The 232,503-nt window shown below is 38.4% G+C and overlaps 16 protein-coding genes across 22 annotated transcripts in view; 8 read left to right on the top strand and 8 right to left on the bottom strand.

Moving 5' to 3' along the window:
- Positions 1-369: 369 nt before the first annotated feature.
- Positions 370-9,402, top strand: LOC139947185 (protein max-like). Its single transcript, XM_071945056.1, has 4 exons — positions 370-593; positions 3,369-3,476; positions 4,064-4,187; positions 5,413-9,402. The coding sequence occupies exons 1-4, from the start codon at positions 555-557 to the stop codon at positions 5,667-5,669; spliced, it is 528 nt and encodes a 175-aa protein (XP_071801157.1). The 5' UTR covers positions 370-554; the 3' UTR covers positions 5,670-9,402.
- Positions 9,403-9,407: 5 nt separating this feature from the next.
- Positions 9,408-28,100, bottom strand: LOC139947177 (protein farnesyltransferase subunit beta-like). The gene is made up of 12 exons (XM_071945043.1): positions 27,996-28,100; positions 26,278-26,357; positions 25,378-25,542; positions 24,706-24,755; positions 24,098-24,194; positions 23,560-23,643; positions 16,356-16,442; positions 15,414-15,543; positions 14,803-14,977; positions 14,040-14,109; positions 13,290-13,404; positions 9,408-11,684 (listed from the first exon to the last, which is right to left on the bottom strand). Exons 1-12 carry the CDS (start codon positions 28,086-28,088, stop codon positions 11,598-11,600), a joined length of 1,233 nt encoding a protein of 410 aa, XP_071801144.1. The 5' UTR covers positions 28,089-28,100; the 3' UTR covers positions 9,408-11,597.
- On the top strand, positions 17,617-23,550 carry LOC139947161 (uncharacterized). 2 transcript variants are annotated; one of them, XM_071945032.1, is made up of 3 exons: positions 17,617-17,982; positions 20,435-21,090; positions 21,611-23,550. In XM_071945032.1, the coding sequence occupies exons 2-3, from the start codon at positions 20,454-20,456 to the stop codon at positions 22,510-22,512; spliced, it is 1,539 nt and encodes a 512-aa protein (XP_071801133.1). In that variant the 5' UTR covers positions 17,617-17,982; positions 20,435-20,453; the 3' UTR covers positions 22,513-23,550. The 2 variants fall into 2 exon arrangements, with proteins under 2 accessions (XP_071801133.1, XP_071801127.1); XM_071945026.1 differs by having other exon boundaries at positions 17,617-18,239.
- An 802-nt stretch (positions 28,101-28,902) lies between the features above and the next one.
- On the bottom strand, positions 28,903-33,248 carry LOC139947152 (N-alpha-acetyltransferase 20-like). Its single transcript, XM_071945015.1, has 6 exons — positions 33,080-33,248; positions 32,663-32,687; positions 31,837-31,927; positions 31,412-31,547; positions 30,770-30,906; positions 28,903-30,207 (listed from the first exon to the last, which is right to left on the bottom strand). The coding sequence occupies exons 1-6, from the start codon at positions 33,130-33,132 to the stop codon at positions 30,122-30,124; spliced, it is 528 nt and encodes a 175-aa protein (XP_071801116.1). The 5' UTR covers positions 33,133-33,248; the 3' UTR covers positions 28,903-30,121.
- Positions 33,249-34,860: 1,612 nt separating this feature from the next.
- LOC139947120 (uncharacterized) lies at positions 34,861-76,858 on the bottom strand. Its single transcript, XM_071944971.1, has 7 exons — positions 76,706-76,858; positions 50,666-52,532; positions 46,854-47,038; positions 46,038-46,200; positions 44,134-44,210; positions 43,457-43,548; positions 34,861-42,531 (listed from the first exon to the last, which is right to left on the bottom strand). The coding sequence occupies exons 1-7, from the start codon at positions 76,781-76,783 to the stop codon at positions 42,345-42,347; spliced, it is 2,649 nt and encodes an 882-aa protein (XP_071801072.1). The 5' UTR covers positions 76,784-76,858; the 3' UTR covers positions 34,861-42,344.
- A 59-nt stretch (positions 76,859-76,917) lies between these two features.
- Positions 76,918-81,168, top strand: LOC139947142 (protein lin-52 homolog). The gene is made up of 6 exons (XM_071945003.1): positions 76,918-77,009; positions 77,798-77,866; positions 78,152-78,186; positions 78,490-78,568; positions 78,917-79,000; positions 79,374-81,168. The coding sequence occupies exons 1-6, from the start codon at positions 76,952-76,954 to the stop codon at positions 79,433-79,435; spliced, it is 387 nt and encodes a 128-aa protein (XP_071801104.1). The 5' UTR covers positions 76,918-76,951; the 3' UTR covers positions 79,436-81,168.
- Positions 80,478-103,838, bottom strand: LOC139947129 (equilibrative nucleoside transporter 1-like). 2 transcript variants are annotated; one of them, XM_071944982.1, is made up of 13 exons: positions 103,699-103,838; positions 101,425-101,631; positions 94,480-94,561; positions 92,318-92,472; positions 91,623-91,717; positions 90,451-90,501; positions 89,303-89,437; positions 86,925-87,053; positions 86,083-86,186; positions 85,468-85,579; positions 84,949-85,031; positions 83,805-84,010; positions 80,478-83,135 (listed from the first exon to the last, which is right to left on the bottom strand). In XM_071944982.1, exons 2-13 carry the CDS (start codon positions 101,589-101,591, stop codon positions 83,024-83,026), a joined length of 1,431 nt encoding a protein of 476 aa, XP_071801083.1. In that variant the 5' UTR covers positions 101,592-101,631; positions 103,699-103,838; the 3' UTR covers positions 80,478-83,023. The 2 variants fall into 2 exon arrangements, with proteins under 2 accessions (XP_071801083.1, XP_071801092.1); XM_071944991.1 differs by lacking the exon at positions 94,480-94,561 and adding an exon at positions 94,298-94,379.
- Positions 103,839-108,127: 4,289 nt separating this feature from the next.
- On the top strand, positions 108,128-129,468 carry LOC139947107 (WD repeat-containing protein on Y chromosome-like). Of its 2 annotated transcripts, XM_071944959.1 has the most exons (26): positions 108,128-108,283; positions 108,580-108,679; positions 111,398-111,523; positions 113,299-113,379; positions 115,048-115,116; positions 116,104-116,172; positions 117,186-117,220; positions 117,486-117,651; positions 118,227-118,329; positions 118,755-118,839; positions 118,936-119,060; positions 119,413-119,486; positions 119,844-119,962; positions 120,725-120,792; positions 121,159-121,307; positions 121,604-121,741; positions 122,207-122,389; positions 122,969-123,139; positions 123,672-123,742; positions 124,105-124,418; positions 124,784-125,142; positions 125,570-125,788; positions 126,247-126,598; positions 127,158-127,305; positions 127,878-128,112; positions 128,642-129,468. In XM_071944959.1, the coding sequence occupies exons 2-26, from the start codon at positions 108,581-108,583 to the stop codon at positions 128,915-128,917; spliced, it is 3,834 nt and encodes a 1,277-aa protein (XP_071801060.1). In that variant the 5' UTR covers positions 108,128-108,283; position 108,580; the 3' UTR covers positions 128,918-129,468. The 2 variants fall into 2 exon arrangements, with proteins under 2 accessions (XP_071801060.1, XP_071801051.1); XM_071944950.1 differs by lacking the exons at positions 108,128-108,283; positions 108,580-108,679 and adding an exon at positions 110,549-110,949.
- Positions 129,469-134,769: 5,301 nt separating this feature from the next.
- On the top strand, positions 134,770-142,561 carry LOC139947098 (neuroglobin-like). The gene is made up of 3 exons (XM_071944940.1): positions 134,770-135,510; positions 136,798-137,029; positions 139,088-142,561. Exons 1-3 carry the CDS (start codon positions 135,344-135,346, stop codon positions 139,211-139,213), a joined length of 525 nt encoding a protein of 174 aa, XP_071801041.1. The 5' UTR covers positions 134,770-135,343; the 3' UTR covers positions 139,214-142,561.
- Positions 142,562-142,613: 52 nt separating this feature from the next.
- On the bottom strand, positions 142,614-159,262 carry LOC139939618 (protein O-mannosyl-transferase 2-like). The gene is made up of 19 exons (XM_071935657.1): positions 159,095-159,262; positions 157,662-157,746; positions 156,903-157,007; positions 156,480-156,588; positions 155,525-155,702; positions 154,751-154,844; positions 154,293-154,399; positions 153,678-153,760; positions 153,155-153,264; positions 152,530-152,657; positions 150,820-150,898; positions 150,039-150,190; positions 149,100-149,188; positions 148,591-148,667; positions 147,693-147,764; positions 146,917-147,082; positions 146,542-146,682; positions 145,461-145,572; positions 142,614-144,210 (listed from the first exon to the last, which is right to left on the bottom strand). Exons 1-19 carry the CDS (start codon positions 159,235-159,237, stop codon positions 144,108-144,110), a joined length of 2,133 nt encoding a protein of 710 aa, XP_071791758.1. The 5' UTR covers positions 159,238-159,262; the 3' UTR covers positions 142,614-144,107.
- Positions 159,263-160,386: 1,124 nt separating this feature from the next.
- LOC139947083 (lactadherin-like) lies at positions 160,387-168,341 on the bottom strand. Of its 3 annotated transcripts, XR_011787317.1 has the most exons (7): positions 166,876-168,341; positions 166,421-166,532; positions 165,940-166,096; positions 164,975-165,032; positions 164,285-164,625; positions 162,191-163,489; positions 160,387-161,461 (listed from the first exon to the last, which is right to left on the bottom strand). XR_011787317.1 is itself a non-coding variant. In XM_071944926.1 (5 exons), exons 1-5 carry the CDS (start codon positions 166,612-166,614, stop codon positions 163,349-163,351), a joined length of 891 nt encoding a protein of 296 aa, XP_071801027.1. In that variant the 5' UTR covers positions 166,615-168,341; the 3' UTR covers positions 162,186-163,348. The 3 variants fall into 3 exon arrangements, 1 of the variants encoding a protein (XP_071801027.1); XR_011787315.1 differs by having other exon boundaries at positions 166,421-168,341; XM_071944926.1 differs by lacking the exon at positions 160,387-161,461 and having other exon boundaries at positions 162,186-163,489; positions 166,421-168,341.
- Positions 168,342-169,871: 1,530 nt separating this feature from the next.
- Positions 169,872-184,455, top strand: LOC139947073 (uncharacterized). Its single transcript, XM_071944913.1, has 4 exons — positions 169,872-170,810; positions 170,934-171,000; positions 171,279-171,619; positions 183,978-184,455. Exons 1-4 carry the CDS (start codon positions 170,439-170,441, stop codon positions 184,119-184,121), a joined length of 924 nt encoding a protein of 307 aa, XP_071801014.1. The 5' UTR covers positions 169,872-170,438; the 3' UTR covers positions 184,122-184,455.
- On the bottom strand, positions 171,764-182,998 carry LOC139947062 (uncharacterized). 2 transcript variants are annotated; one of them, XM_071944901.1, is made up of 5 exons: positions 182,890-182,998; positions 176,719-177,744; positions 176,162-176,317; positions 175,736-175,822; positions 171,764-175,100 (listed from the first exon to the last, which is right to left on the bottom strand). In XM_071944901.1, the coding sequence occupies exons 2-5, from the start codon at positions 177,733-177,735 to the stop codon at positions 174,786-174,788; spliced, it is 1,575 nt and encodes a 524-aa protein (XP_071801002.1). In that variant the 5' UTR covers positions 177,736-177,744; positions 182,890-182,998; the 3' UTR covers positions 171,764-174,785. The 2 variants fall into 2 exon arrangements, with proteins under 2 accessions (XP_071801002.1, XP_071800991.1); XM_071944890.1 differs by lacking the exon at positions 182,890-182,998 and adding an exon at positions 178,159-179,237.
- Positions 184,456-186,959: 2,504 nt separating the features above from the next.
- On the bottom strand, positions 186,960-190,255 carry LOC139939814 (retinoschisin-like). Its single transcript, XM_071935947.1, has 4 exons — positions 189,887-190,255; positions 189,434-189,479; positions 188,585-188,922; positions 186,960-188,135 (listed from the first exon to the last, which is right to left on the bottom strand). Exons 1-4 carry the CDS (start codon positions 190,211-190,213, stop codon positions 187,989-187,991), a joined length of 858 nt encoding a protein of 285 aa, XP_071792048.1. The 5' UTR covers positions 190,214-190,255; the 3' UTR covers positions 186,960-187,988.
- A 5,455-nt stretch (positions 190,256-195,710) lies between these two features.
- Positions 195,711-197,769, top strand: LOC139939838 (uncharacterized). Its single transcript, XM_071935984.1, has one exon. The coding sequence runs from the start codon at positions 196,251-196,253 to the stop codon at positions 197,247-197,249; it is 999 nt and encodes a 332-aa protein (XP_071792085.1). The 5' UTR covers positions 195,711-196,250; the 3' UTR covers positions 197,250-197,769.
- A 34,259-nt stretch (positions 197,770-232,028) lies between these two features.
- Positions 232,029-232,503, top strand: part of LOC139947045 (cap-specific mRNA (nucleoside-2'-O-)-methyltransferase 1-like) — a 26,972-nt gene continuing 26,497 nt past the window's right edge. Inside the window, exon 1 of the mRNA XM_071944875.1 lies at positions 232,029-232,159. The gene's annotated coding sequence lies outside the window, so the exon portion shown is untranslated. The remainder of the gene's footprint in view (positions 232,160-232,503) is intronic.

The raw sequence follows: 232,503 nt of genomic DNA, 5'->3' as shown, positions 1-232,503 counted from the left end.
AGGAAGTAAATTATTGTGAAATAAACACCCTCCTTTTTGTTAGAATTGTGTCAAGTATTACTAAAACATGAGCGGTGACGAGCGAAAAGCTTTTACCGAAATAAGAATTCGTAATCCAAAGCGACAAGTCTGAACACGAACACCTTTTTACGTGTTCGACCAGTCGACGAGTTTAGAAGTGCACATTAACATAACTAGGGGAAAGCGCCCTCACTAATTTGCATAAGACAATCTTGTTGACGAATTGGACTTTTTCCAAACCCGTGACACAGCCGCAGTGAATAAAGTAGTTCCAAGTGAGACTTTTGGGGGCTTTTCGTGGTAGCAACGGCTATTAATCACCCTCAAAAGAGATGTGTATAACATTTCAATCAATTTATGATCGTTTAAGCTAAAAATTGAGGAGTAATCGTTCAATAAATAAAGCGAATTGATATTACGATTTGCTCCTCCCACTTGAGACACGTGGGTTCTGCGCGTGGCGTTAAGCAGACGCCATATTGCTCGGAAATTCGTTCTAGTCCGATTGGAACGTTGACGAAAATCTCGTCAAAATGAGTGACGACGAAGCCGATGTCGACATCGAAAGCGACGTAAGTAATCTTCGACATGTGATCGAGTGGAACCCGTTCTTGGATGACTCGTATTGCATTATAAAATGCCGGTTTTTGCCACCCAAATGGGTCGATGTTGTTTCCGTGAAGTGAAGGCCCTACTACTTGTGTGTGTTTACATGATGTTGACAGTCTTGTGTGCATTGGTATGCTGACTGGGTGGTGCATGTACACAACACATGTGAATACGTTCCATGTGTACTGTGCTGTGTCATAGGGCCATACACGTTGTATGCCGTATTGATTCGGCCATGATCAGGCACTCTGTTTACTACGTGTACGTGCCATCCCAATGTGATCACGATTACATGGGTTGGGTTGGCCTTGGTTTGCTGTCTAGATTTTTTTAAGAATCCGTTAACATTTATATAACGGTTCCAGTAATTGTTTTCAACACTTCATGTGATCTTTTTTTGAAGAGAGATTGTGTTTTTGTCACTGAACAGTACCTGAATTCCAATTTGAATAACAAAAACATGTCAACATAATGATAATTTATTATGAAGGACGGTGTTCATTGAATTGATTATCAAGGACATTGATTAATAACATTATTTCGGTCAAACTATTTCTTGTTATGGTTGATCATATCATGGGTAGAGGAGCTTGGAAACAAAGCATGTTATTTATTTATGTCCCTCGTTAAAATTAAAACGAGAAAAATAAAAAATAAAATAAATAAACTGAATCACGTTTTGGGGGTTCAAAATAACAAGTTTTAGTTTTATTTAAAAAGCATAGAGCAAGGAGTATGTCATGATCTTATAATTATGAACTCTTACCCAGTTACTGCACGCCTGTACACTGGCTATAGATATATAGGCAGTACACGGGCAGGCATTTGTGCAGTAACTGCATGAGAGTTCATAATTCCATGGCATGTACAGCCAAAGATTGGAATTTCTATGATCATGACGACCCCCTCTATTATGTTTAAATTAAGTTTTTAACTGCTTACTTTAACTTTTTTATTTTTGAATTTGGTAATTATGGTTGTCCCCTTTTCTTATTTTCTGTTCTATTGTACTTTTGGTTGTTCCAGCTTAAAAAACAATCATATAATTTATTAACAAAATTAGTCCACAATTATGAATCAAATGAAGTAATCACAAAATGCATCCCCCATTGTAGGCAGTTTAAGACAGGGGCACACAATTTGAGTAAAACGTCTAGAGCGGATTCCTGAATCTAAATGCAGTAGTTCTTAAAAACTAAGTGTGTATCAACTCTACATCTTCGACTGTCAATTTCATTAACTATTCATTGCCTAAGTTGTACACACAATAAATGTTGCACAAGTTGACTTGCGCAACTGCATAAAGTTAGTGAGATTGGCTTTGGAACAAGTAATCATTAGTCGGAGAACGATTGTCAGTAAGTTCATCCGTGTTGCCTTCTGCCTTTTTTCACAGACGATAACAATCATGCCATAAAAATCGCATTGTAGATATACAATTATCAATGTCCATGTATTGGGTGTATTTGATCTGGGCACTATGTCTACATTTTACATGGTCCATATTTTTGTATTCAGATAAAATTTGTTGTGTGAGCACATAATACAGAACGACATGACGGGACGGAGTTTCATATTTGCCTCTCTTTAGTTTGGACTGGCAAACAGACAATTCTTTACAGGATCCTTCAAACTACTGACAATCCATTCCTGCCCTTTCGTACTTACAGCAAAGAATACCAACTATTCCCTAGCTTTCAAAGTTGTTTGTTAAAGTTAACATTAGTTTGACGGTCAGACAGAATACAGACATTTCGGGACGGAGTTTCATATTTGCCTCTCTTTAGTTTGGACTGGCAAACAGACAATTCTTTACAGGATCCTTCAAACTACTGACAATCCATTCCTGCCCTTTCGTACTTACAGCAAAGAATACCAACTATTCCCTAGCTTTCAAAGTTGTTTGTTAAAGTTAACATTAGTTTGACGGTCAGACAGAATACAGACATTTATTTATCACTTAAATGTCAATGTAATTAGGTGATATGGTTTTGATCTGGGCTCATTGGTTTATGGTTCATAAACTTTTTATGCTGGTAAATTTTGTCAAGTTTGTGATACTTACACCTGAAATTTTCCCTTTGCTCGTTGTGTCAATTGACCTTTTGGAACTAGACGGTTCACGTGCGCGCATGTAGTACCCATAACATGACATGGAGCAACGTGCAAAAAAAATACCAGGTAACAAACAATGCAATTGTTTGTTTGCAGATTTATTTCCAAAGCATAAGCTATTGTGTTGCGCTATGTTGACAATAGATGTCAAAAGGTGAAGTTTACAGTACTAGGAATGGGTTTAGGTTAAAAAGGGAAGGAACAAGGTTGGAGTATGTAAAACAGCTCTCAATAAAGCATCCAAATCAAGTATGTAACCTGAATGCAAAAAAAATCTACTTTTCAGGGCTTGAAGTACCCACTAGAGTTAGTCAGAGTCCAATAATTGCAACGTCGTCTGTTACATTAACTCCATGAAGTATGGTGTTGTTGGTGTACAATGACATCAAAACATTAAAGATTTATTTGTATACATGTACCATACTGTACGTATACTTTGTCAGCTCACATCAATAAAATGGAATATTGAATACATAATGCTATACTAGAGTTAACTGTGCATGTGAAAGATTGTGTGTTTGATTTTTAACTCGAACTTAGCTTAGCGTTTTGGTCATGACAGAGAAAAAACAACACAATTTACAACAGATTTTCTGCCATTATATTTTTCCCCCATACTGCAGGCAGAGAAAAGAGCACACCATAATGCACTTGAGCGTAAGCGGAGAGATCATATAAAAGACAGCTTCAATTCCCTCAGGGATGCCGTACCAAACCTTGAAGGGGAAAAGGTAAGGTTTGAACCCACATACTACAACCCCAATTGTGCCTTTTATAGGCTAGGTTGATTTTTGAAAATTCCCCAGCGTAAAAAAAAACAAGAGGTTGAAGAGGTTCCAGTTGTATCAATGTAGTGTTTTTTTCTTACCCTGGGGATTGGTGTTTCAAACACAATGTTTGAGTGGTGAACCGTTTGAGAAGTTTTAACCAGGTTTTAAAGTGTTTGTACCAGGGTTGACAAGTTTATACCAGGTTAAAAGGCTTCTTAACCAGGGTAATACGATTGAGTTGGGTTATACGATTGAAGCTTTACCTGAGTTATAGATAGTTGGGGTCAAGTTGAAAAAGGTTACTATGTTCCAGGTTTGAAAAGGTCTGAAACACGGTTTAGGGGTTTGTGGTTATAGTGTTAGTCAGAGGGTCTGTTTGTCTTTTTGACACCCTGTTTTAAATTTGGACAATCTGTCATCATGTAAATGTTTTGTACGTGAACAATTTGGACAGCCTTTTTAAATTTGTCCAGCAAATTGGGACATCCTTTTACCAAATCCTGACTAACTGTTTTATTTGTTGGCATTTTCTTGTTTTTTTTGTGCAGGCATCAAGAGCCCAGATCTTAAACAAAGCTACAGAGTACATTCAGTTCATGCGACGGAAGAACAACTCACATCAGTCAGACATCGACGGTTTGAAAAAACAGAACACTCTTCTAGATCAACAGAGTAAGGACACCCGCTTAGTGAAATACAAACTCAGAATCATGTACACCCATATTGTACAAATTCAAGCAGCCAATATGGAACTGAAAAATAGTAGCAGTGAAAATAGTCTGACACATCCTCTTTGTTTGTTTGTTTGTTTGTTTGCTTGCTTGCTTGCTTGCTTGCTTGCTTGCTTGCTTGCTTGCTTGCTTGCTTGCTTGCTTGCTTGCTTGCTTGCCTGCTTGCTTGCTTGCTTGCTTGCTTGCTTGCTTGCTTGCTTGCTTGCTTGCTTGCTTGCTTGCTTGCTTGCTTGCTTGCTTGCTTGTTTGCTTGCTTGTTTGTTTAGGTGATCTTTCTGTCAAGGGAAAACTGCAAACTCCCACAAGTCAATATAAACACAAAGCTGGCAACAGCTAATCTGTGTCTCATACAAATATTGGTTTAATGTCTATGATTATGACGATTGCACAAATCAATGAACTGTGATTCAGTTACTAAAATACTTATTCTAGTCATTGTGAACTAAGCAGTTAGCTAGCTTGGTTTGATTTGAACCCCTAACCTTTTGATTGCAAGCCAAGCAGTCTAATTACTGGACCACAGTGACCCCTGATAGAACTGCAATGTATGCATACAATGGTCTTCTTAGGTAGATCATATCACTCACAAGTTGACAGACCAGCTATTTATTGCACTGTTGGGGAATAGCGTGATAACCTCTCCACTGAGTAGTATGCGTTGGACCTTGACCATGGTAGCTTGATTGTGTAATCAGGAAGGGAATACCCCTTTTGTGATTTATGTGGGACACAAAGTAAATGTATGCGTAAGTGGTGTGTAAAGCTTTGCATGGTGCGAAAAATAAGTTAACTATAGATAAACAGTAAACTTGCAGGAACAACCATGTATTCAATCTGTTTTGAGAAGTTCAAGCTCTGAAAAGTGCCGGTGTGCTCTCAACGGTTTGAACAGTAAACTCCTGAAGATGGAGCAGAGTATACTGTTTGAATTGTCAAGACCCCACCGGCTCTTTTCAGTTCCCAACACATCCACAAAAAAGGTTCAATAAATTGTTGTAGTTGAAATTTTCCTCTTTATCTATAGTTAATTCTGAATTGTATGTGGTTGGTCAGAAAGCAGGGTAGAAAAAAAAGCAAAACTAGGCACACGCCGTGGAAAATTAATAACATTGAAAATCTTTGAATTAGTTATTGATGTTTTATTTTTGTGGGTTACTCTTTCCCAGTTCGTCAGATTGAGAAGAGTCCCGGCGACGCACAGGTCGTCAGCAACGGCCTAGCCCTCCTCACAAACCCCAAAGGGTCCACCGTCTCTGCCTTCGACGGGGGCTCGGGTTCAGACTCCGACTCGGATTCGTCAGAAGAGAGATCCCGCATTCCACCAAAGAGGTTAAAAATGGCTACATCCAGCGACAGTTCGCCCAGCAGCGGGTCCATTTCCATGTCTAGTGCAAACTTATTGCCAGTCAATACCAAGACATGATCTTAAGAAATGTCTTTAATTTAAGAAAAGTAATTAAGCCAGTTGTTTTTTGAGAGTGCCCATACTTTCCTTGTAACGTTGAATGATGCCAATTTCGCTTGTGTGATAATGGTGACAAATTGCGATAAGTCCAGGTTTTGCATGTTGGAACAATTTAAAGGCAAGTTCATCAGTATGCAATTGGTAAGGGTCTGCAGTACCTCCAAAATTGCTAAAACCTTGCACCGTTCCTATAGATGTTGGCAGTAAGGCATCACAGGACAGTTGATCATGGCTTCTTTCAAAAAGAAACTTAACCTCAGAAAAACGGTTTGTATAAAAACATCTATTAAAAAATGGAATGTGCCACATCCCTGCTAAACATATAGACCATAAAGGTACACTTCAAACAACACAGCTCTAAAAGTTCAAGGTTTTTTATTTTGGTAAATTTAAAAATAAAAACTACTGTTTAGAAGGATGTCAATAGTCATGAGGAAAGTATGGGTAGTAGCAAAATCACATTTTCCCTGTCAATCACATTTGGTACTATGTTTTTCTTGTCACTAATATTGATATCTGGAGATGTATGGAACGTTAGTCTGTGTACATTTATCTAGGTGAGGGTGTGCCTAGCTGTACTGACCACTAGGTATTGCATATCATAGCTTTCGAGGAATCTGTGAAATATATTTGGGTTTCTTTTAGATATTTCATTCGGTGTGATGTTTGTGTGTGTGTGTTTATGGAATGTTTCTTGTTGATAGGGTTTGCACGACACTGTATGCTGCCCACAGTGTCTGATGCAATGACTCTGTTATTGTTTAACTGCATGCCTACGACCCAGTTTAAAGGTAAGCGAGCAAATTGACAGAAATCAGAGATTTATGTCAGAAAGGACCATGTGGTTGCCAAATCTCAAAGACTGACTTAACTGGGTATGTTTGTATGCTAAACAAATGAGAGAGGGTGTCCAAGAAAGGTATGCAATTTATAATTGGGACGATATCCCTTTTTTCTGCTAAATTTTCCTTTTCTTAGCACTTATTTGTCAACCTCTGATAGTGATTTGTACAGCAAACAAAAATTTGGCACTCCAAGACTTTTTCCTATGAATTAAAAAAAAAAATGTAATATATTACCTTTTTACTCTGACAGTATTAAACCAAGCAGACTTTTCAGTTAATGAATAATGTATTTGAAACTTTGTTAAAATGCAAGTCCAATTCATTCATGGCATTGGTTAAGGAAAGTTCTTCTATTGGATAAAACATCAGTCTCTTCGTCTGAATACAGTGTGGGGCTAAAAACCAGATCAACAACTTGGTGTTTTGATTTTTGATTTTTTTTTTATCAGGGGGGGGGGGGGGCAGGTGTCAACAAACAGAACATGAGTGCCCTCTAGTGTTGCTGTTGGGCATCAAGAATCATACTCAGCACCCACTAATAAAGTAGTGTTCTGAAACTTTTGATTGGGCTGTTTCGACAAAGTAAATGAGCTTGAAAGTGCAGAGATGAATTCGAATTGACTTGGTAGCCGAAATGCCAAGCTGCATTAGCCCGGTTCATACCGACTGCGAATGCGATACAAATTTGTATGTAACATGGCTGTTTTCGCAGCGTATGTTTTGCAGGAGTTGAGCATAAGTCAACTGACGTGAATTATTTGTTGCGAATTTGTGACATCAAAATTTGTATCGCATTGCAGGTAGTATGAACCAGGCCTTACACTAGGTACTTTGACCTTGTAGAACACATTTTTATTACTATTTATTTACATTGGTTATTTGATACTACAGAAAATGCCTGACAACTGCATGTATACCTCGAATACCGAGCAAAAAGTCTGCACCAACTCTCATGCTGTACATAATATTCTTCCAATTCTAACATTTAGTGAAATCATTTTAATCTTCCTGCAGTAGAACTGTACAGTATATATGTCTCAGACAATTTGGGAAAGAACTGTACTTTTGTCCTAGTTTCCACTCTTTTGTGGATCTTTTCTTTGATGGAGGTTCTTAATGGTGAAAACAGAGGGCCGTTGTGTACTGTTTTTAAGTAGTTTCATCTGTTCCATATGTCTGTACATTTGCACTGAAGTATGAAACGTCTTATTTTGTCACAAATGTTTGTGTTATTTGTCCTTTAATGTTAATTAGCATTCTTGGAAAGAGTTCAAATTCAGAAATAACACAAACTCCTTTGGGTTATTTCAAAGTTCAACATCACACCTGAAATTGCCATGGAGGGAACAAAGGCAAATTATAGTTACATGTTTTGTTTAATTTCTAGAGGGAAGTCCATAAGTACAAGACCATTAAACAAAATGAAAATAAATGAAAAAAATTATTTCCAAAAAATGAAACAGTAGAACCAGGTTTTTAGAGGCATGCCAGCTACAGTTATTAAGTTCACTTATGAGCCATCCTTGGTTTCATTATCAGAAATATGTAATTAATAACCAGCTAGAGCCCGACAGATATTGCTTAGAAGAAACAAGATTTCTGTCCAGGATGCTCTCTCTACCTGGCACACATAGGTATAATATGAAGATAAAATGCTTCCTTGCCGCTGGTCATTGCCAATATTCCCTTTTGGAATGTTCAACCGAAGCTTATTGTCCTTAAAGTGCTGCCCTTTACTGAATTAAAAAAGTGAGTGACCTTAAAATGCCATAAGTGTTGGCCTTAAAACACTGCATGGTTTTGATTGTTGTGGTATGCCTTGCCCTGTGCAAAACATACTCCCATTACGGACGGTCCTCAGTATAACATTATCAAACAAATCAAGTTGTTAATATTTGGATTAGATTGGTTTGTGTTCTGATGGATAATGGGTCATGTTCAAACACATCAACGCAAGCCAATTTTATGTCCTGCAAACCCGTATTTCATAATTCAGAAATTAATTTTAAAAAAGGCTTGTTACTTCTCTGGGAAAGACTAATGTACATTTTGGCACATTAATGTTTGTTTTTGGTTTTTCGTTACTGTATATAATATATAAAACAAAATGTATCACACCGATGTGTAAAACAAGTTACATGTTAATTCAGTCGAGAATTATTATTTTTGTAAGTAAATTTTTTGTTGTTGCCTCTAAAATGCTACAGGTATTTTCTAAATAAACATTTATACCGGAAAACGGTTTTCCTCATCTAATACATTAAGCTGTTGAAATACAAAAGTATTGCACAGCAGTTTATTTGCTATACAAAAAAAATAACAAGTTCTTAAAAGTTCAAGCACTGTACCAATGCGCTACAACACATAAGCAGGGAACAAGTCACAAGAGATGTGCATTTCATTTAGAAGATTTAACAATCCAAGTTGTGTACATGGACCAGTCTTCAACTTAACTTGCTGCAACCTTAATGTTGGTTTTAAGTCTATTGCCTGTCAAACTATGTTATACTTCGGCTGGAGTAGCTCACATGTATTAATTTCACTTATAGTTATTTTTTTTTCACCCAGCTATTCTGTAGCAAAATCCGAGTGCATTTTATGTTCATGTGAGATTTTGTGTATAGGAGACAGGTACCGGTGGGAAAGATATTAGATTGTGTTGGTATTTATGTTGTATGTATGTACATTTTTTGAACATATTTTAATTCTGAGAGTTTTTCTTTCTATTGTCTGGATTTAAGGGAAGGGAGTGGATTTGTATTATTCCCTTTATATGACGGACTCTTTAGAAGTACCTAAGCGGAAAGAAAACAAGAACGACAGAAGTAAAAATGTGTAGATTTCAATTTGTGTCCGAGTTGTTCTTTTATTTGACTTGTGGGTGACATGTAATTTACAAAAAGCACATGAATGATACATTGATGGCTATGTCTTCAGCATTGCTGATAGTCTTGGTGCAAGATGTTGTTTTTCATTATCACTCAACTAAGGCGATTCCCCGCTCCGCGCAGCGCACATCGTTACTGTTGAACCATAGCCGGTAAAGTTGGAAAATTTGCAGATCACCCACCACAACAAACAAAACTTGCTGCAATGTGTGTAGTGTCGAATGTATAAATGCCATATGGTTTTATGGTTTTACTCAACAAGAACGTCTTGCACCAAGATTACTTTGCTGTCAAGGCCAATGAAGATAATGGTATTGCTCTTGCAGCTTTTGTTGTAATGGGAGACTTTTGGGTTTTTTTCTTCTTAGTTCTTGCCTGTAGTGCGAGTGGTCAGACCATAGAGGCCATTCTCAGACCTACGCGCGCGATACTGAGCATGTGCGCGCACACTCAGAGCCGTAAAAAAAAACCTTTCATGTCTGCTGCCACCATTGTCTCAATAGTCCCATTACTCGGTCTTTAGGTGCTACCACTATTCTTCATCTTCCTATCTTCACAGTTTATTGTGACCATTTCAATACACACATACATAACATAAACATCATTATCATTGTCTTAAAGCACATTGTGCAACAAGCACATCATCATTCCAGACTGGTGTAATGCAACTGAGACTGCATGAAGTACTATCAATATTTCATACACAATGTCTTGTAAAAAATAATAAAAAATCTAAATGTGTTTTTTTTTCATTTAACTGAGCACCAATAAGGAATGAATGGCTGCAACCAAAGGCAAATATTCTAACGTGTGACGGTCAAGAATAACAATCTAGAGGTAAAGACCACACATGGCACAAACTCTTTCTGATTAAGAAATTAAAATGTACAAAGTTTTACAAATCGTTGATGATGGCCTGAGTTTAACTCGTATACACAAGGCTTTTACACCAAGATACACTGCCATGGGTAATCAACACATGATTTAATATGTTACTTAAAATTGTAAAGCACATAAATCTTCTACAGGTACCTACACACAAAAACACACACCTGCGGTTTAACATTAAATGGAAAACGAAACCATTCAAAACGGAATTTCCAATCCTTGCTTGAATATGAAATTGGATTAAAGTATGTGGAAAAGGGGACACCCAATCATACCTTCACAGAGCACGGGATTCTTGATTTCCAGGAATTCACTTTGGCAATTGCTCCAAAACAAATGCCCCTGTAATAATGTATAGATAAAATGTGTGCATTGATGCAATGTACTAACATTAGTACCTCCCCCCTCCCAAACATGAAGAACCTCATACCCAAACAGTCGGATGTTTACAACAATAATAAAGCCTCAAATGTTCAAGATCAAAACCTACAAATTACACATTCAATTCACATACACTGAACAATGTAATATACAATACATTATTTATATCATGATTGGTGGTTTACATCAGTAACCACGCTGTGGCTAATATTGGTTGCTACAGAAAAGAACCAGACTATTTCTCATTCCTGCCTCCGTTTGGCAGTAAAGGCTATTTCCGGATGAGCGACTGTGGCTTGCTCACCAAATTAAAATGCATGAAGCATATGCTAGCCCTTAGCAACAGCAGCCACAGCCACAAATGTGGTACATGTCCATCAATGGCTAGAGCTAGTTCCATGTAAGACCATCCTTTTTAGACCAACTTTGAGCTACAGAGCAAACAGCTGCAGTCAATGACAAATCAACAGCTACATAAACATGGAGGTTTTTGAACACTAGGTGGCAGCAGACAAATTTCCACTGATTTTGTAGTTCATAAAAGGCCGTGTCTGAAACGGCGACTTCCTACAGCTAGATCGTGCGCCTCTGCCTGTTTTTCAACACTTGCAGATGCGCTGATCTAGTTGTAGCTGTAGGCGAGGTTGCCATTTTGGACACGGCCTTAATAGCATCCGCACACTTCCATGAACAATAGATTTACCGCATAAGTCTGCTGCCACCTAGTGTCGAAGAATCTCTCCCATTTGATGACTACAACCATCCCTTCATCAACTGCAAGCTAGCTCCTGAGACTGCCAACAAATTTGAATCAAACAGGTTAGAAACATGAACGGAATAATACTATTTCCTTCCATCCGATTCATGCCTTTCCTGTAATAAGTTCACTTTGGCACTGAGAGTGAAGAGAAGAATTGGTTGGCGTGGTAGGCCGGCTCCAGACCGATGTTGAACAACGGATGACTTTGTTTCTGTCGGGGAGGAAAATAAAAATAGATTGAATTAATATGGCATGAAATTAAATTTTACAAACTAGGTTTTAAATAATACTATCAAAATAAGCCTATAAGGAGTGTCATCAGTAATGACCCTCAAAATGTAGCAGATAAAGTATCAACTTAAAATGTTAAAATTAAACCTGGAAATAATGTGAACATTAAATATTACTCATATTACTACATTGTGAACAATACTAATAAAAATGTCCAATCTGACAAAGGACCCTAAAAATGTAACAGATAAAACATAAAATATTAAAATCAAAATGAGATGGTATACATACGTATAACTTGAAATATTGTACCATAATAATTTAAGCAAATATCTAGTTAAAACAACGAGCCTATAAACACTTCTAAAACACAACTAGAGTTATATGCAAAGTACTAACAATTGATGTTAACACAAATTAAGAAGGAAGGCGGAAGTATTTAAGAGTCTCAAGAAAGAAACCCAAGGAAGTAAAATATCAAAAAGAACACAAGAATAAAAGCACATTATATACATAAGGTTAAATATATAATGAGTAGGGTAGATGGCCTTAGCTTTCGATCCAAACCGGACCTTCTTCAGAGGCAAAAAAAGTATGGACAAATACATATCCATTTATAGAAAAAAAGAAGGGATACATATATTGTACAATTGATAAAGACACAACATTTTCAACAGCAAGTTATTGTCAATAAATAATCAAGTAGAAACACAATCAATAGAAGAAATGAGAATATGAAAACCAAATTCAAATGTAAACCAGAAGAAATCAAGTACATTGTGATTATTCAATGAAGAAAAGAATTGATAAAGACACAACATTTTCACCATCAAGTTATTGTCGATAAATAACCAAGTTAAAACACAATCAATAATAGGAATGAGAATATGAAAATCAATATCAAAACAGAAAAAATCAAGTTCTTTATGATTAATCAATGAAGGAAATAATGTTTTATGGCAATGTATGAAACAAATAAAATGCAATGACAATGCTCTCTGCAAACTGTGCTGTACACACAGACCCTGCAATAATGACAGTTACAGGGTACCTCCATTGTTATTCCTATTATTCTATGTAGCAATAATTCATTGCGAAAAAGTACCCTGTAAGTTTGTGTGTGTAAGGGCACCAACATTTACGAGCCATTTTTAGGAAAAATCCATAAGACCACATCCATCTTGTTGCTCAAATGTGTTACTGGACCAGTATTGTTTTTTGCAAGACCAGAATAAAAAAAAAAAAAAAAAAAAAAAAAAAAAAATTCCTGACTCAGTTTATTTGAACAAACACTTTGAGAGTGATACGAGAAGATTGATCTCATCTGTCTTCATTATAAAATACTCAATAGAAATGTAAGGTATTTTATAGGACTCAAAACAAGCAATTTGCAATACTTTGTCTTGCTCAAGATATTAAACAGTTTAGGTTTTTTTTATCAATTAATATTCAACGAAAAGAAACAACAAAACTGCAGGACTTGTTCAGTGTAAAATTTGAGCCCTGTTCTAGAGTGCATGTAAACTATAAACCACATATTCCAAAAGGAACACAAGGTTTACTCTGGAAACGACTCAAGACTTACCAGCTCATTTTCAGGGGGTCCTAGGATTAATTTATTGGCAAGTTTTCCTGCTGCAAAGTGTTGAGCCACAGACAGTCCGCTCAAACAGTAACATGTGTGGTAGAAATCACGAGCTCTGAAAAAATACAAAATTATTAAATTAGTTTGTACCATTGGTCTTTGCAGTTGCTCAAAATGTGTTTAAATAACTAAGGCAATTTGTAAACCACAAGGGAAACTGACTGGATAAATTAATATTTTATTTTGGGTTGATAACAAAAAAATTAATAAAGGATTAATTTTCACTAAAGTCAGTTTCCCTTGTGGTTTATTGCCTGATGTTTTAAATAAAAAGTTGTCTTTGACAATTACCAATAGTGTCCAGTGTCTTTAAAAAGATATAGGTGTACCTGCACAAATTTCCTTTAAAAACAAAAACAACCACCACCTTTCCAAGGTCCCCAAAACAGATAATTTTACATTGCATCCTCAAGAGTTATGCAAAATAAAAATAATATTTACATCATATTATTGAACAGAAAAGCAGCAACCAACAAACAAACAAGCAAAATATTAAACAAAACAAACCAATCACACACACAGATAAATCTATATTGTGTTTAGATCAGTTCATCTATTTTATTTTGAGTCTCATCTACTGCACAGTGTATTAATCTTTTGATAAACTTTTCCAGCAGGATTTTCAGTACATTTGTCTTTGAACATTTAAGGGGCTTAAATGAACTCAACTTTTCACAACTTTTTACTTACTTTCCAGGTTTGTCAATGAGCCCGCCATGCTTGTGCTGACAACATAACAGAATGTACTCTTGCAATGCCACTGAAAAGAAATATTAGTACTTTATCATTAGACACTGTAATATTATATTGTGTCAGTCAATGGGGGTTCAGTTTAATTTATTAAATATCACAATTTGCAAGTAGAAATTAAAAATTTACAGATACAAAAATTTTAAAATTTACTGACAAAATAGTCAAAGATTTACAGGTAACAAGTTAAAATTTGCCAGTAAAAAATGATTTACAGATAACAACAACAAGTGAAAATTACCAGATAAAACAGTTGAAAATTACAGGCAAAAAGTGAATATTTGAAGACAAAACAATTGAAAATTTACAGGGTAAAAAGTGAAAATGTTAAGGTAACAAATGAAAATGTGCACATTGCAATCAAAAACAAAATTACAATATAAAAAAGAGTAAATTACAATAGATATGCACACAACATACATAACAAATCAAACAATCCAAAAATAAAAACAATCAGCAACCTGAACTCATTAGAATCACAAAATAGAAATAGAAGTAAGAATAAAATGTTATGGTAATTGAATTATCAAATAATAAGCCACAAGGGACACTCACTGACAGGGTAAATTTTTAAATAGTTTGGGGTAGAAAAAAAATTTGAACCAACGATTTATATGTACATATGAATGGCAGAGATTGTACATCGGTTCATAGCACTGAAAGAATATGATACAAAGCCATAAACATTAATGTAAATACATACTTTGGTCAAAGACCCATTCCGTTCGGCTGAGTGCATGGTCGTTGTGTGCCCCTAGTATGCTGTGTATGAGTGGGTAAGTACCAGCTTGCCAGAAGGAATAACACCCGTCCACTAGCTTGTTGGTCCGCCCTTGGAAACCTCCTTCAAACTTCATCTGTCTGTTGCTTAACCATCTCTGCAATGGGAGAAAATTGTTTGGTATTATACAAAACATTAAATTTAATATGTGGTTAATACGGTTGTTTCTAAGCAAACAAGTTTAATTTTGAATTATGTCTGGTGCAATGGTTCAGTGGTTCAGTGGTCCAGTGGTTAGACTGAATGACTTGCACTCACAAGGGTGTGGGTTCGAATCCTACCAAGCTAACCGCTGATTTTACAATGACTAGTATAAGTAATGTCGTCTTGCAACTGAATCACAATTGATTTGTGCAATTCATAATGATAGACGTTGAACCAAGGTTTGTGAGAGAGATTGGGTGGTCCCAGCTTGGTGTTTATTTCCCCTTGTGGGAGTTTGCCGAGTTCCCTTGACGGGAAGATCATTGACAAGCCTGGATTCGCCACAAGAGAACACTAAAAATTGGATGTAACTTCAACATAATACTCACTAGTAATGCCTCTGTGTCGCACAGTCTCTCATGTCCAAGGATTACTAGAGCTGCTACACTACAGAACGCATAACCTCCATGGGCCTCCATAGCTGGCTGACCAGCAAAACCTCCTTCATAGGTCTGACAACTATACACAAGAAAATAATCAAGACAACAATCATTAATGAGGCTGGTGAAATAATAGTACAGCTTAGTTCCTTGGAAACCATTCAAAGGTGCCGGTCTAGTAGAAGTTAAGTATTGTCAAAATTGTAGGGAAAGACAGTGTGAGCAAGTGTGTTGTAGGTTTCTGCTGATGGAAGAGAGTGATATAGGATTTGAGGCATTGTATGGTGAGGTATCAATATATATTTGGTTTGCGGTAACACCATATGTGTATCTACTTGCCAGGTAGAGTTCAAGTTCTTTAAAGAACTGTCTTTCTTTATTCTACTACAGCGGAGAAGTTTTATCGGATGTTCGGGAAAATTTCAGTTCTGAAAAGAACTGTCCTGCTTTTTAGCTACTACCCGGGCAGAAGGTATAGAAAATTGGTTGAGACTACTACTTTAGCTTATAGGATGGTAATTAACTGTACTACCGCGGAGTCAGTTCTTGAATTGGTCTCAACGTTTCGACTAGCTTGCTCTTGTCATCGTCTCGAAGAGTGATGTTGTGTGTTTGTTTGAGGTCTTCGGGAAGAGAATTCCAGAGTCTTGGTGTTATGTTTGCAATATCTAGCATATTGCGAATAGATCTCAGAATGGGGTGTTAGCAATATTTGGAAGGCTCCTGTCCGAGATACATTGATCCCACTAAGCCAACCTCATCCCCATAGTGGAATTCCCATTTGAATACATACATTCAGAAACAAACAAAGTCTTGTGCCAATTTTCCTTCTTAAACACATTTAATTATTTTTGTATGCAATTTTTTGTCTCTTTTTTTGAGGTGTCTTACCTGGCTATCCATTCTGCGGTGCCATCAAACATATCAGGTGTAGCCACATTGGTGATTGTAGCTGCTACTGCTGCACAGTATGCACCTCTGTTAACAAAGAAAAGAACACATTTTCATTGTTAATTTTAGTAATTAATACAATTTTTACACACACTCATTTGTGCACAGGTCAATGTGATGGACCAATGCTGCTGATTTGTACACATTTTCTGCAAGGAGTGGTCCAAGTCTTGAGCTTTGATAACAAGAAAGTGATTATTGTTATTACTATGGTTATTAAAAGAAAGTATTGCAAACTTGGGTGTGATCCTGCTTATCTGACAGCTACAGGCTAAATGGTTTCTGACTGCCACCCCCGGACAAAGAAATTTACCAAAATAGGGAGACTGCCAACATTTGGGCAAGATAGTTGAGTTGGTAGAGTGCTGGCATGTTAATCTGGAGGTCATAGGTTCAAGTCTTGCACTAGTCAATTTTTCTTTGTTAAACCCTAAAACATTTCAAAGTTACCAGTCACTTTCTCTGTGGTTTGTTACTGATAAAATTGTAATATTTTTTTTAATAAGAAAAATGGTGTTGTGCTTTGCAAAATTTTGTATTTATGAAGCTCTATGAAATTTAGCCCTTCTATCTCTTGTGGAAGCCATTTGACTTTGTATGTAGAAAGTATTTATAGTACATGCATGGAGCCCATACAAAAATAAATTAAAAGCATTTGATTTCAATACTTTAAAAAAAGGGGGGGGGGAAGTGTTTTGTCAGAGCACGGAGGCAAGAAATGTCGGAGAACATTGCTTGTAAAGATCATCCCAGACAGAAAATTAAATACCAATAATGGACAAGAACAAACCACAATTTTTTGGAGTAATATGAAATAGACACATCAGTGTTATTTTCTAACAAAGAACTCAAAATCATCAGAACACATAAATAGAACATTCAGACAAAAACACATTCAACCACCCAAGCTGCTTGAAATCACTCAACACACACCAATTAAAGAGTCTGCGGCATACTTGGAAACACTTTTGGCAACTAGCTTTTCCTGGCACCCACTCCATCTTCATGTTGTAAACCATGTCAACTAGCAATAACTATACAACAGCATTATAAGCTTTCGACACAAAACACCTAAACCTATGAGAATCCCGCCCTGGGGTGATGTGACCTTACAATAGGATCATGGGCAGGAGCCGAGCCAGCTTGTTTGGTGCACCCCCAACGCACCCTAAGGGGGGTACTCTCAGTGTGTGAGGCGGACCATAAAGAATCCGCTCAACCTGAAAGGCAAGTGCACAATGTAGTGTTTGGGATCTGTGTAGTTTGGCTTGGTTGTATCGCTGCGTGGTTACAACACTGCAGAGTAAGAACTCAGGAGTGCAGTGGGTGTTGATGACACTAAAACTTGTACAAGAGAAGGGCTTTGTGTAGTAGTACAAGGAGAGGCAGGCAGAAGAGTCTTTATTAAGTGTCTGTGTTGTGGAAGATCTTTTGACTGGATGAGAGACTACTTGCTGGTTTGATCAGCGTTAATAGCTTCTCCGCAGACAGGACTGTTGTCAATTTGTGTGTACTGGTTACATTTACAACAAAACCTTTTGAACTGGAAAATGCAACTAATGAAGTGGTATGTCTTCTTTACTGGATACTTGTAATTTGTATCTCCTAATTAGTTAGACCATATAGACTAACAAACGTGGAATTGTACTATTTGGTGAAAACCAAGTACTATACTACTTGGATGGCCTTAAAAAACACTTGTGGATCATTTAACTCATGAAGCTTCAGTTCAACCAGAGACCAAGACAAAAATGTAGGTCTTGGTTCTCCCAAGTGAGTACTGACTGGCTGTTGATTGACTGCAAGGCTAGACTCTAGAGTGAGGTAGGTTGTTTAACTCAATGGAGTGATTTTGTTCCAGGCAAAAGTCACAGAACTTTTTAAAGGGAAACTATGGTTTTCCATTCTAAGTTGTAACACAACGTTGGCATGGACCTGTCCTTTACACAAGCAACAACATTTCTTCTTTTGGCTGGAAAGCAAAAAGTATTAATGCTTCTAAGGTTTGGTAATTTATTAGTCAAGTTCTCAAACTAAAGTCTGTACCCATTTAAATCTCCATCCAAAAGTTCAGAAAGTCTTGTAAAAGTATTTCCAAGTCTGAGATACAAGCCCTGTGTTCTATTGAACATTTTCTTTAAAATGCCATCCTTTTTTGTTAATACTATTTAATGAGGGCAAAAACTAATTGAACTAATTGTGAAAAAAAAATTATTATTTTTTTGCTCTCATAAATTCAACAACTACCATGTTAAATTTATACATTCCCTCCCCATACTTAATCACAACTTGCAATTATTTTGATTAAGCTAATTTGATTATATGAAAACGGATCCACAGTACTGGATTTCACAAAGCACTAAGATTCATCTTTGAGTTGTCAATATTGCCATAGTGACTTACATTGTGACACATTGTGTTGCATAGCAATTAAGATTGATTTGCACTAAATTTTTAACTCTTTGAGAAACCAACCCCAGATGTAATTATAATGCGAGCCATTTCTTGAGACAAATTTCAAATAAACAAGAACATTTTTGCTTTATACTTTTTTTTACAATCACTAAAGAAAGACTGTTGAGATTTAGTTGGACGATAACCGCAAGCAGAAATTCAGTATTTATTTTACCACTGCGTCTGTCAGGTGAACATCATCAATAATTAGCTAAGATTCCCAACTCCCTCCATTGATTTTTCCCTGGCATACACAAACAGCTTACATTCCGTTAACAATCAGTTTACAATCCTCAGTGATTGGGGCGGCCAGCGGACGTTGGCCCGTGTGCTCATTTGGCACAAGTACATTATTGATTTCATCTTCACATACAACCAGAATAATTCTCTGTGTATCTATAAATAATCCACGACTAAGTAAACACTGCGTAACCCGGACTTGAAATGGGCGAATGGTTTCGAGTGAGAACTTCATTACATAATGGTCAAGAATAGATAACTATTACTGGCTTGGGAATGAAGTCTTTTACATACATTGTGAAATAAAGCTGCCATGAGGAAGAAAACTAACAAATGGTGGAAAAGGTAGTCATAATGTGTTTACCATGCCTCAATCTGGAGTACAGGTAACTGTCTAAAAGTAAAAATTAATCTAAAAACAGATAATTGTTTTGATTTCGTCCAGCAATTTTGCATAGCAACAAAATTACACTGGACGCATTTTGTGCACACTAAACACTCGATAATTATTGAGTGGCAAATGATGATAAGTAGGCCTAACTGATACATTTTGTGTTGTATTCTGCTATGCAGTACAAGGAAATCAGTCACTGATACATCATGTACATTTCTGTGTACAAATGGTTTGTGCTAACAACGATTTTTCTCACATGTCTTGTATTTCATATATGTACATGTAATAGGATGGCAAGGAAATGTCTCACACCAAAAAAGCACCCCCAAAATATCTTGGGGAACTTGGTTTAACCCTAGGGTGCCCTTTTACGGTCTGAACTTTCACAAAGGCCATTTTAAGGTCACATGGTGTGTTGTAACCAAAACAAATGGGTTATAAATAAACAACATTATAGGCCTTATATCCTGCCGGATGCTCAGTCCAAAAAATAGGCAAATTTAATCGGCTCTGAGCACTGCAAGAGGATTAAAGGCTCAAAGGTTATATAAACTGGGCAATAGAGGCAATGGTCTCAGTGGGCTCTGTGTTCCAGGATCGCCCTCAATGGACCCAAAAACCAGGGAAAAAGATAAAACCATGATTAATGTCAGTGGGTGGTCTATTTGTTGTCCAAATTGAACAGAGCTACAAGAAATTGTTGTGCGTGAGAAAAGAACGGTAATTTTTTACTGCTCTGTAGCTGTCATTTGTAATGAAAGTAGCAATTCATCAGAATCTCTGTTCAGTCAGATTTTCCAATGAAAGTGCCCTTTGGAAAATGACAATGGCTTGCCCTCTCAAAGATGAAATTCCAGGCCTGAAAATATCCGCAGATAGCATTCTTCTTGTCAGTGCAATATGATATAAAACACCATCTGTTATATTGCAGATTTGATTGAGCATTCACGATGGAAAGTGCAGTGGTATCCCTCTTCAGTGACTACAAGCACGGCAAGAGATTCAAATCCCAGCCACTTACCTCCGCCGCCATGACCAGAAACAATACCAGAACAATGCCTTCACTACTGAGGAGCAAACCAAGGAAATCACATTCCAGCATAGACGCTTTCCATAAGGTGGAGGTCTCCCAGCGACTACGCTGTACGACCACCCCGCCCCCATCGCTACAATCTCAATCCCTGCCAAGGATAAGTCTCCATGGAAACCACACCAAACAACAGCATCGCCATAGTTACTCCAATCACCTTCCAGCAGAGAAGACTGACAATCGACTTTTCATGCCATCGATTCAATATCGTGCAACTCAATCCCTGCCCTCCCTCTCTCAGTCAAAGATGAGCGGGAAAAACTCCAAAAAGAGTCTCTACACAAAAGATCCGCAAAGGTGTTCGACCTTTGACCTCTTCAAGACCTCAAGGATTGGACGGAGGACTGCTTCTCACCGCCAGAACTATGCCTGGGATTTTGGCTCAAAGGACGATGAGGTTTCACCTGACATGAAAGATAGCTGTTTTCCCACACTTGGTCCTGGTGATACACAGAGTACGAGACCAGTTCACTTGTACATGAGTGTTGAAATGATGGGTAAGAGTAAAGGCAAAGTGTACCTTTGGTATTTGGAACCATTTGATTGTATTAATCCTATAGGCTAAAGGTTACAACAAAACTGACATGACATATCACCGAAAAATCAGGAGTGAATATCTCCATGTCAGCGAAAACATTACTCCGGTTACACTTTTCAGATTAAAATTTTGGGGCATACAAACTGATATGTTTTTACATAACCACCTTACATCAAAGTAAATTGTTTCTCAAAATGCTTTATACTATCAGAATCTGCTGTAAGCTTCTAACCAAGAGTTTTAATTTCCATTAATTCTAAAAGTGATTACCAAACATACCACCTCTAGTAACAAAAGCATGCAATAGCAACATCTGTTTACAGCCATAACATTACAAATGCACTCTAAAATCATGACACATTCCAAATTAAAGTATCATTTGTGGAAGTTGTTATTTTGAAAAAAACAGTTTTCCATGACAATTTACTGTGTAGTTTTCAGGTGTTTGTGTCTTAATATTTGTGTTATTTTGTTACCAGATAAACTCCTTGAGAAGCGCAAGGGATTACGATCAGACGCTACCTTGAATGCTCTTATCGGTTTACCTCCAAGCACATCAAAGAACTCTAACAATGAGAAGGGTATTAAGGATTCTCCAAAAACAGCGAGAAAGATTGTTGAAGAGAGCAATGTCCAAGAGATAAGACCCTCAATCCTCAAGGAAACAACATCCAAGGAACCAGAGTCTGAGGAACTAAACTTTGAGGAACTAAAGTCTGAGGAACAAAAGACCAAGGAACTGAAGTCAAAGGAACCAAAGTCAAAGGAATCAAAGTCTAAGGAGCCAAAGCCCAAGGTACCAAAGTCAAAGAAACCAACCTCCAAGGAACGAAAGTCCAAGGAACCAAATTCAAAGGAACCACAGTCAGAAACAATGTCAGAGGATTTCCAGGACGATGAGATGGAGTTTGAGGACGATGAGGAGGCAGAACTCGGGGGACTAGGAGAAGAAGAGGATGGAGATGAAGAATTTGATGCAGCTGAAGATGAGGAGGAAGATGATGCAGATTTGGAGGAAGACGCAGATGACGAAGAGGAATTCGATGAAATTTCAAATGATTCGGATGAGGAACTTAATGAGGACTTTTTAGGACAAGGAGGAGAGGGTGAAGAAATGCCTGACGCAGAGGATATGGAAGGAGATTGCGAGGATGAGGAAGAACATGTAGGAGAGGAACTTGATGAACAAGACAATGACAATTCAGATGATGAAGATCTTGCAGGACAAGACAAGGATGGGGGTACTGAAGAGGAAGAGGGGGAATCTGATCAAGAGGATGAACCCATTGATGAGGAAGGAGGTCATTTATCTGATGAGGACGAACAAAACGAAGCTTCGGAAGATGATGTTGAACTATCAGATGATGATGAGGATGAATAAGTCAACGAGGAACCTTTAATTTGAATCAGATTCAGCAGACCTTTCCATCATGGATCTACTTGTTTACAATAAACCTTATGCACATGACGTCATTTGAATAGGACGCCCTAGACTAAAGTAAAAAAGAGATTGTGCATTGGCTAACAATAGTCATTAACAAAGGTTAAACTTTATTAATATTTTACCAATTATTATAAATAACTAGAATTACTATTCCTGGAAAAAAAAGATCAATCATTTTAATTTTACAACATTTTCCAGCATGTCCTACAAAAAGCTTATGTGTTTCAAATTTCAGTATTTTTTTTTATGTATTACTTTTTAAAAGACAATGTGCGTACACGAAGCAGACAATCATTTAAAATCTTTTGACAATTTTTACGCAAACAATTTTTCTGTATGTTACTCTACTTAAAGTTAAGATCCTTTTGTACTTGTGTGAAAGACAGTTTACCCATAAAAATAATAGCTTATATATTTATAATGCACCATGTCCCTCTGTCATATAAATGACACCCCGAACACTGAAATGTCAGATTTGACGGACTTTATTTAGAATGATTTTATGAGATAAAGCAACAGTAATTACAAAACATTCAAAGAGATACAAGGTGGAGTGACTGCCTAACCATGCCAGAAACACTAGGGTTACTTTACAATAAGTGTACTGGGTTCTTGTACATGCATTACACAAGACAATGGATACATGAAGAATGCAGCAATAATGGTGAAGTGCCTTGCTTGAGGACACAAGTGTCACGACTGGGACTCGAACCCACACTCTGCTCTGCTGATCAGAAACAGCAGAGCTCGAGTCCGGTGCCCTTGACCATGACAAGCCATTAAAAATAACTTCTATACCAATCAGTTGGAGTAAACACTGAATAAAAGCACTGATTATTTACTGTATTTCAACAGGACTTTAAAAACACCAGTTTGGAAGATAAATCTATGACTCTCAGTCATTAAAAAGATCCATGTTCTGAAAACAAACTTTGGAAGAGACAGAGAACTCTTTTACTGGGTGATAATAAAACATGAACATACCTTACATCCACTTCTCCACCGTCATGCATGCGGAAAGCGCCCTCTGGTGTCTGCATTCTCTTCAGGAATGACTGCAACTTGGATCTGAAACATACAACATAATTATCATCAACTGTTCTTATTAGTTACATGTGGGGGAGGGGGTGCTGGGCCAACAGAAGGTAACACACAGTTTATCATCCCACATAGGCAGGCACCGGACGAGTACCTGCCAGACACCAACCTATACATGGATTGCAATACGTGTCATCAACCGCCATCTTTGATGTATTAACGAGGGAAAAGTGCTGCGCATGCACTTTCCCTTGTTAATACCTCAAAGATGGCGGTCGATGACGCATATTGCAATCCATCAATAAACACGCCATGAATTTGACCCAATTTTCATCATGTGGGGGACATTTTTTATTTTGACAATGACCACCCTGATGAATGATCTTTCGCCGACCACTACATGCCAGTTGATGCCTAGAAATCGCACATGCGGCCCGGCCTCCATTTTAATTGTGAGTTAGGTATTAATCTTACTGCATCTCACCTGTTAATAGCGTCATATGCTTCTTGTGTACCAATAGTCATCAGTGCCAGGACTGCTGCGTAGGTAGGAGCTAGATGAGCAAACTGTAAAGGTCCGCCTGAATAAGGCAACCAAACTTATGGACTTAATAATTCACTCAATTTATTCACAATATAATTATGTCACCATTTTCAAACTTCAAAATCAAAATGCATCAGGTAAATGTGAAGTGCCCCTCCCAGAGACCTCCTTATAAAGGGGTTCAAAAATACCCACATGTAAAAAAAAGTACATTTCCAGTTTCCAAGGCTGTACAAGTGGTAATCCTCCAGTATTGTCCATGTGGCACATACATTATGGGGTGGGATTCCAACCCGAGATCTTTGCCATTCTAGAGCATTGTTTTATCACTAGACCATCGAGATATCTCTGATTCCCAGTATCTAGGTACAGTTCGGTGTATGGGTAAAATACAAATAACATGTGTTATCTTTGATGCAAATTTAGCATATTATTAAATACACATGTACAAAGTCAATAATTGTGAATAGTCGGACAGTAGGAGGGTTATCCAAACAAACATTTAATCAAGACTTTTCATGAATTTATTGATCAAATCCACAACTTACCTCCAAATCCACCCTCGGGATGCTGACACTTTACTAAAAACTTAACCACCCTGAAACGAATCAAAGAGGAATAACTAAATCATTCGTTCATGTCCCCCGACTTTTAACAATAAAAATCAGTACACTCTCCTTGCTTGGAATAATTTCATGTTTTCCTCAATGACCAATGACATACCTTAACCATTAAAGCACACTATGCCACAAGATCAAATAATGCCCTTACTGACATCATGGAGGAAGACCATGCTGACATCAATAAAGTTTTCACAGCATTGGCATACTGCTGGCACTGTTCCACATTTCATTGACACAGCTATGGTGGTGTGTGCTAGAGGTTGAACTTGGACTCCTAGATTATAAACATGTCAGTATTCTACCACCTGAACAACATAATTGCTCGGGAGTGCAAGTCACAAGCCATTCAACCTGTAAATGGCATGTAGCCAAAGATCGGACCAACGTTAACAATACAACCTGGAAAGTGGCGTGTGACTTTTTACTTCAAATGTCAAGAAATCTATGCCCCTAAGGGAAACTGACTGTGTAAATTTCCTTCTATATTAGCAATTTGATACAGTTAAAGTCACATCCACTCATTTTCTAATAGTTTTTGTAAGACACCTTGATGGAAAAAAAACTGGCACCACAAAAACAATAGTAAATTGATCTTACCCTGAGCCAATGTTATCTGGCAATGGTTGATCTAGAAGATGAAGACTATGTAAGATCCAGTAGCACAACCAAGGTCTTGATGCGTCAAGACTCTCATAGTTCTCAGACAGATTATGAAGGCCTTTCCGAAGGAAACTAATGTGACTATCTCTGTGTAACAACGGCCTGAAATGAGCGGATAAAAAGGTTTTGAGTTTGCCTTTAAATATTAATGCTATAATATGACAGAATCGTGCTTTTTGTGGTAAAAGCATAAAACTTGGCCTGACATGTACTTGATACTAAGATATGAACTACTAGACAGTGCCATCTCTGAATTGGCCTGTGGTGGCCTTAATTTTGGTGGCCAGTTTAACAATGCCCGCTTCTGATATAAAACTACATCACTCGAAATGTAAGAGGCCCATGGAATCTTTTTTGACTGGTTACAGCACCCTCTCATGATGTGAACCGTGGACAGCAACTAAAAAACTTAATCCAAGGAAATAAGCATTCCTTTTATTTTCTATTGTTGAATCTCTTTTGATTTAATTGCCCATGTGTTAATTGTTGAAATAAAACAGTTAAGTAAAACCCTAAAAAGATTATTTTCTTTTTTCACCGAGGTGTGTTATAAAACACAGGGACTGGCATATCTTGGCAAACAGTGCTCGTCTATTCCCCCTCGGGCCTGTGAGTGACCCGAAGAGGGAAATATGTCCCTCTTCTGATCACTCAAAGTCCCTCGGGGGAATAGACGTGCACTTTTTACCTCATTCCAGTCAATATGTGTATAATATTCCTACACAAATGGAGAAGGTAACCCAACTTCCTTCCCTTCAGTACCGTCAATATGGTCCTAGCAAATTTAGGTCTGCATTTTTGCTTTTCTGAATTGAGTCAAGTATATTTTGAACTTACTTTGTTTTATCAGGGTGCTCATCCTCACGAGATAGAAGGAATGTCTCAAACATTTCACTCACAGACGCTTCAACATTTTCCTGAAAGGAATAAAACAAAACCCATACAGAGATAGAAAACTTAACATTGTGAAGCCATTATTCATTAAAGCTCACTTCTCTGTATCCCAATAACATAGTTAGAGTTTGACACATTAAGTATTAACTGTTTTGGTTGGACCAATTTCTTATTGGGCTAATTTCCTGTCAGCTGGTCAGTTGTCACCTACCTGGCTACTCCTAGAACTATGAGGTTCGTTCAGCTCTGGTCTCCACGCACCTCATAGGTTGACATGTCTCACAACACAAACGAGGGGGTTTTGGCACTTCGATATGAGGTAAAATCTCTCTTTTTTTAAATTAAATTTCCCAAAAATTTGGCTCTACGTGTTCTTTGAACTCTCATTGACTTAGGACGAGGTACACAAAATCCATTCCGCAATCTCAATTTAATTTTTTTTTTTTATTCTTACCGTAATTCAGTCCCCATTACATCTATCTATTCCATTTTACCACTACACTACGAATGCCGATTGTCCCCCCAAAAAACAAAACAGATCTGTGCTTTGTGTACAAAATATATGGAAATGCCTCTGGCATGTCTGGGAACACACTCTTCGTGGTTCCCAGACGCCTGTCCATATGTTTTGTACACAAAGCACGGATTGGTTATTATTTTTTTTCTTTCCAGGACAAACGTGTGCAGATAATTCTCCACGTTTGTCCTGGGAAAAAAATACGCGCACGGTCGGGGACAATCGCCATTTGTAGTATAGTGGTAAAACGGAGTAGTTGGCTTGCACGCACTGCCTTGTGACACCCCTTATACAGAATGGTTTAGTCCGACTCGGCCACGGCTCGGCAGTTCGTCGATCTAGTAGGCTGGTGCCCACGTGTACAGCGCTTGGTGACCAAAAATATAATATAAAGCGTTGAGCATATTGAGAAGTCAAAAACCGGGCGATGCAGCAAAACAACAACAGTGAGTACCGAGCAGAAAACTGCATTTTTTAAAGATGTTGTTTAATTTCACTCAACAAAAAGGCAATGCAAGCATTATGAATGTATGTTGAGTGTGTGGGGAAAGTTTTGATAGTGTAGTACAGAGGAAACTTTAGTTAATGGTGGCTAACGGTCGTAAAACTTTCATCTATCAACGCCATTAAAAACGTATAGCATTAAGGAGGCCCAAAATATTAGACCCCTATATTTGCTATAGGCTCACGGGGGAGCCTTTTTTATAGTTTCTAGAAGTAACGGGACACAATAGCAGAACGAGTCGCCCCGACTTATTTCACAATTGTTTTGTCAATACCATTTGTTACACCATAATTTAATGGTCAGGGACCGTCAGGGGTGGTCAGTCAGATGCCGTGGTTACAATCTGACAATGCCAATGGTTACACAACAAAGTAGCAATGTTAATGTATAGTCTTAGAACTAGATGCAACATGATGTAGTAAATCCTATTAAAAAGTAACTTATAAAAGTATTAGAAGTATTTATAGTTATCATTTTTTAAAGAAAAAGCAAGGAAAACGAACAAAAACTACACTTCTTAAAAAAACAATTAATTATCAATTATCAGCCTCAAATGATCCTTTTCTGTGGTTCGTAAATACACCACACGTTGCCTTTTACTTTCAGGCCAACACTTCACTTTTAACAAGTCCAACCCACCTGCACATCAGAGGAATGAGTGTGTACTCCATCGTCAAGAAATCGTTGAAACTCCAAACCCTCCGGATTTGCAACACACCTGGGCGACGCCATCTTGTTTAGAGACACAGTGTTTCCAGCAGACTGTAGAGGGCGCCCTTTACAAGTAGTTGGTTAACTTTTTATTCATTTATAAACAATCAGGGCCAATAAAAATAAAAAAAATTCTCAAAAATACATTATCAAAATGTACCAAGAATAAATAAACTAAGCAAGGTCTAGAATGGTTTTCATCACATCTTTCTTTAATTTGCTGTGCTCAACCGTACAAAGTCTGTGTACAATTTTCTCTGATGCCACTTGGGGGGGGGGGGGGTATGGTCATTTCTCTTCTGGGAGATAAGAGCATTTCCTCTGCGATTTATTTCTAGTTTAATTTCTTCTTTAAACTCTCTTCTACTACACCTCTTCTTAAAGCCATTATACACTTTCGGTACAGAAAAAAAATAAAAAAATTCACAGATTTACAAATAATTTACAGGGTTTACAGAAGATAATGGTGAAATACTTATCTTGAAATATTATTCCATGAAATGCCTTACTTTTTGAGAAAACATTAAAACAATATCAATTCTCGATAGCGAGAATTATGGATTTATTTTAAACACATGTCATGACACTGCAAAACGTGCGGAAACAAGGGTGGGTTTTCCCGTTATTTTCTCCCGACTCTGATGACCGATTGAGCCTAAGTTTTCACAGTTTTTTTATTTTATATATAAGTTGTGGTACACGAAGTGTGAGCCTTGGACAATATTGTTTACCGAAAGTGTCCAATGGCTTTGAACTTCCTCAAGACATTTATTTTATAAGAAAGATAGACGGAAACAATTAATCAAACTTCAATAAAAGAAACCACATTAAATCATTTCATTGTTTTCAAGACCAGCTGTTTATGAGAAGAACACAGTGATTCCAGTGGATATATTATACAGACAGCCACAATAACTAGAGACTTCCTAAGCTGTGATTTTGTTAGCCTAAAAAACTTGAAGCATTTATAATTTGTAAAGCAGTTAAACAATAACCAATTTCGTTCTGCCAATAATCTAGTTTAATAATGAGTTTATTACAACTCAGGCAAAGGACTACTGCATGCATTATAGGCCGAATTTAATCAGAACAAATGTGACCATCATCAGAGATTCTCCAGATGCCATTTTACTACGAAATTCATCATCTAAAGTCAATCAGCCAGTCCGTACCATTTTTTATTTGCAAATAGCATTAACTAACACCACAAATTTAATTAACAATCCTATCCTGTCTTTTCCAACCCCATCCTCCGTCCCAAGAAAACAATTTACACTATTAAAGACAGTGGACACTATTGGCAATTGTCAAAGACCAGTCTTCTCACTTGGTGTATCTCAACATATGCATAAAACAACAAACCTGTGAAAATTTGAGTTCAATCGGTTGTAGAAGTTGCGAGATAATAATGAAAGAAAAAAAACACTTATCACACGAAGTTGTGTGCTTTCTGATGCTTGAATTCGAGACCTCAAGTTCTAAACTTGAGGTCTCAAAATCAAATTCATGGAAAATTACTTCTTTCTCGAAAACTACTTCACTTCAGAGGGAGCTGTTTCTCACAATGTTTTATACTATCAAGCTCTCCCCATTACTGGTAATAAAGAAAGGTTTTGTGATGATAATGATTTTGAGTAATTACCAATAGTGTCCACTGCCTTTAAGTAAAAATACTAACTAAACCAAGGTGAACCCATACTGTAATCTTTAAATATTATTTATTTATTTATTTATTTATTTATTATGATACAACATTGATTCAGTGGAAACCTTTTCTCTGGGCCCATTTTCATAGAGCTGCTTAAGCACAACAAAGTAGTTAAGCAAAACATAATTATGCTTACCAGAATAAGAGTACCAATCAAAATACAATCTCACATGTACAATCTGTGGCTGATATCCTGCTTAAGAAGCAAAATTTTTAAGCAGTATTTTTGGCTTCAAAGCAGCTCTATGAAAATTGCCCTAACCCTAACCCAAATCCAATGCTTATTTTGTGTAGAAAAAAAAAGAAAAAAAACCCAGTCAGTTACAGTATGAGTTCACCTTTAATGTCATTCTACGTCCTCTGGGTAGACAGGGTCCTTCAGTGGCACCACAGATTTCCTTTCTGTATCTCTGCTCAGGGCTTTACGCATATCTGCAGGGAATTGAAGGAAAGTTTGTTTTATCAGATAATAATAATAATAGTGGCTTCTAATATAGCGCACATGTCCGTCACTCAATGACGCTCCTGGCGCTGTAACATACAGTATTTCCTGCAAGATTTGGGACTACGTTTGAATTTATGAGACCTAACTCTGATAGCACCATGGAATGTTTTACAAGGTGCTGTGGGGCAATTTGCTGCCGATTCGACCAGAAACACTGGGGCGAACCCCTCCTCTTTTCGATAAGTGCACTGGGTTCTTTAATATTTGTATAGCACTCTAAAGTGGCACTGTTGCAATTGTAAGAATGTCAAAGAAAAGGTATCAGACATAATTTACTTTTTCCAATGTTTCCCTGTTCACATAGAATGTACAATTCCAAAACAAAACCACACACCATGTATTTTTGTTATTAATAATTTTTCCTGGCATTTTCCAGAAAATAACAGGGCTAAAAAAAAATCAACAAGATCAGCCATATCTAGACTTATGGTGATGATTATACATGAATGGTCTCTAAAATTAACCATTCTTTCCCCATTAACTACTTACCGAATGCATCTTCATCCGGATCTCCTGAGTAGTATTCTATGACTCTACGATACACTGTGTAGCCAAGATGCTTGTACATGTTGACTGCTACTTCATTAGAGACACGCACGAACAAGTCCACAAAGAAACAGGCTTTCCTGCGCAAGAAAACGAAAGGGTTTGTATGTCATCATGTTTTTGTTGAAAACCGTTCTTGTGGCTCAAAGCAGTAAAGCAGCATGAATATTATCGACCAAAGATGTGCAATACTTAAACAATTTATACAAACAAGACAAATGCCTTTAAGTGCCACTTTTGCTAGCTTTTTTAGCAATCAAAGTGTTTTGAGCTACCAGCCGGTCAAAGGTCATATTTTTGCTGCATAATTTGTTCAAGAGATTTGTGATGGGATCAAACCTTCAAGTACAGGGCCCGGTATACAGCTGCTTTTAACAGCAGAATCTTTTTCATTCCCATTTTTTGAAAAGCAAAAAATATGTTCCACCAGTCACAAACGGTGGGATATGGGTAAATTCTGGTAAGCAAATTGTTTACATGCTTACAATGTAACTACATTTTGTGCTTTAAGCAGCTTCAGTCAATGCAGCCTTGGAACTCCTTATTTCTACAATAATGCTGACAAAAGTGTCATAAGAAACTTACTTTTCAGAGACCTGTTCCAAGAAGTTCATCATCTTGGCAGCCAGGCCAAGACGTCGATACTCAGGGGCAACGGTTACTGCAGTAACGTGACCATGCCATGTCTCCTGTTGGACGGAGCCTTCAGATTTACCCATAACTAATATGGTGCACAGAAAAATAATATAAATAAAATCTTGAGGTTTATGGAGTATTTTAAGAAGAAATGACAGAATTACAATCAGGATTAAGCAAAGGTAAATGGAACATGGGGCTGAGCTGAGGCATCAGTGAGTAGTCCCTAAAGACGGTTTTAATCATCAGTGTTCAGTGATTATTATCAACCGGCCCTTCTCTTAAGCGGTCTTCGTAGTTGTGACCATGGCAACCAACATCCTTGAATACCTCAAAAGTTGAGATTTTCCACTATGTACAAGTGCAATACTTACTATATCCCATAATCTTTCCTGAGGCGGACTCGCATACTTGGAAATATTCTGGCCAATGTGCAAGGTACTGAAGATAGAATGCTGCACCATACTGAAATGATGTAGGCGTTAAGGATGAAAATGCAATTCCTTTTCAAAATAATTTCAAAAGGTAAGTTTTTAAAGCAAATAAAAGAGTCAGTTTCATATTTAATGTTCATTAGGCAGATAAAATGTAGGTACAATACATGTACATGTAGAACCATATAACAATAATGAGTAATGTTTACTGTTTTACTATTTTTTTTGTTCATTGAGAATAGACAAAATTGAGCTTGATTTTGAGCTTAGTTTTAAGTAAAATCGAGTTGTTACTCAGCGAGAACAGTGAGGTTCAGACTGCTATCATCTCCATAGAGACCACAGTGGAAGAAACTCACACATCTAGGTAGGAGTCAGGAGTAACGGAGTCACATGCTTCAATATAGACCCAGTTTACTGGGCGAGGGGGGGGGGCTGTATTCCTTTTTTCTCTCGAAATTTGTAATTAATGTTGGTACTAGCTAAATGTAGTAGTTGTCATTATCGGTCGCATAGTACGGTAGTAGTACGACCGATAATGACAAATATAAGGGTACAGCACCCAAGTAATTGGGTCTAGCTTACAATCAGGTTAGAGGACCCATAATCTCAACCATAGTTCTAGTTCCTCTATTGTTCTACGAATAGGAAGCCAGACGCCCAGAACTTGTGTTGTGAGACTGAGAAAAGATTAGTGTTACTGTTATCAGAACAAATAAAATTTATGAAAGCAAAGACCCTCAAACTTCCGGAGGCAAAAGGATACGGTTTCTGTCAGAGGATCCAGGTTACTGCAACAGAAGAATAATTAATTTATAAACACACACCATTTACAAAAACAACATTTATAACAATTTTGGTGATTTTTCAGTTCACCTCGAGTCGACTCGAGCTCAGTTTGTTGATATTTCAATAATTAACTATAACACTAACAGTACTTGTATTTCAATAATTAACAGTACTTGTGATGTTACTACAGTTTCGTCTTCCTTGGGTTCAAGAATGTATGTCCTTTTCAAAATATAGCTTCACAACGAAATAGACGCAATGAAAAACAGACTAAAGTAAAATCAAGGGTACCTGTATGTTGTCAGTGTGTAAAAAAGAAAGTGTAAATTCAATGACTTATAAAATTGTATTTGTTTTGTAAACAAAATCTTCCGATAATTATTATGCAACTTACACGCTGTTAAACCTGAAGAGGTCTTCACACGTGAACGGGCGGACTGTAGTCATTCTGTATACTCGATTCGCAGTAATTCACGCTGCCATTAACGAAAATTATCAGGTATTTCTCCTGCCTTTCTGTCACATTTGTATCGTTCGTTGTTCCTGTCTTGTGCTACGAAAAATCATGTGCGCAAACAGCGCCCTCTCCAGTCAGATTGGATGCAATTAGGCTAGTCTTGAAACAAGTCGTTTTCTTCAAAGTTTCCTTATTGTGATGAAAAAATTCACTAAATAATAGCCCAAGATTGTTTTTATAAATAAAATAACAACAGTTTGTATAGGTTGTTCCTAAAATGTTCTTTATGAAGGCATAGAAGTCATAGACTTAAAGCCATTCGACACTTTCGGTAAACAGTATTGTCCAAGGCCCACACTTCGTGTATCACAACTTATATATAAAATAACAAACCAGTGAAAATTTAGGCTCAATTGGTCATCGGAGTCGGGAGAAAATAACGGGAAAACCCACCCTTGTTTCCGCATGTTTCGCCAAGTCACGACATGTGTTTAAAATAAATCCGTAATTCTCGATATCGAGAATTGATATTGTTTTAGTGTTTTCTCAAAAAGTAAAGAATTTCATGGAATAATATTTCAAGAGAAGTCTTTCACCATTACCTTCTGTAAACCTGTAAATTGTTTGTAAATCTGTGAACTTTTATTGTTGTTTCTGTACCAAAAGTGTATAATGGCTTTAATCAGGATAGGACTTATCAGCTTGTGTGAGGTTAATTAGTTCTTTTGGGCAATTACTTGTTCCATGGAGGTAGAAATTGCTTATCGTTGGGGCGGCGATGACAATTTTGTAGGGTGGTGGACAGGGGAACTATGCCCCCAGGTCACCTTAGCTATGCCACCGAGTGCCAATAACTCTGATGAATTGGCAGGAATCCAGATTAGTGATGCTACTTATGGGGCTTACAAAAATACAGATGGTGGCTATGGTTAAATAATAGACAACTTGTAACTTGAAGAGAGCCTTCTAATGTCAAGACAATTTGTGGAGTTGGTAGGCTGATGTGGTCAAGTGATGTTGCAAAAAAATACAATTTAGCCATGGTTAAATAATAGACAACTTGTGACTTGAAGAGAGCCTTCTAATGTTAAGACATATTTGTGGAGTTGGTAGGCTGATGTGGTCAAGTGATGTTGCAAAACAGAGTTGATTTGGCGTTCAGGCTTTTGAGTTCGAGTTCAACCACCATAGAGCACTTCCTGGCATGGTCCAGTTCCTTCTAAAAAAGTTATTTCTCATCACAAAAAGGGGTATCTGCAACAAATTGTACAAGTTGATCTGGTTATCAACATGTGCACTAATTTTGGTTGCTGGTGGTGCATATTCCTCAGGAGTTAAGGGCCCAAGATCGTGCCAACTTTCAATGCACCTTTCACATATAGAAGTTGCACACTTTGTACACAATTCTTTATGAATCATTGTCATAAAACTGGGTCATGAGCCAAATTTTCTGAAGCTGCTAATCAGAAAATACTGCTGAGCAAACTTCTTTGTGGTGTACTTTGACTTGTTATTTTGGCTGGTTACCAATTTCCTTCCAAATCAGATTTTGTCTGGTTTATGGCGCATAAAGGCCCACACCAGGTATAAAAGAGGCTAATACATGTCTTTAATTTTCAAATTTCATTGGCAATTAATTTAGAAAAAAATTCTTTATGAAACAACAAACAAGACAAAGAATGAAATTAAAACAAAGGTCATTTCTGTAAATCACAATATTCACAATATTTTAATATTTTTTAATAGTACATTTTTTATACATGTATACATTATTTAAAACCATCTGGACTACAACAATCATAGGTTGTAAATTCTGAAAGGACAAAGATGGCTTCCCAACATCAATAAAATAACACTTGTCTCTTCCAAAATTAATAACTTTTATCAAAGTTGGGGCATAACTTTGCTACAGAATCTGAATGCTAAAACTCCAAGTATAATAACATAGAACAGTCTCCAAAAATTCTTGGTTAGATAATTGCTTCTCGGAAATATGTAATGAAAAACATTCTCCTTCCTTTGAAAGAACCTATGAGGTTTTTTTGTCATTCTCATAACTGTATTGCCAGATTGGGCCTAATTTCATAAAGCCACCCAAGCACAAAAAGATGATTACCAGAATAAGGTTACTTATTACAATACAAACCAAACTACAATGTCCCATGCACTATTTCTGGCTAGTAGTATCCAGCTCTTTTTATTTCCAAGTACAAAATTTGTAAGCAAAATTTTCTGTTTAATTAGCTCAATGTAATTGGACCCTGTTAATAATGAGAGCATTGGGCTAGGCATCAGGATAAATTCTGAAGTTCCGAACAATCGGGGTGTTCAGTTACCGCAGTGTTTGGACCCTTGGGAGTTGGGGGGTTAAAAATGCTGATAAACTGGATATCCAACAATCAAGGGGCAAACTAATGGAGTTAATAAATTGATTTGTGAAATTTCTCTATGAATCAACGTCATACTTGAACTACAATGATTAAACAAGTAACACTGTTGGGCCTGACCTGGCTATAGTAGACTTACAAGGGAAACCTTGAAATTATGCTCAGAGCTATGTAACAATGGACATTTAACTGATGTCTACTGGCATTTAGTGTTCCAAAGACCCCCTTGTTCTTTACTTATTCAAATATAAAGAATTCAAGGGGTTTTTTTTCAGTGAAAAATGTAACAGTTTACACTTACACAGTAACAGTGAGTATGTATTAGAAATGCTTAGGTTCAATGAACTTTTTAAATTATTTTTTAATGATTGGAAGTGAACTATAAAATAAAAACATGCTTGAAATTATTTGCATGTAAAATAACAACTTTGTGAAAGAACTTTAAAATCATAATTAAGATTCAACAGTCTTGGAGGGAAAACTTGACACAGAATAATGACCTATATTTAAGGTGACTGCCAAGACAGCATAATTGATTAATTAAAAAGTTTTGAACTTACACAGTGCCTGGCATGAACAACAACCAAACTGTAACACTAGTTAGGGGTGCATAAGTAAAACTAACAATTTATACACATTACAATTTGGTTCCCTAACATTCATTTTTCACTGACTCTCAAACAACTGAATACATTTGTAAATTAAGGGGGAGGGGCTTTTGAAATAATTTGCTTTAGACCAAGTAACCTGTGCCACGGATCACAAGCATGTTTACAAAAGAACCATAAAGCCTGGAATTCCTGCAGGCATGATTTGTACACAGTTCAATTGAGGATAACATCTCTTAAATTCTATGGAAATTGCACTTAAATGTTTGATATGCAGAAATGGTGTGCATTTCAAAAATTGTTCAGCAGTTAATTTTACCAAAAAACTCTTAATTTTACCCAATACTTATGATACAAAATGTAACACTTTTCATTTGATCACCGGGGAAGTATCTTTGCCTGCCAAGAAATCCCTGGAAAATACAAAGTCTTATTTTTGTTTTTTACCACAGTGATATGGTTCATAGAACAGCACTGAATCATAATTTTGTTATTTCAAAGATTTGTCATGACGTGTCATGATGTTTCCACATGAATAAAACCATCAATTCATAAATGTCCATTAGTCAACTCACTCTTCAAAGTAATCATAGTATAAACAGGCATGAAGTTGCAGTTTGTGTCAAAACTTGGGGGGGGGGGAGGAAAACGCCACTCACAAAACAATATTGCAGTGATTTAAAATTTTCATTGGCACAGCTGAAAACCCCAAAATGAGGAAATCAGCTGATCAGCTGTATCACAAACACTATATACAATTCAATTTATGTTTGCTATTTAAAGTTCATTTAAATACCTTTTGATTATCTAAATGAATTTGATTTCAGGAAAATAAAAGTGTTTAAATTGGGTTTTGTTTTCTGTTAATTTTTGTCTTCTTCTTGAATGAATGCAGTGTAGCCACACCATGAGTTTGACTATTTGTTAAAATAAATTTAGATCATCAACTAGATCTGACATTGTTAAAAAATAACTAGCATAAAACTATATAATATAGGGGTAAAACACTCGTAATTCTATAATTCTAATGACACCAATAGGAACCAGACTACTTGTCATTTTGAGCTTCAGTACGGATACACTGATTTGAACAAGATGGCTGCCCAACAGCCCCCTTGCATATGACGGCCGGGCTTAAACATTGCCCTCAATGGAAACACAAACATTGTGTGTGGCTGATCTTCCCAACCTAATGAGAGATATAAAGGGATGGCAAGCCTCAACATGATTCCGACTACGTGGCAGGTACACATGGTCATGTTTTCAATTGTTTATTCTCAGTGAGGAAGGCCTATGCAAGGGGGTCGATGTGATAAGCCAACATTCAAAAACCCAAACAATTCTTAGGTGGCATTGAAATGGTTGACAAGGAGATTTCGTATAAACACATGACTTCAAAGACTCGGATAAAAATAATTTCATCAGGCATACATGTACTTCAAAATTAAAAGAAAGGCACAATAAGTGATGAAGAATCGACGTGTGATTTACTAATAGTAAAAAAGTTATACAATATAATTACCTCGACAAACATAAATGTTACATAAGTAACTAAAATTGAAGATTCATAAAATTTTGTCAGAAAAAAACCTTGAAATAAAACAAAAATGAGACTACCAAACACCATTGGTACAGTTGACAAATATAATTCATACTCTTATCTAGACATTTTTATCATATTCCTTTCAAAAATATGCCCACCTAAAGGGTGTGGATTACTCTATTTTTTTTAATGCATTTTTGTAGACCAATTGCTTCAATTGGACATAAAAGGGAAGCAATGAGATCAACAGATAAACATATTGTTGTATACTCTTTCACTGTAATACCTCTGAATTAGATTTATAATTTTTGTTTTAATCCCCCAAAATGTTCTAAGATTTGTGCAAATATAAAATTTCTATTTTGTGGATTGAGGCCCACATGCTCTGCAGTAATTTTCTAATAATAAAAAACCCTCTATGTATGATTTGAAACTTCGCACTGTCAAGATACAATCTAGTAAGGTTTGAACAAAGAATAATTGACTGGAGTGGGACTTTAACCAACAACCTCCGGATTAACGTACCGGCGCTCACCCAACTGAGCTATCCAGCCCTTTGCTGGCAGTCTCCCTATTAGTCAACATCTTAATTCAGGGGTGCCAGTCAGATACAATCTAGTAAGGTATGTGATAACACTATTGACAGAAAATATCTCTCCGAGTTGTAGTGATTCTGATTCTGAAAAAAACCCTGTGGTATAACAACTTTATGTTTCAAGCATTCCTCATTCATTTGTGAAATAAAGCCCACATGCTCTGAAGTGATTTAAAAAAAATCAAATAAAATCCTTTTAAGTAGGATTTGAAACTTTGCACTGTCGAGATACAACCTTAGTAAGGTGTGTGGTATCACTATTGACATGATTGACAGGAAATCTCTCAACGAGTTGTAGTGATTTTAAAACGAGCCTGTGGTGTAACAACTCAATGTTTCAAGAATTCTTCAGGGGTGACCCTATTTACCACAAAGGGCTAAATCCTGTGACGAATTGTCACTTCTATGTGGGAGTATTGATTCCATAGTTTTCAAAGTGAGTCATGCATCGAAGCAGGCAAAGTGACATTTATTTCATTCTCAACTAATCTATTCTAGAAAACATTTTTCTTTTTTGGGGGGGGGGGGGGGTAAAGGCTGAGCGACTCTGACACTACTGTCAACTATCAAAGTTACCCAATTAAAACACAGAGCATACAATTTCATTTCACACAAAATTATCATCCTATTTTGGTTTTACCATTAAAAATTCTAATAAGTTTGTCGTGATTGCCATTTTCAAAAGAGGCAATCCTAAGTCATCTAAAAAACAGTGCATTTGGTCTGAACATTGTGAAAGAACTTTGATTTCAATGTTATAAAGACACTGGACACTATTGGTAATTGTCAAAGACTAGTCTTCACAGTTGGTGTATCTCAACATATGCATAAAATAACAACCCTGTGAAAATTTGAGCATAATCTGTCATCGAACTTGCGAGATAATAATGAAAGAAAAAAACAACACCCTTGTCACACGAAATTGTGCGCTTTCAGACGCTTGACCTTAGACCTCAATTCTAAATTTGAGGTCTCAAAATCAAATTCGTGGAAAATAACTTCTTTCTCGAAAACTACATTACTTCAGAGGGAGCCGTTTCTCACAATGTTTTTATACTATCAACCTCTCCCCATTACTCGTTACCAAGAAAGGTTTTATGCTAATAATTATTTTGAGCAATTACCAATAGTGTCCACTGCCTTCAAACTAAAGAGTTGAAAGAGTACTTATGATACGTGCCTAACTAAGAAGGGATATACATCTCATACAAATAAATCTTGACCTTTTTTGTCACTACCTATCCTCTATACCCTGCATTTAAAATCTGCTTCACTCCATTCTTTGATTGCTTTCATTAAAATCATTTCATCAAACACGCTGTACATTTGTTTAGGTGATAAAGATAATATAGAATTTTTAAATTTTTTATTTTAATTTGTACAGACGGGCAACACCAGCATTTTGGTTAATAAACCCAAGCATACTGTCTAAGGCTCACTACTTCTCAGTGAAATTAGTTCTAATGCACACTTCACCAGAGGAAAAAAATATATAAATATACATAATATATCACTCAAGTTGGGAATAAAATGTCAGTTGACTTTGTAATCTTACATTATTTACATTCCCTCTGGGGGGAAACAAAAAACAAACGTCCATAGGTGCACCACAAATTATTTATAAATAACGTATCTTTCATCTAATAATAGTATTTCAAACACAAAGCAAAAAAAGGGTACCATCTATTTCAGACATGACAACGACCCCTGCAAATCATATCTTAAGATTAAAATGAAATAACAAAACAAACAACAAAACAACCACCATTTAGACGTTAGTCGTCTTTCCCTCTTTTGCTGGATTTTGATATATATTTTTTTTCCCTTCAGTCTAAAACTGGTTCATTGTATTACACGGGTATCTGTATATAATCAGAAAGTTTAATCAGATGCTAAAAAATATATACATATTTTTCTAAATTAATTTCCAACCAAGCAGCTCTGTAATGATAAGACCCAATACTGATTCATTGTGTAGGACTGGGTGGTTAGACAATGTGAAACAAGAACAAGAAGAAAAAAGAAGAAGAAGAAAAAAAGACCCAACCACATAGGTTAGCTCCTTTTTAATCTTTAAATCTTGTCAAGGCAGTATCTCCTTAACTTGATAAGCCCCTTAACCCCTTTGGGCAATTTTTCATTGCTGCCATTTTTCAATTTGATACTTTATTTATCGTGTTGGTCACCAGTGACCAATATTACACAAGTTGAAAGGATTAAACTAATTGAGCCTTGAGTGTACTGGTCACTACATGTACATGCCAGAAAACGGCATGTACTGCTTAGAGAGTCCCCTGTCGTCCAAACAATCACAATGTCCAAACAGAAATAAAATTCTAATCCTGCCTGATCACTGATGAGTTAAATAGATGACACCGTTGGCACTGGCTATGAGGTCCAACTGCATAGCTTCATGGTAGCTATGTGGGACTGGCTCAAAGTGGTAATGAATGAACGAACGAACGAACGAACGAACGAACGAACGAACGAACAAACGAACCAACAAACGAACGACTGAACTAACGAGGAACGAACGAACGATTGATTGACCAATCTTCAACCCATTAGACTAGCAGTAGACACTATGTCACATCACCCTATAAGCAACCAACTGGTCATCTTGACATGCTCTCCTAAATGAAACTCATTAAAATGCTGTCAATAAAATTCAAAACAAAAAGAATAGAAATGCACTCTTTGGCAGAACTCAACAAGTTCCACATTTGGTTTTGCATTAACAGAGTGCAAATTACAGCCTGGTAACAATCATGATTTGGCAATCCAGTGCAGAGTTGCTGAAGACAATTTTATACAATTAACTTGCTAATTTTGTGCAGGATTTTTTTCAAAGAAATATTACAATGGAAATGAAATCTATGGAAGAAAAAAAACCTTGATAAACACTTCAAAAGATGTTTTGAATTGCTTTGCACTCGCCAATCCTGAGTTAGAGAATAAGATGATAAATATACACCGTTAACGTCAATCAAAAACTTACCTCTGCATTTATAGTTACGTAAAAAAGAAACTACCTTGTGAATGTCTATATTGCAAGTATAGGAAGCAGTTTGTCTACTGTCGTAAACCACCCAGAAACGGTCAGCCATGTTGCGAGTTAGATTTGGTCTGGTGCAATGACATGATTGGTCACTCAAATTAGATTTCCCAGACCAAAGACAGTGCTGTTACGTAGCGCCGTTCGGGCAATTGTTTTTGTAACGCTACCTTTAGATGGGCAAAAGCCTTGTACCATTGTGCCATACTCATTCAGTCAGAATTGTTTTCATCAAATCATATGTTGATAACCAATTAGCTTGTGCCGGAACCATGCTGCTACATGTATGTTATATAAAAAAAAATTCTCTAGTCTGGTGAATTAATATTGTATATGGTGGCTTGTGACTACGGAAGTCATTGTACCAGACATTATTTAAATCTAAAATGGCTTATTTCATGAAGCTGATGAGCACACAGATACACAGATCAAAGAAAATTGATGCCCTGCCAAAAGGCCATGATTACTTTTGATGTTTGTGATTGGTAACACGCTTCCGGCTTTTTTGATTTCAACTTATTTGCAATGCAATATTTGGTGCTTCACAGCTTTATGAAACTTCACCCGAACTAACCACTAGTCTTTGCTACTTCTAGTAATAGTGTATATTTAAGTAGCTTAGTTTTGTCTCAAGGCGTCTGGAACCCAATTCGTACACACTGCACATGAGTAGAAATTGATCTACCAGTCCATCCTTTATGACCTACAGCCTAAATCTGTGCATGTACAAAATAGAGTGTGTTGTGTAACTAATTATACTGATAGCGGGATTCCTCATATTTTGTTCCTATTGTTTACTCTCTTTTTTTTGGGGGGGGGGGGTGGGATAGGCGTAAACTTGAAGAGGGGAGATAAGTTTAAGGCTAGCATACATGTTGAATCCGTTGATGAATTATCTGATGGATTTCAACCATGCAATCTACAAAGATCTCATTCTCGAACCCAACCCAACCTCGACCCTTTCCACTTTTTCATCGCGTCCAGCATGCCCGGGCAACCTCTCACAACACCCCTTCACGATGGGTTCTTGAGTACTCTCTTCTGGCGAAAGTCATACACCTGCCGACACAGGAACACATTGGCTGGGCTGGCATCATCAGGGGGCAGGCGGTATGTCCTTGGGTAGTTGGCTGGATGTTCAGGCACACAGGGACGACCCGGAATGACGGCCTCCTTATGTCTCTGAAGCTTAGCCCGGTATCTATCAATCAGGAGGATCAGGAACAGGTAATTAGGGCGAATTAAATATAATGTGACCCACATCCACAAAATGAGCGCGAAGTTGCCAATAACCGTGTTGGTTATAGAATCAATATTATACTATTGCGTCAATGTTAAAGACAGGATTGTAAAGTAGAGGATTGATATTTAAATAAAAAAAAAGTTTTAATCTGAAAACATGTTCATTATAAGTTTCACACCAGTATCAATCCTCCAGAAAACTGTTTCTGTCTGAAATCAAGCTAGAGAAACTTTTACTTCTATAAAAATTGATATTTTTTTGAGCTAAAAAGACAGACAATGACCTTACACTTCAGCACTAAGTCAATATTGTTCATCGGTGTTGGGGCAAATCTGAATTATATAATTGATAATTGACACAACTGTATCTTGAATAAAGTATAACATTTTGTTTTTACAATAACACCGAAATGTAAAGCACTCTATAGTCAGTGTTTCCCAGAGTCCCACAGAAAACAAATCCACAGGCATACTACTAGGGTGTGATTCAAACCCACTGCCCTCTCATTCTAGAGCAGACATCTTGACCACTAGACCATCAAGCGTGCTCAGGGAGAAGTGGCCATTTCGAATCCTGTAATTAGCTAACAACTTAATATGAAGTAGTTGCATTTTGGACAAAGACTAATATAACAGTAAACAGTGCTTATCACACATCGATGTAAATTGTCAAACCAAAAGTATCTATAATAAAAAAAAGGGAGGGAAAAAAAGAAGAAAAAAAAAAATCCCTAATGCAATAACACCATCAGTTATTTTGGACAGTGAGCTCTTTTCTAATCTCGACTACTGGAGGACTAAACCACAACTTTATTTATACTCATCCAGGCCTATAGTGAATATTTTGTGGGTTTCCTTTGTTGCCGTCACAGCGACTGACTCACCTTGAATACTCAGCTGGTGTGAGTACAAAGCATCTGTCTTCAATACACGCCACACTGTTCACATCCCAGTGGCGGCATGCAAACAGCTCATGCTGCAAAAAAAGGTAACGGGAATTAACAATTAATACAAGGCTTTAACATTCACACATCATCTGTGGTATCCAACACCTAACAGTATGAGAAGTCAGGGCACTGAGTACGGGCACATGTAAGAGTGAAATTTCCAACAGTATAAACAGAAAATGACAAGTATTTTTGCTCAAGAAAAGTTAGCAGGGAATCAGACAGCTTAATTCTGCTAAGCAGTGTTTAAATGCTCACGCCCCAATTTTATAATGCAGTTTGGCACATCAATTTGTTCAGAAAGGACTTTCTACAAAAAGTAACAATATGGTTTTATTTGACCCAGCACTACAAATATAAGGTAGTCTCACAAGAATTGAAAGATATTAACCAGACTCAAAGTCATCATTTGAACATAATTTATGTTGTTAGTTTAAGATACATGTAGTTACAATGAAAGACAGGTATTATTATTCATTTGAAAACACAAGAGAGTCAGACTGAGTTTACTGGCCCAAAACTAAAATGACTGGCCCCGGGCCTGCGGTCAAGTGTGGAATTTGAGCCTTGATGGTGGAGGTGAGGGGGGGGGGGGGGGGCTGTTGTAATCTTACCTCAAGGTGACAGGGTAATCTGCCTGCTTCTGTGTGCTCAGGCTGATAATACCATAACAGCGTCATCATTAGATCACCTGTAATACAAGTAGATATACAATTCTGTCATCTGTACAAGAAAAGGTACACGTGGGTACAAGGTACATGTAAGGTACATCTGTACATGTGGGTACAAGGAAAGGCAGCATCATGTACTGTGTTCATTCAGTGCTCGAATGTATTGAGGGTTAAATATTAGTCAGTTGGTTGAGCACTCATACAGTACCTGAAAGGTCAAGGGTTCAACCTCCAGCCAACCAAGGGCTTGTATACATCTCAGTTGTTTGTCTCAAATATGTCTGGTTTCCTGTGCAGGATCAGACATTAATCTCTTGGCTCACTTTCAGGCATGTATGCTTCGTTATAGAAAAGACAAGGGCGCCAAGGAATTTTCTCCTTGGTAAAGGGCACCCTATGAGGAAATTATAAATTTCTACTGTAGAGCATTTCAAGGGCGCCAAGGCAATGACCATGGAGCATGGAGGCAAACACTTTGTTGCCTCCGTGAAGTATCAGGCCTGCACTTTGGCATTACAGACATATTAGAGAACGCTGTATTACAGCCCTCAGATGTGAATGTGTATTTTTAACAAAGACTTCTAAAAAAAGAATACATCAACAATGTCTCTATTTTGTAAATTCCTGTTTTTACTACGACGCCCCTACTGTCAACCACTCCGTCAAACGTGACGACTCATCTCCCTGATTGAACCAACACCAAATAATATCCGACGGGCAATGAAGGCCGAGATATATAAATCCTCCCCACTCTATCTTGCTAATCAACCAAAGTGCAGGAAATGATCTATTACGTCAGGGAAAATATTCACAAGGGAGGCCTGTTTTGTGTGCATACACATCCAACGGATAACCATTCACCTGTTACGACGGGATTAAAATGTGTTGATTTATAATGGATTAACTTCTCATTAAATGGGGAAATAATCACTTTGCTGTTTGTTGCCATAGGAATCAGGAAGACTCCAAAGACACTCCAAGGGACGTACTCATCATCTTTTCCCGCCTTTTCCCCCCACTGTGCTTGTTCAGCTGTTACGCACTATTGCAGAAGTTTTGGCTGGACCACAAATATTATTATAAGATCACGGCCAATTGATTTTTTATCCCCAGTTTGACACTATGTGAAAACCTTGTGAAATGACAAACGAAACCCTTCAGTGTACAGGTTACAAATATAAATGGGAGCATGCTGGAAGCAGGCAGTCAATTGCTGATTTTTTTGGTTGGTAAGGTTACATGACAAATGCTCTAAAGACTTAAATTTCAAAGTGGTTACTTCAAGCCCTCTGATATGCGACACCATAGCATTCACTGGAGTTGTACATGTTTTGTTGTGTTTACATTGTCTCTGCTGCGCCTTGAACATCTGTTAAGATTGATTTGGCGCGTAACAAATACCTACTATTATTATTTATTATTATAAAAGCTTACTAATGATTTTTTTGATGTGTGAGTATTTGTACTTTTTGTTTGTTTACCTTTAAGATTTGAAAACAAATCTGCCAGTCAGCAGATGTAATGCTAATACTCTTTCTTGTTTTCTTTTAAAAGATACAAATAATTTGACTTTGATCTACAATCAGTTCAACATGGGAAGACTTTTGGGCGGTCCCTTTTCACAGTTCTGTCCAGTAGTGTGCGTGCTCAGACCTTGACACTTAATACTGATATGAGCATCTGAGCCGCAAAAAACTACTGTTATTATCTGCTGCCGGCAGCATCTCAAAAGTCTCCTATTACACAAAAACCTCAACACATTCCACTATGAAGCTACATACCAAAGGAAACAAGAAACAAATATTTTTATCTGCTGGACACCAAAGTTTCCCTTAAAAGTAAATTACCTGTATCCGGCTCTTCCCACAAGAAGGCTACCTTAGCAACATAAGCTGGTTCCTTTCTGCGGTTGGTACCCGCCCTCAGTAGCACACAGTCTTGAGCACGTATCTCATCCTCTTTACGCCTGATTGCATCGTAACAATAACGATACTCACGTACTGCGTCGTTCTAGGATGAATTAGTGCCAATATGGGAAGAGTTCAGTAGTGCGGAAAATTTACCTCATAAAAGTTCATTACTACCAGAGGTTGTCATAAAATACTTACTATCAGCATGATATTTGTTTTGGGGAAAAAGTAGGAAAATTTCATTGAGTTCAAAGGCAGTCCTACATGTACGTGTACACTATGGTATACAGAGGCTTTCATCAAGTTTTCTTGTTACATGTATATAATTAAGATTTTGCCGGTTTTTCTGAGAGTAACAAAATCAGAATTTAAGTAAGAAAAATATGCCTGTTATAAAAAAAAAAGGTCATCCTAAATTGTGGAAGGTGCTAGAGCATACTTTTCTAAATGTACAATTTGTAGATTTTTTGAAATTTTTAAGCACATGGCAATGGCACTCTTCAAACACCTCAATATCTATGTGACGCAACATATGAAACAACAAAGTTGGGAAATATTAATCTACCCAGTTTATTTTAATACTACCATAAGTCACAGAATAATTTGTTTTTAAGGACATCGATGATTATGTCAAAAGGGATGATTTTTCATCACTTTGGAAAAATCCACTGTCTCATTTAGTGATAATTACACCGTAAATGATAAGACACTGTAAAATACCTAACCAATAAAAATGTGCAATTTTCAACTCACCAGTAAAATAATAGGCTTGAGCACCGGCTCTCCGACTCCCTTCCAGCCATTTGTGGACTTTCTCCTGCCGGCTTTGACCGGCTTAAGGTTAGCTGGATTTAGTATCTTCTTAGGAATGCGTGACTTGGGAAGATGGTTGGTCGGCAACAAGCAGGGAGGGTTGAGTAATGGTGGAATCACTCCTCCTGCAAGGCAGATCAGGCAAATAGGTTTCAAGTGAATACAGGGTATTTAATAAGCTGAAATCTGAGTGTTTCGTTTTGTTGTGGTTCTAAACCGTCGCAGAAATGCAATAGCACAAAATCTTAACTGATACACCTTTCAATTATGTAGGCCTACACAAAATTATCTCTCCAATAAAACCCACACTGTTAAAAAAGGGCTAAGAACATCTACTAAAAGGTTTCATAATTATAATTACAATTTGTAAAACCTTTTCACAGTGCAACTGCAAATAAAAAAAAATTCACTCTTTTCTTTTGTGGCTTGTCATTAAAACTATTTCTAACATGAGGCATGATATTTGGCCTTTTGAAAAAAATAGGACATTTTATTGAGTACAAATGGTCTGACCTACATAATACATGTAGGCTTTGATAGATTTTTCAGGCTAGGAATAACAATTTTACTGATTTTTCCGAGGGACAAACAAAATTGGAAATCAGATTTATAAAGTAGGAGGATATCATGCCTGTAACATCTAACGATTTCCAGATCAGTTTTGATTTCAGCATTATAAATATTATAAACAAAATATATTTTTGATCCGGCCGCAAACAATTATTTTTCAATTTGTCAACCCAAGTGAATCAAAGTCCACAGCTGAGAAGCTGAACTCATACGATGCGGCTACAACTTGTTCGAGCAGCAGGCATGCCTTTGGCAGCCAGCCATATCGACCCATTAAACATATTCTGACCACTGAAGACAGACAGAGTGTTTGATTTTTTCAGAGGGAGGAAAACCTGGAAGGAAGGCGTAGAGAAAAACCCCTGTGGCAACGCACAACTCTTTTCACTATGGTTTTAACTGGGAATCGAACCGCGCTACAGTGGTGAGAGGCGAGTGTTTTACGCACCAGAGCTACGTGTACATGTAGGTCCATTGGTGTACATTTACACTGCTTGGCAACGGCACGTCTCTAACATTATTTAATGAAAATGTGGCGAGTTATAGCTCCACCTCTGGTGTAAGTGATCAGAAAAGTGGGGGTCCCTGTTTCGACACTTGTGACACTAAGTAAGACATTCAACCATCATTGTCTCATCTTTTGGATGGGATGTAAAGCTGTGATGTACAAATGTACATGTAAAAGGACATTGCACTTCTTCAAGAGAAAGTGTTTGGTGCAGTTTATCTGGGATGGTTGACTGCAAAAACATAGTTCCGTATGTACACATACGTGTAATTGTCTTTTATAGACAAACAAACAAAGTGTGCATGTATGGAAACATTGCACTGATTTCAAATTCGAAATTGCGCGGTTTTCTTTTTACCTCATCCAATAACACGGTCGGCCATTTATGGGAGTCAAAATTTTGACTCCCATAAATGGCCGACCGTGCTAGTTTGCAAGTAAAAAGAAAACCGTACAGTTTTGAGTGATACTTGTGTGGATCATTATATTCTACTTTTTAAACATCTTTCTAACCATATGCATTTTATAACAAACGGTTTCAAACGCTTTTTATAGACCAACTCGTCCGATCCAAGGCAACGTGTTCCTTTAAAGTGCTTCACTTCGCCCAGGGTAAATGGGTACCTGTGAGAGCTGAGGGTGGTTATGTTTGTGGAGCAGGCTGAAAATTCCCCCCAGTGCAAGCAGGGATGATGTTTAAAGGGATGAAACCAACAGTCATAAATAACCCTTGAGGGAGGGTAATAATCTTAATGGGTTCACAAAACGTCAAAACTCTGGATATTGGTGCTTTAATAATGTCCATTATTATTAAAACCATGCAACTGTACCTGTAGGCCTTAAGGTATCTAATTGTAACTGTATTTTCGACTCCATTTCCCATTAAATGGTGGTGGAGGACATTACAGTGTAGCCGCATGACAACGCTGAATTTTTTTTAAGTTTTTTTTAGAACGAACTATGACAGATGATGATGTCGTTCCCAAATCAAAACACATAAAAAAATGATGATGCCACGGACAATGCACAATGCAAAAATGTTTCGACATTGCTAATGAGACGTGACATACTACATTTGTACATGTACACCCCCATACATAATACTGGGACCTGAACAATTTTTAATTTTTTAATTAACTTCCCTTATATCATTAGCAGATTTTTGTGTGTGTAATACCTTTAAACAATTTCCCAAATCTCCAAACAATTACTTATTAAATATCAATCTAAAAGTTTGGGCCAAATCAGGCAAAATTTTGACCAAGCATAGCTCAATCATGTCAATATTCATTGGCCCTTGGGAAAATAAGTAGGAAAAGGGCTGGACCTACATTACATGTGTACAATATGGTATAGGCTTTTATGGAGTCTGATACAACAGGTGCACACAAATTGGAAATCAGATTACTTAAGAATATCCTGCCTGTTAAATGAGGCAAACACACTTATTCCCCCTCATAAAACCATTTGAATGACTGAATAATTCATCCATTAGAGTGTTGGCCGTGTGCAATGTACATTGTAAGTACTTAAATACATAGTTTAAATGCACATAATCTATCATGTGTGACTGTATGGCTCTCACTCATGGTTCATGCAGCATAAATTCCAAGGTGATTAAATCTTTGTTTGAGCCAAAACGTTGTTTCTCCTAAAATAGCTGTGTAATGCCAGAGTTTCAAATTGTCAAAATGTTGTATCTCGCTTCAAAGCATTTGACACCTTTGGTGATTGTGAAAGACCAGTATTTTCACTTGACCAGTTTACATGTATCTCAACGTGTAGGCATATATGCGAAAAATAACAAACCTGCGAACATTTAAACTCAATTGGTCATCAAAGTTGCAAAAGAATAATGAAAGAAAAAATACCTTGTTGCACAAATTTGTGTGCTTTCAGGTTCCAAATAAAATAAAAGGCTCCAGGCCTGAAAGTCTTTTAATACTTGCATGAAAATTACCTTTCTCAAAAAACTGTATGTCACGTTACTTCAGAGGGAGCTGTTTCTCACGATGTTTTAAACCATCCACAGCGCTCTTCATTGCTCATAACCAGCTAGTTTTTTATGCAAACAATTATTTTGAGTAATAACCAAATGTGTCTAGTGCCTTTAAAGTAGCCCGTATGTTAGCATACCAGATGTCCATGTGCACACGAAACAGGTATGCCTTGAGATCAACACTTTCGCAAGTGTACAGCGTTGACGCGACAAAATGTTGTAAGCAAAAATCTCACAACTGACCAAACCAAAGTGGAGGGGAATTTTCCGCCTGATTATGCACACTCAATGCCACTCATGGCTCAATTAGAATAACTACAGTGGCACAACGCTTCCTAAATGAGTGATGTCTAGCTTCTGTTGTTAATGACAACGTCATTGTGACGGGTAAAATCGTCAGTCACATTTTGTGTTAATGTAAAGGAGCGAATGAGCGCAGGCAAAGCACTGGAAAGAGAATTTTAGATTTGATCCCCTTTCTGAAAAAGGGTATTGTATGCATACAGTACTTCTTTTAACGTTCTCATTTAAAGGGCACTTCTATGTGGCAAGTATACATTTGTATTGGAACTTTACAAAGGGCAGAACAGCAAAAGCATAAGGCACTACGGCAATTGCTGTGGGTGCCGTGGGTTAGGTCAAGGCCAGCATTGGACTAAACAAAATGATATTTACCTGTTTGTAAGAGGTCAAGCTGCTCCACCAGCACAGGCATGTTGGCATCACTCTCAATCCCATCAGTAGAATGCCTAGACACCCTGAGCATACTAAGCGGGGACTTCATGAACGATGTCAGTTTCTGGCACTCCGCTGTATCCACAGTTGCCCTTCTCATACTGGTTGGAACGAGGGTCGGTCTCTTAGACGGGCTGATGACCGGAGCCGACATGGGTGAGTGCATTGCTATAGTTGTGTTGTGCTCGACTTTCCTGTTGGTCAAGTCTACAGGAGGCTGACTACTGCCGTCCATTAAATTTGTAGTTCTGCCTGGTGTGATACATGGCGAATGATACTGGCCAGCACACTGTGAGCATGAAACGTCTGCACATGAACAGGTCTTGTTGAGGACTAAGTTTAACGGTCTGTCTTGTTCCTTCAGTGTAAATGAATAGTAGAGCTGTCTGCAGTCTGCGCAAGGCATCGCAGTACCTGTTTGCGTGGGCGCCTGGTGCTTACACAATGTGAAGGGTCTTAACTCGGCGTACTCGTTGGGCGTGGGTGGAGCGATGACATGCATGGCCATACCTGGGCTGGGGAGGATCCCCTTGGATGCATCTTTCTTGGATGCTTTGTTTCGGACACTAGCAGACTTCCTTACCACATCAATGTCATCCTTTTCATACAGGAGATGTACTTTTGTTTCAGCCGTTAGACTTGCTATCCGTCGCTTCCTTGGAGCTCTTGGCTGGATATCCCAATTTTTCTTAACGTACTTCTTTTTGGAGTTTTCTGCTTCTTTTATGATGCTGTCTTCTGTTGTGCTGGAATCTTCAGTGAATACAGATGAATCATCTTCACCTTTCTCTGCAGTTACCTGTTTATTTGGCTGATCCTCTGAGCTTCTTGGCATAAGTGGGTTGGAAAAAGCACTGTCTACAATGTTCTCTTCGCCCTTTGATTGCTTGAGGCCTCTATCACAGTCAGTCACAACAATTTCGATCGTCGACTCCTTCTTGAAGAGGATGTCGCTGTCTACCTTCAGGAATCTATCGCTGATGTCTTCAGATAGACTGTCCGGGGTGCTTGGCGTAGTCACTTTCTGCCTGCTGTTATCCAGTGCAGGAAAATACGGCAAGTTCCTTGGACAAGTACTGGTCGCCTTCTGGGCAGCCTCGGAGATAGTTTTGATCTCAGTGTCGCTACTACTCAGCTCCAGTTTGTGACTCATTAATGTTGTCATCGTGCTGTTGATTTGCGGAGCCACAAGCTTATGCGGGCTAGTGAGGAGTGCCTCTGACAGGGTTGCAATTTGTGCAGAGGCCTTCCTGTGGCCGATACTGTGAACAGATTTGTACTTCTCGCCCGGACTACACGTGCAAGAACTAGTTCTCTCGTAGGCGCATTCACTCACCACTTTGATATTTTGGTTGTAATCAATGTGCTTGCCGCTGCTGTTCTTCTGCGGCAACTGCAGCACAGGAGAACTGCTGCAACTGCTTCCACCGTCAGACCGCCTTCTCTTTGCAGATGAAACACGCTCACTCTTCGGAGACGTGGAAAACTCAATTTTCCTCTTGTGATTGCTGGACACAGGGATGTTTTTCTGCGGCTTCCCAACTGTCAGTTTGGAGTCGGACAGACATCGCCTGCCCGGAGACACGCTGCTGAAGCGCCTGTTGGCAAGGTCCACGTCAACGTGGAGGGTATCATAACTCATTTGAGATGTTTTACGGTTGTTCGGCTGGTTCGGACATCCTGATGCATTCTTGCTGGCTGAATGGTTAGTTCTTGAATCTTTTCGGGGGGATATGGAATCGTGATTTGTCATCATGTTACCGTTGGAGACTTTGATATTCCCAGCTGTAGCGTATTTCATTGTGACCTACATAGGAAACAAAAACAAAAACAAAAAGTTCAATGTCATGCCAAAAGAAATCCTTGGTTAAATGAAACCCTGTTTTTATTTGTTTTGTTGCGCACAGGATCAATACAATAAAACAATTCTTTTTCCACACAGTTTAAAGCTAGAATTTATATACAACTGCAGCATGTACATAGGAACTTTATAAAACATTTTCAAACTCCACTCTCAAACACACATGTGTGTGTACTGTACATGATATGTGGTTGTTCTTTAGATTCGAGACACACTCTAAAGTGAGTTGTACATGTACGTTACTTGTCAAGTGATTTCTGGTGCAGTAATAGATGTCTCATTTATACTCCTATCGCTTTGATGTTAAAAATGCACACATCACATAATTTCGCATTAAATTCCAGGATTCCCATCTAGACACATCTTTTTATGTCAATTCTCTTGAGGCGGCGCGCAGGAAAACTCTTGCAAAAGTTCACCAATTAGCAGCAGACTTATTCATGTACATTTATGGCGCACAATTTACATTCATTTTGGGCAATTGATGTAAAAAATAAAATTGAAATTTACTGTAACAACAGAAACTAGATTCAATTTACTCTCCCACTCAACACGTAACATACAGTACTTTCCAATTAGGTAGACTCATAATATTTCTATTTTATGGGTTTAGGCCCTTTATGTTATATCTAGGTCTGTTGTTTTTAACGTTTTGTCGGTTATTATTCGGTTTAATAGTATTTTGCCTCTATGATTTTAATTGGTCTTGTTTCTGTTTAGCCTTTTAGTTTTTATTGTTAGGCGCATAGAGGAATCTTTTATTCATAATGCGCCTTATAAATGCTGTTTATTATTATTAGTAAGTCAAATTGTGAAACTCATTGTGTTTGCTGATACCCGTATGATAACATATCTACAACCATTATAACAGGATCTGGCATGCGTATGTGTACTGTGAAGCCAGATAATATCAATGAGTATGCTTAATGAGGGGTAACAATACTACAGATGCTTCAACACACACGGCACCACTGATTGCGTTAGACACGATTTCATGAAATTAAATGTACATGTACCAATACCATGTACTATAAATAATCATAGTGTTTTTACAAAGGTACATGTACTCTGATATTTATAACAGGTGTTTTATCAGGGATTAGTTTGGGTGAAAATAAAAAAATCCGGAAAATTTGATTGTTTCCTCTTCGTGTGGAAAGGAAGCTCCCATGAATGCACAGAATGTAAACATCATTCCCAACGAAATCTGATGGTTTGGTTAAATAAACAAACACAGGATATTTTCATCACTGTAGGTGGTAGATCAGTGAAAAATCTAGAAAACCGGAAAAATCCTGATGAACACATGCCTGTTTTATTTATTTGCACTTCAACATATTGTACAGCAGCGAGCAGATCTCTATCGACCAATTTCACGATGCACAGCGCACATTTACAGCATGGAGCCATACAATTGACTTCCAAAATGGTGGAATTGGTAGGCATACATGTACGCCCATGTAGGCATACATGTGTGCAGCATGTACATTGGTGTAGGTCAACGATCGATAGTACTCGTACAATGATCACATCATGGTACCTTTTCTTTTAACACTAAAATTAGAAACAGTTGGTAATAACCCAAAACATGTAATAAATGATGTTGAAATTGCACTTCGCTCAAATGACAAAAGTAGAAGCTCATTACAGGGACCTCAAACATGTATCATCTCAAAATTCACTACGCGCGCCTACATGTCCAAGTTTTATGTTTACTTGCATAGAGAAAAACATATTACTCCGGTCTGGTGCCCCACTGTAGTCAGCAAGTGGGAGACACATGGGGCCTTTCTCAAACCTCGGCTCAGGCTCTGCACGCTGAGTATGCAGCTCAGCCTGTAACCTGCGTTTCTGTTCAGCGCCTATTGCATGAACATCAGCACACTGAGCCTGAGCAGAAGCCTAAGCCGAGGTTTGAGAAAGGCCCATGTAGTAGTTGAAAGTTTGCCTGACATGCACTATGTACATGGAGGGGTGTTTTGAGCCAAAGACAGGCGCTCCAGAATCGCACCAAACCAAATACATGTAGAAGGAGTGACTCCTCGTCAACAAAAATAACTGTTCGTTTCACAAAGGCTAACTTAATGTAAATTGGCTAGGGAGAATATTACAAACACGCAAAACAATCATACAGGTATAGCACTAAAAAACTTTAGACATAGTTGTGATTTTAGACATTATTGTGACATCTGCAACCTCACGCCCCCCCCCCCCCAAGAAAAAAAGGGTAATAAATTGCCATGTTACAGAATGCAAAGTGTATACTGCAGGAGTGTTTTCATGTTGAGGTTGTCTCTCAATCTGGTGACTTTGCAAATCCAATGATAACACTTTCACCTTCACCAATTGTCAGGCAATACTTGCCTAATCACACAAGCAGATACTCCCGTAGCAAAACAAATCCATCGGTATCATACATCTAATACATAGACACATCCAGTCTGCACAAACTACACGTAGCGTGAACCACAAGCCTTACATGCAGTGTTCAATCTTGATGGCTTCCAATGAATCCTTGACAAATGATCAAAATATGGCACTTATGGACTCTCTAGTGTACCACGACCTAATACAGAAGCTCAGCCGGTAACCACTGTGTGTTTCCAATCAGGGTGTGTTCAAAGGAATCAGCAGTGCTTATAATAAAGAGCTCACTTTAATGTACATGAACCTGTTTGGTAGATATGTACATGTTTTTACGATGAAACTAGAAAGCAGTTACGTACATGAAAATCATTAACTGACGAGTCAACACAAAATGTGCTATGCATGTAAAACATACATGTAGCAGACATGCTCTGTATTGTACAACTCATGTTACATGTATGCACATTATGTAGCTTTAGTTTTGAGTATACATAAACTTTGTATTGATTTTAAACTGCTTAACACTGAGATAAATTACAAAAATATTTGACATGCTTACGTTGGGCAAGAGTTTTGATTGAGACTGCTGTCGCAGCAATGCCATCCAGATTTAAGCATCCAGATTCACGTCGTCTTCTGATCTCTCGAGTACACCATACAGACTATGTACTTGTATTACGCCACAGTGCTTGATGTGATCCCCACCACATCTATCTGGCATCATTTACATCTGAATTTGATTTTGCCCGTTTTCCCCAGAGGGCAACGATCTCAGAAAACACTCCCACTGTCGTCTCCCCCCTCGTAGTCATAAGAACCTCCAGTCCCCCCAGGCCAGCAGGCATGCCAGACTGCATATTATCCCGTAACCGTTTATTCTTCATTCCCCCACGCCGCCGCCCGCCCGCCCCGCTGCCTTTTCCCCAGCTTGGGCTTTTCATCAAGTCATTTTTATAGTTGCTCCCAGAGGTACTCCAAAGTAAGCAAGATGAATAGTATTGGCTGACATCTCAGGATACACAGTACTTGCCTTGGATCTTATTTAATGAAACTTTGGAGTTCCTCAAATCTGTTGGCTGTCTAATTTAATAACATGGGTGTTTTCTTAAATTTATCTATGCATATGTAAATGTACTAGTTTTCTAAACTACTGTACATCGTGTGTACCTATTCACCGATAAACAACAATTTTTATATTGCCCAAAAGTGTACTACATGTATTTCAAATTAACCTTAACGAGAAGTTTGTGTAACCATTTGCTAATCTGGGTTTGCATTAAACAATATTGTCATAATGAGGATGCCATGAAGTCTAGGTAGGTGTTATGTACATTAACATACACTGGTGAACTGTGGAACTTTGGTCAAGAGCCTCAGTTGTTGGTCTGTGTGCGAGTCAATTGTGGATCGATGAAATACGGGGATCTTTGAGAGGGCCAAATGTGGATCTTTGGGTGAGTCAACTGTGAAACCTTTGGGCGAGTCAGTTGCGGATCTTTAGGAGAATCAATTGTGGATCTTTGGGTGAGTCGATTGTGACTCCTTGAGAGAGTCAAATGTGGATCTTTTGGCAGTCAAAAGTGGATCTTTGGGAGAGTCAATTGTGGATCTTTGGGTGAGTCAATTGTGGATATTTTGGTGTGTCAATTGTGGATCGTTGAGATACTCAATTGTGGGTCTTTGAGAGGGCCAAATGTGGATCTTTGAGTGAGTCAATTGTGAGTCTTTGGGAGAGTCTATTGTGAATCTTTGGGCGAGTCAGTTGTGGATCTTTGAGAGATACTCAATTGTGGATCTTTGGGTGAGTCAATTGTGGATATGTTGGTGTGTCAATTGTGGATCTTTTGGTGTGTCAATTGTGGATCTTTGAGAGAGTCAATTGTGGATCTTTGAGAGAGTCAATTGTGGATCTTTGAGAGAGTCAATTGTGGATCTTTGGGAGAGTCAGTTATGGATCTTTGGGAGAGTCAGTTATGGATCTTTGAGAGAGCCAGTTATGGATCTTTAAGAGAGTCAATTGTTGATCATTGAGAGAGTCAATTGTTGATCATTGAGAGTTCAATTGTTGATCATTGAGAGAGTCAATTGTGGATCATTGCTCCATGCTTTGAGGGAGTCAATTGTGAATCATTGGGTGAGTCAATTGTTGATCTTTGGGAGATTCAATTGTTGGTCTTTGAGAGAGTCAATTGTGGATCATAGAGAGAGTCAATTGTGGATCATTGCTCCATGTTTTGAGGGAGTCAATTGTGAATCTTTGAGAGATTCAGCTGTGGATCTTTGGGTTTAACTAAGTCATTGGGAATAGCACTGAATTAAATGAATAGTTGTTAAACAGGAAAGGTACATGTCGCTATGAAAGGTGTTGCGCATTATGTTTACAGTATGTATTTATAAAAGCAATGGATTTAAATCAAGCCTTTCCCCTTGAGAAAAAACAACAGCTGTCAATGGCAGGGACCCTTTTTTGAGGCCAAGGATATTGCCAACTGAAGAATCAATAAATATGTAAAAGCATCTCAAGAGCAAGATCAAGACCAGAGCAATAGAGGCAATTGCCTCTGAGAAGCTCCATCATCTTCATATTTAACTACAGATTTCATGACCACCACATTGATCAAAAGTTCAGCTCTAATAATATTTAACGTCTGCTAACATTTGGCCTTATCAACAATTGTTAATAAAGACAACCACCCAGCAGCCACTCCCCTTCCACTAATAAAGATTCATGCAAATCACTTTTGAACCGTTCACGGCTTCCCTGCCATGTCACCCACAGTGCAATCACACTGGAGCTGCACTCTGCGCAAACTAGCGCACAAAACACCGGCACAAGTAACCCTAGCCCACACTAATACACAATTTGTATTAGATCAAGTGTCTGTGGATCCCTCTCCCCACAACACTCAGGCACTGATGAAGCACTGGCAGGAAGCCCACTGTGCTTGTCACAAGACAGTTGAGATATAATTATATGATTGATTTATCCTTCAGTCGTAATGGGATACTTTGCTGACACAAAGGGGCATTGGGTACATACACTATACATGTATGTTCAGTAGGCGCTACATTGTCCCCTCTTAAGTTGCTTGCACAAAGATAGCGGAGCAGGGTTTCTGAACACATTGAAAAGTACCACTATTTGCGTTAAGGCCTAATATTTCACTAAGTTGTGAGGTAGCGAACTCAGATGATTTCATTGTCTCTGTATTCCAATCTGATTTAACAATAAAGGCTGCACTATTTACAGCTTTATTCTGTAGAAATGTACGCTATGGACAATTCAGAACGGAACACAAAGATTTATATACAAATGCACGTTCCCCTATCTATGATCTCCCGTAACTCAACAATGGAAATGTGACCATGAGATTGAGAATTTAAGCACTATTGTGTCAGTGTATATTAATTGCGAAGCTTGCGTCTAGACTTTTAAAAAAGCATGATCAAATTACATTTCAAAAACTATTGTATCCATATAGATGAAGCAGTGCAAAATCATCGTCAAAGAGAAATTGAGCAGAACACTCAAACATTTTGAACAATGCTTGATAAAAAAGGTTCTAAGCAAGGCAGTCTTAATCAGAACAAGGAGTCTTAACTTCCTGTAAATTACACAAAAATATTTAAAAAAGGCAGGCTGTCAAAAAAACTTGTTTGTTACTTATAAAGCTCCTTAAATGTAACATTGCCTAAATTGTCAAGAGTCACCAAGTGACACCTCGCTGGCTCAGTACTCCAATTTAAGAAATATGAGGACAACTATTATCTGCTCTTTTTAAATTATTTAGGAGAGCTCTTTGCACTCCTCAGAACGAAACTTCAAACATGAGACTAAAAAGTGAAATTCATGCTACATGAAAGTCCAATTTGATCTGGAATTTTATAAGTTTTAAATAGCTGTTGTTATAGATTCAAAGGAAGTTATTAACTTTCATTTAAGGTTTTGTGAAAACAAAGTTGTTGATGATTGGTGCCAGTTAATCAAAAACTAAAAATAGTTTTATCGTTGAGATCCAGACATTAACCCACGTCCATCAGCAATGTACATACATTACAAACAACCTTGCATGCTAAATGCATGTTTTTAAGTTTTAACTTTTGAAACTGTGTCATTTGACAAATTTAGTAAAAAAAGATTTATATAAAAACATTAACATTTTTAAACAAAGAGTGGGCCATGCAATTATCGCAACCTTCAAACCTGATTTAATTTAAATCTGACTGTTTATTGTTCTGTGATCTTGACAATTCAGCATACCAGTAAGTATAAGATTGGCAGATTGCTATTTTCATTACATTATCAAGCAGATCCTACTATGAATAAAAATCTGATTTCATCACAAAATGGTTTAAAATGCACTTTACATTATAAAATTGCAATTTGTCGCACTCCCCTGTCAAGGTTACGGAGTGGAAAGAGTGCCGATGCACACAAACACACTTCCTTAATTATGATGCTCTGCTGACTAATGTACCATGCTTGGCAAGGTTGCTCATTTGGCTCAGTTGGCTAACGGAACATCATCCGCACTGTATATAGTGCTTTCTAAACCGAGAAAAATGAAGATACAAAGTAACTACATATCGTTCTTTTTACTGAAACCTTCAGATGAACAATTTATTCACAGACACTTTCTTAGGGTTAAATTCAATTTGCTTTAGGGACAGTACACACATTCGCTCAACATGAAATCTACCAACGATTTTTTTTGTTCAAACCTACTCATGAATTTGTGATTTGTTTGCCGATGTCCCAAAGGCATACAATGGCAAGCACCATGTGGGTTAATTCCCCATGAGCGAGTGCAATTTGTGCAAATATCTTGACCTTCGATTGCAATCGATAATATCGTTACTTGTCGTCATTTTTATTTGCAGTTGAAACACCTATGTTTCACTGCATGGCGTCCGCTTGCCAAAAACAAAATAGTTTTCTTTAAATGTGAAATCCGCAAGAACTCTTCTTTCTGCCCAACAAAGATCCGAGTAAACCTCACTTGCACAATACGCATACACACATTAGACCAATTAGTACAAACCAATTAAAAAGATGAACAAAATGCCAAGGTGTGAATGGAATCTCTTGACAATTTTGCAAGGTTTTTGTATCAAAGATTGTGTCTTGCTGCACAATACATTTCACAAAACATATTTTATTTAACACCATATCCAGACATTGTGACCAGAACTACAGAAAGAATTGTATTTAGTGATCCCTTCATTCGTTACCTTAGATAAATTTTAACAGGCACTGGACACTATAGGTAATTACTTAAATACCCTGGACACTATTGGTAATTGTCAAAGATCAGTCTTACCACTTGCTGTATTTCAACATATGCATACAAAAACATACCTGTGAAAATTTTAGCTCACTTGGTCGTCAAAGTTGCGAGATAATAATGAAAGAAAAAACACCCTTGTCACACGAAGTTGTGTGCTTTCAGATGCTTGATTTCGAGACCTCAAATTCTAAACTTGAGGTCTTGAAATCAAATTCGTGAAAAAATTACTTCTTTCTCGAAAAACTACGTCTCTTCAGCGGGAGCCGTTCTCACAATGTGTTATACTATCAACCTCTCCCCATTACTCATTACCAAGTAAGGTTTTGTGCTAATAATTATTTTGAGTAATTACCAATAGTGTCTACTCCCTTTAAAACAATTGTTACATATGTAGCATAACAAATGGTAACAAGCAATGGAGAGCTGTTGATAGTAATATAAAACATTGTGAGAAATGGCTCCCTCTGAAGTAACCTAATTTTTGAGAAAGGACCTAATTTCTTGAGCAACCACTCAATCCTGTAGCGTGACGATGTTGAGTGGTGTATTTTTACAGGGTTCATGGAAAGGATCCACGCTCTCCAATGCCATGAAACAACCTTAGAAAGTTAGGGTCATGGCAGGGCTCAAATTATACACTGGATTTTAGGCCTGGGGCCAGTTAACTCATGGCCTGACAAGTCCGGCAGTTTTGTGTTTTTCAATTGAATAATCATACCTACCTGTGTAATATCTTTACTAGAATGAAATCATATTCAAATGTTAACTTTTTGAGTCTGGTAATACACTCGTTAATTCCTAAGCCTTAACACAAATGAGGTATCTTCACTCAGTCCTAATTGTTCAAGTTACAAATACAAAATTGCATGTTAAAGGCAGTGGACACTATTGGTAAATGTCAAAGACTAGCCTTCACAGTTGGTGTATCTCAACATATGCATAAAATAACTAACCTGTGAAAAATTGAGCTCAATCGGTCATCAAAGTTGCGAGATAATAATGAAAGAAGAAAACACCCTTTTCACACGAAGTTGTGTGCGTTTGGATGGTTGATTTCGAGACCTCAAGTTCTAAACCTGAGGTCTCGAAATCAAATTCGTTGAAAATTACTTCTTTCTCGAAAACTATGGCACTTCAGAGGGAGCTGTTTGTCACATGTTTTATACCACCAACCTCTCCCCATTACTCGTCACCAAGAAAAGTTTTATGCTAATAATTATTTTGAGTAATTACCAATAGTGTCCACTGCCTTTAAACTGTGTAGAAAGCTCTTTCTTATGAAGTCTTGTAAAATAAATTCTGGTCTAGTGATTCTTTTAGCTTTTAGCCCTGCGGTCTTATGGAATTTTATGCCAAGTTCCAGCCCTGCATGGGTTGGTGAAATGCTCCAGAAATTAATGACCGTAACCACTTACGTGTACTTGTTGATAAGCACTGCAGCTATTGATAATATAAACGATGCTGAGGTCACTTTTACAATGTAGGTATTATGGTTTGGATAATTTTTCAATTGAAAACATTTGAATCTGAGAAAGAATTCACGCTTGAATGTTTCTAAGATTTTGGAAGCCCTGAGGGTTGGCATCCATTCCCGAATGCTGCGGCCAGAGACATGCGGTTAGTACCTGCTCTCACCTGAAAATTTTGTGAAAATACCACAACAGTTTTTGTTGCTGTTTTCTCAGCAAAAACATATAGAAACTGTATTCACCTGAAACTTTCACATGTGACTTTCATTGTATCTTTCTGTAATTTTGCCTAAATAAATATTCATTACAAATAAATTTTAACAAAAACCAGTCTACAGGTATGACTTACCCTACCAATCATTAAATGCTTGTCATTTGTGTGGCAAAATGTTCCTAGATAGGCAAAGGCATGTAGGTCTGTATATCTGTCTACAACAGCAAGATAGACACACATTGAATAAAAAAGTTGGAGCATTTCCAGAGTTCCTCCCACTCCAAAAGGTTTCCAGTGCAAGTCCACGTTCCCACATAAGCCAAAACGATCAATGAATACTGGCAGTTGCTTCCCAATTTACTCAGGGAAAAAACAACAGTCCCTAGCAGAATCCAATGACTGACCTCTTTGTTAATTTACTCTGCTATTCAGTGGAACATCCAAGCCCTGAGCACAATATAGCTGAGGGTCTATATCGTATTTACAGCCTCATGACCAAGTACTATGCACACACGTACATCATGTGTTTGCACAAATACACTGAATGGCGAGATATCTGTACAGGAAATGCTCCCACGAGTCTGAGAAGTGGTTTGAAGAAAGGTACATGTATATTAAACCTAAATGCACTACAAGAAAGATCAGGGAGAAAAACAAACTCTGAGAAATGCCCATCTGAAGTGCCTTTACTCTTAAAGAATCGTAGAGAAATTAAGGTGGTTTTGTGAACTGATTTTACACAATATATAGAAAGATTTGCAGTATTAAAATTTGTCCCCAAAGCATGAACACCGGAGCACTATGCTGCATAGCTACATAGCAGATTCACAAATCTGTTTAGTGTAATCATGGCGTTGTTTAAAGGTGTAATATTGGTTTTTCTCTATGGTCTCATAATGTCGATTCTTGAACTTTTGAGATAAAAAATGGTGAAGGCTTCCCAAGTCAAGTATGTAGCATTAGAGGCATTGCTTGGTGAGGTATCAATATAGATTTGGTTTTTGGCAACACCAGTGAATCTACTTGCTAGGTAGATTACATGTTCTTTTGAGAACTTGTCTTGCCTATTATTCTACTACCCCCAAAGACCTACTCCGTGGTAGTAGAATATACATGCAAAGCAAGACAAGCTCTCAGCTCAAAAGAACATAATCTACTGTAAGTAGATACACACATGGTGTTACCGCAAACCAAAAGTCAAGTACTTGCAAACCTTCTCTTTCACTACAAAACCGAACACTCGGAGTGCTACAGTGGTGTACCATGGAGGAAGGAAAATTCCACAGCTGTATAGTGAGCAATTATCAGTAGGCCTAATAATCAGAGGGATGTACAATGCATACATTACATTGATAAAGACACTACATGTAAATAGCCATTGTGCGCATATCATTTTACATTCACTAAATACAAAAGACTGGACTGTAAATGACACCTGCGCTTTAACAAATTGATGTCTAGTATCCTTTTCATCGCTACTGGTTTTGAATGTCACTCTCCCCTTTGTTGTGTAATAATAATAAGAACCCAAGGCCAACATTTGTATTGACAGTTTACCTGTACAGTAAACAACTCGAGAAACCAACATAACCACACATCAACCAGGGCCTATTATCCTGTTCTCTAGGGGCAATCTATTCACAGTTACTCGCATACACAGCACACAAACCTCCACTTACAGGTGTATTATGTGGACATTACTTAAATTGATTCAATGGCTTGGCTTGACCTCTGTTTGTCTAGTGGCTACACACTATACAGATCAATGCCAGATTAGTGATCCATTTAACTGTCCATGCATTCAGAGTGTTTGATAATGAAGCCCTCGAGGACAGGAGAAATATTCACACAAACATCTTCGCAGCGGAGCAGAGAGAGCGTGGGCCGGCACTCTAAACATAAAAATCGCACATCGAAAAATGAGAAATCACCTGTGTACTGTGCTTGCTACATTTATAGTTGGGATATCAGATTGCACTGAGCGCAGGGTACTTGTGTCAATTTACTGTGAGGGGCTATACAATTTCTCAACAAATTCATGAAGTACTGAGCAATGCATTCAAGATCAATGGCAATTGTCATTGCCGCAGTGAAAAAGAAAAGGTATTTTTTTTATGGTAGCGGAGAGGTGAAAGTGCTTTGGCAATCTCTGATATCGAGACCGTCTTGATTCATATCAATGATGGAGTGGCTCAAGTTTTATTATGCGCGGAAACTTATCTCCAACGACCATCAGGTTGTCTTCATAGGCACCCTGTTAAACGCATCAAAATGCTACATCGGTTTGAAATGAAAACCCTGCTAAAATGCTGCCAAAATGCAAACAGAGGATTCTGTTGCAAATTGTGAAGTGAACTGGTTTACATGAGGCTTGGACTGGTCATTTACCTTCTGCTAAGTGCACCAATATGCAATGAAGTATGCTGGGAGTATGGGATTTGAGTTGACTGCTTATTGCGAAAAAAATACAGCAACTTTTACCAATTGGCTTATTTTAGTGTATTTGGTGGAGACTTGGTACTACTTCGTACTAAGCAGGCTTTTAAAAGAGCACTCATTCCAACCATCAAAAAATATTAACAACTTCCTACATCCTACCATCCCATAAACTCAAAATAATGCTTTTAAGTTTGATTGACCTTAGTTTTTATGTTCCACATTTTCTTCCTGTGTCTGCACATAATTGCCTGGTGGGTTCAGACACGACTTTCAAACAAGAGTGTTTTGAGCCAGATTGTATGAACGTTCGTATGTAGGTTTAAAAATGTAGCAACAAATTAATTAAAAATTCTAAGCTGTGGAATGTTTATGGTTTATGAGCAACTAATTTTGGGTACCCTTCAACTTCTGATCACCTATGAGCATGAACTCAAAATTAATTTGCGCTACAAAATTTTGTTTGAATTTACAGTATATTTAAAGCCATTGGAAACTTTCAGTAAACAGTATTGTCCAAAGGCCAACACTTCATGTATCACAACTGATATAAAAAAAATAACAAACCTGTGAAAATTTAGGCTCAATCGGTCATCGGAGTCGGGAGAAAATAACCCACCCTTGTTTCGGCACGTTTCGCCGTGTCATGACATGTGTTTAAAAAATATATCTGTAATTCTCGACAACGAGAATTGATAATTGTTTTAATGTTTTCTCGAAAAGTAAAGCATTTCATGGAATAATATTTCAAGGGAAGTCATTCACCATTACCTTCTGTAAACCCTGTAAGTGATTTGTAAGTCTGTGAACTTTTTTTTCTCTGTTCCGAAAGTGTAATAATGGCTTTAATGGAATTATAATAAGAAGAAACTATAAAATGACTAGTAAACTTGCGGGTACAACCATGTGTAAATAATGGAAATTAATGCTAAATTAATAATTTAATGGAATAGTAATGCTGCTCATCAGTCTGTAGTAAAAGCAATTGCATACCAACACTCACACTATTTGGTTTGATACACATTTAAAATGTTGTATTTTTTAGCTTTGTTTTAACCAAATATAATGCTCTTAAAGACAATGGACACTATTGGTAAATGTCAAAGACCAGTCTTCTCACTTGGTACATCTCAACATATGCATAAAATAACAAACCTGTGAAAATTTGAGCTTGATTGGTCGTCGGAGTTGCAAGATAACTATTGAAGGAAAAAACACCCTTGTCACACGAAGTTGTGTGCTTTCAGATGCTTGATTTCGAGACCTCAAATTCTAAACTTGAGGTCTCGAAATCAAATTCGTGGAAAATAACTTCTTTCTCAAAAACTACGTCACATCAGAGGGAGCCGTTTCTCACAATGTTTTATATTATCAACCTCTCCCCATTACTCGTTACCAAGTGAGGTTTTTTTGCAAATAATTATTTTGAGTAATTACCAATAGTGTCCACTGCCTTTAAGATTACAGAGTAGGACTTTTAGAACCACAATAAACATCCAGTAAGAAACATTCCAAAGACCTTGTTTCAATTTAGCATACTCCAGCCAAGCATCCAAACTTTGGGGTCCAGAATGCCTGACAGTTTCTCAAAACAAAATCTGGGGAGAATCCTGTGTACCATAAAGTGCAATCAACTTTTACACTACTTCAAGTTTACTCTAAAATACCTAGAAGACAACTAGTCATACATGACATGTACCACAAATCTGACAAAATATTGGCAGGGATGCAAAAAGGATGTGGGAGGCCTTTGACAAGTTCCCTCAGTTTGAGTTTCAGTAAAGTGCGAAGGAGAGAGGAAGAAAATGTCAAAACTGTCAATTTGTTTCACTTTGAAATAATATTGTCACAGACATGTCACAACCTTTCTACTCAACTATCATGAGAGTCTATCATAACAACACTGTCATCAAAACTGTCGTTTTTACGATAAACCTAAAGCATGCTTGCTGCTTGAGAAACATGAATCATGTAATTTTGGAAAGTTCAATATTATTTGCACATTGCTGCAGCCTGTAGTTTTTTTTCAGATTAAAACAACTGTGAGTAGATTTTAAAGTGTCAGTTCACAAATTAAATTAAATCAACAAACAAACAAGAAAAAACAGCTAGGAATTTCTTTGAGAGGGCAAGGCTATTATATTTTTTTCACAAGGCCACCTTCATACAAAAATCTTCAAGTCAATGGGGACTTTTTGAAGGGGCACCAACGCCAAGAACGAAGAGCAACAGAGGCCATGCTTCCCATAGCTTCCACAGGCAGTTATGCTAATCAATTTTAATGACCTTTAACATAAATAATTTGCAATAGAAAGGGAGTTAATTTCCAGTACAGTTTATACAAAACAAGCCATGTTTGAAGAAGAGATAATAAGTGACAGACTAATCCTCGGAACTGGACATCAGCATGGGTGCGTACATTCTCATTACTCAAATATTTTTTTTATCAAAATCAAATCCATCGACAGCTTAATAGTAGGCGTGTACAGATATTTGTTACTTTTCTGTATGCTGCATTCTCATGTGTACTATGTACTGAAGAAATCACTACAAAAAAAAACTGAATTCACAAACATTCTTTTAGTTTAGAAGTGCTCTCAAGCCTTTAAATAAAGCTTTTAATCTGAGCAAACACCAACACACTCCAGACATTCAAGAGTAAATTAAAAACACATCTATTCTCTTTTTGCTTATAAAATTACTTTTTCGTAGCTCTCTTCCTGTTTATTATTATTTATAACAAACCACTGAAGATAACACTTGCATGTTTTCAGAACAATGACTGAGGTTCTAAAAATAATATGCTTCATTCAGACCTAGCAGTTACCAAGGTAAGGGTGAGGGTCATTGATGAGGAAAAAAAGTCTGAAACTAAGATACAAACTTAAGGCCGAGTCACACTGCAGCGAGAACGAGAACGATAACGATCACGACGGAAAGAGAACGCGTTCTATTGGTTGAATTGCTCCACGCAGAATAGCACACGCTCATTCAACCAATAGAATGCGTTCTCTTTGCGTCGTTATCGTTATCGTTATCGCTGCAGTGGGACCGGGCCTTTAAGGAGATTTGTTGAGCTGATGGCAAACCTGAGGTTTAGATTTTACAAAGCTTTTACATGTAGGAACAATATCCTCAGTACCAGAGAAGTTGATCAAAGATCAGGATTTCTATAAGTGGGCAAAATAGTTACTGATTTCATTCACAAAGCTGACTTAAAAAAGTCAAAATTCAGATAAAAGTCTGAAATTTCTCATCCCCACAGACATGGCTAAAAGCAGATTGAAGTGATTTGCATTTAATATCATACGTATTTTGATGTAACCTCTACATGCATGCAACTGTTTCGCCATTGAGCATCCATTGATTTATGAACTTCACACAATCGTAATGTCTTTCAACCTAATTACACTTTAATTGACCTCTGAATCACTTGACCAGTGCTGGATAAGCAATAAATATGAATGAATTTTCATGGTATGGGAAATTGGATAACTGTGCCAGCTCAGCATGTGTGTGGTTTCACTCCCCGAAACCCAAGTAACACATCTGCTTGCTACATCAGGTTTTCAAACCAGCTACAGTGAACCACTCCATACATGATGGGCTTCAAATAAAACAGGAAAAGGAACCAAGCTGAGATTTTTATACAATGCTGGCTGCTCATTAGATTCTTTATCAAGATAATGCTATGATCCTTTTCTTTCTGCAGGTCTGATAATTTGTTTGGTAATGACAATACATATTTGCCTTAGTTAAGGGCACTTCTGTGAGGGCAGTAACACAAATTCAAGGGAAAATTACAAAAGGCACCCAAGCCTTTAAAGTCCCTCTTAAAGTCTCCATCTCCATCTCCATTGGTTAAGTCAGCAAAATATCCTGCCGGATACATCAACGTAACAAACTTGCGCACTGCGTGTGGAAATAAACTACTATTAGGTGTTGCTTATGTGCCCCTTGAATTTAGCTAGAGTTGTGCTGTTCACAGCAGCCGAAAAGAGTGAGTTCCAGAGTTAAACAGTTGATACGAAGAATGAATCTTTGAAGGCCCTAGCTTTGAGACTGACTTGCAATTTCCCTATGGGGAAAACGTAAATTTGTACAGGAACCTTGAAAAGGGCACCACAGTAAAAGGCAATTGCTGAGGGTGCCTTGGGTTATTTCAAGGCCTAGGCCGGATCCGAATTGGCGGCTACGGCCACGGCTTTGGCCGTATCGCCACGTCATCATGCATTGAAGTAAAGGACGCCCTTAGCAACACCCCTGGCAATGGTCGTAGCCGTAGCCGTAGCCACCAATTCGGGCACGGCTTTAGGTACCGGCGTTTATTTCACATACATGTAGAGGGATCAGGCCTGTCCAAGTGCCTAACAGTCATGACTACTGGTTCTCAACGAACACCAAAAAGAGGCCAGACTGTTTTTCCTTCCAACCTCAGTTTGGAGGATTAGTAAGGATAGGAATTGGAAACATTAATTGTTTCGTTTAAAAGTCTGAAAGCTTGCAAGCTGATTATGAGGTTTATATGAATACCATTTTTCTGTGCAACATTTCCCTTTGAAGTGAAGTCATATTCAAGAAAACTGTAAACAAAAAACCTTAAATAACGCAACAGTTGATTTCAGTTGTTACAACCAAAATAAAAAAGGACAATGTGTTTATTAAGTGTAGGCCTACATGCTGAGAATTGTGCATGATTTTTCAATATTTTCTCCCAACTCACACAATGGATTAAAGCCATTATACACTTTCGGTAAACAGTATTGTCCAAGTCCCACACTTCGTGTATCACAACTTAAACATAAAATAACAATCCTGCGAAAATTTAGTCTCAATCGGTCATCGGAGTCAGGAGAAAATAACGGAAAACCCACTCCTGTTTTCGCGCGTTTCGCCGTGTCATGACATGTGTTTATAACAAATCCGTAATTCTCGCTAACGAGAATTTATATTGTTTTACCGTTTTCTCAAAAAGTAAAGCATTTCATGGACTAATATTTCAAGAGAAGTCTTTTACCATTACCTTCTGTAAACCCTGTAAATTATTTGTAAATCTGTGAACTTTTTTTTTTTTTCTGTACCGAAAGGGTCCAATGGCTTTAAGCCTAAATTTTAACAGGTTTGTTATTTCATGTGTATGGTTGATCACACAAAACATGATCACTGTCTGGGACTGTTTTGTAAGCTCTAGAGTCTACTAATCCTGTATAACACCTTTAAAGGCACACAACGCATTTGGTAATAGTCAAAGACCAGTATTCTCACTTGGTGTATCACAACAATCTGTGACAATTACGACTCAGTTGGTCATCAAAATTGCAAGAGAATGATGAAAGAAAATAACCCCATTGTTGCACAAATTTGTGTGCTTAAGGTGCTTAATAAAAGGTGTGGAGTCTTTTAATATTTCAGTGAGAAATTACCTCTTTCTGAAAAACTATGTTACTCTAGAGGGAGCCGTTTCTCACAATGTTTTATTATCAACAGCTCTCCGTTGCTCCAAGTAAGTTTTTTATACTAACAATTATTTTGAGTTATTAGGCCAAATAAAAATAAAAAACAGTTGATCGTCCCCGCCCGCATCCTTTTTGGGGGGCGCAACATTATTTTTTAATATTTGTAATTTTTCGATTTTTGTGAAGAAAAAAAAAGGAAAAAACTTAATCTAACATGATGCTCTCGAACATGTGTAACCGTCTGTTTCATTAACAATAATAGTTAATGCCTACCAGCAAATTTCTTTACAAATCCAACCCTGTTAATACTAATACAGTAATAGTGTTAACAGGTCCTCATCCAACAAATAGGTATAAAATAAGTTTGCAATGGGTTCAAACTGAAGAATTGATGGCCTGTTTGATTTGAAATACTAAGCGGCCATCTTAAAAACAAAAAGAGTAAATAGGAAGGCCCTCATCCTCCTCTTTTTTGAAAAATTCGGACGATCAACTGGTATTTATTTGGCCTTACCCATAGTGTGCAGTGCCTCATGTACATGTACGAATGCATCAAACGTCTACTACAGAGTATAAAACTTACATGTACAAATGTACTTGAAAGCAATGTGTCTAGCTGTACTGCTCTATGATCAAATCTCCGCACTGACCAAACTCTTCTTAACAAATGGCAAATGCCACAGCAATGGTTTCCATTACACAGAGTGTTTACTATCAGATTGTAATCCTTGCCCTACAACAACCAGGCCACGTCTATATCAGGCCATGAGTTTTTTTCCTTGTTGAGCCAGCCGCCAGGGCTTCACACACAATTTGTGAATCCCAAGGTATGAACAAAAAAGCCTGTGCGTTTTATAACGTGGTCGTCGTAAAGTGGCATTTGAATCATCACACCGTTAAGGAGGACTCTGGTTCGCTTCAGAAGATCTCAATCTGTTAAGACTCAGGTGTAACGAATCGCTGCATTGCAGTCAGCAGAGCAGTCTTGACCTGGCTGCCTGCATTCCCCCTACGGCTGATTCGGTTGTGATTTAATTTGACGTGAAGAATCTAAACACTGTTTCTCTCAAGGCACAGGAACTGTATTTGCTGTCCACATGATCTATGCCCTAATGTACACATAACATTTCTGTGTACATAATGAGGGTTGTCCCCCATGCTGGGCTAGCATATCAGGCCGGTATGAGAGTTGTGAGATACACAACAAACTACTGTTTTTATTTTTTATTACACAAATGCACCAAAATAACAAATCAAAACACATACGTGTAGCTTTTAAAACGAAACATAAACATTAAAAAAAAAACATTATGAGGGCCTCATTTTCCAATCAGCATGCTTCGGATCCAGAATGCCCACCACTCTCCCCCCTCAAAAAAAAAAGGCTTTGGAAAAAAGCCTTGGGAGAGCCCTGATGAAGTACATTTATTCCATTATTTGTTATTCACTAAGCGGACTTAGCAACAAGGGGTAACAATGCATTAATGGCAAATACGCACACATGTACTGTACTTTCAATGGGTGTAAAATTGAATTATGACAGAAAGCCCATCAAGCAGTACACATGTACATGTGGACGTGGCTGTTAAAAACATAGCCAGGACTCGAAACACCCACAGGTTAATTAATAAATAAATTAATCATTTTAATCACTTGGTCATGTTATCACACAACTGAACAAGTCCAACAGTTTCCCAAACAGATCTTTTTTTTAAAGAATGATGTATCCTTAGCTTATCAATTCCAAATCACTTTGTATACTATAGCCTTCTTGGTTAGTACAGTCAGCAGTGATAAAGTTCGCTTTTCTGAGAGTCCTTGGCTTCACAATGGGAATAAATAAAAGTAAATGAAATGAAATGTAAGACCAGCAAATATTGAAAGAGAGCAGGACTTATCCTCATCACTAGTCAGCGTACATTGTCAGTAAAAACTGCTAAGGGCTAGTAAACATCACCTCTCAACTTGCCCCGTTGGCTACTGTCTCAACTGTGCAACCTACTTGTTTAAACTTCTCATATTTCTTTATTTTCAGCCGGTGTGAATAATACATTTTTAAAATGTGTTCATTTATTCACGAGTTTTCGGAAACTGGTTGGGATTGATATCAAATAACATCAGATAGGGCTATACATTGTCAATCATTCACTATCTGGGGCTACTAATAAAACTTCCTGGGGTGCTGGGGGCAAGTAAAATGCACTGTCTATTAGGCTGTTTCGGCTACTTTAAAACAAAAAAAAACAAGCACAAGGCCTGAAATCTTACAAAGAAATCTGGTCCACTAAATTGAAAGTTCAGCACAAGACCTGCAGTCTTATGGAGATTTTCTTGATATCCCGAGCTTTGATCTATCCACTAAAGACATTAGCCTTTCGCAAAGGCCTTAGTGGCTTTAGACAAACCCGTGTAGCCGCAAACTGAATGGAAATGGAGACTCTAAGACCACATGCGCATCAGCGGCAAAGCTACACGTTTGTAGGGAGCCTTTTTCCAACTTGATTTTGCATTTTTGTTTTGTTTCTTATGAACTCATCATAATAATTCAAACAATAATTATTCATGAAGTAAAGTGCTTCAATGTTTGAACCAATCACAGGTAAATAACTAGGTTAATGTATGCCAACTCCAACGCTGATGATTGGTTGGGAATTAAGCTAGATGCCAGTAGGGTAGAAAAAATCAAGAAAAACATTAGAAAAAGCCTTGTCGCATGAGGGGTCTACAGTTCAAATCCCTTTGCCGCTAAACAGCTGTTGAAACCACAAAAGCCTGGACGAAAGGTTTTTGTACTACAGATTCTACATCTGTGCTGAAAGTTCATTTCCTGTTCCAGGTTCATATTATTCTGGGATCCACGCACGGAACGATTTGGTCCAGCAATATTGCATCGGCAATGTATTTAGATTGTAATATTTGTGTACAATGAATGCTATTACATTGAGTAGCAAATCATGTTTCTTTAGTAGCAATTGAAACATTCTGTGTAGCATTTTGCTCTGACATAAAACGGAATTTGTTAACTGCTTCAGAAAGATTACATGCCTGATACTTCCTGGAGACAACGAAGACGATTGCCTTCATGCCCCCTGGTCATTGCCTTGGTGCCCTTAAAATGCTTCAATAGAAATTGAGTACTAATACATGTAGAGTGCCCTGTATCAAGGAGAAAATGCCTTGGTGCCCTTGCCCTTTCAAAAACGAAGCATACAGGCCTGAGATTATATCTAACATTGCAGTACAGACCTGGTACACTTCATGTTCATACGTAAACACTTCATAATATTAAATATGGGTGAGAATTGGCATGAGTTTCCCGGCCTGATTCTTTTGATCTGATGGTGCCCTCGAGTCATGACTCATAACTCTTAATATTAGATAATCCTTCCATCACAATTAATCCGCCCCATAAGATTTACGCAGGTATTAGCCAGCAGGCTAATTCCCTCATGTGAAAACAAAACCACAACAATATTTCCCGGCTCATGTACAGATGACCAATTGCTAAATATAATAGTGTGTACCAACACCTACATGTAGCCTACACCCTCTGCCAGCGCAGCCTTCACCACAAGAAGCCATTCAGGAATACAATCAATGTTTGGAGAGTGTGGTCAGCTTGCCAGACCCAGAGGGTCTTGTTTGTCCCTGAGGGATGAAGTAAAACTGTTTACCTCCTCTCCAGTCAAGGCACTTAGGGTCAAGTGTTATTGAAGATACATTAACATGTACCATGTAACTAGAAAAACAACTTGTCTGTAACAGCAAACATAGAGTGTCAGTCCAACCACATCCTCAGATGATTAACATTTTGTCAGTTTTAAAGTGCACAGTGGGCTTGTTGGTGTACATAAATTAATATAACTTTGCAATTTCGTAAATATAAAGGAAATGGCCAAATCACCAAACACTTTTAATGTTTCTTTCACATTTGTATTGTAATAAAATAGAGCAGATCTGAAAACATGAATGCCTGGAATACATGCAAGAAAGTATCATTGTTGGCCAGCTCTTTCTCAGTGGTCTACTCTATTAACAAAATGTATGTATTTTAAGGATTCCTTTTCCACACCGCCATTGATACAGAAATTCTACGTAGGCCAACTAAGAAACTATCAGGTATGATTCCAAAGGCAATCTGCCCCAGATGTCATTGCCTTGGTGTCCCTCGGAATGTTTCAACTAACAGTAAAACAATTTCCTCATATAGAGGTTCTCTGTACAATCAGTGTTTGACATTTATTGTGATGCAATAAACTGGCCAGTCAGATTGCCACTTGGACCATGGAGGAAGCCTCCATGCTTGACAAAGTTTTGCCTAGTTCTAAAGGTGTTTTAAAATGTAGAGTGTGTCCAGCCGGCCATTGTACGTACAATTGTATTTAAAGAAAAACACTTCATTCAAACATCATCAACACAATCATTCAAAATATGATGGTAAACTTAGATCATTTATTTTTCAATTATGTTCTTGTAACTAAAATGATTGGGCTTTGATGAAACCTAATCTGGTATTATATCTGATACAGTGTAAAACATACCGGTACATGTACATGTTTTAATCGGATTACTAATTGTAGCTCTCAATGTAACATATAGGCCTATATCAAACAAAACAGTGAAGTATGATCGATTAAATATGATGTGATTTATTTTGGCTGAATGGGATTAATTCATTTTTTTACCGAAGGGTGCAAGCTTCAAGCAGGGACCTGATTTATGGCACTGCTACTAGTGCTTATCACAGAATTCTACACTCGTGGTGCCCTTGAAGCCTGTTATGGCGCAGTGCGCCCAGTACTACAGGGTGTAGACTTTAAGCGAACACTTAGAACTGAACAATTACTGCGCCCTGTACATGTACGCCTAAAGCCTGTCCATGAGCTGTAAGTTCAGAATTTAGAATTCTGCACTTATAACTCCCTTTAAAGCCTACATGATTCTAAGTCTGTAAGCACATAATTTTGTGGTAAGCAGAATTGGGCCCTGCTTACTGCAACCAAAGTACAAAAAAAAGGATTTCTAGGTGAACAGTTTGATTGTGGAACATGAAATTTGTTGTTGAATAAAAAGTTAAAATGCTGATCCACTTGCACACAAACACAAGTACCACTTCTTTTTATACAATCTATTCAGATTTGTGTCATTTGAATAATGAAATCATTTAATCATAAGTCAAAGAGGGTTTGTATTAATCTAGCCACAAGAATTCTTAAATCCCCTGGGCTGAGTCTGAAAGGTAACATGGGACGTAATCTACACCCCATGTCAAGGTACTGTTCTATAGATATTGTTAATCCTTTTTTCCAATTTGGCCTTCATGGGCTTAGAGCCTTTATTGATTGACAATTCAATGTAATTCTAAGTCTCATTTTTCAAAATCACCCATATGTATAATTTTATTGCCCATGTATGTAATGTGATGACCACATATTATGACACGGTGTGTTGCTGAAACTAATGAAATGCGTTGTTACATGTTTGTGGTATTTGTAAGGATAGACAGAGTTAGCCCCCCCCCAGCTCCCAAAACAAAAACGCAACGTGTTGATGCCAAGAACATGTAATGTCTCTTAGCATGCTAAACTACTGTAGAAACAGACAGTAACTAGGAATAAGATTGGACAGAATTATGTGGAAATTCCTGAATAATGCTTGGGGTCTTGGATGGATCCCCTTATAAATTCTAGACCTGGAAACACTCAGTGTTAACATTCAGGAGGTTGAGGTTTACAGACTGTGTGCATCACCAAAAATACAAAATTCACAGAACTTATTTATTGCGACAATTGTTTCTCTTCAATAATGTCAATATTAACGACTTTTGTCCATGAACATGACAATCAGTGGTCTATTCAGTGGTACATCTGTACCTCTACCTTCTAGAAACTGTATAAGGCTCCCCTGTCAATGAGCCCGTTAGTTTAGTGAGTGGTAAGACATCTGCTCAATGCAATGCAAAGGCAGTGGTTTGAATCCTACCCGAGTGATTTCCTTGTAGATTTTGTACATGTTTCTTGGGAAAGTACATAGTATCACTACCAGTGTAAGCAGTGGTTTTTTTTCAGGCAGCGCTTTTTTTAAAAATACATGTCAGTGTATAGGCTAACAAGGGTAAAACCAAATTACATTAGGTCTGTCACAAACAAATACTGTCTGGTTGAATATGAACAGTCGAATGGTAGGCCTACTGTGGGAAGAAAAAGGGTGCAAACAGTGTTCCTATTTTTCGTCATTGAGCATAATCATCAAACTTCAAAGCGGTGGTTTTCCGTGTGGTATTTGCGATAAATGTTCTGATGGACAAGGGCAGAAACAGTCCAACTACCTTTTTACATACTTGTAATGACTGAAGTGAAATGACGTGACCAAGAATAATCTTGCTTTGTTAAATATGAATCTAATAAGACACTGAGTCTGACTAAAAAAATGACTAACTTACTATTCTAACCAATCCATCATCATCATGATAATCCATGAATAATTGTCACAAAAATAATGAGATGGGTAAATAAAAAAGCGATGGTTCTATTTGACAAATCTCTTCTCCCCAAAACACACGTGCCGATGACCACATCAACTTCCCATTCAAACTGCAACGATCGTCATTTATTACATGTAGCCTTTGTAGCGCGCCACACAGTTAACTTGCGTAAAAATTTCCGGATGAAGTCACTATCTAAACCATCTGTGTGCGGGAATCGCACACAATACTAAACTCCCACCACAATACTGTATACACACACACCCGACCCCGAAGTACCACTCGCAGATCGTTCGTTTATATAAAAACACTAAAGTTCTGGATGACAATTTTTTCTTTGCACGTTTTTCATTATCATTTTTTAAAAGCTCTATTTAATTCATGGATAAGTGGGAGCTCACTAACCTTTTCCGGTGACGTTGTTGGGTCAGTGGAGATGATTTTCGCCCGTTTAGAAGGTAGAGGTCCACCACCGGTCGCCATTTTGCAATTTTTTCTTACGTGTGTGTAGTTGTTTGATCCGATTAACCGACCGATCCCGCCAGGCCGCTAAACTACACCATCACACGGTACCGATAATTCCAGAAAATAGCGATTTTTTCCCGCAACTTACACAGCGCCACCATGTGGTAAGAAAACTAAACTAATCTCATGATCTGTCACGTGATATATTCCGTGACCAAAATGGCAGCGTCAAGTTCGAGTGCGGGTAAATTAATTTATGTTTTACTTTGTTAATTTTAGTTTGTGGTATAGTGTGCTGTGAAGACATGTTTTTAAAGTTAAAGCTGGGATCTAAGTTGAGTAATACATGATTCGACCAAGCAACAGTTCAAATGTAAAATCAATTAAGATCTTGCCTAAAAAAATCGCGTTCTTTTTAGTAAATTCAGTTCACTACTGCTGAATCTGTACGCTACTAGTCTACTACTCTACGGCTACGCGTCCGTGTACGGGTGGGTAAGGGGTCGCGTCGGTGGTGTAGTACTAGTAGCTGCTGAAATCAGCACGACAGCAATACAGTTTTGCCCTGCCATGGGAAAGATTTTTCGTACTATCCTTACCACCACTTGCACACTTAGCTTTTTACCATGAAAAAGCGGTGTAGAATTGTAAATTTGTCCAACGCAACAATTAAATGTCTTTCTGTTTCTCTTTTTTTATTTGAAATGGGTAGCCTATCACTAGTAGTATCATCAGTATCTCTTACCATCCTACATGCTCTTACTTATGATCTGTACTACCTTCCACACATCACCCCTTAAACTTTCAGTGTTGTTGTTGTAGTTGCACTAGTTTATCGTAACCTCCACCGTCCTTCCGATGGTACACACTACAGCGATCTTGGGGAGGATGGATCATGATACAACTGAGAGTAGGGCCTGAATTCTGAAACTGTTGAATGGACTTGTCTTGTCATGATGATTGTAAAATTGTAATAGAATACACATTCTTATCATTGATCAATACTACATTCTTTTCTTATTCCTATTGTAGATATCGACAGGACTCTGTTGAGCTTTGAAAGTCTAGACAGAGCATCACCAGAACTTTGGCCCGAGCAAAGTAAGTCTTTTATTCAGGGAAAATACATCCTCATTCATTATCTTCATGAAGCACTGATTCATGCAGTTTTTGTACTCTTCTTCCTTTTTTAAAGTGCTGCTTCAGAAACTTCGAAGATTAATGCACTGTGGCTGGGCGCACGTGTGAAACCATAAGCCAATCAGGTGCAAAATGTGCAAGTAAAAAACTCTTGGTTATAAATCCAAGATAAATCAGATGCCTTAATTAAAATATCCGATAATATTTCTTTGTAATAATTCCCTCATTTTATGATCACTTTCACAGTTCCAGGTGTTTCTGATTTTGCTCCCATGAAAAGTGTAAGTATTTTTTACTTTAAAAGAATATTAATTTTGGGTCTTACCAACTAGACTATCGAAATTGCCCTGTAGCTAGAGGCAGTTCGAATCCTATGTTTTGGCAGCGGGTACATATATTATACTTTAAAAGAGTTGTTAGACACAGTCAAACCTTGTTTATATTGCGCTAAATAAAGGGACTGGTTTATCAATTGATAAGCTGGATGAACAAAACTAATCTTGGTTGGTTAGAGTAATTGTTTAAAGACTTTGCAATAAATGGAATGTTTCTGTCAATAACAAAAATGTTGTTTCTTATTTTAGCCCCTGGGTAACACACAAACTGCAGAGGCACAGCCGTGGGAAGCAGACCTGGAACAGAATGACATTGATATGCTGAATGGTAAGTAGATGCCCCCTCCCCACTCAATCAGTGGCCAATTTTATGGTTTTGCTTACTGCAGAATTCTTTGCTTACAGTGTCCTGTCAAGCACATAATTCTATGGGCTTTAGAAGTTATAAAGCTGAGCCACGTAGTTGAACACTGATGCCAGAGAAGTAAATTGAGCAAGTACAAAATTGTTGCCTTCGTGATGGGCAGTGTCTGTACAGTATGTCTGATATAGTTTCTTCAGTTACAGATCAACGGTGGTCATATCTAATGTAAGCATATTGAGACGAAGTCTACTTGTTTGGATTTCATTAAAAACACTGTTAAAATGTTTGCCTTTGGTTAACTTTCTCTTACAGAGCTTGGCAGTCTTACCACAGCCAACCTGATGGAAAAGGTCAAAGGGCTACAAAATCTAGCTTACCAACTTGGCTTAGAAGAGTGTAAGTATGATTAGTATCAGGAAGCAGCTATTGCATACATCTTTTAAAAAAATTATGAAAATATATGTTCAGTGTATGAAGACCTGTGTTTGTAACACAATTATTCTCCAATAGGCTTTTAAGCATTTTCATAGAGTTGCTTAAGCACAACATTTCTAAGCACAACAAAATTATTTCTAACAGAATATGGCTACCACTACCAGCCAAACTACCGAGTCACATAAACCTTTTGTAGCTGGTATCCTACTCAATTCTGCTTAGCAGACAAATGTTAGGCAATATTTTCTGCTTGAGCAGCTCTATGAAATGTAGCCCAGCTGTAATAAAATATCACTCCAATTATTTGGATTCTAATTATTTGTTTTTCTTGCAGCTCGAGAGATGACAAGAGGCAAGTTCCTGAACATCCTGGTGAATGGAACAAAGAGGAAGTGAACCTTGCACCAACCCCACAGCAGTCTTCCATTGAAGAACCCTTCTTTGTTTCATTTCATTTTATTTTATTTATTCTGGTTTTGAAGCCAAGGACTCTCAGAAAAGTGACATTAATTGCTAATACTAGTCAAGAAGGAAGTTTCAGTTTTAAATGTGGGAGGAAAACCTCAGAGAAATAATATTCCAGGGAAAACCCACGCAGTCAGTTGAGGACTGAAAGTCCAATCCAAATAGTGCGCAGGGATTACTGTGTTAAGATTGTGTATCACAATTGCTTAGGAAAAAAAAAAACCCCAGGATACCAATCATAGATGGTACATGTGACATGGTGTTTTGGCTGGTAACCTTATTCTAGTAAGCATAATTTTATTGTGCTTAGCTGCTTGTGCTCAAGCGGCTCTTTGAAATTGGGCCTTCCTGAAGGACAAAACCAAATCATTTCTTCTGAATCTTGATCAGGGGAGGTTTTGTTTTTTACAAATTGCTGTGCCACTTCTGAATAATACTCTCACTCATCAGTCACAAAAGAGTCATAAAAAACATATCTTATCGTGATGGTGTAACATTATTTAGAACAGAAAGACCACAAATTAAGGAACCCCAAGAAGTTGATTACATTTTGAACTACTTATGATTTTAAATTTCTTATTGAAATTAATTTGAAAAAGTGTCCAGTCTTAATAATGTATATTGTAAATAATTCAATTTTAACGAAGTCGGTTCAGGTAAATACTTGACATAAATGTGCTCACGGTAAAAAAAATGAATGTTGTCAATACTTTTTTGGGTGGAAGGGCCTTGCAGTACGAGTAAAACAAAATATCATGATCAAATCAAAATGTAACCCGTTGTCATGGTTACAGCTGACTTAGTTTTTTTGACATTTAGGCAACTTTTGGGGTCTGAGAAACTGTTTAGCTCATATTTACAGCTCTCCATCACCAAAATGCAATTAAAACAAAAACCTTTTATATCACTACAAAGTATCATCCTTTGCCTTCCTTGAGAATAAAATTATTACTTAAATTTTACCCTTGTGCTATTTTCGCATCATGCATTAAGAGTCCGTTTTAGAACTTGAAAAATTACCCTTTTTTTACCCCAATTTGTGATTAGGGCCAACATCGGTATTTTCATATCTAGTTAGAAAAATTTTGGGGGTCTGAACAAATGTTTTTAAATGTATAACTCCAAACAAAAAGGTAAAAATGTTGCATAAAACCTTGACAAGGAGTATAAAAAATACATTGATAGGAACCCAAAACTCTCAGACTTTTGTACAAACGTAAAGGGTAGTCAAATGTCATGTCAAAAATGTATTGTCTGTACCATGCAGCACTGGCCTTGTCCAGTTGTGAGTTTACTGGCCCGACATGTGGTCCAGTGTTAATTTCGAGCCCTGCCATTTCCACACACTGGCCAATACCAAGGAATTATAACATAGAGAATTCCTGGGAAAGTTTTAAGTTCACAAGGCAGCTACAGGTTGTATGGTTTCTGACCGATACCCCCGAAAAAAATATCAGGCTTACTGACAAAATATGAAGCCTGTTTATAAGGGCGAGATAGCTCAGTTGGTAGAGTCACCGAGTGCCGGCACATTAATCTGGAGGTTGCATGTTCAAATCCTGCTCTAGTCCATCTTTGCTCAACCCAAAACTATCCGAATCTTCATGTGGCCAGTTTCCCATGGTTTTATTACTTTGTAAATAAAAAATCATTTGTACATTAGAGTGACAGTTTTTAAACCACTTGTGTCATTTAATGTGTCTTATCATCACAATATGCCCCAAAAGGATAGATTATTTTGTTCATTGTAGTACAGTTTTCTCAAAATAAATGCCTGAAAAATTAGTTATCAAATAGAGATTTTTGGGGGGTTAAAAAAGGGGAAATGTTGGAATGGGTGTGTACTTGGCCAGCAAGTTTGCCGCTAAGCAGAAATTTGCAAGTTTTAACAAAATTGGGCCATCTTGGCAAGTGTGGCTTATTCCATTATAAATCACATTAAACACCATCTCAAATGATGTTCACACACAGTATACAACATCCAGCCATGAAACCACCGTTGTTTAAAATGTGATCCTTTTATACCAATTTAGCAAGAGTCATTCTTATTTACAAGTCAAGTAAATTTTACAAGGCATTTACAGTGATTATTTACAAGGGTAAGAGTCAGTGCTGACAAAGGTCTGAAACGTGGAGATATGTTGAACCTACATGTACGACTATTCCACCTTTTGACATGTTTGATAACTTCTGGAATTACAGATTTCAAGGAGTTATTGGGAACAGCATCATTGATGCTAAAACTGACTATAAACATCAATAAATTTCAAAAAACCAAAATGGGTAAAAACCCAATATGGGTAAAAACCAAAATTAATAAATTTCAAAAAAAAATTTCTTCTGAAATACCTATACAACAGGCACTTGCATAACACGCAATGCTGCTGGTTCATTGAGGTCAAGCGAACACGTTTTCACGCCCCTTCTTCTAATGAGAGCTACTTGAGAGTGTGATGTCGTATGCAAGGGGCTACATGTATAACAGAACATACCTGATTAAAGAAAACCATTACAAAAATATATTCAATTTTTAAAGATATCTATCATTAATCTCAGGGCGAGTCAAGATTTAAACAAAATTCAATCGAAAGACACATACATGTAATAAACAATTTGTTTAGTATTATAATTATAATCTCAAAATCTAGAGAGTATTTTTAGAGTACATGACGTGTGGTTTACTCCTTGACTTTCATGTCCATGTACATTAGTAATTTTTCTTACTTCAAATGTAATTCATAATATCAACATTGTTGTGACTGAGTCAGTGGGTGGTTTAGTGCATGTGACTTAAGTTATGGGAGGCTAAGTCATCATGATGTGGGTTCGAACCCTGGCCATGACACTTGTGTCCTTTGATTCTCTTCACCCAGGGGTAAATTGGCAGAGATCATTCTTGTGACTGATTACTGATTTCGCTTGGTGTGCTACACATTAAATATAGCAACACAGGTTGAAGACTCCTAATGGAGCTGAGACATTTTAAGGAATAATTTAAATGGCCAAATGACCAAGGGTAATAATTTTTTATAAATGATTAAGAACATTTGATAGTACCACTCCTTTACTTAATACTGGAACCAACAGCAAGTTAGCGTTTATTTTCTTCTTCTTACAGTTAGCATATTATTTGGTTTTACCCTTACACCGATGTGTGTAAGCACTGTATACTCAGTATTTTACCTAGTTCTAAGAAAAAAATAACAGACATATAACTCGGGTGGGACTCGAACCCACGACCTTTGCCAATCTAGAGCAGATGTCTTACCAACTAGACCACAGAGACTGCCCGTTAGATAGAGGTAGTTTGAATCATAAATTTGAGCAGCGGGTACAGCAACGATTTAATGATTGCTATTACAGTAAGCTGTGGTTATTAAATGGAAACGGTGGCAAGGCCTGCTTTGTAAGCAGGTCTGCACACAAGCTTTATGAAACGGGTAGTAGGTCTTCCATGTTAAACATGTTATCAGGACATGACTGCCATCAATAAACCTCTGACTGTTTGTTCAGGAGATCTCAAATGATCTTCACAAATACTACAGAGATAACCGAGCCGATCGCTAGACCACCGGACAGGAATAGAGCCATCATCACACCGGCAGTCTCGCTATGTTTCAAATCAACAAACCTATAAAGAAGACATTAAACATGAGACAATCAGGAATTAGTTTTTTATCTATAGGGGACTAACCTTTGTCATGTTGCGGATAACTTATTTTTTCTCACATTTAAACTAATGTCACAAGACCAGGGATGTGCCCTTTTTGGCATAATGAAAACAATAAGCCATGGTTTAAAAGGTTGACAGGGCACAAGACAAAGATGGTGGCAACAAGATAAAAGTCTTTGAAATTCTGAAAACACAAAAAAATGTTTATTGAACTTGTTCTTTATACATGTAGATTAGAAGCAAACAACCCCCCCCCCCATCCTGGATTTGTCTATAGATCTTTCTTTTGCAATGCCACGTCCAAAGTTTTTGCCAACCGAGGTTGGGAAACTATGGTAAGTCATAAATGCCTGGCAAAAACATATAGCTACAGTTCATAAGAATGTTACAAAAAATATTACAAATAGTGTCAAATTTGTTAGAAACAAAACAGCAAATCATGGGAGGTACATGTATTTTATTTAAATGACAGTTTGCAGAAAAGGTTGAATTTGTTCACAACATAATGTTAGCACAACTAAAATGTTTTGGTAACTTTCGGCCGCCCATGACAAGCAGCAGGGCTTGTTTATTAACAATGGAATGGTATACAGGAAACACAACAGAAACACTAAACACAATACTCACTTTGGTCCATAAATCATCACCAGGCTGCCTAGGTACCCGTTGGAAAAACCGAACAGCACGTTGAAGACAAACGGATAGGCGTCATTGTTGAAGACTACGTTGAAGGAACGATTTGTTGGATGAATGTTGCATAGTGCAAAGAGTGGGAAGAAGCCCAATCGTAATACGCTGAGGATAGTCAGGAGAATCATGTTCTTCTCAGTTGGCTGACAAATAAAAAAAATGCAAGAGAACAATTAGAGATGATTCTTTACTGATGGTGAATAACTTTCTCAACTCATGAATTTGTGTACAGTATCACATTATTTGATGTTAAAAGATGTTTTCTTTGATAGTCTAATATTCTCAAATATTGGCACTCTAGAGTTTCAAATTCAACACCATTGGTTTAGTGCCGTAAGGTCCTACTAATAATTACTACTAATACTACAGCACATTTTAAATTGTTAAAAGCGCCTTTTCTTACAAATAAATGAACTAAAATATTAAAGAGCACACAAGCCAAGGAAATATGACAAGAACAATAGCAATAGCAAACAATCATAGACAAAAGTTAAAGCATAATTCTAAAACTACATCCTCATAAAAAGATCATTATTACAAATATCATATCTGCAAGGCATAATGATGATAAAATGATTTCAAACAAAAATAAAGCACCACAGATTCAATGTTTTCCTACCAAAATTCATGCTCATATTTAGGAAAAAGTTAATCTGGGGGAAAGAGTCAGTAACAGTGGCACTTTGATACAATGGAATAAAAGTGACCAACACACCATATGCCTATTGAGCACTTGCACAACGCCCAGGGCACTTACACATGTGCCATCCTGTCCACCTTATGGGGATTCAAAATGTACACACAAGAACTGACCCCTAAAATGGTGGAAAGGCATGTATGCTACACTTTTGAAAGTGCAAGGGCACCAAGGCATTTTCTCCTTAGTAAAGGGCACTCTATGAGGAAATTGTAAATTTCTACTGAAACATTTTAAGGGCACCAAGGCAATAAACAGGGGGCATTGAGGCAATCGCCTTTGTTGCCTCCATGAAGTATTAGGCCTGGGTGGAAATGGTAGACGCGTATTGTGCGGAGGTGCGTTCCGCATCTTGCAAGGAGTCAATAATATAAAGTGCCTTACCCATTGTATCACTGAGAGTGACCTTCCAGTAAAATCCATCAGGTTAAAGGTCAAGAAACACATCACTGGAGTAAAATAATCATCTGAAACAAAGAGACCATGGATACAAATACATATTGCAATACTTTTGTTGTAGTGTCATCAATACATTTGCAGAAAGGAAACAACAAACTTGGGTGGGGGGGGGATGGGAAAATGTCACAATACAAAATAACAACCATAGCTCTGCTAGAAGTCACATGTTTGTTTACAGTGTTGAAGACTAGAAATAGGAAACAAAGGAGTGTCCACACAGTGACTACAACACAGAGCTGTGAGTAGGTATACACATTCAAACCAGGGACCTATACCAAAAGAGGACAATAGGGTTCCCTGTTGAGCAAAGGTCCCCAGTTGGAAAGTGTGTACAAAACCAATGGGAATTGTTGCCAAAAAGTACAAACAAAAGAGGAACAATAGGGGGGTCCACCATTACAGGTGTTTACACACAGAGGTATGGGTATGAAAGAAGACACTTACTGGCCCAGTTTTTGTTTGACCTATCAATGGCTCCTATTGATGATATTGTGCCTGGGAATAGCGCTATCGTCTCTGCAAAGATTAGTAAAATCATCAGAGCAGGAATTTTAATCTGTAGATGGAAAAAACAATAGATATGAAATATTTTATTGAAATGGTGGTACTTTTAAAAACCTGGCATAAAAGATTCCAGCAAGCTTTTGGAAACAGTATCCTCAGTGCCCGAGGAGTGCATCAAATAACGTTAATTGCTTTTATAGTAATAATAATAATATTGAACATTTCTAGTGTGCCATGTCTGTCAATGATGACACTCCTGGTGCAAAAAACAAGAACTCTGCCATACACAGAGACAACCAAAGTTCAAAAGCTATGGTTTCTGAAATAGATATGTTTTGAAATGAAGAGGGAGGCTGTTCCAAACTGACGGCCCAGCTTGTGAAAAGTACTGATCACCCCAAGGAGTGCCAGTAACAGGGGAAGTTCAAGATCAGGCTGTTTGAGAAGTGAATCAACTCAACAGGCAGCAATAAAAAACTGTCTGAATTCAGAAACAAAAACAATATAATATTCCACACATCCCTTAGATATCATAAAATGTTGAAAAAGCCTCACCTTCCAAAAGATTTCAAAGAATGGTGGTCTCTGATGATGTTTGACTTTCTCAAAACTCTCAGTGCTTTCCAGATCCTCAATCCGTTTTGATTTGGTTAATTCAGCTGCATAGAAGAAATACAAACACTTGCATGACGCCTCATTCTTTTAAAGGCAAGACAGTTTTGTCTTGTTCAAGGGCACCTCAGAGAGTGACCTTAAGTTTGTACTGAAACATTTCGAGGGGCGCCAAGGCAATGACCAAGGGAATGAACGGTGACTATTGCCTCCATTGGCTACGAGGTCTCCCAGTGAAGTATAAGTAGTGTGTGGGTAATTACAGTGAGGAACTTAATGCACGATAAACACACCAAGGTCTGAGGCAACCATAACGCTGCTTAATGGTATGCCAAATTTCTTGCCAACTAAAGAAAAAAAATTTGCTCAAAGCATTAGCCTATCTCATAAGTAAGCAACAAAATAGGCAGCCAGCTTGTGCGTCACCTTGTTACGTCATTCTTTTTCCAACAGTAAGCAATGATACGAAATGGAAATCACACACCGAGCACAAAATCGCCAGTTATTACAGCAGCTCTATAAATATATATTTGGTTTGCAGTAGCCTCGTTTGTGTATCTACTTGCCAGTTAGATTTTGTTCTTTAGAGAACTGTCTTGCTATGTATTCTACTATCGCGGAGTAGATTTATTAAATCCCCTGGGACTACTACTTTAGCTTATAGGATCATTATTAACTGCACTACCGCGGAGTAAGTTCTTAAGTTTGTCTCAACATTTCGACTAGCTTACTCTAGTCATCGTCAGGAGACTGAAATCGAGTCCAGTAATGTGGATGTGACTTACAGTGCCTGTTGAGATAGAAGGACGCGTACTTCATTCTAGGAAGCACCAAGAAAGCAAACAGAGTGACGGCCATACATGCTACCGCACACAGGAAGTATATGAAGGCACTCTCAGCTTCAGTATGGGAAGCTGTTTAAAACAAAGGTAAATCAAAATAAAAACCGTTATTCTTCATTCACTTCAATATTTGCTCTTGAACATCAATTAAAAGGTCTGTACATACAGCTATGATTCAATCCTATACAAATATAGATTACACAATCAAATTAACCCATGAAAAGTTTATTTCAAAAGGTGCAGGTCACATTTTTGAGATATCATTAAAAATCCATAGTGAGTTTCTCCACAAAGGAAGAATAATCCCTAGTGGGAATACACAGACAATGTAACCTTAATTTTTGGGGATGAAAAGTGATATCCTTTTAAAACTGCAGTTCTTCAAGGTGAAATTGTTTCTCAAAATGCATTATACTATCCAAAGCTGCAGTACTTCTTAATAATAATAATAATAATAATAATTAAAACTTATAAAGACTATCTATCTAAGACTAAACTTATTCCGAGGCGCATAAAACAAACGAAGAGAGTAACAAAACAAAAACAAAAATACAAAATACGAAGCTTGGAAAGAAATAAGGGTACATTGAATAAAAATGTTGAATTACATAAACGTGTTGGCAAAAATAAATGGTTAAAAAAAGTCAATCATAAGAAATTTTGAATAGGTGGGTTTTAAGCAGAGTTTTGAAAATGTCCAGAGACGTTGTACCAAGTAAGTTTTTTTTACATTAATTTTCAGAGTCATTACAACCCCTTTAAAGGCGCTGGACACCTTTGGTAATTGTCAAAGACCAGGCTTATCTCTTGGTGTAGCTCAACAAATGCTTAAATGAACAAACCTGTGAAAATTTGAACTCAATTGGTTGACGAAGTTGCGAGAGAATAATGGAAGAAAGAACACCCTTGTGGCACAAGCTGTGTGCTTTCAGATGCTTGATTTCGATACCTCAGCTGAGGTCTCAAATTAAATTCAAATATTTTAGTGAGAAAATTACTTCTTTCTAAAACTATGTTACTTATAAGAGGGAATCGTTTCTCACTATATTTTATACTATCAATTGCTCGTTTCCGAGAAAATTTTTATGCCAACAATTATTTTGAGTAATTAAATTTTTATGCCAACAATTATTTTGAGTAATTACTGGTAATTACCAACAGTCTTTCATTCTCCTGGGGAATTTACAGTTCAGGTTGTGGTCTAAAGATATTGAATTACTCATTCTATACATGAGTGCAATTTTTTTTTATTACGAGGATACACCAGGAAAGGTAACGTAGTATCGATAAACTAATGATAAAAAGAGGAAAAGACGAGCACTTCCTTCTCAGGTAGTCACAGGGCAATAATAACCTGAGAAGTGGCTGACAAAAGCAGAAGTATGAAGTAATTGATATGGTATGAAATCTTTGAAGAGACCCTTTTAAATACAAACATGACTCATCATTCAAAACAAAATTATTCTTTTAAAAGAAGATGTTTTCCTCATGATAAGGGAGGTCAGGTTGTCCTAGTGGTATCGTTCCTTGCCTTCCACAACCAGGACCCCAGTTCGAATCACGCTGGGGGCACCACGTGGATTGGGTTTTCATAAATGACTGCGTGGGTTTTCCCAGGATTAATTCTCTGTTCTTTTTCCCACCCACATCTAAAACTGAAACTTCATTGTCTTCTCTTCCTAGGTAAGGTTTTCTGAGAGTCCTTGGTGGCTACACAACCAGCATAAAAATTAAATGAATCATTGCCGAAAAAAAGGAACCACAGTCTGCAACTGTCAACTTCACTTCTCAACACCCAGGGGTATAAACCGTAGATATAGAAATACCTAGATCGGCCGAGCGTATACAAAAATTCCTGGTTCTTCATGGACGCGCGAAAATGTCACGTACTGGTTTTAACGCGCTGGATATGAACATGGGAGATAGGCCTTAAACCACTATGGATGCGCTAAAAGTCACGTTCTGGTTTGCATGAAAGTTAGAGATAGGTGAATGGTCGATCTAGTTATTTTAATTCTATATCTATGGTATAAATGGGTACCTGCGAGGGTAGAGGTTGACGTTGTTTACGAAAAAGCCACTTGAGCGCCACGGCAGCTCAGGGCTGTCATTTTTCAATTCAATTTCAATTTCAATTCACTTTGTAATCCATGATGGGAAATTCATTTTGGCCTTTTACACTCCCTAGGGAGCTGAGAAAGATTGAAGGAATGTTATTCGACCAATGACAAGGGCACTAATGTAAAGCGCATTTAGACGTTGTTGTAAAATGTGCTTTATGAGAACTTGTTAGTATTATTTTATTATTATTATGAACTTACCAGCGATAGAGATGATGCTTAAGAGTGAGGGTAGAATCCCACCCATTCCTTGTCCAGACATTATTGCCTGCATGTAACGCTTCGGTAAAACACCAGCAACACCGAATATACTGCCCTGGAAAACACCCCCGAATGCTGAAAAAAAAAAAATTATAACAATTTAGACAATAGTGCTAATTTCTATTATTTCAGTTGCGTTGCGTTGAATGCTTCAAAACAATAAAATATTGTAACAATTTAGAAAACAGTAGCGCTAACTTTAGTTGATGTTTCTACTATTTCAGTTGAATTGCAAAATATATTTTCAAGTTCATTGAGCTTAATGAAAGGCAAAATGTCTAAAAGTATTGTAAACACTAAACGCTTATTATTTATTATTGTTATAAATGTGCATCATCCCCCGAGGTTATGGGGTAATGTATGTTCCTGAACTCAGATTAAAATGGTTAATTATTATTACTAATGAGTCTCAGGCCATGTCCGATGATTATGGCTGTAGTTGGATCAACATGTCAACATGCATTGAAGGATAGGCTGCCCTAAAGGAACAAGCTCAATTTCGGACAGGGCCTGAATGTCGGATCGCACATAGGATTTGCACTGTCTGTTGATTGAAATAACATTCAAAGTACATGTAAAAGCAGAGTACAAGACTAAATAGATAGAAAAAAAGAAATTCTGAGGTGAAAGGAAAAAAGTGATACGAATCAGAGCGCAGTAAAATAAAGGATCAGAGAACACAGAACGCATTAAAGCCATTGGACACTTTCAGTAAACAGTATTATCCAAGGCCCACACTTGGTGTATCGCAATTTATATATATATTAAATAACAAACCTGTGAAAATTTAGGCTCAATCGGTCATCGGAGTCAGGAGAAAATAACGAGAAAACCCGCCCCTGTGTCCGCACGTTTTGCCGTGTCATGACATGTGTTTAAAATAAATCCGTAATTCTCGATATCGAGAATTGATAATTGTATTAATGTTTTCTCAAAAAGTAAAGCATTTCGAGGAATAATATTTCAAGAGAAGTCTTTCACCATTACCTTCTGTAAACCCTGTAAGTTATTTGTAAATCTGTGAACTTTTTTTTCTGTTCCGAAAGTGTCCAATGGCTTTCAGGAGATTTAAATAACATCATATTTACCATTTATGAGTACAATGCTGCATATGCAGATAATAAAGAATTCCGTTTGCCCTGCAAAAAAAAAAAAAATATGATCAACAAATAAATGAAAAATCAACATTCATGTCTCGAGTACTTCATGGTGTTACTTTTCTCAGTATTTATTTATATTGACTTCTCAGTACACAAAGATGACAATGATTGACTTTCCATCATATGTCAAGTATTGGATGATGTTCATGAACCAGGCCTGGAAATTACACAGAGGGCATGGCTACTGTTGCCCTTGGACTTGGCCCTGGTGCCCCTTCAAACAAACATTTCACCATAGACTTTGCAATGGAACTCAATAGACTTTGCAAATGGAACTGCCCTTCGCAAGGCCCTATGTGCATGTACAAATGTAGCAACATAAACATTCTGAAGGAAGAATACCCTTTTAATTATTGACTACAACATAGTCAATGTAAGTTCATATGGACTTGAATATATGCAAATCTACCCGAAATATACAGGTAGGTTCTTTATGACTCAACATGTATTGTATTTAATTTAATATTAATAGTTGTTGTTTTGTTATTACTTTTGACGGTGTAACACAAGCAATTCCTTCCATCAGCCACATTATGAATGATGATAATTCTAAAGGGAACATTGCAATGCATTGAATCATTATCTGCTGATGCCTGTCCTGAATGAGCCCAAACCTGGAGGGCGGTCATAATTTTGAATCACAGGTTCAGCGTGTTGTTGTTGTTATTTTAATAACCCTTTTCAAAATCGAAGTGAGGTATGGGAGTCAGCATTACAACTTTGTAAAACTTGCGCACTAGCAAACACGTTCCAACGCACCTGTTTAAACATAACATAGCACCTTTCACACTACACAGGAAATTCCTGGAAAAATGTATTTGGCCTTTTCACACTTGAATTACTAACCCATACAAACAGTGTCTAAGGAAATAGCTGCCCCTTCTTGGGAGTAGGGTTAAGCCAGATAACCCCCAGGGTTAGCATCTTGAGCGTGAATTTACCCTGCAGAAATTGCCTAATGTGAAAGGAATATAAGGGGGTGTTGGGGTTAAAACTCCCCAGGACTTTCTTGGGGTTTTACTTCCTGGGAATTGGCTTGGTAGTGTGAGAGGGGCTTGAAGGTTCTACTCTACCTTGTCTATTACTGTACATGTACTTACATTCATCTGTGTTGATTCTGGTGAGGATTGTCGTCACGATGAATAGACCCATCATTCCAATGAGAGGAACGACTACCCGTACTTGCAGACTTATCCTGGGAGGAAAAATAACAAAAAAGGTGAAGATAAATACAACACACGACAGAATGAACACGAATACAGTTATTTGCAGTCCCAATCTTCTATAAACTTTCATGGGCTCTTTTTCTTGTAGACCACAAATAAAGGCTGGAAATAGCTGAGTTGGTAGAGCGATTGCACAATATTCAGAAGGGTACAGGTTTAAGTCCCGCTCTAACTAATTTGTCTTTGTTCAACTCAACATTCTTTTAAAATTTGCGCTTGCAGTTGACAGTGAAAACCCAAATTTACTGAAATGTCAACCCACGTAGTCTTCCCACTAATGTTCCCTAAACTTCCACAATGTTGAACAATAACCACAATTGCTAAGCAAAAAAAACACAAAGTAGGAAGGTAAATAACATAATAAATCATATAAGGAGATAATAAAAAATCTAGAAATCTGGACAAAAACCGACAAAATACAGGATTGACACATGATTGTCAGGAGGAAAAGTTGCTTTGTGTTTGTTAACAAGGGGTTTCTCTGCATATACCACATCACACAACAACTAAATGCATGTAGTTAGAGAGCTCTTCCTCGGCACTACACCAAAGAACTTTTTCTTTCTTACCTGTGCTGCAAAGCTAAGTTCAATAACATGATCAAAATATTTGGGACCATGGCTGCCACAGCAAAGTAACTCTCAAACATCATCTGCAATGGCGTGCTCTCATCCAACATTGCTGTGTAATTACTTGTTGTGTTGCGAAGCTTGTAACTGAAGTACTGTTGGAGAGAAGATCTAAGGTGATTAGAAAATATCAAACAAAATTTAATCACAAGGGAAACTGACTGGGTACCTTTGAAATGATTTTGGGTTGAACAAAGAATTGACTAGAGCGGGATTTGAGCCAACAACCTTCAGAATCACATGCAGGTGCTCTACCAACTGAGCCATCTAGCCCTATGCTGTCAGTCTCCCTATGTTGTCAATATCTTTCTGTCAGTCAGAAGCCATACAACTGTTAAACTGCCATGTAGCCATGAATCACACCCAAGTTTATTAGAAAATTAAAATAGAAAATGTGCAAACAAATTATAGTGGTGGGAATTAGAAGAAGAGTTTACAACTTGTTTGCAAATATTTAGAAGAAGCAGCTGAATATTATTACATTCTGCTCAGTAAAATGAGTTGCTTTTTTCCCTGAGTCTGCCACTTGTGAATTAGATTTTGAATAATGTCTGGTACTTGCTTGGTGAAAAGTGAGCACTCAAATTGAACTTCCCAGACTAAAGACAGTGTTGCTTGGTCACAATATTATTAATAAAAATTCGGGAATGAAAACAAGGAATTATATATTTATTTTTACCCCTGAGATAACTAAAATGCGTTTCTTGTAACATAAAATCAGACGCATTTAATCAAATTCTGAGAGGAGCTTGAGACTTTGCAAAACAAAATATGTGAAAGGCAAGTCAAGAAACAACAGCTTTTCACAATTAAACCTTTAAAGAAAATCACAATACATTTAAGCTTCTTGCAATAATACACTAATGACGTCACTTTTATAACACCCTAATTACAGACGAACATTCCAACACAATCAGTCAGTGAATGGGAGTAAACATAAAGATTTGACGTGTATGCACGCATTTATGTCAGTAACATTTGACACAGTGCAGTGACTGATTTCCCTCGTATAACAGAGCAACAATATGCTACACGGAATGTTGATAAATCACAATTTGGTATTCAATAATTTGCACTGTAATATAAAACACCCCGCAAGTGAAATTGGCCTGCAGGACCAGGGGTGGATTTCACAAAGAGTTAGGACTAGTCTTATCTTGAGTTAGGACCAGTTACTCGTCCTAACTTAGGACTATCCATGCAATTTGTATATCGCTTAGGACTAGTCCTAAGCTAGGACTAGTCTTAACTCTTTGTGAAATCGACCCCAGATTTCACCGAGCTGCTTAAGCACAAAAAGCAGCTAAGCAAAACACAAGTTCGCTTGGCATAATAAGGTTACAAGCCATTTTCCATGTTACTGTATGTGTACCATCCAGCTCAATCAGCGGGTATCTCTTTTAAAAGCAATGTTTTTTGCTTCAGCAACTCTATGAAATTGGGCCATGCAGGCAGGAAGGTGGAAGGTACATGTAGGATGACATACAAGCCAAGGGGAATTGTCGATACTGTACCATTGTGAGTGCATTCACCCTGCCAGATGAATACTGTATTTTCACGCATTTAATCAGCACATCAAATAATGAGGCTTGACCCATGCATTCCTTCTAGATTTGTTTACTACATTCTAGAGAGCATACAAAGCTGAGAGTCATGGCAAACAAAAAGGTATAAAACTAGGATCCAAATTAGGAGGAATCAAATGATGGCATTTCAACATTGTGGGAACCCCTGCAGCTACATGTACAGTATTAAATTCAAGGAGCTTTTGGAAACAAACTAGGGAAGTGGAGCAAAGAGCAATTTTTTTTTTTTTTCAAACACAATGGCAAATTATAAGGCAAATAAAACCACAAAATTGTGCGGAAATTTGTGCAGTGTTGAGCAGGCGTTGAGACATCGTTGAATACAGCTCCTTACCCTTACTGCTGTAATGAACATGTTCCACGGTAGAACTGAACATACCCCCATTGTAAAGCAAATAGCGTAGACTATGTTGTACCTAGAGTCACGAGGGTCGGGGATGGAAGAGAGAACATCATTATCCGTTAGGATGACTGGAAATATTAAAGGGAGAAAGGCAGTGGATGAAACAGGCTCACCTGGTTTGCTGTGATGAACATATTCCATGGTAGGAGGGAACACATACCCAGAATGAAGAAGATTATATACACAATGTTGAAACTAAGAACCAGAGTAGAGAAGAAAACAAAAAATATAGATAGCAAAATAAAAGCAAAAACAGAAGCTTCAGCATTTATGCAAACAAGGCACTATTTAACCAACAGTAATTAATTTCAGCCTAAAAAAATTCCTTAAAAGAAAAATTGAATGAATAGGCCCTATGAATTTAACACTGACTTCACGTTGTATCTGAATTTTGACTGATAATGCAAAAAAAAAAAAGAAGGAAAATATTTTCACATAAAAATGCTGTGTGCAACAAACAAGATACTTGAAACATGCTAACTGTTTGGTGCTTGATGGTAACATGAGTATATCCTTTAATTAACAAATCATTGCCAGATTGACTTGTTCAGTGTCTTGAATAAGGGAATCACTGTGTGGTAAAGAGGTTTTCAACTAGTGGTTTAAACCCAACAAGGCCTGGTTATTGATAATTTTACTGAGACGGGGTTGAGGTAAATTATCAAGAACCAGGCCTTGGCGGGTTTAAACCACTAGTTGAAAACTGATTCAACACACTTTGATTCCCATTCATATACAATGTACCTTTTCGGTCAAAAAACATCAACACTTTTTGGTCAAAAAGTCAAAAAAGATGCAAAAATTATAATTGTTCAATGATTTCTTTCCACACAACACCCCTCCAGCTATGAAATGGGAAGGCCCTTGGGTAAACAAAGTCCCCCTCCTTATAAGGGAATTCTGTGCGCGTATCGTGTGATGTGGCACAACTGTCCCGGTCGTTGTCCTCCACCAATATAGAATGAAGAAACTGTCTTATAAGCACAGGTGCAAGCTCGCGTGTCATGCCCATGTTTCAACACTTTTTACAGGTAATAAACAACGGTTTATACACACCCACGTGACGCGCTCTCCACCAAAAGGAATAGTGAAACTGCCTAAGGTATTCATGAATGAAAGTTGATAACTTCCTCAACTATAGGAAAATGGCCTGGATCTAATACTTTTCATAGATCTGTTAATCATCAAGTCGGCAAGAAATTGGGGCAATGCATCCTTCACACACACATGTCCTTATTGGATCCAGTATGTGAGGTCCAGCTATTGTTGTTCCACTAGTCCCTTTTCTGAAGAAATTATTTGTAGGGTACCACTTTAACTAAGAAATCCTTGTTGGGTAGCATTGTTCCATTGTTTAAAGTACCCCCTTATCAAGGTATGTGTAAGGGAACAGACATACAGAGAAGCAAACATGTTTGAAAAAGAAATGCAATATTGATGACAAACTCTCAGGAAGTCACATGAGCTGTGAAAACCTTGTAGTATCCTATTTGAGTGGCTTCCAACATCCTGGTCAAGCAAACAATACATCGTTAAAAAAACAGCTGAATCAAAGACTAACTTTTTTCATGCATTTTCCTAAGTCATACCCTGTACCCTTGTAATGGGCATTTTTCAGAACAGCTCCTAGCTTCCGAAGTTAAACTTTGACCAATTAGTGTGAAATTGCGCATGTTTTTTACACTGATGACTTCATTGCCTTGTTCTTAGGCTCAGGTACATTTTCCTTGAAGTGGTAACTTAAATTGAATACAACAGCTTTTATTACCATGACTAACAAGAGTAAGGAGGAAGTAAACACTGTGTTTGTCAGCAACAAATACAACGACACAATGTACAGTTTTATGCAGGCAAAGAGAAATTGAACCGCATAGGCCTGCATATCGGCCTAGGTATGCAATACCTCATAATTCTTTCCTAAAATGAGGCTATATAGGCGCCAGCCGCCACCACTTGCAGAGGCTGCGCTGATGGCCTTGTTTTGGGTTAGAGCTGTTGTGACGTACTCAGGCAAAAATATTAAGAGAGGCGTATAAGGCCTACATAAATGTAGCACTTTCTATAAAACATAGAAAATTATATTTAGGCAACTTATCATATAAAAAATACATAGTAAAACAAAACAAAAATTCCCTGGAACAAACAGAAATCAGGCACTCTCCCAAATAAGTACTTCAACACTTTATCATTAAAGGCAGTGGACACTTTTGGTAATTACTCAAAATAATTATCATGATAAAACCTTTCTTGATTACGAGTAATGGGGAGAGGTTGATAATATACAACATTGTGAGAAACAGCTCCCTCTGAAGTGACGTAGTATTCGAGAAAACAGTAATTTTCCACGAATTTGATTTCGAGACCTCAAGTTTAGAACTTGAGGTCTCGAAATCAAGTATCAGAAAGCACACAACTTCGTGTGACAAGGTTGTTTTTTCTTTCATTATTATCTCGCAACTTCCACGACCAATTGAGCTCAAATTTTCACAGGTTTGTTATTTTATGCATGTTGAGATACACCAAGTGAGAAGACTGGTCTTTGACAATTACCAATATTGTCCACTGCCTTTAAGTGTGCTCACAAAATGTTCAGTTCAAAATGTGCAATGCAAAATTGCTGTATGAAACCATTACCCGAATACATGTAATGTAGAATGATTCAACTTAAAAAACAATTGCCAGCATACTTGACTTTAAAAGATTGGAATTGATCCAGAACATTGTAATGCTAATGTGTGTCCCACCACTGGTAAAATTACTGGACTTGGGTTGGGGCCTATTTAACTACCGAATGATTAAAAAGACGTATGGTGCAAACCACAGAAACATCAAAATTAACCTCGTCTACAATAGAATTATTTTAAAAACAAACAAATATTTAGTACAGCAACAGGTGGATTGTAACATGTAATCAATAATTTCCTTGCTAAACTGATTAGGTTCCTGTATATAAAAAACAGCCCATTTTGGTCAAGGTCTTTATCTGTTTGCTCATTTCCATAAAGTTTTTACAACCTTTTGTAATCGATGAACTTGGATTCACCTATGTATGTACATTATGGTGTTAGCTAGAGGTGTGTTTTGGGGGTTGTTTTAAACATTCTGTTTTCAAGTTGGACGTGCTGCTTTGTAAAATCTGTTACATGAAATAAGTGTATTGAACTGTTGAATGTGAACAATTTGGATCAACCGGTTTTGAATTTCCTAAAAATTTGGACACCCATTTCCTAGGTCCTGGCATTTGTAATGACTCAATTTGACCTTCAGGTCACAAAGTTTGTCAATTTGAACACAGTTCAAATTCAACTTGAAGAATTGTATAAATTTTAGGTAGAAGACAGCAGTCAAATGTTAAACGTTTTTAACCTTAGCAGTGCCCTATTCTAAATATGTGTAGAACCTTGAATTTTAAGCCTCATTTGTTTTTTGTAAATGAAAAAAAAGTCTTGACAAAATTACACTGAAGTCAACTCATCATACACAAATGTTTAAAGCAGACTTCCAAAACTTTGTTTTAGTCGCGACTGTAAGTTTCATTTTTTTAAAGTAACACGATCGGCCCTGGCAATACCAAATAGTAAATCAGACGAAAATTAATGATGTAATTAATGTGCTGACGTAAGCTTAGTACAGATATGACAGACCACTATTTGTTTTGCTGAAATGCAAAAAGTGACATAAATGGGTAACTCATGTACTTTAGACAGCATTTCACTATTTTCATACTCTATCTTGCCAAAACATAAATAGACATGATTTCTTGATCACGTTTACAGCCAAAACCACAATTTCAATCAAGTTTTGATTATTTATCATGTTTACTGAAGACAGACCACCTCTACAGCATTTGTTTGAATTTTGCTGAATGTGTAAAAGTGACATTAAATTAACACAATGGGTAGGACCTGTACTTTGCACTGATAGTGATTAAAGTCCGTGCTTCAATTCATTCATTTCCAATGTTTGTTTTATTTTTGATTTTAAAGATAGCCAACTCCATGTAATTCATACTCAGGAGATATAAATTACGTAAAACAGGAAGATCAAAGAGGAAGGGAAATTACCTAGATACAATTTTGTTGATGTACTCTTACGGAAGCAGGGAATTCTGTGCTTAGGAAATTTGGGCATTTGCGCCTGTAACTCATCGTTACTAGGCATTCTACGCTTCAAAGGCTAGCACAGAAATTTGGCGTTTGCACAAAAGCGGGGAATCATGAACCATGAAATTGGGCCTTGATGGACTTTACATGTGCAGGGTGAAAAAATTACAAGTCACTAACTTCACAGTAAAATGGTGTATAAGCCTATTGCCATTGCATTTGATTACGCAAAGATCTTTATTACAAAATTGAATTTAACAATTCCCTTCCACTTTAAAAGCACTCGATGTGGAGTGGCTTCATTTGTTATCAATATGGACTTCTCATTGGTCATTAGGACTTTGTTTGTGTGATAAAAAAGTTCAAACTGAAACTTGAACATGTTCAAATTGGTCATTAAGACTTTGTTTGTGTGATAAAAAAGTTCAAACTGAAACTTGAACATGTTCAACTTTGACTACATACACGGACAGTACTGCACATTGTACTGCCAATATGTTGTGCACACAATAATTTGATACAAATTCTCATTCTACTTAAAAAAGAAGAAGTAGTTTTATGAAATCCAGTTCATTAACTCACAAGGCACGCGAGCACTTCAATGTTAGGGTTACACTAGTGCTGAAACGTGATTACCCCCTTCAAAGTTCATGTACATGTAGGCATGGGTATTACCACTATAGGAGCCTGGCTGGTACAGCAGAATTCACTCTTCCCAACTTTTTACCTTCATATCTTTCTGAAAGTACATCTATTTGGTAGATACGTGCGCTATAGAAGACTTCAATATTATTATTAAAAAAATTTTTTTTTTAACGAAACAATTATAGTTCAGTGCCTTGCTCAAGGGCACAAGTGTCATCTCTTCGAAAAGAACTTGGGTACGGTGAACTAGAATTCTCAGCCGCAATAGTGTCGTGTGAGCTAGGGACAGGCGGCTTGTGTTTTTATATTGAATTTAGTGGAACCGGGTTCGACTCAGAACCAAGTTTTTTTTCAGGACCGGAACCGAGTCCTAAATTTCTGGAACCGCCCAAGCTTACACGACTTGCCACATCATGGTTCTTCAGAAGGATTAAATTCCAAATAGGCAACGCCACACTAAGGCCAAACAAAATAAATGTTGTGTTTACGGTAACGGCCCTAAAAAATTCCAGGTAGGTAGGTAGGAAAATAATTTTATTTTGTAATTTTATTTTTATTTTTAAGTTCTTGAATTTTGAGTTATTTGTTAATATTTTAAACCCGTTACCATGAATTATACTAACCTTGTTCGACTCATCAAGTTATAAACCCTCATGTTGGAAAGTGGTAAAATATAAAAGTTTATAAGTTGTTTTAGAAAAAACATAACATAGGTCAAGTTGCAAGCGCTTTAGAAGTTACAAGGAAACTTTTTATCTTACCATTAAATCAGGGCCATGTTTTAAATGCTGACATCAGTTTTACCAACTTTTAATTTGAGGTGTGGTTATTTTGTTCACATTTTTCATTCCATTGTTGTACACTTACTTGCACTTTACCCAGACTGACGAACCTCCGGGTTGCTGGGTGAAAATGATGTCACTCAGTAGGCTCAGTGGTGCAAGGTGTACCATAACATTAACAACAGAGCCGAAACTCACAACTCACATTTTCCCCAAAATAATATAGCAAAATGAATGAACACTTTTGAGGGTCAAACTTATTATTTTGAATGTCAGCCTGATCTGATCTGAATGTGTGTTGTGAGTCTCTGGGTAGTTTAAATATACTTCAAAACAACTCAAAAGCTTCCCGATGGCCAGTTCAACTAGTGTCTGATGGGTAATCATACTCCGAAGAAACAAATCACTAATAAAACAACAATGAAAATTGGAATTGAAAACTTGAACTGTATGTTTTATTTCAACGGCAGAATCACTTGTCTACCATAACAAGTTAACATGTTACCGCACGAAGAACTGCCTGACGTCGACGCCATGTTTTGATGCAGTTTTCATTCGCAGTCTGTCCGTAGTGTAAAACGTGTTGTAAACGTACGCGGCCGGTCACCCACGTGCTGTACACCACTGACAGCTACACCATGTTTTGTCGTGGTGTCCAATATGCGGCCGGCTGCCAGGGGCCCAATTTCGTTTCGTGCTGTACCACTGACAGCTAGCTGTACTGTACTGTTGTACCGTGTTTTGTTGTGGTGTCCAATATGCGGCCGGCTGCCAGGGGCCCAATTTCGTTTCGTGTGACATTGGATCGCCCCGAAGTACGCTGTGAACACAGCGGGTGCGTCGGGGCCGGGCATCGGGTGGCGCGTGCACCTTTCACAGAAAAAATTGTGGCAGTACAGTAAGCTAGGCTAGGCGTGGGCCGGGTGCACAAGTTTTGATATCGCCATGATTTTTGCAAAAATGCATTATTACACTGGTAAGTCGTAATAAACAGTTTTAAAGTGAGGCAACATGTTAAAATTCTCATTTTAAATTTTACCAACTCACAAAATATTTAGAAAAATGTTTTGAGGTCGGCAATTCGGCCGCAAAAAATTCAGGTCGGTCGGGTTACCGTAAACACAACATTTATTTTGTTTGGCCTAATGGGCCAAAAGATAAACTAGTAAGACAAGCAGGGGAGAGTGAGACAAAAGTACAAATTTTGAGAAATTAAAAAGGTTTCTCACGTTCCACTTGCCAAAAGAGTCATCAATCTACTTCAATTCTAGAGCAGATGAAGTTATAGAAGCTCTAGATGTGGCCAGAATGGCAAAAGTAGAAAGTTCAAATCACACTTGAGTAATACGCTCAAGGATTGGTTCCACAGGACTCAGTACTGTACAGCACTTTTAATAAACACCTGTGTCATGCATAACACACAAAATAAATTCTTTATCCTATTCTCGATGCAAAAACACCAATTATCTTAAAAAGTAAGCAAGGGATAGCCCTAAAGCTAAACGTTGTTGATTCCATTATTTTGTACCTGTCTTTAGGTGCCTGTGACTCATCTAACCTCTCGCATGCACCATGGTCGGTTGCTGTATCTACACCTGGTATCAGTCGATCATCCTCTTCACTCTCATCCGGTGTGTAATCCTCGTCAAAGTGTACCACTGCGCCGTTTACGCTGCCCTGTACTGGAGCCATCATCTCTACTGGCTGGATTGCTTTTCAACTATTCAGCCAGAAGCTTGGGAAAAAAAAGAGAAATAACATTATGCGCGTGTTCTAGAGCAGGGTCACTGTGGTCTAATGGTTAGACTGTATGGACTTGCAATCATAAGGGTGTGGGTTTGAAACATACCAAGCTAACCGCTGATTTCACAGTGACTAGAATTTAAGTTATATTGTCTTCTAGTTACTGAACCACAATTGCTTGATTTGTGCAACTCATAATCATGGACGTTGAACCAATGTTGGTATGTGAGATATTGGCTGGATTGCCAGCTAGGCGTTCATACCCCCTTGTGTGAGTTAACCGAGTTCCCTTGACAGGAAGATCATTATGACAGACAGACAGTAGGGGCACTGTTCTGGCATGTAGCATAGAGACTCCAGCTCCATCGTGTACATGATAGCAGTTCAACTACTCAATTAGAACTGCAGGAAAGAGAAACAACTTTAACAAGCATGTGTGAAGGGGTACCAGAGTTTGCCCTTCACTCTTTCTGTGACTGGCAAGCAGGACCAGCTAGCTTGTCATTCCACTAGTCCTCTGGCTTTTTCACTAGTCCATATTCCATTAATCGGGATGCTTTCCCATATTCCCACAGTTAACTGGTCCTCAAGTGTTTTAACATGCTTTTGCCAGCAGACCACTGTGTAAGGGAGAACGCTGGGTACTGTTCTAGGAATTTCTGGTTTGTAGCATTGAGACTAAAGGGGCCAAGACTATAGCCCTGCTGGTAAACTGTATTGCTTTTTTAAGTTTTCACTCAGAATTTTGAGGAAAAACCCAACTTTTTCAGTGTATTTGAAGGGGAACTAATTTTGACCTGTTACAGAGACCGAATTAAGGCCAAGGGGCAATGACCAGATATAAGGTTTACACAATCTGTCAATGGAAGTGGCCTTGAAAATTATTTAACCTTTGCCCAGTTCAAAAAAACGCAAACAATACAAATTATAATAGTAATCGTGATAAAACAATCTAAAATTCTATGCAGTCATTGTGCATCAGATCAGCAATTATTGATACAGCCTACTCAATAGCCTTCAAGTCAACAGTAAACGAATTTCATGACAAAAACTGTTGTTTCATCAAATCCCTTTTCCTTTCCATTAAAAAGAATTATGTTGCTGCAATAGGCCTATTTCATTAATTCCCCAAACATTTCCTCAAACATTTCCACGCATCAATTTTTTTAATGATATAATAAATTTGCACTTGGGAATGATAAACTAAAGTACACATTCCATTTGGTTTGTCCCCTATTATTTTTTTTGCAGAGAAAGACTGACACCATCAATGAACACAAAATGCTCCAGTCCCTTAAGCTGCAATAATCAAAGCTAGCCTATTAGTAAATAAAGGCCTACATCTGCACCCCTATAGATGGTCAGTGTCGGGAGGATAGAAGGTCAAGTGTACCATTTAGAGAAATAAACTATCATGGGGGGGGGGGGGCCTATTAAAAAAAAGGATGGTGAATCAATGATATCAAATGATCAATGTATTCTGTGACTGCTGTGGTGTATTTTCTTCCTCTATGACTATGGTAAAATAGGGGGTAAATGTCATGACTTTGTCAAATCAATCAATAATGTGCAGTTAAATAAAATCCAGTAGTGTCACTGTCAAAACCGAATGAGCCTACGCTCACCATGCTCACTGTGCAGACCATACCGTTTTGATAAACTAGCCACTCTAGCTAGGCTAGGTTTAGTTAAGCTAGGTCTAGGATTAATTGATGCATGGAGGTATTTCTAACATTTCTACCTCCATGCATGATTGATGGCACTACACATTCTTGTAGTACGTAGAATGATGTCAGCAGGTAGCCTCCATTATCAGACCATGGACTCGACCTCTTTCATGCAGGTCAGACATGATGTAGACCACGTTCACCACTCTGACTGACGATCTACAGATTTTTTTGTATTATATAAATTCTATACTAATAATACATAGTATTTTACCCATGTCATGTGTGCCTGCAGAGTGCAGTGCAAATGTCAAATACAAAAAAACAACAGCAAATTGACCAGGACGAACGAAAAGAACACGGCTGAGACAGTATTCTACAGTACTACTTACCGTTCCGTGCACTCTCACCACCAGGGCAGTACTACCTAGTGTGTAGCGTTAACAACAGACCAGATACCGAGAAAAGTACCTTGTGATTTATTGTGAAACTACGTCTAGTTTTACTTCGGAAATGTTGAAATAACCAAACCATTCACCAATCGGGCACCCCTCTACGATACCGTATGGAGTAGCATATCTCTGGCGTCTGGGAGCAATACATCAATACTTATTGGCGGCGCCCTTTAAGTTTCGTAAAGGAGTTTTTCGTCTGCATGTCAAAAAGACGGCGCTACTGCATCTTTGATGTCAATCAATTCAATTAAATTCAATTAAACTTTAATGGTCATACCATGGAGGAAATTTACTATGCGTACATGCAATACACGAAATATAAAATTAAAAAACCCATCAAATCATAAATAAACTACTGCAAATAAATTAGATTAATTAAACAGAAAATCGCATAATCTGCAATGTAACATCACACTGAAACCAACTGAACAACATCTATAAAGCAGAAAGTAAAGTACCAGGGCTATCATTCATTGAGAAGAAGGAGTTGAGGAACCTGTTTGTTTTGCATCGAAGTGACTGCCATCTCCTACCACTTCTTAGTCGTCCCGCGATAAAAAGTTTGCACAATGGCCGGTTGACGTTACTAATTTTGACTGCCTCTGCTAAGTCTGCTTTAAAAAGAACCTTTTCTAATTGATACCTCCTTAGCATTCCCTTGTTCATAATTCTACCTCAATGATATTATCATCCATACCAACATTCTTAGCAAATTATTAGCCTTTTTCTATAGCTATCTATGTTCTTACTAAGCTATTTCCAAAGAGCCCTCACCAGTAGGGTCTTTTCGAAACGCAGGCTTTTCCCAGTTCAGGCTTCAAACAATTCTGAAAGTCTGCTAAGAAATAATGAACACAACATTTGCTAATATCTGGTGTTTATTTATTTATTTTGGAAAAGTTACTGAAGTCAACAAGTGAGATTTTTTTTAAAATTATAATAACTCGGTTTTATTACTGTCCTTATATAATAGAGCAGGGATAATGATGCTTTTGATACACGCACTTTTTAAGTAGGCCTATAAAAAGAAAACAATTTCTAATGAGTGCAAAAATGCTTATCAGTTGAATGAAGTAGCACTTGGAAAGTTCACTTGTCTCTGACACAAATAATACAACAAAGGCTTGCCAATAGACTGTACAAGTCTCGCGTGCACCGGAGCGAGAAAACACGACAACTGAAGAACTTAATTTTTTTATGAATCAAATATTTGCTTTAATTTTTTCTTGATGCCGAATCTGAACAACAAAAATACCCATTATAGCTTGTTTAAATTAGTTTTAGCTTTTTAAACAAATACACAATTATTGGTTTTTCTTCGTTATTATGTTGACTTTATTTTTACTTTTATACATGTTGTTAATTAGTAATACATTTAGTAATTAACTACTAATTAGTAACAACATATGTCATTATTATGGTCATAAACTATATTAAACTAAAGTAATGGACGAAACAAAATCTCCCCAACGTAAAACTCCATAAGGTTGGGACCACAATGGTCCCGGAAGTTCAAATCTGCGCGAGACTTGCACAGTCTATAATAATTAAGCATGCAAAAATAAGTTATCTCGCTGAATAACTCAATTTTTTTGAATTAGCGCGGCCTAATACGTGAGAGTTTTATTGTGTGCTTGGTGGTTACAGAGGACATTTTTACGGAAGCGTATATAGGACATATACTATTTCGCCCAGGCGGATTACTAATTCGCCCGGGCGGATTACTATTTCGCCCGGGCGGATTACTATTTCGCCCGGGCGGATTACTATTTCGCCCGGGCGGATTACTATTCCGCCCGGGCGGATTACTATTTCGCCCGGGCGGATTACTATTTCGCCCGGGCGGATTAGTATTTCGCCCGGGCGGATTACTATTTCGCCCGGGCGGATTACTATTTCGCCCGGGCGGATTACTATTTCGCCCGGGCGAATTACTATTTCGCCCGGGCGGATTACTATTTCGCCCGGGCGAATTACTATTTCGCCCGGGCGGATTACTATTTCGCCCGGGCGAATTACTATTTCGCCCGGGCGGATTACTATTTCGCCCGGGCGAATTACTATTTCGCCCGGGCGGATTACTATTTCGCCCGGGCGGATTACTAATTCGCCCGGGCGGATTACTAATTCGCCCGGGCGGATTACGAGGCCGCATGTTTACACAGGGCTACATGTATGATTTCACTTTTACCTTAACAAACATCACCGGATAAAAGTTCATTTTAACCCCTTCCAGCCTCCTTTTTCTCCTTCAACCCCCCCCCCCCCCCACTCTTTCTTTCGTGTAAACGCATTTAAACAACAAACATAAGATCTGTTCTAACCATTGCTTTGAATATTTGGAAAACCACTAATCAACATCAACTGTCAGGGAATGGTTTATTACCAGGAGACCACACCGATTATCAATCAATTGATCAAATTGTTAAATTTATAAGGCGCTATATCCAACAATCGTTGCTCATGGCGCCGTACAGTAGGCTTTTGAGAAAAAGATGAGATGATTCAACGAAAATGGTTATTTATCTTGATAAAAATGCTCTTGTTCACCATTTTAATGTAATTTTGATATGTGTACACTTCTGAATTTTTTGTAATTATCGACTAAAAAATCAGGCCCCAACCTAAGGTTTTGAAAAACTTAAAACACATCTGCCGTTGACGGCGCGATTCAAAGGACAATGCCGCTGACGTCATGTCTGGGAGTTTGCTTTGTTCTCTAGTTGATTAGTGGTTGCCTCTACGCTGCAACAAATAGTCGGGGAGCTTATGACAAAAAATTAAGTCCCGTAGAAAATAAATGATTAGAACATGCCACCTAGCTAGATACCTAAATAAGACTCTCAGGAACAAGAAAACCATGTTGGCCATCTTGGATTTCAAAATGGACGCCATTTAAGTTATATTTTAATCATGATTTTTGTGGCTAAAATTACATTAGCCACTAAACAAAAGCAAAAAGGGTACAACCTGAAGTGTTTCAGATGGTGGCCATCTAGGAATTCAAAATGGCCGCTTTTTTATATTTTTCTTTAAATTTTGCAATGGTTGTAAAATCCTGTTTAAAGTAGCATTCGTAGCCAAACATGAAGGGAAAATATAACTTAAATGGTGGCCATTTTGAAATCAAAGATGGCCGCCATCTGCCAGATTTTCAATTTTGCCAACATGTATTTTCTTGTTTTGTAAGACCTAAAGAAGGTATCTAGCTAGGTGGCATCTTCTAATCATTTATTTTCTACGGATCACCATTAAGCTCCTGGACTAAAAGCGGCTTTACAAACTGGAGCTCACAACGATGACGTTTTGAGAGTGGTTACGTGTCGGGGCTTTTCGCAAATCTATCAGAAAAGCGCTGAAGACTCTTCAGGATGGTGTCACATGATCACATTTCTTGGCACATACTACCAGACGAGCTGCCCACAAGATTACTTGTATTTTCCTTTTCCAAACAACCACCTCCCCCTGTCGCCGGATTTGGTTTCGAATTTCCCGCTCCAGAATTATTTTGGCCGTAGTACTTTCGGGATACAGTCGGTCTCCCTCTTCCTCGCACTTTCTATCTTATCCAAACCCCACCCCTACCAACACCAGCTGTTTTACCTTGCCCCCTCCTTAAAAAGAACTTTATGCAATACATATTTACGCCTCATACGGTTTTTTTGTAAAGCTTGGATTTCAATACATCTCTCTCCATGTAATGAGGAATAATTATAAAATAATAAACCTCTAGCTGTTTGAACGTGTTGAGTGCGTCTCGGTTTTACTATTTACTGTGCTTGTCCCCCCCCCCACCCCAAAAAAAAAACAACAACAAAAAACCACATTCATATATGCACATAATGTTTTCTTCCATTACGGATTTTTTTTTGTGGTCAAAATGTTCTCATCTCCGGGTCTGTTTACCAGGGTTACATGTATGATTTCGCGTTTCCCTTTACACACGGAATAGTAACCCGCCCGGGCGAAATAGTAATCCGCCCGGGCGAAATAGTAATCCGCCCGGGCGAAATAGTAATCCGCCCGGGCGAAATAGTAATCCGCCCGGGCGAAATAGTAATCCGCCCGGGCGAAATAGTAATCCGCCCGGGCGAAATAGTGGAGCCCTATTTTTTTTCCGGTATGTCCTATATACGCATCCGTACATTTTACACAAAGTTTGTCAACAAAATCCGTTATGCTGACTGAGATCGGAATCGTGATACGATGTTATTCGCGACCTCTCACACGTGAACGGGACTTGAATCAAGTCTAGCCGCACATCTACACGCGTAACTGTGCGCTGGTGGCACGTCAACTACGCGCGCGTCTCTATTTTCGTTACGTCACAAGACGTTTGACATGACAACGGACTCAAGAAAACTCATCATCAGCCAGCCGTTTCCATGAGCCTAGCCGCCAAGAGCATACAACAAAATGTCACCATTAGAAACATGGACTTCGCTTTGGACGGTTAGCAGTATGGGAAGTTATCGTTACATAATGTTCACGTCTATGGATGGGAAACTAAGCAAAATTCAGAGTAAGTTGAAATTTCCACTGGCCTATCTAATGTTTAAGAACGCAGGAATACTTCTGTCGTAGATTGTTAAAGTTTTCAGCAGTATTAGCTTTGAAAGGCGTGGGCCTAGTAGGCCTTAGCTTCATTTTTGTATAATAATTTGCTTTTTGTAACATCAATCTTTCACTAATAGTAACATTGACAACTATTACTACAGTAATCGACCGTTTCTATTTATAATATTATTTTTGGTTTGATATTAATATTATGAATTAAATTGTCAACAGTTACGTTTTTTTATACCTATAATTGTTAAGGATGAGTAAAACCAACGTGCGAAGGAAAACTATGTTTGTGGAGAGGCGTGACTCTTTCGCCAGCTCAAAGTCAGGAGACAGCCATGGTGCAGAGAAAAAGGTAAGACGATTATTATTTGAATGACGCGTAGCTTCGGAGTGCCGCCACTTAAAATCTATAATTGAGACAATTAACCTTGCCGAGTCGACTCATTAAGACTAAGACGAATTGGTGAATCTGTAGCATGGAAAGGTGAATTATTACAGTTTGAGCTAGTTGTCACTACCAAAAGTCTGCCAAAAGTCGGCATGAAATCCATAGAATAGTCAACATGGTCTCTTTGTCTCAAGTGGATGGCACTCACGGAGCGTCATATAATAATTGAGATTATTTTGACCGGAATATTATTGTCCAAAACCTTGCGTGTAGGGGCCTAATAAGCGTTCGCTCATTTAGTGCTTTAATTTCCAGTTGTTCTTGTTTTTGTTTTGTTTCTTCAACAAGGCGAAACTTTTAACATTTCCCCAATAATTATTTAAATGAGTGACGCCTAGACTGAGGAACGTAAATTTGCATGTTCAGTGTTCCATACAGAGGTGCCGGGGATCAAGACATAATCATGGACATACACATTAACTTGTTTGCAAAAAAATTATAATCTAGGACCAAACATAGCACATTGAGGGCAGGCGAACGTACAAAAATAAACCTCTGTTGATACAAACCCACAACTTATTGTGACAATATAAGCCTACGTCCTAATGCACAAATCACTAGCCATAATTATTCATACAAAATCAAAACACAGGAAGAGACAAAGCAAGAGGAAGAAACAAAACAAGGATACAGAAAACAGAGTTTGATTATCTTCATAACAACAAACAAGAGCACGATTTGCGCATCATCTCTCAAAGTGCCCCCTTCATGATCTGCTTGCATAATTAATCACATTATGTAACGCTGTGTATCGACATGCACACCTTCCTTATACGTCTTCGTTTAATCAACTGACTACGTCTTCAATTAATCAACGGCCGACAATCATCTAATTGAGAAGAGCAAATATTTGATTTTGTCATCAACGTTTCACACGTTGCGTTTGACGCTTCGCACGGTGTTCTCCTGAAGACCAGCAGAGTGTCTGTTCGAAACATCGAGACCACACCGGCTCTTTTTAGTAGAGCCAACACTCCTTAAAAAAGAGGGATTTTATACATGGTTGTACCCGCAAGTTTACTATTTAAAGTTAACATGTTTCACACGTATATCCTAATGTAACTTTATATATCAACTGAGTACATATTCAATTAATCTGGTGAAAACCATTATATGGAAAAGAGTCAATGTTTAATTTTATCCAGAAGACGATCAGAGCATACTGATCGAAACGTCGAGTTAATCCAACGGTTCTTTTCAGAACCACCCCAACTCATTTAGAGATAGTCATTACATGGTGTTACCGCAAACTCTTCTATATCTTATTTCCACCATGCAAAGTTTCAAATCCTACTTTAATTTTATCATCAACTCACACTAGTTGTCTTTGAAGCTTTGTATTGTGTTCTTCAAGACGAGAATACGGTTTGAAATGTCGAGACCACACCGGCTCTTTTAACCTATTCAAAAGAAATTTTACTGTTTACAAAAATGTATAGTTTCACTTGTGTAATTTTTCACATCTTAAGAATGATCCCACAAAACGTACAACAAATGACAATGGGAGTATTGTGGGCCTACACCAAGGCGATATTGGTCCTCCTCTGTCTTGACATATAACTGTTGAATCACACAATGGAGATACACAAGCCACACAACAGGGATGATCTGTTCATGAGATAATCAATATCAGCTTATTAAGAGATTATGTAGATGAGATATTGAGCGGTGACGACAGAAATAGGCGTCCGTTACCACAGTAAATAAGACAGGTTTGATTGTGTGTACGCGGAGAACTCAACACACCCAATGGACACTGATGAAATTAGTTTAAGATCAGATAAACAAATACATCCCTTTTAGAAGAAATTGTTTTCAAAAGACAGCTTCATGTTCCAGCACGATGTAGCTAAAGAAATAGTACGAACGCTGAGAGTAATTTCAAGAAGTAAGAGTGGATGCACAAAGTGAGTCTTTGTTGCAACGACTCAACGAGTCTTATCTGTGGAACATCTTTATCTACGGAGTTATAATCTTGAAGGAATTGACTGCTATACGCAATGATGCGAGATAGTTTAGCCACCCCTGGCACGCCGGGGAAACCTCCCGTAGAGCGCACACCTGACCTCCTAACCCCAAACCGAACAGTTCGTCGCCCTGCGGTCCCAAAGTCTGCAGCATCCCACAGGAGTGGCTTTACCGGGTCATCGGCAGCGCTCTCCCCGTATCCACAGGTAGGTCTGATGGGGTCTGGGCATGGTCTAGTAAGAGAAGACCCCATGTCGGAAGTAAGAAACACTATATGCAGGGACCTCTATGAAGTTTTGTTGGATGATGGTGCCAAACAGGTTTTTAACGAGAGTACACAGATGGGATTATTTATTCTATACTAACACTGCAGCTTTTGCTCATATAATTCTTTTTAAAAGCATGTTTACATCAGGTTCGCAAGTTTAGGGAAAGAATAGCATGTCACGGAGGAAAACGTTGTTAACAGTTACGGTTACAAGAAAGTTATGTGATTGAAAGTAGATAATTTCCAAACCCTTGGAGGAACCATTTCGGTAATCAGGACCAGACATGAATCTTTTCTTGATGACAAGATGGCACCCACAGTTTGGATGAATGACGTCAATACTGACCAATGCTAAATGTTGTAATTCTCCCATTGTATTGTTTTAGATCTCAAAGGGTTCGATGGCCGGCAAGCAGCCAGCAGACCTAGCATCTCAAGCTGGTAGTATGGGCGCCAGGCTAGAGGATGAGATGAACAATGATCATCTCCACAAACTACAAGAAATATTCGAGGTAAGGTTTGAATCGACACAGCTCAGAAAGAAAATGCACACTTCAGCGATTATAAGTAGTTAGTTTCCCCTTTGGAGGAGTGAGTATCCGATTTGAAGGTTATGACTTTAATGGTTGTTCAGATTACTTCTTGGCAATACTATTTTGTTGACAGTGAAATCAAATGGCGAAACACAAAGAAAACGACCAACCTATAGCAACCATTTTGTTCAGCACACCAACCTTCATTTCACATGCATTATGTTTCCTTTGACTCTAAAACTGACAGACCGACCTCTAAAATAAATGGATACAAATTTCACACTAGTGTTACCTTGTTGGTTCCACTCAACATTTTTTAACACATCACTAAGTAGTTTCTGTACAACTCTATGATAAAAGTAACCCCTCTTCAGTACGATCATGCAAAGAGTAGTAACACATGCAACAATTCGTTGGCATTCTTCCCATCGCTTGATCCTTGCTGTCGTTGCATTATTCGGGGTTTCTCTTAGTGGATTATCCGATTATCCAAGGATGAGTCGCAATCTCAATGAGGGTGTAAAGTCGGTAAGAGCCTCTCTGCTGAGATGTTTGGAAACAACTGAATAATCTCAATGCAGCTTGTCAATGGGATTGAGAGTTTGGGTTTTAATGGTTGTTTATATCAAGCAAGGCTGCTGCCTATCAATGGACGTGTTAACCACTTCGCTGCTTCTAAACCGTCTGTATAATTCCAATATCATGTTAATGATGTACAACAGAGCTGCCAGCAGCTGCATGGGAGTCAGATGTTGTACAACAAACAGAGAGATATCTAGAAATACAGTCAATATGATTGGGCAAATCACTTTACATGATCAATGAGAATGTGTTCATCAGAACATGGAAAGATTGATTTTTTGTTCAGGGAACTTTCTTAAGAATCTTGTTACCCACTTCGCTGATTTCTAACTGTCTCTACAAATTCCAATATCATGTTTATGACTTCCGACAACAGAGCTGCCAGCAGCTGGCTCTTGCATTAGGTAGATTTTGTACAATAATAAATTAGGTGATGTTTAGAATTAAATTCAACATGATTGGGACAAAGTTTCCATCACCAGGTTTGAATTTGTTCATCACATCATGGAAAGATTGGTTTACATTCAGGGAACTTTCTGCAAAATCAGAGGAGAGAACATAAGTGTTAAAACATGAACCACTCAGCTGTGTGTGATTTTTTAAATGGATTTTGTTACAGATGACTATGGGAAAAGTATGGTCTTTTCAAAGATACATCCTTTTCAAAGATGGACTATAGCGAAAAATTTAAACAGAAAGACTAGCAAAATGACAAGCTAACTGGTTATGCAGATCAGTCACAGCAAAATTAAGGGCAAACCATGCAAGCTAATCCGAAAGGAGCGTATAATAGAAATGTGCCCACCGGTTTTGCACAGCCACTATACATGTCCAAACAATTAGTTAGTCCAATTTTTGCAATCTAATGTACGCACGTAATCAAATATTTTGCTACCTTTTTGCTTTTGAATGACTTAAAAGGGTGTTAGCCGGAGTTGAAACCCAACACTTCATATTGTCCCCAAAATCCACAAAAACACTGGATCAGTCATACATCTGTATATTGTGGCCAAGATGGGCAGGACAAAAATGGAAGCGATTCAAGAAAAATGTGTCCGAAACCAGAACTTTGTCACCAAGTAGCCCTTCTATTTCCATGGGTGGTTCTGAACCATGTTTTCTTGACGGTCCCCATATTCTCATTGTTGTTGTTTTTGTTTTGTTATCTTCAGGAGGCAGATGAGGACGGAGGAGGAGGCCTTGACATAGATGAGTTCCGCCAGGCTATGAGGAAGATTATGGGGGAAGGAATGGTGAGTTATCACTAAAAATCAATGATCGTTTCTATTTTACCACACCATGCGAGTGTTGTTAGTTCAGTCCAATTTTCGTTCGAAACAGACTCTACATATTGACAAAATTGGTAATCTGTCATCTATAAAAAATAAAAACATTTTACAGATTATTTTATTCTTTTAATTTCATTATGGACTGTTTGTATTGAAACTGTTGAATACAAGCACCGACTCAACATCAACTTTCTTTGTGTTTTTGTTAAGTTAACCTTTGTGAGGCAACATAGAATGGTGGCACGGAATGGGTGTACACGTGACATCTACGAACCTATTCCGCATTGCACATTAATACGCGTGCGCACGACGAGTCACGTGACGCATACGCGTTTATGCGTTAATGTTACCAGCATAATATTTCACGGGAATTTGAACATTAATAGTTTGTTTGTGTTTTTTGTTTTACCTTTTTCAACAAACAGATGGAAGAAGTAAGTGATTATAATCAACTCGATTGACAATTTAACACCACAGCTACTGTACTTTAGCACCTCTTATTGTGCTACTCGTAAACAACCATGGGTTAACACAAGGTTCATCATTTCCTTACAATTCATTAACTGTGTGATAGCTGACTGTGTGATAGCATCCTTGAAAAACAAACGTAGCTGTATGCTTGTGTTCAATTCATGTTTCTAACTAATACTAAATTACTTCTCTGATACACTGCACTCTATTATTGTGTTCACCACTCATTAGTCAAACACTGACTCTTATTACGCTTCTCTATTATGTCTGCTTAGAAATAATAAAGTTATTAATGGCAATTTCATATTTTGTAATAAACTAAATTAACAATCAAAATTAAAAATGTGTGCAAACTTGAAGGAATAACATCACAATCAACATCTGAATATTAAATTAGAAAATGATTTTTTTGTTTGCCAAACAAATGCTTTTGAAGCCAATCTTGATGATTAAACCTCATTTACCAGGAGCTCCAAGATATGCAAAAGCAATTATATGAAACCCATAACAAAATGCACTAAGGACATTATAGTTATGAGCAGACGTTGTGTCAGATTTCTTGTACAACGTAATCAGTTATACAAAAAACGATTCCTTCAAGCCTCAAATTATCTTAATGTCTAACCAGTTTGTGGTTTTGAGTGATACATTTACGAGCCTACAAATATGGTACAATGTGATAAATGCATCTGTTTATTACACATGATAATGAACAGTTAGTTCGGTGCACAGTTGTGTATGCACAGATGAACGGTTTTCAAAATTGTTGCACTTTGGTGATAGATATTACTAACAGTACAGGGTTGATTAACGCACACTAACTTCACATATATCACGAACAGTTCAAGTATATACTTTTTAAATCCATTCTTCTTTGACTGATTCAGTGTTATTATTGATAAGTAGACCCCTTTGGTTTGATCAAACTTGGTGGAAGTTAAAAGGGTTAACCAATCAAAGCACATTCTGCGGAAGTGCATTGTCGTAATACGGAGCCCGGGAAGGGACAGTGGTAAACACAAATTATGCAGGCTAATTCACATTCGCACAGTTTAATAATCCTTTCGAACAAATAATTAATCCAATTTCGTTCGCAATGGTTAGTGCGAATTTAGTGCGAATTTTTAGAGCTAATTGTCTTTTTATTTTAATGTTCGACAGGTTGATGACAAAGAGCTGGCCATTGTTTTCATGAAAGTTGATGCCAACTGTGACGGCACAGTGGATTGGGTGAGAGTTTCTTTCTTACATTTCTTAACAGACGTACGGTCTATACTGGTGATTTATTCATTGTTTTCAGTTAAATCATGAACAAGAAACCAATGTTTGTTACACCTAAACATTACAGCTATAAATGGTTATTGTTTCAACTGAGTGGAAGTCACTCATACATAATATGTCGTCGTCATGGAAGGTTCTTTAATATAGTACTTTAATTCAGACCTCCAAAAGATGCAGTTGTCTTCAACATAAGCATGCATGGTCTACAAATCTATAATGTCAAAAATAAGTAGAGTTTGTAACTTTGTTTGTTAAAAATGCTCTGCTTCCATTCGCCTGAAACCATAATATCCCTTAGCGAAATTCTAGACAAGATACACCATTATTTGAAATTGACGACTGGATGTGGAGACTATCTTGTTTATGTGGAAAGGTCCATAGATCCATAGGGCACATAGCAAAAACACAAACACGAAGTGACGTCATTCATAATTCTTTAGTCACAATCTACCACGCAACTTGCGCGCACACTGCTGAAACCATCGAGCATTGTAGCGCTATGGTAGAACCGTACGGCGCCCACGTTCACCACTTTGGAAGTTGTTTTAAAACATTTTTTCAAATTTCATACGATCAATCCTCTTTAAAATATGTATTTCTAACTGAATACGATTGGAAAGATTAAAATTTGTACTCGAACAGTCTGTACATGACGTATGACGATGAAGGGGTCGGACGTTGTTTCTAACGGCATTTATCTTTCAATCAAATGGAACAAACATTTTGTCATACAAGATTCCCTCAAAATATGCCGGTATAAACCAAAGGTGTGAGCTTGGTTGGAGTTTGTGATGGCAGAGTGAACTTTTTTGTACACCTCAGTACCCATGTACAAATCACAGCTTTGTTAAATATGTGTAATATTTTTTTGCATAGTCTACACACATGTTCGTTTATGCTATTGTTTTCTCCCCACCTCTGCTCCTATTAATGCAGGATGAGTATTTATCGTACATGCTTATGGAGTACCAGGAACGCGATCATATGAGTAATTTATTCAAAGAGGTTAGTAAACAACATAGCAACAATGGTTTTATATTTACACTTCAACTGAGGGTGTCGTTGAAAATGTAGATAATTATAGGGGGATGTTAAAAAAAAAATTAAAATCAAATTTTCTCAACGGCACACTCACACTCACAATTGTTGTGTATTTTCACAAAGTGGATTGTTGTAAACTTGTGATATATAAACATGGACCTTCATCGAGCATAGACATTTTGCATCGTCACCAGGCCCCCATAGAGGTTAGCCAATGATGAAACAATGGATACGCACGGATTTGTACACGTGGCCGACAGGATTGGCCAAGGATGTTCAAATGACGACTGTGCAAGGTCTATTATGTTCCTTCAGAAATGGGTGGTTTTCCTATACCAAAACTATGATCCTCCTTCGAAAAACAAAAGGTCAACTTGCTTCTTGAGCTCAAAATCGAAATGTACTAAAGCCATTCCAATCACGGACGGTTTCTAATAAACATTTGTTTGTTTCCTTTTTTTCTTCTACACACGAACAGAGAGTAAGTAAAACCCGTTTGCCCTAATAACTAATCAGCGTGCTTTCTGAGTCTAATATTTCTTCTATCAGTAACAGTTTGAGTCGTTTATGCATTGTTCTATGTAAAATGATGTGCCGTGCTAAAAGCTACGCCAACAATGCAAATGTACCTATACATGTAATAAATTTGTTGCCTCCTGGCGTTTCAAACTCTTCTTATTTACTGTGTCGTTTTATGCAAAATGTTCATTAAAATGTAATCTTTTTTAAGAAAAACCACTTTGGTGTGATATAGTCGATTTCTAAAAATGTATACATAATATTCTGTCATCAATAATACTAATCACGATGTATGTTAAAACACTCTTGCTGTGTGATGTGTTCATGAATTGATGGCACGATGTCTATAATCGATATTTATCAATTATCGATTCAGACTGAGTCGTCAAGCCAAGTAAAATGTCTAAGATAAAATGTCTACATCTTGACAAATGTCTTCTTCCTCCCTTTTTGTACAGATACCATTTCCAAAGCCGCTTAGAGAAATCCACAGGTACGTGGTTTTTTTGCAAAGTTTTAGAACGATGCAAGTGTTTTCCATTTTTGCTCGGAGAGAGCCCCTAAAATAGGGTTACTTTTTTTCATCTTATACAATGTTACAGGATGCAGTTTCATGCAAAACAATAATCTACTTATATATCTAGTCTATCTAGCCTATCTAATATATCTATATCTATAGTCTATCTAATCTGTCTGCTTGTATTTAATCTATCCAATCTATATCTAGTTCTATTTAATCTAATTTGTTCTCCGTGTAGCAACCACCGTGACATGCTCTCGAAGGTTGGTTTCTACCAGAATCTTAACCTACGTCACGGTAACCTGCACGACGAAGGGGAACATGGCGGCCGATATATATCGGTCAGCAAAGAGGGCGTCATCAACTTCTGGAGTATGGATATGCATTTACAACGATCAGTAACGGTAAGATGAACTCCTTTAATATATGTTAAATTTGCATCGGGGATAAAGAACTCCATTACGTATTAAAACTAGTCATGACAGAATACGTAATTACGTTATGTTGCATCTTAAAGGGAAGTTACAAATTTGGTAATGACTCTTAAAATTAATGAGAATAGAAACTTACTTTGTTAGAAGAAGGCCTACAGTAGCTTTTTCAATAGAATAAAGTATTTTGATAAACCTTTCACTTTGAAGTAATGTGCAAGGTTAATGGAAACAGGATATTATAAAGCTATCCCCCAAATTTGAATCTGAGAAACGTTACTGTCAGATACGTTTCTCAGATTGTGTATTCCAATACTATGGATTTTTCTTCCTGAGTGGACATAACCGTTCCGGATCTTCGGCGATATCACAAAAACGCGACCACAGGTTAGAAAAACCAACATTATATGTTTATCCTATGACATCCCATGCAATAGGAATTACAATTGTAAAACTTCCGCATTTTGGTATTTGAACTGTGTGTCTACATTGCCTAGTCTACACTATGAATCACAGAGATTTGATTTTTGTTTGCATTGATTTGACAGATCGAGCAACCCCGAGAGAAGACGAAGCCTATGTGGCTGACAGACATGGTGTGCATGCCCAACGTCAACATGATAGCTGTATCGTCTACAGAAAGAGACATCAGTAAGTTTGATATCAAAACTCATTCACCATTATTCACATTGATTGTCCATAGTTCACAATGATGTACTACACGTCACATAATGGGATTTGAGGCAATCCATTGCGAGGTATCAAATGTGGATGGCGGTAACACCATGTGTGTATCTACATAGTGGGTATACTATGTTCTTTTGAGAACTTGTCTTGCTCTCCTATACTACTTCATACCGCGGAGCAGATTATTTGGAATTCGGGATGTACTAAATCGTACATCATTTATACTGTTCTTCTCTAAATACATAAACAGTAACCATTCAACCGTTTGAGCCCTTAACCTAGAGTAGCTTTTAGCCTTGTTTTGGGCGACTTCCATTACAAAAAAAAAGAAAAAAAAAAAAAGAAAACATATTGACATATTATTTGTAACAAAACTTTGTTTTTCGCAGGCTTTTATGACGTCAATGCAACCAAATTTGACCGATGTTTCCAAGTTTCGGGTCTCGATAACTGCGCCCTTACAATGGATTATTGGTGAGTAACAGTTTATCCTTGTAGATAATAAAATAAGCCACAACCAGACTAACGTTTTGCAGACTCGGTGATGTTTCTCATCTAATTGTGTTACAGGTTTGACCCGCGGAATATGAACAAAGCAGTGTTAGTGTTTGGCGACGCAGGGGGTAACGTCTGCTGCATTGTCTTCACTGAGGCTATGGGATCGGCACTCTTTGGTTCGCAAAACGCAAAATCAGGTAAGACGGCCGGTGTAAATGTGGCAGGAGATTCTGTTCCCAATGGCGAACTGTGTATACACTTCTGCTGATAGCGCCCTCTTTTGAACCCTCCTTCTACAGCCCATGTCACTTTCCCATAATATGGGGGACAGCATCTCCGGGGACAGATTTCCCTATGACACTCACGGGGACGTATATACTACTACACTTTAAGTTTATTCCAAACAAAATACGAAGCCCTTTCTGACACAATTTTTACAAACTAAAGATACTTAGAGTACTTGAAACTTGGGATATCCTGAGTCTCGACTAGACTGCACAATACAACTCTAAATCACAACTTCTTAACAACTATTTTTCTTTTTCACAGTCGGATCAAGACGGGTACCGTTTCCCGAACTTTTAAGAGGGAGTGTAAAAGGTGTAAATGCTATGAAATTTGCGGTAAGTATAGCACATTTATTTGTTACAAGGATACTCTTGTCTCCAAAAGAGTGTCACAAGCAACATTCTTTATATAACAAGGCTCGTTGAAGCATATTCGTTAAAAAATAATATTCCTTACTCGAACAAAATAACACATATATCAAAACCTTACGACGTGACTCGAGCAAATTGTGGGTACACGTCTGTGTAACTCTCTCCTCAGAGGCAACTCTCTTCCTAACAGAGATTGTATACACGGTTGTACCCGCACAACTAATGTTGTACTTCTTATTTTTCACACAATGTAAAGCTTCAATTATCACTATCACATTATAGTTGAGTGTATACTAACTGAATGTTTTACCTTGTCTTTAGCCTCTCCATGAGGATTGGGTACGAAAAGTCAAATACTGCAGTAACCTCAACTCCTTCATCTCGTGCGCTACGACCAACGAATCATCAATATACATCGGAGATCTAGGAAGAAAGAAATCGTAAGTGGGCTAGATTTACCTCTGGAAAATAAGTTAGAATATCAATCAAATGTAAGCATAAAACTAGCCTTATAAAAAACTGACTTTGTGTGAGGCTAACAAAAATGCTGCTAAGTCTAAATGATGATCAAAGATCTTCACCCAGTTTCAATTGTTAAGTGTATTATTTCGTTTTTTATTTACAGAGGGTTGGTTTTTAACTTTGGGACAACGACGACGACGACGACGAGGACGAGGACGGGGACGGGGACACGAGGACGGGACGAGGACGGGGACGAGGACGGGGACGGGGACACGAGGACGGGACGAGGACGGGGACAAGGACAGGGACGGGGACACGAGGACGGGACGAGGACGGGGACGAGGACGGGGACGGGGACACGAGGACGGGACGAGGACGGGACGAGGACGGGGACGAGGACGGGGACGGGGACACGAGGACGGGACGAGGACGGGACGAGGACGGGGACGAGGACGGGGACGAGGACGGGGACGGGGACACGAGGACGGGACGAGGACGGGGACGAGGACGGGGACGGGGACACGAGGACGGGACGAGGACGGGACGAGAACGGGGACGAGGACGGGGACGAGGACGGGGACGGGGACGGGGACACGAGGACGGGACAGGGACGGGGACGGGGACGGGGACGAGGGGGAGGACGAGGACGAGGACGGGGACGACAACGACAATGACAACAACAATGATCTTCACCCAGTTTTAATTGTAAAATGTATCTCTTTCGTGTTGTTATTTTGCAGGGGGTCGTTTTTCAAAATCAGGAAAGGAATTCTTTGTTTTGATTACTGCAAGGAAACGAACGTTATTGGTAAGAGCAAGATTCCACGTTCAATTTCATTCAAATTTGTTTCATATTAAGTATGGATGACTGCACACTAATACTTTGCAACTACATTAACTTCAAACAAATGTTGTGGCCTAACTTTGAAACCTAATAAAAACAATGGTTTTTTTTTTCAATTTAAATGATGAGGTCATGCATTTCCTGATTTGATAGCTGTTCAGACTCCCAATATCAACTTGAGCCGAGGATTAAAGCTCAAACGTCAATGAATAATTGCCCCTTTGTAATCAAGCTGTGATACTTCCAAATATGTTTCGTGTACTTTTAAATATTTAGCATTTTGCAGTGTATCCCATGGGAGTTTACTTATTAATCCAACGTCTGTTTCAGTTACTGGAGGAATGGACCGTTCAGTTCGCACATGGAATCCGTACGTCACGACCAAGGCAACCTCTGTAATGAAAGGTCATACATCAGCCGTCGTGCATATTGTCGTTAATAGTACGCATGGGCAGATTATCTCAGTCGGCAAGGACAAGGTCAGTGAAGAAATAAATTGCTCTCTTATTTGGAATAGAATAATTTATATTCTTTGAAAGAAAAACTTCATGAATGTGATAACACCGGTTATTTTGTGGTGTCTATTTTTGTGTTACCTGTTTTACAACGGGTCTTTATTTGAAAAAAAAAAGTTTTTATAATTAGACAAACTACTTAAATAATGGATTCCTAACTCACTTCCACAAAAGGAAGAAGAAAAAGAAGAGAGTGTAGGCTTGAACTATTTTGATAAAACTGTTATCGTATCTTACTTTTTCCAATGTTTATTTTTCAGGGAATCAAAGTATGGGACATGAGGGACCAGACGTGTATGCAGAATATAAACCCACGCAGTATTAGCATGGGCCCTCACTCAATAAGCACCGTATGCTTCCACGCCAAGACCGGCTCGCTGATTCTGGGAACGAACTTGGTAAAAAAAAAAAAATTCATTATAGGATAACGGGGACCTCCATCAACCAGTTGAGGTTACAAGTGTAAAAATAACTGTGGTTGAATTACTGACAGCCACAATGCCAAGTCTGGATTGTGTTGTTCATGTACATTGTCAGAATTAAAACTACACTACTATTTCTGATGTGACCGCTGCGAAGAGATTAGATTCTGTCCCCCTAACGGCGAACTGTGCACAAACTTCTTCTGATAGCGCCCTCTTTTGAATCCTCCTACTCCAGTCCATGTTAATTGCCCATGGGGATAAATTTTCCTATGACATCGACAACAAACATTGCACGGGGGAAATGACTAGAATTAGGGGCATGGTGGGTTTATTGAAAAAAGATTGAACTAAATTTAGAAATTAAATTTAACGCCAACTTAGAAAATCAAAACCTTCTGTAACCAATATCTTGATTTTCTTTTCTGTGACAACATGCAGCTGGCTTTACTCGAGCATAAATGGGAAACTGACGTAGAGGATGACGACGTGACGTCACACAACCGGCCAGTCACGGCAGCGATTTATAACCACCTGTTCAATCAGGTGGTCAGTGCTTGCCACGACTCCGTAGTCAGTGTGTGGGATCTAGCGACTGGAACCAAGACTATCATGTTCTCTAAGGTATGATGACATCATCATTGATAATATTGATCGAGTCAAATGTATGTGGGAAGAATGGGTTGTTTTAAAGACGTTTTTAAAAGCAGCTTCCCACCACAGCCATACTGTACAATTCCTCCAGTGGATTGCCACATGGTTTCTCCATGGAGGTAGAAATTACCTCCATGGTTCCTCACACGAACTATGGGTCCGTTTGTTGGTAAGATTGAAAGAATAATGTCCAAAGATTTGCATATAACTTTCGAGGTAAAGATGGTGGAAAACTTCTCCCGAAATGTTTTGCGTGGAATTCTACAGTTGTTTGGGGGTAATGAGTAAAAAGGGATTTTATCTGACAACCAAGTGAGGTAAAAATTGCTCCAAATAAAAACAAACATCAACATTTATAGATGTGGTGAAAAACACAATCAAACAGTTCACTAAAAGACCTGAGGCATTCCAAACTCAAAGGGACCACTAAAATAAATCTCAAGTTATTGCGTTGTCAGATCTTCAACAAATGAACTAAATTATATTAAGTACTAAATAAATCATCGTATGTATGTAATGGAGAAAATCAATTACCCATTCCCCTCGCAGGCTCACAAATACATGGAAAAGGGCGTTGAGAAATGTGCAGAGATCACCGCGATGACCTTTGACCCTTCCTTCCGTCGACTCGTGACCGGAGGGCGGGACGGCTCCGTGAAGATTTGGAATTTTAATAACGGAGCGTGCCTTAGGGAGTTGGAGACGTTTGACAATATGGAGGTGAGAACGTGTTTAGTATCGTGTGAAGTTTGAAATAGGTTTGTAGAACGAAATTAGAACTATTTTCAGTATATCTTATTTGTGCAAGTTTTAAAGAGGAACTGTCCATATGTTTGCATCACTTGTGCTGTAACAAGAGTGAGTGTATTTAGGGTGCCCCAACAGTTATGCAGTATGTTTTATTTGTGCAAGCTTAAAAGGAACATGGTTGTGCATGTTTGTTTGCATGAATAGTGTTTTTAGCAGTATTGTATTTAGGGTGCTCTATAAATGTGTTCATGTTAAATACCTCTATATGGAAACAAGGACAAAAACAAAAAAGGAAAATAAAAGGTCTCTTACATGGACTTTCTAAAGACCGGGTATCAACAAGCAAAGTTGTGTACAAAGTTTATGGGGAAACTGTTCCGTGCAAGGACTGCTAAAGAACAAAAGAAATTATCTGCAATACGTTTTAACGTTCAAGGCCGTAATCAATTAAAACGGATTTTTAATGAGAATTTTGTATAATCTTTGTGTTTGGTTCCAACAGGTCACAGGGATTGTATGCCCCAAACAACGTATTGTAACTGCTGGCTGGAACCGGCGCGTAGCGTCCTACATGTAAGTCAGTTTTGAAAATAATATGGAAGCATAATGTCGAGAGATTTTCCCCCGTTGTGATTGTGTGTTCCCAACACAATAAATTAACTTTGCCTGAAGGAAGATAATTGAAAAGAGGTGACTACCAGACGAGCATTCTTCACAATTCGCCGAATGGGGGAGACAGATCTCCGGGAGCAGAATCTCCTGCCACACACCGGCAAAGTCTTTTTCAATTCACAGTCCAACAATGTGTATAAACGGAACAATCCAGACAGAGAGAAAAAAAATTACAAAACAATATTCAATGACAAATGAAAAATAAACAAAACATGTTGAGGTTGAAGCTAATAATTAGATTTAAATCTCATAACTTCCCACAGTGATTCTGATGACGACGACGACTCACGACAATGGATGTTGAAACACAGCGAGGACATCCTGTCCCTGGCAGCGTACGAGACGAGTGTCGTGGCCACCTCGTCCTACGACGGCGACATCTTCATATGGTCCCTAGAGACAGCCCAGCCGCTCTGCGTGCTCAACGCCAACGCCGGTGTCAGTCCCCGAAGCGGTAGCAGGACCATCAACTCCGCCTACAAAGCGAACAGCGTCAAGTCCAAACCCAGCGACGCCCCGGCGAGACTCACCCGGCGGAGCAGTGCAGCGTCGAGCCCCAACTCGGTCTCAGTAGATGGTAAAACAAAGCTTAACTCATTTCAGTTCAGTTCAAACAACATTTATTTCCATACTTACATATGAAACATATCAAAAATTACATGAACTCTGGAGAAGAGCAAACATTAAGTAGCAGTGAGCAGGATAAATATCTTAGACTGGTCGTAGAGAAGGGACCTATGGTACAGTATACATGTTCAAGAACTTTATTGCACAATATGTATACAGACTGTACTATAGTTTATCCGATTCATCGCAGTGAGGTAGTAGTTGTTGCACAAAATCTCAGGCAGTTTTCTACTGTAGTCTTTAAGTGCTATCATTAAGTTATTTTCCCATCTGTTAGACTATTAAACGGCAGTCTATATATTATATGTTCGGTAGATTGTGACAACCAAGGGGAAGGAATTCAACAACAATCCACATCTGCGACTCTCCTGAAACGCGGGAGTACCAGCCGGACACTCCTCCACGAAGAGGGGAACAAAGAGGACGAGGCGAACTTACGGAGGATGAGTCTTCCAGCCATCGGCTCTCCCAATGCCAGAGTGACCTATGCCAGCAACCTCAAGGAGCCCGACGTAGACAAGGTCGACTCGGCCTTCTTCACGGAGAGTTTGAGTAACTTTAAGGGCAGGAGAGCGCAGAGCAGCCGGGATGGTAGTTCCAGTAGGAAGTCTTTCTATGTGGATGTTGAGGACTCGAAGGAGTATACACGGAAACATGAATCGTCTGTCGATAAGGTGAGGAGATAACTTCGACTGTGTTGGAAAATGCACTGGGGATAATAGATCCCTATGAAGCTGATACAGATATTAGAATATAAAGAAAACACATTGCTTCATCATTAATAATACACGATCACTGGCAAGGGATGTTTGAGCCAGTATCTCAATCCAATTCGAGTCAAACACAAAACTTTCAATACCAGACGAAAACAAGTAAATAAAACATGAGGAAATTCTACAAATTTTCAACAAGATGAAAGAAGCAAACACAATGTTGAAAGAATGAAATTGTCACCAAGATGTGAAAAGCGAACACGATTTTGGCAGGGAGGCATGTTCTAGAAGCCTTGGGCTTATGGCGAGAGTGCGAACTATACATCTCAACACCAATAACAAAATACGATGTGTCTTTTCTTTAATGATGAATTTTCTCCCAACTCAGATTGTGTTCCTTGAGTCTCGACCCAACGACCAGGACACAGCGACCCTGATGGCCAGTGGAGCCGACGGCTGGGTCAGGGCCTGGTCGATTCACCACAAGGGCGGGCTGCTCGGCCAGTTCAACGCGGCACAGAAGGGCGGCGGGGAATCGGTGCTGGCCATGACGACAGACAGCAAGAATGAGTTCCTCATCACCGGAGATACGTCAGGCTACATTATGGTGAGTTTAATTATTACTTCACTGGAGTTTCATTAGAAGAGAATGAGCTGAAAGTGTGTCACACCGTGGCCACGCTGCAGGATTTTGTGGGAGACAATGGGGTTGTATGGGATGATCCTGTGCAATACTTTATAGCAATTGACCCATGCATTGACGTCATCATACCACCATCTTAGCAAAAATGGAAACGCACATGCTGGGCCAACGACCAACCTTAATAGCCTAGACTCTCTACTCAAACTACGTCATATGCATAAGGTCTATTGGTGATCAATTGCTAAAAATTAAGACATCATCTTGGGTTACGTCGCTTCTAGGGCAACGTTGTGACTCCCAAGGTGGTAGAGATGGTTATGGTACTATTTAAAGTTAAAAGGTTGTGCCACATAATATAAAAGGGCTCTATACTTTACAAAAGCCTAAATGGTAACCCAACGGTTGTTGTAAACACTACATAGGTGTGGGACATCACAGACTACTGCATCCGGAGTGACGAGGAACCCCCGTCCCGCGTACCATCGGCCGCTCTGCAGCATCTCCGTTCAGACAGCAAATTCCCGTTCCGAGGCGGGAACCCGACCATGAAGAAACTCCAGCATCGCATGGAGCAGAAGCAGCGAGCCGAAATGAAGGCGCCCTCATCGGCCACGAATCCCCGAAATACCATCAAATGGCCTGATAAGCTCAATTCGTTCAGGGCTCATTTGGCCAGCGTCACCTACGTGGAGTACTGTGAAGACAAGGGGCTGATCATATCAAGTAGTGATGACTGCTCAGTCCGGTTGTGGACGCTCTGTGGACGGTACATAGGTGAGTTCTCTGTTTATAGGCCATACGTTCCCATCGGGGGGGGGGGGAACGCCGAAAGACATTTCTTGCCCTGTGTTGATCTCGTCAAACTTGCTCCCCAAGTAGCCAAGTGGGCTGGTCAAAGGTTAGCGACCCTGTTTGAGAAAGTATCACCAGAGCTTCCAACCAATATCATCGAACAATTTGGGAGTTAATTGATGTGCAGAATTGTAATGGATGTAATTCAAAGATATTGAAAAGCAAGACATGTTGACAATATACTTCTGAAAGACTCTCGCAAAACAGTAACAAAGGAACGGTGTTGCCAACCACCGGCTCTTTTCAGAATCAACACTTCTCAAAAGAGTTTAACATGGTGCTAATGCAAACCTCACCCGAAGAAATGAGCGATTTAAACAATAGAAACATTTGATGTTTTATTTAAAATTATCCTACTTGTGAATAAATTATGTATTCCAAGAACAAGTGCAGAATTAAAATAAACCAGCATGCACTCGTATGCCTACTCACTGGAGTTCTGTGAATACTAATTTATGAAATAATTCCTTTCTGTTCGAAGGAACGTTTGGTCAGTACGGAGGCTGGCCAAAGCTTCCCGAGGAGATCGTCCCCAGAGACCTCCCTCGACGCCTTCCACGTGACGTACACAGGGTGGCGTCTGCCGTAACGTTGAAGGTGCTGAATGGAGGTATCATGCCCAGATGGAAGTAAGTTATTATAGGAGACGCCACTTAGAGCTTATGTACACTGGTTTACAAATCATTCAACCCGAATATCTGGGCTGCTAAAAAGGAGACATTAATGCTTAAAAGGTTTCTGCTTTGCAAATATTAGAAGGATACCAGTCACAAATTCTCCATGAAAAATGGCGTTTTGGCTGGTATCCATATTTTGGTAAAGATAATTTTACTACAAACCATCAGCAACATCACTCATGACTGCCCTGATTTCAGCAGGGACTCAAATATACCTCGACGAGGTGGCTTGGAGTCACTGAAAACTACCAATACATTCAATGTTCAACTTGGTCCAGGGATCAGACGACATTATCGTTAAAGAGTAGATATCTCATTTAACACCAACTCCGATTTGATACAACCCAAAACCGTAAATGCTCAAATCGAACAACTGTGTCTCTCTCTAAAACTAAAGTCAGTCAGAAACTAATCCTGCTTCACACAATAGTTGCAACTGGTTCTCCAAGAAACCATATTAGCCCCAATAGTTACAACTGGTTCTCCAAATAAAAACGATCGCTCACTTCCCCCACCTCCTTTAGACTTGCCAAGAACATCATGATGATCGTGGCCCGTAACCAACTCGCCCGGGCCGCCCAGGGTGAGGACGACGACGCGGATACCGGTGACGGCAAAGACGGACGGTCTGAGAATAAGCTGGAGGAGAAACGCCGAGCTACCTGGGGTACCAGCTCCATCTTGGGCAAATCTTACAAACCTAAGACTAGACACAAGATGCCGCCAACTCTTCCGGATATCAAGCAGAATCAGAACCAGGTAAGAATTTGACAAGCCCGCTTTATCTGAATGGTACGTTAGCAATTACTTAATGACGTTCCACTGAAGACGATCACAGCATATTGATCGAAACATTGAGTGACGTTAACCACCGGTTCTTTTTTAGAATCAACACAACGCAAAAGAGATGTTCACAAAAATTAACAAATTATCAAATCTTTTACTTTCTTCAAGTTGGTCTCTGAATATATATGTTTAATTGTGTTGTGCAGCCATATATGGTTAGAAGAAAAGTTGCTGAATTTATCACCATTTCTTGATTTGATAGACGTTTAAACCAATAATTGCATAAAGAAATTCGCTGTTGCCAGCTTGGTGTTTATTCCCTTGATGGGAAGGTCACCTAGACAAACAGACAAACAAACAAACAAACAAACAAACATTACAACTCAGAGAGCCACTCATCAAGCTTATCATGAAACGTTTACAAAACTTGAATGCAGGAAAGTTGTCATGAGTTTAAAAAAAAATTAAAGTACTCACCATAAATCCTTTACATTTACCGAAGGTCGTGGTGTACTCCTCGCTTCCATTCAACGAACTGGAGCCCGTACAAGAAGTCAAAGCTCCTGCCACTTTGCAAGAGATCCAGCTACGACACCAGCAGTCCCTGGAGGCGATGCGGGGCATGGAGAACAGCATGGTGGCCGGTCTACTCGGCAAAAAACACGGCGGCAAACGCTCCAGGTTGCAGGAGTTTCTCCAGAAGCAGAAGGCGGTGCGGCTTCTCACCAAGGGCAAATGGGGGAGTCTGGCCGCTGCTGCGAATAAAGCAGGAAAATAAAGCTCATCAGTGAGATCCTCGGGTATGGTGTAATTAGTTATGTAAATTTTAAAACTTTGAAAGACGGGGGGTGCATTCTGGTAGTGTTGTACAGCTGCTGCTGTAAAAAAGGCGTGCGGTAAATCCAAACATTTGAATTTGACCAAAAAGCTTTAAGAGTTAGAGGAAGCGTTTTGAAGCTTCTATGAAATGTAGATTATGTAAATTTTAATAAAACAATATTTAATATTTAATAAATTTGGTAAATGACTTATCACTAACATGTACAAGTCTGTAGGCTTATGAATTAACAAAAATTAAGTCAGTGTTTGCGAGATAACATTTCGCATGTTATATACAGATCTATTTGATATTTTGTATACAAAAAATTTAAATTTAGGGTGACGAGGGAGAAAGATATAAACAAATGAAGGGACACAACAAGGGAATTGTTTATTTCTACGGAATATATATTGAAACAAAATCAGTGCTGTAATATTACGAAGAGAGACGTGTGACTTAATTAAATCCATGGTCCTGACATTGTAAATAAATACCATCCAGTAAAATCATACAGCTATTGTTCTATGTGTGAACATTGCTACAAACAGTAGCTTTTTTATTTTTTTTTTATATTTGTTTAGTTATGGCTTTCCATAGTTGTCCAACCTCGGTTGGCAAAAACTTGAGCTGTGACGTTGCAATAATAGAAAGGTCTATAGGCAACCAGCCTGACAACCAGCCTATTTAAAAGAGAGCAATACCAAATTACTTTTAGGGGCGGGGAGGCATGACGAGAGAGAAGAGGGGGAGGGGGTAAATAGTATCGCCCACGAGTATCTTTACGTACAGCCATTATGCTCCCTATTTAGCCACCTCATCCCCCTGAAAATTGTTGACGTGTTTTTGAAGGAGGGAATCGAAGAGAATCAGCACCTGTTATACGACGCTTGAGTTTAAAGGCACACGGACACGTTTGGTAATTTTCAAAGACCAGTATTCTCATTTGGTGTATCCCAACATTTGTATAGCAGAACAAACCTGTGAAAATTTTTGGCTCAATTGGTCATCGAATTTACAAAATAATAACGAAACATATAACACCCTTTGTTCTACAGCTTTTAGTGCTTTCAGAGGCATAATAAAGGCTTCAACTGAAGTCTTACTATTAATTGAGTGAGAAATTACCTCTTTCTCAAATACTACGCTACTTCAGAGGGAGCCGTTTCTCACAATGTTTTTATCAACAGCTCTCTCCATTGCTCGTTACCAAGTAAGTTTTTATGCTGACAGCTATTATGAGTAATTACCAATAGTGTGCTGTGCCTTTAAGGTTGAGTGTGCAGTCGAGCTGCTTATGATAGCATACGTGCAGCTGGTTAATAAGGCAAGAAAATCGTTGCTGAGGCTACAGGCACCATTTACTCCGCGGGCTCCACGCGTTTAAATACGGCATGCTCGCTCGACGCCTACGTTCGGAGTGGAGTTAAACAAAATGTCAACGGCAATTTTTGCCACTCTGGTAAATATAGCGTGGGTATATTGGGGAGAGTTTTGTATCAATTTCATGATTACGATCAGTTTAAAGATGTGAACGTTCACACTATATCATATAGGTTTCTTGTAATTATGTTAGTATCGATTAGCGAAACAAACGCCGTTTCATATATATATGTACATCCAGAAGGTTTTAATCGAACATGCTGCGTGATGTAGCCTACTGAACATTCAGAAAAACATCAACACAACAACAACAACAACAACAGCTCAAGTGGGCTTAGTGAGACAAAGCGATTTAAGAACGGGTTACTCGTCCTAAGTCGAGATAGGATCAATTCTAGCGTTTCATGAAATCGACTGCTGTAAATTGAGCTTCTTGTGACAACATCATTTTCAATGAATGGAAGTTGCCAGTCCCAACTGGAGCGAACGAAGATAAAAAAATTGCAGACAAATGAGTACCAAAAGGGGCGTGTTTGGTTCCAAAACCTTAAGGGGTGTTTGTGGCTGCTAAGGAAATAAAAACCAACGGCTTTGGAATTGTGACATCAATTTAAACTTAAGTTCAAAACACAATGACACTTGAAACACTAAAAATTAAACAACACATTTTTATTACCCAGCGAAGGTCTTGTAGCAGCGTACACTATAATTGAAAACACACAAACAAGACACAAAGTCCAATCACAAACGAAATACTTGACACAGTTTTATAGGTGCTGTCGGGTTGGAAATGAAAACCTAACGCGGTTTTCAAAACAACTTTGAAATAAACATAGTACTTTGATCAGTCTGACTCTGACTCGTCCAAGTTAACAGGCTTGATCTGCATGATCCAATATTTTGATTGATTGTTGTTTTACTTTAAAGGGCCATACTAATGTTTTAATGCAATGAGTCAAGTATTGCCTTGCCGATTCTACAGGTTTCCGCGTTTAATTTGGCAACAACCCCACCACGGGTGCTCGACACCCCTTCCCTCCCCCACCCCCACAAAACCACCGAACCAAATGTACACACCGACAAAACACTTACCCCATCACACAATCTTAATAAAAACAGTGAATGGTGAAGACAATAAACACAAAAGTAAATGCAATTAATATAAATAAATAAATACAGATTCTCTCACAAAAAACCGCTATGGGTTAAACGAGTGACTTGGCCAGCAAAAAAACAAAAACACATATATAAATGCAATGTTTTTGTTTGCTGAAAACGGTTGAAAAGAAACGGTCTCTCCCGGAACCAAATTATTTTGAAGTAGAGGGACAAGTGAAGTTAGCACATTTACACAACACACGATTACAAGCCAAAAAGGATCAAAGTTTAATCCTTGTTTTTCGTTTACCTTTTATTTTCATTTTTATGCGGGTAAACAACATGTACCAAGTTTACCTTTCACATTTAATATTTGTATTCGTTGTGATCGATTTTTGGCAGGGATGTTGCCTGTTTGATACCCATGCTTGACGTGTGATTGGGAGAGCAGATCGCAATGTTCAGTCACGCGGAGAGGTATAGCAATAGTGAACCAGGAACTACAGCATTTCGGCTAGGCGGTCTGTCAGGTTGGGCTGTAAGCAACAACAAATTCTTTACATCTGAAATGTTCACTATTGTTGATTATGAACCGCTTTAATAAAGTGTGCTTTCCCAAAAATTAGTATGCCCCATCATTTTATGGCAGTGGACACTATTGGTAATTACTCAAAATAATTATTTGCATAACTACCTGGTAACGAGTAATGGGGAGCTGTTGATAGTATAAAACACTATGAGAAACGGCTCCCTCTAAAGTAACGTAGTTTTTGAGAAAGAAGTAATTTTCCACGAACTTGATTTTGAGACCTCAAAATTAGAATTTGAGCTCTCGAAAACAAGCATCTGAATGAACACAACTTCGTGTGACTAGGTTTTTCCCCATTATTATCTCGCAACTTTGAATCCCAATTGAGTTCAAATTTTCAAAGGTTTGTTATTTTATGCATTTGTTGAGATACACCAAGTGAAAAATAGTCTCTATTGTCTTAAAAAATATAGCTAAGTGAAACAGATATACTTCATACTATAACCGGGTGAAAGTGTTAAATCGCAGTGAACAATTATCATTCAGCCTGTTCCTTCATTACGTTCGCTCCTTGTAAGTAGGTCAATCTTGATCCAGCGACTTGCAAAAGACACGCAATGAGCCTTCTAGACACCTGCTTGCACGACCCGCACAAAAGATGTTGTTGATGCCTCTCAACACACACTCGTAAATTGACGCACTTGCTAGTATTTTTTAAACGAGTAACTCATAAACCCATGGTAGCCAGGGGGTGTCGTTTTTTCGTTGAGTTAATTTTGTACCAAAATCAGCTGATCGCGATCAAACACATGAGCTGTTTCTGGCTATTTTTAACCACTCATCGATTTGCTGTACCTTTTTCTATTTGTATGTTTGTGCTCCCTCGAGATATTTTGGCGTGTGACGTAAATTCAATGTTTTCGATCCAATACCACCCAATACTGAAGAGGGCGCGCGTTTATCTGCATCCTTCTCTCTTGCTGCAAAAGAGTGAAAAATTCACTCTTTTGTCCGGGTGGTGTCAGTTTCACTCTTTCGGGAGTGAAAGTCAATCTGTGTCACCCTTTTTTGTGTGAAATTGGAACGAACTTCACTCTAGATTGAGTTGAAAGTATAGCCGTCTTTCACTCTAAAAAGAGTTGTCCACAATGTGGCTGTTTGCAAGAGTAGTATGGCGGACAAAACAAGTGGTTTTTCACTCTGTTACATTAAGAGAGTTCAATTCACCGTGTCCCAGAAAGTTAACGAGTTCAAAAACTCAAGTTCAATTGGAGTATCAATTTGAAAGGGTAAAGGAAATCAAACACACGAAATTATAGGCATACTTTATGGCTTAAAACTCTTGTTTTTTTTATGGCACATGAACGTATTGTGCGGACGACTCGGTGTTTTGACCATGCATGGGTTTCATACAATGAGTTTCTCGTGGGAATTTTGTCAAACATTGCTACAACTGAACGATAGTATTAAAATGAACAAATTTTGTTCAATCTAGCAATCAACGTACAACCCAACAATATAATGTACATTATATGTGTTTTATGGGATAATAATTGTTGAATTTTTTCCATAGGGCATTTGAATACATTGCAGTGCGGCAGTCTCTACAGCGTCAGTCGTATAATGGGACTGGTTGTGTAGACTTTGCATAACCTTACTTAATTCCCCCGACCCTCGCTCTTCGTTCCATTGGGGGTGGGGATATCAAGAGGATAATTTCTTATTACCTAATTTCTCCGAGTCATGTGTAAGGGAACAATTTCCTTGGGGAGGGGGAGCAGGGTTGCCTTCGAAAACGTGAAGGTAGCTAAGTACTGCATGGAGTAGACTTTGAATATACTGTAACAACGCTAGCGTTTGGACGTAAATGTATAACAGGCAGCGTAAAACTGCGTCACATAACATGAGTGATATTTTGTTGAGGGGGGGGGTAGACTTGAACTAGCAAACAAGCCGTATAGAAGCAGTGCGCGCTTGCCGTCAAAATTTAGCTATTGTGAGGAACAGGTTGGGGAATGCAGAGCATCACAAAACATGGCGCGGGATCGGGACTTGAGTCAAGTCTAGGGTGGGGTTGGGGGGGGGGGTACGTGTCCGCCAATTGATGCCCATGCCCCATCGTTTGAGATCTGAAGTAAAATGTTAATTTTAATAGGTATGATTTGAAAATTTGCATATCGTAAATTTTACTGTTTTTGAAAAATATTTGTCAACTTACACGCAGCCTATGCTTTTGTTTTTACACTCACGAAAGAGTATCTTATACAAGCAAACAAATAGAGTGGCATACGCTGAAAGTGGGAAGGCAGACGCGTCAACTACAGTTTTAATTAGCCAGAAGTGTCCTATAGAAACGCTTATCCTAGTTTCGCCGATGGCAACATGAAAGAAATGTATTGAGTAGCACAATAACAGGAAACTGTCAATAGAATGTGGAGCAGTGGACACTTCGGAGATGTCACATTTCGCTAACACTTTATGTTGCTCAGAAAGTATAAAACGCAGCCATGACTTTTGAACCTCAAAATTCAATTTCAGTGAACCGTTGGGCGATGCACGAACAGTTAAGTACAAGAATAATTTACCAACACACAGAAATTCGTGTCAAATCATGAGTTATGTCTTCAACAGTGAGAACAAATCATCACTCGTCTGGTGACACGTAAAGTTTCAGACAATGTACAGCATCAATAATTAACGGGAGAAAAAAAGTTAATTGATTAAAAACGTCAAACTGATAGTCTATCAAGGCAGTGGTGGGAATTATCCCCGTGCAAGGACTGTATCAAGGACCCCACTTTGTTACCCAAGCGCACTTTCACACTGTCCCCGCCTGTAGGTCCATATTCTGTTGGGTTTATCTTTTGTTTGCCTTGATACCGTTTGCCTTTTTAGTGCGATGTATTCTTTTGTTGACTTGCATGACGTAACAAAGCTTTGTAAATTTACTCCTTCCCAAAACATAATCAAAACCATAACTCAGTGGTTGACAATATTCTAAACTGCACACTATACTGCCAATGGGGCACTGTATAGTATGCATAACTGACGTCACAACGTTAAAGGTGTCATTGCATGGTGTTCAGGCATAACAAGTAGACCAGTGGGTAACTTTGTTATGGCATTCTATTGGCCCTCTATCGACAAAAAAAACCTCATTCGTTTTAAATTGGTCACGGGATGACAGGAATCTAGAGATACGGTGACATTTTCGTGGATCACTGACCAGAAATAAGTAGCTGGCAAACACGCAGGTGTGATTACGCGCTCGGGTAGCAATATAAAAGCACCAATCCCACATCACAACCCTCAAAGCCGAAGTAAGTACTTTTTATTTTTAAACATTGGGGATTTATTTTTAACGGCGTGAGTGAAAAATGGACGGTGTTCACGGAGGTGTCAGCATCGGGGATGAGAGGCGGTTTGCCCGGGAGGATGAGGCGGATGAAGGCCCGCTTGGGAAAGACCAGATCGAGACGCTGCAGAAATCGTGGGAAATAATTGCGGATAAATCACACGAGAATGGAATAACTCTTATCAAAAGGTAAGTGAACCACTAAACCCTCGGAGCCCTACACACACGGTGCTATACCCATAAGGGTTTCCAAACTATATGATACGAGACAAACAGTATACCAATCTCTCTGGTGTATCTTCCTATACTATATTGAATGATAACAACAGTTTATTTAACCGGGCTTTAAATTAATAAACAGAAATTATCTTAACCGATGTAGTTAATATTTAACCCTGTTTGCACAGTGAGTGCCGGATTCTGAGGGAAAGAGCCAAATGTATTTTATTTTTTCGTATTTATCGCTTTTAATTGAATCTTGTATGTAAATGAGGCCTATGCCCTAGTATTGTTTCCAATGTTTTTAATGTCTCAATGTGTTTGCTGATTCGTGCGTTTTAATGGCCCTTTCGGGATCTAATAAAGAGCAATTGAATTGAGTAAGCCATTTGAGATATAATATGGCGGACACAATGCTGCGTCACTATTTGGTTTTGGCAAATTTTGTCTGAATACACTCAAACCAAACAGTGCACTCCTATATGTGTCCGCCATATTTAAAAAAAAAGAAGAAGCTAATTGAGGTATACTGGAGTGGAGATTCAAAGCCTGTATGCCTACTCTAGAGCAGGTTCTTAGCCCCCACAATCGGTACCTACAATTACTTCTCAAGGACAGTGCCCCATGCCCCCTTTCAATGTTTGCTCTGATTGCGCGGTCTTCTGCGTTCCAATCAACATCGGGCGGGGGGACGGGGAGAGATTGTGTACTTTCAGGGGAAGTGGACAGGTAGAGTTTATTTTGGACGGGATTATAGCTTGAAAGTAGTGAACAATCCAACAGCCACTTTTCAAACACTTTTCCCCGAACTTGTTTGATCATTTATTATCAGTGAGTGAACAAGTGGGATTCTGTACTCAAGTAGAGTAATCACCAGCAACGTGATTGTTGTTAAAGGTGTGTGCACCTTTTCCCCAAACAAAATGCAAAAAATAACACATCTGTGAAAATTTGGACTGGTAATCGAAGTTGCAAGAGAAAGAAAAAACTCCCAATGTTGCACAACTTTGTGTGCTTTTAGATGCCTTTAAAGGGCTTCAGGCCTTATCAGATTCAAATTGAGTGAGAAATTATTACCTCTTCCGCAAAAAACTACGTTACTTCAGAGGGAGCCGTTTCTTACAATAGTTTGTATACTATAAACAACTCTCCATTTCTCGTTACCAAGTTAAGTTTTGATGCTGAGAATTATTTGGAGTAACTACCCATAGTGTCCAGTGCCTACTTTCGTAGCTAATCGTCTACTTCCCATTACAGGCTCTTGGACGAGCACCCAGATGAGCTCGTCCCACTGTTTTCCTTTGGCAAAGCGGGGCTCAGCAGGGAGGAGATGTACCAGAAGCCGGCGTTTTTCAGGCACTGTAAGGGCGTCATGACCACATTGGGTGTCGCCGTGAACAACCTCGGCGACCTTCAATCGATCGTCCCGGTGCTGGAAAAATTGGGCGCGAAACACAAGACCAAGAAAGTGAAAGCAGCACATTTTGAGGTAAAATAGTTTATAATATTTCGGGGATATAAGCCTAGATTTCATTTAAATGCAAGGTCTCTCTTAAAGGCATTCCCCCTTTTTTTAATGAAGAACGTTGCGGTACTTCGGGTCTAAACGTAAAAGGTATGCGTTTCATGAGAACAAAAAGTAAAGACCCATCACCACTTTTCAACTTGCGACCCGGAATTTTGTCAACAAAGAATATTGTTACATGACTGATCCTATACGCAAATAACTTAGCCCATTTTTCTTCTGGGTATAGCCCTATAATGGGATTGCGCCAAATTCGTTGCGACAAATTCGTGGCAATGTATGCTTTTGGTTTGAAACCGTTCGTATAAATGTAGTTGTATACAATAATATCAACGTTTGAAACTGTTCACTTTGGTCACTTTTGTTTTTTTAAATCGCCGAAACTCCGGACCGAATACTATGTTTACGCACGCAGAAAGAATAATCCTAACTAGAGTACACAATCTGAGAAGCGTTACCGCGGTAACGTTTCCTATATTCATTTTTTGGTGGGATAAAAAGTGATATCTTTTACAATAACCCTCTCAAAATACATTACCATCCAAAGTTGCTGTATAACCACGTAAGTTTTTATTTCCGTTATTTTTCAGAGTCACTACCAAACGTTTACAGACCCTTTATCTACGGTTTCTAGCTTCCTGTATACCAATTCACTAACACGCACGAAAAGTCTGGATTATAGTTCCCAATTTTCTGTAAAAACTTTTAATATTCTCATACTTTTACTCAAAACTTGTGAATGGGACGGTTATATAGGGACTGCATTTGCCAGTAAATCATTGTATAACAGTCTTCTTTTATTTCTGTTTGGAGGAGAAACTTTTGATTGAACGCATGGGTTATTACATAGAATTTATTGTTATAATAATATATGAACGGTTGTCCTTGGTAGTTTCAACCTTCATTGTATGATATTTCTACTACAGAGAGTTTTAGTAATTATTTTCTGCTGTTATTCCATGAAAAGTTATTATTGCAAATAAGAAAGCGGGAATGTCAAAGCAAATCAAATTCACTGACAGACACGTACAGAGAAACTAAATCAATCAATCAAACACTCCCCCACATTGGCTATGGAACTGAAAACCATCGACGCAGCGATGCTGACGACACCCGAGAAAAGTGCCATAATGCACACAAGTAAACCTTATGGGTCAGAATAGACCAATATTCGGGTCCTCTTGGAACTGCCCAAATTCTGGGCCACTCCTGACCCAGTACAAGACAGACTGACCCAGTTCTGGGCCAGGCTTACCCAGTTCTGTGACAGGCTTACCCAGTTCTGGGCCAGGCTGACCCAGTTCTTGGCCAGACTGACCCAGTTCTGGGCCAGGTTGACCCAGTTGTAGGACAGGCTGACCCAGTTCTTGGCCAGACTGACCCAGTTCTGGGCCAGGTTGACCCAGTTGTAGGACAGGCTGACCCAGTTCTGGGCCAGGTTGACCCAGTTCTAGAACAGGCTGACCCAGTTCTGGGCCAGGCTGACCGAGTTCTGGGCCAGGCTGACCGAGTTCCGGGCAGAATGACCCGGTGCTGGTGACCCAGTGCTGGTCCAGGCTGACCCAGTGCTGGGCCAGGCTGACCCAGTTGTGATGGGCCAGGACCGAGTTCTGGGACAGGCTGACCAGGAAACTGGTTAAAATGGGATTTTCACTCAGAACTCAGTTTGAAACAGTTTTGTGGGTCATGACCCAGAAATTGTTCAGGCCTCATTGGAACCGGAATCCAGATCAAATAATTTAGACCGTAGCCACCCTCAAGATAAAAATACAAACAACTTGAAAGACAGAAACAAGTAATAAAACCATAAACATTACTTGAACCAAAATTACCACACCTTTTTCGTAGCATTCTGCTCACATTTCTCCAGAATACTTTCAGATTGTTCGGTACCCACAATGAAAGATCCTCACCTGAGACCACTCTATATCTTCTTCAATTTAAAGACAAAACGTTTAAAGTCTGGATAACAATAAATTTATATCGCTTGAGTTTGATTTGCATTTTTCTTTCTCTATGCAGTACCTACAGGAAGCATTTGTGTACATGCTTCAGCAGGCACACGGCCAAGACTTGAATGACGACATATTGGATGCATGGACAGCAGTGTTTGCTGTAGTTGCTGCAACGATGGGCGGCAAAATGTAGATTCAAAAATGATGTGGTAAAGTTAGTTTGATGTTGGATATAGACTGTGCAAGTCTCGCACGTAGCGAAAACGAGAACTTAATTCGAAAAAAAGTATATTTTTGTACAAAACCAAATTGTATTGAAATTGTTATTTGTTAAAAAATTCTTAAAGATTGTTTTTTTTTAACGTACTTTTTGTATAATTATTATTTTAATTCGTGTACATAATTGTTTTGTTTAAATTAACGTAAAAATTATACATTTATCGGGACGAGGATCGCTGTGCGACATCGACCTGGATGGTTTTTCTAATACACCCCGTTTGTGAATCACGTCCAATTGGTGCGATCATCACATAGGTTCAGCGATAATGGGAACGTCAATTGGGTAATATTCTTAATTGTTTAGAGTAAACCGGAAACTGGAGGTCAAGTTTTTTTCTTTAGTTTTCTTCGTTAATTTGTTGAATTGATTTTACTTTTCTGTTTTTAATTACTTATTTTTACATTCCCAAGAACATATTCACTTTTTAGAGTCATAACTTATGTTAAACTAAAATTATTGGCATAACAAAATCTCCCCAACGTAAAACTCCATTAGGTTGGGACCACAATGGTCCCGGAAGTTCAATTTCTCGCGAGACTTGCACAGTCTATTGGACATTCACCATTCACATAGGTTTGTGCAGCGAATGTCTACTTTACATTAAATATTGAACATTACATTGGTATTCGCTGTACAGGTCCAATATCCAATAAATTAAACTAACTTAAATGTCATGCTTCGCCGACTTATGTCTAGATTTCTGAGAATGAGGAGTGTAATGATCCAGTCTTCTGAAACTCCCACACAAATGAACAATTTTATTACATGAGGAATTGGTCTTCTCAGCATTTTAACACTGTAGCTGGCATGTGTTAGATTCGGTATAAATAATCTTGACTGAACGATGGTGGAGGGAACTTGATTCATAAACCATTCATTGTTTAAGGTGGTGGCAAAGGACTCCGCTATACACTGCACAAACTTGTGTTTTAAACTTGACACCATGTGCGTTGTCACATTATAGAAACCCTGAGAGAGAATACAAATTAACACCATGGGTTAGGCAGAAACTAGTGTTGTTTCAACACCGGTGTGTAAATTGTAATTCTTTGTTTGGTGTTTACACTTGACAACACCCACTGTGTCAATTTTAACACCATACAGTGCCGTCTATAAACGTTGTTAATGGTCTTATTTTTTTATTCAATAAAATGTTTATTGAACGTTCCTTGGTACTTTGACTCACGGTGAGGCTTAACCCATGCAAACTGACCCAAACGATACCCACAATCCTGTTAAATTGATTCTTCTATAAATATGTTTTATTGAATATTCTTCATTGATATAGCCATTCATAAGACACTGTCACTCATTGTAAATGTAAATATTCAAAAATCCTCACAAAAGCAGGTCATGGTGCTTACTTCGTCTTAAACTTGTAAAGGAATTTAGGTGTTGTTGTACATTATAGTTCTTTGCTTAATTTAAAGGTGTCTTTTTGGTCTACCTTTTGTGTAAACAAAAACAAGGCTGGTATCTACACCAATAACCAACGAATTGAGGGCTCCATCGGGACCCAATGTTATATATCTAATAATTTTACCCCCAAAAATGTTATTTAAAGAGGTATTTTCGTCATGATCATCATGCCTGTGGTTGTACATTGTGAACGCTAAATCAGTTACTGAACATGTGCAGTAGCTAGCCGTCACAAAACAGTGGCCTTTCTCAAACCACGGCTTGGGCTCCGGCTCAGGCTTAGGCTCCGCGCGCTGTGTACGCAGCTCGGCCTTTAACATGCATTTTCAGCGCGTATTGCTGAGTGTACCAGCACGCGGAGCCTGAGCCGGAGCCTAAGCCGAGGTTTGAGAAAGGCCTCAGTCAGCTGCTGTTGGTAAGTCATTACGTCACACGTGCGTGCATCTACGTCACGCCCCCAACGTTTTCGCTACGGCATTTTGTAAAACACCTTCCCCAACCCTGGTTAAGCATAATAACACTGCTTGTTTTGATTTTTGGTTTGAAGGATATAAACACAGTCCTATAGCATCATATAGTCTTGACTCAAGACGGTTCCTATATTTTTTTCAATAAGTATTGGTCAGTAGTTTTGTATAAAAGTTAAATATATTTATAAACAAACAACTTTAACAATGTATGTTTAATCAGAATACAATTTATTGGTAATAAATATTTCATCCATTATTGTGATGAATATATTTCAAGATACACATCATTTAAAAAAAGTTGTACTTTATTTTAGTTATGAATAAACATACCAGGCAACCCATGAATATTTCAAACTTAACGGTTATGTTTTCGACAATTATCCCTGTTTTTAAAACACCACTTTGGCTGCCTATAAGTCTCCGCCATTAGTTTTGAAAACGTGCACTTTTTTTACCCAGCCGTCGATTTCACAAAACTCTTCCTAACTTAAGACTAATCTTAGGACTTCGGACGAGTCCCAACCCTGCACTGTAGCATGCAGACCTTAAGATCAATCCTAAGTTAGGACGAGTTACTCGTCCTAACTCGAGATAAGACGAGTTCCAACTCTTTGTGAAATCGACGGCAGGCTTCAAGCAGGGCCCAATTTCAAAAAGCTGCTAATAAACACAACAATTTGCCAAGCATGAAATTTTTCCCTTGATCAAAACAGGATTCCACGTGATTTTCAGGATAAGCAAACAACAGCCGATACCAGTAACAAGCAATATGCAACAAATTGAAATTTGGTCGGTAATCCTGTTTTTATCAAGGAAGACATTTCATGCTAAGCAAATTGTTGTGCTTGGCAGCTCTATGAAATTGAGCACAGGTTGTCGGTTTACATCTGAAATGGCAGATCAGATTGGTTACGTTAATGCGCAAACAATATATATCAGGAAATACAACTGGCAGGATACCCCATAAACAATAAACTATTGACCTAAGTATCACAAAAAGGTTGTTTTAACAATGTTAAAACATCTCTTAAAGCAATCAGACTAGTTCTGCATAGTGGATTTTCTATTCATAATATTAAAATATTATTTTTTAGGCTAAATACGAGATTAGTAATTTATAAGAAGTTCCTGTCTTAGTCCCCCCAAAAGGAGGAAAAAGCTTTCGCAAAGCACTGTTGCTTACCCTGATTGCCATTAGCGAAATAAAGCTGATGCCACGGCCTCACAGCGCGTGTATTCCATTGCTGGGATATCCGGGCGACAAAATCGGTGGACAAGACCACTGTGTCCCCCATAACATTTTCAAGGTACGGATAGAAAATCATACCAGGCGAAGTGTTTCTCTACAAAATATATATATGTCCACGCCTTGATATGCGGGGGGGGGGGGGGGGGGGGGGAGAGGGTGTCCCCCCCCCCCAATGCACTGCTGTTTGACACAATAACCCTACTTAAAGCATTTATTGGTTTGCACTTTTCTTATTGGTCATTAAATGACCTTGTTATGGCAAGGATTCAAGCTCTGGTGTTTGATCAGCAGAGTTTGGGTTCGAATCCCGGTCGTGACTCTTGTGCACTTGAGCAAGACACTTAACCACAAGCTTCTCTCCACCCAGGGGTAAATGGGTACCTCTGTGAGGGCAGAGATGGTTCTTGTGATAGATTTAGCCGAGTAGCGCATTTGTTGCACGAGGCTGTATACTACCAAGGTCAGGTAGTTGAGATAGTTAAAGGAATGATTTAAAGCCCAGTGACCAGGGGTAATAGTGTGAAGCGCTTTGGGACGCCCTTTGGGCGTGAAAAGCACTATATAACAACTAACTATTATTATTACAATACTTTATTCAAATCTAACTCTAACAAATGGCTTGTTAGAACATAACAGCAAAGTAGCCTTTAAATTCTGACCTGCACTCGATCAATTCCAAAAGCCAAACTTTACTGTTTATTTTACATAATAAAAAGATTACATACCTGGATCACTTTTGCAAGAATGAGGCTTTTTACATCTCAAATAGAGATGAATTTCAAACATTACTAAAAAAAAGTATGAAAATTTCACAAACATGATAAGTACTACTGTATTGCAGTTTTGTTTAAGTACTGAGGGACTGGAATTTTGATATTTATATAGATGATGGGAATTCTACTTATAATTACTGGTTCATGTTTTTTATCAAGGAATTGGTACTGTTAAAATAGTATAGATAACTGCATACACAAACATTAATAAAATTTGAAACAAAATAACAATAAAAAATTTTTGTTAGGATTTAGAACTCTGTGGAAAATTAATGTGGTAGATGTATCAGAACCTGTTTATGTAGTTTTGCTATGCAGTAAAATTACATGTGTTTTGGGGGTGTGCTTTTTTTTTTTTTTTGGGGGGGGGGGTAAGTTTTGTATAAAAATTTTTTTAAAGTTTTTTTTTGTAAAATGTTACAGTAACTGCTTGGCAGCTTTAAATGCCCAGACAAAGTTAAATACTGAACAGCTATGCCAACTTTCACTGAGCTGCTGAAGCAGAAGCTATCCTTAATAATGATCTGCTAAGCAAACATGAGTAGGACACGAGTCACAAGAGTACAGGTGGCACGGTGTTTTGGCTACTTGTGACTGATCTAGGCATTTTGGCACAAGCCGCTTATGGCTGCTATGGTCTCTGATTTTAAGGAGTAAGGACACATCATCATAGCATTGCTATGCATAACAAAAATATGCTTACCAGAAAATATGGTTACCAGCCAAACTACCATGTCACATGTACAATTTGTGACTGGTATCCTGCTCATTTCTGCTTAGCAGAAAATTGTTAGTCAATAATTTCTGCTAAGCAGCAAGGCCCAGACTGCAATAATGTCCCGAATTAATACAAAATCTTATTCAGGAGATATACCATTGACCACCTGCAAGCAAGGTCAAAACTCCCAGGAGTCCATCCAATGAAGACCATCCATGTTGCTCGTTGCATTGCCTGATGAGTGTGTTATCCCATAGGATAGAGGGTGAAACAGGTAGAAACTGAAAGAACAAAACAATCACAATGGTTACTCTGTGGTTAATATAGGTGTACCTGTATAGTTAAGCTATACATATTTCAACATTTCAAAAGTTAAGCTACAGATATTTCATTATTTCCTGCACATAAGATAAGTAAAGCTTTAACTATTATAAACATTATTCTAAAAAGCTTTAAGTTAGTTTAAAAAAAATCCTTGTTTTGCTTGAATTTAAGCACTTGGTACAAAGCCTGCAAAACCAACTTTCAAAAATAATGAAACTGCAGTTAACACCTAAAACATGTCATAAGACTTCAGATATTTTATAATTTCCAGCATACAGGGTAAATACATGTAATGCTTCAAATATAATATGAACATCATACAAAAATATCCTGAAAAATAATTGCATTTGTTTTTAATCAATTTGGTTCTGTACGCACAAAAATAATAACAAATACATACAAAATCAATTAACAGCAGTTAATAGTGTAAAAAGATTGTGTTAAAAAAGCGTCTCCAAGTGCAATTTTTTTTTATGATACACTCTAATATCACATTAAAATATGCATGCACTTTTATTGGATACTTTTTCTGAGCGTAATTTCAAACATGACATCATTGCATATCAACAATAAATGAATCTGTACATCAATCTGTAATGAATGATTTCTGCAGCAATAACAAATGCAGACAATGATGCATTACACACAGTAAAAGGTGTACTAGATTCTACAAGCTCCAAATAAAATCACCTTAAATGACAATACCAGGACTATACCAGGCAATTAAGTTGCAGATTTGAAATATCATACTATGAAGTTAAATATCTCATCGGAATAGACAGCCAAATAATGCACCAATATGTGTAAAACAGAAGAAGAAATTTAACAGCCAAAGCAAAGACACAACTTGGAAAAGGTGAGTTGTTAGAGAAATATCATACTATGAAGTCAAATACATCAGTCTTAATAATGCATCAATATAACATTCAACATAAAACAAGGAGAAATTACACAGCCAAATCACAAACAAAGTAGTGAAAAGGTGAGTTTTAAGAGAAATGTCATACATCAATAACAATATCATAATTCAAGAACAAAATGCATCAATATATCAATACAAAACAGAAAGGGAAAATGTATGTTAAATGCAAATTTTGAGACATGTTTTAAATTCACTGATATAAACAATCACATAACAAATATTTAAACTTCTTCTCAGTACTGCATAAACTTTTAAACAATAGGTAAAATGTGTTCAATTTCTCACCTGTGAATAACAATAGAGAGCACAACAACAATGCTGCTGTTGTAGACACTGAGTTTTGTTTTTGATGGGAAGTAAGCCCCAACAGACTGGAGGATAAAATCTAACACCACTCCTGCAAAGATGAACAGAAGTACAGGTTTTAACTACAATTAAATCTAAGGTGTTCTTGCATGTCTAACCATGCAGTCAAGCGCACTGTACTCAAGCTCTGCTGTCTCTCATCAACAGAGTGGGGGCTCTTGAAACTTGTATCCTTAGGCAAGGCACTTAAACATTATTGATTTGCCCAATCGAATTGAGGGTAAGCCGTAGGTACCATGTATTGTGTACTGAGCGTAAGTGAACCCAGTACACTTATCCTTATTAAGGGAAGGGGTTCACCCCCGCATTTTCTGATATGTACATGTACATGTATGATGGGTTTTAGATTGCGCCACAGCCTATTGTAAAATGCGACATAGTGCTATGTAAATATACAATTCTTATATCTCAAACATTGCTTCACATGCCTTTCAAAAAACAAAAAGGAAAGCTTTGAGATGCCCCCCCGGTGTTATGAAGATCTTTGTAAGAACTACATATTAATATTATAACACATATAGATAAGTTGCAATAGACGCCATCTTTACGGGCAAATTGCATTTAAGCTTGCAGGCGCATCAAGCGCTCAGTTTATTAACACAACCACACTGTTTACTAACCAATCAGGCAACGAGTTTTGTGAATTCTGCGCGTGCTGCATGCCTTTCTCGCGCAAAACACATGGCTATGTGTTCCAAATTGCCCGTAAAGATGGCCGATTTACGTCATGTGGGAACTATCTATTTTTTATAAATTACAACAACAATGAGGTAAGATTTATAGAGAGCCCCACAGTAGAGTAATCCTCAAAGGCATTGAACACGTTTGGTAATTGTCAAACACTATTCTCACTTGGTGTATCCCAACATATGCATAAACTAACGAATCTGTGAATTGGGCTCCATCGGTCATTGAAGTAGCAAGAAAATAGTGGAAGAAAAAACACCCTAGCTGCACAAATTTGTGTGTGTTCAAATGCATGAGGCCTTGAGTCGCTTACCTGAGAGCATGCTGTTGAAGAGAACAGCAGGGAAGTAGTGATGGAAGTACAAGACCCTCCCCATGATGTAAAATGGAGCATAGTGGAGGAGCCATCCCAGGAAGAAGAACTCGCATATACTGAAAGTCTTCTGGCATCTCACTGTAAAAGGATTATATAAATGTTTTATTTGGTTTGCATCTCCTGCCAATGTGCAGAAGGGAAGTATATGCACAAAAATTACTTGCTAATCTTTGAGATGTGCTGAAGGTTAGCAAAGATTTTTTCTATCACCATAAAGTGCTTATTTCTTATATGGTTAGCAGAGCAATGACATGGGCCTACTCTTAGCCTTGGTGTCCTGCCCAACCAATTCCATTCCCATCTCAGTCTTACCTCGCAATGCTGGCGTCACTGTACATCCCTTCTTTTCACTCAGCAACCAGAGTCCATACAGAAGGAGAAACACCACGAGGCAAGCCAGGTTGCCAATGAAAACAATTGGGTTGCCAAGTAGATAGATACCCAGGGGGGATTTATGACCCCCAGAGAACCACTGACCCTGGGGAAGGAATGGTAAAGACTGACTCGTAAGACAGTGCCCACTGTGGGTATGTTAAATAACCATTATTTAGCCCACCTGTGGCGACAGAGTGAGTGAGTATACAAGCCTTGCTACCATGGGCAGCCCACCGTATCGATACCTCTCGGCGCTAACCCATGGTGGGGATGCCCTGAAAGACAATGCTGATTGGATCTTAAAAGTGACTACTTTGCAGACACCCTCATAGAAACTTTTGAGCACTTGTAGGAAACATGGTACGCGTGTGTCAAAAATGCAAGTATATTGACACGATTCCATTTCATATGATTCATTCTTTAACATGGTCAACCGAATTAGACATATCACAAGATCAAAGAAGAAAGCGAAACAACCAGTTGCTCTTTGACTTGATGCTTTTTTTGAGAGCTAACAAACTTAACAGGCGTGTAGAGTAGATCGGCCACAGGCTTATTAAAATGTGCCAGACTCTGGAACACTTTAATGAACCAAATCTAAGAGTTATGAGTGAGCAAGGCATGCAGGGGAAAAAAAGAGTGGCAAGATCGATCATTCCTAGGGACGAGGTTGCCATTATACCAACATACATTAATTAACTGTGGCTACTTACCCTATAGTTAAATGGCCACTGCCAAGGTCGGGACGTCACCTCCCCTACCTTAGGCTTGAGTTCACTATTGCCCTACAGGAATACAGGGGGAATAAATAATTTCAGAAACACAAAATGAAAATATTGACCCAGTTCACCTTATGTCAACACCCACGATAAATCTTTGTTGTGTCAATTTGAAAGTCAGATTCCCTGTATACTGTGCAGTGTTTATCTTCATGCGACGCGCCTGAAATTAAACATGCACCGTATCTTTGCATGCATTTTGATTTACCAAAATGACAGAACATGGGTGACTCTGGCCCATTTTACAAAGAGCCAAGATTGATCGTAACTGCAAACTAATCGCAGTGGACTCGTAACGTGTGATGTCACAATGCAAATCACAATGGTGATACTGACAACTTTGTCTTACGATGGATTTTATTGCTTTGTGAAATCGACCCCAGTAGCAGTGTGTGGCATCAGTGCAAGGGGCCTCTACCATATCTCTACTTGCAACTTGACTCGCAAAGTGGCAGACATTGTGCACACAGTAGCTGTAAGTGATGTAGAGCAAGCGGTGTATACAAGGGTTTTACTCAAAATATGTCACCCAAAAAAAGGAAGTTGGCTACTGAAACAAAAATTCTTCCTTTTCAAGTTTGAGTTACCTCTTCACTCAGGAGATAAAACCCCTCCAGAAGACGATCAGAGCATACTGATCGAAACGTCGAGTTAACCCAACGGTTCTTTCCAGAACCACCCCAACTCATTTAGAGATTGTTATTACATGGTGTTACCGCAAACTCTTCTACATTTATAAAACCCCAAAACCCACAACACAGATTATAGATGAAAATATCATACAAGGTTTTTAGAAGTATTGGAGAGAAAAAAAAGAAAGATTTGTAGTCACCTTAAGCATCACCACATGGGACTCTAAAAATTTCTCCCAAAAAGATGGAGCGAGGACCTCAAAACTGATGTTGGGCACTGTGAAAATAAGTACACATAACATCACAAATTAGGAAAGTACAAGTACATGTACTGCAATCTAATAGAGTGGTGTCACAATCCTGGCTGAACATTATTTCGGGGGTCAAGGGTCACGACAACATATGAAGAATGTTAAAACAACAAAATGTTTACCTTATCATATATTTCATCTGAAACAATTTATAGCCCTAAACTTTTATAGGGCCTTACAACTAAAGCATTAACCATAAAGTGCGTAAAAAGAAATCAAATAACAATTGAATGATGTTTCAAAAAGCACCAAAAGCACAAGCACTTGATAACAATGTACTTGCAGTCTATACTTCGCTCGGCCAAAATGGCTGCATGCATGAAATTTCCCCAATGTACTTGCTCAGACACTATTGTACTCAGTCTCTTCTAGGTTACATCTCTATGAAGATTACTTACATCTTGGGTTAGTATGATCTTCCACATTCCATAGATCGTTAGAATCTCTTGGATCGGGATTACAGGTTACCTCTTGCTGTTCCCATCCCCTAGTCAACAGAAGAAAAATTAATTTCAATTCAATCTACAGATCCTGTACACAATGTAGTTGCTACTAAAGTGAATGGTAAAAGCTTAGGGGCCACAACAGGCATGGAGTTGTAGCTTACCCCCGCCCACACCAAAACAAAAGAGGGGGGGGGGAGAGAAAAGTGCCACTCACAGCAAGGCTTTGTACTGTATTTTTCAACTTCCAAAGGCACAGCAGAAAGACCTAAAATGAGGAAATCAGCTGAACAGCTGAGAGATCATGCTTATTGGAAGGGATTTGAAATGAAAAAGGTGAAATAGAAAAAGCAGTAATCATGTATTGAGATGTATCAATAGGGGCATAGACGTATGGAACGCCAAAGAGGCATTTAATCATCGGTGATGGTCTTTTGCAACCGGTGATCAAATTTGTCATCAGTGGTGGTCCTATGCGATCAGTGATCAACTTTAGCAATCAGTGACAAAAAACGATTGGTGGTCCATTTTAGCGATCGGCCATGCATATATACATGATCGGTGATGGTATTAGCGATCGATCATGCATATTCACGACCGGTGATGGCTTTTTGCAATCAGTGGTCAATTTTAGTGGTCGGTGATGAGGCTTTTTGCAGTCGGTCAACTTTAGTGATCGGTGGTGGCTTTTTGCAATCAGTCAACTTTAGTGATCGGTAGTGGCTTTTTGCAATCAGTCAACTTTAGGGATCAATGGTGGCTTTTTGCAATCAGTCAACTTTAGGGATCAGTGGTGGCTTTTTGTAATCGGTCAACTTTTGCAACCGGTGATGGAATTTTGGGATATCCGAATTTTGCGTCTGGTCGATATAGGTCTATAGCAGGGGCACTCACCATTTAGGGAGTTGTTCACCAGAAGTATAGAGTACACATTCTCTCCTGTAATGGATGAGTTTGATCTGAGAGAAGACAGTCCTAACCCTTGATCCGACTGTCTGTCTGACCATCTCAACCCTCCATATATCATTCATGTCACCTGTGCCGTTCTGAGCAATGAGGAGAAGAAGAAGAGACGGGAGGTTTGTAAAAAAGTAAAGTCTGTCCCGAGCCAATATGGCTCATCAAACAATATGGCACACCAGGGGGGTGTTTATATCCATTGGCATTAAACGACTGAAAATATGTCTGTTCCCACTTGACAGGATGCCAGTCCATCGCATGTTACTCCCCAGCTGTTTCCGTTACCCATTTTTACTCCTGGGTGGAGAGAAGCAGTTAGGATAAAGAGCCTTGCTCAAGAACAGAAATGTCGCAACTGAAACGCCAGAATTCAGACCCATATTCTGTAAATTACAGAAATTGAGTCTACTGACCTTGACCGCTCGGCCATGACACTCCACTTTTTAAAGTTATTGTGAGTTTTAAAAAAGTGTTGACTGGTCATACAGTGAGTTTGTACTGCTGTTTAAGCTTTATTCTGTTATCCAGGTAATGCTCTTTTTTTTTTAAGAACCAGGCCAAATGTCATGAAGCTGTTACACACAAAAAAATTATAAATATAAACGGACTGATAAAAAAATCTAAAACATAAAGTTAGGAGAGGGGTATAGGGGCAGTCCTGGGAAAAAGCAAAGTCAGCATTAGGGAAAGATGATTATAATTTCACTGAACTCACAATGCCATAGGCAGACACCTGGTAATGATCCCTGGATATAGGAGCCGGTTCAGCATGGCTGTGTAGATTCCTACCAGTCCTACAATGAGAATGGAAATGTATATTTGGTTTGCGGTAACACCATGTGTGTATCTACTTGCAAGGTAGAGTTGTTCTTATGGAACTGTCTTGCTTTATTCTACTGCCGTGGAGTAGATAATCGGAGGTTCCGGAGACTTCTCAGTTCTGAAAAGAACTGTCCTGTTTTGAGAATGGAAATGATACAATAGACCATATGAACTTTTTTTACAAAAAAGTGTTACCTTGTAGAATCTTTGAGTATTCTGGCATGCACAATACTGCACAGGTCATATGGGAAAGTTGACTTTTTGTGTCATAATTTCCAAATAAATCCAAGAATTATGAAAGTAAAAGCTGAACAAGTTTTGAGATGTGCCCCCTTTCATCATATCAAAAGTTGATAAGAATTAGACAGTGCAATCCCCACAAAATATATACGATTTTATGTTTCTTCCATTAGGTTGTACTCAAATCTTGCCTGCAAGAAGTCCAGGCTCTGTGGCTCTTTTGCAAACATGTGATGTCACAGGTCACATCGTCTATACAATCAGCAGTGTCTAAAGGCACTGGACACTTTTGGTAATTACTCAAATAAATTGTTAGCATAAAATCTTCCTTGGTAACAAGAAATAAAGAGCTGTTGATAGCATAAAAATGTTTTCAGAGACAGCTCCCTCTGAAGTAACGTAGTCTTTGAGAAAGAAGTATTTTTCCACTAAAATATTTGAATTTGATTGTGAGACCTCAGAATTAGATTTTGAGGTCCTGAATGCAAGCGTCTAAAATCGCTCAACTTTGTGTGACACGGGTGTTTTTTGTTCCAGTATTATCTTGCAACTTTTATGACCGATTGAGGTCAAATTCTCACAGCTTTGTTGTTTTGTGCATATGCTGAGATACACCAAGTGAGAAGACTGGTCTTTGACAATTACCAAAAGTGTGTCCAGTGTCTTTAAAGGCTATATATTTGGTAACCATTCTTGTAGTCCAGCGGATAACTGCTATAACATGACAGAATCATGCACTTTTTTGTAAAAGCATGAAACTTGGCACACATGTACTTGATACTGAAGAATGAGATTTTAGAGAACTCCGAATTGGCCTGTGGTGGCCTTAACTTTGGCAGCCATTTTAAAATTGCCCGCTTCTGATACAAAACTTAAGAGGCCTTTAGAATATTCATTTCAGTGGCTATGCATGTTTGTCAAGTCCATTAATTAAACAAAAGCATTATGCGCCAATACTAAAATGGCGTCCTTAATGTGAATATGCTAGTATGAAAATGTTGTGTCCCTGGTGTGATTTGGAAATTTATTTCAGAATTTGAACCCATAGACTGAGAAGGCTCTTATCAGCAAAATGATGGGCCTCGTTCTTGGCAAAACAAAGTTTGGTGAACAGGAGCTATTTGATTAAAGTTGTCTCTGACCAGCCCCCGATTTCACGAAGGGCTGCGACGCGTCACAAGTCCAAGTTGCGACCGGTTACATGTCGTAAGTTGCGGAACTCGTCGCAGCCGCGACGTGTCTTATAGGTCTGCGACGCATCACAAACCCTACGATGCGTCGCTACTTGCGATGAGTTTCGTGAAATCGGGGGCTGCACTACTTGAGATGGTATTGTTATCAAACTGAAAGAGGGTGACTTTACCTGATGTGTTCTAAGCGTACAAAATCCCCATGGGTGACAAACTGTACTGGTCGGGCTGGATTGAGCTCAACATCAGATCTCTTAACAAGCCACTGGTTATTCTCATCTTTGTGGGAATAAGTTGTGATCTATTGAAAAGAAAACGACAGACGCGGTAACATCAAACGAAATCAAACAAAAAAATTATGAATGTCAAAGGTTTATTGAAGATTGTTCACACTGATCTTGATTGTGATTAAAATCTATTAAACAATAATATAAGGCCGAGTAGGATTTGAAACTTTGCATGGTGGATTATGATATGGAAAGGTTTGCAGAAACACCATTTAATGACTATCTCTAATGAGTTGGGGTGGTTCTGAAATGACGTTTGGATCAGTCTGCTCTGATCGTATTCTGGAGAAAAAAAGAGCACACTGATCGAAACGTCGAGTTGAAACCACAGTTCTTTTCATATAAAATAGGCTGAATTTTTTTTTTACAAAAAAATTTGACCCCTTGCAGATGCCAAATGCACCTCCAAGAAATGCAAGTCTTCTATTTCCACCATTTTGGACGTCAAAAGACTGAGCTCCAACCAATTGCATATTGACCAATCACAGCATACATACATATTCATGCATACCTGTTGTTGTTTGGGTCCTAACTCTTCTGGATAGAGATGAGGATGGGAGTGAAGAAGTCCACCTCCTACACGGTGATTCCTCAAGGTTATAATGGAGCCGTATGCAATATCTAGACCCAAAAATGAAAATCAAGTAATGCTTTAGTTAGCCCTTTTTCAGTTTCATGTATTGATTTTGTTTCTGTTTTATTTTTCCCATGGAACATTTAACTGATACAAAGGTTATAATGGAGCCAAATGCAAAATCTAGCCGCAAAAATGAAAATCCGTGTTCGCTCCCTCTTCTGTTTCGTGTTCTGACTTACATATCTGTTATCATGTAACAAAGCTCTACTAGAAAGCTACAAAAAAACTGTGCATTACAATTGAGAGTTTTAAATGCAGTGTTAGTCTTGCATGGCTACTTTGCAAAGTGCACAGGCAACGGAACATTCCAGAAGACCAAAGGAATGGTTCATGAGCACCCATAGGAGTACTTATCAGAACTAATGAGAACGTTCTTATGGTTCAAAAAATCCCTTACCTTTGGGCATTGATGCATTGTAGAGACTGTTGCCAAGAAGACTGGATTGGAAGTAGGAACTGAAATGTGCGTCTCCATTCCCACTGGTAGGAAACAAGAAATGACGCAAACACATTACAAAAGATTCAAATAGCAAATTATACCACAGAGCTGTGTCCAACTTAGACTTGAGTTGAAGTTATAAAAACAAATCACACAAAAAACACATTATCTTCATCAAAGTCAAGGGATAAACAGTTACAGACTGCTGTTTTACCCTTAAGAGATCTTTCAGTATTATTTGTTGTTCAACCCAAAAATAATGAAATCTTGTATGTCTGTATAATTATTACAATTTTCAAACATACAAACATGCACAAAAGAGAGTTGACACCCCAAATTACGCGCATTGTTGTGAGGCGTGTTCTGTATTGTGTAAGAAGTCAATAGCTCCCCCTTGCATAACGCAAAACGCAACATATACGCTACGGTCGCGAGCCTGTTTGTCACATAGAGAACAGCTATTGTTGTCCAATGACCTGCCTCCTTTTTGAGAGTGTGACGTCATATGCAATGAGTCTATAGCAGCTCATTGACTTGATCATTTTAACTGTTAAGAGGCAAACTGTGTTTTACCTTTGGTTAAGCACCTTTAAATGCACTGCAAAACCAATAAGGTAGATCAGCATTGGGAGAAAGATCAGGCAGGAAGCTCTGGAGAGGAGATGGTAAAAGAGAGTTGTCTGCGGGAGAATGAAGAAACAACACAGAGAAATCCTGATTCAATGTAAGTCTTTACAGTGGTGCAAATATGCTATGTTTCTACTCTTCAAACAACAACCACCATACAATTGTTGGAGGTAAATGGTATGGCAACCGTTGGGCACATTCAGAACTCATGATTGCTGATTAAAAAGCATTAATTTGAAACATGGACCGGTCCAGACTAGTAAAAACATTCAGCAAACTGGTCCTAATTGCTAGTCATTTAAAAAAGTTAGGGGCAATTGAGAAGGTTTATCATTACAATAAAACTGCGTGAGAAATCAAATGTATTAAAATACAAATGTGATTTTCTATAAAAATGTTCCCACCTTTGAGAGGGAAAGATCTCCAAGTAACCTCCACAGGTCCTTCATAGTCATCAATCCAGCAAGGAGAATCACAAATAGACCAACAAATTTAACACTGTTTGGATAAAAACAACAACAAATAAATAAACAAATTTTGATTTGATTCTTCTAAATGCAGCCAATTGAATTGATGGCTTGAGTCATGGTTAGAACACTTGTGTCCTTAAAGACACTGGACACTATTGGCAATTGTCAAAGACCAGTCTTCTTACTGTGTCTCTCAACATATGCATAAAATAACAAACCTGTGAAAATTTGAGCTCAATTGGTCGTCGAAGTTGAAATAATGAAAGAAAAAACATCCTTGTCACACGAAGTTGTGTGCTTTCAGATGCCTGATTTTGAGACATCAAATTCTAAATCTGAGGTATCAAAATCAAATTCCTGGAAAATTACTTCTTTCTCGCAAACTACGTCACTTTAGAGGAAGCCGTTTCTCACAATGTTTTACACTATCAACCTCTCCCCATTAATTGTTACCAAGTAAGGTTTTATGCTAATAATTTTTTAGAGTAATTACCCAAAGTGTCCACTGCCTTTAAGCAAGACAAATTATTGCTGCGCCCTTCGGACGTGACGTAAAGCCGTAGGTTGTGTAATGCACAGAACCAAGTGCCCTTATCAAAAAGAGAAGGGGGTTCACCTAAGTGTTCCGTGCTTTGAGATGCCCCATCGGGAGTAAAGAAAGTGCGTATTATTAAGTAACACATGTAACACATTGGAAGGTACTGTTACCTGAATGCACACGCCAATGAGATGCCTGTAGCTGCCATCCAGAGCCACCAGGCTAGCTTGAAAGGTTTGGAAGACTGGGAATGAAGAAACATCACCAAGCAGTAGGTAGACGTCATAATGAAGAACAGTAAGATGGGATCCAGAAGGATGTACTGGGACAATGTCAGGCAACCAGTATCTGTCAATGAAGATTACAGCAGTGTTAAATTTTGACTAAGGAACCTTTCAAAGTTCAGGCGACTCCTAAAGGTTCCCCTCCCACACCCCACCCCAACAAACCTCACCCCAACACACCTACGCATGTTTGTAAATGGTGTAAACCGAAGAAACCACTGTGTTCCATCAACCATGTAATCATTGGTTTTGTACAGGGAATTGAAGCAAGGATGTCCTCACTCTGGCAAAACCTGGATCACACCTTTAAACCCACACAGTCGTGTTTGACCAATTCATTGAAGGACACCTATTGTACTTTCTGTATTAAAACAAGTACACAAATGACTAGTGAGGACCCATGAAAACAAAGAACCGACTAGTGAGGACTTATTGTCCCTATTGAAAAATGTTCTAGGAGGGTACGCCATACAAACCCACACCCATTATATTTTGTACATCCCCGCGGGCACATCTTTGGTTCTTTCCTTTGTTCTTTCCCTGTAGTTACTGTACTGTACATGTAACAAACTTTGTACACAATAGTCCTTGTGACACACCCCAGTCTTAAGAATTCCCTATATGGAGATCTTTTGTTTTCCCTATTGTGTTTTGTTCTCGGTCTCCACGAGGTAGAAAATATTTTAATAAAAGACACATAGCACTGTGTTGCAGTCACTCTGCGGATATTGCTTTGTTCTTTACACCTAATGAAAACACTGTACACAAAACTGTGCGGACATAAATTATAGAATAACAGTGAGCCCATGTCATGACTGGGTGTGTGTTTTCGTTCACTCACCAAATATAATCAAAGACGCTGCCATGATTCCAGCTTGGATGGACTGAGTTAATTCCAACACTGTAAGGAAGGAAAGAGGAGCCACTGCTGAACCTAGTACGGCACAAAACTGAAAATAGAAGAATAGGATCACACCATGAAATATTAAACACAACCTTTTCAGTATGGACAATTTTTAACCGTGCCTCCTCCACAGTTTGCTCAGGAAGAGGCTAGTTTTACTGTGTTCTAAAGGAAAAAAAGGTAAGCAAACATTTGGCTGTCTTGCTGCGCACGTCATGCAATGACTCTGATTTCAATGTAGGGTCATACTTTTGTAAAAACCTTGAAAAAAAGTTGTGTAATTTTCTGTCCAAAAGCTGATTTGTTATAAAGATGGGAGATTATTTTGTCTGAATAATTGTCTGAAGGTTGTTTACTTACAGCTCTCATTCCCATGTAGTTCGTATCATTGTATTCTTGTCCTGGGTTCTCAAATGAAAACCTGCCATCGTATCCAGACAAGGCGCCAGACAGACCAATCAGCATCTAGAAGGATGCAACAAAATGACACAAAGGTGGAAAAGGTGAGTAAAAGTAAACCGTTGCAGTGTCCTGTGCCAACTAAAACGGCCTCAATTCAGACTGTGTGTTGGTACATCAAAAACAGCTTAAAATGTGCGCTACATGTATTTAAAGGCAGTGGACACTATTGGTAATTACTCAAAATAGTTATTAGCACAACACCTTACTTGGTAAACTCAGACTGTTTTTACTAAGCAATATTTTAAAGCCATTATACACTTTCGGTAAACAGTATTGTCCAAGTCCCACACTTCGTGTATCACAACTTATATATAAAATAACAATCCTGTGGAAATTTAGGCTTAATCGGACATCGGAGTCGGGAGAAAATAACGGGAAAACCCACTCCTGTTTTCGCGCGTTTCGCCGTGATGACATGTGTTTATAGCAAATCCGTAATTCTCGTTAACGAGAATTTATATTGTTTTACCGTTTTCTCAAAAAGTAAAGCATTTCATGGACTAATATTTCAAGAGAAGTCTTTCACCATTACCTTTTGTAAACCCTGTAAATTATTTGTAAATCTGTGAATTTTTTTTTTTTTATCTGTACCGAAAGGGTCCAATGGCTTTAATAAGACTTTTATTCTTTTTATAAGTTTTCAGGAGAAATCATTACCTTTCCAAGTGGTGGATGGACATCAAAGAAGAACAACCTGTTGATGTAGTAACTTGCCATTTTACCAAAGTGTGTCTCATCCCAACTGTCAAAAAAGATAATGTGAAAATAAAATGTGTGCTTTGAAATGTTTAATGTGTGCCACTGCTGAGGTCTCTACATGTTAAATAATAATTAACGATTCTTATATAGCGCAAAACACATGTTAAACTTTTTGTTTATGCCCACTGAGCTAACTTCCGCATGTCGGGCGCACAGGATTATCACGAGGAATGTGCAAATCATAGCTATCAGCGCGTAATCTAAGCGCGCGCACGTACACACAACCCACGCGCCTTGAACAGATTCTTCACAAAGATTTGGGAAAAAAAATTCAAACCTTGAATTTTCAATTGTTAAAGTGTCTATAACTGTATTTGTTTATGTTTTTTTAACAAAAGGGCACTTATGAATGGATATAAAAGAGTTCTTGTTCTTCAGCGTCCGTTTAAAATCTTGCAGGGTCTTTGCCATGCCATAAAGGCCTTTATCACACGGCCACTGACCCTGCCGGCTTTAAAAGTACGTTGAAGAACTCAAATTAAAATTAAGTAATATAAAAACAGTACGAATGACATAATTATATAAAAATAAAGAAAGGAAATTAATGTTTGGTTAAATTATGAATAAATCTTTCAAACCAACTTTGAATAAAAAATAATTTCAAAAATCTAGTAATTAAAAAACTAAAACTATTAAGGAAATTAATGTTTGGTCGAAAATAAAAAATAAATATAATACTGTTCAAATAACTTGGGTTGGGGTTCCCCGCGCCCAGGCCCGTGCAAAGCTTCCCTGTCTTGGGACCAAGTTGACTTGGGACCGAGTTGACTTGGGACCGAGTTGACTTGGGACCGAGTTGACTTGGGACCGAGTTGACTTGGGACCGAGTTGACTTGGGACTGAGTTGACTTGGGACCGAGTTGACTTGGGACCAAGTTGACTTGGGACAGAGTTGACTGGGACCCAGCTGACTGGGGCTGCTATTGAAGAAACTTGCATGACATTCACTAAAGAAAGGAAGTCTAAGTCCATGCCAACACACCTCTGAAGTTTCGTGTCCTTGAGAGACAGTTTTATGAATGGGAGTATAGTATGGGTTTGCAATAAAGGGCACTCTACTGATTCAGAATAGATTCAACTGCTCCTGAACTGGTCAAACTGGTGACGATACTTTACTCAAAGCCTCTTCAAAAGAATTTATATTTTTTTGTCTGGTGAGTTTTATGTCATTTTTAGGTAAACTAATAAAACAATATTGTTTAAGATATCAAAGAGATTGCAACAAAAAACAATGTGAATTCAAAAAGTGATCCAGAACTGGTCAAACGACTGTACTACACACACTGATGTTGAGTTGAGAGGGGGAGACAATGAGAGACTTTTTAACTTACCAAACATGTTCAGGTTCGTTCAGTTTGTAGAATCTTGTCATTAAAGAAACTGCAGACACAGCTAATAATGCCAGCAATCGGTGAAAGGATGAATTACTGGAATATTCTCTGCCAATTTTTGTCTTTTTTGTATGCAATGCCATTATTTCCAGCAGAGCAGACTGAAAATAATCCTGCGAAATGTGAATGCCGAAAATAGCGCCACCAATAGTTCAGAAGGAGTAAGAGATAAGTGGATCAATTGGAGCGAGTCAGTGAAAAGTGAAGTGGGAAAAACACAACTAAAGAACTGAATGTTTTTGTTTTTTTGCCAATCGGCAACAGGCCCACAAAGGCAGTTTAATTAGTTATCAACACATAGTACGTTTAAAAATTGTCTCTCTAGAATAAAAAAATAACTTCTCTACAGTTAAATAGACTGCGCTATCATGTCGACTTTTTTTGAAAATCCCAAGAACAAAGCTTTCCTATCGGGTCACCTTTATAACTGCCTTTGGAAACAAAAATAACTGCTTTTAAACCAATACTTCTCTTGACAATAAAAACATATCTGGTTTTTAAAGGCAGTGGACACTATTGGTAGTTACTCAAAATAGTTATTAGCATATTATAAAACCTTTCTTGGTGACGAGTATGGGGAGAGGTTGATGGTGTAAAACATTGCGAGAAACGACTCCCTCTGAAGTGCCATAGTCTTCGAGAAAGAAGTAATTTTCCACGAATTTGATTTCGAGACCTTACATTTAGAACTTGAGGTCTCGAAATCAACCATCTAAACGCACACAACTTCGTGTGACAACGATGTAATTTCTTTCATGGGCGTCAATCAGGGGGGGGGGGGTCGGGGGGAACATGTCCCCCCCCCACCTTTTGGAGGGTGGGGGACACAATATAAAATGTCCCCCACCTTTTTGACCACCTTTATCATGAAGCCCAAGTTTTGCACTGTGTAAGACGAAACCCTGTGTCCCTATATGGGCATTAATCCTGTGGGCAAAGGATGACACAATATCCCTTCTCAAAATTGGCCCTAGATTGCATCACAGAGCATCTAAAATGCAAACTTTCTCCCGGGCCCTAAATCGGGCCCGCACCCCGAGCCCTTAATCGGGCCCACACCCCGAGCCGTAAAGGCTTCTCACACGCATGCTCCATCGTTGACAGATTTGCACCTCCCCCTTGAAAGAGTGGAAGGGACGTGTACCCCACCCCTACCCCACCCCATCCCATCCCATTTTCGAAGGGTGGGGGACACAGTATCAATGTTCACCGTGTCGTTAGACCACCTTTATTATGAAAATCGTGTTTTGCACTGAGGAATTCTGGAGCACTGGAACACAAATATTCACACAGCTCATTGTTCTATTTCGTTTGCCATTTGGCCGCTAAATGGCCTAAAGATTGCACTACAGAGCATCTAAAAATACAAAATTTTCCCGGGCCCTTGAGCGGGCCCGGACCCATGCCGTAAAGGTTTCACACTCACATGCTCACTATTTGACAGTATTTTCCCCTAAAACTTGGTTCATAGATCCGCACTTGGAGATGTTGTCACCCCAAAAGGTTTTACTGCTGCTCACATTCTACAGATGTTCTGTTCCGTTCTGTATGCCTCTTATTGGCCTAAGATTGCACCACAGAGCATCTAGAATACAAAATTTTCCCGGGCCTTAAGCGGGCCCGGACCCATGCCGTAAAGGTTTCGCACCCCTGAGCTCACTCTTCGACAGATTTCCCACAAAAAAAACTTGGTCCGCACTTAGAGATGTTGTCAACCCAAAAGGTTCTACTGCTGCTCACATTTTACAGATGTTCTGTTCCATTCTGAGAGATTTGCCCCATAAAACTTGTGTCTAATAGGTCTGGTGATGATAGGGATGAAACGCCGTCTGAGCATTAGAATGCAGAAACAATATGGATATAACGAAGCTATAATTGAGTTGCTTTTTAGGTACAATAACCATGATATCAAGAATAGGTGCATCATAGCTTAAAAATAGGCATTAAATTCAAAAATCTCAGAGGGGAACATCACCACTCGGATTCACTAGATTGCACCAGAGAGCATCTACGGGCAAAAAAAAAAAAATATCCGGGGCCCTAAAGCGGGCCCCGGACCCCACGCCGTAAATGTTATGTCCCCCCTCCCACACTTCAAGACGGATTGACGCCCCTGATTTCTTTCATTATTATCTCGCAACCGATTGAGCTCAAATTTTCACAGGTTAGTAATTTTATACATATGTTGAGACACGCCAAAAGTGAAGGCTAGTCTTTGACAATTACCAATAGTGTCCACTGCCTTTAATACGCCTTGACAAGTATGGCAATTAACGGGCTTATAACAACATGAAGGGAGGATTTCACCTAGCCTTGCTCAAGGCAGTCGAATTATTCACTCCGAAAAAAGACCGCCGCTGTATAAAAACCCACCCGTATTCACTGTGCGTAAAACCCACCCGTATTCACTGTGCGTAACATCGCACGACACGATGCCCCCGTACACTATCCGCATGCGGAGGCCGTCAGGCCGACAGCCTTGTAGGATCTGTGTTGAAGCCACTGACCTCATTACTATAATAAGCGAAGAGTTCCCACGGTCAGCTCATTACCATAATGCCCGCGAAAGACGAGACATGTTTACCTCACACACCACCACCACGGACGCATGATAGGGTCCAAAGGTCGTGATAAGGGAAGTGCGTGATTGGACGTCAAAATGAATAATTCATTTGCCTCGCATCCTGTGTTGTCTGATAGGTCTGACGAACGATATACATATTCATGAGCTGCATACTAGCATATCCTCGAGCCCCCCCAATTTCGTCCACTATTGGAATTTTTTCAATACAACACATTAAAACGGGAAGATACAGATCCGACAAGGCTGTCGGCCTGACGGCCTCCGCATGCGGTTAGTGGTGTAGGAGTGCGATGACTTGTGTGAACAGTATTCGTGCGATGTGACAGTGTGTATACGGGTTGGTCATTCGGTGTGATCGCACACACCATGCACAGGGTATACGGCGGGTGGGTTTACAGCTGCGTCTTTTCGGAGCGAATAATGCGACTGCCTTGAGCAAGGCTAGATTTCACCTTGATACCACACACCTCTTCAAAAAATACTGAAAAATAATTCCAGTCCGCCGATTTTCGAAACAGGCTTTTTACCAGTTCAGACGTCAAAAATACTATGAATTAGGCTAGAATCACATAACAAATAGTTTTAAATTATAAAGTGCAGATAATCATGCAATTTACGTTTACACACACTAGGCTATTTCCCACACTCGCTGATTTTTGCTGTTTCAAATTACCCTGGTGGCCATGTAGGCCCCTATCAATTAAAATGTATTTCCCTTCCTGCCCTCATAGACTATAATTACAACCAACTTAGCGTGTTTCGTTTTTAATACAAATTTCCTAAAAATTATGTGGTTCATTTCCTGACAACATTACGATGCTACGGTTAGAAAAATAATGATTTAAATGATTAGGTATTAACTGTTAGTCCGTCTGTTGCTATATTATGCCACGACGGTCGATTCTTCTGCAGCAAGCAAGTGCATTTCCCTAACAACGAAGAAATCTACCTTTTTACACTACATGCCTACATTAAAGGAACATTACAGAATTGGTAATAGAAACAACCGTGAAGATCACAGATTTACATAAAACTTACACATTCAAATGATGATGATAGTTCAAAACATCCCTTGAAATATTTCTGTCTGAGATGTCAACTATTTAATAAAGATAATAATTCACGTTTGGAATTCATCGTTCAATGAGAATTTTATTATTTTTTTCTTGGTCAATTTTGGCAAATGAGCAGCCAATTAAACCACCAAGCTATTCTATTTCGCGCGAAACCGAATGCTACTATAAGGGTAATTCGATTTTGTTTTATGATTAGTCAAAATGTCATGTTGTGTCATTCGATTTTTCACAATTAATAAAAGCAGCATTCATATTCACAAACGCTTCTTGAGGCGTGTGTGTCACAAAAAAGAATGACGATACGCTATATTGAACAGAGTGCTAAAGGAATTTGACTCGACTCTAAACGAAATTGAATGGCCGAATTCTGAATTTGAAACGCAGTAACAACTGAAGAGGCAAAACAGCTTTAATTCGAACGCATGAATGAAATTGGCTGCTCATTTTCTGAATCTGACCGAGAAAACCTATATTATATCGTATTTTCAATATGCAGAGTTTCAAATCCTACTGGTCTTTGCATTGTTCACATTTTTATTTGCAGCCAAGAAGTTCGAATCGCAGAGCTATGTATCCTTTCCATTCCAGGGGAACAATGCGAACCTTGACGGCCAAGATGGGTTTAAAGAATCGCCTCTCCACAATGCCGTTTCTGTCAACGTTGCCAACGAACATCTTGAGTGGGGAGTGAAAGGGAAAATTATAATTATTACAAACAAGTCAAATTTTACAAAGATAAAAGAAATCAATACAAATGACATTAGTACAGGCGTTGAACTATAAGAGGTGCTGAAATGACAAAAGACAGGAATGTTTATAAATAAATAGGAAACTACATACACTATAATAGGGCATATTCAAAATGATGTCGTGAGAATAGTGACAGAAAAATAACAAAAATCACCAAGTTGTATTGCCTTGGATCGGTCGAGTTCGTCTTTGAAAAGCGTTCTGTAACCGTTTGTTGTAAAATGTATATGAGTAGAAAGATGTTGTAAAAGTAGAATACAATGATCTACACATGCCTCGAAACTGCGTGGTTTTCTTTTTACCCTGTCGACTAACACGGTCGGCCATTTATGGGAGTCAAAATTTTGACTCCCATAAATGGCCGACCGTGATAGTTCGCGACGTAAAAGGAAAACAGTGCAATTTCGAGTGATACTTGTGTGGATCATTATATTCTACTTTTAAAATATCTTTCTAACCATATACATTTTATAACAAACGGTTTCAAACGCTTTTAATAGACCAACTCGTCCGATCCAAGGCAACGTGTTCCTTTAAGTGACATTTAAGGGTGGAGTTCTTTGGTTTATTTTAATAAGAGATACTATATTATGGCTTATTGTAACAAACTTTCTAATTAAAGCAGCATAGAGGCTCAAACACATTGAAAGGTGGTGTGTTTTTATCAATCTCGTCAAAATTAATTAAACTTCATTAAAATGAACTAATAATCTAACATACCATTGTTTCCCCATATTGGTCCTTCACCTCCAATAGGGGTTCGTTGAAGGGTGCTTGATACTGCACTTTGTACTTTGTCACCCATTGCGCATCATCCGATCGCCCCTGGGTGAGCACCCCAGTCACGTAGGTCGTGTTGACCAAATCCACCTGTATCCACTGGTTGGTATCTGCCACAATGGGATACCACGCCCCTATGAAACCAGGTTTGTTGGATATCGTGTTAAGCCGACCGCGAGAGGGCGTGCTCTTGTTGCCTCTGTTTGGATTGCCATCCAAGCTACTTGAAGCGTTCAGATTTGCATTGGGGATGATCGACGCATGTTCAACACCCAGTTTCACTGGAAGAGGACAGAAATGTAGTTTTAATATTTTTGAGACTCGCAAACCAAAGTGAACTTTTACTGTAATAACAAAACAGCTCAATTGAGTGCAAAGCCTGAACAGTCGAATATTATTTCAAAACCTTTAAATATTAAACAAGTGACAATAAAACAGACTACTGAATTTTGACGATTATTATTTAACTACTGTCGTAAACACTGTGTAGGAAAATGATTTGAAATGATTGAAAACAACAATAATAACAAATTCTAGTGAGGGGAAACAAGGAAATCAACTATTGTCCAATAATAAGTTACAACGGATTTATTTCTGTAAAACTTGACATCAGCAATTAATTTGACGTACCGCCAGTGTTGCACAAACACAACTTGGTAGAATTCACACAGTCGGAAACAGCACTGTACTGTGAAGCAAGCAATAACACAAGATTTACCAGGAGGTTGTTCTAATTGTGTATTCAAAATTCAAATAGTTTATGGATTGGTGACAATTCTACAATAAACTGTCCAGTTGAAGTTGACTAAGGTTTATGTTTCCTGTCGTACGTCCGAACGCTGCACAAATCCACACTTTTTGTCTTTTTATTTTTCATAGGCAAATAATACCTATACTTTTTTGGGGTAACGGTTCAATTGTTTTAATCATATAGATGTACCCAGTCAAACTAACATAATATGAAAACTTGAATTTCACAAGGGTGGTTGCGGTTTTTTTTTTTAGATATCGCTAAAAATATCTTTAATGGGAATACACAATCACAGAAGCGTTACCGCGGTAACGGTTATTTGTGGGGGATAACAAAGTATATTTTATTTTTTTCAAAACTGCAGTACTTTGAAGAGAAATGTTTTCTTCAAAATGCAGTAGAACTATTTTATCCAAAGCTGCCCCACTTCTTACTACGTCAGTTTTCATTGTCGTTAATTTTCAGAGTCATGACCAAACGAACACACACCCTTTAAAAGCACTGGACAACACGTTTGGTAATAGTTCAGTATTCTCACCCGGTGCACTCCAACATGCATACAATAACAAAGTGATTTTGTTTTCTCAATTTGGTCATCGAAGTTGCAAGAGAATAATGAAGAAAAAACCATTGTTGCCTGAGTTGTGTACTTTCAGATGCATGATACAACTTAAAAGGCTGCAGCTGAAGTATTTTATTGTTTTAAGTGAGAACATACCTCTTTCTCAAAAACTGCGTTACTTCCGGGAGAGCCGTTTTCCACAATGTATACTACCAAACCCCGCTGCTCGTCACCAAGTAATTTTGTTATGTTATAGGTTATTTTTATTAATAACTTGAATACCTGATGTGTTGCAGTTGACTCGTAGTAGGTGAACGTTTGCATTTCTTGCAAATCGTCCCCGACTTGCTTTGTGGCGTTGTTCATCTGGCATACTCCATTGATGCTGTCATAGTTGAAAGAGGAACATCGCTGATGCCCAAGACACCGAGCCGAACACCTTCAAAGAGAATAGAATAAAATGGTTTATTAGCCAATGGTTAAAAACAATCCGAGGAATTTGGAAGTAATGGACTCACAATCACATCATAACGAAATGGTTATCCTCTTTAATACAATACAATAAATAACTTTTTTCCACTCCCCATCTGTTCTTTATCTATAAATGGATATGTATTTGTTTGGTCTTGCTTATGCCTCTGAAGAAGGTCCGGTTTAGATGAAAAGGCCATCTACCCTATAATCATTTTATAAATATACAAACAATTATATTTTTAAACATAATCAGTACAACAAAATCAATACCTAAAAACCTAAAATATACCTTATTGCGGAGATACCCGAGATATTCATGAAGGATTTGCCGAGTAGGGCACGGTGCCCTACCGGCTGGTACGACGTCTCTCGATGGTAAAGATCAGTAACTCCGTAGCATGCTGAAAGACAAAGAAGTATTTGAAGTAAGTGGACACTCAAACGTCTGAGGTTATCCATGTTTTTACTTATGTATGTCCCCATACTCTCAGCGGTATCAAAACCTCTCGATCATGTGGTCCATGTATTGGTCAGCCGTTTCAACAGCTTATGAAGCTGGCGCCTTTTATTTATACAGAAGAGTCAGTACAGTCCAGGTTCGGTGATTTCAAATCAATGGCGACCGAGGAAATTGTTTATCGACCCATTGTCAAAATAATTTCACGAATAGTTGGCGAGATTCGCGTAAAAGGAGAAAGAACAAAATTGATTTTTCGGCGATAGAAACGAGGTTGCTGTAATGACCTGGTCCTTCGGGTCCTTCTTATCATAATATGGCAGGCAGCCTTGCTTTCTGACCGGAATGTGTTGCAAACTGCATGACCTGCACTGGATTCAAGCGAAATGAGAGAGAAGAAAAGTTAACTGTTAAAGACAATGGACACTATTGGCAATTGTCAAAGACAAGTCTTCTCACTTGGTTTATCTCAACATTTGCACAAAATAACAAAACTGTGAAAATTTGAGCTCGATTGGGCGTCGGAGTTGCAAGATAACTATGTGAAAGAAAAAACACCCTTGTCACACGAAGTTGTGTGCTTTCAGATGCTTGATTTCGAGACCTCAAATTCTGAACTTGAGGTCTCGAAATCAAAGTCGTGGAAAATGACATCTTTCTCGAAAACTACGTCACTTCAGAGGGAGCCGTTTCTCACAATGTTTTATATTATCAACCTCTCCCCATTACTCATTACCAAGTGAGTTTTTTTGATAATAATTATTTTGAGTAATTACCATTAGTGTCCACTGCCTTTAATTAACATGAAAACGAAGTTGCCAAAAATGGGTCCTCGGAAAAAACCCTTGGCAGCCTTCTACAAGGCGTGTGTGATAATATTATGTGAGTCAAACTGGCTTGCAGGGGACTTGAGCTAAGTGAGAAATATAGTTAATTGTTGCCATGGAAACAAATTTTCCAAATAGAATGGTCCTTCGGAAAAAGCCTGGCAGTCTGGCCTTCTGCAAAAAGGCGTGTGTGGCAATGCGATTCAAACTGCATGACTTGCAGGGGAGTCGAGCATATGAGAAACAAAGTTAATTGTTGCGATGGAAACAAAGTTGCCAAATAAGATGGTCCTTCGGAGAAAGCCAATACGCCAGCCTTGCCCTTGCACTCTGCAAGGCGCGTGTGGTATAATATGAGAATTCCACGGAATTCAAGCTTAAAAGAATATTATAGAACTGGTTTTTGCTAACAAAACAGTTGCTGACATTGTAAGCAATTCATGCAATCCACCATATACATCAACTGACAAAAACCTGTAGAAGTTTGAGATCGATCAGCCATCTGGGTCACGAGAAAATATTGAAAAACCGTTTACTTATTATCGTGATAATGCTGCAAACAGAAATGAATAAACGCTAACTGAGCGATAAACTCTAAACGGGACATTAGTTTTATTTTGTTCTCATCATAATGACACGTTAAACAGAAATAAGATTATTGTCATGGCAGCTGAGTTTGCTAGTCGTTAAACAATTAGCAATGTCTTGCTTTGCCCGCGTCATCATTTATTTTGGGTGAAGTAAGCCTATTACAACTGTCTGCACCAAATATGCTGAATATTGGCTGGCTCAAATATTAAATGTGGTAATTTTTAAATTCAGACGGGTACGCGAGCAAACAGTAGTTGTCTTACTTTCATCTACCACGAGTAGTCTTGGTTCCAAGACTTACGTTTCGAAATGGATCAATTCCATTAAAGGAACACGTTGCCTTGGATCGGACGAGTTGGTCTATGAAAAGCGTTTGAAACCGTTTGTTATGAAATGCATATGGTTAGAGAGATGTTTTATAAGTAGAATATAATGATCCACACAAGTATCACTCAAAATTGCACGGTATTCATTTTACGTCGCGAACTAACACGGTCGGCCATTTATGGGAGTCAAATTTTTGACTCCCATTAATGGCCGACCGTGTTTGTCGACGAGGTAAAACGAAAACCACGCAATTTCGGGGCACATTTGTGTAGACCATTGTATTGTACTTTTACAATATCTTTCTAACCATACCGATTTTATAAGAAACGGTTATAGAACGCTTTTCAAAGACCAACTCGACCGATCCAAGGCAACGTGCTCCTTTAACAGATGGATCCACTATCGGGTAATCACCAATCACGTTCCGTTATGAGCATTGAGTACTAACGAAGGCTAGCACGATTATGGAGCCTTGACCGCTAATGTTGGCTTAGAGAATTCTGCATCGTCATTGATTCTGTTCACACTGATATCGCATTCGCCTTTATCAATTTTCAACCCCCCTTCTCGTAAATCCATGCCCGAAAAAACGTACAACCACTAAAAGTTGGGTTTATCACGCGGACTGGTGAGTGGTGGTCACACGGGCGTAAAGGTATCGCATATTAAAATGACCAATTTATATGCAGTAGATAAGCAATTAAAAAAATTAACCTTTCGGTCATTATTGGCCTTTACAAAATTACAATAGAATGAATAACTACAAGATAAAAAATGTCTGATCCAAGGCAGCAGCGCCGTATAACTGTGTTAAAATAGGGGCACAATTATAGGGTGTACCCGGGTAATTCGTCCTTACCCAGTTTCCCTTTGCCGTTTTTAAAGCCACCATTTAAAGGAACACGTTGCCTTGGATCGGTCGAGTTGGTCTTTGAAAAGCGTTTGTAACCGTTTTTTATAAAATGCATATGGGTAGAAAGATATTGTAAAAGTAGAATACAATGATCCACACAAACATGCCTCGAAATTGCGTGGTTTTCCTTTTACCTCGTCGACTAACACGTCGGCCATTTATGGGGGTCAAAATTTTGACTCCCATAAATGGCCGACCATGTTAGTTCGCAGAGTAGAAGGAAAACCACGCAATTTTGAGGCAAACTTGTGTGGATCATTGTATTCTACTTTTAAAACATCTTTCCAACCATATGCATTTTATAAAAAACGGTTGTAAACGCTTTTGTTTTGACCAACTCGTCCGATCCAAGGCAACGTGTTCCTTTAAGATCTCCTGACGTTAGTGTAAAAAATTGTTTGCAAAATATCAAAATTGTCACGTTTAAACTCGGCAAATGTGTAATCCCCAAATCCCAGATTTCAAATGGGGATAGGGGCACGCAAGTGGACCACAGACATCTCATTGGGCAGGTGCCCCACCCGCCCCGCCCCGTTGTTAAGACACTGAAAGACAGCATCGAGAACACTCGTAACATTACGCACGCACGCAAATTGTTGAATGAACAGTAAGGTTCGCGATGGTCTATTTATTGTAATAAAAAGACAAACCTATCAATACAAAGAGCCCAGTTTATATTATTACAATTTATCTTGACTTGTGTGACTAGTTTCCATTATGCTTTCTATTTAATTTAAAACGTCGTTCGAAGAGAGACGGCAACACAGTGGTGCGACTCTCATACAAAGTCGTCACTACATTAACCCCCTCAACATTGATATTATTATTATCATTATTAGAGGCTGACCATTCAAGTTTAAGTCAGTTTCCCATTGTAGCTATTGTTTGCAGCTACACCGAATAGGATTTGACAAGAGGTCAATCTTTTCACCAGCGGTTTTTAAAATATTGGCCGTATTGATTTTGTTTTAATCTATCGTGATGCAGGCCAATACGCATGCTCGACATCAACCCATTACTCGTTCGGGTTAACAATTAACCCATGTTTCGATTCAGTACAAAATCGGTACTGTATTTTTAACGTGAAATACAATGCAATTGGATACAGAAATCAATTTTGCATGGTAACGGTTGTACACAATGTTGATTAATTAGTGCAGCCTATGCTTTCCCTGGAGAAGGATTTATTTTGATGCGAGGCACTTCTTGTCATCACGGTTTTGAAGAAATGGCTCCCTTGAGCAGTTCGGTTTTCCTCTTTTTTGAGATGCTTCTTGCGGTTTCAGCATCTTATAGTGTGAGTGGTCTGTACGGAGGAGTGTCGTACCAGCCGGTAGAGCACCACGCCCTACGCGGCCAGTCCTTCAGGGATATCTCGGGCATCTCTGCCGTCCAGTGTTCGGCTCGGTGTCTCAGCCATCATGGATGTTTCTCGTTCAACTATGATCACATTAATCGAGTGTGTCAGATGAACAACGTCACAAGACAACAAAAGTGCGATTATTTCCAGCGAATGCAATCGTTCACTTACTACGACGCAACTGCGAAACCAAGAAATTGCCAGGTAATTTATCTTTATGCATTTATCAAACTGAATAAAATTGTATCAAACTCGTAATCATCTTGTTCCCAGGCACTCAATATTGATTGTATGTGTTTGTGTATCCCTTCTCCTGTTTCCATACAGAACAACACTGTTTCAAGCAATGGAGAATCATCAACTCTTTCCTCTACCAGCGTGTGTTGCCTTGTCGGTAAGTTAAATAATATCCGCAACTCTGATTCTGTCAATGAAGTTGTTGAGGTGGTAAAACTTTGCCACTCCTCAAACTTTTTCGACGAGGTTGATTTTCTTCCTGTTAAAATCTGCACTGTGTATGAATCGCAGCGAATGTTGCGCAGGGGTTGAACACGAAGGTAAACTGATGCAAATTATTCGTTGCGAATTTGTGACGTCAAAATTCATATCGCGATCGCATTCACAACAAGTGTGAGCCGGGCTTTAAGTTTGCATCTCTCTACTCTAATCCAGGGAGACTCGGTGTCGAAGATGGTTCAATCCCCGATGAGAGCCTTTCCGCATCAAGCAACTGGTTTCCTGAGCCTGGAGTAGGCCAGCAATTCAGCACACCGGCTGGAGGTCGTCTCAACAAGATACCTACACAGGAAGATATCATAGGCGCATGGCATCCCAATGTTTCCGATGCCAACCAGTGGATACAGGTGGATTTGGTCAACCCGACCTTCGTGACTGGGGTGCTCACCCAGGGGCGTTCTGATTATCCGCAATGGGTGACAAAGTACAAAGTGCAGTACCAACCACCCTCACAGGAATCCTTTGCTGATGTGCAAGACCATCTTGGGCACACAAAGGTATTGTTTCTTGTATTTTGTTTCTGCTGACTGAAAAATTAATAATGATTTTATAAAAGAATACAAACCGCAGCTTTTGTTTGACAGTTCAAATTATAAAGTAGAAGTAGCTGTTTCAAACTGCTTAAAAGGGACCTACACTCAAAAAAATGTTTTGTTCAACTTACTTAATTTTATTAAGGCAAGTTTGTTGCCTCAATTTTATTGAGTAGATTGAACGGGATAAGAATATAAGTTCTTGGTACTTTTATTCCTCAAGTTATTTAAACTTAAAATGTCAAAGTCCAGTTAACTTAATATTATGTGTTCCTCACTTTTTCAAGTTAGCTTTACCGATTTGAAATGAGTTGGGATGACATATTACGATTCATTTACTATAACTCAAATCTAAGGCAAGTTTAAATAACTTAAGGCTAGAAGTAGGCGCTACATTTAATTGTAAGTAAAATAAACTTAAAACGCGTAAATTGAACGGGACAGGAATATAAGTTCTTTGTACTTGTATTCCCAAGTTCGTTAAACTTAAAATATCACAGCTTGATTTACTCATTGTGATGCAACTAATATTACTTCCTACTGCAAGTTGAATTAACTTACAATTCGAAGTGGGCGCTACTTTTCATTTGAAGTAAAATAAACTTAAACCTATTGACTAAACCAATTCAATTTTACTCAGTATGGGTTTGTTTATTTTAATTGGATTTGGTTATTAATCCAACAAAATTATATTATTGTTTGTAACTTTATTTTGCAAGGTAAATAGACGCAAATAATTTAAGTTTGTGCTACTCACATTTAAATTCGACAATCACACAAATAAAATGATCTGGGCAAGTTTAATTGATTGAGGTAGATTCCACAAGGTATACATTTATTCAGATTGCACTTTAAATTAAAACGAATTACTGCTACAACTTAATTTGCAATGTGATTTTATACCGGTGTGTAATATTATGATGCAAGAATTAACACAAATCAATGTGTAAACAATTTAAGTCATAAAATTGACTGAATTTAAGTGAGTTGAGGAAATTAACCGATTAGGGGGTAAATTACATGCTGATATTTGTAAACACTCAAGCAAAATCATGAAAGTGATTTCTGTGTGTTACTAAAATTATTTACACTCTTCTCCAAATTCAGTAAGGTTGGACTTGCGGGTTGTGCAATTATCTACCATTTCCATCACAAACTTTGTGAACGCATTTTTATGTAAAAATATGAACAACAAGAACTTTTAACAATAACATCAGGAAACTCAAGTTTGAACACTCTTGAATGGATTTGGGTACTTTTTGTATGAGAAAATACAATGTCCACAGATTCCTAATTAAACTTACACCGTTTGAAGATAATAATAGTAGAAAGCTAACAATAAAATATTGCTTGCTGAGGTGCTGTAGTTTTTGAGAAATGAGTAAAACAATGTCACGAAAAAACATCTCACAAGCTTACATAATTTTCGTTGACAACAATTATTTTTGTGACTTGTTTTACTCATTTCTCAAAAACTACAGCACCTCAGCAAGTACCATTTTAAGGGAAGCTTTCTACTATTTAACTGTGTGAGTTTAATGTGGACATTGTGTTGTGTCCTACAAAAAGTACCCAGACCCTTTAAACTTCATAGCATAATTACCTAAAAACACCTTGCTTTGTTGTATTAATTTTCTGAGTTGTGTTTATGATACAACTTTTATTTGCCAAAGTCAAATTATCTGACATGGAAGTTATTAAATACAGTAAATTTTTGGCAAGTGGTCATAATCTTCAAAACAATGTTCTCTTGATGGTGTGGATCATTACTAAAATTAAAAGTACAGACTTTTCAGAGAGAACTTTTGAAGGAAAAGCATCTGGCTGACAAAGCTATATCAAACAGGTATAGGATGCATTAATGAGATAAGACTTCTTTGGACTATTTAAAAATAATAAATTTCAAGTTAACACCTCCCCCCAAGAGAGATGTTTTGTTTTAGTCTTTGTTAAGCAAGTAAAATTAGTGGACTATAAAAGATAATGTACTGCAATAAGATGTATGTAGCAAAGAAACCCACTGCAGGTTATTTAAGCTAATGACCCATTTAGTTGACCTAAAAAAAAGCTTAAAAAGTGCAGAGAAATCAACTTTATGTCCTTGTAATGTCTAGCATTGGGTATAGATATTCAGCTTACTCAACTTTAATTTTACATCACTTTAAAGGGACACAAAGCCTTGGATCGGTCGAGTTGGTCAATGCAAAGTGTCTGAAACCGTTTGATATGAAATGTATATGGTTGGAAAGATGTTTTAAAAGTAGAATAAAATAATTCAAACATCCAAACAAATATGCCTCGCAAGTGAGAGGTTTTTCTTTTACGATGAGAACAAACACGGTCGGCCATTTTGTTTACTCCACAAATTGGCCAACCATGTTTGTTTGCAACGTAAAAGAAAAACCATGAACTTTTGAGGCATATTTGTTTGGATTATTTTACACATTTCATATCAAACGGTTTCAAACACTTTTCATGGACTAACTCGACCGATCCAAGGCAACATGTCCCTTTAAGTAATAAGTAGAAGAAAAAAAAGGATTGTTCAGTAAAATTTGTATAAGGGTACAGGATTAATTATAGTATTACATTGGCAAGTGGTCAGCTGGTTTCAATCACTATTCTTTAAGACTCTCCCTGTAGGAATGTACCAAGTGGTGATTCATGGGTTCTCAGATCTTCTTCAACGAAATTAGAGTGATACATCATGTTACAACACAAATAAATTCAAAATATAAGTTTGCGGACTCTTTTGGTTTGGGTGTTATGAGTTATTGCCATTAACAATTAGCGTAGAACTGGCACAACATTAACTTTGCTCATTATTGCAAGTACCTGCAGCAACAAGATCCCGCAGATGTTTTCTTGTATTTGGTTACGTTTAGTGTTCCTAAAGAGATTTCCAGTGAGAAACAATTGAGATCATGTATGCTAAAAAATAAAATTAAAAAAAAGGTCAACAGTCATATGTAATTTATTGGTTTAGTATGATGATGTATCTCTCTAATTTTGTAGAAGATCTGAGAACCCTTGACGAATCACCCCCCCCCCCCCCCCACCACTCCTAATTTGGTACATTCTTACAGGCAGAGACCTTATAAGTGGTATGGATCACTGAAATAACCAGAAATTAAAAGCAAAGCTTGTTCTTCAGAGTCTGTATTTTAGGTGATAAGCGGTCACCATCCAGCTTCATGAAGATCTTTTGGATCACTTCAAACAGGTACCTGTACTTTTTCGGATAATGGAGATTGAGCGAATAGATCAATCCAAACAACAGGCAACATGCCTTCGATAGGTCTTTGACCTCCTTTAGCACTTCATCGCCTTCCAGTACAATAGCCACTGTCTTCTGCTGTTCCACATCCTCTGTTCCACATCCTATGCTGAAAATGCCCATGGTGCAAGTCTCTTCCTTGGATTTCATTTCTTCTTCCTGTGTTGACTTTAAAACAAAATAAAATAGGCTTGATTAGAAAATTTGTTTGTCCTTTATTACAATCTCAGGGGTGGATTTCACAAAGAGTTAGGACTAGTCTTATCTAGAGTTAGGACCAGTTACTCGTCCTAATTTAGGACTATCCATGCAATTTGTATATCTCCTAGGACTAGTCCTAAGTTAGGACTAGTCCTAACTCTTTGTGAAATCCACCCCAGGAGTATTGTTGTAAAGTTTTCACATGACTGATTCTTCAGGCTTTTCATTTTTTCAATCAAAGTTTGAAGGGCTAGGCCTATATTTTATTTTACTTGCAATATCAAACAGGTGGCATAGCCCACACATAGTTTGGGATTTTTTTTTTTTTTTTTTTGGGGGGGGGGGGATCAAATAGTGTGGTTGCTAAAAAATGAAAATTTACGATCCAATTCCTGTTTCACCAGGGCTTGCTTTTGGAAACAGGATGCTCAATGATTCGCTGTCATCACATCATACAATTTTTGCAAGCTGTGACCCTTGCTCTATGCTGGGACAGAGTTCATGGTGTTTTGTACACCCAAGGGGGCACAAAACCCATGGACCCCCGTCACGGCAGCAACAATTGTGTATTTTGTAAATCATCAGAATAACTGTACACTTACCAAAAAATGTTGAAAAAGTGCGTCACTGTCCTCCCCCAGATACGAGCAAAGAGCTTTAAGGACACCTGCTCTCTTGCTGAGCACATTCTGTATAGAAAAAGAACAGCATCCAGAGTTTTCAATCCATGATTCATATTTCACAAACAGACAGACAAATAGTTAAAGATCAGGCTTTATGAGTGAGAACCCTGGAGTGAAGATGTCAAGACTAATGTGAACACAAATCAGCCAAAAATTGATTTTTAGCCAAGCTATTTGTATATAATTCTTGCTTTGATCACATTTTGTCAAGGCAGTACAATTAAATTTTTCAGTGGTAGTTCCAACACATGCAAATGAATGAAATTGTCCTCAAACAATTCATTACAAAAGAGAGGAGAAAAAACGGTGTTAATTAAAGAAAAAACATGTAAACAAAGTACTTGCCTCCTCTATTCCTGCCAAGATTTCTTGAATCTTGATTCCAGCTGCCCCGCCTCTTGACTTCATCAACTGGATGAGCTTCGGTGCGTTTTTGTCGAGCTGTGCCATGAACTGGCTTTGCAGTCTAACGGTTGTAATACGCATAAATTCTGCCTCAATCTAATAATATACACATGGGAAAATAGCATTAATATCTCATTCTGAACCAACTGCATACAGTTTCCAAACAATCAACCTGGAAGTAAAGGAAGGTCTGCTGTAGACAGTTTCATAACATTGCTTCGATGACCATAAAAGCATGATTTGTTGCCAACATTTTATGATTTATATGAAGTATTTTTCCATTACCCTGTAAGTGATGATCAAAGCTTGTGTTGGATTGACAATTTTCAGTTATTATAGACCTTTATCATGGTGCTGGAACGAAATAGGCTTGGTTCTATTGCAAAGTTATTTGATACGAGGAACATGACCAAGATGGAGGCAGCATGATAAAGGTCTAGTACACACACAGCTTTTTCAAATCAATTAAAATAAAAAGTGTAAATTTGATGCCTCACCTCAGTTTCTGAAAAGAGTGCTGGCCATCTGGCTCTGAAGTCAGCAACAAGTGGTTTTTGAAGAACTACTTCTTGTCTGCGATGGGAAAATGTCTTTGCCATTTTCTCCATAATCACTTTTCCATTGTGTGTTTTCTTCAGTTCATCAAGAAGAGCAATCCTTTCCTTTTCAGAGCTTGCAGCTGTTTCATCATCAGGATATTCAGGGAGGTAGTTAACTTCTGCCTTTCTTGGTTTTTTGATGTTCTTGGCTGATTTCGTGTCACCTTTTCTTTTGAGTGAGTTTACAGATAGTTCTGTGCATCCGTGATTTCGCAATTTTGATCTATAGTTACCCATCTTGAATTTAAGGCTCATTTTCCAACCAAGGTAGCCAGTGGCAGAACCTGGTTCTTTCAGGTATGGGTGCTTCTTGACAAGTGCTTGTGCTACAGAGCAGAACTGATCATCTGATGGATAGGCCTTGTAGCTAAATATGGATTCAGCAAGTTTTTCCAAAATATCAGATTTCATTCCTGTTGGGTTTGTCAAAGTTCCATCCTTCTCAAACTGTTTTTTGCCGTTTGAAAGTTTCATCTCTGTGTCGAATGAGAAGGATGGGATTGGAAAGACAGTAGGCCACTGAAGTGCTCTATCTGTACTACATGTAGCACTTGCAGAAGTAGACACAGATGATGCTTCCGACATCGACGGGGACGATGACAGCAGAGATGAATTACTCAAAAGATCAAACACACTGTCAATGTCTGAATCTGAATCAGGAATGGAAAGTGGAACGACTTTGATAGTTCCCCTGTCTGTAATGTCCTTGGGTGATGATAAGGTCATGAAATCATCAAAGTCCGGATCGATGAATTGGAGACAAAATTCCCCTTTCAGTTCAAACTGCTCCTTCACTTGATTCTTCAAATCATGCACACTTTCAAGCGGTGAGGGCAGAATCAGCTTCCTGATGTTTTCATCGGTGATGATGACTCTCAACATTATGCACGATGGTACAACAAGTGCATCTGCCATCTTGACTATCTGTCATAAAAGAAACAAGAACAACACAATTCAATCATTAAAATTAATTTTTGTTTTGTTTGTTATATTACAGTAGTTTACAGCCAAAGTTAACAGCCAATATATTGCAGGAGAATACATGTAGTAAGACCGAAAACAAATTTCGGTGCAGATTTAAGCGGACAAAGTGGCTCATCATTAATCGTCGCTGTTTTAATCTGTTCATGCAGCTGAAACACAGGGTTTCAAGAAAAAGGCTTTATATTTATGCTTTTTAAGAAAGCTGTTAGGTTCCAAACTTATTCGCTGGTTTGTGAAAACGCACCAACAGCAGCACCACCACGGCGACAATTTTTGTGTGTCAAACAAAACCTCTCGTGTACCAAGAGGTTGAGACCTTCATGATTAATTCTTAAATTGTTTAATAGTATTCACCTGCTAGACTTGATGACTTTGTGAAGCACTGAAAGCTACACATTATGAATATATCGTTTCAATGTCACCATTCGTTTCCCTTGAACAGTGTACAATGCTAATGGGTAGAAGTCTGCCAGTTCTTCGTGTTCAACAATAGCAATTTCCCTTGTTGGTGATGAATCTATTTCATACGATCTGTAGTGCTCAACATACCATGAAGACAATTTGTTAACGATGAAGTTCACTTTGTCATGCAGGATGGCCATATGTAAAACTTCAACGAAATCTGGAAGTCCGCCTGTTGACCCAACAGCAAGAATCATGCCGGTAGCATACATTGTTCCATGATATGATAATGTCTTAGCCAACTGTACAGTTGTCTGCATTGGATACTTATCCCTTAAAGCCTGCTCAATATCATCCTTCACTAACTTTACTGGAACAGTTGAGACATTGGTGACTACTAAAGCAGACTGGCGCACACTCAGAGACTGAAAATGATGAGCCATCATTAGTTGGTGCTTTACCGCAAGTGACAGAAGTATGTTTTTGAAGCAGTTGGTATATCTTGTAACTTGCTTGAAGAAACTATGTTTCGCTTCAAAACGCATTGTCCATAATGATACCAAAGGACCAAAAGAAGAGATCATTTCAGGATAATGTTCCAGAAAGTGATGTTTTGGTTTGAGTCTAACACTTGTAAAAACCTCTTGTAAGTGTTGCCGATGATCAGAAATCTTACAGTCTAGAAATTCAATTGTTTCCTGCGAGTGCACTGGTGCTACAACTAGTTCAACCACATCCTTGAGGTCCATTAATATATCCCATGCCGGCTCTCCACTCCAGGAGGTATCTTGGAACCCACTATAAATGGGAGCAACCTCAGCAGTGTCCAGTTCTCATGTGCATTTCCACCAACTGTTGATGAGAACTTTTTGGGGATAGGCGGTGGACAGTCCCTTTTATCTGCCCACTTGTATGGAAAGTGCTTGATTGAATTATTAAGCTCGTCTAGTGTGAAATACTTCTTCGAAATAAGCAAGTTCAAACATAATGCAAGCTCCATCGGAATAACACCTTCAAATAAATCATGCAAAATGTCAGGAGGATAGCCCATTAACACATGAAAAGTTTCAAGGTTTTCAGTCAAAGGGCAACTTCTTTTAACCCCAAAGCAGCTGTTGATTTTGTCATCATCTTGAACAGTTTGAATATGTTGAGAATGTAGTTCCTCTGTTCTCAATTGGAAGGCACCAGATCTTACTTCTTTCAATTGAATGTCTTCTCTTGACCCTGTGCAGAATCTACAAACATAGTCCCCTGAAAAACTCTCAACGAACCCTCCAATACTATGAGCACCCAAGTTATCAGCTGCAACAGACTGCACGGTGCCAATCACATTTCTCCCCAGTCTAGCCACGTAAAGACCTTCCCTCTCTAGGATTGCGAGATCTTTTAACAGCGGTTCCAAAACTCTGTCATAGCCATATGTCTTCACGTCGACAGATTTACAGAGAATAGCCATGTTGATTGAAGTTAATGATGAAAGAAACACAGGAGGTAAGTTCAACAATACCCAATAAACTGCACAAACTTTGTGTTTTTTCCTGGATGTTCCAAGTGGATTGCAGACTTCAAAGTCATCCACATACAGACCAACATAAATGTGAAAATTCTCTCCCGAACAAACGTTATTTTCTTTGAAGAACTTGCCATCACGGAAAGATCTGTACTGTGGTGAACCAGGAACTTTTCTGTTGTTGTTGTTCTCATAAACCAGTATTTTATCGAGAATTCCGTTTGCATTTAGAAGCTGCTGTAAGGACTGCAGAATGGGGACATACTGGAATGTGTTGTTTTTATTGCTATCATTGTTATCGTTATCAAGTTTGTATTCAACAGGTTCAACAACACTGAAATTTGTCTTGAAATATTGCTTTCTTTTGAAAGCTGTTGCAAGAGGACTATCGTTTCCAATTGCTATGTTGATTGGGTTGTTGTTACACACAGATTCTGCAATTTCAATGACAACAGATCTGTCAAGGTGGCAGCCATTTTTCGTTAATACTTGATCAATTGTATTTTGCAGAACTTGGACAGAAACAGAAGAATGTCCGATGTATGCCAGGTCACTTACTAAATTATCAATTGCTGAACCCGATACATGAAGTACACTTTCAAGCTTGAGTAGAAGTGCTGCTATTGAATGTTCAATAATTTTTGGTAGGTCCTCGACTTCCTGCTCCTCATCATCTTCATCAAGGGTACCATCAAAATATTGTCCAACTGCATTCTCTTCATCCAAAGAACCTGATTCTAATGCCACAGTATTTGTCACCTGAGTCTTTGTAATCACACCAAGCTTGAAATCATGTAGATCAGCTGAAGCATGCTTTCTGCTCTTATGTGATCTATATGTTCCATAGATGTTCGATTTAAAATCGCAACCCTCAAACACACATTTAACTGTTTCATGATTTTTGAGGTGTTGGTATACATGCTGAAAAAATACTTTATCAGTTGCAAGATCACTCCTTTCACAAACGTGGCATTTAAATGACACAAGCTCTCCTTTCTTCAATAAATTTGATGTCTCTGAATTGTGGTATCGAGACAAGTGAGTGTGTAAAGCACTGCTTGTTCGAAATCTACACGGGCATTCCTGATGTAAACATGGCTGAGGATTACGAGGACCATATCTATGTTGCAGCCTGTAGTGTTTAAACAGAACAGACCTTCTGGACGATTGAAAATTACAGTCTTTACAATGCCACATAACCACAGACTGAAAAAAAAAAAAAAAAAAATTGTCTGTAATGGGTAACTTCAAATTGAGATATTATTTCAAATGTGTCAAAATCCTGTCCAATGTGTTATGTTATGTGCGCAATGAGTAGGCCTAAAGTGTCACAATTTCACTGTGATATGAAATCTCATTTTACTATTTATTGATTCCACCCTACCATTACAACTTTCACTGTGAGCCAAACAAACACTGCAGTGAACAAAATAAACTTTAATAAAACAATTTTGTTTGTGTTGTTTAGACTGAATGAAATTGAGTGCAAACTGCATACCCTGCATTTAGTAAAACTAACTTTATTTATAAATGCAAGTAAAACTAACTTTACTTATAAATGTGTGTTAATGTTGTTTGGACTTATTTTATTTGGATGCAAAACACTAACCCTTCAGTAAAACTAACTTTAAAATAAAATGAGTAACTTTAGGCTTGTGTTGTTTGGACTTAATTGATTTTGGTGTAAAACACAAACCCCCCAGTTAAACTAACTTTGTTAATAAATGAGTAACTATTACTTTGTGTTTTTGTAGTTTGGACTCAATTTATTTTGGTGTAAAACACAAACCCCTTAGTAAAACTAGCTTTGTTAATAAATGAGTAACTATTACTTTGTGTTTTTGTAGTTTGGACTCAATTTTTTGGGGTGTAAAACACAAACCCCTCAGTAAAACTAACTTTGTTAATAAATGAGTAACTATTAGTTTGTGTTTTTGCCGTTTGGACTTAATTGATTTTGGTGTAAAACACAAACCCCTTAGTAAAACTAGCTTTGTTAATAAATGAGTAACTATTACTTTGTGTTTTTGTTGTTTGGACTCAATTTATTTTGGTGTAAAACACAAACCCCTCAGTAAAACTAACTTTGTTAATAAATGAGTAACTATTAGTTTGTGTTTTTGCCGTTTGGACTCAAATTATTTTGGTGTAAAACACAAACCCCTCAGTTAAACTAACTTTGTTAATAAATGAGTAACTATTACTTTGTGTTTTTGTAGTTTGGACTCAATTTATTTTGGTGTAAAACACAAACCCCTCAGTAAAACTAACTTTGTTAATAAATGAGTAACTATTAGTTTGTGTTTTTGCCGTTTGGACTCAAATTATTTTGGTGTAAAACACAAACCCCCCCCCCCCCCAGTTAAACTAACTTTGTTAATAAATGAGTAACTATTACTTTGTGTTTTTGTAGTTTGGACTCAATTTTTTTTGGTGTAAAACACAAACCCCTCAGTAAAACTAACTTTGTATATTTATGAGTAACTATTACTTTGTGTTTTTGTTGTTTGGACTCAATTTATTTTGGTGTAAAACACAAACCCCTCAGTAAAACTAACTTTGTATATTTATGAGTAACTACTACTTTGTGTTTTTGTTGTTTGGACTCAATTTATTTTGGTGTAAAACACAAACCCCTCCGTAAAACTAACTTTGTATATTTATGAGTAACTATTACTTTGTGTTTTTGTTGTTTGGGCTCAATTTATTTATGTGTAACACACATAGCCTTCAGTAAAATGGTAAAACTTACTTTGTTTATAAGTGAGTAACTACTTTGTGTTGTTGTTGTTGTTGTTTGGACTTATTATTTTTAGGTGCAACAAACAATAACCTTCAGTAAAACTAGCTTGAAAATGAGTAATTTGTGTGTGTTATATTGTCTTTATTTATTTGGGAGTAAAATACGAACCCTCAAGCAAAACTAAACAACGGCAAGTTACTTTTAAAAATGCTTCAATGCAACTGTCATACAAAGAGGCATTATCACTCATCCAGCCATAATGTCAGTTTTAGCGTGTCACAGTCAGTATTTAGCATGTTGTTGTGTACGGAGACGGACGTACGGAAACATTACAACTACAACGAACTGTTTAACTTCTAAAAATAACCATGAGCATATCACAACTAGTGTAAGAACTAAAATAATATCTTTCGGATTCTGTTCTTACCTATGATGAATGGCATTCAACGAAGTAGCTGACGTCTTCAATGCAGGGGGGACAGCTAACTCTTTGGCCTTTTGGCTTGCTCTCTTTTCAGCCGCCTCTGTTGTTGTCGATTGTAAACGCGGAACTCGGTGTCACAACGTGTTGTTGTTCGGGGGAGCAGCTGAGAGCGTGCCATGCCTTTGGTGTGGGAAACGCTGGTCCCGTACAAGCAGTACTCGAGGCCATTAACTGTAGGCAGGGGACCAGGCCAATCAGTAAACTTGGGCGCATGGCACAGGACGGGCGCACATTCATATGACTTGTTCTATGAAGTTGAGTTAATCGGCTGGTTCAAGTATTGAGAACCTCAATCTCATTACAAGTAAAGATGTTTTCTTGACATTGGACCAGGCTATATGCTGTAAACTATCTTCATTCGTTGTTTTTCTGTCAATTAAATATAATTGGCGAGTGACAGATGAGAAGCTATAGTTTGGTTTGGGTTTGAAATGTTTAGAACATGAAAAATTAGGGTTACTCAAATAGTCAGAAGCCTTCGTTCTACTCATGTTTGTGCTGCGAAAAAATAACCATACTGTCAAGTTAAGCTCTTCAGCATCAATACAAGTAAATTGAGTATTTCTTACTCAATAAGCGCAGTAAAAGCGGCAAAGTTTTATTTTTAAGTATAACGAAACAATAAGTGTCAGTAGTAACTACTTGATCGTGACTGTTGTTGAGTTGACCTATTATTTATGAAAAAAACAACTTATATGATTAAAGTCAACCTGACTTTTCAAGATTTAAGTTTTAATCACTTAGGATGAGCAAGTAAAAACAACAAAAAAACAGTATTAAGTATTATCAAATAAAATAATTCGAGTTCAATTTACTAAACCAGAGTTTCACTTTTTTGAGTGTATGGTATACATGGCATAAAATTATGTAAAAAGTAGTAGCGATTGCCTGACTATTCGACCATATCGGAGTCTTTTTCAAAAGCTAAAATCTGTTTTTTAAAACAGATTTTAGCTATTTAAAAATTGATTATGATAACAACTTAATTTCAGTATGTTATAAGTGTTCTCTGTTTTCATTCTAACTCACAGGAATTTATTGGCAACACCAACAAACTCGAAATCGTTGACAGACGTTTCTTCGAGCCTGTTTTGGCGATCAAGCTTCGTATTGTACCCGTTGAGTGGAACAGTAACAATATCGCTCTGCGTTTTGAGCTGATTGGTTGTGAGTAAACTTCACAATGAAATGAAACACCTGCAACCTTTGTTTGGGGTCGGGCACAGACTTTGACGTACAATTTGAGAACATCACCGAAACAAAAAGGAAGTTTGAATTTGAAATGTCAAAATAAATTGAGTATTGTAATTTAGTCCTGTCCACACTACCATGGTAGCCCGCAAAAGACACATACAAAGGGCACTCCTTTGATGGAATTCACATAGCACTACGATTACGAATCATCTTAAAGGAACATTACGGAATAGGTTTTGCTAGCAAAAATGTTGCTGGCAGTGAAAGCACGTTAAACTGACATACCTGCAGAAGTTTGAGTGGGTCACCAGAGAATAGTGAAAAACCGATTACAAATTTTGCATTGCACCGATGCCAAAAAAAAAAAACGCCCAACTTCAAACGCGAAATTGGATTGTTTATTTCTCATCAAATGTGAAATTTCAGACACAAATATTTCAAGGGATGTTTTTTACTATCATCATCATTAGACCGTGTTTGTTTATGTAAATCTGTGATCTTCACAATTTTTGTTTCTTACCAATTCTGCGTTCCTTTAGGATGAGTTGTCAGTATTACCATGGTAATTTGTATTGTGACATCACACTTTACTTAGCATTTAAAACTATACATAAATCTTGTTATGAAAAAAAAGGTTCTCCAGATTTACGTGAGTTCAAAAAAGTTATTGTTCAACTATGCTAGTTTGTATAAAGACGTAAAACCTTATAACTGTCATCGTGAGTTGACCTACATTTTTGGATGCAACACAGCCCAGCTTAAATACATGCAATGTTTCAGCTTGATTGCCCCTGTTGTTCTGTATATATATCAAAAAAATTGTTTTATGTTGTGGTAGTATAACGTAGCAATTGGTGAAGATGTCATTCCATATTATTTCATGCATTGACCGCCAAAGCCTGGGGCAAAAAGAATTTAAATTGTACCTTGTTGAGTTCGTTATACATAATATTTTGCGCAATAAACATCATTGACGAACAAATATTACCAAGTTTCAACATGATCCATCACATGATCCATCACCTAGTTCGGTATGATACGCGACTTCAAAAGGTGCACAAAGTACTACCACGTGACTTTTGATAACATCATCAATCTACAAAATGTGGTCTGTATAAAAGTTATTAAATCCCAATATTTTAAAACGATTACCGAACTATATATACCTCAGACGTCTTGTAAAAGTCTATTTATTTTGTGTGTACATTCATGACCCTGCTAATATTTAATTCACAACGGCCTTGAATTTGACCTTTTGGGTGATATATATTCCTCATTGGAATGAAAAGACCAATATCATTTGTTGACATCCAAAGACGTTATCGTTTAAAATGTTGCCCTAATCGAAAAAGTCGGTTACGAGCCAAAACATTCCCGTACAAAAATGTAGAGGTCCATTCATTTGACTCAGAATGATGTTTATTATAATTTATTTGGTAATTTTACATAATAAATACAAAATTACAAAACATTTATACGAATAGGATGAGACTCTTAAAAAAGCATAAAAAATATATTCATACAATGGAAAAACAGTTTAAAACGAAAAAAGGGGATACATCTAGATATCAAAGGGGGACAGGGAGTAAAAGAGAAAACAAAGTAATACACAACCGAGGATAACAGAAATACGCGCCGCGCCATTCCCCCGGAACATACTCTAACATTGGTGGATTTGACAACAATTAATTTGACATTAATAATAATAATAATAATAAGACTTGTAATGCGCACATATCCACCCTGCTGGGTGTTCAAGGCGCAGTAAAACCAAAAACAAAACAAAAACAAAACACAACACAAAGAAAAACAGACACAACAAAATTAGTCATTGAAAACCTGTGACATAAGATAAGTTTTGAGAAGAGAATCGAATTTTGCGGTACAAACACAAGATCGAAGATTAAGTGGTAGAGAGTTCCAGATGCGTGGCGCGGCTGAAGAAAACGACCTGTCACCCCGTGAGTGTCGAGACTTGGGTTCAATGAGGAGAAGCATGGAACTTGATCGAAGATTCCTTGATGGAGTGTAAACTTGAAGCAGTTCAGAAATATAGTGGGGAGCCTTGCCATTTAGAGCTTTGTGGACAATGAGCATCAGCTTGAAGATGATTCGTTGAGAGATAGGGAGCCAGTGTAGTTGTTTCAGAATGGGGGTGATAGAACAGGATTTTCTAGACAGTGTCACAATGCGGGCAGCAGTATTTTGGAGCCGTTGAAGTCGGGAAATCTGGTTGTTAGGAAGACTGTAGAGAAGAGCATTGCCGTTGTCAAGACGAGAAGTAACAAATGCGTGAATGACCTTTTCAGTGGCACTTTTGTCCAAGTACTTGCGAATCTTACCTATATTCCTGATGTGATATGATGATAAACGAACAATATTGTTGATGTGTGGCTGAAGTGTCATCGATGAATCAAAAATAACCCCCAAGTTCCGAGCTTTCAGCGAGGGAGCTATCCGAGCATCACCGATGGAGATGTATGGCACTGAAACCTTAGTTAACTGTTGACGTGACCCAAATAAAAGGAACTCTGTCTTATCATCATTTAACTTCAGGAAGTTTTGTTGTGTCCAACGTCGAATCTCTTGGATGCATTTCTCAAGTCTTGCAATAGATGCATTGGCGTTTTTTTCTTGAGAATATTTAAACGTGATGTATAGTTAAGTGTCGTCTGCGTACACATGGTAATTCAGATTAAATTTGAGGATGATGTCACGAATCGGTAAAGTGTACAGCGTAAACCACTGCGGGCCGAGTACCGACCCCTGTGGCACAGAGTAGTTAAAAAAAAAAAAATACTAGATTGACGTTCATTTAAATTTATTAGGTATGATAGTACATGATTATTGATGAACAATATTAATTGTGTTTTGTTTAAACTAAATACAGCTCTTTAATATTATTTTAAAACTTTAAACCTCGATCAGTTCTCAGAACGATGCTTTTATCTGAAACAGTCCTTAGTTTTGCTTTATTGTCACACTTTTGTTTGCTACCTTTCACACGGGCGTCTTAATTTCCCTCCTCGTGCTTCCAAACAACTACTGTTCCTTTACGGGATGCAGTGAACGATCCTCCCCACAAAAACTCGGCTTTCTCTCTCTCTCTCTCTTCAGTTTTCGTATTGCATTTTCCAATGACGGACAACCACTGCGGCGCCCTCTTTCGACCAATTTTTTACGCGGTTTTTATTTTCATCCGGTCAGTTATTGTTTCCTTGCATGCTGTTCAAACTCATACTATACGAAATATCTCTTCTGTCTATCTCTGTTCCCTTGCTTTTTATAAAATAAAATAAAAGCTTTTTTGTAGAGGAGAGAGACGCCCGTAAGAATTTGCCTTGTGGACTACCTAAGGCTTGTTGCTCTAAACAACGCGGTAAACACACATTTTTGACCAGAATAATCCAAATATGTAGGCCCACACACAAAATAGTTACTTAAATAGGCGTAGTTACAAGATTAACATTAATGTTCACTTGTTACAACTGCAGCATAGAAATCTACTTATATTAAGCAGAGACAGCAACCTTAAACAACTAACAAAATCAAGCAAACAAAATGGGTCACAAACAAAGTCACGATTTATGTATCGACTATCTGCAATAATATTAACGAATCAACAGCGATCCAATCAAATTGTGTACATAAAGAATTATGTGTTTATCCCTCACAAGGTGACAATCATTCTATTTCCAGATCCTGGAGTATGTTAGTTTTCTTCATCCTTATTTACAACTGAGCAGCTCAAAAAGCAATGCAATGAAATCACTCCATTTTAATAGAGGGCACAATGCGGACTCTTTACCGCCAAGATGGGCTCGAAAAAGCGCCTCTCCCCGATGCCTTCATTCATGTTTACAGCCGAGCAGCTCAAAACGCAAGGCAATGAAATCATTCCATTCGATGGGCACGATGCGAACTTTGACCGCAAAGACGGGCTCGAAGAAGCGCCTCTCCACGATGCCGTTAGAATCGGTGTTGCCATCAAATATCTGCAATAGGGAGAAGATAGAATTATCTTTTTAAATTAAAAGCACATAGCACTATTGGTAATTACTCAAAAACAATGTTGTTGCATAACAAAATACTTGTTAAAAAGCAGTGAAGAGCACATTAAGTATAATACATTGTGAGAAACGGCTCCCTCTGAAAACGATAGTTCTTGATAAAGAGGTAATTTCTCACTCAAGTAATAAAACATTATGCATCTGAAAGCACACAAAGTTGTGCAACAAGGGTGTTTTTTCTTTCATTATTCTCTTGCAACTTTTATAACCAGTTGAGCCCAAATCTTCACAGATTTGCTATTTTATGCATATGTTGGGATACACCAAGTGAAAATATTGGTCTTCGACAATTATCAAAGGTGTCCACGCCTTTAAGAACATTATATTATTTATCCCTTTTAGTTTATTTGATTGAGAGAATGATCCATAAATACCTCGGTTTGACCAAGTCGGTCTTTCACGTCAACAAGATTTGCCGGTGAGGGCGATTCGTACTGCACTTTGAACTTGGTCACCCACTGCACATGTTGCCAACGCCCCTGTGTGAGTACCCCAGTGACGTAGGTCGAGCTGTCCAAATCCACCTGTATCCACTGGTTGTAGTCTGACACATAGGGACACCATGCCCCAATGATATCAGCATGTGGTGGTATCTTGTTGAGACGGCCATCAACCGGTGTGCTAATATCTGTATAGACTCCTTGTGGTGCCCAGCTACTTGATGCAGAGAGGCTCCCATCGGGGATTGAACCATCTTCAAGACCGAGACGGTCTTTATTTGAAAAAAAAACACACAATTGACAAAATATTACCACAGATCAGTGCCGAAACGTTAGCATATAAAACTCACAGATAATCTTTGAAGGCACTGGACATTATTGGTAGCCTAAATTACTCAAAATAATTGTTAGCATACAAACCGATTTGGTAACGCGCAATGAAGAGCTGTTGAAAGTAATTTAAAAAAACATTGCGAGAAACGGCTCACTCTGAAGATAACGTAGAGGTAATTTATCAGTCAAAATAATAATAATATGCTTCTGAAAGCACACAAAGTTGTACAACAAGGGCGTTTTTCTTTCATTATTTTCTTGCAACTTCGATGGCCAATATTGAGCCCAAATTTTCACAGGTTCGTATCCTATGCATATGTTGAGATTCACTAAGTGAGAGAATTGGTATTTGACACTCAGAAAACGTGTCCAGTGCCTTAAATCCCCAATGCAACACAAGTGATTTGTATTTAACTCAATGTTCCAAAGAGTAAGTATTGCTGGACTTACCGAAGTTGCTGCAGACATTCACCCCATCGCTGGAAAGTGTTTGGTTCTGAAGAGCAAAATAAAAAACACAATCTTAAAGAGACATGCCTTCAAAATATTGATGTAACAAAAGGAAATGTTGAAGACGTTTACTTTTAGACAAGGCAAAGAACACGCAGTCGGTCAGCCGCCGAATGTAACAAGGCATAATAGCCTTACACGCCATATATATATATCATTTTAGCACTATATTATGTTGTGGTGCAAATGAAATCGGTGCCAATAAGTTATTTATACCGACCAAATAAAAAGAGTAACATTTTCATTTGAAAAATCCAAATGGCAAACAAACCCACAAGACTCTTCGGTATCTGGAAACTTATAAATATTATTGTGTTGCTTTGAAATTATCTAAAACAAGATATTTTGTATGATATTGTACAATTTGCTTATTAAATGTAGAACATTAATTACCTGGTAACTCATTGGCTTTGCAGTTGCGTCGTAATAACTGAACGATTGCATTTCTTGAAAATAATCATACTTTTGCTGTCTTGTGGCGTTGTTCATCTGACAGACTCGATTGATGTGATCGTAGTTGAACGAGAAACATCCATGATGGCTGAGACATCGAGCCGAACACCTTATAGCAGAGATGCCCGATATATTCATGAAGGACTGGCCGCGTAGGGCGTGGTGCTCTACCGGCTGGTACGACACTCCTCGGCTCACACTATAAGATGCTGAAACCACAAGAAGCATCTCAAGACAGAAGAAAATCAAACTGCCCAGGAGATCCATTTCTTAAAACCTTTATGAGAAGAACGTTCCCGTATCGAAGTATGACCCACTCCACCAGGTGAAGAGGCTGCAGTAAATAATAAGCACGGTGTACCACCGTTACCATGGAAAATAGATTGTTGTGGCAGACAGTAAAAAACACGCCTACCAGTGTACATGTATAACAGCAAAGGACGCCGCTCATTTCACGTTAGAGATCTGGTGCGAACTTTGTACTGAGAATCACAACACGGTTTCATAGTACTTCGAATCAATATTTAAATTTGTCGTAGTTTCATGGATTAAAGTTAATAATTTTATCGGTACACACCCATGATGAAACTACCGCGCATGGTTGTGCACCAGGAAATGATTGATGATCACAAAAGATAATTTTGAGCATGCGTGGTATAACCCTGCATCAGAATGGTAAAACGATTGGCCTCTTTTCAGGTCCTTCTCCAGGTAAAGTGTAAGCTGTACACAATATTATTCCAATAATTACCAGGTTTTGAATCGTTGCCATGGAAAAGTGAACTCAAATTGAGTTACACAATTTTATAAATCAATTTGGAGAGGTGACGACTTCGTACTGAGAAACGAAACACGTTTTATTTGTTGTCTCTCGTCGTAAGACGTTATAATTCAAAGGTAATTATTTTTTTTATTAACTTAACATGTTGCAATTTGTTACGGAGTGGACCCGTTGGCAATGGGTCTTACTTGTATATAATATTAATAGACCATCACAACAACTGTTTAAAATCATAGAGAAAATTTTACGTGTGCGCGTTTTGCACTAATAATGTGTGACCTCAACACTGTACGGTTGATTACCCGATTTGATCAAACTCATTGCAACGGTCAATTTACGAACCGACATCAATTTTTTTCTGTACATCAAAACTGCCAATGTCGTAGTGCCTTTAAGATGGGGAAATTTATTTTTCTGAGTCCACTCAAAAATGGGTAAAAAACTTCTGGAAAATCTGAATGCTTCCATATCGAAAGCTGCTGTACTTCTGATCAATATTCCTTATTGCCATTACTTTTAAGAGTGATTACCATAAGTATACCTTCCCTTAAAAAAAAAAGAAAACAAAAAACACTAACAAACAATGGAGAAGTGAATCATCCCTCTGTTCTTTTGTTGTCTTCACTGAACCACCTGACCCTACTTCCTTGGACGCGGAAGCGTTACCCTTTGAGAGGACGTGCCAGGCAGGTGGAATCTCTAAAGAGGTGTCCGGCAAGATAAGTGATTTAGTGTCTCTTCACCTGTTCAGAACAGTATCAATATTCATAGAATAACAGTGGTGCAAATGTCTGTTATTTATTCTGAAGGTGATTAGAGACAAAAAGCATATTTTGTTTTGCCATTTGAAAATAGGAGTTCGTGCTTCATGTGATGTTTTTGTTTGAACCGGAGATTCCAGGGAAAAAATCGACGGACAATAAGGGATAAAATCGTAAATTTCCTCTTTGTGTTGAAGATGTATTGTGTACATGTTTTTATATTGCCAAATTTCAAGGCCCGTGAGTGCAATCACTATTTTACTTTGGAGAACAGTTCCTTTTTTAAATGCAGTTTTCATTCTGGAGAGCAGGATATTTTTAATTTCAAGCAGCTGAAAACCCTAAATAGCTGCTTTTTTAATAAAAATAACTCCTTTCGAAAATAAATACTTACTGCGCATCCTATGTCGAGCTTTATAGAAAACAAGGCCGTGTCATCAAGCACTCACCCCGACCACCATAAGCCAAAGGTTGAATTGGGGCTCACTAGTAATTGACCACCTGAGGGCCTCTTGAAATTGTAAATAATTTCTCTTGAAAAAAGAAAATGACCGCTCTTACAAATGAACACATCTACTCTTGAAAATTATAAATTATCTGCTCATCAACAAAAATAATATATAAATAACTGCCCTCCAAACGAAATATATTTGTAACTGCTCTCCAAATTAAAATAGGGCTTTCTTATTAAATAAATATCATTCAATATAATTTTCTAGTTTTCTAAATAAGACAAAAATCTACCATGCGTTTAAGATGTGGTATGTTTTTGCAAACACGTTTTTTACATAATGAGTTCCAACTCTTCCTTGTTAGCAGTAAATTAAACTCAAGGACTATCAATTAGCCTATAAATTACACGTACTGTTCCCATATCATTATAATTACATGAAGAAGGCGGCCTTTAAGTCACTGTAAGGTATCGTTGGCACACTGAAACATGAGTATGGCAACAAAAGCCTAATGATGCATTGTTTATTAAAACAAATATAAAAAACTGCGATGAACGACCTATCTCTGTTGTCTGTGAATCATTTAGAGGGCATTAAAGGGTCCATGTAACTTTTGTATGACAACAAACACGATGTCCACAGATTTACACTAAACAGTTTGAAGATAATGATAGTAGAGAGCTTCCCTGAAAATATTACAGGCTGGGGTGCTGTAGTTTTGGGGGAATTGGATAAAACAATGTCATGAAAATAATTTTCGTCTCATGAGACGAATTTATTTTAATCATTTACAAACGTATTTTCATGACATTTGTTTACTCATTTCTCAAAAACTACAGCACCTCAGTAAGTAATATTTGAAGGGAAGCTTTCCACTATCATTATCTTCAAACCCTATAAGTTAAATATAAATCTGTGGACATTTTGGAAAAGTACCCAAATCCTTTAAAGGGAGAGTATACGTTTGGTAGTCACTCTTGCAATTAATGCCAACAAACATTTGGTTAGAGGCCTACAACAGCTTTCTATGTGTTTAAACTTTTTTGAGAAACATTTCACTTTGAAGTTATGTGGTTATGTTAAAAATGATATAAATTGTTTTCTGCCCCAAAATTGAATCTGAAAAGCGTTACTGCCAGGGACGTTTCTCAGGTTGTGACTACTTGTGTATACCTATTAGTTCTTCCTGCGTGGACCTTCTATCACCCGGATTTTCAGGATATCTAAAAAGCGCAATATTTTTGACATGTGTTAGTTATAAAAGATAAACAACCGCACGGTTTCAAAAACCAATTCGCCATTAATAAATGCTAGCAAAGACCGTTGCTATATGAGTGTGGGCAGTATTGAATTGCAATAATCTCCGTTGAAAAAGGTGGAGAATTATCTATAGATCAAGACAAGCCTTTTGATTGGCAAAAGGCTTTACAATAAATTGTTATCTCTCCCCGGATCAAAATGACGGATTATTACAGTAACGATGGCAACAGTTTGCTGCCATGTTAAATCTCTGAATCAAGATAATGCACAGCTGTTTCTGAACAACATCGAGATGTGATTTACAGAAACTGCGAGAGTTACATCTTGTATTGTAACTAGAATGTTATGATTAAAAAAAAACTTAAATGAAACATTTCGATAATACTATGTGTGCTGATTCGTTTTTAGACGAGATCCTTGGAGATAAATTTACACACAACACATTTAGGGCCGCACGGTAGATCAACATTAACGGCCACTTGCCATTATTATAATAAGCTCTAAATTACTGCGAACCCAATGCTATCTCATAGCTTTAATAATTATCAATACAAACCACAAGCTTGATTAATTATAACAAAAGTGGTCAGTGTTTTTATTATATTATTATTATAATTTTTCCATCAATATTGTTATTTTTTATTAGAGACGGAAAAAGCTCGCTGTCCCAGTCGCCAGCAGACATCTAGACTTGATTCGAGTCCCGTTCTCGTGTATAAGAGGTCCCTAAGCATATCGCGCCATTTACTAGTATAGCAAACAAGTTTGAGCAATGTGCGCTCGCCGTCACCATTGTTTTCACAGAATTTAATATAGTTTTCTGGCGATGACACGGGATTGGGACTTGAGTCAAGTCTAGCACACATCAAGCCCACTGGACGCTGTAGTACAGTGCGGCGCCCGTGGTGAAGAGAGAAGGCTAATGTACTCGTGATATTTTTTATGCTATGCCAATAATAATTAACGAGCGGATATTATGTGGCATGTACCTACTTCAACTCCAATCTAATGTACAACTGTTCATTAACTGAGATGAGACTGGAACAAAGAATGTGTTAATTGTTTCATCGAACCACAGCAGGTGCCGGGTTAAGCATCTCAGAAGAGTGTGGTTTGAATTATTAATTATTTCGCAGTTTGACTTTGATTCAGTGCGATATCAGAATCCGGTGTTTTATATGATTGGCTACACCCGGACATGGACCCAATTTTAAAAAAAGAGCTAAATTCAACAGAGTTATAATATAATTATGCTTGCTTACCAGAATAAGGTTACCAGCCAAACTATCCTTTTGCGTGTGCCAACTGTGGCTGGTATCCTGCTTATTAGTGCTAAGCAAAACAGTATTTCGAGGGGGGGGGGAATGTGTTAACATTAAATATGTTGAATGTCCCCTTATATTATTAGCAGAAAGGTTCTTTTTGAACTGTTAGTATAGTTTTTCCAGTGTTTATAGGCACCCGACACTATTGGTAAAATAATTGTTGCCATAAAAACTAATTGGTAATGAGCAATGGAGAGCTGTTTATAGTGTAAAAACTCGTGTCTCAATTTTGTTTTGAGAAAGAGGTAATTTCTCACTCAAATAATAAAAGACTTCGGCTGAAGCCTTTTATTATGCATCTGAAAGCAGACAAAAAATGCAACAAGGGCGTTGTGTCTTTCTATATTTTCATGCAATGACCATTTAAGACCAAATTTTCAAAGGTTTTTTATTTTATTAATATTTGTGGATACACCAAGATATAATACTGGTCATAGACAATTACCAAACGTGTCCAGTGTGCAATACATTCGGACACAACAGACTTCTGTTCTCAGAGAATAAGACTCCTCAAATTAGTCTCCTAATGACCAGTTTCCACATAATGAGCTCATCATCCGGATTGCGGCACCGGAGTAAACAAGTTCCTAAAAGAGAAAGCTTTGTCGGGCAAATACAACTGTAGCTATATGCAAATACAATTCGCAAATACACGCGGGAACATATGGCGTAGTATCTCTGATATGATGATACGTCAATTTGCATGATATTATAGCGGCTTGCTAGTCATTCGCCGTTAATAAACTGTTTCACGGACCAAATAAAAAAAACTAGATAAGATTAACATGATGTTTTATAATCTTTATAGAAACATCGGTATTGCTGAAAAATAATCTCTGTGTTGTTTTGCAGAAAAATCTTTTGTTTCTTAGCCTCGATTCAATTGTGTACTTTTAGTCTACACCTGACGTGCTTTGCTTTAAAAATAACTATCGTTAATCAATGAGATACGTCGTTTAATTGTATTTTTTTTGTCTTTATATTGTTTCCACCTATATAGTCCCTTTTCGGCAGTACAGAAAACCTAATTTGAAACGTGCTTCAACAGGCCTACACTATACGCTGATATCGTATTTCCTATTGCAGCATTTCATTCACGACAAACATAATTTAATATCTGGCAGGCATCATCATAAATAATACTAGCTCGCGTACATGCACATAAGCGGGTGCCCTGTGCGACATTCATACTCGGATACACACACGCACGGCGTACATATTTTTCACTATTAAGTTCACAGTAAGGTCCCTGCTCTCACTACTCATATCAGTACGGGCCGAACCAGAGGCAAGGACGGGGGAGTGTCCGGCACTGTGAAGAGGTCACCGTATATATAGGCAGAGTCAGACATAAGAGCTTCAAGATTGAATTCCTTAACGAAGAGCTGCGTCTATGTCAAGCAGAGAATAATGTACCACCGTGGCAACATCAAGTGACATTTTCTTCTTATGCCTTTAACTGCACTGAGTGCTGGTGCTGTGGACTGCATTTACACGTTTGGATATCGAGGGATATTTTATCAATAAGCAGATCACCCGTGTACGTTGATTGGATGCGAAGATGATGAGCATAGTGTAGAAGATGGCATCTTGTCTATGCAAAAGCAATGCATAGTAGGCCTACTTGACATTGAGTATAACACGACATTAGCAGAGGTGGGATTCATTGTTTATATGCTGTAATTCACAGGCTGAGATTTGTGTTTGTGTCAGAGTGCAATCATCATGGGCTTCTCCTCCGAACGTTTCCTCATAAAACCCGACCAGAATCTGATCTGCGGTATATGTAAGACGGTGTTGAAAGACGCAGTACTCACTCGGTGCGGTCACGCCTTCTGTGAGGTATGTCTCGATACCTGGCTCGCCCGACCCCTGAGCGGGTCGTGCCCCCAGTGTCGGGCCTCCGTCAGCAAGTTCCAGGTGAGCCCCGTCTGGGCTATTAGAGAAATCGTCAATAACTTGACGGTGGAATGTGATTATGGCGACCGTGGTTGCCGTCTGGTGATGCGAGTCGAATCGTTGGAGAGGCACCGGGAAAGCTGCGCCTATGCCCCAGTCGAATGTGCCGGTTGCGAGACGGTCGTCAGCCGCTACGAGCTTCCCCATCATCAGGCGCAGTGTGCTAAGATAGCAGCCACGGCCAACGAGCCCGATTTCGACGATCCAAAGAGAAGTGACTGGACGAACCAGCTCGTCAAGGACCTCGAGAAGAAACTCACCCAGACGGAGCAACAGCTCAAACAGACCAAGAAGAAGCTGGAGACTTCTGAGACCAGCAGCCGTAAGCTCGAGAGAGACCTCTCCGATGCACGGCTACAGCTTCAGCGCAAACGCGGTGAATGTACTCTACTCCACTCCAACTTCGTGGATTTCGACCCCCAGTACCCATACGGATTCTCCCCAGAGAGTATTGCCAAACTCTCGCTCCTGATCGCCTGTCACCTGCTCCGTAAACCGGACTACATGGATCGGAATCGTATCTTCAACTGCGTCAAGAGGTGCTACGATAGTTACGCGAGATGCGGGTCCCACTTCGAGCAGGATGTCCACATGCTGGTAGCCACGGCGTACGCAAGCAACTGGTTCACCGAGAATCAGAGAATTAACTTCCACTGCTGGCTTCAGAGCATCGCTCGCTACCGTAAATACGCCGATTTGAGCGGCCCACCCCACCCTGAGTGCACCGCTGGGATCCTGCGGAGGACCTCATCTTTACGAAGCTGAACACCTTTCTATTTTTAAAGTTTTGTTGGATAGATTGAAAATGTCGTATTACCAAATTGTGTTTATGGAAAGTTTTTTATTACGTTCACTTTTTATGACACCAGTATATATAATATAAAGAGTGACTAACCGGGAGTGGAATATCACTGTGTATTGACCTTTAACGCATTCCCATGTGCAATGAAAGTGATATTTACTTTTCTAAAACTATTGATAGAGATTTCTCCCACCATGGCACTGGGTTGTTATAAAGACCGTTGTTCTCCTGCACGCCATTTTCTTTCCCTGCTGTTCTGGACTGGCCACAATTTCATAAAGCCTTTAATTAAGCACAACAAATTACTAAGCACATACAAATTCTGCTTAACAGAAAATGGTTACCAGCCAAAATTCCATGAAGTTAACATTGTTGCATCTGATGCCAAACTCATTTTTGCTCAGAAAATAAATTTATCAAGCAGTATTTTTTGCTTAAAGGAACACGTTGCCTTGGATCGGTCGAGTTGGTCTTTGAAAAGCGTTTGTAACCGTTTTTTATAAAATGCATATGTGTAGAAAGATGTTGTAAAAGTAGAATACAATGATCCACACAAACATGCCTCGAAATTGCGTGGTTTTCCTTTTACCTCGTCGACTAACACGTCGGCCATTTATGGGGGTCAAAATTTTGACTCCCATAAATGGCCGACCATGTTAGTTCGCACAGTAGAGGGAAAACCACGCAATTTCGAGGCAAACTTGTGTGGATCATTGTATTCTACTTTTCAAACATCTTTCCAACCATATGCATTTTATAAAAAACGGTTACAAACGCTTTTGTTTTGACCAACTCGTCCGATCCAAGGCAACGTGTTCCTTTAACAGTTTATGAAATTTGGCCCTTGTGGCTATATGGGCTACAGCTCCATTTTTGCTCAGGGTGCTGCTAAGAAGTGTACACGCAGTGATCCAGTCGAAGCCAACTCGGATACGGTCTCCATTATTTCCCCAACCTTTGGTATTGGTTAAGTGGATTTGAATGAGAGAATGCCGAGTTACTGGTGTCCTGTGAATTTATTTATAGCCACACAAAGCTTTGTGTCTATGTTGTTTTGCTCTGGTGATGATGTTTACAAAGTAAAATTAAATATATAGCATCACCAAGGGAACCATGTGGCATATAAACAGCCTTTAAAATAAAACTATGTTGTGATCAACCCTCTGACATCAAAGTTGCCCAAACAAAATAACCCAAACCGAAAAGGGGAAAACAACCCACTTAAAGGCACTGGACACTTTTAATCACTTGGTGAATCCCAACATACGCACACAATAACAAACCTGTGAAAATTTGGGCTCAATGCTTATTGAATTTGCAAGAAAATAATGGAAGAAAAAACAGCCTTGTTTCCATTATATTATTTTGTGTGCTTTCAGCTAAAGTCTTTTATAAGTTTTATTATTTTAGTGAACAATTTTCTCAAAAACTACGTTACTTCAGAGGGAGCCGTTTCTCACAATCAACAGCTCTCTCCATTGCTTGTTACCAATACCAAGTATGTTTTTAGGCTAACAATTATTTTTTAGTGATTACCAATAGAATCCAGTGCCTTTAAAATGGTCTATCGTGAAAATAACAAAGGAGAAAATCATGCTAATCAATTATAGTTTTTGTTTTTGGAAATATTTTCGTATCCACACAGTGGCTCCCTTGGTCAAACATTGGCTACTCGAGTCGTGAAGTGTCTGTCATTGACGGTGTTTGAGAGCCATACGCAGTAATGCTGTCGGTTGTTTGAATAATCTCCATTTTTTATTTATACACAATTTATAATATCTGATAGGCACACTCGATGTGAAACTGTAGCAAAGTGTCCAGAGGAAATTAATACTTGGGCTGCTCCGATTTCAAACTGGGAAACACAGATTGTTTGAGGGGGGAGGGCTTGATACTTCCATTCACACTTTAATCGTGAAGGCAACAATCTGGACAAAATGTGTCAATCAAATAACAGGCCTAATTTTATTATACTGTCACGCAGGAAAAAACTGCTTAGCAAATTTCTTGCTTCTGACTGGTTACCTATAAGCAAAATTGGTTTGAGCTAAGCACACGTTTTTGTGCTTACATGTTTTATGGGCCATAATGATGATATGAATTTGCCAATACCACCTTTATTCTGGGGTTTAACTCTAGCTGTTTTGAAACGATACAAAGAATAATAATTTTCACTGTGTTAAGCTTGTGTTGTTGATGTATTGTATTTATCAGCAGGCAGTTTTGTGTTAACAAAGAACCGGAAGGTTATTTCCAGTAGGCCTATGTATAATAATATATTATAAGGTACTTGGATTGGGCTATTAAGAAGTGGATGAAAAAATGTATTGATTTTTACTACCAAGAAGTCTTTCTTCAATACGTGTCATTTTTGAGGGTCAACATTCGACATTGTATACTTTTGTGCAAATTTGGATGGTCAACGAGCAGATTAAGATTATTTAGGGTGGGGTGGAAGGTTAGGGGCGGGGCAGGGTTATAGGTAGCTTGTACTTGGCGATAGTAAATGTACACTATACTTATTTAAAACTGTTGTTTTTTGTTACACGGAAATGTGACTCACCAGCTTTACTTGTCTTGTCAAATCTGTTTTATTCTTCTAAACTGTTTGTGCACATGCAATCTAAAACAAATTAGTTTTTGAGTGTTACAGTTGTATTCTATATTAATGTTGCGTATATTCATCTTTTACTGAAGGGGTGCGTGGGCCTTTTCAAGCAGATTCAAGTTCTCAGGAAGATCGTATAAAAATAGCTGATCCGATATTTCATAAAATGCCTGGGTGTTATCGTTGTTGTTGTTGTTGTTGTTTATATAATTCGGTCATCACTGGTGCTTATAATATACAGTTACCCTATGCACAATTAAATGTACAACGTTGTATTAGTCTTCCTATGTTGAATCTTCTCCCATATCCGATAGAAAATCATAGAATATAGAACTGTGCTGTGGCAGATAGTTTGAGTTAAGAATAAATTCCGAGCCTACATTCTGTGCTCACTAACTGTCTTGATGTTTTTGTGTTATGCGAAAAAATAAATACCGAGAGTTTTCTTTTCATCAACAAAAGGTGTTGTCATAAATTATTACAGTATAATTTTTTCAAATTTATTGGCATAGGACCTAATTGCATATACATTATGGATAAGGCCAACACTAAGCTTGAGTATAGGATAAGCTTATTAAGTAGGATAAGCTTTTTGTTACACAACAAAATCCATTATATAGCAGAGACTCTTTGCAGGGCCCAATTTCATAGAGCTGCTTAAGCAAAAATTTTTGCTCAAGCAAAAAAATCTTTGCTTTGTAAAATCAGATTACCGGCCAAGACTCCACTCAATTGTTATGCTAAGTAAACAACAGCTAAATACCAGTCACAAGCAATGTATATGGCATGACATTTTTGCCAGTAACATGTGTAAAATAAGCAAGCTATTTTCGTGCTTAAGCAAATTGTTTTGCTTAAGCAGCTCTATGAAATTGGGCCATGGTGTGCATGATTTACAAAGTAAACCACTGGTTTGAAATTGAATTTTTTAGTAGTTGTTATTCACGGGACAGTTTTACATTTATAAGTCTCAACATAATTTTCAACAATATTATAATTTTTTTTCTTTCACATTACAGAGGATTTTTCATTTTTGCAATGTCTAAAATCAAAGCACGAATATTGCCAAACAAAATTAAACACTAAACTGAATCCATGGGAACTAATACTGCTGTTATTTTTACATAGCGGATTAACAGCGTGGGGTACGCGCTGAAAAAAAATCAATTGTCGGTGAGAGCAAGTTTTTTTTGTTTTGAAAAGGCTTTTAAAAAAACCTAAAACTTGGTGTCGTACCTTCGGAACAAAGAGAAAGGGGTCAAAGTGAAACCCAAGGTTACACTCTCACAAAAGGCATACAATTTTTTTTAACATTCCAATGGTGATATTTGCCTACATTGATGAGGGTAAAGATCCATTGTGCTTGGGGGTTGCCCGTTTATATTGTGAATAACACCGGTCTACGAGTGAGCAGATAAAATGAATGGAGTCATGGTTACCTTGCAGAGTAGACGGCGGCCGGCTTGGGGTATATGTTTACTTTGGGATTGGAGCGCAGGGTTAAGGGGGTAACATGTGTAAGGGCACATTTTGTTTGTCTCGAATGTTTTGAAATAGTGCAGCAAACTTTAAACTTGTTGACGGAAATGGGAACTTTTTTTGGAGGCGAGAACAGCAACTTCATGTCGTGATTAGGCTCTAATCAATGCTTCAACCAGACTCAGTTATGCTGTAGGTTGTGATTATTATTTGAGACCCAAGATATTTATCCCAGCAAATTATTAATGTCAACAATCGAACAAAATTGTGTGGAATAGTACAAAATCTAATACATGCATTTTGAAATACGACGGGGTGGGATACTTTGCAGAGTACGAGAGCTTCAAACTGCTTTTCTATTGAAAGGGAATGGTCCATTCAGGGTATTATACAAGATGACCACCTCAACCCCCACCCCTAAACATAAAAAATATATGTGCTGCCCTTTAAAGCCATCAGATATTAATTGTGTAAGTTATTAGCTGATTTTTCTCTTTTTTTCTACAAAAATCAGAATGCTAACACACCTCCAATCAAATAGTCATTTGAAATGACCTGCCGGGAGCACTCAAGCGTGAGAATGCTCTCTCCCGTCCTGTGTGCTCCTTGCCCAAAATCGAAAACTCGCTAATAAAAGAGCGAGGAATGATGTTGGCAGACCACTAGAGGGCGGCATTTTAAATAATTATCAATTTTGTTTAATGCTTCTAGAAAGAGGGCGTAATTATCTTTGCGCAGGTGGGAGGGGCTGGGCTAAGTGGGAAAATTACACTGCAGCCAGCTTTGTCAGAATAAGACACCGATGGTGTTAATTTTCAACTTATAAAAAGTGACCAGACTATTTCCCTTAAAGTATCAGTTTGTTAACTAGAATACTATGTTATCGTTGACACCCTCCAAGTCATTAGGGTAATTTAACTGTTCATCCTTTTTGCAGGCGGGCATCCAAACTATTAAATAATTACAAACATCTTATTTGACGCCCCCCCCCACCAATTGTTTTCAAGTATTCAAGAATCAATGTAAATCTACAATCAAATCTAAGAAACTGCTTTTAACTCTTGATTGATATGTTCTTTGTTATAACACTTAACTCACTGCCTAGTAAGACAAATTAATAATAAAACACATTAAAATAAGATATTCATACTCAAAGCATTTCAGAAAAGTTTTCCCTTTAATTGATTGGTTCATGTACAAGTTAGAGCTCAATGTATAAACAAAAATCTTACTGCAAGTGCAAGGTAATCAAACTCATAGTTAGGTTGTGTAGAGTGAGTCAATATACAAACAAAAATGCAGGAGGCTCATAATGGCAAACTCCTATTTAAACAATGCACATTGTTTATAGCCATCACACTAAAAAGACAAAGATAGGCCCAGGGTGCCCCTTTTTCCATGAACACATTTTGGAAAAAGATGCACCGATAAATTTCTATCTCAATTTCAGAACATGCAGTAATCAACCACATTAAAGACAGTAGACACTATTGGTAATGACTCAAAATAATGTTAAGCATAAAACCTTACTTGGTAACAAGTAATGGGGAGAGGTTGATAGCATAAAGCATTGTGAGAAACGGCTCCCTCTGAAGTGACACAGTTCTAACGAAGTAATTTTCCACGAATTTGATTTCGAGACCTCAGAATTAGATTTTGAGGTCTTGAAATCAAGCATCTGAAAGCACACAACTTCGTGGGACAAGGGTGTTTTTTCTGTTAATATTATCACGCAATTGAGCTCAAATTTTCATAGTTTTTTATGCATATGTTGAGATACACCAAGTGAGAAGACTGGTCTTTGACAATTACCAGTAGTGTCCAGTGTCTTTAAACCATTGTATCATAACTGATTTTAAAGATAAAATCTTTCATTCAAAATCAATGGAAATCAAATGTTTATGTCTTTGCGTTAAGTTTTCACTACCAAACTATGAAACAACTTTTACTGGAAACCTATGCACATGTTTTGGGCAATTTCGAAGCTTGAATGAGGGGTTGTACAGATGTCATGACTCTTGCCACCAGGATTGTCCATAACTGTGTGGACCCTGAATGAGGCAAAGAATACCTACAAGTGCATTCAGACCCCATGTAAAACAAAAAATCCCCTGGTTCTTTAGAATGGGATCGAACCCACAACTTCCAACTAGAAAGTACTCTAGAAAGTAGACAGTTTTGGGTTCAACTCCCACCTCCACAGCCTGGGCCCAAATTCATAAAGCCTGTAAGCACAAAAATTTGCGCAGCATGAGATTTCTTCCTCAATAAAAAACAAGATTACCAACCGATTAATTTTAATTTGTTGCATATTGCTTGTTACTGGCATTCAGCTGTTGTTTGCTTATCCAGAAAATCACATGAAAATTTGGTTGGAAATCCTGTTTTTATTAAGGAAGAAATTTCTTGCTAAGCTAACTGTTTGTGCTTACAGGCTTTATGAAATTGGGCCCTGGATTTGAACCTCCCTCTCTAATGTACATGTCCACAACTGTTAGAACATAATGCAGCAAATCATCATGATTTGGGGTTGAACAAAGCAAAACATTACCAGAGTGGGACTCAACCAAGCCACACTTGGTACAGCAACAGCACGTTATTCCGGAGGCTGTTTGGTTCGAGTCCCACTAGAGTAAATTTTTCTTTGTTCAACCCCAAATCATTAAAATTAACACAGTCGCTTTTTCCTTGTGGTTTATAAAACTTGAAGCAAATTATCCTCAGGTCTTTCAGGATTCCATGGCAAGAAATCCACTAGCACTGAGTTACAATTAAGCCCACACTTTTTTTCTAGTAGGAAAGATGTGGGTTCAATTCCAACTTGATATTTTTTTTGGTCTGTGTGTTGATTCCAGCTGTCACCTAAACCATTTTTCTTTGATGAAACTTCTCAAATTCCTTAACATTTAAGTAGAGACTACATATCAAGCTACATTTATGGCTCAAGTGCTCAAGATGGGTCGAGCTACCTCATAAGGGCCCAATTTCATGGCTCTGCATGCTTACAATAAGCAAAGAATTTGGCGCTTACGTCAAGCGTATGTCACAGGTTAGCAGGGAATTTTCGCTTGCCCAGTGCGTACTCCACCTTACTAGGGATTCTTCACTTACACAGCTAGCGCAGAAATTCAGCGCTTGCACAGTAAGCAGAGAATGGTGATAGTAAGCGGAATTGGCGGTACAGAGCCATGGAATTGGGCCAAAGGGCACCAGGGATGAAAGGACAATGATTGTGGAGGTGCCGTCTCATCAAATCTTGGTATGCAGCTCATTATTGCTAGTTGTGCAAATAAAGCCACTCTCAAGATTGACTTGCGGACAAGTCATAAATGGTCTGTCGCGGAGAAAGTCCGCATGGATTCATAGCGACAGACATTTAACAGCTTGTCAAAAAGTCTACTCTCAAGACTGAGGAATAGATGGATGACTTGTTGGCTCTGTCCAGGTGCTCTCTCATTCAATGACACTGACCTTACTCTCTTCACTTAAGATGGTGAGTTGACCTGTGAGTGACCTCTCCTTGTGTCTTGGCATCTCATGTACTAATTGCTAAAATTAATAACAAGACAAAAGAGTAAGCATTGTATTATTGTAATTGAAAAAAAAAAATGTACTCATATCACATCACTTGAAGAAAAATTGTCCGTGTATAGGCCTACTAATTAGTAGTGCAACAATATGTATGAGGCAACCCCTACTTTATCCCAATGCTTCAAGGTTCCAACTTTTACTGCCACACCATCCAATAGAATATTTAAAAAATATTTTTGGTGCATTTTCCAAAATTGTTCACCTCATGCCCAGGAATTGTCTAGGATTATTTGAGCCCTTTGTTATTCTACTTAGTAATTGATTTGTTTCCTAAATTACCTAAGCTCTTAAGGACGTGGAAACACTCGATCGTTTATCAGGTTATTTTCCCGGATGAGAAAAAGGTCAACAATTCACTATCACACCACCCAAGATGTTTTGAAAAAAAAGTCACTAAAATCATAATTACAACTCTGGCACCCGACCCCACCCCTCATTAGGTATTTGGAATGGTCTATCCTGGGATATCAATAATTTTGACTTCCCTGGCCTTTACACTTTGGAGAAATGCCTTATTGGTAGACTTTTGGGACGCATGGTGGCAGCAGACTTACCAGGTAAAATCCATTGTTCTCGGTCATGTGCGCACGCTCAGAACTACGTAAACAATGGAAATTTACCTGGTAAGTCTGCTGCCACCTAGCATCCCAAAGTGTCCCATAGTCTTTGTGTGGTTTGATTTATGCGCCCTTCCACTAAATAAAAGGTAAAAGGGATTAAATAATAGGAACCTTAATAAGGACAACTATATAAGCTATATGTAGTTGGGCTGGACACACTGCTGGAAGAGTGACAACAGATGGACAACAAGAATAATGGATTGGCAACCAAAGACAGGGAAAAGGAAAAGAGGTAAGACAGAGAAGAACATGGAGAGATGACATCAGGGTTTAAGCTGGATCAACATGGACAAGAACTGCAAGAAATAGAAACGAATGGCATTTACATGAGAATAAACACTGGATGAACATAACCTAAATGATGATGATGATGAATTTGAACCTTTACAGTTTTAGATACCATAATAATAAGTTTTACTGACCTGTGAAAATTACATTTCAAAAGGTTGTAGAGTTCTTGCAGAAATTCTTGAGTTGTTTTGTCCACGTGGGAAGAACAATCTGTAGTTGAATACAAAATCAACTTTTGGGGTTTAAAAGTGATGTACATAATATGTCCATAACTGCAATACTTCAAAGTAAAAGGTTTCTCAATATGCAGACTAGCCAAAGCTGCTGTACTTTACCAAGTAATTAGTTGTTGTTGCCATTGGTTTTCAGAGTCATAATTATTACCAAATGTATACAGACCCTTTCAAGGAACTTCAGGTTGAAGTTTTCAGGTTTATTTATTTCACATTATTAACGAAAGAAAGTAAATTTAAAAAAATTACTTTATATGTAAAGATTAAGAGTTGAGAATGAAGTAAATGCGTTAATGCAGAGGGATACTTTTTAAAAGTAGCAGAGCTTGTAGACTATAGTCCATATTTTCAGCATTTAATTACTTTGAGTTAAAAAGTCATGATAAAACAGCTGCAAGATTTTCCAGAAAACACAAGTTTAAAAATTGGGTTTTTGTAAATTAACAATTTATTTTTGTATAAATAACGTGCACTAAGATATTTCATCGTAATTTGTAATGTTTCAGATTTTAACTTTTTAGCCCGAAACCAGTCATTTCCTTGTTTATTTTGAAGTAAATTTTTAGGTAATTTTATCTTCAGTTCTTATTTGTTATTGTAAAAGAAAAAAGAAAAAAAGACGTGTTAATATATATACAATACCAAAATCCACTGCATGGTACAAATGTAGCTCCACTCAGATCAGACGCCAACTACAAAGACAGGGATCCTCGGCTGAAGAAAATGGAACCTACAAAGAACAATAACAAATGAGGTTGAGAAAAGTACTTAACAATATAGCAGTGTTTTAGATCTCGAGACCCAATTTCATAGAGCTGCTAAGCACACAAATTTGCTTAGCATTTGCTTAGCATTTCTTCCTTGATAAAAACAGTAAGCAAATTTCCATTTGTTGCATATTGCTTGTGACTGGTATTCAGCTGTTGTTTGCTTGTCCTGAATATCACTTGGAAATTCAGTTGGTAATCCTTTTTTTTATCATCAAGGCAACAATTTTATGCTAAGCAACGTTTTGTCCTGAGCAGCTCTATGAAATTGGGCCCTGGTCTCGGTCTCCCCCTCGGATGTCAGGGTCTCTGTGTTGGACTTTGAGGTCTCAACTTCAACACTGAATGTTAGTCTTGTAGGCCATCCACAAAGTACCTGAGGCTGCTCTAACTTACCAAACTCTGTGATCGACAGTGTCCCAGAAATGCCATCATTATGTAATGTGTCATCGACAGTCAGGAATTGAAGTTACGAGAAGACAAAACAGAAAAGGTAAGTATCTGTGAATAGAAAGTTTTTATTTTCTTGGAAGGAGAACTTACCAACCCTACCATATACTTAACCTGTCTTCAAAGCCGTTGAAGAATGAGTTGATATCTGGGGAAGAAAATTAAATGGTTGTTATTACCTGTGAAAATAGGTTCTATTTCGCTGCGGAAGAAAGAGGAATTATTTTCTGTAAAGTTTTTATTTTCTTGGAAGGAGAACTTACCAACCCTATCATATACTTAACCTGTCTTCAAAGCCGTTGAAGAATGAGTTGATATCTGGGGAAGAAAAAAATTAAATGGTTGTTATTACCTGTGAAAATAGGTTCTATTTCGCTGCGGAGGAAAGAGGAATTATTTTCTGTAAAGTTTTTATTTTCTTGGAAGGAGAACTTACCAACCCTATCATATACTTAACCTGTCTTCAAAGCCGTTGAAGAATGAGTTGATATCTGGGGAAGAAAAAAATTAAATGGTTGTTATTACCTGTGAAAATAGGTTCTATTTCGCTGCGGAGGAAAGAGGAATTATTTTCTGTAAAGTTTTTATTTTCTTGGAAGGAGAACTTACCAACCCTATCATATACTTAACCTGTCTTCAAAGCCGTTGAAGAATGAGTTGATATCTGGGGAAGAAAAAAATTAAATGGTTGTTATTACCTGTGAAAATAGGTTCTATTTCGCTGCGGAGGAAAGAGGAATTATTTTCTGTAAAGTTTTTATTTTCTTGGAAGGAGAACTTACCAACCCTATCATATACTTAACCTGTCTTCAAAGCCGTTGAAGAATGAGTTGATATCTGGGGAAGATAAAAAATTAAATGGTTGTTATTACCTGTGAAAATAGGTTCTATTTCGCTGCGGAGGAAAGAGGAATTATTTTCTGTAAAAAGAAAGTAGTTAGTCTGCTGTTGGAGGAAAGAGGAATTATTTGCTGTGGAAGGAAAAGTTGTGGTTAGCACTTTTGTTAGGAAAACCGCTTACCACGGTGCACCTAACCTTACCCATAGAGTTTACCATTACCCTACTTATACTTTACCTCATACTTAACCTTGCTGCCTTGTTCTCTTGTTCCATCTCAGCAGCCAGTACATCCTTCTACAGTGGGGCCAAGCATCATAGACTTTGTTTCGTGGCTTGCAGTAATACTTAGTCTTGGTTTTAAGTAGTTTTTTTAAAACATTTTATTCATCAGTGAGTCTTTTTACATTTATTTCATCAGTGAAACTTTTTTTGAGAACAACAAATCTTTCGAAATTTTCGTGACCAAAATACTGTGCACTTGAACCAAGACTAAGTACACTGCCTATACATTACCAGCCATCAGGAGACTTCTCAATCTGTTAGGAGGAAATAATTAGTGGTATATTTTCTAGACCTACACTGACATTTTACTCTAAGCCTTCTATAATTACTTACCATGCACAACTGTTTACCATTGTCTTCAGTCTCCATGGCTGGTATCTTCAGGTCATCAAAGAGCAGAGCAGTCAATAGAGAGAGTCATCATTTCTTTCTTTTTTTCTTTTTTTTTGCTGCGGTTTTGTAATTTTTCTTCTGCTGGTATTTGCCTTAATTATTTTTTAGAGTAAAATAAATCGCATGCGCCCGTATACATTAGCACTGCTACACAGTCTTATGATAGATAGTTACTGTTCTTAGCTGGTATGGGCTTTTGTAATCATAAAGCTTGGTTGTTGGTGTTGGGCTCAGGAGTTGTTGTGTAATTTGCTGTTTAACCACATGATTTATTTGTTAATTTATTTGTTAGTAAGGACTTTTGAACGTAAAACATATTCAATTGGTCAATGCTGACAATATTGCAAGATTGCACAACAAGTTTAAGTTTGGTGTGTGGACCACTTACATTTCAATTTCTAAAATATTGTGTAGTAGAAATAACTGTGTGTAACTGTAATAATTTATTTGCTACCTTTTGCATAGTAGTAATTTTTTGACAATATTGTGTTTTTATTTATTTTAAACGTTCTGTGTTTTTCTTTTGTATTTAGTCTCAATTTTAAGAACAAAAAGGTCAAACTTATGTACAGAGAAAACATATTTAAAAAGTATTACAAGAGGGTACAGGCAGTGCCAGAAAAAAAAATAGGTTAACTAGATATATAGCAATTATTTAATCATGAAAATATTTTGAGTTAAACATGACAACTGTTGACATCAGCTTGTAACAACCCAGAGAAAACTTCCATTGACTTGAGCCAAAAATTACAACAATGCATCACTGGCTACGACCAACATGCAACGCAAGGAAAATTGAACCATCTCGAAAGATCAAGCAGTTGTGGTAACTTCACCAAGAAAGACAATACAAGTTGACAACATCAACAAGCACCTCGTTTAATATTCTGAAATATAAAACCCGCAAGATTATTTTTTGGGGGAATGTGGTTAGATCTTCGCTTACCGTCACGTTGCCTTTCCATACTCTGTCTTTACCTTGTGACGAAACCATTTACCACACAATCCATAGATAAAAGTCTCTTCAAAATAGTGTCAAATTTTCCATTGGTTTACACAAGTAGGCTAAAGTTTCTGGAAACCAATGATTTTACTGTCAAAAGTTTCGTTCAGTTTTTGACACTGGAATGTCAAAGAAAAACCAATCCATCGACAACATTCTCCACACTCATATGAATTCATGTTCCTTGGATGAACACTGACGGATCTCCCGGGGCTGCAGGCATAGTTCACCGGTGCGTTGCTCTCCCGGGGCTGGCAAGTTCCCCCTGGTGAAGAACTCCAAAGAAAAACGACAAGTTGTCAAACTTTGCTGCAGTTTTTTGTCCAGAAGAAGTTTAACATTGTTATTTGAGTTCCCATTGTCTGTTTTAAGGTCAACATTAATAGAGAAGGCTAATGCTTATTCCGTGGAACTCGCAAGCAAGTGGGAGGCTCAACAGCGAAGTTGCATCCATTATAGTTATCGTCCGTGAAATCCCGCGCTCAACTTCGAGGAGCTCTCCAAACTGGTTGCAAACTCAACACAGAAAAAACAGATTTTTGACAAACAGTACTCAATCAATAGCCTTCCTAAAGTGTCTAAAGATTCCTTTTAATGTGGTAGGATTGTAAAATGTCAATTTTCGTCCAGTTCGAGTTCCTCAAATCCCGTGTAAAAGCCGAAGAAAGAGCCATGTTGACGTCCGTGGTCCTCACTGCTACAATTTAACTGTATGGCGTTTCAGTACACACGCTCGCCCCACTGCAGCACTATAACTGTAGCATTATCATTATCATGGCACGCGCCCCAAAAAGAAATTTGCATAACAAGGCAGTTGCATTCCTTATTTTGCTACATTTCAAGATTTAGCAGAAGCCCCTCCCTGTTGCCCTGCTTGGCTTGAAAAGACACCTGTGGTTGGAATTTTGTTTTGAGCTCATTTTAAACATTTAAATGACAACCTTTGCATGCTCTGCCAAAAAAAAGGGGAAAGTTTGAAGCCTGCATGGTTCTGCCGGCGAAATTCATGTTTACAACACTTTATTTATCGATCCCCTCATTACAAGTTCTCCAGTTGCAATCTACTCCAACATGTCCCTGTGTGCTGTCGCAAATCTATTTGTTTTAATGATACAACATCATGGGTCAGGCAACTCGTCCATTCCAGCATGGAATTGGTTCATTTATTAAAACAGTGAGAAACTAAACTATTGAACCATGGTAGAAGACCCATTGGACAGACCAAAACAATGTTTTAGACATAACGGTTAAATTAGATATTCTAGAAATCAGCCGAAATCAGACACAGCTCTGGGCGAAATTGACCAATTCTGACATTGGGGGCGCTATGCAGGTTTAACGGTGTCAGAAAGTTTCTTGCCTATTTTTTTAGTAGCGCGATTCTTGACAATCATACCAACAATCTTGAGACGGTTATTGTGAAATGCGCTATATAAGAATTGGTTATACTTATACTATTATTTACAAAAGTTTTACTACTCCAACGATCAGCACAATTTTCTGACACCTAGGTCTAGCACATTACGAACCTATCCCTACTAAAGAATATACCCCAATCTCCTACCCTTACATCCACCCACCTTCAGTTACAACCGAATCTCCCTACCATGAAACCATTCCCCTACCACCCTACACACACATCCCCTACCCTTATTACACCCAGCTATTACAACAAATATCAGGGAAACATATTGCCTCACTCCTCCCCTCCCCCTCACACCAGGCTCCCCCCTCAGTCATCTCCCCAAAACCTATACCCTGACCATATCTTGCCCTATCATTAACGACCACCCCCTACCCACAGACCCAACCCTATCCCAAACAACTAGCGTCTAACAGAGTCTTTTTTTCTTTTACTGACCCTCACATCAATCCTTTCCCATACATCAACCCCCACACCACCCCTTCTCTGTTTTTGAAAAAAAGAATTGGACCAATTCCGACAACAGAGGGCGGTATGCAATATTAACGGTGTCACTTTTTCTCTCGTCAGCTTTAAATTGCAAGTTTTTGCCCGTATCGATTGTTGCCGACAATCCCATTAAACTGGTCAGCATTTATTTTAATAGTTACTAATAAATGTTGAGGCCAACGAAAAATGCTACTTCTTAGATCTGACACCATCCCCTACCATACCCTCTTCTACCCCCGCCCCCTTGTTTTCTTATAGTCATGCAAGCTCAAAACTCCCCAACTTCACATTCTTCCCCACCTGCCAACACCCATCCCCCACCCGTCAACCTGCTGCTCGTGATACAAACGAAACCTATCCCGACAGGCCCTTTACTATCCCCCTCCTACCCTTAAACTCAACTCAGCCCCACCCAGATTTTCCCCAACCACCATCCCCTACGCTCAGACCAGACACTACCCCTTACAATTAGTTGCCAACATTTCCAATGAGCATTATACCTACTGACCCTCACACCCATCCCCTGGCCCCGTCAACCCCAATCTTGTTTTATTTTTTATTTTTTATTTTTTTTTTTTTTTGGGGGGGGGGGGGATGGAGGAAGAAAGTCCTGGCCAAAATGAACCAATTCCGACAACAGAGGGCGGTATGCAGTTTTAACGGTGTTAATTTGTTACTCTCGTCTACATTTTTAAATGAAAAGTTTTTACCCGTGGACCCCTATTTTCAAGGTCCGACACATCCCCATTTCCTAAGCCCCGCACTTGAAACTCCCTACCACAACTTGCTTTCCCACCACCCTGAACATAACACCCACGAACCTATCCCAACTGATCCTCAGACCCATCCCAAAGCCTCACACCGACCCCAAGACCAGCCCTTCTTGATCCCTTTCTGGCTTTATGTCCAAAGATTTTAGAAGTTAGTTTTGAGTCAGTTCCCCAAAATTGAGTAAACTATAATAGTCCCAAGAGCAACATTACACCCAATTTCAATAAACCTTAAGAAACGACCCTCAAATAATTTATTACTTGACACTGTGTCTCATTCATTTATAATGTAGTTTATTTCATGCAAAAAAATACCCTGAAAATTAACTTAATATTATCTGATAAATACATAAATCCAAGTGATTCATAACACTATAAAGGTGATTAGAATGCTATGTTTTTAAAATAGTTTTGTTAACTGTCTTTCTTTTTGACTGTACAGTTTTTTGTAGGCAAAGTTGTGTAACCCAAAATATTAATTTATGACAAATGATGAAATTTCTTAGTAAAGAACTTACATTGCATGTCTTGTTTTGGGGGTATTTTTCTATTTTCTTTTCACAGTGCTTATTCCTCTGACTGGTGGCCAGGCGAACCAACTATTATAAAAGTACAATATTGGTTTTTTTTTTCAGAATAAATTTCCATAATTGTTTTACTTTCAATTTGTTCCGTTTCTGTTTTACGCGCCCCCCCCCCCAAAAAAAAAGGTTCGATTCCCACTATAGCTGTTGTGTAATTTTACCACATGAATAGAAAGCCCCACAGTATACAGACATTTTTAGTGTGGCAGATAGGTAATGGAATTATGTGTTTGATGATACTTAGTAATTGGCACACAGTCATATCATGTAAAGAAAAAGATACTTGTCTATAGGCCATCAAAGATGTGTCCATGAAGAACTATAGGTAGAATAACAAACAATTGCAGCCATTTTGAAAACTGATGACTATTCTATCTGTACTTTTTTTAAAGACCAAACTTCGATAGCAATATCATTTTTTCCTGATGACATACTCTGACTGTGAACCAAATTCCATTCTTGTGTCACCAAAGACACAATTCCTCAAGTTAATCTGCCCAGAGGTGGATTTCACAAAGAGTTAGGACTAGTCTTATCTCGAGTTAGGACCAGTTACTCGTCCTAACTTAGGACTATCCATGCAGTTTGTATATCTCCTAGGACCAGTCCTAAATTAGGTCTAGTCCTAACTCTTTGTGAAATCGACCACAGGGGTGGATTTCACAAAGGTAGTCCTAACTTAGGACTAGTCCTAGGCAATGCTAAGAGATAGGACCAGTCCTAAGTTAGGACCAGTAACTCATCCTAACTTAGGACTGGTCCTATCTCTTAGCATTGCCTAGGACTAGTCCAAAGTTAGGACTACCTTTGTGAATTACACCCCAGTTTCTTTATATTTAACTCATTATCTTGATAACACTATTTCTCACATTCATTGTTTTAAGAGGCTATATACAACAAACTACTTTCTCAAGTGCTAAAGATGCTAGGTCAATCCAGCCACCTCATCAGTAAAGTTGCTGTTGAGATGACTTAAGAACTGACAAGATGGTGTCTCATCAACCCTTAATTTCTAGCTCATACTGATAGTTACAGAAAACACTGGACACTATTGGTAATTGTCGAAGATCAGAACTTTCACTTGATACATCTCAACATATGCATTAATTAACAAACATGTGTAAACTTGGGCTCAATTTGTCATCAAATGTGCAAGAAAACAATGAAGAAAAACACAAATTTTTCAACTTTCAGATGTCTGAGAAAGGTTTCATGCCTGAAGTTTTCCTCATATTCAAATATTTCAGTGAGAAATAACCTCTTTCTCAAAAACTATGTTACTTCAGAGAGCGAGTGGCTTCTCACAAAGTTTTATATTATCAACAGCTCTCCATTGCTCAGAATCTAGTAAGTTTTTATGCTAATGAATGTTTTGAGTAATTACCAAAAATGTCCAGTGTCTTTAAATTACAAAATTGCATGTACAACATGAGTTGAACATAATATGGGCCATTTTTTTTTAAACCACAGCTTTGACCTTTTGACTTCCCCAGCCCAATTTGTATGTTTTTAAAATTACAGACAGAGAACAAAATAGAGCCTCAGTAAAAGCTGTGATTTAAAAAAAGAAGACCCAAGTTACTCTTAGATGGACTAGATGGATGCATTGGTCTGGAGAGTGCTCCCTCTCTGTCTCTGATCCTGAAGTAAACCTCCAGTGACCTCAGTCTCATCCATGTCTTGGGGCGGAGTCATCTCATCAAAAAAGCACCGAATGCTGAAAGTAATAAATAATAGAAATGGGTGTTAAAATGCATTGTTTCTTGAAAGTTGTAATTGAGTGAATATTCAGTGTTCAACAACCATTGGTGTTCCGTTATTTTAGGAAACTTATTCAGTGTACTCAGTGGCGTAAACAGAGAGTGACTTTGGGGAGTAGCACCCCCATCCTGTCAGAAACATTGAGAACCCCTCCTGGACCACCAAATGAGGTTGAAAAAAAAATGCACAAGTAATAAGATTTATCGCGATTCAGAAACGCAATGCATTGTGGGAAGGAATATGGGGCCGTTTCTATGCAGTTTCTACAACTCGCGCACGCAACGCCTATACCTTTGTGTGGGTTCAACAGCGCCCTCTCTTGATATTTTGCTATTCGCGATAAACCTTATGGTTTGGTATACATGGAAGTTTCATGTACCAGACCTATATTTGTGCATCAAACCAACCCCTGAATCTAATGCCCTTGCTCTCACCAGTAACCCCCCCCCCCCCAATGAGTGTACTGAACAGTGTTTCAACAAGGGAATATACAATTAAAGGATTTTCCGCATTCAACTTAAGGACCAAGATAAAACTTGTTTAAGCAGACCAAGTTTTATTTCACTCTTTCCTTTAAAAATTATTATTTCAACATGTGCTTTCCTTTCAAAAATGTGTGCCCTGCAAAATTAAATCGTAGGACTTTTGGTCCTTTTTCCTTTGAAACTCTTGGATTTTAAAGCAAACTTATGCCGTTTCATCATCATTTCTTACTTTCCATGAAAAAAAAAAGGAAAAAAATAAAGACCAAAAATATATAATACCAAATTCAATTGCATGGTAGCTCCATTGGATCAGATTACATCAATGAAGAAAGGGTCCTCACCTGAAGAAACTAGAACCTGTAAAAAAAGAACAAAATATGGAGTTGAGAGAAGTTCTGAACAATACTTGCAGTGTTGTTCCCCCACCCCCCATTTCAAGAAAAGATAATAATGAAAATGTTTGGTTTTGACACTGAGTGTCTGGTCAGAGTTTCAACAAAGGAATGTCAGTTAAAGGCTGAAAAAAAACTTATGAAGAAACTAGCTTCTAGTTTTTCCACTTTTTCAAAGAAACAGATGCACATGGTGTCAAAATTATTCTAACTTCCCTTTTCCAATAATGTGTACTGCAAGTTTGTTCATTGTAAAATATTTGGATGAAGATTCCTTTCTGCATCAAACCCATTTAGAAAAGTATGACTTTTGGTCCTCTTTCCTCTAAAACCCTTGGATTTTAAATTAATTTCATGTCTTTGTATCATAACTTCTTTCTTTTCTTAAACAAACAAGAAAAAAGAGAGAAAGAGAGAGAAATGAAAAATACGATACCCATCATCTCCATTACATGGTAGCTTCACTCAGATTAGATACCATCAGCTATGAAGAGAGGGTCCTCAGATGAAAAAAACAGAACCTGTAACAGAAAATAACAAATGAAGTTGAGAAAATTTCTAAACAATATGAGCACCCTCTTTACCTTATACCTGAGCTTGCTGTAACTTCAAACTCTGTGATCAGCAGTGTCCCAGAAATGCCATCATATGCAATGTGCCATCAACAGTCAGGAATTAAAGCTGTAAGACAAACAAATATCAAACTAGATTATTACATGTGATTGGAAAGTTGTTATTTACAGAACTTACCAACCAAACCCTACCAAAATACTTTACCCTTCTCCAAAGTCGTTCAAGAATAAGTTGATATCTGGTGAAGAAAAAAATAAAAATGGTTATTATTACCGGTGAAAAAAGTTCTTATTTTGCTGCAGAGGAAAGAGGAATTATTTGCTGTGAAAAGAAAGTAGTTATTTTGCTGTAGGAGGAAAAATGTTGGTTAGCCCTTTTGTTAGGATAACCGCGATAACCACGGTGTCCCTAACCTTACCCATAGGGTTTACCATTACCCTACATTTATACTTTACCTCATACTTAACCTTACTGCCTTGTTCTCTTGATCCATCTCAGCAGTCAGTACATCCTTCTACAGTGGGGCCAAGCATGGAAGACTTTGGTTCATGGCATACAGTAACACTTAGTCTTGGTATCAAGTAGTTTTTTTACTATATGTATCATTCAGCGAGTCTTTGTTGGAGAACAGCACAGTTTTTGTGTGAACATACTGTTTGCTTGAACCCTAAAACAACCTTAAACACACCGTCAACAACCTTAAACACCCTCAAACACCGTCAACAACCTTAAACACACCGTCAACACCCTAAAACACCGTCAACAACCTTAAACACACCGTCAACAACCTTAAACACCCTCAAACACACCGTCAAACACCGTCAAACACCGTCAACAACCTTAAACACACCGTCAAACACCGTCAACACCCTCAAACACCGTCAACAACCTTAAACACACCGTCAACACCCTAAAACACCGTCAACAACCTTAAACACACCGTCAACAACCTTAAACACACCGTCAACGACCTTAAACACACCGTCAAACACCGTCAACACCCTCAAACACACCGTCAACAACCTTAAACACACCGTCAACAACCTTAAACACCGTCAAACACCGTCAACACCCTCAAACACCGTCAACAACCTTAAACACACCGTCAACACCCTAAAACACCTAAACACACCGTCAAACACCGTCAACAACCTTAAACACACCGTCAACGACCTTAAACACACCGTCAAACACCGTCAACACCCTCAAACACCGTCAACAACCTTAAACACACCGTCAACAACCTTAAACACCCTCAAACACCGTCAACAACCTTAAACACACCGTCAACACCCTAAAACACCGTCAACAACCTTAAACACACCGTCAACAACCTTAAACACACCGTCAACGACCTTAAACACACCGTCAAACACCGTCAACACCCTCAAACACACCGTCAACACCTTAAACACACCGTCAACAACCTTAAACACACCGTCAACACCCTAAAACACCGTCAACAACCTTAAACACACCGTCAAACACCGTCAACACCCTCAAACACACCGTCAAACACCGTCAACAACCTTAAACACACCGTCAACACCCTAAAACACCGTCAACAACCTTAAACACACCGTCAACAACCTTAAACACACCGTCAAACACCGTCAAACACCGTCAACAACCTTAAACACACCGTCAAACACCGTCAACACCCTCGAACACACCGTCAAACACCGTCAACACCCTAAAACACCGTCAACAACCTTAAACACACCGTCAACAACCTTAAACACCCTCAAACACCGTCAACAACCTTAAACACACCGTCAACACCCTAAAACACCGTCAACAACCTTAAACACACCGTCAACGACCTTAAACACACCGTCAAACACCGTCAACACCCTCAAACACACCGTCAACACCTTAAACACACCGTCAAACACCGTCAACACCCTCGAACACACCGTCAAACACCGTCAACACCCTAAAACAACCTTAAACACACCGTCAACAACCTAAAACACCCTCAAACACCGTCAACAACCTTAAACACACCGTCAACACCCTAAAACACCGTCAACAACCTTAAACACACCGTCAAACACCGTCAACACCCTCAAACACACCGTCAAACACCGTCAAACACCGTCAACAACCTTAAACACACCGTCAAACACCGTCAACACCCTCAAACACCGTCAACAACCTTAAACACACCGTCAACACCCTAAAACACCGTCAACAACCTTAAACACACCGTCAACAACCTTAAACACACCGTCAACAACCTTAAACACACCGTCAACGACCTTAAACACACCGTCAAACACCGTCAACACCCTCAAACACACCGTCAACAACCTTAAACACACCGTCAACAACCTTAAACACCGTCAAACACCGTCAACACCCTCAAACACCGTCAACAACCTTAAACACACCGTCAACACCCTAAAACACCTAAACACACCGTCAAACACCGTCAACAACCTTAAACACACCGTCAACGACCTTAAACACACCGTCAAACACCGTCAACACCCTCAAACACCGTCAACAACCTTAAACACACCGTCAACAACCTTAAACACCCTCAAACACCGTCAACAACCTTAAACACACCGTCAACACCCTAAAACACCGTCAACAACCTTAAACACACCGTCAACAACCTTAAACACACCGTCAACGACCTTAAACACACCGTCAAACACCGTCAACACCCTCAAACACACCATCAACAACCTTAAACACACCGTCAACAACCTTAAACACCGTCAAACACCGTCAACACCCTCAAACACCGTCAACAACCTTAAACACACCGTCAACACCCTAAAACACCTAAACACACCGTCAAACACCGTCAACAACCTTAAACACACCGTCAACGACCTTAAACACACCGTCAAACACCGTCAACACCCTCAAACACACCGTCAACACCTTAAACACACCGTCAACAACCTTAAACACACCGTCAACACCCTAAAACACCGTCAACAACCTTAAACACACCGTCAAACACCGTCAACACCCTCAAACACACCGTCAAACACCGTCAAACACCGTCAACAACCTTAAACACACCGTCAAACATCGTCAACACCCTCAAACACCGTCAACAACCTTAAACACCCTCAAACACCGTCAACAACCTTAAACACACCGTCAACACCCTAAAACACCGTCAACAACCTTAAACACACCGTCAACAACCTTAAACACACCGTCAACGACCTTAAACACACCGTCAAACACCGTCAACACCCTCAAACACACCATCAACAACCTTAAACACACCGTCAACAACCTTAAACACCGTCAAACACCGTCAACACCCTCAAACACCGTCAACAACCTTAAACACACCGTCAACACCCTAAAACACCTAAACACACCGTCAAACACCGTCAACAACCTTAAACACACCGTCAACGACCTTAAACACACCGTCAAACACCGTCAACACCCTCAAACACACCGTCAACAACCTTAAACACACCGTCAACAACCTTAAACACCGTCAAACACCGTCAACACCCTCAAACACCGTCAACAACCTTAAACACACCGTCAACACCCTAAAACACCTAAACACACCGTCAAACACCGTCAACAACCTTAAACACACCGTCAACGACCTTAAACACACCGTCAAACACCGTCAACACCCTCAAACACACCGTCAACAACCTTAAACACACCGTCAACAACCTTAAACACCGTCAAACACCGTCAACACCCTCAAACACCGTCAACAACCTTAAACACACCGTCAACACCCTAAAACACTTAAACACACCGTCAAACACCGTCACACCGTCAACAACCTTAAACACACCGTCAACAACCTCAAACACCGTCAAACACCGTCAACACCCTAAAACACCGTCAACGACCTTAAACACACCGTCAAACACCGTCAACAACCTTAAACACACCGTCAAACACCGTCAACACCCTTAAACACCGTCAACAACCTTAAACACACCGTCAAACACCGTCAACACCCTCAAACACCGTCAACAACCTTAAACACACCCTCAAACACCGTCAACAACCTTAAACACACCGTCAACAACCTTAAACACCGTCAAACACCGTCAACAACCTTAAACACACCGTCAAACACCGTCACACCGTCAACAACCTTAAACACACCGTCAACAACCTCAAACACCGTCAAACACCGTCAACAACCTTCAACACACCGTCAAACACCGTCAAACACCGTCAACAACCTTCAACACACCGTCAAACACCGTCAACCACCTTAAACACACCGTCAAACACCGTCAACACCTTAAACACACCGTCAAACACCGTCTACAACCTTAACACACCGTCAAACACCGTCAACACCCTCAAACACCGTCAACAACCTTAAACACACCCTCAAACACCGTCAACAACCTTAAACACACCGTCAACAACCTTAAACACCGTCAAACACCGTCAACAACCTTAAACACACCGTCAAACACCGTCAACACCTTAAACACACCGTCAAACATCGTCAACAACCTTAAACACACCGTCAACAACCTTAAACACACCCTCAAACACCGTCAACAACCTTAAACACACCGTCAACAACCTTAAACACCGTCAAACACCGTCAACAACCTTAAACACACCGTCAAACACCGTCACACCGTCAACACCTTAAACACACCGTCAACAACCTCAAACACCGTCAACAACCTTCAACACACCGTCAAACACCGTCAAACACCGTCAACAACCTTCAACACACCGTCAAACACCGTCAACCACCTTAAACACACCGTCAAACACCGTCAACACCTTAAACACACCGTCAAACACCGTCTACAACCTTAACACACCGTCAAACACCGTCAAACAACCTTAAACACACCGTCATACACCGCCAACAAAATGTCAACACCGTCAAACACCATAAACACACCATCAACACCGTCATACACTGTCAAGACACCGACAACACACTGTTATACACCGTCAACACTGTCATGCATTAAGTATCAATTTAAAAATAAAAAAGGTCAAACTTTTTTACAGAGGAAAAAATAAATATAAAACTAGACATTAAGTGTTTGTGAACAAACACGAAGCATTCCGTGTTGTTTTGCTTGGATTATGTGCTTCATTGCCCAAGGAATATATAACTGAAAAAAGGTTTCAAAAAAGTTGTGTAGCTCTTGTTATAAAGTCTTACTTCCCGGTTGACACGTAAGTAAAGGTCATCATGGGCCCACAGCTACCAAAGGTTAATCTGCAATGCCAAGGAGACTATAAAATCGGTTGTGTAGATTTTGATATATAGTCCCACTTCCGGTTGACCCAGAAGTAGAGGTCAACTTGGGGTCACAGTTTTTCAAAGCTAATATCTATTGCCTTAGAGTCTATAACTGAAGTTTGAACATTAGCTTTTTACTTCTTTAGATATGGGCTCACTTCCGGTTGCCCCGGAAGTAAAGGTCAACATGGGGTCAAAGTTGTTTCAAACTAATCGTGAATGCCCAAGGAGTCTATAACTGAACAAAAATTGATAATCTGTTGTACAGTTCTTAAGATATGGTCCCACTTCCGGTTGACCTGGAAGTAGGGGTCAACTTGAGGTCACGGTTTTTTAAAGTTAATATTTTATGCCTAAGGAGTTTATAACTGAAAATATTTTGAAAATCTGCTTTAAGGTTCTTGAGATATGGTGACACTTCCGGCTGACGCGGAAGTAGAGGTCAACTTGAGGTCACAGTTTTTTCAAATTATCTCCTACCCCCCAAGCAGTCTTTAAGAATAAACAGTTGAAATGTCGGCCGTGAAGTTCTTGAGATATGATGCTGCAAAGATTTCCTAATTAATATGCAAATGAGGGTCACTGGTGGTTAATTATTAAAGAATTTTAATATGTTTTATGATAGGAATTAAGCTAAACATCCTAAAGCTTCCATTTTATATTATTTTACGTGTTTAAAAACGCATAATTAATTTGTAGGATACTCCTTTATTTTCCTACTCCTGCCGATAGGGGGCGCTTTTGAGACATTTCAATTGCACGAATTCTGCACGGTAATGTCTGTATCTGACTCTGTATTTGTATGTGTACGTCGCAGAGCCCAAAACTGTCATAAAATGTCAAGTAATAATTTCCCCTATAGAACACGGCCCAGTTTTATGGCTCTGTCTGCTTCAACCAAACTCTGCCCATTTATTATACAACCATCCATTCTATTACTGTGCAGGCGCTGAAATATCTGTGCAATTAGTTCAAAGCAAAGATAACATTTGATAAGTTTCCCCGCGCACAAGCAAAAATATCCCTGCTAAGCTGTGAAATATGCGAGCTTAGAAAAGCACACAAACAAAAGAAATCCCTGCTATAAGCAGTCTAATTCGCTTGACGTAAGCGCAGAATTCAATTCTTCTGCAGAGCACTGAATCTTTTTCATTAAGCAAATTCCAATCATGACTCGACTAGTCGCACCTCAAACCTAACTACGACACTTGTCGAGATAAAATACAGATTCTCAAGATTTGTGCCGCTATGTGGCGCAAAGGCAATATTAATTATGTTGCGAATGGGTGTGACTAGTGAAATTTACTACTCGACTAGTCGCACTTCAAACCTAACTATGACATTTGCCGAGATAAAGTACAGATTCTAAAAATTTGTGCCGCTATGCCGCAAGGGCAATATTAATTTAAGCAACACAACTGGTTCACCAAACAGGTAGTCGGGACAAATTTTGTAGTCGATGTGTGGACACGATTATAACGGGAGTAGAGAAAATTAGTAGTCGCGACTCAAATAAGAATTTATAGTCGCGACTTTAACACTAAGCACACTAGTCGCCCCTGCCTACTTTTGTCTCAAGTAAAGCACGGTTTTTCCTGCGAATGCAATACACATTTTTAAGTCACTGTTTTCGCAGTGAAAGTTTCGCAGGATCGAGTTGAGCACAATTAGTCAACTGTAGCAAATTTTTGTATGCGAATTGTGACGTGAAGAACACATTCCCCGCTAAGCTGTAAAACACGCTTAGCGTAAGCACAGTTCCCTGATTACGTAAGCGCTGCGATTTTTTCCTATAAAAGCCATTGGCCCAGGACCAAACTACATAATAGCCTTTTAAACACAAAAGCAGCTTAACCATGCCTCATGTTCAAGTTGTGAATCCAGATGTTCTGCTCAATTTCTGCAATTTTTGTAAAGCAAAGTGTTTTCCCTGTTTATTATAAGCAGCTCTATAAAACTGAGCCACTCAACCACCAGAGAAACGTCACCATAATAAAATCTCTGCTTTTGTATTCCTGTCAAAGAGTTTTTGTTTGTCATAGTCTAATTTCCGAACGTAACGCGAAATATTGGAATTAGTTTAGGCAAATGGTCCCCGGCGCGAACAAGGTGACTTTACCCGTAAATAAATCCAAATCCCGGGCGGTCTATTTTCGTCGTCCACGCTCGTCGCCTGAAATGAACCCGGTCCACGACGCACCATGCTCAGGCTTGTCAAATTTTGGGAACAAGTTTAGACTTGTGCTAGTCGGTGACCGTAAGAAATCTTTGTATATTGAACAAAAAACGCAATAACACCGGTCGAAAATGGGATAAGGACTTGGTCAAGTCAACAATTTACAATTTTGACTATTCAAATCAAGTTTTACGCCGTACCCATGATCTTTGAAAAATCTTCCCCGGAAAAACAGGTTTTTAAAAATAGTTACACTGTTTCTATAAGTTCTGATGCTTTTAAAATGACCATCAATAAAATATATCTTAATCTAAAGCAGTTTTGGGAAGTGTACAACATGTAATTTAATTTTAATCGAATAAATTATGTTTCCGAAAGCTGGGTTTGTTTACACTTCAAGAGCCATTGTGTTTGTGCACAGACACAAAACGTGCAATATATGACGTCATGGTGACGTCGTCCAGATTTTTATGTCGGAAATCACATTAACAGGACCTGACTAGTGTATAGCTGAAAAAAGTTTCAGGATTGGCGGTCTACTTTTTGAGATATGGTGTTAACTTGGTTTGCTAATTAAATATTCACAAGCTTAATTAAGGCTTATTAGTTAACAATTTTACATTTTTTTACGATAAGAATTAAGCTTATGTTCTCAGCTTCAATTTGGTATAATAAACTCACTCTTTCGTATTATGGTTTAGGAGATTAGGCTGCCGCAAAAACGTGTACAAACGCTATGGGATTTAGGGAGAAACAAAGAACAACAACAACAACAACAACAACAACAACAACCACAACAACAACAACAACAACAACAACAACAACAACAACAACAACAACAGCAACAGCAACAGCAACAGCAACAGCAGCAGCAGCAGCAGCAGCAGCAGCAGCAGCAGCAGCAGCAGCAGCAGCAGCAGCAGCAGCAGCAGCAGCAGCAGCAGCAGCAGCAGCAGCAGCAGCAGCAGCAGCAGCAGCAGCAGCAGCAGCAGCAGCAGCAGCAGCAGCAGCAGCAGCAGCAGCAGCAGCAGCAGCAGCAGCAGCAGCAGCAGCAGCAGCAGCAGCAGCAGCAACAACAACAACAATAATAATAATAATAATAATAATAATAATAATAATAATAATAATAATAATCTCGACGAAAACAATACCTGTTCCGACGGACGGTCGGAACAGCTAATAAAAATAATAAAAATCTCGACGAAAACAATACCTGTTCCGACGGACGGTCGGAACAGCTAAATATTACAGGCAGTGGCCAGAAAAAAATTAGGTCAAAGATAATAATATTTAACACTTAATTAATTATGACAATATTAAAGTTAAACATGACAACTGTTGACAAACAACACAGAGAAAACTTCCATTGAATTGAGCCAAAAAATTCAACAATGCATCAATGGCTACGACCAACATCGTTTTTTTTTACTGTAGGTTGACGGGGTTTTTTTTTTTTTTTGGGGGGGGGGGACTGTGGGTTGACGGTTGTGTTCCTTTTAAACTGTAGGTTGGCTGATGTTTTTTTCTTTTGACTGTGGGTTTACGGACGTTGTTCAAAAAAATTATGTGGGTTGACGGTAGTTTTTTTTTTTTTTTTTTTTAAACTTGTTGGCGCAACAAGTTTTATTTTTGGGAATGGACCATTTATATTTCAATTTCTAAAATATTGTGTAGATATAATATTTATGTGTAACTGTAAGAATTTATCCACTAGGTTTTATCTAAGTAGTTATTTTTTACAATTGTTTTTTATTTATTTGAGACGTTCTATGTTTTTCTTTTGTATTTAGTCTCAATTTTAAGAAACTTATTTACTGAGTAAGAAACAATAACAAATTATTAAAAGAGGTACAGGCAGTGTCAGAAAAAATTTGATTAAAAATAATAATATTGAACATTTATTTAATCATGACAATATTTTAGTTAAACATGACAACTGTTGACATCAGCTTGTAACAACACAGAGAAAACTTCCATTGAATTGAGCCAAAAATTACAACAATGCATCACTGGCTACGACCTACATGCAACACAAGGAAAATTGAACCATCTCGAAAGATCAAGCAGTTGTGGTAACTTCACCAAGAAAGACATAACTAGTTCTTGGCAACATCAACATGCACCTCGTTAAATATTCTCATAAGGAAAATCTGTACGATTGTTTATTGGGAGGAAAGTGGTTAGATCTTCGCTTACCGTCACGTCGCCTTTAATACTCTGTCTTTACCTTTTGTCGAAACCATTGACCACACAATCCATAGACCAAAGTCTCTTCAAAATAGTGTCAATTTACCGAATTTTCAGTTGGTTTACAAATAGGCTAGAGTTCTGCAAACCAATGATTTCACTGTCAAAATCCAATCCATCGACAACCTTCAGATGAACTCCTTTTACTTGGATGAATACTGACGGCTCTCCCGGGGCTGGCAAGCGTAGTTCCATGTGCGGTGCTCTCCCCGGGGCTGGCAAGTTCCCCCTGGTGAAGAACTCCAAAGAAAAAACGTCAAGTTGTCCAACTTTGCCGCCCTATTGTCCGAGAACAAGTTTAATATTGTTGTTTTAGATCTCATTGTCTTTTTTTAAGGTCGACATTATTGAGAAAGGCTAAATCCGTGGAACTCGCAAGCCAGTCGGAGGCTCGACAGCGAAGTTGCATCCATTGACAGTCAATTATCGTCCGTGAAATCCCGTGCACAACTTCGTGGAGCTCTCCAAACCGGTTGCAAATTCAACACAGATTTTAGACAAACAGTACTCCATTAAAAGCCTTCTAATAGTGTCAAAAGGTTCCTTTCCAGGTGGTAGGATTGTAAAATGTCAATTTTTGTCCAGTTTGGGTTCCTCACATCCCGTGTAAAAGCCGAAGAAAGAGCCAAGTTGACGTCCGTGGTCCTCACTGCTACAATTTATAAATGTATGGCATTTCAGTTCACACGCTCGCCCCACTGCAACACTATAACTGTAGCATTATCATTAGCATACACGCGCCCCAAAAAGAAATTTGCATAACAAGGCAGTTAGTTGCATTCCTTATTTTGCTAACATTTCAAGATTTAGAAGGAGGGGACTACTCACAACACATTGTCGTTATCTCACCTGTTAGTTACAACATAAAACGTACGGTGGATCACAAAATCATGACTCTCAATTTAATGATCACGGAGATATCCGTAAAATTGTTTTTGTGCTCTGGTTTTTACTGACATTGCGACCAAGGCAAAATCTTTGGTTATTTTTGTATCATACTTTATGCGTGAGCCTAATGCGTGAGACTTGGTAGGTCTGACAACATGTGACTGCTTTAGAATTTCAAGGATCGTGGGTTCGAATCCCAACCGAGTAATATGCCTGAGGTAATTTGTTTTACAGGATTCGGGGAAGTACTGTGTGTACAGTGCTAACACACATCGGTGTATGGGTAAAAACCAAAATTGATATTCTTTATCCCCGATGCAAATTTAACATCTGTTATAGGATTCGTTTCGTTATTGAGTTGACAATTTGACATGATCATCCAATTATTAAACAGTGTCAAAAATAACGATGTAATTTACACTCAAGCCGGTGTCGCATGCAATTATGTCCTCTATGCAATACTGTCCGGATGACAGTATTGCATATGCAATAATGTCCGGTGGACGGTTTTGCATATGCAACCGTGTCCGCCGGACGCTGTTGCATAATGCAATTGTGTCCGCCCGGACACATTTGCATATGCAGTTGTGTCCGCCCCGTGCAAAACAGTCAATGCAGTAAATTAAACGCCCTTGGTCGACGGAACACGTTCGCGATTATTTTTCTTGTTTATTTTAGACAAATCAGTAGAACCAGTGGCCAGATAAGGGATACATTTTGAGGAATTGTGTCCATGGTGGAAATACTATTCGTTGGTTTATACGAACATTTATTTATAATTAAAAAAGAATGCTGATTAGTTCGCATGGAAACCGGGGTTCTATTTCTGTTGGGAAAAACGTACTGACACCGTTATAACTGCATAGCGCCCCCTGTTGTCGGGAATTCGGCCGCAGCTGTTGTCATCACGGAGAAACTTTTCTCCCAAAAAGGGGTGGTGTGGGGATTGGTGTTGGGGAAGGGAGTGGGGTGTGAGGCAAACTAGGGATAGGTTCCTTTGGTATTGTTAGCGGCTGGTTGTAAGGGTAGGGTTGAGTCTGAGGGACGGAGATATGATGATATCGGAAAATGTGAAGGTAGGGAATAGATAGTTTGTGAGTTTCGGGTGTGACAGGGTGCATGGATGGGTTTGAGGGTATGGGAAGGTGTAATGGTCAGTAGGGGAAGGCAAACTGTTCCGCAACATTCATGGATGTCCTTGTAGAGTATTTCAATATCTAGGTCTTTTAATATTTCAATTTGGTTAAGTTGGCAGTCTATGTACAAAATATCACAGTATATAATGGCTACAACAGAAGTATTTCGTATTAGAAACTACTGATGGAATAGGACTGTCTGAAAGGATGGTGATAAATTTAGAATTTTAAGGGAATTCAGAGGGCTCCCCCTATGCAATAATAATGCAAGGCGATTTATGTTCGTTGTTTAACAGTTGCAAGCCAATTAGACGTCAACTTTATTAATTAAAGTGTGTCATTAAAATCTGAAGCCATGTTATGGTGTTATACCTTGACTCAGATGGTCTCCTGTATAGCAAGTTGAGTTATTGAAATAAACATTATTAAACAATTTGGAAGCCTATAATAAACAAATTTCTGTTAAATTTGTGTACACGGTGTTTTTCTAAGTCACTCGTTACTACTGCAGCTATATTATGACATTGTGTTTTTCTCCTGTGTTATTATGAATTTGTAACTTATTCCATTTGGTTTTGAAAATTAAGGCATGTCCCCTCTTTCCTCCCATTAGCCCTGGCGGTCTTACACTTTCGCACAGAGGAAAAGTCCTAGGGCTACTGGCCTCACATGTATTGTAACCTGTACATCCATCACGGTCAGTAAGCATTGATATCTATTGACAATGATAGAGACTATGGTAGTGGGATATGACGTCATTGTACGGTGTCGTCACGCGGTGAAGGTCACGGCTTCGGTATGATGATTCAGCATGGTCCCGTGCGCTATAGTAGAAATCGCTTGCACAGGAAACTATCCGTATTGCACAACACTGTGAAAACACACACGCTTTATAATACTCCATATTATACATGTTGGATTTCAGTCTGATGCCAAATCTGAACAACCAAAGTCGTTTTAAACTAATTTTGTAGGCCTAGCTAGGCCTTCTCCAAATCATCATGGACCCGATCAAGAAGGACGATCTCCCGAGGTCTGATTCTATACAACCCGGGCATGCACCTCTCATGAACAAAGTCGTGAATCGTCTCATTGCAATGAGCAATGCGAAACCTAAAACTGCATCAGCTTTATCCAAGGCCCTGCAGTCGTGTACGTCTGTTCTTCCACACGTGAATCCACTTGATATGTTAAAGATTGTCAATGGTCAGTCAGAGAAACCAGCGCCTCGTGTTAAGACTGAGCAGGCAGCCCCTGTGTTCATAGGGATCGTCAAGGCAGATGTAAAGTTTTGGGAGTTGGCTGAGGACGACCGCAGACTTACGGGGCAATACTTCAAATATCCCCCACCAGCAGTTAAGAAGATTCTACTCGAGAGAGCTTGGAAATGGCTCCAGTCCACACCCGAAGGCACGGAGAAGTTCCTGCAACAACAGCTATATCAAAAGTGTAAAACGGAGCACAGTGAAGACACCAACAAGATCATCAAGAACCTTCAGCAGATGGGGTTTGTGAATGTCGACAAAGAGGGCGTGGTGACGTACCTTCTACCACAACACAGTGACGTGTTACTGTTAAAAAAGGTGCTGGACACACGGGAAGTTGTTCTCCGAGTGTGTCATAGGACGGACAATCTTAGTGGATATGTTCACCAAGTCACTTTTTATAATGAATCAAACTACGGGTGGAACCCCTACTCATATGCAGTCACCAGCGTTAAAAAAACATTTCGTGTTGGAAAGACGACTTTTCCAGTTTGGGTTGACTTGGCTGATGTTCAGGCGCTGTTCCTACTCGATGGTGTTAAACCAGGATCCAGGCCAAAGAAGTTGTCACATCTACTCAAGTTCCTGAAACCAGCGTGTACGTATTCACATCTCCTCATCCCATCGCAGGTGATTGCAGGGCTGGGAAACAAGCTTCAACAGAGGCCCGTGCTCGAAACGAGACTGTTAAACCAGAACCGACGTACGAAAAAGACCCGGTTTAGAGATGCATTCATTGAATTTGCCATTGGGGCAGAGAAACTGAGGAAGACCATTCCACTCACACCAGAGGGTCTACTCGGACTCGACGGCATTTCCCCTCGGGTTGCGGGTGGCGATCGTGAATGTGACGAGACGGAACTAGAAACTGTCGGTCGCTCCAGGCACTTTGCCTCTATGCTGCAGAGTCGCTTGACCCCATTAATGCAGTCGCACGGTGCCGTTCTCTTTGAGGTTAAGGGTGATCAAAGGAGCGACATACTCGACAAAGTATCGAAGTGGGTCGACTCGTACAGACTCCCCGACGACGATGCTACGAATGAGGAGAATCAGGGGATGGTGGGGGATGATGAGAAAGAAGCGCCCTCTATGTCAGAGATTGAAACACCACCAAGTATTGTAGGGCTTCAGCGTGAATTGATCGCTCTATGTAACCCGTGTAAAGTAAACAGACTCCCCATAGAGACCGTGGTGGCTTTATTGGAGCAGTACGGGTTCATCACTGTCGATGAAAATCAAAACTCAATTTCTTACAACATCCCAAACGTCGCTAACACTAGAGACAATGCTCCTCCGTACTGGCAGGTACAATCCATTAAATACAGCCGATCATCGTTGGAAAACTGCTACTCTAGATTTCTCAACAAGTATTTTCCGCGTCGACGGAGACGAGCCGGACACAAATGGCAGCCTAAATCAGAACCAGGACTCGCAGGAGTGAGCAAATCAAAATTGAAACACTTTTTATTTGGCTTCATGATGATTGTTTTTTGTCTTGTTCTTTTCTTATACGGTGCTTTTAGGGTAGGAAACACAAACTGAAATGTGGAATCTTTATATAATAATAAGCACTTTTGAGGGCTGAAATGCTGTATTTTCTTTTAAACACCAGACGGGTCAAACACTCTCAAAACTGACTCCAGGACAAAACTGTGTCAGACTAATCAGAGTAGCTTAATCTCACTGCTCTAATAGCCTTGACCCAGAAATGGGTCAGGCCCCATGGGACCCAGAATCCGGATCAATTCTGACCCGATTGTTAATAGAGTTAGTGTACCCACGACATTAAAACCAAATGTTGGTCTCCTTTGTGTATAGTGACTCGTTGACTCAGTAATTGTGGCCAAACTTTGAGAGTATGTTTACCACAGTGTCACAAGAAATTGAACCACTGTTTATTTAGCGAATTCCAACACGCACTGGAAACAATATGTTTAAAATATAGAAAAACCTTATTCAATGAGCACTTTTCTTTTAAGTTATGATTTAGATATTATTCCCTAAAATAATAGATCGGGCATGACTTATCATGATTCCGTCAATTGTATTTACAGTATAAGCCGGAATTGATTAATGTAAGTGTACACAGCCTTTACTTCTGGAGCTTTTTTTAGTTACAAGTTACAATGTATAATTCAAGACAGACTGCACGTTTCAAAATTCTACCCATACAAACCACGAACGTTTAATTTTGTCAAATATTTCTGCTGAAACTAAAAATGGATTTTAAATCGTTTAATTCATACTTAGGCTAAGCCCTATTCTGGACGGCGTCTGCTCAGGTTAAATAAATGAATAAAATGCAAAGGTGTGGGGTTCTCATGAATAGTATAAAGGCCTTAATTCTTCCAAGACTTACTTCAAACAAACGATTACGACATTTGGCTTTAAAGTTGAGAATCCTTTAGCTTCTTACATATGTACACAGTTTGAATAAACATAATTAAAATGGAAAACTACTTTGTTCATGGAGTTTTACTCTGAATTGAATCAGTTTCCTCGTTATTAAATTGTGGCCTTCGACCCACACAATGTGTGGTTCCAAGACGATCCAGTTACGAATAACCTGACCGCTATCTAAACCACTATCACCCAATGAACAACTTGCCACTAGATGGCGCTATCATTCCTGACCGCTAAACACACGGTCGAGCACTGAGTTGTATTTATCACCATTTTCGAAGAGAACCTTTTGAAACAAATCTGAAAGCCTGTAAATTCCAGTCGTTTGTCTCGAAAATACAGGGGAGGGGAGGGAGGGGGGGGGCTTCAGAAACTTCTGTTGACTCTGGGTTTTTTCCTCATGTCATCGGAGAGGATTTCCGGCAGATCAAGGTTTTGACATTGGGAAACTGTGGTTCACAGAGTTGTCCTTTAACGACATCATAAGGTAACGCAGAAGCACCGTTTTCTTGTAACATTGGCTCTGTAAACATAGGCCTTTATATAGGGTTGGGCGTGAACAGAATAAACCATGTCACAGTCGTCTGAACCCGATGGTCGCCCCCCCCCCCCTAACTTGTACCACTCTCTTTTCGGTATTAATTCACCCATATAATCATGTGACCGAAATGTTTACGGGTTAGTTATTGTTACTCACCAAGGCGTATAAATATGGCGTTGGATTTCACATCGACGGGAAATCCCCGGATGAGAAATACGCTACGTCATTTTGTATGGCTGGTCCCACAACGACTTCGTAGGTAACATTGTAGTTACAGTCTACCTACGAAG

Source organism: Asterias amurensis, chromosome 1 (assembly GCF_032118995.1).
Source record: "Asterias amurensis chromosome 1, ASM3211899v1".
NCBI lineage: Eukaryota > Metazoa > Echinodermata > Asteroidea > Forcipulatida > Asteriidae > Asterias > Asterias amurensis.
This window is presented reverse-complemented; position numbering and strand designations above follow the sequence as displayed.

Coding starts and splice junctions, on each gene's coding strand:
- LOC139947185 (XM_071945056.1), top strand. CDS start 555: ATGAGTGACGACGAAGCCGATGTCGACATCGAAAGCGAC. Junction 3,477..4,063: donor CAAACCTTGAAGGGGAAAAG/GTAAGGTTTGAA, acceptor TTTTTTGTGCAG/GCATCAAGAGCCCAGATCTT. Junction 4,188..5,412: donor CACTCTTCTAGATCAACAGA/GTAAGGACACCC, acceptor ACTCTTTCCCAG/TTCGTCAGATTGAGAAGAGT.
- LOC139947161 (XM_071945032.1), top strand. CDS start 20,454: ATGGAAAGTGCAGTGGTATCCCTCTTCAGTGACTACAAGCACGGCAAG. Junction 21,091..21,610: donor CATGAGTGTTGAAATGATGG/GTAAGAGTAAAG, acceptor TTTTGTTACCAG/ATAAACTCCTTGAGAAGCGC.
- LOC139947177 (XM_071945043.1), bottom strand. CDS start 28,088: ATGGCGTCGCCCAGGTGTGTTGCAAATCCGGAGGGTTTGGAGTTTCAA. Junction 26,358..27,995: donor CTCATTCCTCTGATGTGCAG/GTGGGTTGGACT, acceptor TATTCCTTTCAG/GAAAATGTTGAAGCGTCTGT. Junction 24,195..24,705: donor TCCCGAGGGTGGATTTGGAG/GTAAGTTGTGGA, acceptor TGCCTTATTCAG/GCGGACCTTTACAGTTTGCT.
- LOC139947152 (XM_071945015.1), bottom strand. CDS start 33,132: ATGACTACAGTCCGCCCGTTCACGTGTGAAGACCTCTTCAGGTTTAAC. Junction 32,688..33,079: donor CTCTTCAGGTTTAACAGCGT/GTAAGTTGCATA, acceptor CTTCTGTTGCAG/TAACCTGGATCCTCTGACAG. Junction 30,208..30,769: donor TCCGGATGAAGATGCATTCG/GTAAGTAGTTAA, acceptor AATTCCCTGCAG/ATATGCGTAAAGCCCTGAGC.
- LOC139947120 (XM_071944971.1), bottom strand. CDS start 76,783: ATGGCGACCGGTGGTGGACCTCTACCTTCTAAACGGGCGAAAATCATC. Junction 52,533..76,705: donor CAACAACGTCACCGGAAAAG/GTTAGTGAGCTC, acceptor TTTCCTATGTAG/GTCACAATGAAATACGCTAC. Junction 47,039..50,665: donor GCTTGACCTCTTACAAACAG/GTAAATATCATT, acceptor TCTGCCTTGCAG/GAGGAGTGATTCCACCATTA.
- LOC139947142 (XM_071945003.1), top strand. CDS start 76,952: ATGATCTGTCACGTGATATATTCCGTGACCAAAATGGCAGCGTCAAGT. Junction 78,187..78,489: donor ATTTTGCTCCCATGAAAAGT/GTAAGTATTTTT, acceptor TTCTTATTTTAG/CCCCTGGGTAACACACAAAC. Junction 79,001..79,373: donor CCAACTTGGCTTAGAAGAGT/GTAAGTATGATT, acceptor TTTTTCTTGCAG/CTCGAGAGATGACAAGAGGC.
- LOC139947129 (XM_071944982.1), bottom strand. CDS start 101,591: ATGATGGCTCCAGTACAGGGCAGCGTAAACGGCGCAGTGGTACACTTT. Junction 85,032..85,467: donor GTCAAACAAAAACTGGGCCA/GTAAGTGTCTTC, acceptor TCTTTGTTTCAG/ATGATTATTTTACTCCAGTG. Junction 84,011..84,948: donor CACTCTCAGTGATACAATGG/GTAAGGCACTTT, acceptor TTTATTTGTCAG/CCAACTGAGAAGAACATGAT.
- LOC139947107 (XM_071944950.1), top strand. CDS start 110,776: ATGATGCGAGATAGTTTAGCCACCCCTGGCACGCCGGGGAAACCTCCC. Junction 125,143..125,569: donor ATGAATCGTCTGTCGATAAG/GTGAGGAGATAA, acceptor CTCCCAACTCAG/ATTGTGTTCCTTGAGTCTCG. Junction 125,789..126,246: donor ATACGTCAGGCTACATTATG/GTGAGTTTAATT, acceptor AACACTACATAG/GTGTGGGACATCACAGACTA.
- LOC139947098 (XM_071944940.1), top strand. CDS start 135,344: ATGGACGGTGTTCACGGAGGTGTCAGCATCGGGGATGAGAGGCGGTTT. Junction 135,511..136,797: donor GGAATAACTCTTATCAAAAG/GTAAGTGAACCA, acceptor TTCCCATTACAG/GCTCTTGGACGAGCACCCAG. Junction 137,030..139,087: donor TGAAAGCAGCACATTTTGAG/GTAAAATAGTTT, acceptor TTCTCTATGCAG/TACCTACAGGAAGCATTTGT.
- LOC139939618 (XM_071935657.1), bottom strand. CDS start 159,237: ATGGCATTGCATACAAAAAAGACAAAAATTGGCAGAGAATATTCCAGT. Junction 154,845..155,524: donor TCATTGGCGTGTGCATTCAG/GTAACAGTACCT, acceptor TTATCCAAACAG/TGTTAAATTTGTTGGTCTAT. Junction 150,191..150,819: donor AGGTGTCTGCCTATGGCATT/GTGAGTTCAGTG, acceptor CTCATTGCTCAG/AACGGCACAGGTGACATGAA.
- LOC139947083 (XM_071944926.1), bottom strand. CDS start 166,614: ATGGGGACATACATAAGTAAAAACATGGATAACCTCAGACGTTTGAGT. Junction 166,097..166,420: donor TCGGGTATCTCCGCAATAAG/GTATATTTTAGG, acceptor TTCTCTTTGAAG/GTGTTCGGCTCGGTGTCTTG. Junction 165,033..165,939: donor AGTCAACTGCAACACATCAG/GTATTCAAGTTA, acceptor CTTGCTTCACAG/TACAGTGCTGTTTCCGACTG.
- LOC139947073 (XM_071944913.1), top strand. CDS start 170,439: ATGCGAGGCACTTCTTGTCATCACGGTTTTGAAGAAATGGCTCCCTTG. Junction 170,811..170,933: donor CGAAACCAAGAAATTGCCAG/GTAATTTATCTT, acceptor GTTTCCATACAG/AACAACACTGTTTCAAGCAA. Junction 171,001..171,278: donor CAGCGTGTGTTGCCTTGTCG/GTAAGTTAAATA, acceptor ACTCTAATCCAG/GGAGACTCGGTGTCGAAGAT.
- LOC139947062 (XM_071944901.1), bottom strand. CDS start 177,735: ATGGCAGATGCACTTGTTGTACCATCGTGCATAATGTTGAGAGTCATC. Junction 176,318..176,718: donor CACTCTTTTCAGAAACTGAG/GTGAGGCATCAA, acceptor GTATATTATTAG/ATTGAGGCAGAATTTATGCG. Junction 175,823..176,161: donor TCTTGGCAGGAATAGAGGAG/GCAAGTACTTTG, acceptor TTTTCTATACAG/AATGTGCTCAGCAAGAGAGC.
- LOC139939814 (XM_071935947.1), bottom strand. CDS start 190,213: ATGGATCTCCTGGGCAGTTTGATTTTCTTCTGTCTTGAGATGCTTCTT. Junction 189,480..189,886: donor CAAAGCCAATGAGTTACCAG/GTAATTAATGTT, acceptor TTTGCTCTTCAG/AACCAAACACTTTCCAGCGA. Junction 188,923..189,433: donor GAATGTCTGCAGCAACTTCG/GTAAGTCCAGCA, acceptor TTTCAAATAAAG/ACCGTCTCGGTCTTGAAGAT.
- LOC139939838 (XM_071935984.1), top strand. CDS start 196,251: ATGGGCTTCTCCTCCGAACGTTTCCTCATAAAACCCGACCAGAATCTG.